This window comes from Nyctibius grandis, chromosome 25 (genome assembly GCF_013368605.1).
Source record: "Nyctibius grandis isolate bNycGra1 chromosome 25, bNycGra1.pri, whole genome shotgun sequence".
Taxonomy (NCBI): Eukaryota; Metazoa; Chordata; class Aves; order Nyctibiiformes; family Nyctibiidae; genus Nyctibius; species Nyctibius grandis.
Window position 1 is genome coordinate 2310131 of NC_090682.1, and position 242877 is coordinate 2553007.

General features: G+C 49.1%; 4 protein-coding genes across 16 annotated transcripts; 1 reads left to right on the forward strand and 3 right to left on the reverse strand.

Moving 5' to 3' along the window:
- Nucleotides 1-3067: 3067 nt before the first annotated feature.
- Nucleotides 3068-41465, reverse strand: ZBTB44 (zinc finger and BTB domain containing 44). Of its 3 annotated transcripts, none has more exons than XM_068418332.1 (6): nt 41323-41465; nt 22535-23604; nt 18732-18816; nt 14220-14332; nt 11430-11730; nt 3068-9329 (listed from the first exon to the last, which is right to left on the reverse strand). In XM_068418332.1, exons 2-6 carry the CDS (start codon nt 23550-23552, stop codon nt 9047-9049), a joined length of 1800 nt encoding a protein of 599 aa, XP_068274433.1. In that variant the 5' UTR covers nt 23553-23604; nt 41323-41465; the 3' UTR covers nt 3068-9046. The 3 variants fall into 3 exon arrangements, with proteins under 3 accessions (XP_068274433.1, XP_068274432.1, XP_068274434.1); XM_068418331.1 differs by having other exon boundaries at nt 14220-14383; XM_068418333.1 differs by having other exon boundaries at nt 9259-9329; nt 11647-11730; nt 14220-14383.
- A 4312-nt stretch (nt 41466-45777) lies between these two features.
- Nucleotides 45778-62057, reverse strand: ADAMTS8 (ADAM metallopeptidase with thrombospondin type 1 motif 8). Its single transcript, XM_068418382.1, has 9 exons — nt 61440-62057; nt 54130-54369; nt 53749-53881; nt 53083-53250; nt 52629-52927; nt 51957-52140; nt 51491-51663; nt 50715-50890; nt 45778-49303 (listed from the first exon to the last, which is right to left on the reverse strand). The coding sequence occupies exons 1-9, from the start codon at nt 62046-62048 to the stop codon at nt 48571-48573; spliced, it is 2715 nt and encodes a 904-aa protein (XP_068274483.1). The 5' UTR covers nt 62049-62057; the 3' UTR covers nt 45778-48570.
- Nucleotides 62058-70393: 8336 nt separating this feature from the next.
- On the forward strand, nt 70394-82646 carry ADAMTS15 (ADAM metallopeptidase with thrombospondin type 1 motif 15). The gene is made up of 8 exons (XM_068418381.1): nt 70394-71341; nt 75590-75722; nt 76021-76188; nt 76970-77253; nt 77924-78101; nt 78225-78406; nt 78997-79172; nt 79621-82646. Exons 1-8 carry the CDS (start codon nt 70421-70423, stop codon nt 80399-80401), a joined length of 2823 nt encoding a protein of 940 aa, XP_068274482.1. The 5' UTR covers nt 70394-70420; the 3' UTR covers nt 80402-82646.
- Nucleotides 82647-99565: 16919 nt separating this feature from the next.
- On the reverse strand, nt 99566-218710 carry SNX19 (sorting nexin 19). 11 transcript variants are annotated; one of them, XR_011049745.1, is made up of 18 exons: nt 216153-218710; nt 215603-215741; nt 214923-215023; nt 214640-214759; nt 214227-214357; nt 213054-213150; nt 212594-212780; nt 210187-210316; nt 198553-198737; nt 197623-197710; nt 193016-193187; nt 181863-181955; nt 179124-179219; nt 118349-118509; nt 109627-109768; nt 107765-107896; nt 104887-105028; nt 99566-100021 (listed from the first exon to the last, which is right to left on the reverse strand). XR_011049745.1 is itself a non-coding variant. In XM_068418306.1 (11 exons), exons 1-11 carry the CDS (start codon nt 217677-217679, stop codon nt 196817-196819), a joined length of 2841 nt encoding a protein of 946 aa, XP_068274407.1. In that variant the 5' UTR covers nt 217680-218710; the 3' UTR covers nt 193530-196816. The 11 variants fall into 11 exon arrangements, 1 of the variants encoding a protein (XP_068274407.1); XR_011049744.1 differs by lacking the exon at nt 107765-107896 and adding an exon at nt 191653-191818; XR_011049743.1 differs by lacking the exon at nt 107765-107896.
- Nucleotides 218711-242877: the final 24167 nt, after the last annotated feature.

Sequence of the window (242877 nt, forward strand, 5' to 3'; positions counted from 1 at the left end):
TTTCCTTGCTCCTCTCCCAACACTTCTGGTTATTCCCCTTTGACTCAGAGGTGTACTCACCTGGGAGACTTCTGCTCTGCCTACAAAGAATTCAGATGATCCATTTTACCATTAGTTTTCTGCCTTTCTAGAGGCATGAATGCCAGGGACATACAGCTATCTTGGGCCCAAGGTATTTTGAAAGCTATACTGCACTACAGACATAAATGCTTTAAGCCAACAAATAATTAAGGACTGTAGTTCGTTTTGGCATAAATGAATGCTGTCCATACTTATTTGATGCTGCTTCATACTTCAGAGCAATCTGTTTGTAGCTGACATTGTTTTTTCTTAGAAATAGTCTGGAAAATGTCAGAGTCTACGCAGAGAAAAAACTAAAGAGAAAAATACACTGAAGTACCATCAACACTTCTCCCCTCCAAAAAAACCCCTCTCAAGACCACAAAATAGATCTGTTTCCCCACAATTAATATCCTGTCCATAAACCCTGCCTCCCTGTGGAGGAGAAGCTTCAGAGATGAGCACAGGATCGCAGGAAACCATGCCTCTCCTTTTCACTCCAAACTCAAGGGAAGTTTGTAAGGGCTATAACAGAAAAGGGACGCAAGGTTCTTGCTGGAGGTTTACACTAGTAACCTGTTTCATCCGATGAGAATTAACCAAGAAAAAGACAGTAGTACCAGCTGCTTCTGCAGGGAAGCAGCAAGGAAAGAGTTGGTCAATCGATGTTTTTGTACGTCCGTTGTTCAAAATTCCTTCTGGATGAGCACATCCATGGTGTGTGTGTGCGCGCGCGTGCGTGTACGGGGGAACAAGCAGTACTTTGTGAGAAAAAACTGTTATCTTCTAAATGATGGGAGTGTTACAAAACACAGGGCTGGAGCATCTCGCTTTACGCAGGCGTACGGAACACGGGGAATGCAGTTCAGCCAGATGCGGCAGATGTGTTCTTAAAGATACTCCCATATAAATCCAACCAGTTGTGTTCAAAATGGGAGGGTATCTAAGAGTCAGGGACAGCGGCACAGCCACAAAAACTAACGTACAGTTGAGCAAAGCACCATTAACTTCAAAATTTGGATAGAAGTTCAAGTATCAGCAATCAGAGGTAAAGCTTCAAGTGAGATACACAAATAGATGCCCCACGAGCTGCTCTCTAATCTTCACCAGGAGACCTCGTGACTGAGACAAAGGCAACCCATGATCAAAGGCAAGCCTTCGGAGTGATTGTCAAACACACGGATTTTACTCTGGGTGTCCACGGCCTCCTTCTAAAGGATTTGTGAAAATCAAAGGAGGAAATCAGGGCTACTATCAGTGAATGTAAATCTGCTATTCGAGAGAGCCTGTCACCTCTGAAAAAAGCGTTAACAGATCCCCAAAATGAGAATGACTGAAAACCACATGTCTCTGAGCTGTAACCGAGGCTCTAACATGTACACACTTACCCCTGCTCTGCTCGCTCATGGTCTCACAGCAATCTCTGCTCTAAGAGTGGTGATGACAGAGTTACGCTCGGTACTCTGGAGACGCAGCATGCGCAAGCAGCTTGTGAAAAGCGCTTTATGCATAATCCAAGCCAGGTTTCTCTTAGCAGCTTCATTTTCACCAGCATATCACATACGTAGGAACGGTGCCGTAAGCCCTGGGAGAACTCTGTTCCCTGCTCTACTACATTCTCGGTAGCTATGAGTTCAATCTCATCTCAGCCGCTCTCCTCTGTGCAAAAGAAATAGTACTTCATTACTGGCAGGAATAAAATGCTTGAACGCTATAAGGAAGCCACAAAAAAACTTCAATAGTGTACGCTTGCTTTGTTAAGGACATCTAAAAGATGTTTCATGCTAAACTTAAACATATGGTTGTGCTTTGGAAAAAAAATCCGCTCGAGTCACAAGCCTGAACCTCGACATCCATCAAAGGTATGCATGTTAGCAGCCTGGCCTCAGCTTTCTGACAGTATATGTTCATATACAGTCATACAGGCTTTAGATTTGTAACGGTCTGCTAAGCATCACCGCGTACTCCTAACTGGGTCTGTCTGTCTTCAAAGCAGCAAAATTCTTGCTTTTATGAGAGACCAACAGAGTCAAAACCTTTACATCTCAAACTTTAATTCTCTCCAAAGCCTTCACCAGATATGTTCCCTCTTCCAGCTACGCTTTTGATAAAATACTTCTGTCCTTACGCAAGGTCCGCAGGAAAATGAGAACTCAGAACTCAGAAGCCCTCAAACCACCCCCACCAAGGTTCACTGTGGCTGCTTACTCTGCACTGTGGAACGATTTTCCATTTTCTTTTTCACTCCCCTGTCAGATGCTGAACACAATTTGAAAGCTACTGTATTAATCACGGCAGCCTGCTTGTTATTCGTATAGGATACTGGGCAGAATTATCATCATTTCAGTCAACATAACTTCAATTTTCCTACCTGTGCCCTATAGCTACGTGTTCATCCAGCCAGCACTCCAGCTTGCTCAGACAGGTGGGTCTGTAGGAGGCAAGTGAATTTAATTGCAAGGGTTGCCAGAAACAGAAGAGGTGTATTCTAAATCCCATGACTCTAGGCTGTTTCATGACTATTTGGAAGCTCGCAGCCGCGATCACGATGACTCTGTCTACTGTCCTTTTTAAACATCTTCTGCTTTGACTAATTTGATTAGGCTCATTCTTGGCTGGCTTTCCATCAATAAAACCCCGTTCAAAAGGTGGCCTCACCGCTTTTGCAGAATACAGCCTAAAAGAGAACATTAACAAAAGGAAAGGTAATATACAATGGAAATTTCAACAGAAATGTGTACTTTATGCTTAATACTCTTCACTCGTGTAACTTCTCCGACCATTTATTAACGCTTATTTTGTTTTAAACTACCTTCCTCCCAATGACAGCTTCAGCAACAGTAAGTCCTCCTCATACTCAACTATTTTAAGACTAATTATAAGCAAAAGTTGTAAGAGAATGTAGCTCTAGCAACAGAGTTGCACCTTCTTACACAAGGTCAAAGCTGGTCTTTTGTACTATAAGACAAACTCTGGTATAGTTAAATAACGACACAAAGCAAAGATATACTCCATAAAACATTAATATTTTAATGAAAAATCTTAGCTTCATGTTTCTATCCAAAGACACTCAAAACTAGTTTTTCTCCCCCCTTAATTTTGACCTATAATGGGACCAGTTTGGAGATATTTTTTTTTTTTTGTATTTTAGAACATTTTTTTTTAAAGATTAAACAACCAGGCTAGCAAAAAAGTACCCAATACATACTTTTCTTATATCAAACAAGCTAGTATTTCAATACAATGTAACTATACAGAATATATACATTACACATATGATCACAAAGCAAACACTACAGGCTCAGAACAGATTTGAAAAAACATGATATTCACATTGATTACAATAACTCTAAAAATGATTGTAACGTTGAAACGGCACTTAGTTTACAAAAAAAGTCACAAAAATATATATAGCCACCAAGAACTATGGTTCCTGAAAAATACTAATAGCCAGATAGTATTATATAAAATGTGAAGTGTATTTAAACATCGTATACATTAAAAAACAAAACCAAAACCAAAAAACAATTCTGTTAAGTCAATAAACATGCCAAGTAATCTAGCTGTGGCCAGCATCAACAAGAGAAGCTGTACTGTGGATGAGATGACGACTGGATATACGGCTGGTGACCGGAGACTGGCACAGTTAAGGGGGTTTCACTGTTACTAAAATGCACAAAGAAGCCCAACAATAATTTAATTCACATTTTTATCTCCAGCTTACTCTTTCCCTCTTCGGGGTTTCACCATAGGGCAGCACCTAGAGCGAAGGCACTGCAGGAACAGGGCAAAGAAGCTGTCCAAGAACTTTGTGTAGCCAGGGCTATAAGTCAGAATATCAAAAGCATGCATCAGCTAAACGAATGGTTAAACAAAATCACTCCTCTGGGGACTTCAGCCACACTCAGGAAGACTGTAGGTACAGTTGCCACACAGGCTGGCAGCACCACAAACTGATTCGGATTTTTTTCTATAAGTGCAACCAGATTTATAGTTGAGACCTGTGGGACACTGAATTACTGTGATAGCACACATTGAGTTAATAAAAACCCAGAGCAGTAAGTACTGTTGCATTAAAAAAATTCACATTTGTTTTTTTTATGGTACATTTCCTCAAATACTTTGAACTGATTCTGTTTCCCAGGGACCTCTGATGTGGCTGAGGCACCGTCCGGCCTTGAACCCTCTTATCTGCCATCGAGATGCTATGGAATTTATTATGTCCCTACCTGGAGATGAGAACCCTCCAAAACTGGGTTTCACCTTGCAAGCAAAACTCGAACGTAATTGATCTGAATGAAAATCAGCTATTTTCCACATTCTGATGGTGTGGAAGTTGCAATGGATCGAGGAGCAACAGGTGCTCCTACGTCTGCATTTTCTCCATCCCTGCAGGGTGCCCAAAGCTCCTGTTCTATTTGCATATAAAATGCTTCACGGTTCATCTCAGAGAGAGACCGGCAATAGTCTCAGTGCTCTCACATCCTGGGGCTGGAGGGGAACGCCAGCGACCAAGAAGCGACTGAAGCCCTCGTATAAAAACTTTAAACCATAGCTTAAAAACAATAAAATTTTATCCCGTAAGGGACATATAGGGATCATAGTCTTATAAAATATATTTGACTGCATTGGCAGCTATTACTTTTTAAAAAAGTTTAAATTCACACCTTTTAGACTCAAGATACATGTGAACCCAGAACCATTTTCAATAACCTAGTCTACTAATCTCTCAGTATGAGAGACTTATCTGCGAGCCTGACAACTGAACTCAAACGGCAGCAAGACAGACAAATCATCAGGAACACACATCTTTTTTAACGTGGTCTAAGAACAGTGACAAGCAGTTCTCGTGGGGAGCTTCATTTGCTGAATGGAAAGGCACCCCCATGGATTTCCAGGGGAGCTGTGCTATGTGTCTGCATCAAAAAAACCAAAACAAACCCTTACAACTTGGCCAAATCTCCCGCACAGCTAAAACATCGCTGCTTTTTCTCCCACTCTTTGCAGGGAAATAGAAAGCTTCTGAATTTTTCCCCCTCTCCCAAAACACCATGTTAAGTCAGAAAAAAAAATCTATCCCATCCTTTCCCATCAGACGTACTGCTCTATGCAATACACAACGAGTAAAGACCCTGCACAGACTCCGAGAATCCAGGTCCCTGGCATACGGCAGAACCTTGCTAGTTCTGTGGTAGTGAAGGCACTCTGCTTGCAAAATGAATGGGTGAGGAAAGGATTTTCCAGTGAGTGCAAAGATCGGTGCCACGTGGGAGAAGGAGATGCAAAAGCAAGGCATAAATCACTTTGTGAATGAATTTGGAGACTACTCGTTGACAAAGAAACTGCTGCAATGGGTCATACGTGTAGCTATGTGGAAGAAGTTCTGAACAACTTGTAAGGGCCACGAAGATGATGAAAGGACCAGAGCATCTGCCACACAGGCTGAGAGAGCTCAGACTGTTTTTCCTGGAGAAGAGAAGGCTTAGGGGGATCTTATCGATGCGTAAAACTACCAGACAGAAGGGTGCAAAGATGGAGCCAGACTTTTGGCAGTGGGCACAAACTGAAATCCAAGAAATTCCATCCAAACATACTAAAACCTTTTTTACGGTGAGGATGGTCAGACACAGGAACAGGTTTCCCAGAGAAGCTGGGGAGTCTTCATCTTTGCAGATATTCACAACCTGTTCTCCCTGACTCCGCTTTGAACATGGGGGTTGGACTAGATCACCTGCAGAGTCCCTTCCAGTCTCAACTATTCTGTGATTCCAAGATCCTTGTCAAGCGGAAATATAAATGCATACCAAATAATGGGGGTTTTTGAGGGGAAAAAAGAAAAAAGAGAAAAAAAAGAAAACATAGTCCAGAGTTCAAAACCCTCTGATAATGTCCTGAAGTAAATCTATGCATTAGGTTTAATCCCAAGTGTACTTTAAGGCAAGTTTCTTCTAGCTTAGTTAGACATCTAGCTTGCTCAATTTGGAATCTGAGTATCTAGCAACAGAGATTAAGATGTCCTATGTTTTCACACCTTTCTCGTGAATAACACCAGCATTTCAAAGAACTGAACACTTCCAGCAAGTTAGGGAGGATAAATAAAATGATATTTGTATTTAATCTGTGTTCAGTTCTATGGAGAAAAGAGATACTGACAAGAAACAATTACAAACAGGAAAATTAACCAGTAAACCCAAGCCTAAACCAATCAACCAAAAAAAATCCTCTAAGAACTCTATTGTTCCTGCAGTTGAATCAGACTGAAAAGTGAGAACTAAATAAGATGTTACACAGAGATTACAGGGTTGAAAAGATAATGTGTAACACAGTGCAATGAACAATGATGCCCCTGACTTGCCTTGTACCAAGGTGTTAACAGTTGATGATACTAATTTCTTTTCAAGGAAGAACAGATTAGAGCTATAAAGTATTTTTATCTTTTCCTCCCCCTTCTCTTTGGTATTCAGAAAGCAGTTAGCCTTCTGACACAACATTTTAAGTCTTAAAAATCCAATATGCAGATATGTCTATTCTGTATTTGCACATCTCCTCACCGATCAATCTGTTTAGCAAAATATCTAATGGGTGAAAATTATCAGATTCTAACAGAATCTGATAAAAACAGAAGATTTTTCTTCTAACAGAAGATTATGCTCACCTACATCTGACCACCTTTGATTATTACATCTGTACAGTCTGGAAACGTGCTTCTCTGTACGTACTTTTTACTACATGAATCACAAAGGATTCTCACATACCTGCGAAGTGGAGAAACACTTATCAGAAAAAAAGAAAATTATGTATTTGAGTTCAGTGTCATAGCCCTATAATTCAGGATAAAACTCAGCAAAAGGCATTGTCTTGTCTCACTGGCTTCTGAGTTACAGAAACCAGAAGTGGAAGAGAACTGGTCTTTAAATTCAGCCCGTCAACAGACACTGGACTAATTCACAGCACAGCATCCCAAAAAAAGAATTTCTCCTTCAAGCCCTTTTAAGAAGACTTACAGAGGCAGACATATAAGACTGAATTGTAGCAGAGAACTTCTTTGCAGCATGTTTCTAAAACACCCTTTGGATCTGGTGGAGAAACTTCATTCCAGTAACTTGGAAAGGACTTAAATCCCAACTGTTTTCGCTCTGTTTAACTAAAATGTGTGGCTTTTACCTAAAACACAGCGGAGTAAAATTGTTAAGGTCACTGAAACCCTTTAAGCTCTTTCCAAAGGGCAATAAACTTTTTTCCTTACAGAAGCTGGCTATTAGTAGAAACAACTCAGACCTACAGAGCATCAGAGCTGCCTAAGCTAACTGAATACAAATTGATCTTGCAATATAATACGACTTTTGTGTCTTCTGTTTCTTCAGGAGCAACCTTTCTCTATTGGTTTCATTTCCTCCTCATGTTTGCATAAAACAAATCCGGACAGAAAACAATTTAAAAAAAAACAAGATTCAAAACTAAGGGAGTATATCATGCCTTTGGAATACTAAGATCAAGTAATACCTACTCGCTCAGCATGTCATCTGTAGGCGATAGGCATCTGGTATCAAACACTGAGTTAACTTCAGAAGCAATAAAAAAAAAAAAAAAATCACAAACCTCCTAATGTATTTCCTAATTTAGGTTTCAAAGCAGTACTATAGCTCCAATAGCCTCGACAAAACAAGACTCTCTGCTCTGAAAATCCCACACCCTAAATTTGCAGCTTTTTCTAAATATGGAAAAATGAAATTGCAAATCTTTCGATTTATTGCTTACTTGAGCTGCTTACGTAGCTGGAGTAATGGCCTTTAATAAACCGAGTTGGCAAGGATTTAAAATGTTTTGAAACAGGAACAATTCATCATTGCTATATAGGCTTTTTGTAAACAACCCCCTCCTGGGTTAGAAAGTTGGCCTCTAAAGAGAATAAATTGCTTGTTTTGTCCAAAACAGACTAATAAAAATCTCAGAAACTATACGTGTATGTGCATAAACAAAAAAAAATGTGCAATAATACACAAGAGAGCTCATTTTTTCCCATCTGTAAACTCCCTCCAGCTAGCTTTTGGAGATTAGTAAAAATACAGTATATATGATAGGGGGAAGTGACCAGAACTGCAAACAATCTGGCCAGGATTTAAGATCTTCAGTTTGGGAAAAAAATTCATTTTCATACGTGGTTCCCATTCTACAGAAAGATACAGTCACGAGATATTTGTCAGGCTTGCACGGATAAATACTTTTCTATCATCCTCAATTCATTATGTGCCATTAGACTCTTCCACACCTAACCTTAGATGGGCAAATCTGGACAGGCTATTTGATCCAGCAGTTTCTAAAAGGACTGGAATATAAGAAGTAGGAATACCTGGCATGACATCACTTGCTTTGTCAAAACTGATTCATCTGAGATGAAAAGGGACAATGTGTTTTTAAAGACGTGTGTGACTGTTAGTTTCAAAAATGCTTACCATTTCCAAGACAAGGGCTACAGTAAGCGCTTTGAACAACAGCAGGCACAGAGATAGGAAGTGTCATATTTTTTTTATGCAGGAGATTAAAGCATCCACTCAAAACTACTCAAAACTGTTCAATAATGATTTCCAATGCATCCTTTTGTTTGTCATTTTAAAAAGGTTTCCTCTGATTTCTTTCCCTTAACCAGAGGGTCTGCAGAAGCAAAAGAAACTTAATGAGCTGCTCTAACTGTGGAAGAAGAAATAGTTAAAGTGATCTGAATCAGTTGTTCTTCTTTAGAAGTGTATCACAGCTTCCATGATGTTCGGACAAGATCTTATTGTGCATTCAGTCTTAAATATTTTCACAGAAGTGATCATTCAGTCATGAAAAATAACGTAACATCTGTTGCAGTTTTCTGTTTAAAGCGTAGCTTACAAAGTAAAAAGGGAAAATCTCCCCACTTTTGTTTAAAAAAATTAAATTAAAATGTACAGGACCAAACACAGGCACTTTCCAAAGAACAAAAATGAAACCAAACCATGAATTATTCAATAGTAATAGATGACAGCTCCGGTTTCGGAGGGTCACCTGCGGCTGCCTCAGCAGTGGCGTTAGTCTTTGGCTGCTCTGGCACATCTTCTTCCTTCTCTGCCAACCCACCCAGAGACCCCAAGGGGAAAGTGCTTTCACAATTCTGAGTTGACGACACCTGTGAAATGACAGGCATTTGGACAGAAGAGTTGCTTTCAAAGCCATGCTCCCCTAGCTCATACTGCCCGAGGGTCTCGTCTTGTTCCTGGTTTAAGTAGTCCGGTACTAGGAAGTCACTAGAAGAGGGGCAAAGGACAGAAGAGAAATGTCATTTCTCACACAAACACCAGCGATATCAGTTTCTTTGTATCAGTTACATCACACAAGCTACACACTGCATTGCACAGAGAACAAAGATATTCATTTCACATTGCTCTAAGATCATCACAGCGACATACTTCGCTAAGCACTGTAACCTGGTTCTCATTTAAACACACAGAGAATTTATTCAAATTTATTTCGCATTGTTTTGCATCCATATTTCCTACACAGCAACTTCTTATTATTTAGATTGTATCACCTTGACAAGAATGAAAGTTAATGTCTGGAACATCATATGGCACTGTAAACCTCAGTGAAAAAAGGGAGCACTCAACCTTTAAAAACAGAAACAAAAATGAGTTGAACCCTGGCAAAGATGTGGGCCTTTTCCACCACTGAGATAAGATCTACCCAAGAAACAGAAGCTCCTCTCAGAGTGGACAGGCTGTAAACAGAAGGATGAGGCGAGGAAGGAGGGGTTCTGCTGAAAGCACAAGGAGGCTGCCAACTACAGCGGTGTTTTCTGACGTGGACACGTATCACACTGCTGTGAAAAGGACAGGATTGCATTTCCTTCCCGTTTCAGCCCTGTCTGGACAACGGTTCTGTAACTTACTCTTACCAACTGATGGCTGAGTGTATCCAAAGAAAACCTACCCAACTCTCCAGCAGTATTTTCAGAGCACGAGCACATAAAGAAAATAAAATTTCTTGGCAGATTTTTAGCACCAGACATGTAAGTTTGCCCTTAAGGCAAGTGTATATATATTATATATATGCACATTTGTATGCTTTGGTTCCTCCTTGTAACAACCCATTTAAAAGCAGTCCTTTCCTTAATGACAGCAGCATTCACTGCGTCAAATCCAAATTCACAATCAACTACGCCAAACCTAGTGTCTGTAAACTCAAACTAAAGGAAGGCCTATAGACAACTAAAATCACATAAATCTGACTTCAATTTGACGACGGCAATAAAGTGCTTACCACAATCATGGCATCATCCCTTAGAGTTTTGGCACAAGTGCTAAGAACAAGGACTGCGTAAACCCACAGACATGAAGCACTTGCGCTTTTAAACAATATTCTGTTGGAAAAACAGTGACTGGCTTTCCTGGTTTGTTTTGCAATTTTTTCATCCTACATCACTTCTGAGATAACCAAACAGAACAACATGCTGAAATGTTTTGTAGGGGGAAAAGCACAATGTCTAGAAATCATGAGGGATGGTATCGTAGATGCCGTAACATTAACAATACATTTCTTTTGCATTGCTGAAGACAGATGACATACACACACCAAGCTGCACCCTCTCTATAGATTTAAGAGCTGTGAGATCTTATCTTCCTCCAGTTTCCCTCATCCACTTTCGTATTTTTCTATCTCAGACTCTGATGGTTACAAGCATTTATTTCAGTGTAAGAATACAGTACTAGTCTCACACCTCAGAACCCTTTTAACAGCCTTTAGTGAAGTGTATTTGTGAGATACAGCAAGTCTCTTGTGCCCTGATAAACAAGAAATGTCCATCTGGCCCTTACTATTTCAAACCCTATTAGTCTGATCATTTAGTAATATGTTAGCTAGAAAATGAAAAAAGAGAAGGTATGGAGTCATGCAATCTTTCCACAATATCCACCATCAAGCAAGCACTTAAAATGAAGCAATAAGTCTGCTCCCTATGTAAATGAACAGGCTATGTACGAGATTTTGAATAGCAAATCATTTACACAACTCCACAGATACTATAGTACAGCATGCTATGGCTTAACACCATTAGCCTGTCCACAGATGCCAGGGAAGAGAGAAATTAAGTAGCCCAGAAGCAGCTTCTGCTATCACTCGATTCTTCAGTGCCCTCCTATATAGCTTATGCGCTGTAAGACAGATCAGATACAACAGATAGTGGCACAAGAATGAATTTGACTGCAATTAGCTGGCAACCTGATGAGAGGCACAGCAGGCTGCCCTGAAAGCAGGAAAATATGATTTAGGTAAAAAAAAAAAAGAAAAAAAAAAAGAAAAAAAAAAAAAAAAGGCAAGTTTCCCTGTTAGGTTTTTGCTGTGCACCTCACCTGCTCTGGAAGTAGTTTGCTAGCTCTGACGCTTCATGGTTCAAGCTCCTCAGGTGAACGATTAAATTTCCAGAGTTGGTGAACATGGCGCCACATGTTTTGCACTCGTAAATCCGAGGCTTGCGGATAATATGCCGGGAAACCCGCATGTGGTGTTTATATTCCCCGAAGGAAGTGAAAGTGGCACTACATATCTGGCAGCGGAAACAGCGTTTACCTTCGTGCTTCAGGCGATGCATCTTGAGCGAGTAAGCTCGGGTGAACTTTTTCCCACAGCGGTCACACTGAAATGGTTTAATGCCTGCGGAAGAGAGAGCAAAAAAAAACCATTCACCTTTTGTAATGAGAGGTCACTGGCAAAATCCTTCCAGATTTCTAACAGCAGCTGTGGCCAGTCACTTTAGAAAGCAATTCTCTGGTTAACTTTAAGATGGCAGAAACAATTATCACAGAGCTACACCTTCTCAGAACCAACTGCCAATAAACTTCATAACAATGTGACCTGTCCGTAACGCTTACACGTCTTCTTCCCTTCAGTTTATAATTAACACAAGCCTCCACGGATTACACTAGGGTTAAGATCCTGAGCCACGGCCAAAAAGTATCCGATGCAGCAGTCATCTCAAACCGTCTTTGAACTCCTTTGATCTCGGGAGATTCTTGTGCCAGACTGGTTCCCAACAATGCAATTATCAGACTACCCTTAATTGCAATGTCTTTTTCTGGCTGCCTTTGGCCTCAGAGAAGTGTTCTGGCAGGGGGACTGTGTGCACAAGGATGTCCTTATAATGCAGCAGGAATGGTGATAAAAGGGTGAAGTAGCAGCCTTTATATCGCGTGGGAACCTTTCTATACAAGAATCTTCAGCAACTTGGCATGACAGACAGCTCTCTCAGACCCTTCAGGTTCATGCCTCTCATTTTTTTTCTTGTATTAATTTAGAAATTCTGTTACTAGTTCATTTTTCATTTATTACAGGCACTAATAAAACCCTAAAACATACGAGCTCTGCAACATGCTGCAGTGGCTGAGAGTACGGAATCGCACCCAAACAGAACTATTACAACATAAAAGACTGAATCACCAACAAGTTCAGATTTAATAAAAAGCCTGAACTCCAGAAAGTGTGGAAATCCAAACAAGAAGCCAAGAATCCAGAATATGGAGCTCTATTCATAAGAGGGCTGTCAAAGGATAAAAAAGGTTTTTTCAAAAGGCTGAATGTGCACCAGTCCAGGCTGTTAATTCCACGAGTCTTTCACTCTGCTTTCCTTATGTTCAAAGCAGGAGCTGAACTTTTAATTGGGGCTTTTATACAGAGAAAGCTGTAGTTAAGGTTACACCGAAACTCCTTGTTAAGCACGTGAAAACAAGTTAATATACTAGAATATTGTCTCATGGAGCTAAAACTTTTCAGGCTTTCGTACTGTCCAAGGGCATCTATTTCCTCTGATAGTCTGAGGAAAATCTCTTCAGCCATTTTGCTTATATGAAAACACTTTCAACATTTACAAGCTTTGAGAGTTTCTTCCGCATGCTAATTATGTTAAAACAGCTATTCACAGCTCGCCCAACTTTGCCCAGGGGTTGCCAGTCGACAGATCAGCCAGAGACGTTTTGCTGAAGCCCGTCTGCTGTCAGTTAAGACTTCAGCAACCAGCTTGGGATAATTTTGCACCCAATATGCCCACAAAGTTTGCTTTTTTAAGTATTTAATACAGATTATTACTGCTAGCCTAAACACAGTATGGTCATTGGAAGGGGCTGCCCAGGGAGGTGGTAGAGTCACCATCTCTGGAGGTGTTTAAGAAAAGACTGGACATGGCCCTTAGTGCCATGGTCTAGTTGCCATGGTGGTGTCAGGGCAATGGTTGGACTCGATGATCCCAGAGGGCTCTTCCAACCTGGTTGATTCTGTGATTCTGTGTGATTTTGCTTGAAGGAATTTGACAAGTAATCGCTGAAAAAATTACACCTTGACAATGGTGGTTGCTCTGCCCCCAAATGGTACAGCATCTGTCTGCAGGTAAGAGACAAGCTCAAACCAGGAGATGCTAAATCATTAGGCCTAGTGCTTAATTGCGATAACCCTTCACTATTCCCTTTATTCACTAAAATGTCAATGCTATTGCTGGATAATACTGACAAGCCTTAAAAAACACTGCGAGCAAAGACATTAGGAGTTCATACTTAAGGTAGAAATCAAAATGAACGCAACAGTTTGGGGATTGAGACTCAGGGGAGGCATTCAACAAACCTTTTGCTACCTGTACTATCTGTAGTAGCTAAATTGATTATCAAAGCAACTCAGTTGTCCTGCAATCCCTCCACAAATTCTGAGATCCAAAGGCATACAACATTCTTCAATGCAAGGACATAAGATAGATAATATTTTCTTATGGCTGCAAGTCTCCTCTAAAACACAGCAGACAACTACAACATGCAAGAGGAAAAATTTCAACCTTAATCACTTCTTTTATATAATAAAAAAGCCAAGCATACTTTATTTCATCTCAAATCTTTATCATGAAAATGACTTATTCTGATGAGTTTCAGGCAATCAGATTTTTTTTCAGTCCACACAAACGCTAATCATCCACGAGCAGAGCTATCAGTCAGATCTGATGTATCAAAATAAGTTTTCAATGAGACATACCTCTGCCCAATCTTTCTGAAATCAATTCTCAAGCACTCGGCAGGTGATTAACGTTTTATTATATTTGCTGCACAGTGAGCAAACCTCCATGAGCCTATAAATCAGGAATTATTGGAAACAGTAATGTTTCTTACCTGAGTGGATAAGCATGTGTTGTTTTAGGTTCTGAATGCGAGTGAACCGGACCCCGCAGGTTGGACACTGAAAAGGTCTGTCTGGACCATTTGGGCTGGGTCTCTCTGTGCTGCTGGTAGAAGGAGCAATGTAGAGTTGGTAGGGATACTGAGCGTTCTCCAAACTACAAAGAAAAAATTCACTGATTTACAAGCAAGCTAGAGGGAAAAAATAGGAAGCCTTGCCTGTGGAAATCTGAACCTGAACACATTTGTGTGAGAAGAACAAGACGGGCCTTTCACGTTGGTGTTGAGATCTGTATTTACATGGCAATCTGCCTCTCTAGCAAGGTGTCTGACCTGCTTCTGAAGTGTCGTGGTCGCTGACTTTGTACATCGGAACAAAACCAGAGAATAACCTCTGACTTCTGTTTCTTTGGGCAATGCTCTGCGCACCAGCTGAAAACTGAACTTTGTTTTCCAGGCGTGGGCATTTTCTCAAGCATATCGATGATTTACAATCAGCAAACAGTCCCTGAGGAAGAGTTTAAAGAACCGAGCAAATTGGAAAGCAAAGGAGTATTTTGCAGCTTCAGTGATATTTACAGATGAAATTAAAGCCAATTCATTTTCATTTCAATCCAAGTTCAATGAACAAACGTTTGTATCTACAAGTATATATTTCTAAGTTTAAAATATTAATCTAATTAATCAGTATTTGTTCCTTGTCTGATTCAATCGGCTCTATGAGAATAGCTCAAGCGCTGCATTTAAAAAACAGCACAAGGACTATAATAAAGGAACTATTTAACTTTCAAAGTAATTCATTAAAACTGACTAATTGCTCCTACACAGCCTCTAGCTGCAAACTGTTTAAGGGAACTACGGTGCTATAATCCAAGTCCTCTGGCAAGGAACTTGCTTCGCTAAAGGGCACAGTGAAATAAAAACAAATCTGCTGGTACAAACATAACAACAGGAGCTGGCACTTACCTGGGGTTCCCCTTTCCTGAGCATTAAGGTCTACACTTTTTGTCGGAATAGACATTTCAGCTTGCTCACAGCCTGATGGCAGATCAGATGTCACTGGCAGCAGGGAACTGCTCTAACCCTAAATATTTCATGGCCAGAACAACGTAATTTTAGTTTTACTAAACTTTAATGTCTGAAATGTATTGAGGAAGAAGTGCAACGATGTCTCTTGTCGCACAGGAGGACAAGAACTAGGATCAGCTCTTTAAAATCAATACCTTAACTGTCTTTATCTGCTCTGGAAATGGATGTCAACACAACTGTGAGAACTGGGTATCGGAATTCTGAGTACAATGATGGGTCTCAGTAGCAAAAGTTCCAGTTGTAAAGTTTATCTGGAGAGACAGAGCGCACCAGGTATCTCTCGATACACACAAGATAAAAAAGTTTCGGGCAGGTGTTTAGTTCAGTCTGTAAAACCCAGAATGATTTCTGGTCTCACATGGAACTGGAATAATATTTGCTCCGAGGCAGAAATTTTATTGCCCTTCACTTCTTTTTATACACAGTAGGGTCCTAGAGAGCCGTGGAAAAGATAGATGCTGACAGACTTGTTGATCTTTGCTAAAGGGAACATTTGCAAGAGGGAAATTACGAGATCGTATCCTGGGCCTGGCAGAGTATAGTTCACTGCCACTTACGGGTCTAAAATGGTCCTGCTCTTAGATGTACGTATGGATATATGTTCAAACTAGGGCAGAAATTAGGAGCCACAGCTCTCCTTTTGTGTTCAGCTTTCTCGGGCTAGCTCATCCTCAAAGCCTGTACTGGTGCCAGCTTCTCCGCAACTGAAACAGAAAGGAGAAGTGCTATGGGGACAACCTCTCAAGAAGACATTGAAAATAAAGTTTGGTTTTTTCCTACATAAGAACTTCATGATGAGAAAGGCTCGTTAAAGCAGATAAAATGGGAATCATGAGGCTCTCCAGTGACTGGCATGTCTTTTTCCATCCTCACACTGCAAGCAGGCTGAAATACCTATTGGTGACACAACCGTGGACCTTAGCACGACGACGAAATTACATTTGAAACACAATCATATTTTCTCTCCCCTGCTTCTTTTTTCTCATATATACTCAATTTTTCATGACTTGCAATTTGTGATAAATGTGGCATTTAACAGTTGAGATTCGTCTAACATCTCAGAGAATTTCTCTAACAGCTAGATAAAGAGATAGCTTTAAAATGTTTTCCCTGTAATGCTAAAATATTCTACTTGCTATTCTCTCTTCTTTTCACCAAGAGACTATATGCATATTTAACTATGTAGAACTAAACTCTGACAACGTGAATGCCAAAATGCTCAGTGAGCCTAGAAACGTTCCCTATTTGTAAATAACAATTATTTTAGAAAAGTGGAGGTTCTCATTATATTGGATCAGAGAGATCTTTTATAATTGAGCCTTTGCAACTCCTTTTTAAATGCAGCCGTGAACTGATACAGAGACTGACTGTTAAACCAGCCAAGGCTGAATTACAGATCTAGGCTAGACAATTGTATTGCAACCCAAATGTGAAATATCAGAGAAAGAATATAGCAGAATTCACTGTGAAACAGCAGTTTGAATATGTAACAGCTTCCTGTGTGCCTATTAAGCTGACAGCAATTACATGCAACCTGCTGTTTATGAAACACTGATTACAGAGGATGACCAATTAATGATGTTAATTATTTAATATAGAAACCCAAGGTATGAGACATCTTAAATTTTGAAATATTTATGATTGTTTCCACAGTGGTAAGGATGTCATATTGAAAGACCTTTAGATGGACTAGTCTTCTGCTTTGTTTTATGGCTAGAAATATAATATATACATACTCAAATATATATTTTTCAATATAAATTTGCATTGTCCACTCACAACTGATTTTGACATCTTGAGAATCTTTAGACTTCAACTAAAGGTGCGTTAAATGCACTGTCCCATCCTGACAGGCAGATACACGCATGCATGTGAAAGAAAACTTCTTAGGACTTGAAAGCACCATCTTATACATTTCACTGATTCAGAGAATAAGTATACTCTTGGCACTTTAATTCGAATTTATAAAATACATCATTTTGTAGAAAATTCCAGTTCTGGGGTCTAAAATTCTCATAAATTCCCATCACTATTAGTTCCTTTATTGTTATATAAACAATGTGCAAATTCTAGTTCATGTTGCTGATGCTTCTGTTACTCTGAGACTAATTATTTTCAAACTTGGGCGTAAACTAAGGCAAATATTCTTTCCTTCTCTGCATGCAAGAGATCTTTTAGAGGGAAGTTTCAGTGTGTTAAAAGGATTTTATATATTTCATATTTTCTATGCAGTTTGTCCTGAAGCTCTGCAATTTTATGGGAAATTTCTGAAATAATCCTCTGCTGAAAATATATATGCCGCTTGACTTCAGAATTGTAGCTTCAAAAACCTGGATTAGCTCTAATGCAACACGTGCTCCTACTATCAACTCAAACGCTAAGTGCTGGGTGTTATTTTTATACTGAGGTTTGTTAGCAGATAAGATAAAATCTCTGTCATACACAAAATCTTATCTAGGCAGTTATTTTCCCTTCAGATTTAATCTTAAAATGGGACAGGTTTTAGATGGAAGTGGCAGGGAAGATTTTACGAGCTATGAAAACGCAGCTCTTGATAGTTATCTCTGCAGGGAGTTTCACTTGACACAGTTTCTGGAACAACTCCCAAAGGCTCACGCTTCTTCCTCAGACCCACTTGTCTAACAAAACACTATGCAAATGCAAACCTCGTCAATACTTAAAAAATTTTGCTTAGCGAGGGAATAGCTGGTTATACAACGCACTTGACACATCCCACAAAAGCAAAGAAACAAAAGGCAAAGCAGTTGTGTGTACCCTTGTGTGCCACTCGCAGGTACATCACCTCGCTCTGACAGAACCACGGTACGTCTTTGACCAAACAGACCCATTTTAGTGCTGCCTTCTCTGCCAGCTTTCCCTTATAAGGGACTCCCTTAATAAATCACTCACCCCAGCACAGCAAAAGACCGCTAAATATTTACAGTAAGTGACACACAGCATCTCGGTAAGAAGCTACACGCAGAAAGTTTGGGAGAAAAGATTTCAGGCTGCTCTGCCTGTGGTTTATGGCAACAGCAATGTCTGGTGAAGCCAAGGCTGGGCACTCGGTTTTCATTTTGTTGCTTTTGTGGCTTTACGTCAGCTTTAGCATGCGTGCAACCTGTTTCACAGTAAAGATTTTTTTCTTGTTATTTATTAATAAAGAGCAGTGATGAAGAAACAGCAAAAACATGAATACATTTCTTCACCGGTGGAAACAGACAGGAAATGAAAAGCAACAAGTAAGCAAATTCTGACTTTCATCACCTACATTCTTCTAAAGCATCTGGTCCTTCAGGCACTGATCGTACTTTGACCAACACACGAACAACTAAACGTTCTGGGATTAAGGCTGGGTAGGTTAATTACAGCACAGCATTTGCTGCAGAACAGTTTGCACACTACATTGGTACATACCGATCATCATCATCTGCATGAGCGTTAGTGCCAGAGGTACTCTGGAGTGTGGGTAATCCCTCTGTAACTCCCTCATCTATTGAGCCTAGGCAAAGAAAAAAGGGCAATTTAATGCAAGTGTTCAAAAAGGGTTGGGGGGGCAGGTAAATACACATAAAGCTTGCTTTCCCAAATCTCTGAGAGACACTGCTTGCTGGGTGGTAAGATACTAAAATTGTCTTGGGAAAATCAGTTAGAAAACCCAGAAGCAACATGTTCCAGCTCAACTTCTCCTCTCCACAGGTTACCTAGTAAATGGACAACTCAATAAAGGGCAAATACTTGGCACACCTAGAAAATGGAAACAATCTATGTTAAATACAGCCAGAGTCTTCAAAACACATCCACTACTACCACTGTAAAGCAGAAATGTTACCTTCACCTAAAAGGGACTATTTAATCAATTTTCAAGACTTCTTGAGCAATAAAGTTCAATCTTGCTATGCTACATTGCTTTTGTAGCTGCTCTTGCTGCTATGGTAAAAATAATTGTGCTTTCTAAGAGAGTGGTACATGAGCAATCTGAATTTGGGAATCCTTCTCTAAAGCACGCTAGGAAAACCCAGTATCATTAGGTCTACAATGGCAAGTGTCAGAAAAAAATGGAAAAACAAAGAGAAGGAACAAAGACGTGGAAAGAGAAGCAGAAAATGTGCTTCTTTTGTCAAAAAGAATGAGAGTACTGTCTCCAAAAAAAAGGCTGTCCCTACAAAGGACAGTGTTCTACAAAACCTTACTGAAGTGAAAGATTATCATATTAACGCGACCCCATGTCATGGGGCCAGTGATGAGAGGCAACTGGCATCTCTTGCAGTTTCAAAATAACACTAGTAGAATCAAAATTTATAATTTTGTTACAAGCTGACAAAATATGTTTGGGAAATTCAGCAACTATGCGACCTATAACGTTACAAAAGTTAATCCCGTTTTGATTTATCCTTCTTTCTCATTAAATACTTAACGGAAAGTCTACTGAAAAATAAGCCCAATTGCTCTTAGGTTTAATTTTATGCCTTCACCTCTCAAATGGAAACAGTGTTAATGAGTTATGAAAGTATCTTCTCAGACATAGCTATTGTTGTAACCTTAATGACTTATTTATCAAGGCTCTGCTTCACGTCTCCTTCCATATTATTAAGCACTTCCAAATATAACAAATTGCAAATGAACAATTCTTGAAAGTGCCCAAAGAGTGAATAAGAGCTTTTTGCAGTATCAGAGAGGCAGGAATGCTTTTATAAATGCACTATAAAACACTGAGATAAATATATGCAATTATACAAGGAAAATATGGTCGGGGGAGAGAAAGCTGTACTTTAACATATCTTGCTGCCTCCATTTACTGTTCTTATACTATTGCATAAGGAAATAAATCTTTGGGAGGTAAAAAGTGCTTTCTAGCTACAAAACGTGCCTTATCATATATTAGGTACATGTGAACTGTGTTAAAAAGTAAAAGCACTGTTTCTCTTTATAGCAAAATGGGAATAAAAACCATTATGAGGATAGTTGTTAATGTTATGCAAAGACCACTAAATATTAATTCAAACATATCCAAGGACAGATTTGGGGCTAGCACGTTTTTTTTTCTCTCTGGAGCCATTTTAAGGAAGAACATGCTGTACTAATATCCTCCCTAAAAGACATTTAAGTTAAACATTATAATCGCTAAAGCCTAAGATCCTCAGCCCCACGCCGTACCAATGGTCAGGTACGTGACCTCAGTGGTACAAAACCTAGAACAGGAAATACAACATGGAAAATTTCCCCCAAAACATCACGTGGCTTGAAAACAGACAGCTTTTGAAGACGGATGTGCAAAGTTGCTTGTTAACAGAAATAATTTCAGGAAACTGGCTAAAGCAGGAACAGAATTCAGTGCAGTGCCTGGCTACTGGAGTATGTTTTGAGGTATCTTTTGTTTAATACTAAGACTCTCTTAGAAAAAAGACTTTATAGCATGCAGTGGCACCTCTCTCTCTACAATTCAGTCCTAGTCTCGTGTTCTCGTGTCTCCAGTCATTCAAGCCACTTCTGACTACGCAATTTTTCTGGTATTTCTAACTCCAAGAGATATCCTCTGAAAATTTCTGTAGATCATATGCTACTCACTTGTAATCTAGAGTTTACACCCAGTTTGTTCTTTTAAGCTGCTTGGGTATGATATTTATAGTTGATAAAACTCCCTCTTTTCACTTAATATGCTATTTTTAACTTTCCCTAATCATTATTTCCACTTGTTTATTTTGTCTGTGATGGTACCATTACGTTGACAAAATAATTTGTGTATCTTATCACATGGCCCTGGCAAGGCCTTTCCGAAGTTCCTACTACAACGAGTTAAAAACTGAGTCAAACTAAACCTGTTCTTGAACAAGGACCACTTTTCCTGGAGACTACCCAGCAAACACATTGTTTCTTTTCATTTTTATTCCACGCACTATTTTGGCAAACTACATTTAAAGATTTAAACTGACATTAAGTCTGCTTCTCAGAAAAGGTAAACAGCCTTGTCTCCAGTAAATAAAACATTTTCATTTGGAAAAAGCATTACTGATCTAAAATATAAATACATGAGCTACAGAAACCCCTGAATAAAAACAACAACATAAAATCTCGAAGGATGGGATAAATGGAAAATATTTTCATTTCTTTTTAGTGAGTATTACCTGAATAGTTTAAAAACACTGATTATATATTGCAGTCCTGGAATGGTCAGACTGATCTAACACACGCTTTCTTCAGAGAAGGCACAGTGTTAACAAATAATGCAGGCTACTAGACTACATTTATTTACTTCGTTGTAGTTTGTTTATTTAATTAACTGAAGCAGGCTTTCATGTATACATTACTCGAATGAAGCAGACCAGTACATTTGCCATTCTTACGGTCTTCAAACAAAACAGGCTTTATTAAAAATCTTTCAGTAAACAAACTCTACTGAGCACGGGTCAAGCCACTTAACTGAAAGCAAAACAGCTTACTTAGGCAAAAATTTGGTAATCAAACTAGAAATATTGCAAAACCCCTATCTTCTGACTGACTAAAAGCCATTCAATGTGTGCTGCGCTAAGAGGAAAAAAAGGATTGCTACAGTAACATTAAGTATTAGCTATTAATAAACAACAGCCTGCTAGAAGAACCCAAAACCGGCTTCAAATTGTCTTTCATGGAAAAAAAGGTTTCTCTCAGCAATTGGCAGTATTTGAAGAAGCAACTTGAGAACCAAATCCCACAGAAATGGAAAGATTCTCAATATTATGACTGTGTGGTTTTGTTTCTGTCTGGGGCATTAAGATGACTGTGTTCCACCACTTACTTTGCAAATCTTCTTACAAAGGCGCTCTCTCATGATTATACAAGATTTTATGTCTGATGCACAGTATCATTCCATCCCTCTGTGGCTACAAATCTTTCAGATTTGCTGTTGCAGCTCAGCTGAGATCATGTCTTTTGACACTACTGAAAACACAACTGTTTTCCCCCGTCAAACAACCAGAGGTAAAAAGGGGTTATCAATCTCTCCCGAATAAGGAGGTCTACCAACAGGCTTACCTTTCTTACCTGCTTCTGCAAAGTTATTTAAAGAGCTCCAAGTCCCGTCCCCCCAGCAGGGTTTATATGTAAAATTTCATAAAACAGGAAACAAAACGCAATTTCACAAAAGTAAAGCATGAAAAAACACGAAGCAGGTTTCCTCCAACAAAATCACAAGTGCACACATGCCTATTTGTACATACACCTAACCCCAGGAATGGTCATACCTATAGAGGAAGACTGCGGGCTGATCAGGAGATCTTCCTGCACTTGCTCACTTCCTGGGACCGTCTGTTGATCGCTCAGAGAGCTCTGGGATGCGCTAACGGGCTGCGATACTTCCTCGTGAACCTCCTCATCACTTAGCCTTTCCACTTTGACGCGCACGTCTTCCTCGATCACGAGGGGAGAACTGGCTTTTGTGCTCTCACAAGTCACGTAATCTGCAATTCTTCTGTTGGACTCGGAGGGCCCAGGCATTTCCAAAGTCCTAGAGTTCTCCGCCTGCTTCACCTTCTCAGACTGAAGCCTTCGATCAATTCCAAAAGGAAAAGTCCAAGGGAAAGCTAAGGACGAGTCCACGGGCTGATTTCTGGACTCTGGGTAAGAAGTTGAAGGATTCAGCACTTGGGGGGAACTCGTTTGTGTGTTACACTTAAGGGGGCTCTCGGGAGACATAACGATGTAGCTTTTGCGCTTTCTTCGTGACTCTCGGCAAACGGGAATGGTTCTTTCCACCACGCTGCACTCCGAAGAAACCGGAGAAAGGCTGCCGTCCCGAGAAGTAAAATTGCAGTTTGCGTTGTTCTCCTGTCCTGCATCCAGCACCTTCTCCTGCTGGCTGTTGGGCGTGTTCCATAAAATGCTGGACTTCATGAATTCCGAGCAGGTGCTAGCAACGCTGAACATCTGCATGTAGCTGGCTGCAGCCAACACATCAATAATGTTCTCTGTATTAATAGATAGTGTTGCTGTGTAAGCATATTCCAGAAGAGGTATGAAACCAGTCACTGTCACGTGGTGCAGGTCTAACACGCTCTTGCTCTCGTCTTCTGCTTGGCCGACGAGCTTGGAACGGAAGAAGTCGCTGCAGGCTGCCAAAACCACCTTGTGCGCCCTGAAGATTTTGTCCTGGACGCGGATGGTGATATCACAAAAATGTCCATCGTTGCGGAGCATGTTCAGCTTTCCCAGCATCTCCTGACTGTGAGCAGGGGAATTATGAGTGAATGTTTTAACACCCATTTTTTCACCTTTCTGCTAGCGTTCTTTCCACATACGACAGATCACAGGTATCCTAAAACAAAGAGGAAAACTGTCATTTTCATCTGAAAGCAGAAGTGAAGTGGCTTCACGATTATAAAACTCTCTATGATCAGCAGCATTCTCTAGGGTCAGGTTTTTCTAGGATCCAGACCGTGCAATCCTACAGAAGTGCAATTACCTACTTGTAATTTTCAAAAACACAGATCAAATTATGTGCAATCTACCACTAATATCATCTTCCACGTTTCTGCTACAGCCCACTCAAACCAAATTCCTAACACAGTTTAGAGAAAAACAAATGTTTGTAATACTAGAAAGAAAGCATTTTTGAAACTATCATCTGTGTAAAAAACCTGTATTTTTATTTCCTGGGCTCAGGAAACTATTGCTTATGGTTCTTAAATCTGACAGACTTTGTCAAATGTTTCCTTTAAGTGGAAAAGACATTAGCTTGGGTCCACTTACAAGCGAGCAGGAGCAAGCAAATCTCCCAGAGAAGGTATTTAATACCAGAAAAGCTTTAGAGAAACTACAGCAGAGGATGGAGTTCAAGGTAGTAAACATAAAATAACAGTTGCCAATAGCTCTGATTTCCTGCTGTAGTGCAGGTACTGATTGCCTAAAGCTGCTTTTAATAAATAGTTTGGGACCAGGATGAGAAGTTATTGAAAAGCCCTGCAAAAACACAACGGATTATAAACCTCAAAGGGAAGCTTAGGTTTAAATCAAATACACACAAATTGATTTTATATATGTGATAAATAATACAAGGAGGGTGACTTCTTTCTTCTGAAAAATCAAAACTGCCTTCTTGGGGGCCAATTATCTTCTATGTGTGGGAGCAAATGCATGTTTGTTGTGCAAGGTCCTGAAGGAGTAGAAGGGACTGTATGCCCCATGCTGTCTGCAGGTTTTAAGGCTGCAGCAGTAACTGAGAACTAAATGTCTCTGATTTGAGGAGGATGAAGCTGATCCACTGATCCCTCTGTAATATACCGGGGAAAGATGCTTTGCCAAGCTAGGTGCAATATACCCAGACATGGTGAACTGCTGTGGCCACCAAGGCCCTGTCCCTACTTGCAGAGAGCGGAGCATCTCCGAACAAGGAAAACGAGTTCCTGGGTTTTCTCCAATTATTTCTGAGTTATTTCACTGTAAAGGAAACATAAGCCACTACGTTTCACCTTCTTAAGGCCTCCCATCAAGCTTCCATGAAAAGTCCACTGTGTTCCACATGACTCACACAATCAACAGGATATAGAAATATCATCTCAGTAAAGTTGGTGGTTAAACATCAACAACATAATTGGATGTGATTATTTCCTGGAGTCAGCCAGCTTCTTCTTATCATCCTTCTCTCAAATCTCACCAGTCCTAGCACATAATTAAATGGCAGCTGTCAGAGCCTACCTTGTTCTACAGACATTTACACTTGGCTTCTTCTTGTTCCTACAATTTCACTTTCCATACTGCAAACCCTTTCAGACAGAGGAAAAACATCTACTCGAGAGAACATATTAACTAACGCTTAACAATATATATGAAGTCTGAGTGAAACTATAAGGGCCGTTTGGATTCAAAATGAAATTTCACACTACTGTAGAGGAAGAAGTTAAGCACAAGCAAAACACTCCAAGAGGCATCTGAAGATCCAGACTGTTTGTTCTCCAGCATGAATCAAATGAAAAGCATATTTAATTGATCTCAGACCAAAACACTACAGTAAAATCTTGTAACAGCACATTCTAAAATGGCCTTGGGATACCCTTCCTTCTGAATTCCCAGTCGCTGCAGCAGTTCCTTGGCACATCAGAAGGCCAGAAGTACTTCTGTTCAGCAACTGACTACAAAAAGAATAATATATTTGCAAGGACTGTCAACGGTATATCTGGTATTTGGAAACAGTACCGATACATAATTATACACAAGGAGGAAAATCTAAGCAAGCAATACTCCCAACTCTTATACACCCAGAAGACTAACCCATTTTCCTTCTCTGTTCATCTGGATGAGTAATGCTCACCCCTCCAGTCTGAGTGTAAGAGCTCAATTCTGCTACCCCGCTCCGAACCATTCCTTGTCTTCCCCCTTCCTGCCCGCCTCTCCCCTCTTCTGGCTTCCTTTCCCCTTCTCCTTTCATCTTTTGCTTCCTTGACCTTGATCTGGTTACAGAACTTAAAATAAAATAGCGGAAGTCGGTGATGTGCAATAAATTGATTTAAATTTATTACAGGAGCGGCGTGCCTGCCATGAATGTGGGATATTGCTCTAAGTCACTTCTGTAAAACGACCTTCCCCCTCATTGCACTGACACCATTCAAACAAGTGGCTCCTACACAGGCTTCAGCGTGGACAAAGGACGTACGCACACGCATGCTATTTTCAGAAAAATCAAAAGGGTTGGGCTGAGGAGGGGGAAAAATATCAGTTCTTTACAGTTAATGAGGTAGTAAAATATTTTTAGAAGGCAATTTAAACAATATGAAAATATTTTCCACATGAAAAGATGAGCGTGCTAAAGCTCAGCCAGGTTATAAAACAGTTTGATTCTCTTTGTTAATCTTTTGGTGGCATAGGGCACTTTTATAGCTGCACTAAGTCACAGTGATGAAAGGGCTGCAACATTCCGACTTCACCTCAAGCCTAGCACCTCTGGATCGTCACCATTTCAAAATGACATTTTGTCATGTCTTATTACTGACTATTATTAGACAGCCCACGACAGCAGTTGTTAGACCAGAAGGTATGGGGTGCTACATTCAGGAGTGATTAAAGAACCATAAACTAGAACTAAATATACACAGTACCTTGGGAGTGCCTGGGGTGGGGAGATCAAGGTGCACGCATAAACTACGTAATAAGTGGGTTGGAGCTGGAAAAGTTGTTCTTCATCTTCAAGCCACAAACCACCAGCGATTCTCTAAGCAGGGACTGGGGTTGGTATCGAAGAAATAGTGGCTTGCTTCTCCTCCCCAGCCGCTGGCTGCATGGCTTCCTCCTCCCCACAATCCCCACGCACACGCTTATACCCTGGCCCACAACACATTAGAGAATGTCAAAGTTCAAGAGAAACACGGTGAAATTTAAAGACATTTTTGAAAGTTTAAAAAAATATTCTCCGGGGGACACTTCAGCCCGCAGCAGAGCTGTATTTAACTTTAGAGTTGGAGAGAATGGTTATTGCAGCATGTGCTCCTGTGCTGGAAACATGTGGGGATTCAGCACCTTGCCAAAGCACAGATCCCCAGACAAGGTGAGAATTCAAAAGCGAGCACTTCAGGACTTCCAGGGCGAGGAGAATTTTCTCTGCTATTAGCTGAAAGCAGCCTGAAGTGCTACCGTACCAAAGACTTTGTACAATTCATTTGAAAATGAGTTTGGTTTATTTTTTTTAATCCTACAACCACTCATGTAGACCTGACCTTTACGTAGTTCAAAGTAACTTAGCTCATTCTTACTGTTTCAAGGCTACTGAAAAACAAGTTTTAGCAACAGTTACCAATTCACATACCACTGTTTTGGGACAATGATTAAACACAGGTCAAGTTTCTCTGCTTAGAAACAGTAAACGTGTGGAAGCTACATTATGCTGTGTAAATGGAAAAGAAACTAGCAGAACTGAAAAATATTGCTTATGTGACCTGCCTGCTTCCAGGTAGCCAGAAGTTAGCTGCTTATTCACCTCCAGCCTAACCTTATGGCTCAAATAATTGGTTTTGAAAGATGGTACCTATAATAATCTTGTATTTTTCTTCGGAAGAGTCAGTGAAGTAAACTCAGAGCTGTTCACATTCAGTTTCTCACTTAGCTACATTATTTTACAACAGAAGTGAATAACTTTTTAGCACCACAAAACTACCACCCCACCTCTAACCTCTGTATCCTGACCCGTGGCAACTTACAAAGTATCATGAAAATACTAATTTTTCTGAATACTAAAACCAAACAGACTTCAGATACATAAATGCCACGTTGGCTTCAGTGCCCAGAAAGCTTAGGAAATTCCCACCCTCGTGCTCTCTGATCCCTTGAGTACACTCATTCAGCCATGAGGCCATGGTGCAAATCAGATCACTCGTTATCTTTTTTTGAAATTTATTTTTAACCCAGACCACTTCTTGGGCACTGGTTACAGCACCAGCCCATAAACAGCGGCAGCAGCACAGGGACAGACAAATCTACAGGGATAAATGTGAGACCTGGACCACCTTATCTCTGTCAGCTTCTCACTGTGCTACGTAGGTACCAGCACCCCTTGTGCCCTCAAACTAACTGATTAGTATAATTAAGTTTTTAATTGAATTAGAACGACTGCTCTTAGTGTGTACTTAACTTCAAGTTTGCTATTTCTATTTCAGACTTGAAGCACTTGTGTATCTAAACACGCATCTGCTTCCCCCAACACCAGCTGGCCTAATAAAAGGTACTATCTCCCGCTACAAATCTTGCCTTGCTGGCTGGAGCTGCCAAACTGTTCTCATCTCAAACGGATCGACAGCACTTTCTAAACTTTGTTTAAAACCGTATTTTAAGTCAGGTCAGTAAACCTCGTTTGAACTCAGCCCACCGCTGCCAAGCCTGACGGCATTTATGAAAAAAAGAGAAGGTAAACACGAGGTTTCTGTGCTCAAAATTACGTCAATGTGCAGCATTCACTTTGGTGGACTGGAATGTGTGGAATGCAAACCTGTAACCTTTAGCTGCAGTGGGTGACTGGACCAGGGAAATGAACCATCCAGAGAAGTATGCAGTGTTTCAGGACACCAATTTCCTCCAGGACAGCATACTTCAGACTCTAAGTGCACAAAGGAGCTAGTGTTAAGTTAGCTACTTCGTAAACACCGTTATGTTAAAACCTGAAACAGATGCCAAGCTGCAGTCTATAAATGGAGGCTGAGGTGACACTATACCCTGCAAAAAACACGAGAGCATTCAGTACTGGGGCTGACCTGGTCCTTGGTCTCTCAGTTCAGGAACCAGATTTTTATTCTTCAAATCACTCCCACTGAACTACCCCAAGACACTGAAATTGCTCCTGTGCCCCTTTCCTCTCAGCTCCACAGAAGAGGATGATCTCCCAGCATTTTCTGCTTTAAGGGGTTTGTGGGGGGCTTCTGCTCTTGGACAGGAGGGCTCTTGAGCTGCACATTGAACAGACCTCTGTGTGCCCAGCGAAGAACCGCTGATGGTGAGATAAGTAACTCTGGAGAACTCCACGTGGGAGCTTTAATGGTAGAGCGATTTCACATAGCAAGCTGAAGACCTGAAATACTACAACCCATCTATTTACTGTTAGCAGTAATATTCCCTTTCACAGTAGAAGGCACATAGAAGAGTGTGTTGTGCTTTTCCTACGGTACCCCAGAAGCACTGCATTTGATAAGATAAGGCCATTTATTTTGTGAAAATTGGGGGTTTGGCACACCGCTTTAGACAAGTTCAAATGCCAGAACTTTTGAGGCCATTGACTCCATCTACCATCATGCTCATAAAAAGCATTTGTGGAAACTGCATTGTGGCAATAAGCCCCCCCGCAACCTTAAATGAATTTGTAAGCATCTAGCTAAGCTCCTCACAAGCACTGTAAGAGCTGAGGTTTACAAAGTCAAAGCACCAAGGCTGCAACTCTGCACAAAGAACTGCTAAAAAGACTTGCACATCTGGAAATTCTGATGGAAATCCAACTTTACTGGCTTGGTACCAACCCAGGTAAACCTCTGCAGGACAGGAAACAGAGGCAGGTGCAAAAGCACACATTATTCTTTTACTGTAAATCCTCTGACAGACCAGGAATAGTATTTATCTGCAAAGGACAAGGAGAAAAAGCATCCAACAGCTCCTCTTCCAAAATACTCAGCCACCAGGAAGGTCTAGAGTGTCCATGAAATACCTGTTTCATTTTCCTAACACATCTCGTTTCCCCAAAATTAAACCCTTTAATAATAGAAAGGAAAAGCTTTAACATGCCACGAGAAGAAAGAAGATGTGTGAGGGCATGGCAAAGTCCTAGGTCGCAGTTACAGCACTGACTCACATTATCATTGCTATTGAAAACATTAATCTTTAATGTGGATAAGAAAAGAACGACTCAGATGATGGAAAAGTGGATTTGCGTGGCGCAAATCTTGTAGGTGCATTTTAATTCTCAGAGCTGGCGAAAGCATTGAGACAAGCAGCAGGGTGCCAAAACCAGCAATTTATTCTACAAAATGGTTTTATTGTAAATTGAGATGGTAGGTCAGCTGCAACAGAATACTCCTGAAAGGATAAAATTAGAAAACATTTACATATACATTTTAAGGGAAAGTTCAGGGTGCAATTTTTGCAGTAACAACAGACTTCTTTCCCCTCACAGCGGAGTACAGACTGTCTTAGACTGGTTTGTATGACTGGAGCTTCAGCTGAGTGCTGAACATAGAGGGAGCTGATATCCCTCCTCTTCGAGATGCTGTGGCTCCCAGCCACTTATCACCCCTGCAATTTATCATTCAAAACCCAGATACTGTTTTTGGCAACTGTGCCTGAATCGCTGATGGTTTTTTTAGAAGTTAATCTAATTAACTTCTTGAACTATATTCCCACAGAAGAAAGTAAAAAATTCACCTATTCTGGCTTTCAGTTTTAACTGTTATTAGCATGAAGGTGTACGCTTTGGTCCAATGCTGCTGCTGAACGCACCGAGCTCCAGCTCTCCACATGCTGGAACACGTGGTTTACTCAGTGATAAGGACACTGATACACACCCGGTATGAGGCTAATGAGGAGCTCCCATTTCTGTGCAAATTCCTAAAAACAGTTACAAAAATTCTCATCTCTCTCCTCAGCTTTTGTCACGATGAGCCCATGGCCAGCTCACCAAAATCATTTTGCCATCCCCTTGAGGTGGGTGAAGTTTTGACTGAACAGAGCACTCTTTCAAAACTCCAGCAGCCCGTCCCTCAACTGCCAGCGCCCTCCTGGCACGTGGGGCGAGAAACAGGTCCACTGAGCGCGGCTGTCTTGACTCAGAGCTGATCTGAACAGAACTGAAGGGGCCTGTGAGAGAAGCCAAAGTATCTTGTTAGAGACTCTGGTAACAGCATCCACTTCTGCGCATTCCTGTTACCTGATTCCAACTTTGTTCGCCAAAAGACAGGCAGTACCTTAACGTGCTCTTCTATTTCCTCCTCGGTTTTGCAGAATTTTTTTAACACCACAGATATCAAACACAAGCAGCATAATACCTGCTGTTAAAGCAATAAAGACCGAGAATAAATCAGAAATATTTGCTTAGTTCCAAATGTCTTGGTTGTGCTGGTTCTAAACTATAAAGCCCCAAGTAAAAAGTGTACGGATTCCAGAGTGAGAAGACCAAAGTCCTCCTCATGCTACAAGACTGCCTCAACATATAAAAGCGGGATGTTTGCTGGATACATGGAAAAAGCAATATCTACTGTAATGAAAAGAGGGGAACATGTCTACTACGTTTATTTTAGTGACGGATCAGAACTAGACACGGAACTTACCAGTTTGGGCCGACCCATCTTCCAGCGAGTCCTTTGCAGACTGTATCTGTTTGAAAGCCCCAAGCATGTCCTGGAACTCAGAAAGGAGCTCTTCCAGCCCCTGCATCTGGCAGAATTAAGCAGTCATCTGCCTGACCGTAATAGGTTACAGATGCCACGGCCACATTCATTAACTTCACCAGCAGCCACATACTTGCAGCAGACTCTTCTTCCTCGTGAAAGTGACACTTCCAGATTTATTCTTGTCCCTTATCATCCCATATATACGGTCTGCAGGAAGCTGCCTGCAAGAGTTTCTTTTGACTGATCTCAAATTGGCAAGAAAATTTAATCCTACTGTAAACCTTTCTTTTTAATTTCTATTGCAGGAACTGCACACTACTTATGTCTCAGGCAAATGAGAGTTTTGGTCTCTGCAGCTGACAAACTCACAGCTGTCCTAAGGCAGGTCTATAGCAGATAACCAATACACAGATAAATCAGGAAATTATTAACTGTGGAAGTGTCACAGAGCTGGAATTCAAGTCACACATAGCAAAATTTAACCTGCTAAAGGGTCCCTTTGGCTTCTGGGCAACGAAAAGTCGTCTGTGCAGCACTGTAAATGGCCACAGCCAACAGCAAACCCTTCTGAGTGATGGGAGAAGCTGGGAGCTGACAACAGCTTGTAACCAAAAAAGCTTGGGAACCACTGACAGACAACCGAGAGCTCTGTATGTAGGCACTGAGTGTGCCAGATTCATACAGCAAGAAGATTAAAGCATAGCTACAACTCCTAGTCTAGATAAAACTAGAAGATTAAAGATCACGTTGTAGGTGTGTAAAACATGTTACCACTCCTTTCATTAGAAGTCAATCTAAAAATGTTTCCATTAGGCACTGCTGTGATTGCAAACATGCAAACTGATATTTTAATTCTCAAGGAAAAGGTGCGAGTGTACCCAGAGAAGAGGCAGGACTGTTCAAAGAGTGTCTCCTTTTGTGGTACGCACCTGCCAGAAAGCTTGGCAACATTTAACACTGCGTTAGTCTCTCAAATATTTAGTGCAGAAGCTCTGATTATTTAAAAACATAGAGATGTTTTCATCTCTCAAAGATACATGATTATAGGTGTTTGTATACAACGGCAGAATCTGGCTAAATGAAAACAATCTGAAGAAAAGAAGAATGAAGAATAAGAAAACAAACAGAAAAGGGGACACCACCTGTGTTTACTGAAGCTAAAGTATGCCAAACTGACTAGATAATGTATTTTTCAGAAAAAAAAAGGAAATGCCACATATGATGAGAACTTAATTAAAATGTTTGAATAACATGACATAGAGTTATTCGTGAAAACAAGGAGATGAACAGACAAACTGCAGCTAAGGAGCTGGCTGAAAAGAATTAATTCATGTACTTGAAGTAACAGGTTAAAGAATTCACCTGTGAAGTGCCATAAAGGACTTGTTTTAGCAATGATCTCTGAGTGTTTCTGTAGAGACGCTGGCTCAAAAAATGCTGATGAAAAGGTTAAGGTGTGTCGTCAACACAACGCACAAAAACAAATGACTGAGAACTGGAGGAACAGAATGAAATTCATGGGAAATCCAACAGTAAGAAATTAAAACCTTGATGTTACATACTAGAGAGCTAGTAACAGACTTGAGCCATGATCTGGAAGCTAATTAGTGAAGTGACTTTGGAGAAAGATCTCCACACTATTAAATTAAATTGAAAGCTAACTAAAAGGCCCACAGAACAACCAGACTGTTTTAATACTTCATTTTTTTTGGTCAATATCTACTCTAACCTCCTGAAAAGTTCTCAACAGGGTTCTTTGGTGTGTTTCTCTTCTCTGTGCAGCTGCCCTTTCACATGTCTGTAAAGTAAACTACGCTTAGATCTTTTCAGAGCATCTGACTTAACCAGACGACGTTTCAGCTAGAAACATGTACTAGCTAGAACTGACAGGGCATACGCTAAGTGCGCTGATCAGCAAGACAGTTCTTAATCTCAGGATCTAATTAAAAGAAGAGATTACAATAATCAGGGCAGTACAGCAGCGGTGCCGTATGTAAACTGTTGATCTGACGCCACCGACTGTTTTTGTGCAACAGCTAGAAGACAAGATGTTTCTTGAAACCATTTACAGATACATAAAGAAGATAAACATCATTTTCTTAAAAGACTCTGTACTCTTCTACATAACTGAAGTTCACTGGCTCCAACAAATTCCATGTTTCATGCAACAGCTGAACTCTTAAATAATATTTATCTGCGGAGAATTTAAAACAGTAACTTTTCACCTTCCTGGTGCAGAATGGGCAAAGAACTTCAGTAGCACAATCAGGTACAATATTCTGGCTACTCTTTATTCCTAACAACACGCAAGAAACCCCACATATTTTCATAGCCCATATTTTTTCCCCCCAAGTCTTGTTTTCCCTAGTTTCAAGTTTTGGTGTGATCATTGAATGAAGCCAGCTCCTTCAGGGAACAGAATGTTACCATTCACTACTTCAAAGGACCCACATTTCACTTGTTGCCTTTTTGAAGCTACAGTGCAAAGTATAAACTTTATGTGCCTAATATAGCTTTCACGTGGTTGAATAAGCAAACTAGATAAACGCCACTTTCCCCAGCCTCCAGCACTCCGAACTTTTCATTGTAGGAATCTCACTTTAGTGTTCCATATAACACATAAAAGCAAATTTTCTGATAGCACTTAAAACTGAAGCTCATTTAACAATACGAGCAGTAACTGCTAAACGGTCTTGTTATACATTGAGTTACATTTATTCTCATAATAAAAATTAATGTGCAAACTTCACTAGATAGAATGTATTGAGATATTTCACAAGAGATTCAGTGCCTTGCGACTTCTGTTTTTCACCAGTTCTCTGAAAAAGCACATGATCAAACTATCAGACCACTAGTTTAACGGTGGTCTGCCCTGAAAGCGCATGCTGGAGATGCTTGGGCCATCAACACATGAGCAAACCTCTGTTTGGGTTTTTTTTACTAGAATAAAAGCAATGAGTGAGTTCATACTCCTCTCCGTATCCTCACGTAGGCAAGTACCACAGAACGTAATCAGATGGACTGATGTGTTACATCCCTGAGGCACACGTTCAAATTTAACCACTCTTTCCACGACAGTGTTCATGCATAATTTTTACATGATCTTAAAGCTTCTTTACACTTTTGCTCTGTGCAAATTCAGGTTAAATTTTTTCCCAAAAGCCACTACCATTTCCTATTCTGCGTAACAAAAAGCGAGGCTCCGGTTTTACAGTCTTTGGTCATTTACAGCAGCCCAAATGAATGACATAAAACCAAAAAAAAATACAAGTTGAATTCTTCTAAGTACTGCAAATTGCCAAAAAAATATCCATAAAGCACTTTTATTTGTCACGTGGCAGCAACCTTCTAGTTTAAACTAATTCCAGAAAGCTGTTTTTTCTTGTTTTACCATGGCTACCCATAGCATTTCAGTCTTTAGTTTCAGAAGCTCTGCAAGCATATCAACATAAACTTATGAAAGGTATACATCAAAAACACTGCTCAAGCCAACTTCCCAAATTAGTAACAAAAGCAAAAACCTCCAAGCCCTTTTTGGTGGTACCATGTGAAAGAAATACCAAGAAAAAGGGCATGGGTTTTGTGTTCGCATACCAAAATGTTCTAGTAGGTAGTTCTAGACGTAGGTTCGTCTGACCTACGAGGAACGGCTGAGGGAGCTGGGGGTGTTTACCCTGGAGAAGAGGAGGCTCAGAGGTGACCTTAGTGCAGTCTACAACTACCTGAAGGGAGGTTGTAGTGAAGTGGGAGTCGGCCTCTTCTCCCAGGCAACTAGCGATAGGACAAGAGGACACAGCCTCAAGCTTCGCCAGGGGAGGTTCAGGTTGGACATTAGGAAGCATTTCTTCTCAGAAAGGGTCATTAGACATTGGAAGGGGCTGCCCAGGGAGGTGGTGGAGTCACCATCTCTGGAGGGGTTTAAGAAAAGCCTGGACATGGCACTTAGTGCCATGGTCTAGTTGCCATGGTGGTGTCAGGGCAATGGTTGGACTCGATGATCCCAGAGGGCTCTTCCAACCTGGTTGATTCTGTGATTCTGTAGTATGGTTCAAGAGTTTTTTGGTAGCATTACTGTATTAGATCCATGAAAGAGTCAAAAGGAGAAAAAAGTAAAAAAAAACTATCTGTGCTTCCTCACACACGTATTTCTTCGTTTCCTAGAAGAAAACCAGGGCCTAACTGGGTGCGTTATGCCCCAGGAGCTGCCAATAACAATCAGACTGAAGAATCCCTATTACCAAAAACGACAGCTTTCCTTCTCTAAATTTTATTCCAGATGAGCAAGGAAGCGTTACACACTAATGAAATCCACGTTAACTACAATAAATGATTTTTTCTGAAGTCCGAGGCAAATTTTACATCTCCCTGAAGCACGCGCTAGCCCCACGAACGCCCGAAGGACTGGAAGCCTGCGCTGACAAGCAACGCCACGGAAAAACCTGCGTAAAGAGCACAGCGGGGAGAGAGATCAAGGCAAAGTCACACACGGCGCGCAATCTGAAGAGGCAGAAAGGCGTCGCTAATCCAGACGGCGTGGATCCCGGCCAGCTAGTCGAGGTGTCACAGACACGTAAACAAGCAGCCACCTTTCCAACGGAAGCGGCTCGAAAGAATCCCCAACAAGTTTAAGCAAGGCAGGAATGTGGTTGTGTCATCACCCTTTTAGCACTACGCGTACCCTTGATTTTCCTCATGACTCATTTATGCAGATAAAATTAATGCCTAAAAGGAGTCCTTCTTGGCCCCCAAAACTAAAAATCCATGTATTTAGCCACAAATCACGTTATCAGGTGAGCAGCAACTACACAGGCTTTCTAACTTTCTTTCCTTGTATGGCCAAACCCAGACTGGCAGAACTACATCCATGGTTCAGGCTGCGGATAAGGAGAGTTTTGTGGGGTTGTTTTTAAACCGCTGGCATCTTTACTAACATTTCACAGAAACTTCTTAGACTAGGTCTTTTTTAACACTTATTTATCCCCTTAAAAAAAAACCAAACACAAGACACAGAAAGAAGCTGTCAGACCTGCAGAGCTCTAACACCATGTAAATATCTGGCCCTAACATCAGACCAACTTGCCCCTTAACCCACCAATTATTCCCAAACCCACTAGTGATTTCTAGGGCTCTTGGGTCTCCATAGGACACTGCATCTTCATGCTTCCAAAAGCCTTAACTCTAGCAAGTACTCACCATAATTGCAGGTTTTCCACAATGTACACTTGGTAATATAAATAATAATAATAAATAATAAAATAAATCAAATATCCAAATGCAAAATGCTGTATCAGCTACCACCTGTAGCTAGATTTATAAACTACGATCTTCTTGAGTATCTGTAACTATATTTCCATTAAAATAGCTCTCACTACAATTACTCTGTATATTTGTACTTTTGAATAGAAAATGTTACACACAGTAAATGTTTATAACGTTGCCACAGATGAGCTACAAAGTGTCCCTTTATTAGAAAGCATGTCTTAATGCTCTGAAAAAAACGCCTGTATTCAGTCTTCTGGGGTAAAGCAAGCTGTTGTGGTCAAATCGCCTCAAAACAATGTAGCAGAGCTCAAAGGGGAAAAAAAAAAAAAAAAAAAAGTGATGTAGAACAGCCTCTGCAGACAGATGTACTAAACAGACTGGGACAATACAGCTCGGAGAAGAAAAAAAAACCCAAAGAGCGAAAATGAGAACACAGATATCTATAAAATTGCAAATGAGGTGGTGACTCGAGAAAGATTCTTTATTCTTTCTCATACTACAAAAACTAGGAGGCACTCAATGAGGTTCAAATTCACCGGGTTTAAAATGAAAATAACCAAAAAAACCAAGGAATTATTTTTGCACAAACTGTAGAATTCATCATAAACTGCTCAAAAGACCCAGGCAACTCCACAGGCGACAGGTCCAACAGGCACTACTGAACACGACCGTCAGCCCATCCGCTGTCACAGACCACGTGCTGAGCCCAGCACACGTTTTCCAGCCCTTATTATCCCACCATTCACCTACTCTGGTTGACCAGTTCACATCAAATAATTATTTCCCCATTTCTGAATTGGAATATATTAAAAACACGCTACCTACAGATAATGCACAGTTTAAGTCACTTCCTTAACCTGATTAAATGGAATGCAAGAATTAAACTAAACGCCGAGCGTTCACAGCTCCTCTCTCTAAAATCCCATTTCATCGGGCTTGCAGTTCACTCCCCACCACCACCATTTCATTCAGGCACCTTGTACAACGCATTCGTTTTCATCCAGCGAAACCATTAGCAGAATCAATTCGATCTGCAAGGCGAGTTAAGAGTAATGGACTCCTGTGTTTACTTAGCAATAAGCACACAGCTATTTAATTAGATCTATACGCTATAAACTGCACCTTTCACGGCAGCAGCCACCAAGAGAGCAAGGAGTTTCACCTCCTGATGTAAATCGATGTTTTCAGTGTTTTTTTTCCTGCGTACAACTGCTGAAGCGCTCCCCACCTTCGTCCATATCTAAATGCCATTACAGGTAGAGGCACATCTCCCACCCAGCTTTGTTCCTGCAACCTTACACAACACTTTTTCAACGAAACAAGCAATTAAGCGGTTGCCCCTTTCCAGCCACACGCGATTCCAAGCTCCATGTCATATTTCAAGCGACAGACTGCGAAGGCGCTCTGCAGCCGTAGCATTTAATTTAGAAGTCAGCACTCGACACGTTTAAGCATTTGGAATTCCTGAAGTCTGGCTGTCTGCACAGTTGCATAATTCGAGCAGGGATAACCTACTTATAACCGGGCGAGAGAGAAGAATGTCAACAGACAATCCCTTCTACGTCAAGGGACATCTCCTTCCTCGTCACGTGCCAGCAAGAACATCACTGCTTTGTCACAGTTTGACTTAAGCTCGTGGATTACAACGCCTAAAAGGAGTGAAGTTACACGTATCACCAGATCTTCTCATAATTATACACTCAAACGTTCTCAAAGACCATTGTAAAAGCAGTTTACCAGCTGTAACAGACAAACGCTAGATGTGAAGCAACCAATACAAGTGCAAAGCACCCAAGACCTTCTCCTTATTGGTGACAAGTCACACAAACACCCTTCACCTCATAGCACAGGCATCACACACCCATTCACATTAAAAATAAAACACCTCCTTCGAGCAAGTCAAGGGATACAACCAAAAATAACGTTCGGACACATGTTCAACTTCACACAAGGGGGAAGCTTTTGATCCTCTTAGCAATCAGCTGACCAGACCCTCCTAACAGCACACATTTGTTACAGACACCACAGCACGAAACCACCCCTTTTAAGAGGTGCCAGAGTTTATGATTAACCTCCTGTTGCAACAAACATGGCAAGGGTTCAGTTTCACTTGCTGGCTACTTCTCTTATGTATCACAGAAGAAATACATGAGGACACTCCCCCCCTTCCAAACCTCACAGTCACAAGAGGAGGAATTCTCTCACCCTGTAAACAAAACCAGCGCGAAACCTTCAGTGTGGGAGAGCGAGCGCGATCCTCCCTCCTGACAAGTCGGCGTCCGTGCAACATCCACCTGGGGAGACTGAAGTAGGGCTGGAAATTCCCTTCCCCTGGAAAGGGACCGCTTGGAGTGTTCGCACCAATTAAAGTTTCAGATTAAAACCAGCTGTTTAAATAGAAGCAGTCCCCAGGGAGAGACACTTACAGCATTGTAACTGGTTTCTGGTATAAACAGTTTGACATCAATGGAGACATTTATACTGGTAGGGCTGTGTCTAAGCTAGCAGGTTAACACTTGTTCAGCTCCATCTCCTTAAACAGAAGCACTTAAACCCAGGCAAGGTCTCCAGGCACATCACACCTTGGATCTGTGTTATACGTAGACGTCAAGCTGCAGTAAGAGACCTCGATGGTAGCAGAAAAGCACGTCACACTTGAAATACCCTAAAAGACTCCTGGACTCTAGCCTGTGACCCGACTGCACTAAAGCCGTTCCCACGCAGTGTCACCTTGCAGGGTCCCCAGAGCGGTGCCACAGGCGTGCCCTGCACATGACAAACAACACGTCACCCAGCCTACAAAAACACAGAGCTAGAAGCCGAGGATCAACTCAGGAGGTGAACTGGGTGACCTCCACCTAAATAAAAGCTAAGTGTACTAGACACCCCCCCGCAAGGATAAATAAAATAAAAACTAAAAAGGGGAAAAGGAAAAGCCTCATGTCAGGCAGAAGCACAGAGAGAAAGCAGGGGCAAACACGTCACTGGGAAACCCGAGAAATTCCCCACGTGGGTATGGCAAACCAAGGACCTCACGTGAGGAAAATTATGAAAGCAGGAGACTGCTAGAAACATCAGAATGGATTCTGGGCTGGACTAATTACACAGATGACCAGAAAAGAGAAACTGAATTCATTTTAGACCTGTGGTTTCCAACTTGGGATCTGCAGATACCTAGGAAGTACACAGACTACTTCTTTTTACTTCAGCTCAGCAAAGAAAAACTAAAAGCTGAAGCAAAAAAACAAGTAGGCTTAACCTGACTATATCGCACTGCAGTATCAGCAGGGCACATGAAGAAAAAGGGTTGAAAGTCTCAGTCATGAAAGATGTAACAGGCAGCCATGAAGCGCAGCCAAGAAGAGATAAGAAACGGGTAAGAACGGGTGACCTCTCTGGCACACGCAGCAAGGCAGCACCACGGTCTGGGGGCAGGCACCGAAACAGCTGCCGCTGGGTGTCTGTGGGAACATGCAAGACATGAAAGGACAAACAGTGGAAACCTTCTCCCTGGCAGCGTGTAGGAGAAATGCCTGCCTCTCTCCCCAAGGCTACCGGGGAAACGCTGCCTGCGCCTTCCCCGAGGCGTGCAAACACGCACAACGCGGGATGCACCGGCTTCGGGGAGGCAGTCAGTGGGATAACCCTGGGGTGTGTGTCTCCAGGAGGAGACGGACCCTCCCTCATCAGCGCAAAGAGGAGATGGGCTGGAGGAATCATCCCTTAGGCTTTGGTAGAAGATATCTGCATGTCTGTTTGGGTGGAAAAAAATTTAGCAGCTTTCTGTAGACAGGAAGAAGCCTCCCGGGGTGTGTGTGTTTAACAGGCTGTGGTGGTCAAGCACGGAGGTATTCCCCAGCACATCTGTGTGTGGAAAGATGTGCAGCAGATTTTGGAAGGCTGTGGTACCCTTGCTCTGTGTGTATGAAAGGAGGCAACAGGCTCTTGGCAAGCAAGCAGCAGACTATAACCCTCCCAGCATCTGCCAGTGTTTATGTTTGCATATAGGAGAATAACCCTGGGTATATGGAAGGAGAGCAGAGAAACACGCAACAGATCTTGGCAGATGAGCGCTACGATATCCTCATCGCGCGTGGACGTGGGTGCGAGCAGTGGCAGCGCAGCAGACCCTGGCAGATGGGCAGTAAAGAATACGCAGAAAGGGGTGTTGTAGGGGAAAAAAAAAACAACAACAAAGGGACAGCAAGCTCTGCCTAACAGCTACTGGGAATCCCTCCTTCCCTCCCATCAGCCTGCAGTGGGGCAGGGAGGCAGCGGGTATCCCCGCAGGAGAAAACACAACTCCCCCCACACCCCCCCAGAAACTACGTGTTTGCGAATGCACCCACGGGCTTCAACAGGCAACGCAGCTCCCTCGGGACGCACCTAAACACGGCGCACAGCGGGCACCACGACCCCCGCCCCGGGGCTACCGGGAGGGGATAAACGCCTCCCCCACCCCCGGAACCCTCCGGGGAGGCGCGGGGGTGACACGGCCCCTCGTGGGAAGGGGACACACGTGGGGCGGAGGAAGCGCACCGAGCAATGCCATCCCCCACACACACACCGGGGGGGGGGGGGGACCGCAACCGGGCAGCGCCGGGGACACCGGTCACGCCAGACCTGCCCCCCCCCGGGAACACGCGTGTACAGAGCGGCGGGGGGGGGGGGGGACCGCAACCGGGCAGCGCCGGGGACACCGGTCACGCCAGACCTGCCCCCCCCCGGGAACACGCGTGTACAGAGCGGCGGGGAGGGGGGGGGAAGAGGGGGCCGGACCCGCGGGGTGCAGCAGCCAAAGCCCTCCCCCGGGTGGGCGCCCGCCCCTGAGGGGAACCGACGGCCGCCACCACGCGCGCCCACCCCCCATCCTCCTCCTCCTCCCGCCGCCTCAGGCCCGGCCGCGCTCCCCCGGTTACCTGCGGACGGTGGGGCCCGGCTGGGCCCGGCTTGCGCAGGGAGGCCCAAGCCCCCTATCTAAGGCCGCGCCGGGGCCCTGCCGGGGCCATGACGGCGGACCGGGAGGCGGCGGAGGAGGAGGAAGAGGCCGCCGCCGCCTCCCCCTCAGGCGGAGGGAGAGGGGGGGGCCGCGCGCGAGCCCCCCCGCGTGAGGTGTGCGGGGGGGAGGGGGGGGGAATGCGGCGCGCACGCGGGGAGGGGCGGGGCGGGGGGTTCCCGGCGGTCCGAGCTCCCGCGCGCGCCGCGCCGCCCGGCCGGGCACTTTGTTTGTGTCCCACAATGCACCGCGGCGGGGCGGCCGCGGCGGGGACCGGAGGGAGGCGGGGGGGGAGCGGGCGGGGCGCATGCGCAGTGCGGGGCGGCGGGGACCGGCTGGGACGGGCACCCCGCGGAGGGCAGCGGCGGGGTCGGGGCGTTCCGGTGTGTGAACGGTCCCCCCCCCCCCCCTTCACCGGCGTGTGTGTCCCCGGGGACCGGGGTACTGCGGTGCGTGCATTCCCCAGGGACAGGGATGCTCCGGTTCATGCACCCCCGGGGCCAGGACCGTGCACACCGTGCATCCCAGCCTCCCTCGGTGCTCCGGTTCACGCACCTCCGGGGTCAAGACCGTGCACACCGTGCATCTGAACCCCCCGGTGCTCCGGTGCCTGCACCCCCGGGGCCAAGACCGTGCACACCGTGCATCTGAACCCCCCCGGTGCTCCGGTGCCTGCACCCCCGGGGCCAGGACCGTGCACACCGTGCATCTGAACCCCCCCGGTGCTCCCGTTCATGCACCCCCCGACCCCAAGACCCTCCACACTGCCCTCCAGTTCGCATCCATCCAAATCAAATTTAGAATTAACGAGTCTCGAATTAATCCGCCCGCATAATTTGGTCCCAGTCTGCGCTAACTCAGGGTAAACTCAGCTTAATTCAACGGGATTAGCACAACCATTCCCTCCATGGCTTGTTTGACGGTGGGGTGGGTTGTTTTTGTTGTTGTTGTTGGGTGTTTGTGGGGTTTTTTTGCCGTGAGCGCTCAGTAAATTGAAGCAGGGAACAGACTGAAAGGCCACGGTCCAAAAATGTTAATCATCAGCAGTAAAAAATTTGAATCTGGCCCATGCAAAAGGCCATACTGTAAAAAAAAAACCCAAACCCTGGAACTCCACGCTCTGTCGTACAAACCCTGGGACCATTTTAGATGATTCCTTGCAAAACTGGGGAGAGAACCACAGCCCCAGCAATCTCCAGGGCTGGACTCTCTGCTGCTTAATTCGCCTTTCACAGAGGAGTCTGTAACTCCTGAAGCACAGAGGATTAATTAAAAAAAAACAACTCAGGCTCCTCACCTTCAAAATACTGCTCCGAAAAGTACGGAGCTGGGGGTGTTTGATGGTGAAACTCTTGTAGATCGAGTGATTTGAGTCAACTGAGAGCCAACACTGTTTCCTGAAGACGCTGAATCTGATTTGCCTTTTCTCGCTGACTCCGTAAACGTGGTCGTCGCGCCTCGTGGCTTCAAAACGCTGATTTGTAACAATTTCATGAATAAAATCTTCAGGTTATTGCAGCAGAGGCACTTGGTCATTACTGTGCGTTGTTACACTTGCTTGTATCCTGCTTGAGACTTGCTCTGAGCGGGTCATAGGCTTTGCATGTGAGGGAAATAGAGTCCAAACTACCCAAGTTCATGTCTGGAAGACAGTAAAATTCTTCGTGGTCTGTGTTCTCGCCATGTTTAAACCAACAGCCGTCAAACACGTGGCCTGGAAATAAGCCATAAAACTGCACAATGAAACCACCTTGACTTTCTTCTTAAGGAATTAATTCATTACACATAAACACTCCAAGAATAAAGCACAGCCCTAGCGTGAGGCGAGCGATAGGGCTGCAAGTACCTGGCTGGGATGCCCAGGCTTCCCCTGGAGCAGAGCTGAGCGCGGGATGCTCGGTCAGTGCAAATCAGCGTGTGGAGGTTGGATTTGCCTCCAAATCAACAGTATTTCCCTGATGGGAAAGCAAGCTGCCTCGCAGACGGCGGTGTTTGCTCCTCACTCCAGCAGAAGAGGCTGTTTTATTAATAACAATTCATTGTTGATACCTGAAGAGGTTCTCCAGCGATTCCCAGAGCCGCATCGTTTGCTGGAGTAAATCAGAGAGGGAGCTGTATTGATTTACGCCTGCTCGGGTTTCCTAAGCTACCGGGTCGTCTTTTATTGCTGTTTGCTTTCTCTGCAGAGTTGGGAGTTTCTCAGCGAGAGGTTGCGATGAGTTGCTGAAATACCAACTCCTGGTATTTTCCCAGTAAGAAGATTTGCTCTTACGCACATTTTACAACATTGTGGGCTTGATTCGTGGACACAGATGGAGCAACGCTGATGTAAACCCTGAGCAATTCAGTGGTAAATCTGGTCTGTGCATCTACTGGGTATAAAACACCAGTGGGAAGATGAGGAGAAAGCATTGAAGGGGACTCATAGCCTTCACCTTCAGCTTGTAAAAGAGAGGAGAGGAGCCTGTTTTCTAGATGCTTTGAATCACAACAGCCCCTCTGAGATGCCATCACCCAGGAGCTCTGGGAAGCAGACCGCTTGCTTGGGTGACTGAGGATGAGTTTAACAGGTATCTGTATGGAGAAAGAGGGATCTAGAAGAGCAGAGGGGTTGTAAGACCGAGATGGATGGGCTGAGCAGAGGATAACGGCAGAAAAAGGACATTATGGTCCTAGGATGTGCCAGGAAGGATGTTTCCATCGGGAATAAGGAAGGATTCATGGCACCAGGTGCTTGTGTGACCTTGCTGGGACACTGTGGTCACTTCTGTCTGGGGGCAATAAATTCAGATTTATGCAGAGTCTCTGGCAGTAGCAGGAGGGTATTTTATGAGCTGAGCCTAGAGTTTCACTTGCCAAGTTTAGCAAGATGAGTCTGAAAGAGGGTACAACTCCTGTCTGCAAACACACGGGAGGGGAAATACAAACCAAGGAGAGAGAAAAGCTGTTAAACTAAAGAACAGCATTAGCACAAGGACAAGGGGGAGCAACTATCCAGGAATAACTAGGGTTGGAGATCAGGAGAGCCCAGCCCTTGGAGGGAGAAGGTTGAGAAACAAGAGCAAACCACCATTTCAACACATACCTGGGGCTGTCCATGCATGGAGGAGCAGCCTGTAGCATCCTACATCCTCTGAAAGTGCCGTGGATGAGGAAATACGCTGATAAAATATAATTACCCCAGACTGGGGAGCAGCACTATTTGCAGCATGGGGTGGGGGGGTCCCGCCAGGGGTTGACCCTAATACTTTCCCCCTGATGGGACTAGAGGAATGCATCTCTCTGGCCGCTGGTCCCCATTGTCTCTGAGGTACCATCATGGATACGGTGACAGAGAAGCTCCCAGAAGGTTTATTTTCTTATCCCACTATTCTTTTTTAAAAGTTAAATTGTGATGGTTTTGCTGCTGTGATTAATTAGGGAGGTTTTCCCTACCCGTTAATATCCCAAAGCCTTTGGCATTGTTCGAAATTCCAATTATTCAACTCAAAATGACAAAAAAGAAAGGTGGGGGGAAAAGCCGGGGCAGGCTGCTGCCTTAATGAGCTGAAACCCAGGACCCGGCTACACGGGCGCCAAGGGAAGTCATCTCAAATGAATGTCACACCTGGTTATAAATAGGGTGGCATGTGTCGCTGTGCCCATTAACGTAGTGGCACGTCCCATGGCGATGGCTTAACCCTTTCCCTTGCCCTCCTATGGGGCTAAATAGGGGCAGCCCTTGCCCAGCCACAGCAATATCATTTTCTAGCTCCATCAGTGGATGGAAATCACCAATATACAGAAAATAAACCACAGCTGCTCTTCAAGATCAGGCTGTGCTTTCACCTAGGACCTCTAGCAGCAAAGCCTGTTTGACCCAAGCAAAGATATCCAAATTACCTTGTAATGAGCCTGTGCTTATTCCGATGAGATGGCTCCAAAATCTGTGTTGCCATAGACCAAATTTCAGCAATCCTGTGTTTCAGAGGACAACACCACACCTAGAGAGACAGCACTGAGTTCCTACTATCTGTGGTTATTATATAGTTAAGCAGAGGAGCCAGCATCCCCTCTGGTTTAGCCCTGTTTTGGCTGTATGTCCTCCTAGTAAGTAGCAGAATTATCTATATGTGTGTACATACAGAGAGGAGGTAGGTGCTCATAAGCAGTCTGCAAAACAGAGACGATTCCAAATTCATTGGGAATAATTTTTCCTCCCTGGGTTTTGTCCGCTCTGTCATGTAACATTTTGGTTCAGCATCTTAAAACTGAATTAACCATTTATTTATGACTGAATAAGCTATGGAAAAGGGAGATTTAACATATTGCTGTTGGGATGGAGATGAAAAAAAAATATATCCTGAGGAAAGTGCGAATAGAGACAAACGCAGAAAGGTAAGAGGCAGGAAATCCTTTATTGAAGGGGTAAAGGCAGAGTCACAGACTGTTCTCAAAGTTAAAAACAAATACAAACAAAAGGCTAAAAACCGGAAAATTACATTCCCCCCGCCCCTTAAAATGAAAGTCCAAAGCTTCCTTTGGGTTGGATTTGCTACGCTTACACAGCTCGGTCGGCAAATGCACCCTGATTTGGGGGCTCCAGGGAGGAGGGGGACACCGGCCATATACCGAAGTGGTTAAACGATGAGCAGAGACATCCCCTCTCCAACCCCGCTGCAGGTTTCGGAGTGGGGATGTGGGAGCAGCATGTTAAAACATAGACAGTCTTTTTTTAATTTCTTTTTTCCTTTTTTTTTTTTTTTTTAACTCTCTCCTTTCCAGACAGCTACTGTACAAAAACCAAACAGAAATTTATAATAAATACCTAACACAAGAGGCTCAGTACATTGCTACAATCCTTCACTGAAGGGAAACATATATATACACATATATATATCCTAATATATAACCTCTTCGACTTAAATCAGCGTAAAGGCTACGTGTTTCTACGGGAAGGCTAAGGCAGGAGTCCCGCTTACCATCACCCAGACCCCACACCTCAACCCAGCATCACTGCCTGCGGTCCCAGCGGGATCCCCATCCTCCTCCTTGCTGGAAAAGCAGCAGGATTTGCCTGCAGCAGGGAGTTTTTGCATCTAGGCAAGGAGTATTTGCATCTAGGAAGCTCCAGCTAAGCAACTGCGCAGTGAATATAAAAAAAAAAACTGGAAGAGCCCCTTGGCGTGCACGACTCCTGCGTGATAAATACAGACGTTTTCCTTGGCACCGTCTCAGGCTGAAATTTCTGACCCATCCTAAATGCTGGTTATGACGCTGGAGAGGAAACACACGCTGGCCTTTGAGTTAAAAAACCTCGCAGACTCAAAGGGGAGAAAGAAAATAACCCTGCAAGGCGACATGACTTTAGCATCCAGCTATTTGTTAGAGCGAGAGAGGGCTTAAATTCCTGGAGATTAATTAGCAGACGCAGAACATTGCCCGAAGGTAGGTCTGAACAGCTCTGCATCCAGACTCTGCAGCTGGCCTTTATTTCTTTTTCTTTCCTAAAAAAATAAGAGCCAAGCCCTTGGTACCCTCAGTCCTCGGCTGTAGCCGCCTTGGTTTCAATAGGAATCACCTACAGGAGATAAAAGCTGAATATCTCAGGGTTTCAAATAACTGGTGGGGTTTCTGGCATGGCTTTGGGGGAGCGGCTCACCCCACAGCCCCATCCCAAACCTGAGAAAAGGGTCTCACGGGCGCTTAGCTGAGGCAAAAGAGACAAGAAAAAGGATTCGCTCTGCAACTGCAAACGGGGAAGCGAATTCAAGACCTCCTCCTCTAGCCCTTCTCCCCTTCCTATGAGAAAAAGGCTGTTCCCACTGGAAATTCAACGTTTTGCTGCCAAAAGGGGAGCCAAGGTGGGTACGGGCATCCGCAGGGAAGTGGCGAGGGGCATTGAGAGAGGAGCCTGGAGATACCAAATCGCTCCTCCAGAGATGGTAAAACCTCCCCAAATTCCATCCCCGCTCCCCAGGCGCCGGCTGCTGCCAGCACACGGACGGCGATCGCTTCCAAAGGGGGAAAGTTCAGGGACTGAGCAGCCATCTGCACCGGGGCCAGGCAGAGCCGGGCTGGGGAGAGGGGTCTGGCTGTTCTCTGCCGGGAAGGAAGAGCTCCAGCCTTGCCAGGCTCAGTTTTAAACTGAGAATTGCTCAAGCAAGGCTGGAGCTTGGTGCCAGATCCGAGCATCTTCACGTACCCCGGGAAAGCAGAGGTGAAGAGCAGCACCAGTCACCATGGTGGGGTGGGGAGAGGATCAACGTCTGCAGGTCCTGGGCTCATCCCAGCGAATTATCTCCAAAATTAAAGCAGGGCTGAGAAAATAAGCACGCAGGGGACTGGAAGCCAAGGATGGGAGAGGAAAGGCTGGCAAGTGTCTGCTCCAGAGCGGGGGACGGGGTATCGCAACAGGCATTTCACAGTCAAAGCACTGCAGCATTAGTAATTAATTAATCCTCATGGTGGCCCTGCAAGCCAGATCGGATATAATTAAGCCTTGGTTTTATAGGAAATTGAGGCAATAACCCTGCAGACGCTGGGGTGTTTGAAGGCAGAGGTTTGCCACCTTGTAGATTATAAATCCAGCAGAAACTGCCGCGACCACCTTCCCTGCCCTCCTGCCTAACGCGTGCCAGGGTCTGTCCCTCGGCTGGATCGAGTTATCTCCCAAGCTAAACCCACAGCTGATAAAACACTCCTCGTGCCCAAGGACACCCACGCTGCTGCAGGGAGGGGACGGCAACCCAGTCCAAGCCTTTCGCAAAGGGATCCCGATTTTATCAGCAAAGCCGCCCACCCTGGACCTCCTTGACCTGCAGCTGGGACGGGGTGATGGCAAAGCCAGGCTTCGCTTTTATTTTTCCAGCAACAAACCCCATCAAACCTTACAAACAGAGTCTGCAACCATGTTTGACAACAGCTCTTTGGAAACCACTCTACGGATACGCTTATTTTTTTCCCCTTAAATTGCAACTTGCCTGCGAGCAACCAACCAGAAAGAAAGGAAGAAAGAAAGAAAAAGAAGTGATTCCTCCCCCGTCTTGCTGCCGTTATTCCCCCCTCTGAGGTAGACGTCGATGGGGTGGGGATGAACCGCTGGAGAGTGGTTATTTGTCTGGCGAGCAAGCCCGCGGCATCCTCGCCGTCACGGTGCATCGCCGCCGAGCCCGGCACGGCTTGGCACGGCTCAGCACTGCTGCAGCACACAGGGGGCGGTGGCCGGCGGCAGCATCGGCGAGCTGCATTTCTCCGGGGCGGTGATTTTACCGGCGTAATCGATGCAAGAGGCGTTGCGCGTCCGCACGCCTTCGCCGCAAGTTTGGGAGCAGGGGGACCAGGGACCCAGGCGCCAGAGAGGGCAGGGGACATCTCCGCAGGGTTTGATGTCCTCGGGCTTCAGGGCTCTGTCGCAGGCGGAGGAGGTTTGACCCTCCACGTCCCGGCAATCCACCGTCCGCCTCTGCCAGCCGGAGCCGCACGTCTTGGAGCACTCGGACCAGTCGCCCAGGACCCACTGGGAGGTCAGCATCGGCCGGATGACGTTGGCCGACTTCTTCTCTTTGCCTTTCTGCTTGCTGAAAGGGACGTCCTTGGGGATGAAGAAGGTGTACTTGACTTTTGGTGGGAAGATCTCGCTGGCGATGGTCAGCAGCTGGACGGTCAGGGGCTCCGGGAGCTGTCGGAAGCTCTGCAGCCTCTCCAGGGTCGTCATGGAGCCGCTGTATTTCAGGATGGTCCCCTTAATGAGGATGTCCTGCTCCATGGCCGAGATGGCAAAGTCTCCGTTCAGCAGGTACTTGCCCTCGAGGGTCTTCAGGGCCAGGTAATTCCCGTCGTGACGGACCCCTCGGTGGCTGCGCTGTTTGATGTCGATGTTGGTCGCCCCAGCGGGGATGGTGACGATGTCGTTGTAGCCATATCTGCACGGGGCAAAGGGACACGGTTATTTTCTTGGACTTATTAAGAGGGAGATAGCACTTGGCGAGTGGGATCATGGCTCTGAAGCCATTCCCCTGTAACCCAGAGTGCTCAGGAGCTGGGAATATTGCAGTCGTGCCAGATGCATGCTCGGCTGGAAGATTTTGCTGAATTACACGCAAAAACGAGCGATGAAATCAAACGAACAGCCCTACGGTTACCAGCCTTGGGGAGAAATTCCTCTTAGTCCCTTTCTTTTGAAATGGGTGGAGTGTTGGGGGCTAAAAGCCTGGCTCTGCCCAGCGATGCTGCATGCCGGGGCTCAGATTTGGAAGGGTTTTGCAGGCACCACCACGATGCAGAGGAGCTCCCGTTGGAGGGCACCGAGCACCTTCCTATGCCGAGGGAGGATTTCCCTGCAAAGCCAGCTGGAGCCCATCCCCGGAGCACCACGGCTCCCGGGACAGCACTGGGACGGCTTTGGTACTCGTGCTGTGCTAATTACTTGCCACTATAATAAAATGCCGCCCTGGCGTGACTCGCGCCGTGGGGCCCCCAGGATCGTTTTCCACGCATCCCCACGGTTGATGCTGCGGTCAGTAATTAGGTTTAGAGTATTTTGGAAAAAAAGCCTTCGGGTCAAACTCTGCTCTCAGTCACCCTGGCCTCCCTAACCCTGATCTTAATGGGATCTCTTCTTGGCTGGAGCTACCGCGCTAATCTCTCTTTAGTCAACCACAAACAATTCGTAGGAGAGTGGAAGCCCCATTTCAGCTGATTCCCTGGAAGGAAACCATTTAGGAAATCTAATTTGACTGCGTGAGTCACCTCGCCGCATGGAATTGGATGCATTGGGCTTTTGTTACGATCTTTTCAACAAAAGCCTTAAATTCAGCTCTTTGGCAAAGCAACGGAGATCTTGGGCGAGGGAAGCGGCTGCCTCGCTGCCCGTGTCCCAGGACTGAAATTCACCCCCAAGCCCAGGGAAAAGTTATTGAACTATTTATATCCCGCATCAGCCCTTGAATATGTGTCCAAATCACTGTGCTGGGGCGAGATGCATATTGCAAACTCCTCGGGGCAGCAGATTTATTTATTGAGCCCATCGCCAGTGTCAGCACCAGCTTATTAGTTTAGGAAATAAACCCTGCTTGGCTTGAGTAATCTGCCCCAAAATAAACTTAGCATAAGCCCCGGAGTCTGGGGAGCAGACCAGGCTGTTGCAAGGCTGCCCGGCCATGCAAACCCCAGTTAACAGCACGGAGGGGAAGCCAAGTGCTCCTCGAGTCCGGCTGCTGTGAACAAGGTCTGCACGTAGATGCGATGCTTTGGGTGCGGAAAGCAAACCGCCTTTACGTGACCTAGCAGGAGCCCCGATAATCCTAGGGCTCTGCAGAGCCCTTCTCCCCTTACTTGGAGCGGTTGAGCGAGCCGGATATTTTCCTGCAAGTCGAGCCGTTGCCACCACACACCCCGCACTTGTCCAGCTTCTTGGAGGAGCCGACTACGTGGTCGCAACCAGCCTTGACGCACTGGCCGTGGACGCAGATGGAGAGGGTCTCCGGTCCGCACAGCGTCCCGTCGATCACCTGGGAAAGGGGGGATGCGGAGAAGCAATTAGGGCATTTATCTGAAATGGGGTAAAGAGGGGTGATTATCACACACAGAATCACAGAATCAATGAGGTTGGAAGAGCCCTCTGGGATCATCGAGTCCAACCATTGCCCTGACACCACCATGTCAACTAGACCATGGCACTAAGTGCCATGTCCAGGCTTTTCTTGAACACCTCCAGAGATGGTGACTCCACCACCTCCCTGGGCAGCCCCTTCCAATGGCTAATGACCCTTGCTGAGAAGAAATTCTTCCTAATGTCCAACCTGAACCTCCCCTGGTGACGCTTGAGGCTGTGTCCTCTTGTCCTATCGCTAGTTGCCTGTGAGAAGAGGCCAACTCCCACTTCACTACAACCTCCCTTCAGGTAGTTGTAGACCGCACTAAGGTCACCTCTGAGCCTCCTCTTCTCCAGGGTAAACACCCCCAGCTCCCTCAGCCATTCCTCGTAGGTCAGACCCTCCAGACCCTTCACCAGCTTGGTCGCCCTCCTCTGGACTCGCTCCAACACCTCAACATCTTTCTTGAAGTGCAGGGCCCAGAACTGGACACAGTATCATCCCCAAGTATCTTACCTTGGCCTCGAAGACTTTAAATTCATTCCTCCCTCTGGCTCGGCAGAAGAGCTTGCATCGGTCTCGGGGCGACACTCCCGCGTACTTGGGAACCCACTCCAGGCGATTCCCTTCCAGATCCGTGAAGTTGTAGCTGTTGTACTTCTCGCACTGCTGCTCCCGAAAGCTTTTGCCTGAAAGGAAAGGCAGAAACGTGACCCAAAAGCTGTAGGAAGCTGGCACAAACCACCATCCTCCTCGGCCATCACAGAGACGCAGGAGCAGGAGCACGCAGCGAGCGTGCAAGCGGAAGAGGGATGCCACCCACCTCTGACCCAGCTGGAGGGGATCACAACCCCCAGCAGAAGGATATTGCCCCCCCAAAAAATATATGAGTATTCAAGGGAGAGTGGAGCAATCCCTGGCAATGGGTCCTGGAGAAACGGGGGGGCAGGAGGCGAGGGAATTGCATCCTTGCTGGGCTTACCGTCCGGCGGGCACTCCTCGGTGTGGCAGGACTGGTACCGGGCACGCTGGCCCTCGCAGTAGCGGCCGCCGTGCTGGGGCTCGGGGCTATCGCAGTGGCGGTAGGAGAACTGCACGCCGCCGCCGCAGCTCCGGGAGCACGAGCCCCAGGGGCTCCACGGGCCCCAGCTGCCGTCCACCGCCGGCTGCAAGAGGCCACAAGAAGGTGTTAGATCCGTCCCTGAGCCCGTCCGTCCCCGGCTGCTCACTCCCAAAGGTCTGGAGCAATGCTAAAATCTCCCCCCAGCCGGGCCCTGATCCAGCAAAGCACTTAAGCACATACTTCACATGACGTTATTACCGACTTCCACCAGTCTGTTCATGCGCTTGTAAGTCAAGCCTGGGTTTAAGTACTTTGCTGACCGACTCAGAAATTGCTGCTATGATTTAATTGCAGAACGGCGGCCGCTCGCTCAGACCAGCCCGTGCCTTGGCGAAAGGCACGGCAACATTTATCTACAAGCTGGCCTTGCCATGAATAAAGATTAACGAAAGGTGCTGTTGAAGGAGAGATATCCAGAAAACAAAGCAGGCTAATCCAAAGCTAGTCCAGGAGACGGCAGGACTGAGGTCAGAGGTTTGGGAATCCCAAAGGGTTGAGCCCCAGCCCATCGGTCCCCAGTCCCCCCATTACCTGGGGCTTCAGGTCATGCTGCGGGACGCAGTGGCCGTCCCAGCACAGCCCGCTGGCTCTGCACGGGGTGCCGTCGGCCCACGGCAAGCTGCCGTTCTTGGTGTGGCAAAGGGGCTCCCCGCTGCCGGTCCTGCACCAGAGCTGGGCGCAGATGTCCTCCTCCGTGGTGTTGGGGCAGTGCTGGAAGTCCTTGCCGAAGATCTGCTGGCATTGCTGGTCCAGGCTGTAGAGGGCTCCTCGGCCGGGCAGCTCGGCAGGCAGGGAGAGGGGCTCGGCTGGGGCATCGAGCAAGCAGTCACCTGGGCAAGGCAGAGATGCATCAAGGCTTGATGCCGTGGGTTGCATCAAGCAGGGCACCCCAAACCTTTGTTTGTGGTCTGATTGGAACCCCATTCATCCCACGCATCCCTCCAGGCGTTGCAAAGAGGCTGTCTTGAACGATGAGGCTCCTTACCGTGCCCTCCGTCCAGGAACTCGGTGAGGTACATGGCGCTGCAAGGAGACCAGGGCTGGGTCTTGTTCAAGTGGATGAAAAGAGGGGCCATCATATGGTGCTTGCCGAGGGGCCCGAAGAGCCGCTCGCAGGTCTTGGAGTCGTCGTGGGGCATGCTGAGCACGTGGCCTGGGGAGCAGAGAGCGTTGGTGAGCCGCAGCCTCCCAGCCCCTGCTCTGCTGCAGGCGACGCGTGGGCAGCTGGCAGCATCTGCAAGTCATCGAGCGGTTCCTAGTGCTGCAAAAGCTGTTTGCTTTGATAAATCAAGCAATAAACAAAAAATTGCTCACTCTGTCTCAGCGCTACAGCCCGCTGTATGCGGGGCAAAGCAGCCCAAATTAGTCAGCGCATCTCTAGGAGCAGCAAACCAAGGGGGAGAGGTGCTCGGTCCCACGCCTTAGCTCATCCCATCAGGCAAATGCACTGATTTACACCAGCTCAAGCACTTCTAAGCGCCTTTGCTGGTGCAAACCGACTTCTGCCAGTGCCAGAAGCTCCTCGGTGCTGCCCAAGGCTTGGCAGGTGGTGCCCAGCCGGGAGATGCTGGCGCTGGGCTGTGCTACGTCCCCTGCCAGCAGCGGGGCTGGGAAAGCAGAACCCCCCCGCCCCGGGAAAGGGGTGCGTTACCCAGTTCGTGAGCCAGGGTGTAGGCTGCCTGCAGGCCCTCGTCCTCGATCACCGAGCAGCTCTTGTTGCGGTCGCACATGGTGCCGATATCCGCCACTCCCAGCGTGTCACAGCTTTGGTGGCCGCAGAAGTCCTGTTTGCGAGCGGCAGCGAGGCGGGGGGTGAGGTGGGGGTGAAGAGGTCCCGCATCCAGCAGCCCCAACATCTCCGGGAAGAACTGGGGAACCCATTGGGGCTCTGCACCCCAAATGCAACCACCCCCCCATTGCTTTGCTGCAAGCTCCATCCTTTGCATGGTGGGGGGATCCCTCCTCTCCCTCCGCAGACACCTCCACCCCTTTCCTCTCCCTCCCAACACCATCCCCAAGGGACCCTTCAGACCTGTCTCGTCAGCAGGATGGCAGTGTCGTAGTGCTCTGGGTGCCGGTCACTCGGGGGGTTGAACTTTTGCTGCCAGCTACAGAAGTTGCGGAGGGTAAGCCCGCCGTTGTCGGACACCTCCGGCCCCACCGCCTCCTCGTCCACCACCAGCACCTTCACCACCACCAGGTTGATGGAGTTCTTCAGGCTGGGGTGCTTGTAGATGCGAGCTGCCATGGACATCAGGGTCAGGACGTGGTTCTGCGGGGAGGGAGAAAGGGCAAAGCCTGGGTGAAACCTTCACCTCAGGGCTCTTTTTTGGTTAGGAAAGGAGAAATCAGCCTCATTTATGAAGCCCACCACATCCAGAAGGACTCGGGCAGTGACATGGGTTGATGGACTAAGTGCTGCCTTTTCTGTACGTGATGCTTTACACCTTGTGCCAGCAGGAAGGATGGGCAGGACAAGCCCAGCCCTGCAACCCCGTCTCCAGCCACCACGTCTCACCTGCCATGAACCCTTTGCGCTCAGAAACCCTTCGGGAAAACCTCACGCGAGTGCTCGTGCATATTCCCAAAGCATTAACCCTGCCCTTGCTGCCCCAGGGCAGGAACCCCCTCATGCAGAACCTCCCGTGGGTGCAAAACCACCCTCGCACGGCTCTAAAACTCCTGCCCGCGCTGGTTTGAACCCAACATCCTCGGTGAAAAACCAAGGCCAAAGCACTTTGACGGCTGAGCCTTCATCCTCCAGCAGCATCCCCTGCTCAGGCGACTGGGACGACCAGAGATTACTTAATATGTCAAACGCTCCAGCAATGTTTAGGCTGATGTAAACATCTTATCGGAGCATCGAAATTCCTCTTCTGCTTGGCACCCGTTCACGGCCCCAGAGTCAGGAGAAAAAAATGCAGCTATTACACAATGTAGTATTGGGAAAGAGAAAGTGGCTTCTCTCCTCCCTAGACAAATTACACCCCGTGGTCTCGCTTCAGCACCACTACTTAATTAAACTGGAGGAAGCCCTCTCTGATGGCTGAGTTTCACCCCAAATCCACTGCACGCTCATCCACTGCGATGCTGCCGGGACAGCGATATGCACAAAATACCATTTTCTTAGCAAACGAGGGAGTTATTTCGGGAGATCCCCCCCCCGTCCCCTAACAGCAACGGCGTATTTGCTGCACCGAGAGCAGCCCACGGGGCAGAGCTGCTCACCCAGGGCTGTTGTGGTTATTTTAAATTATTCTGCCACATTTTATCCCGGCACTGGCAGCTCCGTGTAAACAGATGTCTCGCTTCAGCAAGACGTAGCCCAAGTCCTCCCCGGCTCATTATCTGAGGGCAGGCCCCAGCAAGGATGATGGGAACGCTGAATAGAGACTGGTTTATTTAGACTGGCCAGATCTCCACGCCATGACTCACATCCCAGCCCAAAGCATGCAACAAATGTCACGGAGAAGTCACCGCCGAGGCAAGAAACCCAACCCCGTGAATGGTTGCTTCAGAGGGGCCGGGGGAATTGTTTACCCCATGGGAAAAGTCCATTAGGAAGCTTCCTACAAAGATCCCAAAGCCTTCCTAAGTTACACGTGTGAAGACCTAGAAGGATGCTCTGCGCTGGAGCTGCGCATCACGGGCTCATCCGTCACTTCCAAGGGAGCAAATCCTGCCCCGTCCTTTTCTAACCCATTACAGGTTTCTCTCCATCCTGGTAGTTTTTAGCCGGGATCTCTCTGGCCCTACCACAAATCCCCCAGCACACCAACCCTCGCATCCTCAGGGTTACATCCAGCCAAGAAACTCTTTCAGCAGCAGGGACGGAGAGACTTGGAGAACATCCGCCCGCCTTCCCTTCATCTGGAAAGCGAAGACGGAGAGTGAGCTGAACAAACAGCTATTTAGTGCAGATTAAAAGGTCAAATCCACTTGTTCCACCATCTGGTGTCTATTTATACCCATCCCTGGACTGGGTGGGAGGCGGTTGGGTTTCGGATGGACCCTGACTGCTCTGGGGAGAGCAGCAATCCACCTGCAACTGCCTTGGCTCAGCCAAGGGTTTGCCAAAAGCAAATTACGGGATCCCCAGAGCTCAGGAGAGGCTGATCGAGTGCTTCTGGCCAACAGCTGGCTGTGGACAAGCTGAATCCTGCTCATCCCATCCTCCCTGTGCCTTTGCAAACAGGCTCAGGCTTCTGCTGCCCAGTGATGCCCCCCAAAACCTCCTACCTCTTTTTTCCCCAGCCGCAATCCTTGTCTCCCTCTGGTCTCGAGAAGATCAAATTCCACCCATTCCCCCCCCTAAAAATCAAGGATGCCTTTTGTCCGACACACCTGCATCACAGCAGCTCCCATATCCCTCCTGCCTCAGCATCGCTACTCCTGGGACAGTCCTAAGCCAGGCACACATGGGTACCACCAGCACGGCCGACACGAGAGTGCCAGCAGCAAACAGCACGTGCAGAGGGTTAGCAAAGGAAAAAATAAATATAAATCAGGGCGTGGGGAACTGAAGTGGTTGTTTTTAACCTGATAATGCTGAAGGATTTCGCTTTCTGATACAGGCTCTTGCAAAATCTCTGCTTACATTCTCCTTCGTGGGAACCACTCGGAAGCTGAAGCCTGCAGAGATCCTTAAACTGGTTTGTTTTTTCGTTTTTTAAAATATTATTATTTTTGGGGAGAGAAACTGCTCTTACACAGACACGAGCTATTATTGTGGTATGCACATAATGATCTAACGTCGCCGGACCCACCCAGTGCAGAAGGATGGCAAGGAGCACCCGTGCAACACCCCGCTGCTACTCGCCTCCCTCCGACACGTTCCCAGCTCGTGGAGATTAATGCTCAGCCCAACCTGGGGCTGTAGGTTGGTTTGTTTGTTCAAAGGGTTGTTGGGTTTGTTTTTTTCTCTTTTTTTTTTTCCTCCTTTCTCCCTAGAAGCCAGCATTTCCGTAGGGGGTGGAAAAAAAAAAGAAACACTGAGATTTCTGGAGTGCAGACAGATGGAAGGAAGAAAACACAGGGTCAGATGCGAGGGCTGCCCAGCTTTTAAAAAACAACTGGTAAAAACACATCCCAGCCTGTCTCTCTCTTCCCCAAAGCAACGTCCACATGCTGGCCCCCCAGCTCGGGTACCCGCAGCGGCCAGCAGCCACCCTGCCATGTGGAAAAATCCACGTGATTTTTCCCCCTTTCTCTTTTCCTCTTTGCCAGATATTTGGGGCTGACCCACAAAAGACGCAATCACCCCTTTGCAGGGCAGGGGAAACTGAGGCACATGGGCTGCCCCCACCTCTTTGCAGGCACGGATGGACACGAAGCAAAACCCCGTCCCGAGAGCATCCCGGGGCAGGAGGGGGGCAGTTTGTGATTGCTTTGGAGGGAGCCATCTCCCTTCACGCTGCGCCTTTCGTACTGAAGCCCTTGATAATCATTGGGGCTGGACCGCGGCAGCTGTTTGACATTAACGGGGCGACGCGAGGAAGCGAGCGCATCGGCCAGGGGAAGATTTAGGGAGGCTGCCCGGTCCTCCGACCCCTCGTACCAACGCGGAGGCAGGCTCGGGTTCACCAACCCCAGAGGAGAAGCACCAGCGATGCTGGCGGACGGCAGCATCGGCGCAGGTTCCCCCTTTGCTTTGCAAAGACCCCCTTTAATCCCACCCCGGTTGGCTTTGGGATGGGCTCAGGAGGGGCCAGCTCCTTTTGTCAAGGGATTAAGCGAACTCACCCTGCAAAATATCCTAAAGCAAGCCTAGCAGCCAGACCTGAGGCTTCAGGATGGCTTTGGCTTTACCTCCAAGGTCACTTTGACAGTCGATCCGGGTGTGGGAGAGCCAGCAGCGGGACCCCAGCAGTGCCCAGTGCCGCACGCTTCAGCACCCACCTGGTCTTAGAGGGAAGGAATTGCAACAGCACTCCTAAAACCTCGTAAATCTGCCTGGAAAAACCACAGTAGTCGGTCGAGGAATCCCAGCTTGATCGGACCGATGTGATTTTGCCCCGCTCCTCGGTCATTACCAGCTCTTGGAGCCGGGGATTGCAGATTCCTCGCTTGCAAGAGCGAGGGGGGAGGAAAAGGGGATCGTAGCCATCGTGTTTGCAGAGGAAAGCTTGGAAACGCGTCTCATCCGCACCCGAGAGACTGGAGAAATCCCACCACAGGAATCCCATCCTGCTGCCAGCTGGCTGGGGATGCTGCGGGCGGTTTGGGTAACCGTCTGTTGCTTTAGGTGTCTCGGCAAACATCCCCCCAGCCTCGCGGGGCATCTCCGCAAGTGCAGCCTGCGCTGCAGGTGCTCAGCCCAAACGCTCAGCCCCCTTTCAGAGGGATTACCCCCTACACTGTCTCCTGCCTCAGTTTCCCATACTCAAAACCCTCACTTAATTCTGTTAGTGATGCTCACCATCCCTTTTTGGGTCCTCCAAGGATAACTTCTGTGCCCAGCCTGGGGCCTCGCATCCATCCCTATATAAGGGGGCTCTTCCTAATCACTGCAGGTCTCATCCTGCCAAGCCCTCCATGACCTGCCAGCTCCTCCCAGGTGTTACTGCTCAGCACTGTCCTGCTGCTAATGCTCCCCAAATACCCCATCTCCTGCAAGCATCAAGCCAGAAGAATGATTAAGCCCTCAAAGTTCAGGTCTGGTTCTGCTCTCACTTCATCATTTCCTCCTGGTTTATTGATGGAGGTGGAATTAAACTCTTGTTATCTCAATTAGGTTAACAGCTGGGCTGTAATGGCTCAGGTTTATTAGAAATAAATCATTAATAGCATTTTCCTAACAACAGCATGACATTGATTATGACTTGCAGTGCTTGAGTGCATCTCATAGTGACTATCTTCTACTTGAGCTGTTACAGCTTATGTAAGAAAATCACTGGGAACACAAACAATGCTTGTGACCTTTAATAAATATTTGGTAATTAAAGTGTGGTTACAGGAAGAAAAGTCACTATATAACTATGGTTTCTTCTGACTCAACATCTCTGCTCCCTGGACATCTCCTAGTCAGCTAAGATCTCACCAGCATGAGTGAGCCATCACTTTTCTTTGGCCCACAAAATGTAGGTATTTAGGGAGAAGTGAGACAACTATTTGGTCTCCTGAGTTAGCAGCAACTGTGCTTCTCCCTGCATTTTTGTTGCTGAGAACAAAAGACACACAAACACAGCAGGTGGCTTTTTTTTTTTTTACTGCTAGATGAGAGCTGGTTTAAGTTTTCTCCCAAATACTTAAACACGCTATTGCTCTGTTCATCCAAAACAAGATCTTTAAAGGCTTCCTTCCCATTAAGAAATACCCTGAGAGATGATGCTAAGATTGATGACAAAGAGGAGATGGGGGCAAAGTGGGAGCCAAGCAGACTGGAAGCTCGCTGGTAACTAAGGAGGGAGCTGTCATGTACCCACCAGACCCACTCCCAGGGCTGTACCAGTGATATTAGGGTACAGGACCAGTGTTTCAGCCCCTCGGTTGTGTATACATGCAGCTCAGCATGGGAGAGTCATTTCCACCACCGTTTATATGCCTGTTGCTTAAAAATTCAGGTTACTCCATTGCAAACTCTGTTTTTGACTGCTGTGAGCTCTGGAGGGGGGTGATTTGCCTCCAAGCGCAGCGTCCATCGCTCCTTCGTCCCCTGCTCTCTGTTCCTGCCAGCCTGGTTGGGTGGCATGCAAGCAAAACCAAGCAAGGGGTGAAACCTGAGGGATGCTGAGCAGCTGAAATCAGCTGGAGCTCCAAGGTTGAGCATTTCTCAAGGTCAAGAATTAAAACACTGCTTTATTAGGAGTGGAGAAGCTGGATGAAGCCCCCAGGGGAAGGACAAAGCGGGCAGAAATGGCAAAGCCAGGTTGCCAAAGAGCAGTTTCAGCTGCCCCACCGCTCCCTGCTGAGCTCCAGCTTCAAGGACTCCTCAAACAGCCCCATACCCAAACAACCCACCGCAGAGGATGAGAAGCTTCAGTGCACAGTTACCCCTTGCAAAGCCCCGAGCACATTTCGGACCGTGCAAACCTGAATTTAGATGCAGGGAGCATGGCAGTGGGGAGCTGGCTTTGCAAGAGGCATGAAAAATAACTTGGGGCTGATGAAAGCGGCTGGTCAACAGCCCTGGAGATGGATGTGGGGGGCTGAGAGGCCAGGATCCCCGCTCCTGGGGTCTCCACAAAGCCTGGCTGTGGGCAGGGTCTCTGCAGCCGGAGCACGATGAAGGAAAGGGAGCGTTTCTGGCAGTGGTGGCCGGGGGAAAGGGTTGTTCGTGCATCTGCTCGGCTGCTAACAGGTGGCTCAGGAGCGGGACTGCACATTACTCAGCCCTGGGTTTATTTACTATCTGGCCCAGCTCCTATCCGGAAGGGAGTTAAGCTCATCGCTTTGCAGCACAGGCTCTTTCCCTGGAGCAAGAAAGGCATTAACCCACTCTGTCCCCCACCTATGGGGACACCAGACTAAGGGGACATCACGGTGTCTGTGCAGACAAAGGCTCCCAGGGACGGATTCTGGGTCGGGGAAAGGGTCCCCAAACACTGACCAAACCCCATAGATCAAAATCCCTTTGCCCCAGGGATTTACAGCCCCTACACAGCAAGGAGAGGTAGGGACAGAGCGAAGGTCCCCTATCCCATCCCCACCTCAGGTTCCTGGTGTCCCAGGGCTTCTGGTCCCTTCAGGGACGGCAGTGGGCAGCCCGGGGGTGGCAGAGAGCCAGTGGGCTGGGGGCACAGAGGGGGACAGGAGGGGATGAAGAGGCAGTGGGGACAGAGGGGTGGAGACAGGAGGGGACAGAGAGGCAGCGGGGATAGGGACAGGATGGATGCAGAGGGGATGGAGGGGACAGAGGGGCAAGGGGGACAGAGAATGGAGGGATGAAGGGATGGAGGGGACAGAGGGATGGAGGATGGAGGGGACAGAGGGATGGAGGGGACAGGGATGGAGGGGACAGAGGGATGGAGGGGCAAGGGGGACAGAGAATGGAGGGATGAAGGGATGGAAGGGACAGAGGGATGGAGGATGAAAGGGATAGAGGAATGGAGGGGATGGAGGGGACAGAGGGATGGAGGGGACAGAGGGACAGAGAATGGAGGGATGAAGGGAGCGCAGGGAACAGAGGATGGAGGTGACAGAGGCACGAAGGGGACAGAGAATGGAGGGATGAAGGGATGGAGGATGAAGGGGATAGAGGGATGGAGGGGACGGAGGGGGACAGAGAATGGAGGGATGAAGGGAGCGCAGGGATGAAGGGGACAGAGGATGGAGGTGACAGAGGGACGAAGGGGATGGAGAGGACCGAGGGACGGAGGGACACAGGACGCCGCCGGCCCTTACCTCCACGTCCTCCCCGTAGAAGCGCACCATGGAGGCATCAGCCACCAGCAGCGTCTCCACGTAGCGCGGCCGGGACACGAAGCGCTTGGCCCTGCGGAGCGGCTGCCCGGGGCCGGCGGCAGCGGGCCGGGAGCCCGGCGGGGCGGCGCGGCGCTGGAGGCGGTGCGGGCGGCCCCAGGGCGGGCCGGGCCGGGGATGCCCGAGGGGCTGCAGCTCGTAAGCCGCCCCGTCGAGGAGAAAAGCGGCGTGAAAACCGCCTCCTCCTCCTCCTCCTCCGCAGCGGCTGAGCACGGCGGGGGCATCGGGGCTGCCGTCCACGGCCCCCGAGTAGAAGCAGCCCCGGCGCAGCGGGCTCCGTGCCGCCGCCCTCCGCCCCCCCAAACGCTGCAGGCGGACGCGGGGGGCCAAGAAAGCGGCGTCGGGGCGGAGGCGGAGGACGACGGCTCTGCCGAAGGCGGCCAGCCGCAGGGCCAGCTGGCCCGGGGGTGCGGGCAGGCGGGCGGGCAGCAGCGGCTGCGTGTCCCGGGGAGGCGGCGGCAGCGCCCAGGCGTGGCACAGCAGCAGGAGGTGGAGCGGAGCCCGGCCCCCCAGCAGCGCCCGCCGCCCCATCGCCCGGCTCCCCCGCAGCCTCCGCGCCCCGGCTGCCCGGCCCGCTGTATTTATACTTTCTCCCCTCCGGCTTTGACATAAGAGGTTTATTTTTGAGCGCTCGCTGTTCCCCCCCACCCCCCCCACAACTCCCCTCCCCTGCCAGCCAGAGCCTGGGGGAGGAGGAGAAGTGAAAGAAAAAAAAAACCTAAAAAAAAACCCAACACAACTACCAAAAAAAAAAAAACCCCACCAACCACCCAACCCACTTTTGGATGCGATTTGAGGCCCCGCCTGCCGCCGAGTGTCAACTCCAGCCTGTTACTCTCCCAGCATTAACCCCTTTCAGCCCAGCCTCTCCCCGCCCGGCCCCGATCCTGCGCAGACAAACAGCAGAGGGGCTCGTGGAGGTGGTCTTGCTCCCCCACCTCAGGAGGATTTGCCCCAAGGGGGAGTGATTCCTCTCCCATTTGCCCCCCAGCATCCCTTCACTACTGGAAAGCACCGAAGCTTTGCCAGTTTGAGAGCATCTCATCCCAGCCTGCAAGGCAGAAGGTGCCTCGGGAGGCTTCGCCCCGCCGTTCCCATGTCCTTCGCTTAGCCAGGGACAGAGAAAGCTCCAGCAGTGACACACACAAGGAGGTTTCCATGCCCTGAACTGACAGCTGGGTCCATGTGGGGTTTCCTCCAGCTGCAATAAGCCAACGGGCTAAATCAGACTTGTGGAAAATACCTATGAGAATAAAACAATGCAGCCAGCTCCTCCTGTCACTTTTTTTGGGGGGGGGGGTAGTGGTGGTGGTGTGCGACTTCATTTAAAACCCAGGTCTCCCCCTTTCAGATGGACTTTTTCTTCCTATCTGCATTTCCTTGCAGTGAGTGAAAATCCTACAGGAGTATAAAAGTCTCAGGCTGTAAAACCAGGTAGATCCTGTCATGTACTCAGCGGTGACAAACATCAGGAGATGGGCAGAAACACGCTTGTCCCTGGCTGGGAACCCGCTCAGCACCAGGGAACAACCAGCTGTAATGGAGAAAGGGAAATGACTTCTTATATATTACTCCTTCTTTCCTCCTAAACCCTCCTTCTCCATGAGTTCATGAGATTCCTGGCCTCTGGAGCACTGAGATATCCTGGGATGTCCTTGCTGCAGTCTGGGGGTGGTGGGTCCTATCCTGCTCCTTGTCCTGATTTTTCTAAACCTTTTACAGGGAGCAGCATGCGCTCAGGACCGGACTTGTGCTCCTTTAACCTGGGTGTGGATGCAAACCCAACACCCAGCTCCTCTACATTGCGTGTTGTTTTATTTTTTTCCCCTTAGCCTGATCCTAAAAAGATCTGAAAGAGTAAAGCAGCATTTGGCACCTCGGGACTCCTGGGAAACCAGAGTCTGGCCTCAGCTGAGCAATGGGGCGCAGGGTTAAGGGCTGCTCTCCCTTTACTTGAGGATGTATTTACATCTGCCTTTCTATTATTATCTCCACTTAAAAGCCACATCCCTACCTATATAGTAAACACACAGCCCTGGCTCTAAATAGCAGCACTGCCCTGGGGCCAAGGCTCTGATTACTTCGGCTTTTTAAAGTGTGGTTTTTGCCACCGTAGGAGGGGAGGAAATAATAATTAAAAGAAAAAAAAACAAAAAGCAACCGCAGGCACGGTGTAGTTTGGTCTGGGACATCTCTCCAGGGCTGTGCATTGAATGTGCACCCAGCGCCTTGGCCAGGGTGGGTTTTCCTCCCTCCGCAGCTTCGCTGGGCTGGGGAGAAAACACAGTTTGCATTTTAAAATCAGAAGGCAAGTGCAGAGGCAGGACCAGAAGCCAAAAGTGAGCCCTGATTCTGCCTCCTCCAACCCCAAACCCCTTGAAGGTGCCTGCATGGGCACGCATCTCCCTAAGCTTGGCTTTGCCACAGGCAAGGAGAGGGGGTGCCCCTGCTCTGAACTAGGACAGGTAAGGCTGCAGGCGACATGGGGCACGTCTCTCCAACAGGATGCAATTTATTCCCGGCTTTCCGCTCTCCGAGCTGCATCTTTGATCTCGGAGGACACGCTTGCATCTTTGCTGGGAGGCACCGCTGGTTTTCATTAGCGGCTTGCTCTGCAAACAGTAGCTGGAATCTCTTGTAGCCCATACATGCCTTGCCCTGCTCCTTCTGAACCAGCTTGGAGACAGCAAAACCTCACCTCGCTGCCCCTCTGCATCTCCTCCCAGCAGAGGATGAGGCACCCCAAGACTTTTTGGGGTTCCTGCTTCTTAACCCCTTGCAGGACATGCTGCCACCAAGCCTTGCCTGCGGCTCTCATTTCTATGGGGCCCTCTGAGCATGCGAAAGCCATTAACTCCCGACTCACTGTGATTTAAAGACCCTTTTGATCAATCAGCTTGCAAACCTCTGCCCCTCTCCACTCTGCACCAGCTCTGCAAAGCCAAGCAGCCACAGTTCCCTCCCAGAGGGCCAAGCCCTGCGCTCCTGCTGCCTGGCACCCACCTCCCAGGGGAATTTTGGCTGCCAGGATGAGTCCCACTTCGCACTGACTGCTCCTGCTCTGCGGCAGCGAGATTGCCTTGTTTCAGGGCTCTCTGGGATGTTTTGCTGTGCCCTCCTTGCTCTGCAAATGGGCTCACCACTGATTTGCAGTGCCAGGCTGGTGTTATAGGTATCCCCCTCTTTGCTTTGCCCTCAGCCTCAGGGAAAACATTTGGGAGAATTATCTGAGCTATTAACAAAGCAGCTCCCCTCTCAAACAACCTTATCACTAGGTGTCAGTGCTGCCCTGTGCTGCATGGGGAGAAACCCTATCTCCATCCCTGCAAGGCTGATCCTGCTGCAGCCAGAGGAGAGTGAAGGGGTCCTGCAGCCAGAGCAAAACCCACCTGATGTCAAAAGGAGCAATTCCATCCCATTCCCTTTTAAAGCAAGCAGCTGGGATGAAATCTCTCCCAGAAAAGCAGCTGGGCTTTAAATCAAGGCTCTGACCTTGTGTCCTGCCAAGTTATCATCAGTGAAACCATCTTAGCCGCAAAGATTGGCAAGTGAGAGTCAGGGAAAAGGTTGCTTGCCTTAGGGTTGCGTGAGAAAGGGAGATTTGGGCTTGATTTGGAGCCCGTGAGAACCGGCAAATTAATTAAATAGCAAAATGTGCCATCCGATATAAACTGTAATCACGTTGCACTTCCGCTGTGTGACCACAAGACGGCGCCCCTGCCCTACAAGTGGTATTTATCGTATTATTTATTTATATTTATTATTTATTATTTATCATTTATTATTTATCGTGTGGTACCTCAAACCCCTCAGTACCCCGTAAAAAAATGGGGTTTTTAGTGGCCTTTGTGCAATATTTGACCCCCCCCCCCGCCCCGTGCAGCAGCCCATTCCTGCAGACCGTGCACGACCAGCGCAGCTGTGGGAGTGATGCTGGGGAAAAATCCTCATTCTCACTGGGTCCCTTAAGCGTGGGAAAATCAGATTTTTTTAGGATTTAGGCAAAGACAGGGACAGGCAGGCTGGGGCTCGGTGTGTGAGCTGATGGAGCCACCTCCGAAAGCTCTTGGTGCCATAGACACACCATAAGCTGACTACATCGAGACCACAGTTGTGATTTAATTTGATTTATATGATTTGAAAGGATTCTGCCTCTGATTTCTAAAACCTCCACATTTATTCTCGTTTTTTTTTAATTGCATTTTGATTTGTAATGCGATCTATTGCATTCAACTACATATCACACCTTGATTAGCAGAGCAAGAAAGTGTCACCAGAGGGCAACCTTGCTTCAGGGTGGTTTGGGAGCTCCAACTGCAGGCAGGTGTGGCTGTAAAGGAAGCAGGTTTATGGCTTTCCAAAATCAAGGGCTAAATCCTATTTCCAGCAGTGCAGCCTCCTCCCAGGCTTTGTCCTCCCTGAGGAGCTGCTTCTCCACTTCTTGGCTGGGTCTTGAGGCTTGTAAGGTGTCCTGAGACTGGCACATCGGTGAGAAGAGCCTCCAAGGAGCGCCTGGTCCTTCCCCAAGCCCCTTGCAAAGCTGTGTCTGACCTGGGGTTAAACCCCTCCAAATTTGACAGACACCTCCAAGCTGCTTCTCCTATGAACCAGCCCATAAATAGAGCGAAATAAATATGACAAGTTATAATGAAAACACTCTTCTCTAGAAAAAAAAAAAAAACCACATCTGAATCCCCCTCCTCCCTATTCCACTCTCGCATGATTTATGGGCTGACAGAGATGAATGAACGTCATATAATGGTTTGCCTGAGTGAGGAGCATCCTCTGCAACTGGCTTGTGAGCCTCCATCACCCCAGGTTTATTCCAGATATGTGTAATTTTGACAGTCTTTCAGACTTACCCAGATCTGTGGTGTCTTTATGCATCTTTGGTTTATCTGTTTCTAACGTGGGCATGGCATAAAGCTCATTAATCAAGGATGGACCCTGCCTCAGGCAGGTAGAGCTGTGGAGTCCTGGGTCACAAACCTTCAGGCTGAAGATGTGTGTATGAACACTAACACGTGATACTGTAAATTCAGCATCTTCCTGGACCAAGGATGGGGCAGGTTTGAGGTTACAAAGACCTCCCCGTGCTCAGGTTTCTTGCGTATCTCTCCCTCAATGACCCTACCTAGACCCAGCCAGGTTTTTTTTTCCTCCAAGCCTCTCTTTCCTGGAAAGCCGCCTAACAACTTGCTTTGACTCATCTTCAGCCCCTGGAGAGGCTCCTCCTCCCTGCCCATGTGGTGGGGAGCTGGGAGAGCACAGCCTGAACTTTTGGGGGAGAGCCCAAGCCTCTGACCTGCCAACCTTTCAGCTGAAGACAAGCTTGCGACGCCAGCTTTTCCCTGCCTGTAGTCTTTCCACTCTGTCTTCGACCTGGAGCTCTCAGATGGTCTATTTAAAACTATTTCTTTTGTGAACTGGAGCATCCAGGAGATACATAAGGGTTTTTTTGCTTTTCTTTTATTTCTAGCTTGAAACCCTTGGCGTCACAATGATGATGAAAAAAAAAAAGAGAGAAAATAACTTGTCGTCACTTCCCAGAGGCGCTTGGGATGAAACAGGAGGAAGATGGGAGAAGGAGGGTCTGCACTGCAGACCAGCTCACACTGATATTTCAGGATCAGACCTGGGTGAGATGGGTCTTACCCTGAAGTGGTTTCTAGGCAAAAATCAAAGCAGGAGTCGAATTTACCTTATATACCTTAATATACCTTATTATCTGCAGCTGTTTGGGGTGGTCCAGTGGCATCTTCCATCTCCGTTCCCTACTTGCCATGTGCTCTCCTTTTGGTGACCTATATCCAGCCCATTTCCACCAAATCCAGGCAAACCACAGCAGCCAGATTCAACCCCAAGCACCTGGAAAGACACGCAGAATGAGACCAAGGTGTTATCTTGGGCCAGCTCCTTCATGCAGATGTGAAGGGCTGTGGGGTGCTGGGACGTCCCCAAAGAGGGGACCTGCCTGCTCTCTCCTGGCCCTGACCCTCTCCTGTCATGGCCAGTCGCTGTAATCTGCCCCTTCATGCTGGCAGGAGACATAACAGAGATATTCCCCTCTGCCCACCCAGAGGGACGTGCCACAGAGATAGAAGCACCCTGAACAGAAGCCACAACCCTGGGACTGCTTAAGGGCTTTGGCTGGGTCCTCTCTGGTGACAGAGGCTGGGAAAATCACATCATGTCCTTGAGCTAGAGGAGAACTAAAACAAAACACATGCCTCCCTTCTTGTCTGGAGTGCTCTGAGACACGCCAGTAGCCCCTGGGGCTGCCAGTGAAAGGGGAGCCCTAAGAGCAATATCTCCTCTGGCAGCTTTTCTACTCACTGCGGGCAGGAAAATGAAGGCAGCAGATGATCTGGCTTGTGAACAAAGCTCTGTCTTTGGGTAGGTGATTCCCACCCATTCAGAGAGATGTTCTCCAGGCTGGAGGTAAAGTCCTGCTTGTTTGGTTTAACTCATCCTCTGCTGCTGGAGAAGATCTACCAGATGGAGGGGTTGGAGCAATGACTAACCCTGGCCTGATGACCTCCATGCTGGGGTACCTGGAGCCAAGGTGCTCTCACGGTGCATGTAGGGACCTTTCTGCTCCCTTTCCCATCTGCTCCTCACCGGCATCTCTGCAGGGCAGAGACCCCCTGAGCTCCTTGCAGCTCAACACACACACACCAGTCTGCGGGGTCTTCTGCTGTGTCTTCCCCCAGTGCTGAACACCAAACACCGCCTGAGATGGCGTAAGCGCTGCTGCCCACCCGTTGCGTGTGAAGGCAACAAGAATTTACTGTCTTTAAACATGAAGCCACAAAGAGCAAACAGAGCGGAGGTGGGGACGGGAGGAAGCACAACAGCCACCCCGTCCCACTCAGGAACGTGGCACGGCTTCAGAAATAAGCTTCACTCCCAAAATGTGCCCAGGAACCACGGGCTCAGCCCAGAGCTGCATGCTGCTGCTGTAAGGTGGCACCTCTGGGACCACGTGCCACCCTGGATGCTGCTGTGGTCCCTGGGATAAACTTGTCCTGTCCCACGGCAGTGCCATGGGAAGGAGAAGATCCCTCCTGGCACCTCGAGATGCTCAAGGTTGTGTTTTCCCCTCGCACCTCCACTCCCTGTGCTGCCCCTTTTCTCTTTGTGGTCCAATTGACGTCCCTGGACACACTGCACTTTGGCCAGCAGACAAAAATCCCTGATTCACTGAGCCCAGCGCAGTCAGATGATTAATTTGGGTCACAAGTTCAGCTGCAAGGCACACGACCGAGCAAAGCACGGCATGGGGAAGCGCTGGCACCGAAACGAGCCAGGCTGCAGGCTGTGGGCTCTGTGTCTTAAGCAACAGCCTTGGCTTATATTTCATATATGCACGAATCCTTAAGCTGTGCTTGCAGCTTTTCTTGAGGCTTGAAATCACATCAAAATCAGCTTGTCTATAAGAAGGACTTAATTTTAGCATTAAGCCATCCTGGAGTGCTGGGAAGGAGCATGGGCTGTGAGGACACGCGGGACTTGGGTGCCCAGTGGTAGCTTGGGAGTGTTATAACCAAAATATCCCTCCTTCCTTCTGGGGGCAAAACCAGCTTGTGTGGAAACAGAACTGCTGCAGGGGAAAAGGACCCACCACCACGCCCTGTGCAGCCCATCCTGATGTCGGGGTGCTTATTGCTGTGAATAAATCTATTCCTCAGCCACAGATGGTTACTGAGGACTCTCCATCGCTCTCCTTTTACCTGTCCTGCTCCAAAAAATACCACCCATGATGAGATCTGTCTACCTCCCGATACCATCAGCTGCCCCAGCATCCTCCCTGGTCCCACACACTGTTCTGCTCATCACTTTGGTGGGCATGGGGACATCCCCAAATGGGGAACATTCCCATATAATGTGTCCCGGGGTCTCAGAGGAGGGGATGTTATGGGTGTTAACACTTACCAAGTGCTCCCTTTGGTGGCCCTGGGGACACAGGGAGGCTGAGCTCTTTCTCAGAAGTGGAAATTGCCCCTTTGCCCCTTGGTTGGAGCCACTGAAGGAGGCTGGGGTAGGGTAAAGCTGGTCCCCTGGGGAGCAGAGCACCGGGGTACCCCTGGTCTGGAGGCATGGAAGGTGGGGCCGTCGGGGCGGCGTTTTGCTGGGGTGGCAGCTCTGAAGGCTCACGGAGGGACAGAGCCTGGACCTCAGTGTTAGACTCACCTGGGCTGGGAAAAACCTGCTAACACCATCCTGAAGAAGTCTGAGCGCTGAACCCTCAGCTGCCAACTAGCAGGTCCCCCACCCCGCTGAACCATCCCAAACACCCACGTGGAGCAGAGGACCTTCATTGCACACCCCTGCCCCAACCACAGCCTCCCCCAGCACCCCCCATCTTGCTGGATTTACCCCCCTTCATCCTTCCCCTTCGCTCGGAGCAGAAGGGACCCGGGAGCATCCTTCTTCGGGGTCCCCTTCTTGCTGCAAGAAAACAAATTAAAAGGCGACTCCCCCTCGCCCCAACCCCACCGCGGTGCCGTGTCCCCCCCCTGCCCCGGGGAGGCGGTGGCAGCCCGGGTCTCCCGGCCCCGCTCCGGCTCCGCTCCGGCTCCGCTCCGGCTCCGCCGCTCCCGGCCCCCCGCACCGGAGTGGCTGCGGCGGGGCCAAGCCGCGCCCCGCTCTCCCCCCGCCCCGCTTCTCCCCGTCCCCATCCCACCCTATATAAACCCCCAGGCGCCCCATAAGGCAGGTAGCGGCGGGGCAGGCGGCTCGCACGGCCGCTCCGCTCCCCTCCCAGCGCGTTTCGGGAAGAGGAGGAGGAGGAGGAGGGTGGGAGGAAGGAAGGAAGGAAGGAAGGGGGGGGCCGGGTCCTGCTTTCTCCCTCCCGCCCCCCCCCAAACCCCGATGCCGCCGGCGTGAAACCCCCCGGGACGATGCTGCCGCTGCTGCCTCTGCTGCTGCTGGGCGCCCCGGGGCTGAGCCTGCCCTCGGGGGGGCCCTCGGGGGACACGGAGGTTGTCACCCCCCTGCGCCTGGACCCCGACATCAACGGGCGCCCTTACTTCAGGAGGGGACCCGCCGAACCCCCCCGGGGAGGGCAAGCGGTGGTTTTCCAGCTCTCCGCTTTCGGGGAGGATTTCTACCTCCATCTCACCCCCGACGCCCACTTCATCGCGCCCGCCTTCGCCGCCCAGTACCTGGGGGTCACCCCCGGTGCCACCCGCCCCCTCCCCGGCCTCCGCCACTGCTTTTATTCGGGGGATGTCAACGCCGACCGGGAGTCTTTCGCCGCCCTCAGCCTTTGCGGGGGGCTCCGGGGGGCTTTCGGCTACCGTGGAGCCGAATATATCATCAGCCCGTTGGCGGGGGGAGCGGCCGGCGGTGCCCACCGCCTGCAACGCCGCAGCCCCGGCCGCCCCGTCGGGGCCGGAGCATCCCGCTGCGCCGTGGGCTCCGGGCTCACCCCCGGGGTGCTGCAGGCGTTGGACAAGTACCGGGGACGCGGAGGGGGGAAAGGGGGTCGAGCCAAGCGTTTCGCCTCGGTCCCTCGTTACGTGGAGACCTTGGTGGTGGCCGACGAGTCGATGGTGAAGTTCCACGGCGATGACCTCCAGCACTACCTGCTCACCCTGATGGCCACGGCCGCCCGCCTCTACAAGCACCCCAGCATCCGTAACCCCATCCAGATCTCCGTGGTCAAGTTCCTCCTCATCGGGCAGGATGACAAAGGGCCCAAGGTCACTGGCAACGCCGCCCTCACCCTCCGCAACTTCTGCGCGTGGCAGAAGAAGTGGAACAAGGTCAGCGACAAGCACCCCGAGTACTGGGACACCGCCATCCTCTTCACCAAGCAGGTGGGTGCAGGGGGGATGACCCAGAGGGGCTGTCCCCAATTTCAAGGAGCCCTGCACCGTGGCCTCCTGCCACCCGCGCCCCACCTCTGGTGCACGTTGGGGGAGGTTGCACTTGTGGCCGATTCCCCTTTCCCAAGGGACCCTCCACCCTCAGATGCCAGGGCGGGGGGGAGCAGAGGTGTGTAGCAAGCCTGCTTGAGCCAGCCCTTGCTGTCCTCTGGGCAGGTTTTGGCCAGCAGCCTGGAGAAAGCCCTGCCAGGGGGTGAGCGAGGCCAGGAGGTGTCCAAAGGTTGTCCCCATGGGCAGAAACCTGCTGCTCTATCCCCTCCTTGCTGTCAGGAGCCTCAGCAGTCAGCACCCCGCTGCTCTGGCGCCCAGCAGCCACCACCCCAAAAAGCAGGGTCTGAGCCCAGAAGAGGAGGAGTGTGGCCCCACTCCCCCCTCTCCGGCTGGGAACAGCTCACGGTGCCACCTGCCAAGAAAGAAAACCTCTCCCCGCTCCCTCTGACTCATGGTCCTCCTGAGAACCTGGACCTCTCCTCCGTGCGCTGGCTGCTCCGCGTGGATCCAGTTCAGGGCTGGAAGAAAAGCACCGGAGATAGAGCCAGGGCTTGGGTGAGGGGAGGCCAGAATCTCCCCCACCGCTGCCGTGAGCTGGCTGCATCCCTGCCGTGGGAGAGGGGCTTTGGCTGTGCGGGGTGTGGGATGATTGCTGGGGCATGATGAGTTCTCCATCCTCCCACCTTGATAAACTGGGTGACACTGCTCTCAGAGCCACCCCCCAGATGCTCCTCCTCTTCCCCGTGGTCGTGTCTCAGCGGTGACATCGGTGCGGTGCCTGGCTGCGGGGTGTTACAGCCTGCACCCCCTGATTGCTAACAGGAAGGGAGAAGGAGAAGACCAGCTTGAAGGGGACTGTCACATTTTACCAACATGTGTTTTCTCCTTCCCCCATCCCTGCCCAGATGTTTTTGGATTAGGGACAGGTCAGGAACTCCCCTCAACTGCAGCCAGACCGTTCCCAAAACGTCTTTCCAGGTCAAGCACTCATGGGTGGGAAGGATGTAGCATCCAGCTCGGTTCAGCTGCCCCTAGCCTGGGGTCAGTGGCCTGGAACAGGAACGATGCTGTGCAGGACGTGTGAGATCTCGTACCTCCCTGTCCCCCGTGCCCTGGGCAGGGGCTGTGTCCTCCGACCGGCTGTAGATCCTGCCAGGGCAGAGGCAGGGCTGAACCCCAGCCTGCTGGGGCGGCTGCAAAGAGGAGGAAGCCTGCTGACACCCCTGACGGGGACGAGCCAGCTCCATCTCTGGTGGAAACCCAGTGAGGTCACCGGAGCCACACGTGGGATGGATTCGGTCCCAGCGATTCGAAAGCTGCGCATCACGGCCGGGCTGCATTTTTTACACATTGCTAAACCATCCCTTCCTGAAATCCCAAAGCGAAGGCACACAGTGGAGGAGACATCTGCCTTCCTTGAGTGCCTCCATCTGTGGTCCCCTGACACCCCGGAGCTTATCTCCCTGCCAAAAAGCTGTTACATAAGCCCCCCGACTTAAATTTCACCTCAAGCCCTGTTGATAGGCAGTTTCCAGTTGTGTCAACGAGGTGCTGATGAGTGGGGGCTGTCCTCTCCCACTCTGCTTTGCTCCCTCCGGACATCAGTCGTGCTGGATTGCAGATTTGCCTTCAGAGAGCTCGGTCCTGCTCAGGCGGTGCGTGCAGATCTGCCAGCAACCACAGCCATGGGACCTTCACTCCTTCCTACCTGAGCTGGTGCTTGTTGGAGGGTCCTGCAGAGCATCCAGCCTTCAGCTGCACTCCTGCCCCTTGGAAATAGCGTCACACACCACGGCAAAGGGCTCGGCCAAGCTTCCCACCCATCCTGAACCTTGATGTCCCACCAGCAAAGGTTGGCTGAACATCTGTGGCCTGCTGTAAAACCGAAGGGACGTCGCACTGAGGAACATCTGGCTGTAGCCTGGTGTGCAGCAGATGTGAAACCCACACTCCATAGCTCAGTGCTCAGCTTTTTGGGGTTGCTTTGGACACACACGGTTGGGAGAGTGCGTATGACCTGGCCTCTGAGTAGGCGAATCAATGCGATAGCCATGAAGATCCTCCCAAACTGGCCTGCAGAACACCTTGAGAAGTTCACAAGGGGGTGAAGAAGCACCCACAGGTGAAGGTCAGGCTGGCAGGAGAGCCCTGATGGTGCACCAAGCAGGTTGCTTGCAACCCCTCAGCATGGTGCGAGGGGCACCGGGTGTCGTCCCTTTGTTTGGGGTGGCAGCGAGTGACATGGGTGATGGTGAGCCCACTGTGCGAAGGCAGGGCTGGCCCTTTGCATGCTTCTTTCCCACCTTAAACCTCTTGCATTTCTCTCTCCTCCCCTCCGAGGCTCCATCCTTGCGCCGCCGCTCGCATTGCCTCCTCTCCTGAGCAGGCTGGACCCCCAGCAAAGCTGCAGGAGGTGTTTTGGGAGGTGAGGACCCCTCATTAGAGCTCAGGGGTGCTGCCCAGTAGCAGGCTGTGGCTGGGGGGATTAAGGAAAACCCCGTTAGGAGCCTCTCGTTCGTGTCTCCCCGCAGCCGAGGTTCAGAGGAAGAAGTGGGTCAGTGTGTCAGTGCAGGTGTTGGGCCAGGAGCCAAAAGCTCGCCGCGCCAGCGAGGAAATGGCAACTCTTCAAAGAGCCACGAGCGGCCGCGTCTTCCCTGTGATGCTGTGTCATCCCCCCGCCCTGCACCCCACCTTCGCCCCCAAACCCCCAGCGCTGGGACTGCCACACGGGAGAGCACGGGCAGGGGGGTTTGGGGCAGGCTGCAGCCCTGGGTTAGCTCAGCGGGGCGATGGCACTGGCTCTGGGTGGCATTTTGGGACAGGGGACCCTGCACCCAGGCTTGCCAGCGCCATTCTGTCACCCCACACTCACCGGCAGTGGCCATGCCAGCGGGGATGCGGGGTTGCCACCAGCTTGTCCCCGCCAGCACGGATGCACAGTGGGATCAGGGATGTGGCAGGGTCCCAGTGACAAGGAGAACTGCTGCAGAGCAGAGAGATGAACCTGGTTGTGTGATGGGGTTTTCCACCAGCCGCGTTTCTCCACCTCACCTCTCCAGAGATCACGGTCTCGTCTGTGCCTCCAGACTTCGTAGCCACAGCTCTCCTGTTAAAGCCATCTCAGCCCTGGCCGGGGCTCTCTGAAGTCATCAGGACCGTTATTTACCCAGGGCTGAACCTGCAGCTTGGAAACCTCGCTGGAAATGTTGGCAGAGCCGCTCGTGCGAGGTTTCGAGCAACCCAGGCGCTTTGGCCGGGCGAGCGCCGAGCATGAATCACGCTTATTTATAGCATGGGAGCGCCCGGCGAGTCCCTTACGTTTTCTTTTCATGTGGAAAGCTGCGCCCTGATCCCTGCACCATCTGCCCTGCAGCTACCAGCCCAGCTGGGACAGCACCGAGGGATGGGGACGATGCTCCAGCCCTCCCAAGCCACCGAGAGACCCCAGCAGGGGAAGGGGGGACCGGAGGACAAAGCTGTTGTGAGGCTGTGGTGCCTCTTCAAACAGACGTTTTATTTGCGTGGGCACCTTTGGATCCTGAAGAAGGGCAGATCCACCTACAATGGGACCTTTCCCATCCTCTGTCCCAGCTGCATCTACGTGGGGTCCAGCAGTCCTTGTGTCGGGGCTGGTTCCTCCTTCGATCAGCTGGGCTTGGCTGCTCCTCAAGGGATGGCTGCAAAGTGTCTTGGAGAGACGGGAGCACTTCCCTTAGCCTTGGGAACCTCTGGAGCCAGGCCAGGGGCTTCTTGTTCCTAGGAAGAAGTTAGGAAATGAGGTTCAGAAATGGCTCAGCTATGAGCCCAAGGCCAGGTGTCTTCCTGTCCACCCACCCAGGTCCGGTCCTTGAGCTGGCACTGAAGAACGGAACCAGGCTGACTCCTCTGTGCCAAAACCGGCTCCACCCTGGCTGGAGATGTTCACGTGGGAAAGGTTGTCACCGGAGGCACGGAAGGATGCTACGCACAAAAAGCGTCCCCAGCGCCAGGGCTAAATGCAAACACATCGTTGCAGCCTGGTCTGGGTCAGGGTGAGGTTTCCTGCCTCTGCAGCCTGGTGTGGTCCCCATCCCTTTGGGCTGTGTCCCCCCAGCAGCCTGGGATCAGCTCCCCGGGGGGTACCAGGGATGGGGAACCGTGATGCCCGCGTTGGCCCTGGCACTAACCCCTTGCCTCTGTGCCTCGCAGGACCTGTGCGGTGCCACCACCTGCGACACGCTGGGGATGGCAGACGTGGGCACCATGTGTGACCCCAAGCGCAGCTGCTCCGTCATCGAGGACGACGGGCTGCCGTCGGCTTTCACCACCGCCCACGAGCTGGGTAAGGCTCCCCGCTCTCCTCTTCCTCTCGGGAGGAATGCCAGGAGCTGGCGAGGTTCAAAATAACCCCGGGTTCAGCCTCCGGAAAATCAGACAATAACCGGCATGTGGTGAGGAGGAAACTCCACCTCGGGGTGTAAGACCCTCCCAAGCCAGGTTGGAAAGAGCTGCCTTTGCAATCCTTGCAAGGGTCTGCCTCGCTCCGTGCCTCAGTTTCCCCCATGGTGAGAAGCTGTGGGGGCCCTAGTCTGTGTCCCAAGTGGGATTATTCATGCTGCCCCTCTTATCCCCCTCCCCAGGCCACGTCTTCAACATGCCCCATGACAATGTGAAAGCCTGTGAGGAGGTCTTTGGTCGGCTGAAGACCAACCACATGATGTCCCCCACCCTCATCCAGATTGACCGCGCCAACCCCTGGTCAGCCTGCAGCGCTGCCATCATCACCGACTTCCTCGACAGCGGCCACGGTGAGCCCTCCTGCGCCCCTCGCCCTCTTACCTGTGTCCCTGCCCCGTAGGAGCAGGATCCATCCCTGGGTCTGGTGTCCAGGAGAGGCTGATGGGCTGTAGAGCAACTCTTCTCCCTCCTCTGCAAACAAACTTAGAAGGAAAGGGGGAGTTTGGCAGCGTTTCTGTATCAGCTGGGCTTCCTCAGTGCTGGGGTGTCCCCAGCAGTGACATCTGCCCTGAGGCTGCTGGCTCTACCCAGTGTCACCAAGGGATGGAGCCACTTGGATCTGGGATGCAGCTGACCTCGAGGGCATCCCTGGGGTAGCACCCCGTCCCGCTGGCAGCGTGTGGCTTGGATAGCTTTGGCCAAACTACCAGCAGCCATCCCTCACCTCCTCACAGCGATGCTCTCTCTCCCCATGCTGGTCCCTAAACCCCCCCATGGACCCAATAGACCCTACAACCTCCCCAAAGGACCCAATAGACCCTACAACCTCCCCAAAGGATCCAATAGACCCTACAACCCCTCCAAGGACCCAATAGACCCTACAACCCCCCCAAGGACCCAACAGACCCTACAACCCCCCCAAGGACCCAACAGACCCTACAACCCCCCCAAGGACCCAACAGACCCTACAACCCCCCCAAGGACCCAACAGACCCTACAACCCCCCCAAGGACCCAACAGACCCTACAACCCCCCCAAGGACCCAACAGACCCTACAACCCCCCCAAGGACCCAATAGACCCTACAACCCCCCCAAGGACCCAATAGACCCCTCCATCCCCACTCCCACAGGAGACTGCTTGCTGGACCAGCCTGCCAAACCCATCCCGCTGCCCGAAGACCTGCCGGGGACGAGCTACAGCCTGAACCAGCAGTGCGAGCTGGCCTTCGGCGTGGGCTCCAAGCCCTGCCCCTACATGCAGTACTGTGCCAAGCTGTGGTGCACGGGCAAAGCGCGTGGGCAGATCGTCTGCCAGACCCGGCACTTCCCCTGGGCGGACGGCACCGGCTGCGGCGAAGGGCGCTTCTGCCTCAAGGGTGCCTGCGTTGAGAGGCATAACATCAGTAAGTACAGGGTGAGTACCTGCGCCGTGAGCCCCAAAAAACATCCTGCCCTGAGTTTTTGCGTGGGTGCTGGCTGAGCAAGCCCCCATCCCCTCATGCTGGGGACACTGATGTGAGAACATCAGTTTTCACATCAGAAAGATGTGCTGTAGGCTTTGCTGTCTACAAGTACCTGAAAGGAGGTTGTAGCGAGGTGGGGGTCAGTCTCTTCTCCCAGGTAACAAGTGATAGGATGAGAGGAAACAGCCTCAAGTTGCACCAGAGGAGGTTTAGATTGGAGATCAGGAACAATTTCTTCACTGAAAGGGTTGTCAAGCGCTGGAACAGGCTGCCCAGGGCAGTGGTGGAGTCCCCATCCCTGGAGGGATTTAAAAGCCGTGTAGATGTGGTGCTGAGGGACATGGTTAGTGGTGGTCTTGGCAGTGCTGGGTTAATGGTTGGACTCGATGTTCTTAAAGGTTCTTTCCAATCAAAACAATTCTTTGATTCTATGAAAAGAGATGGAGATCCCTTGGATATTGCATATTTCTCAAGGAGGGATGCTGTGGCTGTGCTCCATCCAGCCCCAGGCCAGGTTTGGGGGCAGCTGGCAGAGGTTTTGCTTGCAAAGGGATGGCTCCGAGTCCGGATGGAGCCGTCGGTGAAGGGGATGCAGCATCTCATCCCATCGCATCCCCGCAGGTGGACGGTGGCTGGGCCAAGTGGGCGCCCTACGGGCAGTGCTCACGGACGTGTGGCGGTGGGGTGCAGCTGGCCAAGCGGGAGTGCACCGACCCGGTGCCCGCCAACGGGGGCTCCTACTGCGAGGGCGTCCGCGTCAAGTACCGCTCCTGCAACCTGGAGCCCTGCTCTGCTGCAGGTAAGGGGCTGGAGCTCAGCTTGCTCCATAAGCTGGAGCTTATGGACCTGTAACAACTCCATAAAACCAGTGCCGGAGGTCCAGGCTGGTCCCCAATCCCATGAACATCCCTGTTTCTTCCAGTGCCGGGGAAGAGCTTCCGCGAGGAGCAATGTGAGGCTTTCAACGGCTACAGCCACAGCACCAACCGCCTCACCGCCTCCGTCTCCTGGGTCCCCAAGTACTCTGGTGTCTCGCCCCGGGATAAATGCAAGCTCATCTGTCGGGCTAACGGCACCGGCTACTTCTACGTGCTGGCACCCAAGGTTGGTGAGAGACTCCCGGGATCATCATCTGGGCTGTAGGATGACTCCAGCGTGCCTGGAAATTAATGCATTTTCCTTGTCTGGTGGGCAGCTGGCGTTAGATGAGGTTGCAGAGGAGGCGAATCCACCAGGCTGGTATGGATCAGCCTGTACGTGCACCATTATTTACTTCAGGGCTGGAGTTGGTCCGTGGAGGGTCTTCATCTGGGTTTGTGAAGGTGCCTCTGGGACAGGCCCATAGTCCTGAAATAGATGATGATAATTATGGCAATGGGGGAGTGATGTGCGTGCTGGACAGGGCGGGGTGGTGTTAGCTGTCTGCCCAATTCAGCCTGTCCCCTTTGCACAGATGCAACAGAAAGGGCAGAGAATCATGCAGATGGAGAAGAAAACAGAGATAGTCCCATACAGCTCTTCTGAGACCCTAAAAATCCCTAATGCAGAGCAGAGCACAAGCAAAAGGTGGCACGGTACCTGCTAGCATCTCCTCAGGACCTGTTGGATGGACTCGGGTTGAATGGCTGCAGCTGGGGGGGTTTGTGGGGTGGCACAGGGAAATGCAGCAGCTTGTTTTGCTCACTCTCGTGCAGGTTGTGGACGGCACCCCTTGCTCCCCAGACTCCACCTCGGTCTGCGTCCAGGGCAAATGCATCAAAGCTGGCTGCGACGGGAAGCTGGGCTCCAAGAAGAAGTTCGACAAATGCAGCGTGTGTGGAGGAGACAACAAGAGCTGCAAGAAGGTCTCGGGCTTGTTCACGAAACCCATGTGAGTGTTATGTGACCACGTGTGCTTCACCCTCTCCAGCTTTGCTTTTTTGGGGTGGATGCAGGAAGGTGGTGGGGATGGTGACGGGCTAAGTCCATCCTGAGCAAACTCTCTTGCTACTAGTGTACATCGCTGCCTGGAGACCTGGGCTAGCTCTTAAGGAGAAGCAGGACACGTTTAACGTGCTGTCGGCTTCTGCTGATGGAGTTACGTCCAGTAGATCTGTACTGTTGAGCCAGGGGAGCTGATGCATCTTCTCATATCTGGGTGACCTCAGCCTAGATGAAACTCAGCGTAGGGAGGCGATTAAAAATGATCTTCATGAGAAGGAAGACATATCTGTAGTGGTGGGAAGAACTCAGGGCTGTAGCTGCAGAGCTTTGGGCTGAGGCCATGTTGTAGCAGGATGTCCCCTTGCCTGATGGCTTGCCCTGCTCTTCTCTTCCAGGCACGGTTACAACTTCGTGGTGGTCATCCCCGCGGGCGCCTCCAACATCGACATCAGGCAGCGGGGCTACAAAGGGCTGATCAGCGACGACAACTACCTGGCGCTAAAGAACGGGCAGGGCAAGTACCTGCTGAATGGCCACTTCATCGTCTCAGCCGTGGAGAGGGACCTGATGGTGAAGGGCAGCGTCCTGCGGTACAGCGGCACCGGCACTGCCGTCGAGAGCCTCCAAGCCTTCAAGCCCATCCAGGAACCCTTGACTTTGGAGGTGCTCTCCGTGGGGAAGATGACCCCTCCTCGGGTACGCTACTCCTTCTACCTCCCCAAGGAGAGCAAGGAGGACAAGTCCTCCTACAAGAAGGAGGGCAAGACCCCACCGGACCTCAACAACAGCGTCCTCAGCCTGTCCAACCGCTTGGATGGTGGGAGACCGAGCTACAAGCGTCCCTCCTACAAGTGGGCGGCGGGCGGCTGGGAGGCTTGCTCCGTCACCTGCGGCGATGGGTTGCAGAAGCGGTCGGTGGCTTGTCGTGACTCCTACGGCCAACCGGCCGCCGAGTGTGACGCGGCACAGCGGCCGGCCGACGTCCGGCTGTGCGGGGAGCCCTGCCCGGCGTGGGAAGCTGGACCTTGGTCTCCTTGCTCCAAGAGCTGCGGTCGGGGTTTCAAGAGACGGGCGCTGAAGTGCTCGGTCCCAACCGGGCGCCTGCTGCCCCGGGAGAGTTGCAATTTTCGGAGGAAGCCGCAGGAGCTGGATTTTTGCACCTTGAGGCCGTGCTGAGCGGGTCAAGGGGTGTCTCCGAGGAAGGTGTCCCTCTGGCTGGATGCGGCCGAGCAGCAGCCAGGGATTGGGAGAGGGGGAGATGTCCACAGCACATATCAAACAGGGGAAAAAAAAAAGAAAACATGGGTGAAAAAAGGGACCTGGGTGTGGGGACAGAGCACGTGTACCCCACGCACCTGGGCGAGAGGGATTTTACTGACCAGGTTGCTCGGAGACAGAGTGGGAACGAACATCTACCTCGAAGCTGCCGAACGACGCGGAAACCCACCGGCGGAGGGGACACGGATGGAAACAAGGGGGATCGCTGCCTGGGATGGATCTGAGGACAGGCAAGGGGGATGCCCCTAAATTGCACAGTTGAAGCCTCCCCCGTCTTCCCAGGGCCAAGCCTACCTCCCCCCTCCCCGGACTCCCCCAACACTCGTGCTAAATGGGACCAAAAGGATTTACCGACGCAACGATGGCAAATTATACTGATGAGGTGCTGGGCCTGGTGCCTCCAGGGCTTGCTGGAGATGACTTTGCAGCCTGGGCAGTCCGGAGAGCCCCAGCAGCATCCCCGGGCCAGGCTGGAAGGTGGTGGCTTTATTTTCGTTTTCTCCTCACGTTTATGACCTGACCAGTGTAGATTTTATGGTGCTTAACTCTGTATTTTTTTAACCTCCCTCCTCCCGATGGATGTAACCCTTGCGTAGCAGGGACGGCGTTATTCCCAGCGGGCTCTCTCACCTGGCTGAGGTTTTCCTATGGTGCTTTGGGATGGGGCTGTGCGATGTCCAGCGTGTAGCTGGATGCCCCTTCACGCCCTGGTCCAGGGCGGGTTGTAAACCACCCGCCTGAAGTGTTTCAGGACTAAAAGGGATCACTACGGACCTGAGATTTGAGCTGTCACTCCAAAAAAGCAACAAGCAACTGTACTGTAGTACCACGGTGCAGGGTCAGACGCAGCCCCACGGGTTACCAGTACTTGACTCCGCTCTGGAAATGGTGCTCGCTGCTTAATGGGACCAGTACGCCATGCCCAGACATCCCACCACCCTCTGCCCTCCAACCTTTGGGTCAGGTTGGGTTCTTTTCCCTCTGCATTAAGCCCCCCTGAGATACCCTGAGCTGAACTCTAGCAGAGCTGGTGGAGCTGGGGTGACATCCCCAGCGTCGTTTCTGAGCTGCAGGAGCTGAAGATAAATTTGAGTCTTGGGTTTTCCTGGGGGAAAGGGGCTCAGTGGGGTTCAGTTTCTTGCTGCTGCAGAGCATCTACAACCAGCTTCCCCCTCCAGGGTTCTGTGCAAGGGTTTATTCGGTACCTCTGACGGTTACGTAGCACCGTGCCCATTGTGGTCAGAGGCTGTCTTACCTCACCTACTTCCCAACGACCCTTTAACACATCATTTAGGTCTCTTGCTCAAATCCCACCAGCAGAGACCATCTCACAGTTTGCTTTTCCACTGATGAAGGTGCCTCTTAATCAATTAGCTGGGGCCACGAGCAAGCCAGAGACCCTGGGTCAAGCTATGGTGTTATTGGGATCAGCAGGAGGGGACTGTAGGGATGATCATGGGTAGGCAGAAGATGCTGTCTCAGCAGCTAGAGGCTTGGAGCCTACCTTGCTTGCTTGGTCCTATGCAGGTATAGCGTGGAAACTCCTTGTGCCTTTTGGTCTGCTCCAAAAGGTCTCCAGCTGCGGGCAAGATGAGAAAGATCACAAGAAACAGGACAGTGGTAGCACAAGGGTTTCCTCGCTAGACCTTTCCATCAGCTTAGCAAACTCCTCATGACCACGTTTGTGGACCCACCCTCCCTGGATTTATGCAACGCCTTTGTGAACACAACAACATTTTGGGTCTCCACGCTGCTCGACAGAGCCAGAGGCAGATGTTGTGGTTGCTCTGCACCGCAGGGGACGGGATTTAATGTTCTAGGAAACCCCTTCTAGAGCTCCATTCCCATCCATTTTCGGAGGGTTTTCCCGTGTAGCTGAGCCCGCCGGGCTTTTATCTGGGGACAGAGCTCCGAGGAGCTGCCCTTTTGTGTCTTGCCATCCAACAGATGGTTTCCAAGCCACCAAGAAATCATCACCCTCGTTCACGGCAGGGGGGGAAGGACGGGGCGGGAGGGATTTCTGGTGTTGCGGTTCTTTTGCTGAGCGTGCAGCAAAAGGACGGAGATGCCGATCGTACTGGCTGCTTTGTGTATACCATGTATACTAAACATCGATCTCTGCTGTTTGTGCGTCGATAGCAAACCTGAAATAAAACCATATTTAAAGTCACACCCGGTTCCCCTGGGGCACACAGTCGTGCCCATGTCATTTAGTTGGTGGCTGCAGAGTATTTCTTGTCTTATTGAGATCCCAGCCTCTTTGGAGGCTCAAGAAAAAAACACCTTGTCCATATGCAGACAAACCCTCAGCCCCTTTTCCCATCACCTGTGGATGGTCCAGGATGAAGCACCATCAGCTTTACAGAAGATAAATCCTCCTGCTGATTCCCAGCAGAGTTAGAGCCCTCTTTCCCCTTTACATCGGGGCCCACGGTGAGATAAACCCCTGCCTTTTAACGGGACGCGTCTGCCCAGGGGTGCCTGATGTGACCCCCTCCAGCTCTCACCAGATTGCCTGGTATTTTGTTTTCCCCCAGCAAATGCAATGTTTTTCCCTGCTATGCTGTAATGATTTGGCAAATTTAATGTGTTTTACTGAGGGGGGCAAACTCGCTTTGCTTTTTATTACCATAAAGAAACAAACACAACAGACCCAGCCAAGCACCTTCCCCGTTGCCAGCTCATACAGGGAAATAAAGGCTCAATCACCTGCACCTCTCGCCCCAAGAAAACCCACTTTCAGCCCAAATATATCACACACTGCAAAGGCTCCAGCTGCAAACAGCTTTATTAGGAACAGAGAGGGAGGTTCTTCCCCAGCGCAATCCCCAGTGACGCAGATTTCCCCTCGACTATCTGTTCAGGAGCAGAAACCTGAGTTAAACCCACCACCTTGCTCCTCCAGCACCAGGTGCCCTTAAAAATCACCCAGAGAGACAAAACCCTCCACAAACCCCAGGTATTTACCTGGTAAGGAAGGAAGAAACCAAGCACCAACACCAGCAACACCAGCTCAAAGCAAGGCTGGTGTTTAGCCAAGTTATGGTCTGTTTGCTCAAGGCTCTTTGCCCCAGGGCAGATGGGGGTGATTTAATGGGGCTGAGCCAAACACCAACACCTGGCACCGTGTGGGTGACACAGGTGACGTCCCGCATCCATATCAGCATTTGCTGACACCCGAGAAGCTTGAAATAAAATTAAAAAAAAAGAGGGGTTACCTGAAGTGTAATGTCAGGGAGAGAAACCATCGGGGGTGAGGGCAGTGCTTGTGCCTCGTCTGTCTGGTCCAGGGCTCTTTGACGTGGCTGCGGATCCGCTCCCTGAGGTTGGGATGCTGCCTTGCTATTATTATTGCTATTATTATTATTATTATTATTATTAATATTATTGGGTTTTGCCAGGAGACAAAAGCAAAACCAGACGTAGGTTGAACAAATGGACCTAATTGATAACACATGTCCTGCAGAAAACCTCTCCTGGGACGGGGAAAATAAGCTGCGTGCCCCGTGCTGCCCGTAGAAAATGGGGATGTTCACATGAGCTCAGGGATGTCAAATAAAATGCTGATGTGGAGCAGCAAGGAGAGACCCCGGCCCCTCTTCCCACTTTTCCCCATCACCTCTCCCGGTGCTGACAGATCGCAGCCACGGGGCTGATCGCAGAGGACGGACTGTGCTGGCTACGGCCGGTCCTCCCTGAATCTGGCAGGAAAAAAACCTGCTGTCCAAGCAGAAAAGGCCTTTTTCCCACTTGGGCAGCTCTGAGGATGTGTCATTGATCCTAACCCTGGGTCAGGTGCTCGCAGAAAGCCCGGGCAGCCTTGCCGCAGCCGGGCGATGGACACGAGCTCCAGCACCGCCGCGGGACCGGCCGGGGAGGGATGCCAACCCCCCGGCCACGCCGACCCTTGCAGCAGACTAAACTTCCCCCCGCCGTCCTCCCCAGCCAGAGAACTGACACGTTCCCACAAGCATTTCTGCCTTTTTTTTTTTTAAATATTTTTTTCTAATTATCAGTGCCAAATTTATCCGGCCAACTCTAATCTGGCAAGCAGAGCTCGTGGATTTATGGCAAGCAAACTCCCACCTCCTTATTGACCGGTGGCAGGAGCAGGATTTTATCTTTTCGGAGGTCTCCATCACATACTTCCACTCTTTTAAATGCAAAACCCTCGAAGAAGCGATGGCAGAAGGTGAGAGACGGCGTCCAGAGCCGCGTCAGCATCTCCGAGGGAATGAGCTGAGTAAATCAGGCAGCTGTTAAAGATTATAACCCTTAACTAGGTAAAGCCCTTGGAAATCGCAGCCACGGGGGTGAGCGGTGAGAGTTTTCCAGCCGACTCCTGGGGAAGGTGCTGCGTTTGGATTTAGCCTAATTAATATCAAGTTCAGCCAAGCGAGCCTGGGAGGCGGATGGTCTCCCAAATGGTTATTTAATGTGGCTTGATTATTTATTTTTTAAAGCGTTTCTTTTCCTCCTGCCCATCCTCCTCCTTGTAAATGAATTTAGCGCTGGGGAGAGGTGTTGGATTGACAGCTCTGGAAATATAAGCCCTCAAGGAGAAATGTTTTGGAGTCATGGAAGGAACAACACTGTATGTAATTCAGGTTTTAAAGGTAATTATTTGCAGTAACAGCTGCTTTTTGCTGAAAAATAGAGACCGTGGGGGATTCGACAGAGCATCTGAGACACTTTCAGGTGGCCGAAGCATCGGGCACAGCCAGAGCTGGCTGAGCAAAACACCCTGTCCCTGAGCACCGAGGAGCTCAGGGCCACGTTTCGGCGCTTCATTGCTATTCATGCTTAAATACCGCGCATTTTTTCTCAGCCCTTAAGCATGTTCTTAATTTTGAGCAGGCGCTTCAACACCTCCCTGCTCGGTACAGCCCGTAAGCAAAGCAACTCTGCACACATGCTGGAAGTTTACACCGAGGCTGAATCAAAGCCTTTGGGGTGTAGAGAGCTGAGAAAATATCCTAAATATATCCCTCTCCATGTCACAGAAAGGCTTTTTTTTTGCTAATATACTTCTTCAGCCTTTTCTGCAACTCTATATCGTTTGGAATATTTTCAAAGTGCAGCGCCCAGGCTCCGGAGAGCAGAAACACATGTTCCCGAAATTCTGGTCACTACAGGGACCACATCATCATGACAGAGATCATTAAGGCTCTCCGCGTTCTCCGTGACATATGTTGGCCAGAAGCAGCCCCATATGCTATAGAAAAACAGGCGTGAGAAGTAGGGGAAGGACATCTGGACAAGGGATGGAGGGGAAGGTGCAGCGAGATGATGAGGAAGGAGTAGACTAAGTCTACTTAAGCCTGGTTTATCCAGGCATCTTAAAAAATCTCAGGGAGTTTGGGAAAAAAAACCACAATATCCCCACAATAGATGTTAAGTGAAATAAGGGAGACTAAAGGCCACGTCTTCATCCGTCTTTAGATACCTCCAGGATTTAGGGGGAGGGGAGATCTGGGTTTTAAGGGTCTTCCTCGGGGTCGTGCAGGATCACCGCAGCAAGGCATGGCCTTGATCATAGTTTTCCCAAGTTGCCCATTAACCCCCGTGGCTTCAGCGCTTACTTTCGAGGTGAGGATATATCGGGAGGAAAAACAAACACGGAGGAAAACGGGCACTGAAAGACATGGAGAACCTGGGCTGCGGGTTTTTTTATCCCAGAGGCAGGAGAAAAAGGAGCAGAGAGAAAAGGAAACAAGGAGAAAGAAGAAAAACAAGGGAAACCTCAAGAGGGAGATGCTAATGCAAAGCAGCTGTTATCCCACCTGAATCCAGGGTTTTTTTGGCTTCTCCGCATCCCCGGAGCACCGTAGAGCAGCCGTAGACCCTCCGTGAGGCTGTGCCTGCCGTGCTACATCGTCCCCGGGGCAGTGGGTAAAAGACGGCTGCCAAAAGGTGAGGGGCAGAAAAGGAAAATCACTTTTATGTTCTTCACAATGGGGTTATTTTGGTTGTATAAAACCATTTGAAACGTGTGTCTTTTGGAAAAGGAAATCTTTGGCTCCTTCCCTTTTAAACTTTTTTTTTCTGCTTTTGAGGAGGAGAAAGGGAAAAGAGACAACACATCTCCTCCTTCCACTCCTTAGGACCATCTCCTCAAGAGCAAGGATCTGACATCCTGAAGAAAACGTGAAGCACATAATTTTAAAGCATTTAACTTGCTCTTTATTTAAAAAAAAAAGTCCATCTCCAGTATAAATGATTCCACATAATTCCTTGCATCCATCCATCCATCCATCCATCCATCCATCCTTCCTCCCTCCCATCCCCAGTGCAGACACAAGGAGTTGGTACGAAGCGATGGGCATCCAGCTCTTTCCTTCTGAGCCACCCCAGGGGGATGCGCAGGGGCTGCTCGGCCCCAAGGCGATGCTGAGCATCCCTGGCACGTGCCACGCGAGAGCCCGTCGCCTCCACGCCCGAAATTATTCACCAAATCCAGCTGGGATTTGCTCCTAAAAATGCCATTGGGGGGTGTATATTTTTTTTTTTGCCAGGGGATGAATTTACATGGGAAAAAGATAACCCTGCCCTTCGCTTTGCCCTGGGTACCAGACTGCACAGCTTTTCTCTCCCTGCTGCCGGGGATTCCTCTTGCATTTTATTTTTGCATTGTTTCTGCTGGTAGGAAGCCAAAAGCACCAGGGAACCTGTTTTCTGATTCATTCTCTCTCTCCTCCCCGCTGTTGGGAGCTCTCGGCCCCCTCTGTGATGCGGAGACACGGCTCCAGCAAGGGTTAACTCTTCCACCCGCCTTTTCACATTTTTCTTTTTTAATATTGCCTCTGAAGAAACAAACAGAGGCGAATCCCACCCTCTCCCCGGAGACTCTTTCTTGGCTTGTTCCAGAGAACATGCAAATAATAATAATTTGTCCTATATTTTCTTTTTTTCGGTGCCTCATTTCAGCAGCCTTGGGGATTGAGTAAACGAAACGACAAAACGAACAAGGAGAAGCAATAAACCCAAATAAATAAATAACTGATAAAACCGGAGTGAGAAAGAGATAAAAAAGCCCGACAACATTCCCCTCGCGGCGCGTAGGGGCTGCGAACGGCGAGAAACCAAACAACACGGTGGGACAGATGGACGGGGGCTGCGGGGCTCCGCTGATGGCTGCCAGCAGCACAGACATCTAGGAAAAGGCCCCAAATCCTCCTTATTCCAAATCTTTGGGGATAAATCCTTTATATTTCAGTGCCTACGTTTGCTCATATTAAGGTGAAACTCCTTTAGGATGGGACCGTCTCATTCTGCTTCCCCTGTGCTGCATGAGACAAATGGGTATTTGCCTCTTTTCCTGGGGACAACTTCTGTTGGGTGTCTCCTAAAAAAATTAGATCCTACTGTACCAAAAAAATTACATTTTATTTTTCCCAAATGGAAAAAAAAATATGAAGTTGGTGGGTGCACCCCAAGACGCGGCGAAACTCCCTCGTGCACCAGTCAGGCTGCAGGTCCTGGTTGTGTCCGCAGCCTGCAGGCTGCAAACACTGTTGCCCTATGTTATATACACAAAGGGCCGATATTTTGCTTCTCCAAGTAGAAATATTTGGGGTTTGCTCAAAATATTGTGAAAAACAATGCAAAGAATGTGGCAAAAAGAGGAAAGGGGCGGAGCGCTGCTGTCCCAGGTGCCCAGATCCTCCTTTCTCCGCTCTCTCTTTGATTTTCTTTGCTGAAGCAACGCTGTCAGCTGCTCATAGCCCACATCTGGTCACACCTGTCACGAGTTTGGGCTACCTGAGCTCACGTCTGGATGCAGCCAGTATTTCCAGGGTTTTTTCACATCTCACTGAAGGGAGATCCCATATTTTTCTTCCCCGGGGCAGCGGATTTGTGTGCCTTTCCCCCTAATCTCTCATCTCCCAACTCCTCGGAGCCGGTAATGAAAAGCTTCCCGCCACGCTGGCACTGCTGCTTTTCTAGATTAAGAAATGCTCCTCGAGGAAGCCGACAACCATAACAAACCCATTTGCTAAGATAACATTATTTCAGGATCGCCGCTGCTTTCCTACACGCGCCGCAGCTCCGCTCCCACGGACGCTAAACGGCCCCGACCGACAAACCCTCCTAAACCCCTGCAACGTGCCCTGCAAAGGTGCCATCCATCCCACCACGTCCCATAGATGATTTGAGTTGAGTGTTGGGCTGAACTGTGGCCAAACAGGAGGTACCAGGCACGTGTGAGGGGTTTTGGGGATGCTCCAGGCTGCATCCCTGCCTGCTGCATCCCACCGCCCGCTGCCACGTGGGTCTCGGGCTGGCTCTGGCAGCCACATCACCTTTCCCTCCATGGAAGGAAACCTTTTACTTCACCCCCTTGGCACATCCTCGCCTGCTAAACATTAACATCTGCTGAGTATAAACCGGTGAGCCGGCAGTGTTTGTACAGCCTTTGCAATCTGTGCTTCCATGTTTACTCACATCGGGCTTGTTTAAAGCCCGTTTGACAGGAAAACAAACGCGTGCGGTTTTGTTATGACTCAGGGCGATCTGACATCTCTCCCCAAGCCCTGCATCACCCCGTGGCAAGGACAGCGAAGCCCCAAGGAGGGCTTTTGGTGGCGCTTAAATCGGGGGATAAATCAAACAGGGAGCAGCAAGAGGAAACTGAATGGTGCAGGCGGATGATATATGTATTTTATTGTGAAGGAGGGAGAGATGTGTCGTTCCCCAGTTGATGTCACCACCATTTGTACCCGTTGGTGATGAGACCTCTCCCATCTCACGGCTGGGAAAGCAGAGCAGAGGGGAAATGATGCTCGAGGGCTCAGGTCTTGGGGCTGGGTTACAAAAGACGCTCAGCATCCCTTTCCCTTTGGAAAGCAAAATCCACAAATCCTCATAGATGACACTATTCCCCTACAAAGGTGAAAGTGAGGGTGTGGGAGAGAAGTAGGATGGAAATAAATATTAATGGAGACCCTCTAGACACACAACCACAAATTGGGATGCTCCTGAGCTTCCAGCAGCTGCTTAGAGATTAGGGGAGCTCAAGAAATGCGCCTTATCCTAAATCTTACAAATCCCATCCCAATGAACCCTATAAATGCCCAGTGGAAGGAGAAAGCAGGGGCCTGACTGCACCTGATGGCAATGGGATGGTGCCACAGCAGGAGGCTTTTTGGGGCTGAAGGATGGTGGGAGCAGCCGCTGTCATGGGTGGTTGGATGGGTTGGCCTTGGACTCGCATCGCTGCAGGGGGAAGGGAGGTTCCCCAGGGAGGAGGGAAACAGGAGCCTCAAAGGAGGGAGAAATTCCTCCTTGGTCGCTGCTTTCTTCAGAAATCCAGATACCGCAAATAGCCTGAGAAGGAGGCGACTCGGCAGCTGGGATCTGGGCCCTTTGGGGAAGCTTTCTGTCTCTGCCGCTGGGAATCCATCATGGGAATCGGATCTCAGGAGGCTGCAAAGCTGCAGACCCAGGAGGCTTGGGTAGCTTGGGAAATTCAGAGTTATGCCTTGCCCTGAACCTTGGCCGGGAGCCCAGCTCTGATCTCGCTCCATTTAAGCCGTGCCACTAAGCCCCTTCCCCAGCCTGCCTCTCTAGACCTTGCCCTGGTAAGTTCAGCTCTGCAAGGCCACCCTGAGTCTCACAGTTCTGAGCTGGACAGATTAAACAGCCCCAACCAGCCAGAGAAAGCCATTTTCTGTCCCAAAGCCACGTCCTCAGCCCCTTGCTTCTTCAAAGGACTCTTGCATCCAAGCCAACATCATATCAGCTCTCATCAAAGACTTTCCCAGTGTCCTTTCCTGGCACTGGTGGCTTCCTCCAGCTTTTTCTGGATGTCCCATGTCCTAGGGACATCTTGCACTCATCAGAGCAATCCCAGCCCTCCCGCTCGTTGCGCAACGTGGGTCGAACGCCGAGACCTGGGAACCGGACGGCGTTTGTCGCCGGGCTGCTCCGAACGATCCTTGTGGGCAACTTATTTATCTCCTCCGTGGTTTGTTGTGCAATATGGATAAAAGCAGGGCGCTGGCCTCCAGCAAAGCATGGAGAAATGCTGTGACTGCTCAGATTTCCCCAAACATCAATGTTTTGACTAGGGGGGAAAAAAAAGGGGGTGAATTTTCTATCAATTTTAGGGAAACTGGGTGAAGACTGCAGGGATTCTGTGATCTGGAGATGTGCTTTGGTGCTAGCTCAGGCAGAGAGAGCAGGAAAGCTCACGGAGAGGTGTGAGACTGAATCAAAGGAGATCTCCACTTAGGTTTCAAACTGTAGAATTTATAAATCTTTCTTTTTTTTTCCCCCCTCTGCTATCCCAACCGAAAGACAGCACCTCGTCAGCACACGAGCCAGGCACTGCAGGGTCCCAGAGGCAGCAAAGCATCCTTGGGTACAGCATCTCCTGTGCATCCAGCAAAGGCTTGGGGGAATTAACGATAGGGAGGAGAGTTTTCCAAGCTCTGTGACATTTTGGGGATAGCTTCAACCCACCGAGCTCTGGCCAGCTCGTTCCTTTGGGTTTGCTTTGAATAAATCCCAGTTTAGCACCTGCTTTGCAGAGCTTTGCCTCCTCCCAGCTCCCCGTGAAGGAGGGAAGCAGGAGTTGGGTCGAGCATTCGGTGGGTCCCAAAGCCACGCTATGGGGTCCAGCGGGTGGTAAAATAAGGGTGGGATTTGGGGTTGTGCTTTAAGCATCTCTGGATGGAGAGGAACATGGGTTGCCCCTATAGAGGTGCCTCCCCAGAGCATTGATTTCCACTCTCGAGGGCTTAATGGCTTGTGTTTACGAAAGCTAAAAATATTTACTCGGGGAAGAGGGGTAAAGAGAGGGGACATCGCCTGAAGATTTTGTAGGCCCTGTTTTGGAAAGAGGCTTATATAAAAATAACGTGGTATTAAAGATCAAAAAAATAAAAGTGCAACCAAACAACGACCCAGCGCTGAGCAAACAAAGTCTCTGCACGATCCCGGGGACAGAGCTGGACGATGGAGCCCCCGACAGCAGCCAGCCCCTTGCCCACGTGTCATGACCAGGAGGGTTATTGTGGTTAGTTGAGCTCTCCTCAGAGTTTTACCCAGCCTTTTACAAGGCCTGGTCCCTACCCCTCACATTCACAGCTCCTGGGAGAAGGGAGATTTGGGGGTGACGCCAAAGAAGGGCTCAGACGAAACCCAACGGGGGCTGCTGGCTGAGAGCAGGAGGAGTTTTGGGATGGGAGAGCAACAGCCTGGATGCCGACCGGCCTGGCTCTTGCTCCTGACTTGCACGTTAGAAATATGAAGTGCTAATCCCCTTCTCCCCGGGGGCCTGGGCCAGCATGAGCCGGGGTTATCGGCACGAGCAGGGCACCCTACAAGAAAGGCCACGCGAGGCAGGACCGGCGGTATTCAGACCGAAGGCACGACCAGTTCAGCTCTTCTGCTTTATTTTTAAAGAGCGTTTTGTTTGAGCAAGAAAAGGGAATAAATCAATGACGTCCATCGCCCTCAGAAAGGGACGCCTGTGCCCCGCCACCATAAGGACCCTTTTTGTGCTGCTGATCATCCGACGCCATTGTATTGGTGCTACGATGCGCCGATGTACAGTCCGTGCGTTGTGCGAGGCATTTCCAAGGGCAGATCAGGGCCCCGACCCTCTCCGTTGGCATGAGCTCCTCGGGCAATCAATGGGGTATTGTCTGCCAAGAGCGCCGGGCGCCATACAGCAGCTTGGAGAGGTCAAGAACATAAAGGTGACCCAAGAGCCTTTCCCTTGCACTTTTTAACACTACACATCTTGTTTCAGTTCCAGCACACCTTGCATTTAGGAGCTGCTAAGCACCGATGTTCAATAGCAAAGCCTTAATGAGACCTAATGAAGGAGCTCGGCGCCAGGGAGGTGACATCTAGCACAGGAACGGCTCTGTCTCTGAGGTGGCAAAGGGCAGCCCGAGCTCGCGTTGCTGCTCCGTCAGGGAGGGATGAGCGTGCTGGAAGGAACAACGTGGTGCTTGAGGGCTCTGGGAGTGCTGCCAAGCCCTTCGCTTCGGACCAGGACTTGTAGCTGGTTTGCAGGAAGGCACGTTACTGGGAACAACTCCGTGTTGCGGTTCAGAGCCCAAATATGGGTCTGATCTGAATTTTGCTACTTTGCCTTTGTTTCTGTCACGGGTTGAACCCAGACTTGGGACTGGGACGGGCTCAAAGCACGGAGAAGGTTAGAAACCTGGAGCTGTGTTCCCATCTGTTGTCTCCAGCTCACCCCCAAGCCTTACAAGTCCCTTGCTGGTGATGGAAAAGCAAGAGCGAGCCCCACACTGTCGCCAGCTCTGAGCCTGCAGGCTTGGGAGCTGAAAAATAACCTCTCCGCTTGTAAACGGAGTGAGTTTTCATCTGGGGCAACGAGTACAGGGGGATGCCCCTTTTGACAGCCAGAAGCAGGAGGCATCGCTGCTGAAGTCCCACCCTAAAGCCAAAGCTCTGCCAAATTACTCGCTAAACCTTAGTATTCATTCACCACCGACGCTCAGGTCTGCACGTGAGCAGACGTAAGGAGAGGAGCGAGAGCAAGGGCCTTGTGTGGGGTACGGCAGCGCGTGGGGGCGACAGCCTCGCCGGTTATTTAGGACCTCGTGCCAGCAGGTTTTGGGGTAATCGGTGACAGCTGCATTTGTTGAATCTTTCGGTGTTTTGCAAGGCAGGAGCGTGGTGAAACGGACAGAAATCTCCTGCAAATGTCAATGGGGATGGGGTTGGGGCCGGAAGGAATCTGCAATCTAAACGCCCACAGACCCTGCAGACATCTGGACACGGACGCAACCTCCTCCCCGGTCCTTAGCTGCGGCTGAGATCACATACTCCAGGAGGAATAAGCCCCAAACATCCCTGTGGCAGCTGAGGAGTGGGCTCGTTCAACGAAACCCTCCAGGAGAGCATCTGTCGTTGTGGGCACAACTCCAGGGAGCTGGCACGTCCTGTTGCAGCTGGTCATATGCAAGGTGGTGGCACCACCAAGAAGCACGGCTTGATGCTTTGCTCGGCCTCCGGGAGAAGCGCGCCTGGGCTGCTGAGGTTGGTGAGCTCCCCAGATCCCCCACCGCTGGGCTCAGGGAGAGTCTGGTTCAAGGATGGGGTTTTCAGTAGATAACCACGAGAAGGAGGAGGTAATGTCAGTACGGAGCGGCTCTGCTCTCGAATTCCTGCCTCATCCACATGGTATGATTTTCCCCACTTGAATTCCTCCTATCTATTCAAACCACATCTGACTTCTATCCCCAGCACGTCTGGACGACTGGTAAGAAAAAAAACAAAAGCTAGGAGGATGGAGATAAGGTTTCTGACGCTGGAAATCTGTTTATCCCCTCGGTCCTGGGGGCTACCTGCAGCACATAAGAAATTCTCTATGAAAAATCACTGGTTTCTCCAAGACTCCCAGGAAAACCCCTGCTTTCCTGCCTATCTCACAGTGCATCAATGCTTTGCAGGCAAAATCTCCCTCCGTGCCCAGCACAGATGATTTTTTTTTCATGTCTCGGCCCCACCAAACGGCCGTGAAACCCCGCCATAAACAATGAGTCAGCTAATCCAAACCACACGGCCGTAAAAAGCTGGAGGTCAACCCAGTGCACCGTCCTGATCTTGAAAAGCACAACTGCATCTCCAGCAAAACCAATAATCATCAGACATCAGCTGAGAAACACCCTCTCGCTTGCGTGGCAGCAGAGCCGAGGCGCTGGGAGCGGGTGGGACAGCGCACAGTGTCACCAAGGATGGGTGCCAGGTGTGGCACCCAGCTGGGAGATGGTCCCTGAGGAGGTGTTGGCTTCCCCCATGCCCTGGACTGCCTTGCTTTGCAGACGCTTCCCACCACATTGTCTCTAGATCAGCTTCTCCGCTCCCTTGCTGCTCCATCCCTCTTCCTTTGGGGGTTATTTCCATCCCCATTTCGCCGCGCTCCCCTTTTGTTTCCCCCTTCCTCACCTTTCTCTCTTTGAAAAGCCTGGCTTGGACACGCTTGCATGGAGAAAAAAACCCGACCTACAGCCAGCTCTGCCTTTGGCCTCTTGCTCCGGTTTCATGTTTGACTCTAATCCCACAATTTACACAGCCGAGAGCTCTGGGCCAAACCGAACGTCTCAGGAACCTGCCAGAAACCTCAGCTTTTCCTAAGCCCTATAAACAGTTTGCTGCCTCCATCCTTGCACCTGCTGCCCGTGCTGGTCCATCCAGCGGGGGACGGGACATCCCCAGGGTGCCCCACGTCACCCCAGGTATTGCTGCGAGCACTTCGCTTGCGGCTGCTCGCCGTGCCGATGGGGAATGAGCTAATGACACTGCTCCCCCGGGACAACGCCGTTTTTCCTGGCAGACTGGGCACCAGCCCTGGCCAAAAAGTACATTCCTGCTTTAAGTTGTTTGCACAATTTTTTTATCATGTGGCGCTTCGCAGACTGGAGCATCCTTTGAGGGCTGGTACCTGTGCTCGGAGGTCTGGGTCTAGGTCTAAAGGAGGAGGATTTGTTATTGATGGTCTCTTCTCACAACATGAGAGTTGTGAAATGCTCACTCGAGCCCGGAGCAGTGAGGAAATTCAATGAGGAAATTCAATGTCACAGGCAGCTCCTGCGTGACCTGGGGGCGAGCAGGGAAGAGGTGTGCAAGGAGAGGGTTATGGGAGGCAAGGAGGGAGCAGGGACAGGCATGAAGGTGTCCCAGGCAAAGGGACAACCAGGAAAGCACCAGCACATAAGCCATGGAAAGAGAAGAAAAGAAAACACTCAACTCCTGCCTCCGAGGCCGCTTGCTCATCTGAACCATTGCCTCCCACACTTTTCCATTTGCACATGAGAAACACCAAAGTGACCGCTGCAGCGGCTCAGCGACGGAACAACAGAGGGAGATAAAGCAAATTATATGATTAGGAGTTTTATCTTCCCGGGGCACAGAGAGATTCTTTTGAAACTGAATCACAATGTCTTTTTTTCATGTTATTTTTTCCCCCTCCGTGTGTTTTCTGAACAAACAGAACCTTGGGGATGCAAACAAGCAGCAGGATCAGGGCCCGAGGCGCTTGTTCCCAACTGCAATAAAAAGGTGTTTTCCTTGTTAATGCCTCAATGCGTTTGAAATTAAGTCGGCGCGATGCAATCAGCTGCCCCTCAGCTTGCTCTGTTTGAAAATGCTTTTTAATCCTCCTTCTGAACAGCCTTTTGTTGGGGATGGACCACTTCATCCCGGCGAGGATGCCGCAAATTATTGAGCACCGAATTATTGAGCACCATCTGCTGGCACCTTATTTATTCACTCGCTATTTATTTGTACACGACACAGAATGTCCTTTTCCTAATCGACCGAGCTCTGCTTCCCTGAACAGCCAAAAAACCCCTCTCCATCTGGTCTTGCTCATCGTTGCAGCATCCACGCACTGAGGAATCGCAGAGGCTTTTTGTGGGTGTTACACAAGGGCAGCATCTAAAATATACGTAAAAGGTGGGATAAGAGAAGCTGATGGGCAGCATGTGCTGGGTAGAATGTTGCTCAGCAGAACACCAAGGCAAAATCTCCCGCTGAGGGCAGGACTTCACCCATAAACCTAATCGCAGTGGTAAATTCAGAGCCTAAATTCATTAAATTTGCGGTGTTCTTCCCGAGCGTGAGATTAAAACCGCGGGATTTTGCAGGTCTTTATGGGCAGGATTCAGGACTCTGGTTGAAAAGAACATAAAGCCGTTTCCTCCTGTATAAATCACCTGAATATTTTCGCTCACTTCGAGGCCTAACCCAATGATTTCAGCCTCAAGTTTGCTGCTTGGTAATTCCTCCTGGCAGCTGGCTCCATCCATCTCCGGCCCAGGCACGTAACTCAAGCCTCTGACGAGCGCTGATTTACGGCTTCGGCTGGTAAATCAGCAGAAAATCATCGTAGTGCTCACTAATATTTTTCCAAGGCGAAAGGTCCTGGGACCCAGCGCAACAGCCCTCGCACTCATTTTGGGAGACAAACCACAGGCTGTTCTCACCTGTGTCCTACGTCCTGCAGGCTCCTCCTGCGCCAGCGTCACTGCAAAGGGGGTGTCCGGGACAAATCCCCACGACGTGGAGGGATGGAGATGCTGGGAAACGAATGCAAGGGCATTTTCTGCTGCAGAAGCAATATGTGCATGTGTTACATCAGCATTGCAGCGCCCTGGGAGTGCAGAGTGGATGGATGCAATGTTATTATAGGGATTTAAGCATGGGGTTTATGGTAGTGGCAGCCCCGAGGGCTCCCTCAAAGGCCAGGAGCACATCCTCCAGTGTAAATCCATGTGAGATCCAACTCGCTCCCTCTTATTGCAGAGGAAGCAGAGGGTAACGATGCCCTTTAGGTGAATTAACTGTGTGTGTAACGTTATATATATGTAAATGAGCCAGGGTCTGTGTTTCCCACCATGTACATCTCTCCTGTGTGCTGTTCTGCTGGCGGTACGGGAATGTGAAACGTTCATGACTTCAAAGCCCCTCTTCCAGGCTGGGCTGTGTGATCCAAGCCCTAATCCATCATCCAAAAAAGGGATGTTTGTATATTTGTGTAAAATGACAGATCGGAGAGACCCAGAGCTGGAAACCAGATGCTTTCCCGAGACATTAAAAGGGCTAAGGACTTCGAAACGCAGGAAGAGCCTGTGAAGGAATCATCACTGCGGCTACTGTCTTTAAAAATACTAATCCTTGGCTTTGGCAATGGCAGCATCTCCATGAGCATCGCAGGCCATCTGTTATGGAGGAGAGCAAGGGAGATGAGACAACACGACCAAGGCCACGCAGTAAGTCAGCGCTGGAGCAGAAAGCAGCAGCCAGTTGTCCCTCTGGACTAGAGGAGGTGGTTCTTTTTCAGTTCCCAATTGTTTCACCATAAATGAGTCCTTAATGGAGCCAGCAAGTTCAAAGAACCTGCAGAAGTCAACATCCGCCATCAGTTAGAGCTCACTCTCTTTCCAAACAGATATCCATCAGTAGGAGTAGATGGCTGATGGTAAAGTTGGCTTCTGTAACCACTCTCTTCATGGCACAGTCCCACTGCTTCCTCCTTAGTCGAAAGTAAAAGGCAAAGGGCAGTAGGGCTGAAACCCATCCTGAAGCCCTACCAAGCTATGAAAGGTGATTTCATTCCTGGCTTGGATTTCTTTTTTTTTTTTTTAATTTTTATTTAATTGTTTGGATTTGGTCATAAGCAGGAAAAGCTGACCTCATTACAGCTGAAAATCCCCCGTGAGATCCTATGTCAGGCTCGGGCTGTGCAGGTGGGAAAGAAACCTCCTGCGTGAGCCTATAAAGGTGGGCAGTTCCTGTTGTCCTCCAGCATCTCATGGGCACCAGCCAAAGTCCTTCGTACCCTCTGCTGAAAGCTACCCGAGGTGGATTAAAATCCATCTGTGCGTTAATAGACATTATACAGCCCCTGGGAGAAGTTTCTCCCCAACGTAGTCCCGTCTGCATGGGGCATGTTAGGAAAAAGCATTTCCATCACTGATCCATCGCTGGGGACACGTTCCCGGTGGGGTGGTGACCGAGAGCTGAGCTGGGTGTTAACAGTTTGACAAAGCTGCTAAAAACGTGCACGGGAGGCTGGCACGCAGGCTGAGTCTATAAAAATAAAGATCAGTCCCCAGGCGCTATCCAGGAACGGGGGAAATTGCTTTTTTTCAGGGTATTTTGGAAGTGTTTCTCAGCCTTGAGACAGGATCGGCTGCTGGCTCCTGGGTCCTGTCGGTCCACAGGCACTGGAAAACCATCAGGGTTTGTTGCCCTGCATGTAAGAAGGGGTTTCTGCAGTGACATGGCCAGCGGTGAAGTGTTCCCTGTACAGCAACAGGCTCTGGCTGCTGGTCCCAAAAGCCCGTGCAAAGAATCCTGTTTCACTTTATACGCTGTGATTAGCCACGTGTACGATGGGGTTGACCACCGGTATGCGTGGCAATGCCAGAAGTAAATGAAACTCCTCCCTGGGGAAAAGGGTCAATTGCTTTTGGCTGCAAAATTTGCGAAATTTTCATTATTTTTTTTTCCAAAATGCCTCTTTGGAAAACGCCTCTGCGTTTTTGATTCAAAGCAAAAATAAGCCCACGCTTTTGATTGTGCAAGGGGGGAAAAAAAAATTCATTTATATTTTTGAAAGCTGGATAATTTTAGCCAGAGATGGGGAACAGAATTTGAATAGGATCCACGGCCATTGGAAAGGCTTAAGAGAGCTTCGAAGAGCCTGCTGACAAGGGAGTATTAGCCTGTTGACACCTTTCAGATGCAATGAGTTGAGCTCACTGCTACAACACGGCTCAGCAGTTGGGAGGATCCAGAACACCATCCCTACGTTCAAACTGGTCGTGCACTGGGATCTGGGGGTGCTTCTGCCTTAGCCTGAGCTTGCAAACCACCGGCAAGAAAGGTTGGAAGAAAGGGATAGTGGGGAAGAAGAGCATAAAAGATAAAAGGACAGAGAGAAACACTGGTTTTTACAATTTAATTTCCTTCTTTGAGTGGGAGCTGCTTTAATAATATGCACAAGGAGTGAATAATACTTCAAAATATTCCCATAGAATGAATAATATATAATAATATTCACAGGGCATTTATTTGACTAATTTCCCCCAGTGTTTTTAGACCAAGATCTAACAGCGCTGGGTCTGAAAGGGGAGATCTGCATCTGACTTCCTTAGGTCTGGATCAGGCCCAAGCACCTAACGAACCCACGTTCAAGCAAGCATCACCAAAGGGTCAACCGATACACCTCCAGTCTATGGTTGGGTCTCTTTTCCCTCCTCATCCGGCAAATAAATTATCTGCCAATAAATGGAACCAGAAGTGGCTTGGCCAGATGTTCCACCGGGGCCCCGGGGAGTCGTGGTGCAGAAAGGGTAAAATGAGGGGGGGAAAAGAAAAAAAAAAGCCAATAAAAAATAAAATATTAACATCCCAACCTTGTTTGCTGCTTGGTGCCTGCATCGCGCTCCCCTCCCCGGCCGCAGCAGCTGTGCCCGTGTGACGGAGTGAGGTGCAACACCCCAGCCAAAAGCAGGATATGGATAAAGACTATTTTCAAACACAGATGGATTAAACCTTTATTCCTTTTTTAAATTACATTTTAATAGAGATGTCGGCAGGACATGCTGGGCTTGAATAGGTTTGGGGGTGAGTGTCCCCAGGGCATCTTGCTGGCCCGGCCCAGAGTGACTCAGGTGGCCCTGGCAGATCTCTGTCCTCCCCAGCCCACCCTTCCCCATCCTCCTGGTATGTGCAAACGCCTTTTGGCAGCTATCACAGCACCCAGTCCTCGTGCCCTGCGTCACCTCTAACTCCTCCACGTCAGCTCCATCCCGATGTCGGTGCTGTGGGGGTCACCCAAGCAGCTCCTTTTCCAAGGGGTTTGTCCCATGGGTACCTGCTCAGCTCCCGTCTCCCATGGGAGAAGCATGCAGGTTTGATGGCTCTGCACGTCCTCCAAGGCTGGGCTTGCTCCTCTTCCAAAACATGTAGCCACTTCTTGGGGCGTTTGGTGTCCTTAATGGAGCTTCTTGAGTTGAAGAATCGCTGGGAATTAACAATGAATGAAAAGGCTTGGTTACTCCAACAGTGTGCGATGAGTGCCCTGACCCCGCTCCATCCTGCCTGGGGGAGCCCTCTGCCACCCCAAACCCAGACGGTGACACTGCGGTGCAAGATGCCACGCTGGGAATAAAAAGAAACCCATAGATGTGTCTGGTCTGAGATGCACAGACTGTGGTGTGGAGCAGTATGACTAGAAAGGCACCTTGGCACATCTATAACCTAATACTTCTTGAGTTTCTTCATGGGGGAGGTTTTTTTTGAGTTTTTTGGATGGAGAAGAGGCGACAGACGGGCTGTTTGGGTACCTTGGTCGGCATCTATGTATGGGGGGGGATTGCTGGCAGAGGGGCTTTGCCCTGACCTGCAAACCCCAGCGCATGTCTCGGAGGGCAACGGCTCCGAGCGCTCTGGGACCCACCAGAAAGTGGAGATTTACAGATAAAGCAGAAGGACCTTTTGTTTTGTTTTTCCAGCTGGAAAGAGAAAGAGAAGGGAACGTTCCCGCAGAGGAAACACCATATTTACTCTTTTTTTTTTTCTTTTCTTTTTTATTGTAGTTGAGCTCAACTGTACCAAGTCACTTTAGCTCTCTCGAACGCAGGATTTTCTCACTTTCCGGTAAACTGCAGTTACCATGGAGAGGGCTGAGACAAGCCAAATGCAAAACATTGGAAACTACACCCAAACTCACTGCAGCCATATCAAACAGTTAATTAGAAAGCCCGTCCATGTGTTTCCCATTCCCTGGAATGGTTTGAATCAATTGCCCTGTGATTTATCACCTGTTTTCTGTGCGAACGCTCTCGTGCATGTGTTGGAAAGGGGATTTGTGCTGCACAGTGAAAGAGGGAAGCGAGATATTAAGGACTTTTAAAAAACAACCCCAACCCAATCATCAAATAACCTATTCTGCCCCTTCCCCCAGTATAAATCTCCCCCTGGAATGATACGCTTTGGATCCTGGTGGGATTTCTAGCCCTTGGCAAGAGGGAAAAAGGAGACGGCTTTTGCCTTGCTTTGATTTTGGAGAGTGGAAGATCATAGCGTGCCTGGCCATTCCCGGGGCCGTGTTATACTGTGCCCAGATGGAAATTGAGCCCAGAGTGTTTCCCCGGGGCTGTTTCCTTTCCCCCTGCGCATGGAGTCGGGTGGGTGGGTGGCTGGAGGGGAGGGGAGAGAGGGAGAAGAAGAAGAAATCCAAACTTCCCACAAGATCTCCTCTCGAGGTGTGAGGTTGTCCACCCACTACGCAGTAACACCTCGTCGTACCCTGTGACGGTGGCTTCGGTGACACAGCTCGTGGCTGGAAAGTCACTTGGAAATGGTCCTGCGCTGCCAGGTGGGGAGCAGAGTCCATCTGTCCATCCAGAGACATGGCTCTCCTCCAGCCTGGCTGCGAATCCTCCTTCCTGGCTTGCATCTCCTTCTGATGGATGCATCGGGGCGTCCCTTCGCCACCATGGCAAGCAGGAGCGGTAACAGCAACAGGTTGATGGGAAAACCCCCAGAAAGGTGAGGTCCCTCTGCGTCTCAGCTCTTCCCAAAGCAAGCTGACCTGGTTTTCTCTCTTCGCACCCTAAGCTGCCAACAGCACCTTTGTGGTGGGGATTCGCAAGCCGGCAGCACCCGAGATGAACGTGGCGTTGTCAGTCAGCCGTTCCCCTGCGCCGTGCTCCGGGATGTGTAGGGCTGATTGGAAATCCTGCACATTTATCTAACCCATCCCCCAAAGCAGCTGTTGGCCTGAAAGGTGGCTGCTCCTCTCATGCTCCTCTCACAATCCACATTCCACCTTTCCTGCCAAGAGCGGGAGAGAGAGGGAATAAAAGTTGCTTTCCTATCATTAGCAGATGATTGAAAAACCTTGCGGCTCCCCCCAGCCAAGTGTGGGAGATACCATCCCCTCTAAGAGAGACCCAAAAGGGTTTGACTGGGGGGTTTGGGAGTGAGGGTCACACCTAAGAGGGCTGGAAATGGAATTTGTGAAGGATCCCACAGCGGAGAAGACGACAGAGAAAAATCTCTGTTTGAGGGGAAACTGAGGCAGTGACAAGAAGTGGAGCAGAAGGGTGCCAGAACTGTCATTTATCCACACTCCTCTGTTCCCACAGTGAACGTATCATGCACGGGCTGGTTTAGCTCAAACTGAATTTACCTCTTCATCACTCTGATTGCAGCCAGTCTCACTCCTGCCCTGACGCTGGCCACACAAGTGCAGCAAAACCCCCAGCTGGCACGTGAGGGTATTTGCCCCATCTCTTCAGATCGTGCAGAGGTCTGGAGAAGGTCTCCTCCTTCAAAAGAAAAGGTCAGGTCTGCGCCTCAGTTTCCCCTCCGACTCCAAAGGAAGTAACCAGTGGCAGGGGATGCACAGTGCTGCCTTGGGAAGGTGTGAAGCAGTGACCCCCGCCATGAAATGGCTGAAAGACCTGGGAGGGCAGTTTGTTCTAGCTGACAAGTTGCTGTTTTTATTGCCCGGGACCCTGCAATCTGCAAGGAAGGAAGCTGGCCTCAAGCAGCAGGAAAAAAGAGAAATTTCCCAGGAATTTCCCAAGGTTTTCCCACCCTGGGAAAAAAAACAGCAATGGTGTACGTGTGCCCTGAGATTGCTGCAACCCCTGGCACTGCCCTAACCCACAGCCCCAGCGTGGCAGCCCTGGACCAGGGCTGAGATCCTGCAGGCAGCCGGGATGCTTTTTGGTACAATCCTATTTCACGAACGCTCCTTGAGCTGTAGGTGGTACTTTTTGCCCCCTCCCAGCTTTGCTGGAGCTGCTCCCTGGAAAGCTTCATCTCAGCCTTGTAGCTGTGACCCTGCGAAACCACGAAGAAACCACGGACGCCTCGTTTCGGGGCTGCGGGATGCTCTCCCCAGCCTCAGGCTGTCAGCAAGAGCCAGCTCTGCTCGCCCCTACGATGAGAACGGACCTGGTTTTTACGGCTGCCGACGGGCAGAGCTGCTGGTGGGAAGTTTCCCAGCAAAGCTGAGCGAAGAGCAGGCGTTTTCGTTGGGGAAAAGGAGTAGAGGGGCTTGCTGAAGGCCCCGAAAACGACAGAGAGATTTGCAAGGCAAGAGGGAAGGAGGCTTGCAAAGAGGAGTGACCTCTGCAAAGTGCCCCGAGAAGAAGCAGCTTGGAAAGGAGGATCACAGCTACAGATGTGTGAGTGATGGATCCAAGAGAATTCAGCTGGGACCCAGCTCAAATGGGCGGCTTTTCATCAGCGCGTACGCTCCCTTCCACGACAGCTCCTCTTCAAACGCTCTGACACATTAAAAACCATTCCCATATCTTTTGTTTTCTGAATTCAGAGTCATTGTTTGGTCGTTTTCCTTTGGAAAACGTGGCCGTGAAGCGTTTAGGTGACATTTTCCCCATTTTGGAGGGGGGAAGCTTTGCATCAGGTTGCATTAAATTCCTTCAGTCTTACCCATTTCGGTGAGCAGGTCTCTTAGGACTCTGCCAGAGCTGCACGAATCGAAATCAGAGCTGCCAAAACTAGAAGCCTACACACATCCCAGGGGCTCACGGGGGGTGTTTGTCACCTCTGCAACCTGCAAGAGGTAATGAATACGGAGGAGCAGAGCCAGGATTTGCTTTGCAGGCATACGTGTGCCTTATACAAGGACAAAAAACCCCAATCTGCTCAAAAAATTAAGAGCTAAACCTGCTTGATCAGCAGGTCCCAGCGCGGCACACGAAGGCTCTGCGCAGGTGGAGCGATGGCAGCGGGTGTTGCTGGCCCAAGCGTGTGCCCTGTTTGATCCTGGCCTCGAGCCTGGTGATCTCAGACTGTAAAACAGCTTCAGTTAAGGATAATCCCCCAGGTAAGGGCAGGGCACGCTACAGCCCTGCTCTGGGCGAATGGCAGGAGGCAAGGTCCTGTGTTCGGAGTCGAGGTTACGTTGCCTTTCCATTTATCAGGGAGACGCCGTGGTTTTTGCATTTGATTATATTTAATGGGGTATTATTTTTTTTCTCGCTGGCTGTTTGTTTGAGAAATTTCTCCCAGGGGAGCTTCTTTTGATCGCTCGGTTGCCAGACAGAATGACATCAGACAGGCGCTCCGAGGAATGATAAAAAGGCAGAGCCTTATTTCTTAATAACAGTCTCTGGCAAAACAGAGAGCGACGTTAAACACACTGGAGAGCACCAGGCCCTGGTGCTGCTTGGGGTACAGGGCAGGGGAGAGGGGAGGAGGCTGCTCACCCTCAAACTTGTGCACTGACACCCCCACATTAGCCAGGGACACTGCCAAGGTGTCGTGTTCTTCTTCAAAGCACAGGAGAAGGGGCAGCAGAGGATGGTAAGTCAAGTCAGTGCTAACATCTCGCCCCGTCCTAATGATCCCTCCTCATTTCCCAGGGAAGCTGTGCAAGCCTCCTCTACCCTGGTTTAGCCCAGATTTACTATTTAAGCCTTGCACCCCTTTGTAGCACTGTTACCGATTTCTTCAGCAGCTACTAGGACTGACCCCCCCCGAAATGACACCAGTTTAAGAAGATCTAAGCCCTTATTTGCAAAGGAGAAATCCCGTGCCTTGAGCATCTCTCAGCCTCATCCCCACCCCTGTCCTCATTGACAGAGGTTTAACCAAGGACATCCTCCCCAAAGGAGCACTTGGCAGCTTGCTTGTGGTGCAGGAGCTCACTCCAGTTCCTACAGGGTGTTTTTTTTTCTTTGCCCTCCTCCTCAAAAGCCACTTGCCCCCGCTGGGAGCATTGCACCTTCCCTCCCACAGCTCTCCTGACGTTCCCCTCCCTAGCAAAGCAAAGGTTTGCTTGTGTTTCCAGGTCAGCTCTTGCCACAGTACATGTATCGAAGTGTAACACATGAGACATTGCTTACCTGTTTCTTTTGAATGATTTTTTCTCTGGAGCCAAGGATGTGCCTTCAAGAAGAGTGGGTCTGTGTGCTGCTTGGGGTGTTTCACAGCTCCTGAGGTCCAGGATTTCACAGACTCCTGCTGCTCTCTTCCTCATACCAGCACCTAAAAGCAAGAGTTTAATGAGATGGTCAGATATTCCCCTTTTGGAGACGGGCAGAAGACCAGGAAATAAGTGATCAAAAGTTCACGGTTGCCTCAATACCCGATTACAGACGTTACTGAAATCCTGAGGCTCCCAGTTTGAGCCCCTGCAAAATGTGAAACTAAACTAAAAGCCACCTAAAGCTGTAGTTACATCTGGCTTTCAGTTTCTTCTCGCTGCCTTCTCTTTTTAAGTTGCTCATAAATTCTTTGGATACAGTTCCTTTTGGGCTAAAGTCTTCTGTGTTTGGACATTCCTCAAAAGTACATTAAAAAAATAAAAAACTGAGAAAAAGGGCCTGGCAGTTCACATATTTTGTCACGCAAATATCCTGTTCTCCCCCTACTTTCCCCAAATCCCTTTGCTTCCTGCTCTGGTCACCCAGACCGCACCAGTGTGCAAACTGGGATAACACGGCCAGTGAGCCGCGTGAGGCCCTGGGATGTGGAGGGATGGGGTGGAAAAGGACTCGATTCTCCTTCATCCCAGCCCCTTCCTCCTGGCGCTTGTGCAGAGAAACATTCCCCAACTAATACCCTGCTTCTTGACAACACGCAAAAGGTGGCACGTGAAAACACTAAAACCCACCGTGTCCTACACATTCAGGGTGAATTTGTGCTCTCACCACTGTAAGAGGCTGCTGAGATGCTTTCAGGTAAAAGAAGGCTGTAAAAGAATATTTTCCCCCTCCTCTTTTTTTTTTTTTAACGCACTGAATTGTTTAGGAGCAGTAAGAAAAAGCAGTGAAGCCAGCAGGAAGATCAAAGCAAGGATTGCCTGGGGTGGGAGCACTCCCCTCACCCAGGAGCTGGGAGAACATGCCTGGGGAACAGAGAGTGATTGTCAGCCCAACACAGGGGATCATTTTCCATTCATGCTCCGTGACCATTGTCTGGACCACAATGGCCATCCCCGACCTTGGGCAAGATGGTGGTACCACGCTCGGGTGGGTGTCCTGCCCCGGGGAGGGTGGTTGGGTGGACAAGAGACGCAGTGTGGTCGCTCCTGGGTCAGGGAGGAAGGGGATGCACGCGTTAATTCAAACATACAGAGGGGGGTTTGTAGGACTCTTGTATTTTCTGCTTGTGTATGTGTTGATGCTTTCCTCCAGGCTGAATTCCCACTTTTCTGGTCAAATCTGCAGAACATGGACACCTCAGTTTAAGATATTACACACAAATACAGCATCTGAATAAGTAAACCCACCAAAACCTAGCAGTCCTTATAGATTGATTGGATCAATTTTATCTTCCAGTTTCTTCAAGGGTGACTGTAGGATTCAAGACCAGTGATATGAATTGGGATTGCTCCAACTGAGAGCAAGTGATGCTTAGGGACATGGTCTAGTGGTGGACTTGATGATCTTAAAGGTCTTTTGCAACCAAAATGATTCTATTCTCTGATTCTAAGTTTGGGGAGGGACCTTTGCATAATTTAGATGGTTTTGCCTCACTTAGATGCCTTTGTCTCATCTGCAGATGCCTTAAAGAAGCTTAAAAATTGTGTGTTTGTCTCCAAGCTTTGGAGACAGAGCAGGAACTGCTTTAGCCCCTCGAGGATGCTCTCAGAGTAGGGATGCTGTACCCACACCCAGAACCATCCTGGCAGTTAAATTAAGGTCCTTAATACAGCACTTGTCTTCCTTGGCCCCTTCCATGCCCTTCAACTTGAATGCAAACACAGCTTGACCCTGTGAGGTTAATAAATCTGAATCTGAGAAAAAAAAACCTAAGGGGAGAAAAAAAATCCCAACTAGACCCCAGTCCTAACGCCCAGCATCACGCTAAGAACTATCTGGCTCCAGCCGAGATGGAAGCTGGGCTGGAGGCGACCGGCCTCATGTAAAACAGATGATCTTGAGAGCTCTTGGAAGAGCTGGTGAGGCCAGAGTCCCTGGAAGAAGCGCTCCGGGGTGGGGAAGGGCAGCAGGAGGGTGGGACGGCAAAGGCTTCTTCCAGGAAAGAGCCAGCTGAGATTATGACAGGCAGCTCGTTGTAATTTCCAACGAAAAGGGGCCTGGGAAGGCTGGGGTGAGAGACGGGCTTCCCTGGAAAGAGGAGGAGTCTGGATGGCTGTAATCTGGACACCACACACACACCCCCCTTTGCCCACATGAACCCCCTCTCTCCTTTCTCCCCCCCACACTCCTGATTTTCCAAAAAGGTAGAAATTTTCCATTCTGGTGCCTGCGGGCCGACGCTGCCCTCCAGCTCGACACCCTGTGGGAATGGAGTCACCGACCAAACCACCATCAGCTGGAAGAAAGAGGCACCCAGGCGCTGGCAGGGAGAGCCCCCCGAAAGCAAACATCACCTCCCCCAGCCCCGAAAGAGCCGGGTGAGCAAACACGTGCTCCCCAAAACTGCAATTCCCGGCTCCGGTCATCGCTGCCAACCATTGCCCAAGAGTCAGGCTATTAATAACAGCAGCAATAACACTTAACACGTGGACTGTGCCTTCTGCTGTCCAAGTGCCTTTCCCGCACCCACCACCTCGTTAACCGATAAGGGCAGGAAGCTGGGAACAGCTTTTTCCAATCGGAGCCACAACGCGAGACGAAGGACACGGGATACATTTCCCCAAACTTCAACTCGGCCCTTTTTCCTCTTGCCAAAACAAGCAAACAAATAAATATCTGAAAGCTCAGCGTGGCTTTTCGTGGCACTACAAGCGATGGGGACAATTTTATAACCCACCTGCACAATAGCTTTGCTGGCAGCCTGCAGGGATGGAGACGGGAGCGTCGGTTCCGACCAAGGACCACGCGGCTGTCCTCGCCCCTGGGACAACGCGGGTGACAGGACACAGAACAATGGCCTGGGACGGAGCTGAAAGGTTTTGATAGCAGCTTAAAATCGGGAATCAGCAACATTCCTTCCCCTGGAGGTTACTGGGGCATAGATTAAAGGAGGACTAAAGTTCAAGGAAAACGTGAGCCAGCGTTGCACAATGCTGGCAAAAGGTCCCCTTTCGCGGAGAACGCTTGGAAAGCTTTGAGGATGTGGGGAAGAAGAAAAGTGATCCCTTTTTTTTTTGCTTTTTTTTTCCAACCGCCGTGCCACCCAGATGACCTCCAGAAGGTCCAGGTGGATCTGCTGACCTTTCCGACAGCAGCCCTGCGATTTGTGAGAGCGAAGGGCCGAGTCGAGGAAGGCACAACCTGCCCTGGGGACAAACAGCTCAGGAGAAACCAAGGCAAGAGGCTGCTCCCCACACCTCCTCTGTCAAACAACTTGGGATGCTGGTGTAGTTTGGGGTTTCTTGGGTTTAGATACAAAAGAGGGCTTGTTTTCAGAGCAATATAGCACTCAACCAGAAATAGGGGTTCAGTTCTCTTTGTAAATGGCTCTACACATCTACCTGCATCTTTAGGACCTAACCACCCACGGGTGCTTGGCTCTGCATCCCTGCCCTGGACTTGTTCCATGTAGCTTTCCATCAGAGACCATGATATGGTGGTGGAGTTACCATCTCTGGATGTGTTTAAGAAAAAACTGGACATGGCACTTAGTGCCATGGTCTGGTTGACTTGGTGGTGTCAGGGCAATGGTTGGACTCAATGATCCCAGAGGTCTCTTCCAACCTGATTGATTGATATCTATTTTCTGAACCAAAGCCACCTCAAACCCATCCTGCTGTTGCTAAGGGGGGATTTGGGTTTCAGCTGCCACAGAGATGACTGCCTAGGCATCCTCTGAGCTGCTGGTGCCTTACAAACCCTCGTAGTAAAGCCCATGGTCCCCCTCTGTGAACCTCCTGGTTTGTGTTGGGTCACTTGATCCTGCGATCTCAGCAAGCGAGCTGGGAGCTGCTGGCTCCTCGTGGGATGTGGAACAGCCCCAGCCCAGCACCGCAGCTGGATGGAGCTGGGGATGCTCAAGCCTGGGCACTGCATACGACCCCAGCTGCAACGCCAAAGCTCCCTGTCACATTTCCCTGTGGTGGCCCGGGGCCGAAGCATGTCCAGTGATTGCAGTGGGGCTCTCCACCCCATGAAAAAATCATCCTTGGCAAGGGGCAGCTAAGAAAGTAACGTGCCCAGCATAGCCAGGATTAAGAAATTCCCTTTTCTCCCCAGAGGCAGAATCACGAGCCTCTACCACGCAAGACCGCTCGCTCGCGCCTGCGGTTTCGCCATGGCCAGATGAAATCTAGGAGATAGGCGAGGAAAGCAGAGGCTTGGCTTTGATGTGCAACCACCGCCCGTCTCCTCTCTGTTATTCCTCCTCCCTTGTGCCAAGCTGCTATAATAGATGCTTCCCCTCTGCCCCCATGATTCGGGGGTCCCTGGGCAGATGAATTCATCACTCAGATAACTATCCGCAGGCACGGCGCAGGGAAGGCCAAGGTAAACACGCATCCATCCATCAGCAGATGCGTGATGAAGCTCTCCCCCTCTTCGAGGGATTCACCCTGGGAGTTCAACAGCAAAGCGATGGCTGTAGCGAGGTGGGGTGGGAGGGAAGCCAGCTCTCACCGAGCCAGAGCAGCCCTGCAAATCCCACCGAGCCACCAGCATCCCCGCCAACGTGATTCATTGTGGAGGCACACAGCTCACCTCTGAGGTGGTCCTGGCCTTGGCCAAACTGATCTTCTCCTGCAAAAGCCACCGAGGGGAAGGTGTTGGCACTGCGTGTGCGAGAAGGCAGCAGCAGGGACAAGACAGATGCCATCAGCTCACAGCCACTGACCTTCCTGAACTGTAGGAAAACAGAAATGGCATCCTTGTGGTTTAAAATATCCCCCAAAAGGAAAAAAAAAAAAAGGAAAAGGAAAGCGAGACAAATTCCCATAAAGACAGCAAAGCCCTGAGCATGCCTTCACCGTGTCTTCCCATCTTGCCTTCCCATGGAGGCACAGACAGATCCTGGCTGATCTCCAGATCCCAGCTGGGCGAGCAGCAAGAAGTTTCCAACACAACAAACTGGCTGATCCGTGTGACACAGGGAGCTGCCTCCTGAGCAGAGGGGCACCGAGCAAGATGATCCCTCCCTCCCTCGCCCACCCCTGTTGCGAAGGAGCAGGAATTCATGGCCTGCTAGGCCAAGTGAGATAAAAGATGTGCCGTCACCATCCGGCACCAAGGGGCTTCTCTGGGAGATGCTGGGCCTGAAGGGATGGATTTTTTTGGCTAAGCTGGGAGGATGAGTCAGGCTGAGGGTTCACAGCCGACCCAAAGGCAGATCAGGGTGGAAGGGGCTGGGCTGCCCGGTACCAGGCATTAGTAGAGGGAGAGAGGGGCTGGTAACCACAAACCCACGCAGAGGTCTCCTGGCTCCTGACCGGCCCTCCTGGCTGCTCTCATCAGGACTATTTTAATCTTGATAAATCCATTCTTTCCCTAGGCTGTCAGAGCATGACATGCCTCAAGGAGGACCCCCTCCACCTCCCACCTCATACCACTTAAGTCACCTGGGTGCAAACCCCCAGAAAGCTGCTCTACCTAGAGCTGGGTTGGTCCCTCTTCTGATAAGGGTGACCTGTATGCTGTGTGCTACATCGGTCTTCGCAGGGTTAATCCTACAGGAACACACCTTTGAGACCTCTGTCTCTACGGGATGTGGTGGGAGCTGGTCTGGGCTCTGAGGAGAAGGGTTGAGTAGATACATCTACGTAGAAGGTGGCCAAAGGCAACAGTGATACTGGGAGAGGAGCTCAGGCACTGGCTCGGGAAGGATTGCACCGTGATGGATCTGAAAATGCACCACGTTTGCCTGGAGCTGTCAAGGAAAAGAGATTTATGTGCTGACAGGGTGGTGGCAAAGAATAACAGAAACAACAAGAGGGTGTAGCAGGTTCTCTCTACGCTTTGGTCCACCCTTCAAGTCCCACCCTCGGGTGGATTTGGGTCTCTTTGGACCAAGGATGGTGCAAGAGTAGAAATTTGGAGTGAAGTCAGGCCCAAAGCCTTAACAAGTTGTTTGCACACACGCAGTCTAAGAAATAGGTGCACACTACAACACTTTCTTGCCATTGGAGTCCATTTCCCCCTTCCCCTTTGCACATTTACAGCTCTGCCCTGAGATTCTGTTGAGTTGGCTCTGATAGTAAACCTAATTTACATCTGGTGGGAGCCCCGACTCTTCCCTCCCACCAACTCTGCGAGATACAAGTGCTCTGCCTGTAAATGCCGGTATAAGGGATGCTGCTCCCATTGGCATGTGATATATCATGATTAACAGTCTCTCCTTCGTGATATTACTGGCCCCAACCCGTGATCTTGGGACGAATTCAAAGTCTGGCTTATCAGCAAAAAAATAAGCTAGTTAAACTTAAAACAGCAAGACTCAGCTCGGGCTAGAGGATGATTTATTAAGAATCATGGACTTTGGAGACAGAGAGAGGGAAAGGAAGCCACAAACCCCACATACAGCCTGTAAAAGTTGCAGTTTATAATCTAACACGAGTGACTGTACGGCTCGGGCTGAGAAATCATCTGGGATTCATCACAAGCAGCTGCAACGCGTTCCCGGACAGGAGCGTCGCTCCCGTGGGCACGATGCAGAATCCAGCATCCACCGGGTACCCTCCCCTCCTGCTCGGGGTGACGAGGGGGATGTGGCCAATCTCTGGGGGTGCTCACCCGGTTTGGGCACAGCCTGGCTCTGATATCAGTTCACAGCATCCTCTGGTTCAGTTACATGCAGCTGCAGTGCCCCATTTGGGCAGCAGCCAGTCGTTCCCTCTTAACCCAGCAGAAATATTTCCTTTCAGTATCTAATCGTTTGTTAAAAGTAGGCACCTCTATTATAACTATGTATCTGAATATAAAATCCTCACCTAAACCAATGCAAATGACCTGCAACAATACTTTACACAGCATTTTTTTTTACAAGAGCAAAACAAAGTGCTGGAAAGAAAGTGAAAAGAAGATATCAGAAATAAGGTGTCATTTTTACAAAGCCTTTTGAATCACAAGAAACTCACTTTTTCCTCTAGGAAGCCGTTACATCCCAAACCTTTGGCTCACGCTTACAGAAAACACCGCAGGCGTTACTAATGATCACTAAAATCTGAGGACCAAAGCATCCAGGCTGACACCTCCCTTTCTGCAAAAGGATTATGTTCATTCATAAAACAAAAAACAAACCACATGCCAATCCGATACCATCAGCTGGGAGGAAAATCATTCAGGAAACAAAGCAGCGAGCCTGGATTTCTTAGCTTCAAGCATATTATTCTCATTAAGGCCTTACATTTTAATGTAGACCCTGGAAACAGGCAAAAATCTGAGGTTCCCCCAAGGGCAAAAATCACAGCTTGGCTTTCAGCTGGGTCCCGATGAGAAGGGGGCAGCTAAGAAGGATTAATCAAGCTAGGAATTGTTATGAGAGCATTGATCAGGGGGAAACCTTCCCTTCCCTGCCAACTGCCCAAAAGGTGTTTTGCTGTAAAGTGGGTTATAGGGATACGTGAGCGGTGACGTGGGGATGGGAACGTGCTTAGTAGGGCTGTTAAAGGCTGGGCTTTAATTCCTCCCAGGGCCAAAGCCTGGGAGAACAGCTGAGCACGGCTGCTGGCATTTAATACCCCACATCTGCGTCCTTGCTGCTTTGCCGCGCGAGGACCAGCGCCGTGGGATGGAGACAGATGCGGGTGGCAGCGGATGCCATGGAGAAACCTCCCCGGTGTTGCTCTTGGAGGAGGCAGCTGCTCTTTGCAAGGGCTCCTGGGACTTGTTTCACCATTTTTTGGCAGCTGTGAGTTACCTTTACCAGTGCTTCCTCCCTAAGCTGCGACAGCAGGTATCGCTCAGCTTATTGGAGACATCCTACCTGTGGGATCGGGATACCCCAAACCTGAAGTCAACAGGGATGGGGAGCACCTGCACATTTGGAAGAGGAGAGGCAGGACAGACGGCTGTCCCCCAGGAAGGAAAATCCTTCCTTCTCACCAGATCTGCTGACTTTCGAGCTGTGGATGTTGGCAGAGACACGGTTTGCTCCTTCCCAGGACAGTGGTGATGGCCCGGACTCTTGGCTTCCTCACATCTGATCTGGAGCTGGTACCGGGGTATCAGATAAGAGAGTTGAGGGCTGTGCTCCGGAGCTGTCATCTCTGGCCAGGAAGGCAGAGCGTCACGGAGGAGCAGGGAGGGCTCAGGGACATTCAGGGCATAGGATGAACTCCACTCTCCCCCTCCCTGCACCTTAGGGGACAGCGAGGGCATCCTGTCTCTGCCTCGTGCCTCGATTTCCCCATCTCTGAAACAGGGATGGAGCAAAGCCTTCTGCTAAAGGGCTTCTGAGGTTTACCTCAAGCACAACAAGCTGTCGGGAGGCATGGATAACCCAGACGCACCAGCTGAGCACCGATGATTTTCATCACATAAGTAGGCACCAACGGCATTTCGCTTCTGAAACAGCCCGGTCCCTACGAGCAACGAGTCGACCCCCAGCCGGCTGCCAGCCCGACCGTTTCATTTCCCAGTCACCCCTGTCGGCCCCCACGGTTTATGTAACTTCACTTCACGTGAAGTGGCTCCGCTTCCTTCTCCCCGGAGGAAGAGATAACCAGCACAGAGGCAGCTGCCAAGCGGCACGCGGCCAAACTGAGCCTGAAACCAAGGGAGCTCGTGCTGCACCCCAGGACCCTCATTGTACGTGTGGACCAGCCCCTTTTATCCTAAATCCTCATCTACCCCGAAGAAACACACTTACATCACTCCGATCCAGCCAGCACTCCAGTGTAGACGAGTAAATAAATGCCCAAAGCCAAGTAAACCTGTTGACCAGGAGTTAGGCAAATGCAGACCAAAAAACAGACTTTTTTTTGGCCTCCTCCTGTTTTAAAACTGGAAGGAGGACGTTGGCAAACGCTCTCAGCGCGCCCTAAGAGCCGGACGACGGTTCTCTGGGACTTTCCTAAGAGGAAGCGGAGAACAGGCTTCGCTCCCTGTCACCACGCACTTGAACTCGAGTGGTTTGCACGAGAAATCACTTACACCTAAGAGAAATGTTCAAACACCAGCCCGACGATCCTGAGCCACAACCCTGCCTGAGGACGTTAGTCCCTGCCCTTGGAAAGATGCAGGTCTGAAAGAGACCAGCATGGCAACAAGAAAGGGAAAATCATTGTATATTAATTCCTGCTGATCCCAGCTGATTTTTCTCTTCTTGTTCTTATCAGGTCAGGAAACCCAAGCTGAGTCCTGATAAAATTCTAGATAAATAAAACCAGCTTCCCAGGGTTTAATCCTTACGACCTAGTGGCAAGCAAAATAGGCTCCCTGCTTCCACCTGGGCCTCTTACACCCCGAAACAGTTATTTGGGACCCCTCCTCACCCCTTCAACATTAATTTTTGCTTTTTTTGCGGGCTATTCATCTCACGTTCATAAAACACCCACCGCCTGGGCTCACGCAGGACGTGCATTTGTTGGGGAGGGATTCAGGCCAGCTGAATCCACCAAGAAGAAAAAAAAAAAAGCCCACCCCAGCCCCCAAATCTCTTATTTCTCCTGCATTTACAAATATATTCCAGTGGGAAGCATGAGGCCTCAGCACTGCCGACCCAGGGGCTCAGCACCCACAGGAGAGGGCAGAGACATCGGTCCCCGCATCCTGCACGGAGCTGACATCAGTTCCTCTCGGTTTTATTGACGTAGTCCCAGCTCTGGCCTGATTTTTTTAATTGCCTCGTAATTCCTGCAGCACTTAGGAGTTTTTATAAGCCTCCTGCTCTCTCCAAGGTCAAGAACAAGTGCCCTCAGCTCCCCCGTTTTCTTAATCACCAAACAGCGAGTGAGCAGTAAAATAGGAACGCGGAGGCCATTTCCCTACCCCGATGGGGTACGCGGGCTGTGCGGGGGACCACGGTTTAAAGGAGGAAAAATTACTCACAATTTAAGCAGCTTTGGGGTCTTCCTTGGCCCCCTCCATCTCTTGGTGCCAGGAGGTACCCAGGAAGGTGGAGAAGATGTTAGAAAATGAAACGTCCTTCATGCCCTGAGCGCTCAAGGCTCCCGCTTTGGGGAGGTTTTTGAAGGTTTTTTGGTCAGATGCTTTAGAAATGTCTTAGAGGAGACATAAGAAGCAATAAGAGGGGAGTTTAAACCTGTGCAGTTCCCCAGGAGAAGCAGGCCTGGGGGACTGCCCATGGGTGGTAAGAAGCAGGTAGGGTTTGGCTTGCTCTGTGGGAATTAGGAACAGGTCGAAGCTATACGAGCCTCTCCAAGCAGGGTGTAGGGGCTGGGCTGAGCCGAAGCCAGGCGAGGTTTTCTAGGGAAGGTTTCTCATTAAAACAGCCACCGTGCAACAACCCCGAGCACGGCTGAGCGCAGGCAGTACTGAGGGAAGGCAATCCCATCTCACGCTGGTGATGTCCACCTCGCATGCGAAGCAGCAAAAGTCTGTGCTCTGTTACGTGGCCAAGACATAGAGAAGGATCCCGCAGGGCTGGAGCCACCCCTGCTCAGGGCAGAGAAATTCCTCTGAGCAGACACCCAGCAGGCAGCAGCCCCAGGCAAACCTTCCCCCTATCAGAGGCGAGTGGTGGGGGCTGTTGGGCTCACTGGCCTGCTGACAGAACAAGCACCCTCAGCCCTGAAAGGGAAACGTGCCATCACACAGCCTCCAGCACACTGCTGGACCCCCCCCGTAATGATCCACCATAGAGTACTCTTGCCCCATCGCCGTGGTACCCGAGGCCATGGGGATGGACAGTGGGCACTAGGCCATTTGCCATGGGGGAAGAGACGTCAGGGAGATTGCACATGCACAAACACACACAGGCAGGGGGTAATTTGGAGGCCTGGGCTTATTCGGAGGGGCTAAGTCCACTCTTCCCGTGAGAAAGTCAGACTGGAGCTTCCAAGGAGCCCAGTTAAATTCAGAACTACCTCTTGATCCCTCAGCAAGCCCTTGGGTAACGCTGGAAAGGGCCATGGCTTCTCCTGACCCCTGCTCTCCCTGGGCACCAGGCTGAACAGAAATAGCACAGGAGACAGGGACTGAAGCAGAGAGGTCCCAAACGGCCACCCCCGTGTCCCGGGACAGAAGGCAGGGAGCCACTTCCCCGCACACGACTGTCTCCATCCCTTTACTCGCTTCCCGGGAGCGCCTCGTGCTGAGAGCATGACAGACTGCACGCGTGCATCGTCTCAGGGCTGCACCCTGGGAGCTGCTTTCACAGACACCCCCCCATCCCCTTCAGGAGACAGCCATAACGGACCCCGAGCTCACACACTACGTGGTTTTGGGGTAACACCAACTTCTCGCTGCCGTCCTACAACCCTACATGTATACAGCTCTATCACAGCACTGATAAACTCAAAGGTATTTACTGGTTGCTTGATTTCACGTGCTGGGGCTGAATAATTTCATCAGCATCTCAAGTGTCAACGAAGAAAACACATTTCTAGCTCTGAGACTCGCTGAGAAGCTCAGACATACCCAAGAGTGAGACAAAAATGCAGAAAGAGCAATAAAAATGAAATTAAAAAGAAAATCCTTCACGGGTTTTCAGCCAGTCCGCGATGCTATAAAGGTAAATCATGATTTGAGGACACCTAGAGATGGAGAATTACAGACTGTGTGAAAAGGGAGTGAATAAATAAGACTTTGTATGAGGTCTAGAGAGATAACTTAAGAGGAGAGCGAGCTAGACAGTGTTTTTCCAGCTGAATAGAGCTTCGCCAGACAGCGTTTTGCAGGCACGTTTCAGTTGGATGAAAACACCTATTCAGGGTTACGAAGCATTGCGTTTCAGGAGGGTTAGTCTCCTGCCTCAGTTTCCCCATGCCTCTGCTGACAGCTTTATTGCTGCTGAGGGCTGGGGGAGAGGTCCATGGGGCGACTTGGCCCTGCCCCATCCCTGCTCAACAGCTGCTGGGACAGGGAGAAGAGTTTCTAAGAGATGAAGGAAAAAGGCTCCCAAGAAAACCACGAAGCAACACGGGGAAATATCTCACGGGAAGGAAGAGCCAGGGCTGGGGTGGGAACAGCCACGTCGGATGGGATCACGGGGAGAAGGGATGGGGGTGGCAGATCTCTCCAGCCCTGTAAGCATCCCACCCACGCGCCGACATCTGCCACCACGGGGAGGTCCGGCACGGAAACAGCACCTGGTGATGGAAATATTTGGCCGTGCCGGCAGCCCAGGTAGCTGCTGGATGAGGCTGGGAAGGTTTATAAGGTGGGCTGTGGAAAACTGGCCGGCGGCTCCGCAGACAAAGCCTGCCTCCTTCCAAAGCAAACAGCGCCCGCTCCAAGCGCCAGCATGTGGGGCTGCGGGGTTCCCAGCCGTCACCGAGGTGTGGTGGGGTGTGAGGGGGATGCTGCAAAGGGAACAGGAAATCACTCCGTCCCGTAACCCTCGCTGCTCTGGCTGCTTCTGGGCTGGCAGCGCTGCTGGAGAAGGGTCCAGCGGGATGTTTCATTTGCACTCTCAGCAACAAGTCACCAGCCCAGAGCACCCAGGCCCTGTCCCCCCAGAGAAAAGTGCAAATGAACCAGTTTTAGGAAACCACGTTAAAAATTCTATATCTGACACGAGTTGTGCTCAAGCACTGAGGGCAGGACACCCCCACAGACCATCTCCCCATCCTCCCTCTGAGCGCAATTCGCTCGTGGTGCCCGACGCAGCCCGGCCCCAATAAATGCCAGTGCCCAGACGTGACCTAGGTGTGGAGGGCGGTGGTGGGCAATGGCCGAGGGCCAGCTGCCCCGTTATGAGATCCCCCGCTGTTCTCCACAAAGAATAGCCCCTTGTCCTGCCCCGACGGCTCCCTCTGGGCCAAGGGGGCCGGGGGTAGCGGGGCAGCGTGGTGTCGGGGACAAAAGGCATTTTAGTCTGGAGAGCCAGAGACAAAAGGGGGTCAGACAGGGCTGCCCCAGCCCTTGGCCCGTACCCAGCGGTACCAGAGCGATGGCTTCACGCCAGGGTGCTGGCACTCCAAAGGGCTGCTGCCCCTTCCCCGGGAAGCCTTGGTTATTCAGCTCCCAGGGACACCTGGGCACGAGCGGCACGCTGGGGGACAGCGGGTGAGCGAGGCGGGTCTCACACATCTGCCTCTCCTTGGCTTGGACAGGAGCGAGTCCTCCGGCTGCATGGCAGCACCTCACGCTAAGCAGGGGAGGCACCAGGCAGGCATTTGCTTCAAGCTGTGGCAAGGGTTTATTTTTCCAGCTAAAATAATTTCATTTAGTGGAATTTTTTTCCATGTCTTCTCCTGTAACCAGCCCATCCTCAGGAACGGCTGGTGAGAAGGATAGCACGACAAGTTAGAAGGCACATAAATAAGCAGGTAACAAGTTCACGGACAAAGCAAAAGCCACTCACCCGCTCGGGTCTCAGCGAGCCCTTCTCCTGGTGAAGGTCCTCGTCCTGAAAGCGCAAGCACCAGCTGGGATCGTCGTGGGACGTGCAAGGGTTGGATATGTGGGCTGAGCCATCCACTTGTGGTTTTGCTAATATCTCCTGAGCAGCAGAAGTTAATGAGGCTGTAGAGAAAAAAAAGAAATAGGTTGCAATTCTTTGTAACGAGGCTATACGTTACGTTTAATAGGACAGTTATGGTATGTCAGATACTGGCATGATTAAAACCATATTTATAAAGGATTAACAGCTTTGTAATGGCTACGTGTCTGTTACGAGGCCCCTAAATCTCCCAGAATACGTTTCTAATCATCTACACAATAATCATGTTAATAAATCAGAATTAGAGGTGTATTTGGGTGAGCACAGATTCCAGACTGCACCTGGTGGGTTTTTTTGTAGGGTAGAAGAGAGAGGGGGAAAAAACCAAAAGGCATAAGAGGTTTGAAGAAAAAACAGCTGCTGTTTGTGGAAATCCAGTGGCGCGTGAGCATGGAGAGACAGCGATTATACCTGCAAGTGCCACCTCCCTGGATCCCACCCGTAAGCCCAACCGCGCTGCCTCGCTGGTGCATTTCCCACCTGCTAAAAAACCCGCTGCCAAGAGAGAAACCTCCCCAGGGTGGGAGAAACCCTTTAGCTTGGAGCACGAAAGCACCCAGGACAGACTGCTACTGCGGCTGCTCCAACATGTTCCTTGCACTGGTGTTTGGTGGGTTTCTCGCCCAGCATCACGAGCTCCTGGGGATGGGTTTGGGGCAGCCGTACCCCGCTGCTAGCGAAACGCCCAGGCGCAGCGAAGGCATTTAGCAAAAATAAACGCCGGGGCAGAGTTTGAAATGTTTATTTTCCAACTCCAAGCCATTCATCCAGTGACACCGCTCTGTTCCAGCGCGTCTCCCTCTGTTTATAGCAGATGATTAATGAGACACAGATTGTCTTTAGCCCTGACGGATGTTGCAGTCACCAAGGGTAAGTATGAATTTGGGCTTGATCTCCCCCCTTTCTCCTCCCACCACGCCATCCTGATTGGCCTGGAGAACAGATTTCCTTCCCTTTCCATGCAATCAAACCAAGACTTTATGATTTTCTTTTTTTATGGCCTCTCCATCCACCCTCTGCAATCACTCCGCTCTTAGCTGGAACCTCCAGCTAAGGTTGGATGAGAGAGGAAGGGGGTCTGAGCTGCAATTAGCTCAGAGAGAGCGAAGGGACAGATCAAACAACAAATAAAGGAGGGAGACAGAGAGGAAAGGCAGAAAAGCACTTGGGTTTAGCCTGCCCAAAGCACGCTACTGAATTAGAGGGGAGCGATCTGCCAGGATGCGTACGGCGATGCTCGAGAGTGCAGCAACTGCCAGACACTATCACCACTGTTATAACAAACCAGCCTAAAACCAGGGTGATGCAGATGCCATTTCCAGAGGACACGGGGCTGTCCCTGCTCCAGAAAACGCTACTTACAACTTCAGCATCACCCACGTACTGAAAGCTGGGGCTGAAACTAGAGGCACAGGGGTCTAAACCACGGGTGCGGTGGCTAATTAGCCCCCACTAATCAAACATCACTAGGGAATCACACTGCATAGGGATGGGGAAGCTGTAAGAAAGCACAGAACATAAATTAATGAGCCCAATTAATAACAATAATAGCTAAGACATCTTGGCAATGGCCTTGGATTGAAACCAGCTTGAACGTGTCACCGCAACAATGCGCTTGCGTCCCCCCAGAGTTAGGGCTGGGGGCAGGAGCAGTTGACACATTTCTCCAGCACTCAAAGCTCAAACTGAAAAGCTGCCATTAACATTAAAAAGAAAAAATAGCTTTTTAAAAACTCCTTGCATTTCTATTTTTTTTTTCCTCCTTCCTTTCCTTCTTTCTGATTCACCCTTCTGATATTTTGCTTGGACTCCGATCCTAACGCATTCGTCCTTCTCAGCACATTTTTGGGCTGCTTCCACCATTGTTCTTGGAAACTTATTTTTTTTTTAAGGACATATATTTAGATACACAACCTGGTCTCCCACATTAAAAGTCCTACCTCAGGCTAGAAAGGGAAGAGCGTATAGAAAAGGGAATCAGGCCCCAGGCCAAGGCTGCTGCCCGAGGCGCGTCCTTAACTCATGCAACACACTCAAATATAGTTGCAGCAAGGTTTTGGGGCATGGTCACCCCACACCAGTCCCTGGCTAGAGGAGGCTGGGACCTCTCGATCGCTCCAGATCTCACATTTTGCCAATGAAGGGGGTGGGTTTGAACAGGCTGGTTTTAATAACCCACGAGCGCTCAGCCCGCACCCAAACATCTCATTTTGAAAAGGCAGGTTGGAGTCCAAGAAGCACTCACAGGCTTTTCATAAACACACTTTAATAATCTTCATCAAGAATTTTAATACAGAGCGAGCTGCCTGCCAGGAAATGCATTTACACTGTCAGCTGCCGAGAGAAATAGCACCGCACTGCTGCTCAATACCAGAAACACTCTCTCTCCCTCCCTCCGAGCTTTTCCTCTCGTCCCCTTTGTATGAAGTGTGGTGCTCAGGAAACCAGAGGGGCTAAAGACGCCGGCAGGGAGCCAGGCAGCTCCCTGTGGCATCCCCCGCATCGAGGTGCAGCCCCTTCGCCGTGCGCCCACCGTCATCCCGCTCCCATCTCTCGCCGAGCTGGACCTCGTGCTTCACCTCATTGGTTTTTATTTTTTGGGGGTTTAAAGGCTGCAGCCAGCATCTTCCCTCCTCTCCCGTTCGCCTGCTGAAGGTGCCGTTGCAGGCTCGGCGCAGGGCGATGGCTAGAGAAAAGCCACGTATTTAGACTATGGGAATAACAGGGGGTTTGCTGGCTATGGGTAGAGTTACACAAGCTTTTCTTTCACAGCAGAGATTAACGGGATGAGAAAACATTTCCTTGCTGGCTGTGGTATTGAACAATTAAAGGGATTAGTCGAGGGCTTTACCATCCTCTGGCTCACCAGGTTTTGGTTGCTGCCAGAGGCAAAATACCCAATTCGATGTACTCCCAACCCAGAGGGCTGCTTATGGTGGGAATCGGATTTTACAGCCTTTTTCCCAACAGCTGAAAACACTCCGGCTGTATCCACCCTCCACATGCTGCCCCAAGACACACAGCGCCCAGCTAAGCCAGCTCTCCCCAGGTACGGGTGGATGTCACCCCTCTGTGTCCCCACACAACTGCCCCAAAGCAACGTGCTACCTGCATGGAAGGGCTCGGAGACTGGAGAGGGGACAGGGGGAGGTTGGAGAAATACCCTGCAGTGACTTCAGCATCAGCAACTCCCTCCACACACTTCTTATCAAATCTTATTTTTAAACACCAATTCCTGGCACGTCGGATAGTTTGTCTATTTGTAAGTCTGCTCCCAAGTGACTGACAAAAAGAATGAATGAAAAAAAAACCCCAAATCCAGTTGAAATAAAATAATGAGATTAGAAATACATGCACCACATGGCCCCTCTGAACCTCAGTCAGCAGAGGTGGGGGATGCCAGCTTTCCAACACCATCACCTCCACCCCTTTCCTTGTCCTTGTGAAGTTCTTGCCTTATTTATTTGCTCGAGATCAGAAAAACTGGGGGAAGCCGCCCGGCTGAAATACCAACCTTTCGCCGAGCGTTTTGAAGTTTTAGCACAAACTGCCTTTTTATAGGCAAGGGTGCGGGGTGAAGAGGTAGAGAGAAGGTCATTTCTGCTTGAGGAAACCCCCAAAATGCTTTGGAGAGCTGAAGGGGGTTTTTCATCATGCAGGCAGCCCGTGGAGGGGCAAGGGACCGGATGGGTTTGGGGAAACGGTGGTGGGAAGGATGGCTGGGAGGTGCCTGCGTGGTTATGGCATGCCCAGGCTCCAGCTCTGCTACTGCCAGGGCAATACAGCCTGCAAGATGCCTTAATAATAAATAAGCCTTAAGTTCTTACTGATTTTAAAAGATGCTACTCCCCAAAACCTCTCCAGAGCAGACAAATCTCTCATTTTAGCAGTGGGATAATGCTTACAGATACTCCTTACTCTTGGTAATGCTCTTCTTCAACTCTTTAGGGCATCCACAAAACCACTTCCATCTCCCCCAGCACTCACCCCCTTCCCCTGCCCGAGGGATGCTGCAATTTTGGGGCAGTGTCCATCTATTTGCGTGTGCTTGCATGCTGCTGAGAGCAAACTCGAGGCCACGGCACAGAGGCAGCAAGATCCCAGAGGAGCTGGTGCTTGTGGGAACCGATGATGCCAAATCTGGGAGAGAAAAAAACTTATAAAAACCTTTACCATTGCCCCAGGACAATTGACTGCAACCAGGAGCTTCCTCAGCACAGAGGAGCTGCGGGCAACATTGGTCCTGGTGCATCCTTGCAGTGGCTTCTCCCTGTGCCCAGGGCATCCTACAAAACCCAAGCCCTAGAGAAACGCACAAGCCACGATCATGCACTGAGTGGCCACGGAGAAAATCCAGGTACCTGGTGCCTCCTGTCAAGCTCGAAGCAGCGGGCTGCATGGCCGCGGAGCCGCTGCTCCCCGGGGGCTCGGCTCTCCACCAGCCGGTAAAGCACGATGTTGTACCTTGTTTGTGTTTCTATGGTATTACCCTGCCTGCTGGCTCCCATCCTACAGCCCCCACCGGCTAAATCGCTGCGAGGCTAATTTATAACATGAAAAACGGCCTCCCAAGAGCAACTGCGGTTGATTTAAAATAATAAAAATGGAAATCTCAGATTTGATGACTAATCCCGGGAGACCAGCTTAAATTAGTGCTAACCAATCGGCCGCAGAAGACCAGAGGAAAATTCCTGCTGGACTTCTCTCCTCAGTCCACTCCCTGGCTTCATTTTCCATCCCCAGATCCTTCCAGCCTGCAAACATATACAGTGTTACCTCGGCAACTCGGAGACGAGATATATGTACATGAAAAAATGAGACAATCTCTTTCCTCAGCGATTGCCTGGAAGGTGGAAAATGTAAACCCATTCTAGTCTTAAAGCAACGTCAGCTTGTACGAGACACATACTCCAGCGTGCTCCTAAATGTGCCACCTCCCGCTCCCATGTGAACATAAATCATCAGCTTCTCACGGGCATGTCCCCAGAGGTACCTGTTCTCTCAACCCAAAGGGAGGATGCTCAAGACACACGGACTCACCAAAACACACGTTACCCAAAGGTGTTTTTGTCTCTTGCACACACAAACCGGCCTATTCCTCCATCTCCCAAGAGCCCGGGTTCACGTGTGAACCCCAGTTTAGAGGTAAGGACGGTTTCAGTCTAGCCTGGACCCAACAGACTCTGGTCAGCTGAGCTATTGCACATACACCATCCACTGGTGCCCCATCTGTACCACACTTGGTCTTTGAAAAGTTCCTGCAGTTCAGGGCATGAGAAATAAGCAGGCATCAAGTACAGTAGTTCAAAGCAGAGTATCTAGGCTGTAAGGTGTCCCATACCATCTTAAATCTTGCTCTGAGTCCCCGCTGCTCTGCACAGCACCGTCCTTTGCAGCCCACGGTCCCCTCAAAGGGCAGCGTGGCCAGCTGGGACAAGGCTGTCCTGCAATAACATAGTGAAGTGAGTATAGATCTCCCATCGCCACCATCCCCATCTCCCTGTGCAAGCCCTCTTTGGTGCAGTACCCACAGAATCACAGAGTCAACCAGGTTGGAAGAGCCCTCTGGGATCATCAAGTCCAACCATTGCCCTGACACCACCATGGCAACTAGACCATGGCACTAAGTGCCATGTCCAGGCTTTTCTTAAACACCTCCAGAGATGGTGACTCCACCACCTCCCTGGGCAGCCCATTCCAATGTCTAATAACCCTTTCTGAAAAGAAATTCTTCCTAATGTCCAACCTGAACCTCCCCTGGCGAGGGGGAGGTTGTCGCAGGTTATTCCCCCTTAGCTTTGTGCCAAATTAATCCTGACACTGCAAGTTTCATCTGCGTTATCAGCATGTTTTCCTCTCCAACCCCATACCCTAAGGACCTGCCCAACCTGCAAGCAATTAGAACACTGGGTCTCATGAACTCCCCATGATGTCTTGGCTGCAAAAGGACACGATGAAAAGACCAATTCCCCCCCACTCCACCTCGGCACCAGTCTCTGCTTCCCCGTGAGCTTTGTTGTGGACTGTGGCTATCTGAGTGCTCCTTACTGAGACGTTTCCCATCTGGAGTCAATCGCTTCAGCGGTCCCTTCGACCGGCAGGAATCCTGCCCCATGTGCCTGATTCATTAAAACATGAACAACTTATTACAAATAAGAAGAGGGCTCCAAAACAAGGAAAACAGCTGAGTGAAGAGGGACACTTGTGCGCGTCATGGATACAACTGGCTTCCCTCCAGCCATTCTCAGCACCCTTCCCCAAGTCTACCCAACCAGGGCTGGGTCCACAGTCCTTTTCTGCCCAGCCATACAGCACTTGGACTGGTGTAACTCGGCGATTGCGGGTTTTTGGGAAAGCCTGGGCAGGCAGTGCTTGCTACCTGGTGATGCCCCAGCTGCGAAACAGTTCATGAGTTCATACCCCAGAGATATCCTTCTGCAGGGGTATCAGGAGGACGGGAAACACCTTCTTCCTACTGCAAATGAGAAGTAGGATGGACTGGCCAGGGACATAGATTCAGGGGCTGTTGTCACAACAGAGCAAGAAGAACAAAACCCCTTTCACTACCCTACTACAGCATGACTCGAGGCTGGAGGCTCTTGGGGAGCCATTCCTTTGGCTCAGCCACTAAGTCCTACACCCAGGATGCTGTGAAAAGCTTAAAGTGAAATTCTGGCTCCTTCAAAAGGAGTGCAGGCTTCGCCACAGGTCTCAGCAAAGCCAAGAAATCACTCCTTGCTTCCAGCCCCATCATCATAATACTTAATAAAGTTCCTCTCCTGACATTTGCCCCACCAAACAAAGGATGTGCCTGTTAAAACCCACTGCTCTCTGTGCCAGGGCATAACCAGAAGCCTGTCTGCTCCATCACTGCACCAGCTGATATGAAATAACCTCATCTCACATCGAGATTGTCATCTGCAAAACCAGGATGGTATCATCACCCCCCCACCGCTGCTGAGACGTTCGGGGAAAACTGCCTTTGGGGGTGACTTTGAAATGCAAAACTGGGATAGCGGAGGACAGCACCTCATTACTCATAAAGACAAGGCGAAATATGCTTTGGCAAAGTGTGAAAAAAATATTTATATCCAAATACAACGTGTGCAGTTCCCTGCATGCTCAGGAACCTGAGCTGTATTTGTGGAGATGGCTGTAAAGGTAAACTGATTTCTGCCATTAAAAGGTGCTGGGGTGCAGAGAAGATGAAGTTACAAAGGGTGGGAAGATGTGATTTGATCTGCTTTTTAAAGCAGTAACAGTTTCACTGAAAAGCCTTATAAGCTGTAACGTGTAGGGTGGAGCAGGATTAAGATAATAAATAACTCTCAGAGAAGAAAAACGATGCCCTTTCACATGCTGGTAGCGTGTTATCGTTAAAGCCAAAGAAAAATAAAATAACTGTCTTCAAATATCCCCACCTTTCATCCAGAAGGATTCTTTTTAACTTGTTTTACAAGGATAATTTTTTCTACGGCCACCTTGGGGCTGGAATGCAGCAGCAGCTTCGCCACGCAGGACCGCGCTGCAGGAGGAGAGGGAGGTTTACCCCGTTAAACTGATGAGCTGGCATCGCAGTGGTTATCGATAACAGCTTCTCTGGAAGGGTAATTAAACACTATTGAAGTGCTGGCTGCGAGGCCAGTCTCTAACAGAGATGAGGGTGATGTCTGATCCAGGGGCTGCACATCTTAGAAACCAGCTCAGGGCACAGCCAAAGAGATGATCCCCCCAGCCCTGCTTGTCCCTTTTTTCCTGTATTTCTGATCACTAACCATTCCGAGTTTCCACCACAAGACCTGTTCCACCTCTGAACAAGCCTTTTCCCTTTCAAGATAAAGCCTTGAGATCCAAACCCTAGCCCAAAAGCGAGGGGTTTGCTTCCCCTAAAGGGGATGAACACCAGATTCCCAGCCGCATCGCTAAATCAGTAGCTATTTTCTCACCAGCAGCACTGATGAAGGGCAGAGGTACTACTCAAACCTGCGGATCGATACTTGGGAATACAGACCCAGTACCATGTTAAAATGCAGGTGGAATTTTAGGTAGTTGAGATGCATTTCCTTAAACTGGAATTTAGGCAGGAGTCCAAGACTAACACCCCCCCACACCTCCCTTCTCGCAAATAGTGCCGAGGGCTCTTTAACCACCACGAGTGGTCGAGGCCTGGGTTAATGTCTTATCCATAAGTTATTCACTATTTCCTTTTAAAGACAAAATACTTGGAATACCTCTCTTTCTCTCTTCAAATTGCAGTTGTGGCAGCTACAAAAAACCCTCTGCACTATTTCCATATGCAGCACCAACACTGGGAAGTGTCCGTTTCATGGGAGTCCCACCTCTTGAATTTTTATGGGAACTCCAGCGTTATCAAGTTTATAGCGGCGCTAATGCCAGCAGAGATAAAAGCAACCTCCTTGTTACCGTCAGAGCTTGGTGGGGCTGGGAAAAGGGGCTCTCTGGACTGCTGGTCACGTCTCAGTGTATCCTGGGTAGGCACATCTCCTGGTCCTTCCATCGAGGTGACATCAGGGGGATGATGTCCAAGGGGCTCCCTTGGGAGTGTGAGCTGCACCCACTGTCCCAAACCAAAGTCTGAGTACTCAAAGCAGCTGCGGGAATCTGATTTTGCACTGAAATAGTGTCCCATCTATAGTCAGTGACCTGGCTATTATTCTGGTCCTGAACACCTTGGAAAACTGGGAAGGACTAAGAGCACATCTGGATCCATCCAACATCTCCAGCCTGCTCGGGAAATTATGTCTTCTTCCCATGGCAAAGTTTGATTAACATTTTATTCCCCCCCGCTTCCTTCAAGTTTTTCAGACCTTTGCTGAAAAAATGACCAGGGAAAAGCCAAAAACATTTGTTTTCTGGCACCAGAACTCCTCTTGGGAGGCTAATTCCCACGTAACGGATCTCATTGCTTGAGAGATACAGCGTTAGACACAGACAAATGGAGCAGGCAGACCGAGCACTGCAACGCCCTTCGCAGCACAGAGCAGACGGGGTTTGGCTGCGATGATCCGAAGCCTAAAATCGTGGCTCTTTTTGGCTCCCGGAGGTTAACATTTTCCCAAGTGCCAAAGAGCCTTTAATCCTAACGGGATTTAGGGCTTAGTTTCTTAAGCAATTTGGAATCATGTCCCAGGAATGATTCGCACGTATCGCTGCAAGGCTTTGTGCACGGACTGGTGGGGATTTAGGGAACACCACCAACCATCTCCTCCTCTCTTGCAAGAATAATTTCACGTGGATGCTTGCAGGTAACAAGGATTGGGTCTTTGCTTAGATGGTCCCAGTGCTACAGGGCCCCCCCTCTTTGATATGAGCTGCTAATAGCTACCGTAACGTTACAGCCGCTACCGAGGAGCTGGAAAGGCCATTGACAGGAGAAGCTTTCCATCCATCCAGAGCACAGACATCAGCTACATTTTTGGAATAGCTCAAAGCAATGGGGACTCCAGAGATATATCATTAAGAGGGGAAAGAAATGACATGGAGTTTGACGTCCTGCACTACACTCAATGCTATAAAAACTATATATATCCATACATGTGCATGCATACATATATCTACACACATAAAGGAGATTCCTACTCCTGGAAAAAGTGCTCAGCAAGCCCAGCTTCCCTTTAAACACTTGGTAAAGACATCAGGCACAAGGGTAGGTAAATTACAGCAAAAAAGACTTCACACAAATTCCTGACAGTGGCTTTTCCCCCTCACTAAAAAGGAGAACCATCTTCTGGTCTTTCTAACCTCGTCCTTGTGAGGAGGAAAAAAAAAACCCAAGCAGATAATAGTTTCTCTACAGGCATGCTGGGAGGGGGTTTGCAGGCTGCTAGGTGCTATGGGTGTACACATTCACATACCAAGGAGCACAAATGTACACCTCAGCCTTCCCCATTTACAGATGGGGAGCTAAAACGTGAGGGAGATGCTTGCAGCACTCCCAGGAGGAACCACCAGTTCTGAATGCTGGGCTTTGTATTTCTGTTGCACTCAGTATTGGCTGTAAACCCTCTGAGTTATGGTTTCAGGTGCATTTGGAGCGCCTCTGCTCCAGCTATTTACAAGTCACAGCATCCCTCTGACAAATGATGAGGGGCACCAAGGTCCAAGAGGAAAAAAATTGCCCAAGAGCACAGTATTTTCATGAATTTTCATGAAAGATGAACAAATGTTCACGTTGCTGCCCATTTCTTTGTCTGCCCTGCATGTGTTTCCAATCTCCAGCAATACGTGAGGACAGCACATGGCAGCCTGGATGGGTCTCCTCCATCTCCCTCTCCTACGTGGTGTTCCTACAAGACATCCCCCCCCGCCTCCTCAGCAATTTGGCAGCACTAGGACATATTGGTGTCACTTCACTTGTCCCTCCCCATCCTGCTTAGTCTTGCCTTGTCATGGCCAAAATCTTGACCATCGTGAGCCCTGCCATTCCAGCTAGCAAATACACTCAGGTCAAGGGATGTAGAACAGCTCTTCCAAGGCTTTAGCACCAAAAACACGCACAAGGAGGCATTTTCCCTACCCTATTTTCACGTTTCTTGACAGGAATGGCAGCAGCTGCGGTGAAAGTGGAAAAGAAAGGCCTGGCCTAGAGCTCTTTGATATGTTGGGTAAGCTCTCCTAAACACCCCTTTGCGTTTGGATCGAGGATCTGGGTCACTTCTTCGTCTGTCAAGAACTATATTTTGGTTTTGTGAGAAGTGTCAGTGAAAGAAAAAAATGTTTCCTTTGATATTTCTATTTAAAAGGTTTCAGGCTTCCTTTGAAAAGAATATGCCAGAACCTTGCAAGAAGAAAAACATCCAGGTTGGACATTTCTAACAGAAAACTTCTATTTGAAAAGAATTTTTTCCTTCTCCCTAGGATCCCTCTCATCTTGTCTTCCCCCTCCCTCTGCTTCAGCAGCAAATTGTTTCCATCTCCAGATTAGTGCATACTCAGTCCAGACAAATTCCTTCATTCCTGCCAGGTGCAGCTTTAGTTTCGCTGCAGAAGCCAGTGGATCCAGAGGAAGATCCCCCAGCTCACTCAAGACATTTCACCACTCTAATCCAGTCCCGAGCATTTATCAACACCAGCTCAGGAGGTTGGGTGGGAAATACCTGCTTCAGCTCTCCCTGCCACCTGACTCCAGCCAAGGATCTGAATACTCAGATGATTTTGCCTTGCACACTCGAGGCAGATAACCTGACGTGGAGGCTGCTCTGTGCAAGATCTCTCTCCAGCTGGCTCTTGGAGCTTTTCCACTTTGTGCAAATAATAATTCAGTATTCTTGAGTCTCTGTTGTCCTATGGAGACCATGTTCAAGTCTTCGCTTTGCTACCACACTGCCATCAGGAGCTTAAAATCCAACAAGGCAGGTCTGGAGAGGCCTAATACCTTCTGTTGTTCACAGAGTCAGTCCAGATTTGAGCTTGTGTTGCTCTACTTCTGTCCCAACCCTGGACACCTCACAGACCCACAGCCACCCAAGGCTCCAAATCCTGCACCCTCAGCAGGATCTGCTGAGGTTTCTGCAGCCACCTTGGCACTAAATCCCTGGGAGAGCTAACAGCACCCAAAGGAAAACAGGTACAGGGGAGGGAAGCACTTTCCTAATGGTCCTTCTGTTTTTCCATTCTGCAACACAAAGCCATGAGTCTTCTGCTTATTTTCTTGCTTGTGCTCGCTGCCTCCTTCCCCAACACCCTTTCTCCTTCCTAAAAGTCACAGTCCTGCCTTATTTGAGCAATTACAATTAATAATCTTCCCTGTTATTGGTATATAACAACAATATATTGGTATATAACAGCTTTTAGAAGCATTATTATGCCTCAGCAGAGCTTGGATGCTTTAGACCAAAGCAAGATCTGGCCCAATTTACCCACATCCAGCAGCTCCAGCAGCAGAGTGGAGAGGACAGAGATAAAGCAGGGGGTGAGGCCAGGGGCTGCTCCTCAGCTGTGTCACCTCTGCTTCCCCACTGGGAAATGAGGAGCCTTCCCCTCCAAAGGGCTTCGGGCTCCCCAGATGAACGGCACTATTGAGACACCCGTTACTAAACACATCTCCAGCTCCAAATCCCTACTCAAATTTTTTTTGGATGCTTCGAGTCACCAGTAAGAGTTTCCCTTGTTTTCATCTTCCCAGCCACAGCAGAATGCTCTTCTCCTGCCAGGCTAGCCATAAAAACAGGAAAGGCCAGAAAAATCACCCAAAAAATAGGTGTAACGCCGCTCACAGCCACCCTTCCACCAGCACACACGGGGGCTGCTGCACCCACCGGCTATTCTGCAGGCAAATCGCTGCTATTTGGAGACTGAAAAGGAGAAATAAAGGCAGGGGAAGGCTGGACTGGTCATCCTGGGTACACCTGTACGCGTTTTTTTCCCTGAAACATTTTCAGAGATCCACAAATAGCACAAAGCATCACAACTTCACACTGGCTTTGCAAGTTGTTCCGAAAGGAAACAATTTTGAGGGAGTAAAAATAGTCCCTTTGGCTTTTTTTTGGATGACCTAGGCACAAGGTTTGGTTTCTCTCACGCCTGTGATTTTCTGATTCAAAGTAGATTGCCACTTCTAAATTTTCACCTTTTAAATTTAGTTGAAAGAATCAGAAATGGAGAAAAAAAAAATCCCCTATGGACCAAAGCAAGTCTTGATTCGATAAGAAACCCTTCAGATTTTTTTTTACTAGCTGAGAAAAATGAACAGAATTATTTGGACTGAGCCACAAGCACTTTCTTAATTATTCAGCTTTTAGGAACTGCCTGTAAACCACAGAAACCCTTATTCACACAGGTCAGGCTTTGTATACCTGACCTGGGCAACCTCGCAGAAGGCAGAATTTAAGACTTCCTGAAAATTAAGTCAAGCCAAGCTCTTCAGATGGGTCCTCGCAGTCACCAGGCACCTGGGAAAACGCTTTAACCTCAGCCTAAAAAAGCTGCAGATGCCACGAGGGGGTTTGGTCTGGGATTGGCTTGTACGAGAGCTCAATGTTTAATGAGATGACAGTATTAGCTCAAGTTTATAAATTGGTTTTTAAACTGTTTTCATGCAAAGTTTGCACGTGTGGGAAGAGCAGATGGGCTAAGGTTTGGTCATCCTGGCTATACGTGATGGCTCGCGCTCAGCATCCAAGCCCGGGGGTGTGGGAATTGGCAGCGGTGGAGGTCGGAGAGGGGAAATTTGGGTGGACCCTGCGCTGAAAAGGTGGTCGGGCAGCCACGGGGCTGACATCACCCCCCGCTTACATGGGGAGCGGGTGATTTAAAGCAGGCGTGGGGCTGGGTGGGCCTGGGCGCTAATTCGGTGGGCTGCTGCCTAGAGGAAACCCACCCGAAATCACACCCAGGGGGTTCAGGGCTGAGCTATCCAACCAACCTCCAGAAGAGCCCCGGAGCAAGCAGCAAGGTAAATAAAGCTAGGGGCTGCTTACTGCAGCCACCCATCTCGGGCTCTTCCCCAAATATTTGGGAAATATCTGACACTTGAATAAATTAACTCCTGCTTATGGGTGCTACCTTATTTTTTAAGTTATCTTTTTTTTTAAGTTTTTTTTTTTTTAATTATCTTTTTTTTTTAAACCATGACTGTCCTCCAAGTGGGTTTGCCCGATCAGAAAAGAAGCTAGAACTTATAGGTGTGAGCAAACTAGCTTCCCCTTGAGAAATAAAAAAGCAAACGCAGAGCTCACGCCTGTAATTTGAAGGGACCTTTTTGCTGAACATAATAGGTTTGTGGCCTCAGTGGTTAAAATAAGGGAAGGAAAAAAACAAAATATATATATAACAAAGCAGGAGAAACTCGCAGTTTGGGTCAAAAGTAACTGACTCTCTGGAGAGTGTTCAGAAAATAAGCCAAATATAAACAAACCAACTGCTTTGAGTCAACTTAATATTTTCTCTGATTTAAAACAGTATTCTGTTTCACTTTGATTCATTCTTTTAATTTGGCAGTTTCTTCTTTTAGTTCAGTAGAACATTTTATTCCCTTAGTTCGGTCAATTTTTGAAAATCTATACAGAAAGAAGGGTCAAAAGGGTTTATTTTGAAAAATGTCAAAGCAAAACATTTCTACATCAAAAAAAATGACCCCCTTTTCTGGCCAAAACATACTTGCCCAATTAGGCTGGTATTTGTGAGTCATTTATGCACATTTTTTAGTGAATTTACTATTTGTCAAAGAAAAAAAAAGGTTAACCTTCGTGTAATGAAAGCACGTGTACCTTGGGTTCACATAAACATACTTTATGAAGAAAAGGTACTGGAAAGATCTTCCACTTTGCATTTGTTTCAGCATCTGCCCCGGCACAAACTGGATGTAAAATAGAGGCGCACAGATAAAATACCTTCCCATTGCCTAAATTAAAAGAGGAAATGGTGAGTCCTTACACACTATTTGTGTAATTTTTGAGTGGTTTTTTGAAGTCTCTGCTACTGAGAAAGGAATAATGGTGAAAACAACTAGGGTCCACCTAACAGCACCCAAAATTTAAGCATCTCCAGCCTCTAGACTTAATAAACCTCAAGTCTGGGCACTTGTGATCTCCAAATAACTCTGGGCAGCTGCGGAGGATGAGGTCAACCCGTGCTCCCTTGCACAGGAGAGATGCAGACACACGCTCCGGTGTTTAAAGTGGACCTTTCTGGTCCATTCCCTGTAGACCCATCCAACTGAAAAGCATTTCTGGGGAGAAAAAAATCCCTGCTAGGACAGCTTAAAAAATGTCCATTAAATTATGTACGTGCCTGAATGCAAAGTTAAGGAAAAATAAGACCAGAAACACACAGGATTATGGTTTTCAGTTGCCTGGACAGTGGGTTGGAACTAGATGATCTTTAAGGTCTCTTCCAACCCAAACCATTCTATGATTCTGTGACCTGAAAGCAATGCTTGAGCATGGCCACGTTTACAAGACCACTGGAGCACATTACAAGGACAGTTTGTCTCCACAGAGATGCAACCTGCCCCCAAAGAACATTTGAGCAGCTGGGCTATTTGCAAGCAGTAATTAGAGGGACCACCATGACCATGTAGGCTGACACCAACATCTACCCCCCAAAACAGGGAGCTCTTTAAAGCTTTCTTGGGTTAATTCCACATCTTCTGCCTGCAGATCAGACAGAAAACAGCACAGCTCCTCTCAAAGGAGGAAGGACAAGACCTCCATGTGTACCGAGATGCTGTGGACACAAACAGACCCCTTGCTGCTTTCCAACTCTCTCTCTTTCGCATTGACTAGCCCACCACATAACATAAACACACAGCCTTGCTCTAAATCTTTCTTCCAAGCACTCTGTTACAGGACAGGAGGCTATCTTCACTAAGATTGATCAAACCCCCCACATTTGCAGGGTTAATGGCATAAAAAGCTTTAGATTCAGCTGTTCTGAAAACAAGTTTCCATCTCCCCCACCCCCTGAAGCTCCCTCAGCTCAACCAGCACTTTGGTCTCCCCTGAATAATTCATGTCTTTTCCCAAGGTGGCTGTTTTTCTTCTTCCCATGAAGGCAGCCCATGAATACACCTGCTTGTTCTTGATTTTGTTAATGAATAATCCTGAATTATCCATGAAATGCTAAATGGCACCATGATCTCATCAGGCATTAACCATGCATGAGACAAGCTTAGCAACCAGGCAAAACACAGCAGCCCAAACTGGAGACCACTTCAGACAAAGATGGGCTTTCTGGGTATTTAGCAAGGCAGGAAACAAAAGTATCTTCCCTGGCGATAAGGACACGAGCACCAGGAGAGATGAAAGAGGCTCGGATGGGGCTGGGGCTGCATGTGTAGCACTTCAGGATTTCACTCCCACCCTGACAAGCTTCATCAGACTTGGTTAAATCCCATTTTTCTCTGCCATTCTTTTTCCTTCTCCTGCCTGCTGCTTGTCCCATCTTCCCCATTTCCAGGCTGTCTGATGCTGTAGAAGCATCTGTAGGACAAGACTAACGCTTTCTGTCAAGGCTTTTTCAAGGGCATCATGGGCAGAACAATCTCTAGGTGGGGAAATTTTTTAACTCAGAGTCAAGCAGCAGAAAAATTCTGATCACTGGTTTATGTATTGAGAAAAAAACCCAATTAAACACTGAACACCTTTCTTCTCCCTTTCCCTCCCCTATTCCTAGTCTCAGTTTCCCATGTCTTCACTACAGGTTACACCATCTGTCCCAACTCCTTCAGGCAAGGTGGCTGCAGCTTGGTTTTTAACCTGTCCTGGCTGGGGTGCACAGGCTCCTCGATGGGCTGATGTCTCAGTGCTTAACAAGGTGTTAGGGGTGTTTCAGAGCTGGCTGCGAGCAGCTGGGACCAGCACCCAGCAAACAAACTGGGTGCTCACACATGGACACAGCAAATCCTGTAATTTATTCTCAATACAGGCAGGATAGAAGTATCTAACCTCCTCTGGTCTTTCCTTCTCACTGAACTCCCGACCCAAAGGAAAAACAGCACAAGAGAAATGGTGGAAGAGCAGGGTGGCAGTGCCTGACATCTTTGCCTGCACAAAGGGGCAGCCGCACTGGGGAAGGAGGGCTGGAGCAGGGACCTGCAGGCACAGGACCATCATCTTTCACCAGTAAGGAGCCCAGCAGCTCCTGAACCCACCTGGCATGCCTGAGAGGTGGGTCAGTGTTTGCAGATGGGAAAACTGAGACACATGGTCACAGAGCGAGGTCACTAAAGCCAGGATTAGGCTTTAGGAGGTCCTGGCACCCACAGCAGGGCTCAGCCCACCCAGCCTCCTGCAGCAGGCTTGGGTGTCCTCTCCCAAGGCTCTGGGGTCCAAAAGGACCACCCCACCTCCTGTGGGGCATTGACCTGCCCCAGCCCTCCATCCACAGATGTCTGACAACGTGCAACATAAACCACTGTGGCCCTGGGTGGTATCAGACAAGAGATAGCAGGTTATGGGCTCTCCAAACCCCTTACAGACACCAACTTTAAATGAAATCATGGGAGCCCTAGAAGCTCCCGCTGTCCACTGACTCCATTCAGAGCAAGGGGCACCCAAGATGCCCTTTGAATTACTCTTTGCACCGATACACCACAGCAGAGAGACGGCGCTGGGGAAACTGAGGCGCTGAAGGAGTCACAGACTTGCCCAAGACCAGAAGCAAACCCTGCAGCAGGGTTGGGCGCTTCAGCTGCAATAATCCAAGCCTTCATTTAATCACAAAACCACTTCTCCTCTCTGCCCCAGGAGCCTGGTGTGCTTCATTCCCATTCTGATCAAAGCCAGCGTGAGCTGTAAAATAAGGACGGTTTACAGTTATCTAATCATCGGCTTTTCAGTCCCTAGACACGCTGGAGCCAAAGGTTTGAGTCCCACCAGGATTCACAACGTTGTTTTGCTTTAGGAGGTTCCTTTCTGATGAGAGCTCTCTCACTGGGGAGATGCTTCCTAAGAGGGAACAGACAGGTAGGTAACTGCAGCCTGTCCCCAAATGGTCTCTTTTTCTGTACTGTTTTGAGGTCTATGATCTCCATCCTCTGCTCAACAGACACCCTTATGCTCCAGGTCCAGGTTCTGCAAAGCACTCAGCATGTTTACATGGGAAGAGGCTGCTGATTTCATATTTAAACAGGCCCCAATCCTGATATCCCATGCCCTGTGTGCTGACCCAATGGCTTGCACAACACTTCTTGATCTGGAGGAAACGGAATGATTAATGCTAAGCTTTTGCAAGCTGTTATGAGAAAGCGATTGTGTGAAGGAGAAGGGCTTAGCTGGTAACTTGTAAAGCTCAGCCTTACTCACATTAACCCCACTCTACCAGTAAACCCTTGAACACAACCTGCTCCTTCTGGGCTGGGCATTAAGTCCTGCTCACAGCTGTGCTAGGAAAGCCCAAGCACAATGCACAAAGCTGGAGCAGCTCTCCCTACTTAAAGCATGTCCCTAAAGACACAAGCACACCAATTATCCCCCCTCGACATTATTTTGGTGCCTGGGCTTACTCAGGTAGCTAGAGACAGACTCCGGGAGTGTTTTCACACTCCAGGACTTTGTCACAGAGCATCTCTGCTGACACACCAGCCAGCCCCTGCCCTGGCACCCTTTGGACCAGCACTCAGCAGGGCAGCAGCAGCTCTTTGCACAGGTCTAGTCACCTCCTAAGGCTAAAACAGGATTTCCAAGCTTGAGGTGGAGTGAGAAAGTGGCTGTAAAACCCCCTTTACTCTTACCTTCTCCCTCTTCAGTGCAGGGAAAAGGATTTTATTGCATTTGTACATCAGCCTGCACAGGGGGGCTTCGATCTCTTTGAAGCCTCCAGCTGATACTTTAGAGCCTCACTAAACTCCCATTGATCAGGAATAAAATCAGAAGTGGGGGTGGGGGAAACCAAACCCAACCATCAGGATGTTTTGTTACAAAATATTTTGTTATCCCCTTGCTTTTCTGGATGGCTCAGAAGAGCAGGAGGGAGATCAGAGTCTAATGCCATGTCTGCTTAGCAAAACTGTTACGCTTGTTATTTAGGGATGTCATTCCACGCTCAGGCTTTTCTGTTGGAGCCAAATATTTATCGTGTCTGGAGTAACCAGCCTGTAAAATGCAGAGGTGGGAAGTTTGTTTTGCTTGTTGAATAGGCTTTGAAGGTCCCTAAGAGGTAAGTGGTGTTGGGGGCTATGGCAGGATCTAAAACCATCTGCATTTTAGCTGGCGCTGAAGAGGCAAACACACAGACCCAACACATCTTAGACCACAGCGGCAAAGCTTAGCCCAGTTTCAAGCAAGGGAACTCATGCAAATAAACTTCACCTCACTACAACACTACAAATATCCTCCAAGTCCAGCCCAAAAGAGCAATACAAATAGCTTCAGCCAAAAATCATGTTTCCTTTTTGTTGTTTTCAAGCCCTCCCCAAAAAGAAAATCACAGCTGAATTATTTTTCCATTGAACAGTGAAATATTCTGCAGAAACATCTCACATTTTCCAGCCAATTCAGAGCAACACTTGGTGCTAAAACATACACAACCCATTTCACCATAAAGTGGAATATTCAGGGAGCCAATTCCACAGCAAAATCCTTACTGCTGGATCCTGTTCATCCCTGGCAAGGGGCCAATGATTTCTGGGAGGAATCTGGTTCATTTTGTCCAGTATAAGACAGAGATGTCAGAAGATACAGCAAATTCATAGCCCAATTATCATCTGACAGCATCATGTCATCGATTTCAAAGCATTCTCTGAGCTCACAGAGAAATCAGAGTCAGACCTGTGCTTATACACACTTGTGTGCAACATGTGCTGGGCTGATTTAGCTCAAAACTTCTCTTAAAAATTGTATTCTTAAGTACAATCTATATTTAAAATAGAGGAGATGCAGTCATCATTTAGAGTGGAAGTAGGGAGACCTGGGAATTATATTAATTCTCAAAATTAAGTTGAAAATAAAATAGCTGGGGAGTCAATGAAGCAAGACCCAGGCAGGTCAGTCCAGCTGGTCAGGGAAGGTTGAAGAGGGCAGCGAGGGCTGGCCGGGAACGCAGCCGGGGCTGGGAGGATGACAAGGCAGTAGGAGAGGAGCAGAGGGAGTTCAAGGGGTCCAGAGGGCCACGTTAAGTGGATTTCAGGGAATATAGTTGATGCAAGTCCCATGCTTTGGGCTTGGAGGAAGGTCTGATTCATACCCACGCGGAGTCATTTTTCCAGGTCAGCCCAAGGTCTCAGAAGCAGGCTGCCCAGCAGCGCTGTCATGCCTTTCATGAACTGCCCTCGGGTGCAGGGACACAGGGTACAATCCAGATGCAGGAGAGCTCTGAGCTTACCTGCACTGGACCATCTCCAAAGTCAGCTCCATCAATGCCAACAGAGCCTCGGAGACACAACCGAAACACTGCCCAGCCAGGGAGGTGCAACCCACTGCATTTATGGGCTGGATATTCCCAGGAAGGACTGGAGCTGAGCGTTACAGGCTTGAAAACCAGTTGGCAAGAGCAAGCTGTATCAGGAAGACAGAGCAAAATGGGAACTAATCCATTTAAGAAAGCAAATTGCAGAGCTCAGCAGTCACTGGGTGGCCAGGAGGACGTAGGGGTGGTAAACAGCGGTGGGACAGGCTATGGTAACAGCTTTCCATGGCTTGGGATTTTGGTGTAGGTCGTCCCGAGATTTTTCCAGCCAAACCCCTGCGCTTAATGTACTTCAGATATTTGTGCGCAGGTGGTATTGTTATTTTACCATGGTTTTATCATCATCTAAGAAAGAGTGGGATTCCTTTTTGGCATCCTGCAAGTCTTAGACAACATTGCAGCGTCCTCAGCCAGTTTTCTTTCTTACCCTGCACCAACTATCCACACCATGAAACAGTGGCTGTGTTCCCACTGCATCCCTCCTCCAAAGGATGCTCCAGCCCTAAAATAAGCTTCATGCAGACAAACACAAGCAGATCCCAGGGCAGGATCAGGCCTTCAGGGAATGCATCATCCCCCCTACAATGGCTTGCAAGAAATCTTAAAAAAAAAGCTGAATTCCAGTATATTCCATTACACCATAGCCTCACATTAAGGTTCCCAAGCATGCCTTTAATTTAAGCTTAATAAAGCTGTTATAGTCCAGTCATTAATGGCTGCTTATTAAAAACATATTTATTGCATATGGTGCTGAGAGATCTCACAGAGAGAGCCCGAGGCACCAATCCCTACCTCCACCCCGTAGCGTTTAATGAGGGATACATGTGTATGGGGCCGTTAATTCACGGCAAGTATGTTTCTAATAAGCACTCATGCCTCAGCTGAGGTAGCGCACACATACCTGCGTGTGCACAGACACAAGATGTCAATGAAATTCAGATTTAGAAACAGTGTTTCAACAGTGTTAGAGGTTGCTTTGGGACAGGATGAAAACACATGACAGTGTGACACCTCACAAAAATCAGGTTTGGATCTATATTAATAACAAATGTTTAGGATGGGTGATGGGCAGGGCAGGGTCCAGACCCCACTGCATCCTCCCCACTGCCCAGCATTGCCCCCTAATTAGACACTGGGATAAAATGAATTTTATGAGCAGGACTTACAGAAAGCAAAAGCCTTCTGCATCCCAGAAATTGCATTTTCAATTCCATATCTATAAACAGAGACTAACGATTTTGGTACCATAATCCTAATATTGAGATACCAAGATCCTCAGCCACACCGCAGATAAAATTACACAAAGAGGAGGTGGGGTTATAAGCAATCTGCTGGGAATGGCATCTTACCTCGGCACCCACCCCTCCGTGTGCCCGAAATGCCACCCAAAACCCGTGTCCTGAGGCTCCAAAGGGGATGGGTCCACAACAGGAGAACAGGTTTACCTTGAATTTTGTGGGTGCTCTGTGCCCAACACCCTGCTGAACGCCTCAGGACCCACCAACCAAGTTAGCCACCAACTTATTCTGCGAGGGGGATGTTTGTCCCTCTTCAGGACCATTTACCCTACCAAATAATTCTGTCTCAGATGCACAAGACATCACCCCCCTCCCTGCACCACTTTGCCCACCTCCCCAGAGCCACCCGCCCCATTTGTCCCAGTTTATTTCTGCAGCTCCATGAGCCTTGCTGTGTCTATCAGTGGGTTTGTTTTTTATTTTTAGGTCTGATTTTTGGAGCATTCAAACACACTCTCCCCCCACCCCTTTCCCTTTCTGTTTTCCCTCAAAACAGCTTAGCCAGAGGTTGGGGGTAGGAGGGGAAACGCTGCCAGCAAAGCTCCTAACAACCCTCTTTGGAGACAGGGTTTATACGCTCAGCTGTCCCTTGTAAACTAAGCCCTGTGTGAGATTTTTTCCCAAACCTTTCAATCCCCCCTCCTTGCCCTCGCCCCTCCTGCTTTGCTCACGCTGCAAGTATGCAGAAAAAAATACTTTGGTACAAGAATGTCCTTTTGTGCTGCAGGAGAGAGGGGGCAAGGGGAAAAATAACACAACTTGGACTGCAAAAAGGCAAGAGGCGAGCGTCAACATCGCCTTGGCCATCCTTTCCCAGAGGGCTCTGCTGGAAGGAGAAGGTTCTTCCAGACCCAGGTCCCCCACATTGCAGCATGGCCAAAAACCTGCTGTTCACCACCATGATATACAAGTGGAAGTGACAGCATGGGAGGTTTCTGCTGGGATCCTTTTCCTGCAGCCTGTGCACTGGAGGGGTTCAAATAAAGCCTGAGCGTGGATAAGGTCGAGGTGTACAAAAGGAGCAGTCCTTGGTGGGCACTACTGATCCTGAGATGGAGCAATAAAGGGAAGTCCCATGCAGGTTGGGGAGATATTGCTTCTCCCTGGAAGCAGGGATGCTTCATTGGTGTTAATTGGGTGGGATCTCACTTGTTTTAGCTGCAGAGGGGACCAGTCCCGCTTGCATCCCTCTCCGAGGCTCTTGGTGCACATGGGGAAAAGACAGCCACTGTCTCCACAGGACCTGACGTGGCCCAAACCCTTTAGAAAAGGGAAACACTAAGCACTTTCTGGCTTGGAGAGGGATTAAAAAAAAAGCAGCATTTGCCTTGTTGTGGCCAGAGCGGATGCGTCAGCACAGCAAGTCGCCAGGGTGAAGGATTCCTGGCTCTGGCTGGGATGGACTCACGGTGCAGAGAAGAGGGTCCTGGAAATGTGTGTCCCTGCTGACCAGATGTGTGTTCTCCACACTCCTGGGAGGAGAAACTCCAGCTAATTCAGCCGAGCCGGGGAGCTGCTGTCACCTCCCTGGCCTGGCCAGCCCCAGCGGGATGGAGCAGAGGGGCTGGCAGCCGGTGCCCCGCAGCAGCAGGGCTGTGCCGGGAAGCTGCCAACATTACTCAGAGCATCCTTCGCACAGCCCACAACCCCCTGCCCCACGATGAGCTCAGGAACAAGCCCGGGGCTGGGGGCTGCTGTCCCAGGAGCCGTCACACCATGCAAAGGCATCGCCACTATCAAAACAGGTGTGAGCCTCCACGCTGGGGTCTTGGGGACATCTGGGTGACAGACGAGCACCATTACTCCAGCGACGCTGCCTCTCCAGCACAGCCCGGGCCCCGAGCCCGAGAGTTTCGCTCCCTGAGTTAATGGAAATATTATACACATGGAGCTGGCCCCTTCCCAAAGACACTCCTGCCTTGGAGGGAGCCACTCCTCACAGCTCTCTGCTCTGCAGATGGATGCACTGGAGGGGACGGAGGGAAGAAGGAGCCAAGAGCCACTCAACAGGCAGTGGGACATAGCAAGGTGCGCTTGTGTGCTCTCCTTGGGGCAGGCTATGCCTGGAAGGTATGGAAGACAACAACTGGGCATCTCCTGCATCCCAGAAAGGCTCTTTCCAAGATGGCTGGGCAAGGAGGAGCCCAGAACTCACCCACCACTTCAGACACAAGGTGCAAAAGCAGCAGGACTCATCCCTTCTCAGGCTGTCCTGCACTGAGGAGCCAACCAAGAGAGATAAAACCCTTAACATCCCATGAGTCCAAGCTTTATGGGGTACAACAACTCAAAATTCAAGACAGAAGAGGTCAGAGAGGGATTTCTGCCATCAGAACACCCCTGACAGCTCCGTGACGCCTGCGGCTGTTTTCAAACCACATGCAACGCACTGGCCTTCCACCCCAGCCATCGGGTCCAAACCCGAGGAGGGTCTTGTTTTTATTAAGATGTTTTACATCTTTTACAACCTCTCTGCCAAACGGATGGCTGCACACTCAGGGCAATTATATGCATCATCTAAACATCATCTAGAATGAAAGGACTTCATTTAATTAGGTTATTTAAATGACACATTTGATGGAAAAAGCCAAGCAGACTTAACGGTATTTAACGCTCACGTTAGTTTGCATGCATACAGAACATTATCTGAACGCCTTGGAAATTAATGGCAAGACTTCTGTTGACTTCAGAGGCTGTGAACCAGATGTCGGGCAAAGAAATGATCACAGAGACGACATAGGGAGCTGCCACAGGGAGCTGCCACCCAGAGAGCGTGGGCACCGCTGCCACGCGGGAGGGTGCCCAATTTTTACTTTGGTCAAAAATGTGTGGGGTTTTTTTTTTTCTCCCCAACAGAAAAAGCACTGCCAGGAGTTTCACCAAAATTGTCTTTTCCTCCTGCTTCTCTCCCAATTTCCTCTACGTGGAAAAGAAATCAGAAAGATGTTTTAAAAAGGGAAAATTCCTTCCCTTCAGCAGAACCAAACCTGAAAGCACAAATGTTGTTGAAAAACAAGAAATCTTTTTGTACCAAAACAAACAGAGGTGTAGTTCTGATTCTTTCAGCTCCTTACTCCCAAATTTACAAGCCTAGCCCAAAGTGCAGATTTTAAGCTTATTTTAGAAGTGTGACAGAAAATGCTTCAAATTCCATCGCCCTCTAAAAACCGTGCCGTGCGGGTGCGAAAGGCAGAAGGCACCCAGGGCATCTGCAGACGGGGAAGTACAATCTCAGGCATCACACTGACGAGCACAGCATTAAAATAAAACCCTAGTTTGTAGACACAAGCTGAATTTAACCTTTTCCAATGGTATTTTATCCATTCTGCTGGAACAGGGCCAGCCAAAACAGCTTCTCTTTCTGCATATGCAAACGTAATCAGCGCCGAGAGCTAAGAGCCAATTCCTATATGCCATATTCAATATTTTCCCACTGAAACACAGAACAGCAACAGAGAAACAAAGAAAAAAGAAAATACAGAGAATTGTCCTTGAGAAACAGATAGGAAAGACACATCTGTTATATTTAAATGGGAAATTATTGGAACATTTTCAGATTTCACTAACTGCAGAAAGTTTTTTGAAACATCCTTTTACTTTTTCCTAGTGGATGCTACTTCTAACAACTCCCAGTTTCTCAGAGATGGCAAAACTAACCTTTCATCTTTTCCCTAGATGCAACCCAAAGTTATTACTATCAATAGTGCAGCACCTTAAAAGTCCTAGTGCTGGACCAAGAGCCATCCTGCCAGGCAGCAGAAGGCAACGAGCATCCCTCCGCGACGTCCCTCTCCTACAGCCCCTGTGCCCAGGGCAGGGAGCTTTACACAGTGAGCAGCTCCTTCACTTTTCCCTCAGCCTTTTCCAGCCCAGGAGGGCAGCCAAAACTGTCAGCAAGTGAGTCACCAGCAATGGAAAGACTTGTACCTCTAAGCCCAGCTCCTGGCCTTGGCTCTTACAAGTGACACAACCATTTTGGCACTTGGCCCTCGCTCTCTCTTTAATCTATAGATCTATAGATGCTTGGCTCTGGAGGTCTCTCGTAATATCACACACACGCTCCTTGGTTCCCTTCTCTCTGCACTGCTGTAGGACAAAATAGTCTATGGGGCTGAAGGAAGGAAAACAGAGGTGCCTCTTGAAGCTCCAGGAGCTGGTCTTAAATCCTGACACTTTTTGAGACATGAAAAGCTTTGGAGGGGAATAACCAAGCTAAGGAAAGTAGTAAAAGCCTCACACTTGTCAGGAAGGCAGCAGGGAAGTGTAACCCCAGCCCTGGCAATTTCCTGGGCAGCCTACAGCTGTGGGACTGCCCTTTAAAACAGGTATGAAAGGCAGCATGGTGGAGGCAGCTGAGAGCAACTGAAATGGGAAATATTACACACTCATCATCAGTAGGTCATCTGTGCAAATGCCCCCAGGAGCAGCCTAGAGCACGGTGCATTTGGCACCTGATGGCTGCCACAGGATTTGGGCTGGAAGCACAGCTCAATGCTTGTGGCAATGACATTAAGACTCCTGGGGTGCCACACAGTCCCTGCATGAAGACATCGACCCAGATCCTCACCACTGCATCTTTTATAAAGGATAATTTTCATTATCTTTCGGCATGCAGACCTGATTTGATGCACTACCCCCCCACCTCACACCATCTACTTCCCTGCAGTTTACAACCCTCCTCCTTGCAGAGACAACCATTCCCTAACTCCAGTTGCACTGGTTTAACTTCCAGCGCTGGCTCTTCCTAGTTCATCTGTGAAAGCTCAGCATAATCTGTAAGGCCTGTGCATTTACACGCAGCAGAGGTTTAAGCAAGGAGAAAGTGTTTCCAGCAGATTCAGGAGAGTTCAACACGCCATTTCTAAACCCAGCAGAATCCCAGGGAAACCTGTCTGGTGCTTTGGGAGGTCTGCGGGGAGGAAAACAGCCCTGGAAAAAAGGAAAGCTGAGAAATTTACTGAGCAGCCTTGGCTTGGCACATGCTTGTGCATCAGAGCTGGGTAAATGAAGATCTCGGGAAAAGGTTGGTTTGGCTCAAGCCAAAACAAACTTTTTCCAAAAATGAATAAAGAAACCAAAAACCATACCCACAAATAGCCTCAGTCCCTTCCCTGCTGTTTCCAAAACTCCACTTTTGGTGAATTAGCTTTTTGGACCTCCTACAATGAAACAGCCACTGCCGAAAGGGACAGAGGAACCGAGAGCACGTTCAAATAAACACTCTCCTTGTGTGTATTTGAGTCTTTCATCATGCACTAAGTTTCTGTGTAGGTTTTTTATTTGTATTTGTAAACTTTGAGATAAAAGTACTCAGCAAGTTTACTTCTTTCTAACATCACACATCCAAACAACCAGGGAGCACAAATCCCGTACAGACCTGTTTACCTTGTCCCCATATTTCTCTTACTTCAATATCCTCCTGCCCAAAACCACCACCACGAAAGCAAACAAAGGAAGCTGAACACAAACAACCTTGTTAGCACAATGCTGGTCTGCAAAAAGTTCAAGGATTCCATCTGTAAATCCAGCCAAAAGACTCCAGAAATGACTGTGGGATTGGCAGAGGCAAGAGATTAATCACGTTTAATGATACTTTACATTCCCCCCTCAAATTAATTTAGGCCTTCATGAACCATTTGATTTCAAAATGGGTGAAGAAAACTGGCAGCAAGATATCCACCCCAAATGGGACTGCTGGGTTCAGGGTAAGCCCACGGTCACCAAATGTTAGATCCACGTTTCCTCACATGGTGCAAAACCAACGCGCTTTTGAGACAGAAGAAATCCCAAGCAACCACCAAAGAAAGAGGAGAGAAGGCAAAGTATGTCCATTTATCTTTGCACCACAAAACGCAAACTCAGAAGAGACAGTCTGGAGAGGCACAGTGTCTCCAAATTTTTCAGCCCAGCCTCTTCTGGAACACAGACATCACCAAAAGCATCCCCAGAACTGTATCATTTTACCTGTCAGCAGTGAAATAGGTCAATTGTATTTTTTTGTCCTGACAAACACCTCCCACAGATGACAAAGTCATCTGGACCAAAACATAGGGTATGTGCAGACCTATTTCAAGTGCTTCTCACCAGAGAGAAGAGATTCCCACCGTTTACACCTCACCCAAGCTCCTAGCAGATGGGTTTTTAGGGGCAACCTACGGGGTGCAGGCAATGCACAGCCTCCCTGAGCAAAGGGGATGCTGCAGCTCCTCCTGCCATCAATTCCTTTTCTGTTTAATAATGGAGCAAGCAAAAAGAACACAGGAAAAAATAACCATCACATTCCTTCAAAAAAAACTCCTCAAAGAGTTTCCTTGTGGAATTATATGCACAGAAAATCATTTGTGTGGGCTCTTATTTTATCAAAACCATCCCACTTCCGATGTCAATAAAGGGCCATTACCGGTTACATGATATTTCTGGCTTGTAACTTGATGTCTTGCCCATATTCCTTTGCACAGGAATCAAAAATGTCTTGTCTGTGAATCGTGGGTCAGATAATCTGGGTTTTACAGTTGTTGGCAGCTCAGAGATTGTTTTTTTTTTTTTTCCCCTCTTTCCCTTCACAATTGCTCGCTTTCTTAAACCAGTCAACATCTCTGCCCTTGGTTGTCTCTTCTCTCCAGTAAGGCAAACCCCTCTAAGGAAAACCTTGATATTGCAACACCACACATGAGGACTCAAGTCCCCATCGATTGCAACAGAAGCCCCGGGCAAGGACACCCTTGCAGGTTCTTTTTTGGGGGACTCTCAGCAAGGAATATAACCAGGGACTTCCCAGGTCCCCCAAGTAGTTTGCAAACACCTTGAATCAGGCTGAATACAGGGTCTGATCCTGCCTCAAGAGGCCACTTCCTTCCTCTTGGATACACAAATCAAGAGTAATTTCCCCCAAACCGATGGGGTTACACTAGTGTAGGACCAGAGAAGGGGAAGAGCTGCCCTGCTGCATCCCTGCTCCAGGATTAATTTTCTGATGCCTTCAGCTTTGCAATAGCTGCAGCTCCTAGATGGCAGCTCTGCAAGAGCAGAGGCTTTGCTGGCTCACAGCAACAAACAGGGCTTTGTCAGGTTTTATTAATTGCACTGTAACTACCTCCGCATTGATGTTTCTCTTTCTAGTGATTTCTTGGTCTCTGGGAGCTGCTGATATTACGTCTCTCCTCTCAGGCTATTTGATATCATGATATATCTGATCTCCTCGGTGCGTTTATGTGCTTGTCCTGCTGATTGCAGTCCCTCCCATTGCCTTTGTAATTCTTTACCTCTGTGCATCGGCAGCGCAGAGGCTTCCTCCGACTTTCAACCAAAGCCAAAATTGTCCTTGTCCAGCTGGGTCTGCCATTAGTTTTATTTTAGTTTCACGTCCATCTCACTCCAGATGCTTTGCTGTGGGGCTGCAGTCAGGCTCCCTGCTCCTCTCCTTACCTTAGGAAGCACCGTAAGCAGGACCAGGTTATACATTTCTCCAGATTGTTTTAAATCTGGAGGGAGGAAAAAACCACAGAGTACCTGGGATCCTTGCTTTGCTGCCCCACTTTCCAGTTTAAGGGAGAAATAAGGGCCCTTGTGTTTATTTCACAGCTCTCCAGGAGCTCTTGCAATGCTACATTACGTGAAAACAGATGAGCTGAGTACACTAACCTCAATGTCTCCTTGGGACGCTGTGTCCAAACCTCTTGGAAGTCAACATCCTTGAAGGAGCATCTGATTCCCTGAAAGGTGAGGTTATTCCTAACGAATCTCTCCAGGGGAGCAAGAAAAGGGAGGTGGAATTTTTGCACATGCAACTGAAAATCCTGGAGATGGCTTTTGGCTGAGCTGTGCTAATAAATAAGGACTAATTTTTGAGAGCATAACTCATGCTGGTGGGAGATAAGAAAGGAATGCAAGTTCCCTCCGAGACCAGCCTAGGAGAGAGCTGTCCTCTGAGATCAGAGCAGAAATCATCGAGTCAACAGCAGAGGCCAGTCACCAATAATAAATCCAACCGCAGCAGAGCAGACCCCGAATCAGCAGAGCGAGGCACTGTCCCACCCGGCAGGCAGCAGGAGGCATGCCAAACTCTTGTCCCGGAGCGAGAGTTTGGTGTTTGCAACACAAACTCCATTTAAGCAGCAGGCCGTTTATCTCGGTTATGAAGCGAATGCATTCCTCCAAGGTGAGGCAACAGGCTCTGTGGACGGGAAACGGTGCTGGTCCTTCCAGAAGTGGTTTCAGTGGCACTCCTGTTTGGGTAATTATCAGGGAGGAGGGATTTGGGTCCAAGTGGTTTAAAGCTGGAAGGGCTCCCAAGAAGCATGGTGCATCTCTGCAGCCTCCTGGTTGCCCTGCTCCTGCATGACTTGTGCCTGCTCCTCATTTACCAAGCGATGGAGGCTCAACCAGCATTTTGAGAAAGTGCACCACTGCTCAGAGACCCTCATATTGCTTCCAAAAAGCTACATCTTCCTTTGCTCTGTTATTCTTAGTTAAGCTTTTAGCTTGGTTCAAGTTATTGTCCACCTTGTATCTTGGAGATACCAGGTAACCTTCACCCCACCACCTCCAGGCTTGCCTACATCATGCTGTAAGATGTACAGTCTCCATCCCTGACCACTCAGTTATTCAGAAACCCTGGATAACATGAATTAACCTTCTTGCCTTGTCCTTTCCACTCTGGCTAAGTCTTCCCTTTAACTTTCACCAGAGAAAGATTTTCACCACTATTTGTCTTAAATGATACTGTAATTCTGGCCTGCATGGCTAGTTTGTCCCACCCTATTCACTTATAACAAGGTGCTTCTTGAATACGTGGCTAAATCATGTCCTGACATATCCATACACCCAGTATTCATTCTGTGATGAAGAAATTATTTAGTTAGGAATTGCAACCCAAAATCTATAATCTGAACAGCCTAAAACTTGGGAAATTCTTAGTGCCTTTCCTGACCCTTCCAAACCCAAAGCTGAGTTTTAAAGGAATTTAAGTCTTCTAACCCTAGGTACACACTGAAAAGCCTGTCAAATACAAAACTGCATCCCATCCGTGGGTGTAACAAAAAGCCATTCTGCAGGAGGGCTCCCATTCCCTGTGCTTTTTCACAAAACCCCTGTTCCTGGTCTCCGGGGGCTGCATACACATCTCCCTCTCCTCATCTGTTGCAATGTTTTTTTGGCAGCCAAACCTTCACTGCAGCGCTGTGCCTCCTAATGTCACCGCAGCCAGGTGACATCATGGTCAGGGATGATGAAATACTCTTCCTGGCTGGCCAGGCAGGGCATGACAGCAAAGAAACACATTATGTGGATAGAAATAAATGACAACTACAGTACACAGCAGCAATTCTACTGCTAGTACCACTAAAAATCCCACCAGCTACAGCAGAGCATCCTCACTCAACTGATGTACACATCCAGCCTCTGACTGTGCCACTTGGGTACAGTATCGGAGAAAACAGCTTGTTCTTGTCTCTCATCTTTGCTATCAAGTGTGGTGTGGACTAAAGGGAGCTTTTTTGATATTGGAGGGGCTGGTGGCTTGTCTTGTTGGATGACTCTTTCTTGCTCCACATGGAAGATATTTGTCTCAACTGCTTCTAGGATCCTGCCCAACATATAATATGGGCTTGTTGACACAGGGCACTAAGGAACGGTCATCCGAATCCTCCTGGATTGCATTAGCTTACTGGTATCAAACTCCTGCATGGGGTTATGTTCAAATCTTCGTTCGCTGTGGGAAGCCGGGGGTTTACACAGTCCTCATGTGCTCTGACTGTCCCTCCTGGATTAACACCTTCAGTTAACTCAGACAAACCTTTCCTAATGTTTTGGCACAGGCAGGCCAAGGTCTTTGCTTCCTTTACACAGTGTCAGGGACAGCAGGACATGCGAGGACAGTGTTAACTGAGCATTAGACCTTGTGCCAGGTCAGACTCCCTCCCCAGCCAGATGTCCTCTCTGATGGGAGCAGGACTGAGCTACAACAAAGGCAGAGAGTCAAGAAGTCCCAGTTGCAAATGGGACACCTGCGTATCAGGGAAGACAGCAGAAAGCCAGCACTGCTCCAGAGGACTCCCAGTTGTGCAGGGAGAGGAGGGCTGAGTTTTCCTCCTGCTCCCCTAACCTGTCTGTACTGGGACAGAGGGAAAGGGACACCACAGACCTCCAAAAAATGGGGAGGGGAAACCCAGCTCTTCCCCACAGATCAGCCCATGTTCCTGGAGCGCTCGCTGCACCTGCTCTGTATTTATAGATCACTCCAGTGGGAAAAAGACAAGGCAATGGGACTGTGGAGAAAACAGGGTGGGAAAATCAGATCTCAGCTATGCAACACTGCATTTTTCTACAAGGATATTAAATAAAATCATCTATATTAAACCGAAGCCACATGGTTGAAATCCTAAGGGGCTAATCCAGTTTCCTATCTAATCCCGCATCTCCCCAGCGCATCTTCTAACAGGCGCTCGGATGTGCTCTAACTAAATGTAAAAATGTGACAGAATTTCACAGCGATCCTTTAGCCCATGTGTCTTAAAAAATTATCAAGGAAAGCTTCCTTGAAAGTGAGATATTTGGGGCTTTGCTGGAGCTTTTTACCTATCGGAAAACATGCCATTGTAAGACAGTTACAGAATCACAGAATCACAGAATGTTCGGGATTGGAAGGGACCTCGAAAGATCATCTAGTCCAATCCCCCTGCCGGGGCAGGATTGCCTAGACCATATCACACAGGAACGCATCCAGGCGGGTTTTGAATGTCTCCAGAGAAGGAGACTCCACAACCTCTCTGGGCAGCCTGTTCCAGTGTTCAGTCACCCTCACCGTAAAGAAGTTTTTCCTCAAATTTAAGTGGAACCTCCTGTGCTCCAGCTTGCACCCATTGCCCCTTGTCCTGTCAAGGGATGTCACTGAGAAGAGCCTGGCTCCATCCTCTTGACACTTGCCCTTTACCCAGTATTACCCAGTTACCCAGTGTATTGTCTGGAAGAAGAGGAATAACCTCCTGCAAGATGGGAAGAAGGACTTCTTGGGACACCCATCACTTAAAGCATCACTTGGGCTCAATGAACCGTCTTCCCAGTTTCAAATCCACCTTGTTAATTCCAGTGGGACCGTGTCAACGTGACTGAGGACCCAACTCAGCCCGTTACCTGGACTCCAATGCCTCCAAAGTCACTTTTTCCAAAGCCTGTTTCCCCTATTCACTACACCCCATCATAAAAAACCTGCAAATACCCAACATTAAAAACCTGCTGGGAACACACTGGGATTTGTAGCAGCAACCACCAGCCAACTGACAGAGACATCATCAAATAGCTATGCAAAGAGCTCTATTTTTAAACCTTCTCCTTGGCTACCTATTAACTCCTTTTCTCCTGGGATGAGGTGCAGAGATTCCTCTAAGGTTGCAGAAAGCAACAGCCCCGATTCCTGCCTTTTAACCTTTACGATTTGTTTTCATCTCCAGGAGGGAGAACTGCACCCCCTGGACTCCATTTCAAGACCCGGCTGTGTTGGTTTTGGACAGGTCCTGAGCTGTTTCATACTTTGCAGTGGCAAGGACTTGTTATACCAGCTGCTTAATAACAACACACCTGTACGCAAGCTGGGGCTGGGGGCTGCAAAGTAACCAAGCAGCGGTCTTAATTATTGCAGGGTGACACAGTGATGTCAGCATGACCTCATGGTTTACTTTAGCCGGATGATCTGACACGATGAAGAGCACATGTTTTCTCAGCTGTCCATGGCCCCTCCAGGAGACCGGACTGACCCGTGGGCTAAACCTCTGGTCCAGAGGTGGACACCTGTATGCAGGAACTGGAGCCGTTCACCCGTCCTTAATGAACTTGCATCTCTTCCCTGTTGATATATAATCAATTTTCCCCTCGGAAAGATTCACTGGAAGTGGTTTTGGGTTTGGTTTGGCTTTCAAAACTGATGAAAAGACTCTAATTCTCTCCTTTGGAAATCCGTGCCTTACTACGGCTGCCTACAACAGGCCAGGAAGCTACAAACCCAATGGCATCCACATAAAGGCTGGGGAAACATCTCTGCGGCAAGCTAAAGGCTTGTGGGGGAAAATATGAGACATTTATGTAATAATTATAACTCACACTCGCACAGAACCTTTCAGCAGGGGATTAAAAAGCACTTTGCGAACATTATCAACCACAACCCTTCTACGAGGTAGGTATGATTCCTCCTTTCTCTGCAGGAGGAGCCAAAGCAGAGAGAGGTGTTTTTCCAGCCCATCTTTTCAGAAGGCAGCCTGTACGTTTGGAGGCCTCAGTGTTTGGATGCTAAAAATGAAATCACAGGAGGTCTGACTTCCCCACCGGATTCAGCACCTGCATTTCACAGAGGTGACAGCTCTGGTTGTGATCATCAGTACGCTCGTAAACCAGCTCTGAAATGTTTTGAGGCAGGCAGCTAAGGGGCTCATGCACCAAAGACCAGTGGCCACTGACAAATAATAACACACAAGAAATTTTAAAATTAGGACTAGAGTCCAGGAGTTGTGATTACCAAAGTTTGGGTATACATGCATTATTACAGCATTATTGTTGTGCTAGCTAGGAGAAAAATAACATGATTTTTCAGTCTCCATGCTTCAGAGAATAACCAGATGCACTGTGGAGCACAGTTTACCCCAGCTTCATTCATGTTCAGATTAATAGATTTTTGTGCTTTCCCCGAAAACTAACTACTGAAGTAGAAGATACCAAGCCACACTGGCTGCAAAAAAAATTCGCAATCAACCCACTTATAAATGCTCCAGAAGATTATCTCCTTCCTCTTCCCTTGCAAACAAGACTTAGGACAACACAGAAACCAGGAGCTGCCAACACAAGAGGAAGGAGCCACAACTGCTCTCCCAAGCCTTCACCCAGAGCCACAGCCACATCACAGGGGTTTTGAAAAGGTCTGATCCTGGAAAAACAGTGTTTATTTACAGACTGCTCTTGGAAACCGTGAAAGGCCATGGGAAATCTGACCTTCAGACACATCATTGATAAGAGGAAAGGTGGCCCAGAGCTTGCTGCAAGGGTTAATTCGCTAACCCTGCTCCTAACACAAACATCTCCAGACCTCAATTATGCTACCCACGTTTTAAGAGGGCCGTAAAACATATATTGCATTGGCAAGATAGCAAAAAGCACCCCTGGGACTCGTGCTCTGAACTCCTTAAAGAGGTTTGACTTGATTTGATTTCTATTTTTCGGTTGGGTTTGGTTTTTTTTTTTTACTTATTTGATACATCTGCATTATTGTGAGGCACGTGCATCAGCTCTGGGAGATTTAAGAACTTCTAAGTACTCTACCTGTATAAATAGATCACACTGGACCAGAGGTATCATTTCCAAAATACCTGAGCATCTGCCATCTGTCTCCCGCCGAGTGCCAGCACAGCATACGCTCCCCCAAGTCCCTAAAGCCGTGCTGAAACGAAAGCGTGGACTCCCAACCCACCGGGTGCTTTTGAAAGCTTTGCTCTAGACCCCTCCAGCCTCAGCGTTTTCCCCCAGTTTCAGCACAACCGCTCCTCAGGCATGCAAAGTAGCCTGAAAATGTGGCTGTATTCAGCAAAGCAACTGTATAAAAATGACACCTCATTACCACAAACATCTGCCCCACATGTTTCTGGTGAGTCACATTTGCTCCATTTACAGAGCTGGAACACAAACACATGTTTTTATTCCTCTGACCAACGCAGTGCCAGTGCAACCCAGGAAAAGCCCGTGAGTCTCGTGTTGCCATCGCAAAACGGCGGGCTCTGCAGTCCACGTGGTAACAGAACAGCCGCCTCCTTCCCCACACAACACCCTTTGCTCTAACAAACCCTCTTATTTCCTTTACAGGGAGGGAGACAGAGGCACTGGGGTCCAAAAGGATTTTCTGAAGATCAAGAACAGACCAATGAAAGAGCTTTTTATAATATTCAAATGCCACTGTCTGCAAAAACAGGGGTTGCAAAGCTTCAGGTACTCTTGAAGTGACCATCCCCTTCATAAATTCACAACCATAAGGTATTGCTGCTCTAGGCTTATAGTGTGTTATTGCATTAACTTTCGGAGCAGCTACTATTACTACCATTTACTGAGTGGGGAAACTGAGGCACAAACCCACAACGAGCAGATGCCCACTGTAATTTCAAGTTCAGAGCTCACTACACAGAAGTATTGAGAACTAAACCTACACACACGCGCTTCTGCTCGAGCAGAAGATGCAACTGTTTTAATTTAGATGAAATAGAAACACAAGGAGTCTCGTAATCCAAACTGCCTGACAAAACCATGTTTTCCTGCACTGAGAGGCTATTGAGCAAGCTCCAACACTTTCCCAAATGAATAATTTGGGGAATGAATAATTAATGGTATCAGAAACCAAACCAAGTTCCCCATCCGCACCCCCAGCACCTCACTAACTGCAAAAGGATTCTCTTGGTAAAACACAGCAGCACAAGAGAGTTTTCGAAACCAAACACCTACTCCAACCTTCATCTACACCATGGAGAAGCCTCCAACCTTCATCTACACCATGGAGAAGCCTCCAACCTTCATCTACACCATGGAGAAGCCTCCAACCTTCATCTACACCATGGAGAAGCCTCCAACCTTCATCTACACCATGGAGAAGCCTCCAACCTTCATCTACACCATGGAGAAGCCTCCAACCTTCATCTACACCATGGAGAAGCCTCCCAGCACACTCTGCCTTTGGTGGAGCTGGGAGGTCTGCAAGGGAAATGAACACTCAAATTATGAGTAATGTAGGTGTTTCTAAACCTCCACGTAACACAAAACTGAGGGCTGGACCCAGACCTGCAGCAATATCAGTATTACAGGTTGGACCCACCTCGCAAGGATGCTTCAGGAGTTGCTTGCTGAGAGCATTCATGCTGCAGGGTTGCAGTCAACCAGATAAGGGACCCTCTGCTCGAGTTTAACCAAGTAACATGAGATTATCCATCACTAACATGCATCCAAAGCGTCTGCTTCAGTCCTAACATGGTTTTATCTTACAGTGCCAGGAACTACAACATCCTGGAAAAAGCCTTGAGAAATAAGTTTGGTTCCAATAAAATAGTCAGGACCTGCAAAACAAGCCCTGTTCAGCACTAAGCACATACTCAAATGCTCTGCCTAAAACAAGCCTTGAAGTTGCTTACTAGAGAACCACCACTGCAGCATTTTGTCCCAGCTGAAGGCATCAGATCAGCTATTAGTTATTTGTTAAGAGAAAAAAAACACCCCTGGTCCTGCTTTCCAGTTACAGCATCACTGAAGGGCAACTATAGTTCAAGCTCAGAGGATCTTCTGACCTACACTTCACTCGTTTCTTTCTGACCCTTCCTCATTTTGTACCCTCCTCCACGTGCCGTGGAGGGTGGTCACACAACCTCCGAGCTGTGATGGTATCCAGAGCCCATCCGAGATCATGCTTTGGCACCTATGTTCAGTCTCTTCCAGCCAAAAATGGCACGCAGGGCACAAGGTCTGATTAGGAAAAGCTGTTTCACAACGAAATGCAGTGAAAAGGTTACAGGACAATTGGGGGATTCTGCCACAAAGAGTTTATTTTGGTTTTTTTTCAAAACAAAACTAAACCAGAAAAATGTGTGATTTTTATTGCTGGCGAAAGGCGCCGGATTTGCGCTCACAAAGGAAGCACAGGGTTGTGAAATGAGCTGGGGAGAACTGATTTCCCTATCTGATCAGTTTTTGCAGTATCCTGAATTTCTTCACATCCACATCACAGGAAGAACTCAGAATTACCTTTTCTTTTTTATTAAGGATTTTACATTAGCTTTGATAACAAAGTTATCAGCTTCCGACTGTAAATCAGAATATCTGACTTAACATTTGTCAAAATTAAAGTGTTCAGATGTCTCCCCTGAGATTTTTCAGTAGAAAAACCTCAAGTTTCCTACAGGAATTTTCAAGGACTGAGAAATATTTAACCCAAACCCCTCTAGAAGAGGCTAGTAATCAGCATGGTCAGAAAGCCTCAGCAGGCATCAGATCCTCATTTTACATCTGCATATGAATACTGCTGATGAAGAACTCACTCTTGGTTTATATTGTCTTCCCACCTCTGATGGTGCAATGGCTTGAGGGATTATCCCATAAACTGTTAAATAAGCCATCTGGGTTTAAACACCCACCCCATCCTACCAGTAAAAGGGCTTCAGCTAATAAATCATTTTGGGGAATTGGGAAGAAGGAAGCCAACTTCTGCACTGGTGGTGGTAGAGAAGGTGATGACTGAGAAGGAGGTGGGGTCAAGACAACCTCTGAACCCAACTCCCCTTTAGCTGAAGCATCACTGACTTCAACCTAAGAGTCTGCACCAGCAGCTCTAACAAATCATGGTATACACAGGCACTTTATTTGCCCTTTCACTAGAGACTATGGGAAAGAAACCAAGAAATGTTCTGCTGGGTTTCCAACACAAATTCTGCAAGTCAGGGAAGTGACCCCATCGCAGGGTCTCTGCGGTCCCTTCTCCAACACCCATTGTGTTAGTCAACACAGGAGCGCAGACCAAGCGCAAGGATCTATGGTCTCAACTGCACAAAGCTGGAGTTGCTTTATACCATCAACGTTCTCTCCATCTTTTATCTTGGCCAGCGAAGAGCTTGCACTCTTGATTACTTTCGTTTAGGGGAGCGGCAGTGAATTCCAGGCCACAGAGCTCTGATGGGACATGTGGATGGAAACCATCATTGCTGAGCACGCCAGCACTGCTAGGAAGTCTTCTCCAGAGAAGTCCCCAGAACTGCTGAACCCTTCCCAGGGCGCAGCTGGTTGCACCAAAGCTTTAGCATTGCCCGACAAAAGCCGTGCTGCAAAGAATAGGGCTGGGAAAGAGTTTAGGCAGTGCCAGGATGCAATCCTTCCAAAGAACTCAGAAACCGCAAAATAACTTCCCCAGTCATGTACAAAAACAATCATTTTGGAAGAGCCTCCTGTGAGTACATACACTCATTTACACTCTGTTGTTGTTATTGTACGTGTTATTCTGCATTGGTGATGAAATCCATATGTCTGCTTTTCCCTTCGTTCTTTCTACATGACTATCCGAGGCTTTGATTTATTTCCTGGCTTTCTAAATTGATTATTCAGCGCCATATAGGAGGGAAAACATGATACTGGAGAAGCAGAGACAAAGTCATAAGCAAAAACAAAGGGCAAAGAAAAAAATATCACAGTGCCAAGTATCACACATCTGTAGTGTCTCTCGACAGAGGTGGGGGAAAACATGGAGCTGTTCTCCGAAATTAAACAGACAGGGATTTATTGCAAAAACTACGGTAAACTAAACTTATTGGGCAAGGGTTAAGAAACTAAGGGCCCGATCTTATAAACACTAAAGCACATACTTAACTTGATTTCGACATCAAAGGCGACTCACATAAGTAAAGTTATTGAGCATGTGTTTGCAGGGCATGAGGGGTTAGCGTTACAGTCATAAACGTCTGAAAAGGCTGGGAGAGAGCACACAAATAAGCAAGGATTAAAAATAACCAAAATAGAGAAAGCTGGCAAGGAACTCTTGGCAGCTAAAATAATAATAGTAAAACCCCCACATAAATTAAAACATTGTTAACATTATATATGCGAGGGACCCTCAATCTATTTAGTTTGCCAGACTGAGCAATGAGACAGTCTTGCTGTTGGGACCTTTGTTCTTCATCATCCCTCTTGTTGCACGTCTAATATTGGAGCTTTGTATATGAGAAAACGGCTTTATTTGCTTAAAGCTTCTCACCCAAGTCGGGCAGCCTCCAGAGCAGGATCACTGCAGGATCAGCACTCATGGTTAAAGCTTCCCAGTGGGACCTTCTCTTCCTTGATGTGTTGTTTCTGCTGTAACAGCACCTGATGCCAGCATATAGATGGAGTGAAAGGTTGTTTAAAGCTAAGATGACTTATCTACACAGCAAAAGCCAAGCTGACCACCAGCCCTGTTAGTTTTGCATCACTGGTAGAGCCCCTGCAAGTTCTCATCGTAGATGAGGACCACACGTAGCCCATGCCCAGCAACCTCAGCTTCATTCCAATAACAGCATAGAGCAGATCTAACTGAGCAAGCCTTACGTGTTCCTGCAGGTACCACAACCCAGCCACCATGGGCCAACCTTACCCTTTGAGGGGCCAGTTCTCCTCTTCTAGAAAACCTCAGAAAAATAATATGTTGCAGAAAGGTTATTGTGGTTCAAAAATGCACTTTCCACTGGTGGACTCCTGCCTACTTCCAAATGACACTCTCCAGGAGAGAGGAAAAGCCTCACCCAGTACTGCCCTCATCCAACTTCTGCCAGCTCAGAGCAAGAGTAACACTTAGAAATGTCAAGCTTGAGCTGGAAAAAGAGACAGCAAGAAAGAGAGGAAAAACCCACTTACCCACAACTTGCAAGTTTCCTGTGGGAAAATTAGAAGATTTTTGTGTGGAAGGCTGTCAAAAAAGGGTTTTTTCCCATAACTTACTTTCTTTCAAGGGAAATGCTGGAGTTGCAGCCAGCTCTATTCTAAAGCTCTTAGGTTTCCAGTATTAGGCTGGGAATATAATAAAAATAAGCTTTTTTGGAAGAGTGCTGGTATTTCTAACTCCTAATAGAGCGGATTTTAGGACCAGCACAAACAGTGATTAGTAGTTTTTAGAAAACTGTCAATAGGAGATAGAGCAGGACAGATGAAATATGTCAGTAGGAGCTTTGGAGCACAGTTTAGCTCCCGTTCCCTTCTCCAAGCTATTTCCTCTGCTATATTTCTCAGAGATGAATTGTTAATTATTCTCAGAGATATGAGAAACCTTTTGTAGGTGTCTGTCTCTGCTGTTCAACACCCACTTAAAGCATGTTCTACCAAACTTTGGCCAAGGAGCTTAACCACTTTGCTTCATCACCTGCCTATTCGTCAACACTTTGCTCAGCTATAGACACCTACCCCAAACCACCCAGATGCCCCAAAAACAAACCCTGACATACAAGTCCCCTCTTAAGGGAAGCAGTGGTAGCTGCTCACTGTTCTGGCTGCCGGCAGCAACCTCTCTCCTTAAGTCATCCCTCCTCCTTGTTTCTCCACCCCATTTCAGATTGGTGCAAGGTCCCACCAACTCCACAGTGGGCTAGGAGAAGTCAGCAGAAGTAGATGTGCAGAAGAGGCAGCTTCTGCTGGTTATCACACATCAACAATCATGGGTTCTGGGCCCTGCTCCTCTACCAACTTGTTCTTAAATACTCAAAGTGAGACTTGCTGCCTTGTTAAGGCAGTTGAGGGATGAAACCCTCACAGCTCAGATGCTAGAGGGCACTCCTTTCTGTTGCTCCCACTGAAGCAGCGTGCTAGGAGAGCAGGGGTTGACAAGAGATCCCCATTTCCTCTAGTTTAAGGAAAGTCACATCACTGTGCTAGGAATTTAATTGAGAAACTTATTTTGAGGTTTCTCCCCACATTCATTCACTGGAAAAAGGTAACAAAACTAAGTGGAAGAAAGCAAAGCTGCCCACAAAAAGAAATTAGGGTTTTGTTAAAGCCCAAATCTTGCCTGAAATAGGTGGAATGACCATCCCATAGCACTGCACTCCAGTAAAACCCAAGGCATGTTTGCTAGAGCAGTCGATCTCAGACAGTATCTAGGGACTACATCAGCACAAACTACATACAACAAGGAATGCGGTGCATTTTTATCCCCAACTTCTTCCAGCAACCATTAACTTCCTTCCTCTACTCTTGAACTGTCTGGGTTTTCAGCATTTGGTACCATATCCCATACTCGGAGTTGGCAGGAAGATTAAAGAAGTCTGTAGCTCTTGTCTTCATGAAGCATTGCAAAGGGATCATGTCATGGCTAATCCCTCCCCCACCACCTATCACATATTATTACAAGAAAACTAAATCGCCTTGGAACTGGGAAAGGTTTTTTTTTCCCCATCTTAAGATTGTCTCCACTTACAATCTACAGCGTAACGTTAAACCTCTCTCTCCAGTAACGCTAGCCCCGCTGGGCATCTGATCTCACCAGCAAAGAGCCATCCCACCAGCGCCGCGGAAGCGCTGGCAGACAGAAATACAGGATCCAGACTGCGGCTCCGTGGGACAGGGAGACTACCTTGCGCTCTGATAAGACACAGCAGAAGGAAGAAAGAGCCTTAGGGATTTTCAAGAGGCTGTGAAGCCTTACAGCTGGATGAGAGTGAGCAAACGCAAGGCTCTGGAGTTAGAGCTGAAGAGATATTGCAAGAAATACATCTCTTCCCTTGGAGAGACCATCTGGGCCAGTAAACAGTAACCTGAGAGTGGCTGTGGTTAGTGAACTATGCTAGATAACACCCTTACGCTGTCCCCAAGACCTTGACCCACCCTTCTCCAATCACTTTCCCAGAAGTCTAACCTTTTTCTGGGCATTGCCTTATTTTTTTGCAGACAAGTTTCCTTGCGGATAGTTTGTTGCAATACACTTTCCTACCCACACCAATGACTGTGTCCTCTCTGCTCCTTGATTAGTCACGGCCGTTTGCAGACACCCTGAAAGAAACCCTGCAGCATCCCTCTGCTTCTCTAACCACTACAGGTACCAGCAGATGGTACCAGCAGCGTTGAGGTTTACCAATGCTTACCAAGAACCACGATGAGCTACAAGGTTGGAATAAGTAAAGGGAACCTATTTGCCCCCACCCTGTTGCAAACCAGGGACCCCAACTCCCAGCCCTATGGTCTGTCCAGCCTGGGAATACCAGTAATTCTGCCTGTTGCGTGGCTTCTTGCCACAAATACAAGCGATCGTGCTTCAGGGGCTGCGCTTTCTTCCCATAGACCTCTGCACATCCCCAAACAAAGCATTACACTATGTGAAAAGAAGGCACCAGCCCTGCAAAGCCCATCCCGCTGGCTAAGACAGGAAATATCTCCCATCATCTCAGCTAATCCTCCACCAATACAATGCGAAACGATGTCCAACGGCCGCCAAACGATTATTAAGTGAAGAAGAAAAATACTGCACCGCCCATTACGAGAGAGCCAAAGGCAATAAAAGGGGAAATACAAACTGCAGCCAATGGCTGGAAGGAGGAGGGGGTGAGGAGAAGCAGCAGACAGCAGAAAATGCCTTCAGCAGAGCACCACTGCTGGAGTACAGGTGGTTCAAGGACATAAGACCTTCACCCCAGCTCCCCAGGAGGCCGCATCACCCTTTTTGCTGCACCAAAGCATGTGTTTTGCTGGAAAACGGGCTTACATTCCTGATAACTTGGCAAATACACAGGAGAGGGCAAGAGGACCAATGGACTGATACCGAAATAGGAGCAGACTTGAGCACACAAAGCTGCCAGATAGAAGCCAGGTAACCAAAAAGGTCACGCAAGCTCAGCTAACACCACATTTCACAGCAACGTGCCAGCTTGGTATTGTGTTTTCTGTACGTTCAACAGCTTCTCCCCTTAGGTTTGGCTATAACGAAAGGACACAAAGGCCATGGCTTGAGTTTACGGTACACCACGAGACCTGTCTCCATCTAACAGAGCTTCTAGCAACAGTAGACATCACTAGCAGGGTCCTACCAGTGCATCCTACCACAGAAACACTATTTTCCCCCTTTTATCAGCACGCTGGACTAACAGATTGGTTTTAGCTGCAACGATGCAACTGGAACAGCCATTTGCAAATACTTCACTAACTACATTCAGCAAGCTGATGCTGCTTAAGGATTTCAGCACCAGGACATTAAGAGCTCTGGGTTACCTGGGATAATCCTGCACATCCCAGCGTCAGCAAGCCAGCTACTTTTAGGAGTATGGCATTTGGATGCCATAGCCAAATTCTCATGACATCTCCCCACTGCTCGAGAAGGTCTGTGAAACTAAACAAGGCATTTGGACAGACAGCACTGAGGGAAACTTGGCATCTGCTTCAACACCAGCCTCCAGAAAGCATTTCCCAGGTTGAATAACTTGTTTTTAAAGGCAGCATTCCTTGAGATTTTTTTGTTCTGTTTTCTAACAAGTGCATTTAAGGCAAACAGATTTAACTCTTGCAGAAGCAGTATAGATAAGCCCCCGTCCCTTTGCTCCCTCTTGAAGAGTATCTTCCACTCCTAGTGTTTCTTACAGAGTTCACACAGTCCCCTCATGCTGCTATCATGGGAAATCTTACTTTGGAGAATTTATCAGGAAAAAATTATTCTACCAAGAAAGTTTAGACTCTATTTTTTCTTTCCTTGTGACAAGAACAATAAAACCCTCTAATTTTGTGCTTGAATTCACATTTTCAGTTAAAAGCAGTGTTTTGCAGTTTCACGTTTTATCTCAGTAGAAAACATCCATATTGTAAAGTCCACCCTTATCATTCAGATCTTCCATTTGACCTTCTCACCACACCAGAACATCGCTCCCACCCTTGCACAGCAAACCTTGCCCACTACCTGACCGCTGTGCCATCCTCACAGCCAAGGAGACTCCTTGGCTGACAGTGCCAAGCTATGCCAGATGATGAAGTGCTTTAGCCTCAATCACCTGTGTAGCTCTTAGTGACAGGGAATATAAAAACCTCATTTTTTTTTTTTCCATCCTGCAGCTTGCAGACAGCCCCAGATACCTTTGCACACCTAATATTTCATCAGCTCTTCTATATCTATGCTGGGTTACGCTTGTCTTCCTTTAGCCAGCAGATCTTCCACCACGCCAGAGCAGACCTCGAATTCAGAGAAGAGTAGTTTGCAGTGACAGAGGTGCTGCCTGCCAACCCCCAACAGCTGAAGCCAGACTTAATCCCCTGTATAGACAGAGGCCTGGGAAACCAATATAACTGGTTTTAATTTGTTGTTTGTTTACATATTTGATAATGAACACAGAGATGCTGGCGCCCTGCAGAGCACGTTCTCTCCATGGTGAGCTTTTCATTTCTCTCATTTCCATGCAGTGATATTAACCGATCCCCTCACTTCAGAGACACATTTCTTGTGTGCTTTAGAGCGTGCTGACTCATTTTCTGCTTTGCAACGCCACTGAGCATTCATGTTCCTGCATTTGGGAACACCTATGGATAAGTTTGGGCTCCAATGCAGGGCAAGATAGCATCAAGAAATTAAGATTGACTGAGTTGGCGTAAACCCCACGCACTCCTGCCATTATAGTGCCTGAATCTCAGCTCCCCAGGCAATTTTCACCCATCCAGATTTGAGGGCAACCAGGCACGTTGCATTCAGGCTTGCAGAAACATTTGGGGAGACCCAAATTGTCTTTGAGCACAATAAATTCCTGGGTCTCATTTGCAGCAAGGCTGAGCTCCCATTGACTCCGGTTGGAGTTGTGCGTTACCGAAAACTGGGCTGTTTCATTACAGCTCAGCAAAACACACGAATGTGTGATAAAGTCTGTGACTGGGCCCCCTCGGCGGCACCACAATTATGCTAATAACGATAATAAAAGGGGGATGCTCCCTCCCAGAAAGTTTATAGTCTGAAGAGACAGCCAGACAAGACCGGAGCAAAGGATTATCATTATCACCAGTTACTGTGACTCAGAAGGGCTTGCCCTGAAGTCACACAGACTGCAACAGTGCTGGGAAAGAGGTCAGCACCCTAATTCCCACACCCATACCTCCCACGTGCTGTACTTCAGCAGCCCTTCTCCCTACACCTTCCCCACTACGGGGACCATCCAGGTCTGGAGACTAAAGCTATCCTTTAGAGGGAAGAGACTTGCTGCTACTCCAGTTATTATCAAATCCTCCACACAGTTTCATAAATACCCAAGATGCCTGATATCAAAGTCTGGTTTGTGACAACTCCCAGCTCAGACATCTTAATTTCTGCACACAGGACACTGCAAATTGTTCTAACACACATCATTAAAATCCTATGGGAACACTAAAGTGATTACACAAGCACCGAAACACCCAGCACCTTCCAGGAAAGCTTAAAGGTGTTTTCCTTAAACATACTCACCAAACCCTTTGCAACACAGAGTGACCTATTGCAGTATTTGGGTATTATATTCCCACTGTAGACCTATTGCCAATTTTTCCACATGAGTAATACTGAGTAGGTGGCACAGACGGAATGCACATCCTCGCTTCTCATCAGGCTTGAGATCTGTCCCAGGCTCCAAACTGGCAGAGTGAGGCAGGCGAGCCCAGTTCCCACCTCCACTGTGCCATTAGAAGCCATCTCCCCTCCAACAAGGTACTGAGCAGTTGTGCTAGTCCCGATGCTTCGGGTGCTACTGGGTAACTTCATTGCTTGGGACAGGTCTGAGTTCAAATCCCACATAACTGTATCCTCACCTAAAAGCTGCTGTCACTTGTTAAGCAGAATCATTTTCTCCTGGCTGTCTTAACAAGAGGGTGGTGGTTTCCAGTGGAGATTGCTCCCTGTTCAACTGTCAGAGCTGTTCCAGGGATTACAGTAGTGAAATCAAGTTTGCTACATGGAGATGGCTTTTATTCTAAAGCCTGATCACTGGACTCCTCATGCAGAAGCTTCACCAGTTCAAAGCTCCCAGAGGAGGCAATGGAGTGGGGTAAGGTGCTGCCAGGCAGTGTACACCTTGATTATTCTCCATCGCTCCCTGAAGGTGCTTGGAAGTCTGTGGAGAGCCCAAGATCACATATTCCTCACTGACACCTAAGCGTGTGGCACACAGAGATAATCCCCCCCGTCCCAGCCTACACTGGCAGCTCCTACACATGACAGCTGACAGCACGCTAACACGGAGTCTGAAGGCTTGCAAGAGCCCTGTTTATACATCCCAGCACGATACTTGTCTTTTATTTGCAACAGAAAACCACATGCGACCCAAGCCCAGGTCCACTCCAAACCCTCCCAGGCAGAGCTGTCAGCTGGCCAGTCTTTCTTCCTCCTCTATTTATGCACCTGGTGATTTATGTGCAAACCTCGTCCGTGACAAATTATATCCAGGGCTTGTTCCCCACCCAGAAGGGAGGATGTTTCCACTGCGACAGTCACCTCAAATGCTAACCTCATCCTCCGGCAGGCTCGCAGCACCTCCCTGACTGGCAGCACTGACACACGAATTCCCCCTCCTATCATCCAGAACCTCAGGGATTATGAAACACTTTGGGTTGGAGTGTTTTGGTTTTTTATTTTCAGGCCTGGCAAAATCTCACTTAATAAAGCTCGCTGTTTTGGCAGCGAACCATTAACAACCGCTCTGTGTCTGGTTTTCTCCTGCTTACATCTACCTTTTAGCAGCAGCCTCCAGACCGCGTTTCCCAAGTTACAGAAAGGTTCACAACGTAGTGCCAACGACCTTCAACTTGAAGATAGACAAGTTTACTCTTCCCTATCCTCATATCTGGTTACCCATCAGGAAAGGCAATTAAATTACCTGGTTGAGAATAAATCACCAGTAACAGACATTATTCCTTGACATTGACTTGTTTTCTCCTATGTCACAGCAAGTACTTAAAATAAGTAAATACCAGGCAAACAACTACATAATTCAGGCATTCAATTTCCAAAGAGTTTCTGGAGCCATCACAAGTTACACAGGTCACAGGGGTAGAGTTTCTTTGCATTGACACTACCACATGTTTATTCGCAAGATGCTCACAGAGCAGGCTGATGTGAATGAGGCTCTATTTATGTTTAAACTCACCCAAAATACCTAACTCTGGATCTATTAAATGGGTTAAATCCTGGGGGGCAGCAGGTATTCAATTAATGTGGAATCAGAAAAGCCAAGAGAAGCATGCATGGAAGCTCTGGGCATTTTTTATTCCCAAACAGTTCACTTGTTGCACTACAAAGCTTATGATCTCTATGTATGTCTGCAGGAACAGGCAAGCAATTGGCACACAGGCTACTTTGCAACTGTCTGAAGCAGAGAGAAAAGCATCATTAGAGGAACCTGGAAGCCAGCTCTGCTTATTATTGAGCTCCCATTCTGCACACAGTTGCTTTTCCGCCACTAAGACTAGCAGAAAAAGATCTCCCCGATAGGATACTTCCAAGGGAATGAGAAAATGACTGTAATAAAGCAACAGAAGTGATGCAGCAGATGTTCCTCTATGATACTTATCCAAAGTGATGCTCCTCTTTAAACAACCACCTAACACACGTACAGAGCAGTCACCCCGCTCACCAGTTTGGCCAGACTGTATCAGACACCAGCTAATATCCTACTGTTCCATGCAGGAGTCACTGAGTTTTCCATGAGTAGAAACCTGAACACCCACACCATACCATTTTGCCCACTTGCTCCCACTCCCCGTCTGTGGCCGATGATTTTCTGCATTCCACTCCTGCAAGTCTTCCCGGCCCGTTGCGGTAACAGCTATGCCAAGCTCATGCTCAGATGTGCAACACCAGTTCCTCCACTGGTTCACGAAGCTCTTCACATCCACATGGCAGCAATTAAAGGATGACTTCCATGCTGCTTCTGTTTCACTGTTGCTTCCCTGACTCACTGCTAAATTGCTCTTCCCTTGCTCCTTCACCCTTTTATTTCCATGTTAGCAGCATCTCTCCAAGGAGAATCCCCGTTAGACTGGTCTTCTCTTTGGCTACCCCTTCCACATGCACAGATGCTTTACTATGTGCAATACTATGCACATAGATCTCACCCCAGTGCCATCCCAGCTGGCCTTTGCATGCCTCCTGCCTCCACCTGATCATCATCTTGCTGTCATCTCAGAGCCCTTTCTCCTGAAGTGGCTCCAGCTACATGCCACCCTAACATCTCTCAGAGGTTTCCTGAGCCTGGAGATGGATGCACCCTCCATCCTCCCACTATGCTGTATTCTTCACAGCAGAGAAGCTTCCTTGCCCCTCTTCTTTCTTTCTCTGCCCCTGGACCTATGCTCTGTGCCATGCACAGTGCCTCACCTCACTGGGATTACTGCCCCACCTAGAAACTGGGACAATTTCTGCATCATTCACTTTGGGAAAGACACCTCAAGTAACTCTAAAGGAACAAAGCCCACCCCATAACAGCACTATTGGCTCAATGCAATAAGTACAACCGCAATTAGCCAAGCAGCAAGGGGTATATCCACAGCTCCAAGGTATTGTAACACACGAGCAGCCACTCTGTATTTGAGAGAAAGCCACAGGATTTATTTGTATCATGCGATGATGAAATAGCTTCTAATCCAACAGTAACTAAGAAGGATGTTAAGCCACAGCTAGTAAATGAGGTATTTTAAAATCAGCAAGCCCAGAGAACTTGTATACGAGATTTAAAAGGGACCTGGCCAAAGAGTGCTCTAGATCATTAATGTTGACTTTTAATAAGTCTTTGGAACACTGAGGGCTGGAAGAAAGCTTATGTTGTGCCAGAGTTTTAAGAGGATAGAAACAGGATGACCCACATAATTATCCACCTGTGACCCTGACTCCTATCCCAGGTGAAATAATGGAACAGCTGTAAAAGAACTTCATTAATAAAGCATTAAAGGAGGGTAACAGCAAATGCCAACAGCTTGGGTTTATAGGAAGCAGATTTGTCACTAAGTTGAGAAATTTTTTTGGAGTTGAATATGTTCCTTAAGCTCGCAGGCTGGATGTAAAAAGAGTACAAAGTTTATACAATTTAAAGCCAACTGAGGCCTTGCAAAAACCTCAGCCTTCCTATCCCCATAGAAGGACTACCAAAAAACTTACAGAAACCCTGATGCAAGCCAGGAAATTGTGGGGTAGGATGGGCAAGCCATCCTTCAGCATGAGCAAAGGGAAAGGAGCGGCCATCACAGGAATTTCCCCTGTGTGAAGTGCAGAACGTCGTCACTCCCTGCTCTGGATTTCCTTGGCTCAATGCTTCCACTACTGAGAAGTCCATTGGCCTCTAATTAGTTTTGTCTTCAGTGCAACATCAACATGATATTCATAAAACCTTCATTTAGTTGAAACCAAATCCACAAACTGAAGTGCAGGCATGAATACCAGAGATGCTTCCAGGTACACACCAAAAGATGTGCCTCTGACGCTCAGAAACAGCAGCGACAGCCAGAACACAACAATATCCCACCGGTAAGGGACTAGTAAATTCATTACACATCATGAAGGCTTTGGGTCCTTGCCCAAGGGTAAGAAGAGAAATGTGGGGGAAAAAAAGTCAAGCTGCTGCTCGTGTCATCTTCCAGTATGAAGCAATGGGTGAGGAGCAGCCAAACCGCCCAACGCTTTTGGTCCGGTGTTACACAAAGGATGCGCTTCATCTCCAGCAACATCTTTGCCCTGCCTGAGGCTTCGCAGCAGCCCTCCTCCCTCGCCCCTTCCTGGGAGGTCAGCTATGGTGTGACCTTTACAAAGAGGCCAGTTTTCCAACCCAAGAGCCAAAAAAAAAATCTTCAGCCACAACCCTGTCATCTTCCCCTTGATTTATCCCTGCGTGGGAGTCCCTGCCAGCTCCAGGTGGAGCAGTTGCAAGTTGGGGAGAAAAGTCATTCTTCACTCCAAAATCATTAGCACGCAGCTATGCACATCTGATATCACCCCCGCTCTGCCAAACAGCTGGGCTACCCTGGGCATCTCAGGGACAGAGAAAGGGTCTGTGAAGAATTTCAAAATCCCCCTGATGGTCATTGCTGAGCCTATATGACTTCATCCCAGTTACTGTTATGTTTTTGAGAGTCAAGAATAACATTAATTTTCCGTATCTTGTGGTTTTTGGAGAGTGTGAATAAATTCTCTTGCTGTGAGTTATTTAGGTATCAGTAAACCCAACCCAGCAGCGGTGAAGCCATTGAGCAATAGAGAAAGCCCATGGTGGAGATGTGGCAACCAAAGACTCACCAGTATGACACATCATGAAGTCCTAAGTGTCAAGCCAGAACCATCAAGAAGATTTGCAGACACTTCTTATGGTCATGACAGGTCTACTCAGAGAAGCTACCTAAACTCAAAACTTGTGAAAAAATTAATTTACCTTCCTGTTCTACATTTGGTCTCATACCTTATACACACGCATGAATCCAAAATGCCAAAAGACAAGACTTGTGTCCTTTCAGACCACCAGGAATCAAGTAACCCCCCAAATCCTTCAGAAAAATAGTTTGTTGGCGTATCAACAAGAAAAGCTGTGCCTTGTGACCGCCCACCACCATGCTGTCTCTTCTGAAAGATGTATCTCAGCAGGGGCTTTGAACTGAAGGGTCATTTGGTCCAATGGTCACTGGAAGTTAAGCACAGCTCAGAAGGACTTAGAGCTTGTCTCTCACAGCCTTATTTGCCTGATGACCTGCAAACTTGTACCCATGGTGGTTAGGGCTATTTCCTCCCTCACCTTTGAGTTCCCCTTCCTTCCTCCAAAAACATCTTGGTTTTCTCAAATGTGTGCTCCTCAGCTGAGCTAAAGCCCACAAAAACACACAGAAATCCTCCATTTTACTCAACAGATTTTTGAATCCAGCTCAGGAGGAACCAGCCTCCTACATGAACAAGTGCAGGAAGAACAGGAGGAGAAGGAGAGACCTCATTTAAGACTATATAAGGGGAAATTGCAAAAAATTACCTAAACCTTTAGGAACATATTTATATTTTGATTTCATGTAATATTACTTCCTGGTTTCCAGTACATATTCCCTGGGCGTCCCCTATCAAGTATCAAGCAGTATTAAATCACTGATCCCTGATCCCCGTAGCTCTCAGAAAAACATCTGTACTAATTTGTTGGTTTTCCTTAACATGAGGGCCAGATGAACTCCTCCAGGGCTCAGCCAAGTGAGATCGCTGACAGATGCAGAATAGAAGTGCAAAGATTTTTCCTTTATTAAAAATAAGGTTCCACACTCCAAGCCCTGAGCTCGTCGTTTGCCAGAGTGATGAAATGACACGCGGCAACCTTGATCCAACACTGTTATGGATACAAAAACAAGGTTCTTACCTAATGCTGCTCCGCTAGCAAATGATTTCTGACAGCACATCCAAATTAGCACGGGCCAACAAGGTGAGGGGTCTGGCAACTGCATACAGCCCTTTTTTACTAGGGGTCTCCGAAACATCTCAAAGGCATATAGTTATTTAAGTTCACTGACCTGTGAATGCAGCAGATCTGGCACCCTGCTCCCCACTTCCAGGACCCCAACTCCATTTCTGACAAACTTTGCTGCAGCGGTTCAACAGGAAGCTGCCTTTGGAACAGGGGCAGCAGACATGAAGGTAAGCCAGTTCTTTGTCCTTGCTGGTCACGACAAGGCACCTCAGTCCAAATCACCAGCACAGGCTGCTGCTAGAATAAACTGCAAAGCCTCAGAGGGATGAGCTAGCACCATCTTTGGTGGGCAAGCCCTGCCACCTTCCAACTTTTCCTTTCTATGTACATACAGTAAGTCAAACTCATGCTAAACATCTACCAGGTAGTTTGCAGAAGCAAGTGGTCAGGAATTAAGAGGGGTGAGCTGCACAGAATCACAGAATCAACCAGGTTGGAAGAGCCCTCTGGGGTCATCGAGTCCAACCGTTGCCCTGACACACCCTGTCAACTAGACCATGGCACTAAGTGCCATGTCCAGTCTTTTCTTAAACCCCTCCAGAGATGGTGACTCCACCACCTCCCTGGGCAGCCCATTCCAATGTCTAATAACCCTTTCTGAAAAGAAATTCTTCCTAATGTCCAACCTGAACCTCCCCTGGCAAAGCTTGAGGCTGTGTCCTCTTGTCCTATCACTAGTTGCCCTGCAGTTTGCTCCTGTCACCTTAGCCATGATGTTTTGCATCAACAGCCTCATGCACCCCAGCAAGGTGTTCACACAGGTATTTATTAACCATCATGCAGATGTTCATCTCAGCAACTTCAATGTTCAACCACCACAATAAGCAGATCTAGCCACATTCCTATTTTCCAGATGAAGCTGTGATCCTCTTCTATTTTTGCCCTGGCTTGGGGAAAGCACTGTACTCCAAAACCAGTTAACTGCAGCTCAGTTGGATAACCAGCCTTCCCTTGAAACAAAGAGTGATTTTGATAGGAAAAGCTCCCTTCCAAGTCTAGAAGAGTCCCAAGAGAATGTGCTGTCCACACACAAGTACAAGACCTTGGTTTTCTCCCTGTCTGGTGGGCTTTGTGATATGGATGCTTCTCTTTTGCACAAGAACTTGTACACTTCACACACGATGCTGAAGGGGTATGTGTCCAGTCCCAAAATACTCTCCACAAAACTTGCCAGCACCACATATCTCTGCACAGGACCGACTCACACCCTTTTCCCAGCACTTGGTGGCTCACAGTGGGCATTCCCCCTTCAGGAAATTCTCCCTGGCAATGACCCAGTCAAAATGCAGACACAAAACCCACAAAACCAGATCCCTCCACCAGAAGCCTGAGGACGCATCCCAGCCAGGGGCACAGGTCAGCCCATTGACAGGCTGTATCTGCTTTCAATAAACTTTTATAGCCTGTCAATGCGCTGAATCCTACGCAATAAAATTTGTGTCATAAAAAAAGTCTTGCAGTGCCAGTGCCTCTTTTTTTCCTCTTTTTAATTTGAGGACAGCTGGGAGGGACTGATTCAGGGGCCAAGTTCATAAGGTTTTTTTTTTTCTTGAGAAAAAAAACCCCACTTTAAGTTACAATGGGAATTTTCAGAGCCTCCTTCTGGGTAGAGCAGCCATTTTCAAAAGTGACTTCATTTCCAGAGCTGGCTTACCTCCCAGTATTTGAGCAAGCAAGGAAAGAAAAGTTCAGAAAGTAGATAGGTTTCAAGTCGGGCTTGATTGGTTTCAAGTTTCACAGTCCTAAATCAGCCTTTAAAGTTCCAGGCAAATTCTAGGATGGTTCAGCTTATCAGGCTGCCAGTCCTGAACTTCATCTCACTGACCAGGAGAGATGATCCCGCACAGCATTGCCTTCAGTAGACACCTTAATGCATCAACCTGGCACAGACAAGGAACATGAAAGCCCTCAGCTGGCAAATCTGTAGATCTAACCCTGCAAGGCTTTTGCATGGACTTTTCCAAGGGGCCAAGCTCTGAAACCCTCATTTCCATCCCTTCCCTGGGATGGGCTTTTGTGGCAGACGTTCAGGGCCATATTTAGCCAGCTTGAATCCCTTTCAAGTCCCTGCACCCAGTGAAATGGGGAGCTAAGGACATTTAAAAGCAATTCAAAGACCCCAGCAAAGCAGCAACTGGAGACACAGGGATAAAGGACTCTGTAGGGCAGCTAACAGTCTCTTTATTCCCTACCTTTAAGATGCAGATAACATTGTTTTATTGATGAGCCTGTTAGGAAGATAAATATGCTGCCAACGGTAACAGGCTCCACAGCTCTCAGGATATGCAGCCCAATTCCCAGTCCCATTGATGGCAGTTTTCATCCCAGCTGATGGTTGTCTGTAATGCCTGGCTATCAGGCAGATTTTTCCCTGGGAGGAGCAGGGCTTTGATAAAGCTCCTGCAAAAGCTATGAGTAAGCAGGAGGAATTTTCCCTGCTCGCATTGTTTGGACTGTCAGTCACCCCTAGCTTTGCTAGGAGTAATCCATGAGCCTACGAGCAGGCTGTAAATACCGTGTCCCAGCATGTGTCTAAGGGAGGGGGATCCACGCATGGAGGATGCAAACAGCTGGAGCTCTAGACAGCTGTTCTCCACCACAGCACATTGACTGATGGGGTCTCTCACCGAGATGTCAGCTTTCGCTAGTGTTTTAGGAAAGATAAGTCACTAATGACCGTTGTTTAAATGATTCTTGGCAGGAAGAAAAACACAGAGGTCCTTTATGAAGAGTTGCTCTTTATCTGTCAGAATAGCAGCGCCAGTTAATATTTTTTTTTTTGTTTCCATGCTAGATATTGTCTCTGGAGTGGGTTGGGGGATGCACATGGGGGAAGAACTTCTAGACTTTCCAAGTCTTCTAGACTAGATGTTCATGTCTAAAATGTGATGAACTGCCTGCTAGGGTCCCATGGCTCTATCTCCTAATATCACCTCTTCAATTTTTAAGCGCTTTTGTTTCTGGTGAAAGGTGGGGGATTGACAGCAATCAGTTTGAACAGCCACAGGAGAGGCGAGGAAAGCTGCTCTGCTCTGCCCTGACACAGAGGGACCAGCTCAGACTGACAACACTGCCTGGTGATCCATCCCAGAAGGGTGATTTATACTGATGGGTGGCCTCTGGTCAGAATGGTTTCCCACAGGATCCCAAGCAGCAGCTCCTTGCAGAGTTCTGCTAGCAACCTGGCTGGCCAAAAAGCAAATTAAATAACATAATCAATACCTATTCTCCAGGTGGCATCACAAGAAGAAAAAGCAAACACAAAAAGCCATACCCTGATGACAGAAATCTTAACCCAAGCTTGCATGGCTTAAGAAGTCACTTGGTTCTTGCTTTCCTATTTACCCTGTGCGTCTCCTACCTCTTTGGACTTCAACTTCCACAGCACACAAGCTTCTGCGTGGCAGCAAACCCCAGTTGCGTGCTTCTTGATCCAAAATAAGTATACACAAGAGAACATCTACCAGATCCCTTCGTACAGAGGAGAGGTTCCTATGAGGCCAGTGGCATAGTGGCAGTGAAAGGGCACTGTGTAACTGCAATGGGGAGGGCAGGTTCTGGAGAATCTGGGTCTAATCCCCTCCTGTGTGACCTCAAAAAGGTCACACCTTTCCTCCCCAGCCTCCCCACCTGCACAGAGATGGATAGCCAGACTGCCCTAGCAAGTGGTGAGAAGTAACTAGCACCTGTAAAGCACGCTGAGACACTCAGATGACAGGTACTCTATAACTGCAAACTCTATTAGATCATTCCACCATCCCCCTTTGCCAAAAACCTGCCTTTGAGGAAAAGATCCAGACACCAAATACATTACTAAGTGAAGATGTCTGACAGTAGTTCAGCTATGTAGAGATGTTAAATAGTAATAATAATGAAATGATACTCAGCATTTGAGGATGCTGTACATCTTCAAAGCACTTCACCAAAACATTAACTGATTATACCCCAAATAAATTGCTCGCAGCTGTTAGAAATCCATGAGGTATTCAAAAGAAATGGATGGAACATCATCCATCCTGGATCATACAGAGGATGCATGTGCTAGGGTGTAATCAAGAGTTCAAAGGAAATAACTTGCAGGGAGTTGAGCTTCTAGTGCTCTTCTGCTGTACACCTCAAAGCATGGTTTATTGTTAGAAAAAGCAGCACAGAGGCCTGAGCTCCCGCCTCTTGACTGCAGAAGAAAGTTGTGACAGAGCCAAAGCCTTATTCAAAGTTCAAAGTCATACCATTAAAACTCCTATTTCAACTTAATCTTAGCAGAAATAGCTGCATGCCAGACAGCTTAAGGCATCTACAGTGTCTATAGCCACAACGAAGAGAACACAGGTCAGGCCCTCTTGTAGAAAACACTGCAAGCTCATCCAGCAACCCCTCCTGCACTCACCTGTCTGAATTTAAGCACTACTGAAATTCTACATTATGCTGAAGAATTAAGATCACCTCCCACCAACCAGTTCACATCCACGGCTTAGCAAAGCATCACATCCCTCTTCTCTGCCACCCCCAAAGCAAGCAGCTGGGAAAAAGCCATTTCAGGTGCCTAGCAAGCAGCTTGTTGCTGTAACTGCCCGGTAGCACATATGCACTCAGAAGAGCACCAGGGCACTTGCATCTAAATAAACCCAGGAGAAGTATTATTTCCACGCACAATTACTGGCCAGCTTTCCAACACCAGAGCTGGTTCCTGGCCTGTTCCCTGCCAGAGCCCAGCACCTGCCTAGGCAGATGCCTGGAAAGACAAGTGGGGACCTGGCATCTGCAATAACCATTAAGGTATAAAAGGTTGTTTGTCCACAGAGCTGCAGACTTGCTCATTTACAGCGCAGGGCTGAACGCTGCCACAGCCCTGTGTTTGCCACTGAACCACTTTGTGGTCTGCCTACATTCCCTCAAGGCCCCAAAGGGCAGAGCTCAGGAGAAAACAAGCCCTGAGAAGCCCAAAACCAACCACCAATTTAATACCACTTGACCACAGCGTTAGGCTTGGCCTGTTTAGTCTATCCCTTCCAAAAGCAAGGTTCAGGGCAGCATGAACACCTGACCTCTCATCAGCTCACAGCAGGAGCGCAGCACATCAGGGCAGATGTGCTGTAGCACAGCAGTAGAGAAAGGGTGGAGCGTGCCCCAGGTCCAGGCTGGAGCACACATCCTTGCTAAAACCTGCAGCAACCAGCACAAACCAAAACAGAGAGGTCCAGCAGAACTTCATCTTGGGGGATGAAGCTAGCCAAGGACAGAAGAGCAGTGTCACTGTGGGAAGAGCAAGCAAGATGCAGGTCAGGATTAACACACACCTGCCAGTGCCACACAGGTCCAAGCCAGCAGCTTTCCAGATGCCAATGGCTAAGATGAAGGTAGAGCAGCCAACCTTGTGTCTGCACAGGTCTGCAGCACGCTGCAAGGAGCTCATATCAGAAATCAGAGAAGACAAGGCTCGTGAGGAAAGAGGAACAGCAGAGCCCTAGTGAAGATACACTGACACAGCCCACATCTAGAGGAAAGAAAAGCAGCCCCTCATTTTTTTGAGTACTAAAGCTCACGGCACGCACAGTCTCACAGGAGTTTTGGTTTCAGCCTTTCCTACCATTTGCACGCCGTGTACTGGAGATCGTCCTGCCACACATCATCAACATCTCCAAAGAATCCCAAGGTGACTGCATTTAGAGTGAAACCCCCAGTACCCTCCAGAAAAGCCAACATGCCCGTGGTAATGGAGACAGCAACCTATTTAAAGATGAGCTATTTAAAAGCAGTAGCCTGGGGTACTTTGCCAAACTCTTTGCACTTGGAGAGCGCACCACAACACTGGTTTGCCCCCAGTTCACAACACACCCACTCTGAAGCAGCAGTTTCTGCAGGCCAGGGGGTCTTCTTCTGCAAGCCACAGTTTAGTGGGGGGTCACTATGTCCATCGAGTGCTTTAGGCTCTACAAGACAGAATCACACTCTTACACTGTGCTACAACTTAACTGGGTGTATATAGATTATTTTAAGGTAACTGTTTAAACACACACTCCACATATCACATCAGCTTGAGATATACGCTTGAGGGCATAAGCATGGTGTAGGGGCTGAAAAGCTCCCCCCTGCTTTGTGCCCAGTAGAAAATATCCTCATAACATTGCACAGCATACCAGCTTGAGATATTAGGTATGGTCTGATATCAAGGGACAGCGCTGCACAGGACAGGAGGATGCTGCAAGAGGCTCTATGGACATTGGTCAGAAGAAACCTCTTTAGGTGCAGCTCTGTCATTTAGGATGTGTAGGGTCAGACACCAGCTCATTTGAGGTGCTTCTCGTGGCCATCCCTCACCCCAAATGCTGCAGCAGGGTCTGTGCACCCACACGGTCAAGGGAAAAGAAACATGGTAGGGCAAAGCACACACAGCACCTGCTCAGGCTGTGCCTGGATCCAGTCAACACTGTCAGCCTCTCACTTAAAAAAAAAAAACAACACACCACAAATACAGTTTATCCCATCCAAGCCTCTCTCCTTCCCCCTCTGAGCTCATTCATGGCTCAGGCTCCGGGACAGCTGCCGGGCTGCCAAGTCCCCCCAGCTCATTGAAGCACAGAGCAACACGATCGGGATGATAGCTGGGCCAGCTGCTAGAAATCACTGCAGGACTCAAAACAACTACAGAAAAGACCAAGCTGAGGAGGGGGGAAATAACCCAGCAGAAAGCCCCTCACCCCTTTCCTCTGCCTGGACATTGTGGTCTCATTGTTACCATCATCCTTAAATCGCCACATGAGCCCTGGCCAAAATGACAGCTCATTAAGAATATTTTAAAAATCCACCGGGTGGGGACTAAAGAGCCCAGGGACCAGGCAGTGGATTTTTTCACACCTATGTGATTGTTTTGAATGCAGCTCAGGTCAACAGAAGGGATCTTGATCCTGACTGGGACCATGCCAGCAGACTCCAGTGGGAAGTGCCCCCCTCCAGGCATCAGCAGAGCCACCCTGAAGTTTGGGGTGCTGCAGGAAGGTGAGCTGTGTGCCTGCAGGAGGGCTCAGATATAATTCTACAGAGGCTCTGCTTGTAAGAATTGCCCAACTCAGCAACCTGCAAGCTTAACTCAAAGCCAGAATCCCCTCTTTAAAAAAAAAAATCCCTTTCTAACTACAGGGATCTACTGTCTCCTGCAACAAAATCCACCAAGCTAATTTGAAAACACCATTTTGTTTAAATTAGAGCACACTAAAGCAGGCAGCAATGCTCCCTGAACATGTACAGACCAGGAACGACACAAACTCAACAGCTCAGGATGGAATATGGGATTTTGAGATGCAAATATCCACAGGACCCCACTGACACCAGTTGTGCTGCAGCTCTGGCTTGTTCTCCCCAAAACACAGTATCCCAGGCCCTGCATGGGATACCCCTCACCAAGGCAGGGGGGCAGGCGTCTGTCCCTGCACATCAGGGTGCGATGGGGCTTGGATGCCACAAACGCTGGTGACGGGGACAGAGGACAGCGTGGGAAGCTGAGGAAGACCAGCAGCACTCAGGCACAGTTAAGAACATAATCTTTTCTCAGCATATCACCTTACTGCTGCTCCACAGCCTTCAAGGCAGGTCTTCCCAGCAGGCAGGATAGGCCCTGGCAGCTGATTTCAATTTTAAGCCATCACCAGGGGATAATGTTATTGTTCCACTTTCCCTCTGCTCTCTGGCTGGCAGGGGCTGTCTCAGTGACAGTGCTGGGCCACTCTCCCTCACACCCCACTGCTTGCACAGGACTCAAGCCAAGACACAGAAGTCTGCAAGTTTCCCTCAAGATTTTAGGTGCCTCCCTGCCTCTGGGGTGGGAAAGGGGCCAGGCTAACATGCCACTCCATCTGCACCACCATTGCCAGCCCCACAGGTGACCAGAAATATCCTGAGCATCAGGACTCTTAAGACATGTCTCCACACCTCCTTCGTGCTGTGCAAGCTCCAGAGAAATAGCAGAGCCCCAATCTGTCAGCTCTACTTAGCTTTACTGCAAGCACATCTGATGAAGCAAAGCCAGAGGTTATGCTCCCCATTACAAAGCTGGAAATAAGGTTGCAAGAAAAAAAACCACCCAGAGCAGACACAGTTCTAGGCTGTGCCTGTCATCGAGATGCCTCCTGAGCGATTTCCACCATCATCTCCAACTGTGTTTCTGTGCAGAGTGTTTCTCCAGCACTGCACCCTCCCCTCTTCAGGGCAGCACATTAACCCTGGTGTGTGGCCATCCCAAACACCCTGCCCCTCCTGGCTCTAAGCACCATGTTTCATGGGGGAGAGGAAGGGGGCTGCACCTCCGCTGCTCAAGAGACTCTTGGCTCTTCGGAAGGAGCAATCATTGCACATATATTTCAGCAAACCCATGGGCTCCCACATCCTCTCAGCACATTAAGAAACAGCTGACTAGTTCGTTATTAGAGAGTCTGGTCCAGATGAACTCCTCCCTTCCTGTTCTCTGCCTTCCAGAAAGGCTGGTCTCTCCCTTTGGAGAAGCCTCTCACCTACAGCAAAGGCTCCAGTTAGAGAGCCCAAGGGTTTGTCATTTTTGGTGAGAACAGGAGCCACTACAACCTCTCTCCTGCGCTTGCTTTTCTTCACCAAGCCTCCAGCAGAAGCATCCTGACAGCCTGCTACCCTCATTCCAGCCCCAGCTCCCTGCACTGCTGCTTCCATACCACGAGCTTGCTCCCACTGTCTCCAGGTGCATAATACAAGCATGTTTGTGCCTAAACACTACTCCTGGGCAACTGGCTTCTTTCTCTTCCATTCCTTTATCCTCTGAGGCTTTGCTGCATGCACAGAAAACAGGACAGATGTACAGGCTGCTGCAGCCCCGTGGGACAGTAATTGCAGGATGAGGTAAGGCAGAAGGAAGTGGGTGCTGCAGGCTGAAGGGAAGGACAGCTGTGGCTGTTCCCAGGCTCTGGAGCAAGTTAATTGATAAATACCAGAGTTGGACCTGAAGGGAAGCTGGGCATTCACAGCCAAGAAAGACAAACTGCTTTGGAAGAAGCCCTGGCCTTTGTTGCACAATCTCTACACTCACTATACTCAGAGAGCAAGAGGCAAACTAGGGATAAGCAAAAGCACACCCCCCCACTCAAGTCTTGCACAGCCCAAAATACAGCTCAGCGCAGGCCTCCAGCTTCCCATCTACCAAAAATCACAGCCTCCAAAAGGCAGCACTGTGCAGCCACCCCTAGGGAACTCAGAGTAAGAACCAGCAAGATTTCAGCCTCCCTCAGGGCTCAGAAAAGCCACACCATCCACAACCAGTTTCTGTAACTCTCAGTGCTTGATAGCCTTTGAAACCTCAGGGGAGAGTCAGCAGCAGGTAGGACCTCATGCATTCTGCCCAAAACAACAGTAAATATACAACCAACTGCTAGGTAAACAAAAACTGCAAACCCTTTAGTTTGAAGCTTCACAACACTCAGCAACACAACTTGGTGCTTCTCTGCACACTTGCAGTTGACAACGCATTAAAAGAAGACTCTAGTTGGTTCCCACCATCCCATAAATTCACCCAAATCCTACCTTATCACACAAGCAGCAACTCAGATCCAGCCAGGACTTTTTCTGCTGCACCAAGCTGTCATGCAGTAGCTCAGGACACTCTGTTACAAAAATGACCTGGAAACACGGAAAAAGAAAAGTATAAGTTTTCAGAAAAATCAGGATATAACACGCTCACATCCTCCTTGCTACTCCTCAAGTCCTTAATCTCCTAGGTCACTGCAAGCCTCTTACCACAAAGAGAACTTCAAACATGCCAAGAGAGCTGCTTCTCTCATCCTCTCCCTAAAAAAACGCAGCCTCTACTGAGCCTGATTTATATACACACCTTGCCCTCACACCCCTGTGAGGACAGGTTAATTGGAGCCACACGGTTAATCTCCTTCTCTGATGCAGGTGGGACAATTTACTTCGTTAGCCCTCCTCCATCTTCTTGTTTCCCCAACAGTTGCAGGTGGCCCAGGGAACTGCTTTTCAGATGCACTTTAAAGCCTCTGTGGCTGGCTGATACTAGAAGGCTTGGGAAGCCCTATATTTTTCCACTTTATCTAAAAAGCTTCATGAGGCTTAGAGAAAGCAGGAGGAATTACTGTGCAAGAGATCTTATCTCAGTCACAATCAGGCACCTGGCAGCACACGCCTACAACACCTGTACAACATGTATATATTAGGTTTTTCTTCTTGTATGTACCAACACATCCACAAAATCACACGTTTATTTCAAACAAAAATCACTGATGTGCACTTCTAGCTGCAGCAGCGGGATACATACAAAGCCTCCGTGTACATGCACACGCGTGTGTATACACACACACACACAAAATACATGTGCACAAATTGTGTGCAAATTATCTGTCTTCCGTTTGTGTTTGGCTTGGCTGCACAGCCTGTGCTCCGTGGGCTCGGCCAGTAGATATCCAGGCTCAGATAAACACCAGACAGCTGCTGGGAGCCAGAGATATTTGGGTGATTAACAGCTACACAACAGAGCCCTCCCCGACCCCCGCGAGCCCTCCAGAACAGGCTGCTTCATTTCAGATTTCTGTTTGTCAGGCGAAGGCTGGAAGCAATGAGAAGAGATTCTCTGCAAAAGATGCAGGTGGGAAACGTGGAGAGGAGAAGCCGTTGCCCCAAATCCCATCCCCTCCCCGGCACGCCGGCCGTGGCAGCCTGTGTTGGCTTTGCCCGGCACCTCTCGCAGCCACAACTGCAAAAATATGATTTCTTATTTCAAGGTTTCTTGAATTTATGAAGGAATAGCAAAAAGCTGACAGCGAAGCCTGCTCTCATGGCATTTATGGTTTAACACAACCAAATACTTCAGGAGAAGGTGTTGAGAGTGTTTCACTTCGGGCTCTTTGCAAATGGGTTCTTCTCTCCTAGTACAGGCATGCAGCAAGTGACAGTCTTGTCCTGGAAGAGGAGAAGCTGGGAAAAGGAGACAGCCCTGGCCTTTGGGGTAAGAATGGGGCTGATACACAGGGAAAACAAAAGAAACATCGTCACCCCTTCACACCAAGAGGGAATGGGATGTGTAACGACTGTAGCTGACCCTTTCCGAAGAGCACGAGGAAATTCCTAGTCTGACTTTCCCAGTTAGAAAGGGGAGCCGTGGCAGGACTGTCGATGGAAATCCATCCTGAGCAGCAGCAGTCTAGGACACCTTCCACACAACTGCAGAGCCAAAGGCATTTTGACAGAGGAAAGGGACGAAAAGTGGGAAGTTGCTCACAAGGCTACTATAAAACCAAAGTCTAGGGATTAGTTAATAATGTGTGGTCTGAGAAAACAAACACATCTACCCATAAAGACCCTAGTTCAAATAAACCGGTGCTGTTGTCATTAAAACCCACCATCTGCATGTCTGTTTTCCACTGGGTCTAGTGTGAAATTTAAAGGGACCACTGCATGGAGAAACAGTCCCCCAACATAATCCTTTGGGGCACGTCAAATTCCAGATGTGGCTGAAGGACACCGTGACTTGGACTCATCCCTGCATAACATCTGTATTGAAACTAAACGTATAGAGTTGCAAGTCCTTAAGCTTTTAGGCAGGAAGCCTAAGTTGAAGGCAACAGCTTCTTGTCTTCAAAATGATGAATCCTGCAGACCCTAAAAGGCCAACGAACGTAGGTGTGTGGCAAGCTGGCTGGTTGTGCCCCAGGCGATCGCATACCTCATGGAGCTCTCCTCCTCCTTTCCCTCTCTGCTCCAAGCTCCCTCCCTGACGTACAATAAGGTAAAGCCCTACACTTTAGAAACCAGCTCTAGTACTAATGTCCCCCGAGATGAGTGGGGGAGTGGAGACCTCCCTGGCTCTGCTCAGGTCACCCTTTCATGCCTGATTGCAGCTCATCAAGGGCCCAAAGTCTAATAATGAAACAACTGAGGCTAAAAGCTCCCTCTGACATCTTAACTGATGGTTGTAATTAGGGACCAGCCCACACAGCTTTTCATTAGTGCCCCGCACAGCACAAGACTTCTTATGACTGTTGTGGAGAGACTGAGCTTCATGTCCAGGAAAAAGGCATCAAGGCTCCCAACCTTCAGGGAAAAGGGGTTTTTATTTCATTACACGTGGCATATTCGTCATTTCTTTAAACTTCTGCAGCACCCTGATTGTTCCCCAGACATTGGTGACTGTAGGCAGTCTCTGAGTTTCTGCTTCTTTCTCTCTAGACAATCTACACATCCCTAGATGAGCCTGACCACCTCTTTCCTTAGTCCATGGGTCACTGGTTTGGGCTATGATTCACTTACCAGCCTTCTCTGAGTACTGGCTAAGATCTCCCGCTGCAGTTGTGGTGATGCTGGGTAGCTTGAGTGTCTCTATAACTTCCTCTGTTTTGCTCCCTGAAAAATTAAAAATATTTTCTTATATAGCAAAAGACTAAGCATACTAAGAACCATGCTCATTTTCTAGATGACAGGTAGAACAGAGTCCTCTGGGATCCCAACTCTCTGCCTTCCTTCTGTCTTTCCAAGCAGAACCTGCTTCTCTCTCCTACGCTGCAAACACAATTTTGGGTTTTGTCAGTTTGATTCTGCAGCTTTGAGTTTTCTCAGTCCCGGGCAACGTCTGCTCTTCTCATAGCTGTTTTATAGAGGAACCTGTGATTGTAAATGGCAAAGCGAAGGAAAAGGAAGTAAACTGGTTATTGTGCCAGAATCACTCCTGGCACTCCTCCCGTTTCTATTTTCTCTTACATTATAAAGCTGGAATAAATCAAAGCGAGCAGTACACCGGTAAGCTGATGAAAGGGGAGCAGAATCAGCACTCTGGTCCCTTGAACTGGTATAAAAAGGTGTAGTCCCACGCAGGCAACAGTCAGCCTGAAGTACAAGCACTGGGGAAGGAGAATAGACTCAGAGTGTTTATTAGCAGTCATAACCTTAATCAAATAACACTCAAGGATATGTAAAGAAATGTGTTCCACTGCAGCCTCCCAAGCCAAATAAAGGACTAAATGGGACTTCTATCAAAAATCCCTTTTAAAACTCACGTATGTTGGGTTCTAAAAAAAAATATCCCAGTTCCTTGGGGAACAGCCAAAGCTCCAGAGGAGCCGCCCTAGATCAAACCAGTGGCCCATCACGCCGAGCACTCAGCCTCTTGCTGTAACCAGCTCCAACGTGCTGGAGAAAGGTGATGCCCCAGGATGAACCTGGTGCAACGGTGTCCACGTGTGGAAGGAAGAGGATGCTCTCCCCAAAGCATCAGCCCTACAGGCATCTCCCAGCTCCAAGATCTCCACCTACCCATTTCACTTGGCGTAGCAGGAGCCTCATTCACTCCCTCTCCCCCGTCTAGAGGGGATGCTTCAGTCAATGTTTATATATTCTGTAGAATTACATGGTGGAAAAAAAAAAAAGAAAAGAAACAGACTCTGTGTAATAGAGGTGCATGTAAATAATCACTGGCCTAATCCCCTTTGACAATGAAAGATATCCAACCAGAAAATGTTCACATCTGTAACGCAACCTGAAATTCAAGCACAAGGAAGTCGTGTCAAAAGGGGACTTGGGTTCCCATAAAAGCCTCTCTACTTCCAGACCCTGGGCCCCCTAGCCAAAAAAACAGAGCAAACTTCCAGACATAACATCTGAGAAGTGCAGGCCTCACAAAGGGACTTGCTAACCTCTGCCAGAGAGACAACCACCAGGAAAACAAGCAGAGCGAAGGGAGCCTTCAAGCCCAGATGAAGTACCTGCCACGGAAGAGAGGCACGCTTTCCATCAGAGATCTAGCAGGCTGGGGTACATTATCCCACGAGGGCTGGTGAAAGCCCTCTCAGGGAGTCATTTGAAACCAGACCGGATAAAGCCCTGGAGAAGATTCGTGGCTGGAGTCTGTTCTCCTCCGCTCTTGTGCGACAACCCTGAAGTTGATGCGTGACAGAAGAATCTAGCTCAGGGTAGGAACAGGAGCCCCTGGGCAGCGAGAGGTGGATTAAATAACCTAATTGTGCTTTCAAGTCTCTTGCTTGATCACTTCTATCCCACTAAGGATGTGAGATCCACCAGCATCGCATGTGCAGGACTGAAAACCTTCCTGAAAGCAGCATGCATCGGCTGGGGAGTGGAGGGCATCTCCAACGGAGCGGGTACGCATCCCTGTGTGAGGACACCTGAGGTTAACGCTTCCTTTGCAGTCAATGATGATATTAAAGAAGAGAAGCAATAAATGCCGAATTTTGGGCTACTTCTAAGAGTAGAGGGCCAGGTCAGGACCTGGCTTGTGGTTTTTCACGAAGGAAGAGAACCCCTAAGATGGCATTGTCTTTTCCAGGGCTAGCAGCTAGTCTGCTATATTCCCTGCCTCCACTAACCCTGTCTTGCCTGCCCACACCTCAGCAGCTCCTCCTGGACTGCCAGAGCACACGCTGCCAGAAACCCAGATCATTTTCTTCCAGCCATGAAGCACCGAGGCGAGAACCTGCCAAGGTTCTGACCAACCTGACCAACTTGCAGCACTGGTCCATCAGAAAGAGCCCCTGCGGGGGCAAAACCCTGTTATTGCTCTAGAGGAACGCTGAACTTAAAAAAGAAGGGCTATCTCCACAGCACACACAGAAATTTCCTCCAGGTTGGTTAAGCCACAGGACTAGGAACTGGCTGGGGATATGGGAACACCATAACTCAACAATTAGGCCTGTTCAAGAGCAGGTAACTTGCTCGTCTCAGTTGGAGAAACTAAGAAAACTCGTTATCTCGAATTGCATGGCCCCCCTTTAGCTCAAGACCCCAACCAAAGGCAGGGTGAACCACTGGAGCATCAGCTTGTGCTCCCATTGCCTCCATGCCCCTAACAGGTCCTGCCTGTGCTGCCTCTGGCCGGTAACGCTTGCACGCTGCACCCTCTGCCTGCACAGAAAACAGCAACACCCTGATGAAAGAAATATGAAGAGGAAAGTGTTGGGAAAAATGAGCAGCAGGCTGCAGAGAGCAAAGCTGCTCAACTGCAGGACTTCACAGTTTCCCCTCTTGCCGTGAGCGGTGCTGGCTGCATTTTGTCTTTCTTTACCCAGAGCCTCCAGACACAAGACTCCACTGGTATTAGATTCCCACCGCGTGCGACAGTCTCCCTGCCCTGATACGCCGGGGAGTTTCTCTTTGCTGGTTGGGAATTTTCCGATGAGAAGGTTTCTCATCGGAAAATGCCGATACACTGGAATCAAAGCCCTTTGTGGGAACGTACCAGTTTCACGGAATCTTTCATGGGAAAATTTTCTTCAAAGCCCAGGCTGGAGCTTTCTGCCTGAGAAGGGTGAGCAAGGGCGCTCCGCATCCAACATCCCCATCACCTGGCAGAGCTGGTGTCCCCCAACACTCTCTGTATTTGCTTCTCACCATCTCCCCACCCCTAGGACGTCTCACCGTGAGGTTCATGTTTCTGCAGAGCACAGTCATGAGACTTATTTCACCCCTTATAAGTGCTGTAACCCTCAGGGACACAGACCCTTCAGCTCTGTGGGCAGGACATTATCTCAGGCCATGGGGAATGGCAGATCTGGATGTGAAGCCACGCTCGCCAGCACATATTTCTTCAAGATCACTTGTCCACCAGCTTTTCCTGAGAAAAACCAGGCAGAGCTTTGGGTTCACCCCGAAGCAGGGCTGGAGACGGGCTCAAATTGTGAAGAAGCTCCCATCTGGGAGCTGTGCCCTGTCCTGCACAGAGCTCCAGCTTGCGGGGTGGTGTGGTGGCATGGTGGGGCTCACCAGTGTCCCCCTGTCCAGAGTGGCTTTCCCTCGTCCATCGCAGGCTCTGCGATGGCTGAGACAACAGCACCATCTCGTGCCTTAGCTTGCCTGGGGACAAAATGTCAGGGACAGCCCCGAAGCTCCCTCTCGTGGTTCCTGCAGCGAGCAGGTCACACCAGCCAGGAGCAGATGTGCAGGGTTGAGAGTAGGTGTGAGTGCAAACCAGACCCTGCAGCTTCCCTGCTTCTCAAAGCAAAGCATTTTGGAGAAACCACCCCTGGACATGGCATGTTTGTGCCCCGTCTGCCCTCAACTCCATCCACAGCAGCTGGGGTCCACATAAGGACATCGTGCAGGCAAAGGTTTATCCTCCGGGCAGGCAAGTCTGGATTTGATAGCTCAGACCTGCTGCTGCAGAGCATGGCACGTTATTTCAGGAGCTACCAGGCTGCACTAAATTTGTTCCCCAAAAAAACATCTGAAGGGCTGTGGTCCTTCAAGAGATGTTCAAAGCCAAGGGAGGTGTCTCCATCTGTGACCTGCTGCTGCAGTGCTGGGGCCCATAAGCACTAACCTGACAGGCAGTTTAACTGAAATTGCCAATTTGCTTGGCAGTTCAAGGTTGTTTCAGGAGGATGCTCGCAGCAAACGTGCTGGCACAACATTGACAGCGGCTGCGAGGCTTCCAACACCTGCGGTTTCAAAGCTGACACTTCTGATTTGGCTCAGAGCTGGGGGAGATTTGCTTGTATGAGGCTGTCCCTCTTCTTTCCCAAGGGATTTCTTCCCCTGTTGCAACCACTTTCTAATTTCATGTTGTGATGAAACCGAGTCCTTCTGAAGTTTTCCCCCCCAAATCATCCAGAGGGCTGACAGATTGCAAAACCTCTTAGTGCCGTCTTATCTGCCAGTGCTTGTGCTTCACTCCAGGCTAAATACAGCCGCTGCCAAGCAGAAAAGATGAACTTTTTCTTAAGGACAATATGATCTACAGACCAAGCGTAAGGAGCTTTTTAAAGGGTATTAGTAGCTTTAGATGTAGGTTTAGCTCCATCTTTGCCACTCAAGAACTGATAGTAGGCCTGTTCCCTCATGCTAATCTCATATCTGGATGTTTCAGGGTACCTGATCTGCGTCCCTCTCTCTTACCCACATCATTTTCCTCTCGAGCCACAACACAGAAGTGCATTTTTCAGCCTTGTTCCCCCCTTCCCCTCCATACAATCTCACTTTTTCATTCCTAACAACCGTCCTCAGCCCTTCCGCGTCCTCTGCCTCCCACAAGCACGGGGCCCTTGCCCACGCTGCTCTCCAGCTTGACACAGCTGCTTTGCCAAGGCTGCCAGCCAGGATCTTACCATGCTTGACTGGCATGAGCTTAGCGTCGCGAGTTAAGCCTGCCTTCCCGCGTCCTTCGCCACGCACGCTGGACACTCCAGGGAATATCGCGCCTGACAGCGCGCCAGCCTCGTTGTTCGCTATCGATGAGATAATGTCTCTTAAATCTGGATCCCTGACACGAGGGCGTTCAACCCCCTTTTGCCTGTGGCTGCATTTCAATTTCAGGACAGAAATGACCAGGAGAAATATGAGAGGTTAGAGACATTCTTGGCTTGGAAATCATCAGCCTGTCGTGGAAAGGAATGTGATCAAAAAGAGACGTCGCTGGTGTTTACTTTCAAGCCCTTGATGGGTGATGCACTTTAATACAGGCCCTTCTAATGCAGCTTTTGGGCTTCAGGTGAACCTTGCCGAAGGGGGTGGAACAGGTTATTTTTGTTGGGTCAAGAACAGCCCTTAAAAAAAGGATCACAGCGCATTGTGCCTATTTCTACCCTGGATGCTGTTTTCCTCAAGCCAGGAGAGCCAAGGGATGGACAGGCCCCTGATCCTGCTTTTCCACACAGGTGGTGGCAGGAATGTTGCCAAATGCCATCTCCAGTGCCTTGGGGGACGGGGGCATTTTCAGCTTGTCCATAGGGGCTGCTTTGGAGGTGCACACGCATCGGGGATAAAGCTCTCGCACGGCGCAAGGATGTGCTGGAGGGTGTTGAAAATGACAGCCACAAGCTAGTTTATTAGAATTCGCTTGCATGGACTAAGTAAAAGCTTAACACAGCTTGATGGAGCATACAGAGCCCAGAGCAGGCTTGGTTCAATAAAAGCACATCGCCTTTTGAGACAGCGATCAAGTACAGTGCTGGGAAGGCTCTTCACCAGTCAGTCACACTGGGAAAGCCCCAGTCGCTCCGTCTTCATCACTTTGTCACAAAAGGAGCAAAAAGAAGCCATCTCCATCCTCTCCGAGCTACTCACTCGTTCCAACAGCCCTTTTTCTAGAGGAGCAACTTCCCCTCCCAAGGCCACGTCCAGAGGGGCACGGGAGGTGACGTGGGTGAGACATAAAGCGTGCTGTTCGTGCGCTGGTGTTTGCAGCACGTGAATGCTGGAGACGAGGGAGGAATCCAAGAATTTTTACTGGCCTAATCGGACAAAAATGTTGATGAGATCTCTACCGGCGCAGGAGCACGCTCCTGTCGTACAAACAAAGTCCTCCAGCGGCAGATAGCATCAGAGCATCTGTCGAGAAGAGGTTACAGAGTGCTAATGCTTTAAAAGGCCTCGGTTCCCCCATCGGCTGCAAACATAAGCAACCTCAAGAACATGTTGCAGACAGACCATCCAGGAGCATTTTTGCAACAAACAAGTCCCAAGCGCTATCAGCCATCGGATGGAGGGCACGAGCTGTCAACGGGAAGGGAGCTCAGCTCGGTTTGCTGTGTTGGGAGCAGGGTGTGCCAGCCAGACACAGAAAGGATGAGCCACCAACCTGATCTTAAGTAACAGGAGCTCAGCGTCCGTGGCTCTTTCTCACCACCCTGTATTGCGATAGCTCCCGAAAACGGCATCGCTGCTCTGGGGGACATGGCTCGCAGCCACGTCACCACCTCGCAGCCGTCAAGTGAAGCTATTAAATATCAAGTACTTCCCACGAAGCTGACATTTCTAATCCCCACTCTGCCTTCCCTTCTCACACACTGGTGGCTGGGGCCTTTCCCCACTGTGAGGGGCTTTCCCCCCCCTCCCCAAATTTCTCCAGCCTTATTGCTCCCTCCCACTTGCAGCTCAGAATTAAAAGACATAATAAAGGGCCCTTGAACCAGAGGGGGAGCGTCTGATGAGAGGGCGGGGGGACAGAAAGCAGGTCCCTTGTTTGAGCCTGGGATTCATCTGCCTCTCCCCGTGGAGATAAAGGGGCCCTTTCACCCCAGCAACCACAAGGTTGAAGCTGGATATGTGCTTACCAGCGCGGCCGTGGCTGGGAGCTGCCAGCCTGGGGTCTGACGGCGGTGACATTTCTACCTCAGATTAGACGGTACGGTGCAAAAACGCATTAAGAGTTGCTGGGGAGACTGCTCCTTCATAAGGCTGCACGCTTGGGAGCGAGCCGCTGTAGCTATGAAACCGGCCCGCAGCGTGGTTTCGGCCCCTTCTCTGCAGATTAAGGTTAATAAGAGCCTCTCCAGCCCGCCGTGCCCACCGCGCTCTCCCAGCGGAGAGCAGACCCGACGGAGGTGGGAGCCCAGCGCCTCTAATATCCCCACCGGCGAGCGCGCTGTGCCCCCGCTTTTGTTCTCCGCTTCTGCCCAGTGATTTTCATTACAAATATCCTCTTATCACGGCGCGCACGGGGGGACCGGGCCCACACAAAGAGAAAGAAAAGGCTGCTTGCTGGAAAACCTGTAATTACAGGGCTCGGGCTTTCCTCACCGAGGATTCATACGGATTCGACATGGCAGTGGTTCACACGTACAGCCCCTCCGGGGGTGAGCTCCTGTTTCCATTTCATTATCAGCAAGCTGGGCTGCCAGGGGAACTTTTGCCCCCAAAAAAGGGGACAGTTGCACTTCTTTTATTATTTGCTTTGAAAGCAATTTTGCTGCTGCCCCCCCAGAAGCCTCCACATTCACTTGAGCACAAATGCTGGGAGCTGGGTTGTCATCACAGCGCTGCTGCCCGTAAGTACGGGAAATCTTAGATGTTGTCACCACCTATTTCAGCAAAATCTGGAGGTGTTGAATCAACCCTTCAAACATCTCCTAACCCCACGCATGACTTGTGAAGGCTGCGCTCTCAAGGTGCTTATAAAGATAAGCAAATTCTCTGTTTGTCTTTTCACAAGGGAGGTAAAACATAACCTACCTATAAATGGATGCAAATAAAGCCCTGCAGGACCGAAACTTGACCTTTTGTACTCATTTGCCATAGGTATTGCGTGATTTTCTTCAGTTCAAGCTGAGTGCTTAGCACAGCACCCAGAGCTTTGCAGCGTTAGGATGTCTGCACAGCTCTGGGTCAGGTTATTAACCCTATTTTACAGCCAGGTGAAACGATGGCTCGGAAGAACTGAGCCACGTTCATGTTGGAGAGCCAAAAGAAGAGAAAACCAAACTGCTTCCTCCCTGCTCAAAGAGGGTCTTAGCAACAGACACCTCTCCCATTCATTAATGCATCCTTGTATATGGCACACAAACCTGAAAGGGGGCCTGTTTGGGGTAATTTTGCACCATTTCTCTGGGTAAAGTATCTCAGGGACAGTTTTTCACCTTCCTTGGTGCTTCACCAAGAACCCAGGGACATTTGGAGGACATGTCACAGTGGTAGGGCTGATGACGAGAGCCAGAAAACTCTGTAGGAAAGATGTTTCTGCCATTAGCAGACATACTTTCATCTTTACACCTTTAAGATCATCAAGTCCAATCATTAACTTAGCCCTGCCAAGTCCACCACTAAAACCATGTCCCTAAGCACCACGTCTACACATCTTTTAAATACCTCCAGGGATGGTGACTCCACTACTTCCCTGGGAAGCTTTTGCACTTTTAGGCATGCTACCCTGATCCTTTGTGTTTTTATGTGTACAAGACAAGGACCAGCACATTGATCCACTCTGCAATCTCAGAGGTGAGGTACAATCATTTGATGACAAATATTAAGAAATACACTGTCATGGACAGAGCCCCATAGCACTAGAAGACACTCCTGTCCCTGAAAGCTCACAAACTCAACATCTACCTGCGTACTTCTAGGTGTCTGGATCCATTATTCTTGGGCCAAATGCGAAGTGGGAAGTTGGACTGTAGCTTAGGTTTCAGGTAACCCTGATCTGCTACTAAAAACGAGTCCCAGGTTTATGGTTTGGCTCCTCATAAAGCCAGGACCATTTGCAAAACTCGGACCCAAGCCCGGCATTTGGTTTCCAAACACACTGAATTTTGCTTTGGTTCTGTCTCTTAATTCCCATCGTCTTTTCTTTCTCTCCTTATTTACTTGTTCATTTCCATGGGTCTTAATTTCCTGCACCCCGAGCCCCGCTGAGACCAGCCTCTGCCTACATGGGATTGCGCGCTACAGCCCTTCCCTCTTCAGGGAAAGGTCAGGAACGGAGGTTTAGTAGCGCCGAAAAGAAAGGCAGCAGCAGACAGACAGAGAGCACTCATAAAGATCTGGCTGTGAGCCTCTCTGAGAAAATGTCAGGTTGGGGAGGCTATAATAGCTTTAATCTGCAGTACAAGGGGATTAAAAGACTCGTTCTCACAGGACAAAAAAAAAAAAGAAAGGAGCAGAGCGGAAGGAGCGGAACAAGGGGAGAATGAAGGCTGCAAGGGGAGGAAGGGAGAAAGTTAAAGAGCTCAACTATAAAGAGCATCGGGATTTAAAGAGCTCCCTCTTCCACTGTAATAAATGTGAAGTGGCCTGCATGGAAAAGGGGCTCTAGCCAATGGCTTTGCTTTTGCTTTTTCACACTAAGCACACACACTTCAGCCTTCTTCAATCAAGGCAACTTGTTATGTTTGGCTCTGTTGATTTTCAGGGGCAAACGAGTAGGAGGGGGAAACAGCAGGTTAATGAGGCTCTGCCAGATGCGGCACTCGAGAGAAGCGGTGGGCATTATTATTTTTTCAACAGTGGTTTATGGTCTTTGATCCTCACCCCTGCTGGCCCTCCTCCAGCACGTCCCTTAAACCCCTTCCTTGTCCTCGAGGGCCGTGGAAGAGCGAAGAGGCCTGGGAACAGGAAGGAAGTACGCCGAATTGCGGGACGCTCTCCTCAAGTACTGCTTGAGCAACCTTTTCAGCTGCTTAGTGAGGCCGGGAGGTGAAGAGAGCGTAATTGAAAGGGTAAGGAAAGAAGGTGACTTGAAATACTTTTCAAAAGGGAAAAAACCCAACCCAATGCATCAACTGCAGGAGATGCAAAGGCCAACAAGCCACCAACACGGGCAAGCAAGCTGCGCTCCAACAGGGAAACCAGGGACTCAAAGCCAGCTTCTAGCATTGCTCACCTGCTGCAGGAAAGACGCCTTCTTACGGCTGGATGCTAACCTCAAATCAAGGCAGGACTGCCCTGCTAAATTAGCAGGGAGGGTGGGACATCTCTCCCATGTAAATGTCCTTTACATTAGGACACTGCCAATATTCTCCTCGAAGACAAGAGGACTCTTGCCCCACCTGGAAGCAAGGACATACTTTAGTCTTCCAAAATTTTGAAGAAATAGCAACACGGGAAGAAAACTACCCAGGAGTTCTGAGCTTCCCCCCAGTAACACACCAGCCTAAGGCACCCTGAGACAAGAGAAGCAGGTTTCCAGCAGCCCACTGGGTTAAACAGGACTGCAACGTTTGCTCTGATCTTTTATCTTATCCACCTTCCCAGCTCAGAAGGCTCACAAGTCAGGAGAGATGCTCCAGGACACAGTCAAATGTCTAAGGCAGGTTCTCTCAACTATTTTAGCAGCTCAGCATAGTGCTGGGGGCTGGCTAGTGCTCTGTGCACAAGTGGTACTCAGAGGGGAAAAGAAATAAAAAGATTTTGTAACATAATAAGCAAGTTCCAGACAGGAATTAAGAGTATAGCATATCCAGCGGAGACAGGGGGCTGGAGTGGCATTAAGGTAGGAAGAATATAATTACCTGAACTGGACTGTGGCCGGGATAACGGTATTAATTTATTTCAAGAAAGCCAGAAGCACCAAAACCTGGATTTTACATTTAAACCCAGAAGATGGCAAATCACAGCATCCCAATATGATTCTGCCAACTTCTGGCTGGAAGGAAAGAAGTCTCCTGACAGGTTTTCACCCCTAATGCCTACCAACCATGGCCACCATGGGAAAGCTCCTCCTCAGCTTCATTTGGGAAGCCCAATGCTACAAGGCACACACCAACAAGGCAATGCCTGCACCTGCAATACAGAGAAAACATCATCCCACTCCCCATAACTCACCCGCAGGCAATAAAGCCACACTCAGTCACAAATACAGTCATGAGCAAGCTCTCTCGAGCGTAGCCCCTAGTTCGATCTGGTATTAATTATCCACTGTTCTGCAGAGATAAATGCTTAATCCTCTGGCTGTTGACACTGGAAACGTACCAATCTACCCTGGGGTGGATATTATACAGGGGAACTTGGCTTCAGCTATGATCCCTGCATCATGTGCTGTACAAATGTGCACTGGCTTGTAGGTAATGGATTTCATAGGATGTATGGGATCTTTCTGTGGCAGAGCTAATCCAGAATAACACATGACTCAAGCATTCACTGTATCAGGTTTTAGTTCCTCCCTCTATTTTTTTCTTCGACGCAATATTTCAAATTTCATGTGGAATTTCTCATTTTCAGACATTGTCTATTTCCTTATAGCTTACCAGCTTTCCTCCTCCAGGACCGATATCAAGGTGAACTTCCTAAGCAGCAGTGCCCAAGGGATGAGCGATGGGTCTGCACAACCCCTGCTTCTCGTGCTGTCTTTCACTTTCTTCCAGGAGAAAGGCCAAAGATCTCCACATTGCTTCTCTGGTTTCACGCTCACTGGAAAGCCTAAATCAAGAAGTTCGCTCGTCAGGGAGAAAGAAGCAATGCTGATGCTACCAGAGATGGGAAAACTGTTCCTATTCTGACCAAGCTGCTCAGGACTTTGGTCTTTCCCATGTCTGAGCAGTCCCACTGCGTGTCAGGAGGGCAAACCACTGTCCCAGACCCACTGCCACAAGCCACTTGGGAAGACACCTGCCCCCCATCTTCCCACTCCCACCTGGGCTTTCTTGCCTCTCCCCTACTTGCTCCTCTCTCCCCAAGGGCTGTCTTACAGGCAGTTTCTTGGCAAAGGTGAATTTTAAACCCAAACACAGAAACATGTTTGAAATGAGTATTATTGTACAGAGAATCAGAACATAAGTCACAAGTCCTTGGGAGCACCGTTTTGCTCCTCATTAAACAATGAAATAGGTTTTCAGGACAGCGTTTATACACCGACGTGAACAGCTGCACCCACAAATAGCTGATACAAGGGTTTGGATACAGGAAATACGACAGGGTGGCACTCTTTTTGCCAAAACCACAAAAAACACCAAGCTCTGCCTCAACACTACATCTACTATTTAGCTTATGGTGGTGCCTTGAAGCTCCTTACCCCTGCACTCTGTTGTACACACACACAAGCAGCTCCTGCTTCCAGAGAGCCTGCGGTCTAACTAGTCAGCGCTGGGGGAAACTGAGGCAGGCAGAAATGCTTTCCTCAATGCTACACAGCCAGTAAGCAACAGGCTGGAAGCAGACTGCGTATGTCCAGTAGGACCTAGAGAGCTGAGCACCCACCTGAAGCATGTACTACTCTATATCAACGTGATGACAGAAGCCTGCAACTTTCTCAAGACAAAATCTGGCTGCTCTCACCACCATCCCTTTAGCAAGAGGTGGCTGAAGCCTTCTACACAAATTCCTGCAGAAAAAGGGAGCTTGCTGGGACTATGACACACACAGAGCGAGTTAAAGTTTCTTTGCTGGCCTTGTTTGTTTTACCAAAGCAGCATTTCTTTTGCAAGTCTGCAAAGCACAGGCTTGGAGGCCCCTGTGTGAGAGGCGCAGAGGATGCACACACCAAGCAGTGGTCTGGTACAACCACAAACCCTCATCGCATCCCAGCAAAGCACCAGCTCGCCAGCTATGCTCCTTGGAATCCACCAGTGGAAATGGCAAATTATTTCCATCAGGAGAAATTATTATTGAGCCATTCACATCATGTCGGAGGTCAGGGTTAAAGGCAGGGATGCCAGGGCTTCCCAGCAAAGGAGAAGCATAAGCTCTTCCTTCCAACATCACATTTGCCCTCATGTGGAGCTGGCAGTGCATAGTTTGCAGTCCATCTCTCAATGATCCTTTTCAGCAATTTTTTAATTATATCCCTAATCAATGACAGACTACAATCTTGGAGCTCCAGACCCATAAAATTAATGAGGAAGCAATAGCAAGCAAGCACACCAAGAGCATCTGGGAAGCCACCAAGCACAACAGGGCTATGCTCCATCATCCCTGGCTGATGGCTCCTTCTCCTGCTGCCTTCTCCCACTCAAGACAGGTGGTGTAATAAATGGAAGTCATAGGAAAAAGAAGGGAAACAGGAGCCTGGCAGTGAAGTAGAGGGTGAAGCTGCTCCACGCAGATATTGTGCTTAAGGATATATGGAAGTCCTGCTTCCTTATCTGCTGCTTGGCTATTTGGGATTATCTCACATGGAGCATTCTCCAACCCTTTGCCTAATCTACTCTAAGCTACTTAACACACATGCTCCCTCCTTTTCCAAGCAGAGGGCAAGTCTACCATCTCAGAAGTGTCACTGCTGAGAAACGGCCCTGATAAGCGATGCAAAACTGATTTGCTTCATTACACAGGATTCTGCCCAGTCTTGGGGTGTCCTTAGAGCTCCCTAAAAATATACTTGCTGGCAGCAAGCTAATCCTTCCCTGTATTGTCACACAATACACGCACACAAACAGAAGCACGAAGAAGCACACACCGCCCTGTGTCCATTATTAAGCAGCTGGCTCTGGAAAGAGCAGAGTCTCTGCTTTTAGTAGTGTGCATGGTGGAGTTACATGACCTTCTCTCCAAACATGCCACAGAGTATCCAGCTCCAAGAAACAGCAGACTACATGAAATGCACCATCTGGTACTGTGACACTGACGCTAGCTGTGATCCTGCACGCTTCTCTCTTGCGAGGTCTCCTCTTCTAAGCACTTTAATCTGTAGACAATGCCAGGAGCAGTATCCCTTTGATCAGCCAAGTCCAGCGCTGGTCAGTTCATGCTTCTCCCAGGAAATACACCAAAACAGGTCATCAACCCAGTCTGTTCGTGCATATCCTCCATGTCCATCTGCCCTGTCACAAACCTGACAGCTGGGCAACGAAAGCTTGTGAAACCACTGAAGTCTTGGATGACCTGGAAAAGCAGCTGCCACATCGACACGCCACTCTGTGCTGGGTGGCACTGGACAGCGTGACCTGATGAGCTTTCTACAGCCCTCTGCACACAGCTGTTCTGATAGCAGTAAACCAAAACACAGTGACACTGCAACCAACAACAGAGCTAAGGTGGTGCTCTCAAGCCCATTGCTGGGGTCTAACCCGCTGGCTGTCCATGACATGCATCCAGTATTCCTCTTGGGCTCAGAGGTGCTCACTCCTTCCAGAGCTTACTGCAACAAGCACTTCTGTGTGGGAGCTGATTTTCTTGCTGTGTGTCACACGTGGGTCAGCTCCTTTTCTCCTGTGCCTTCCAGGTGACAGCCTCTGGGACTGAAACATGACTCAGCAGGCAAAATCGAAGGTAATCCTAAAGTCCAGCTAAGCTACCATTCCTCTTTAGCCTGGGGACAGTTCTCTTTTCCAGGACCACAGTCTACCCTACTTGCATCCTACTATTTAGGGAGGAAAAGATGCCAAAACAAGACCATGTCAGAGCAGTGGCAGCAGGAAGCAGCTTATCTTTGTCCCTAAGGCAGGACAGCAGCTTTGATCTCTGCACTGCTTTTGACGTCCCAGTTATTTGGGCAGTGGGGAGGGGTGCCTGACACTGACTCCAGGGCTGTCACCACATCTCCATGCTCCATTCTCTCCCCGTCTTCTTTCTGGTAAAACGGATGGTGTGGCTGGCACATGCACAGGGCAGGCTGCTTAGAGATCAGGGACAGCATTTGGTCCTCCCTTCACCAGTCCTGGAGTAACATCTATGAACAAGATACCATCACATCAAGTCTCTGCATGCCAGTGCCAAGTGGATCCTGTGGCCACAAAAGCAAATCTTACATGCTGTCTGCCTTTAGATGTTAAGAGATGTTCAGAAACGTGGGGCAAGACAACAAGGCTTGCGGGCAGCCTGTATTTCTCAGACTGTCCAGCTCAGCAGAGGTCAGGCATCTTCATTCCAGGCTCTCCATCAGGTCAGCAATGGAACAGACGCTGCACGGCAGAAAATCATCTTCAGCCCCTGACGCTGGGTTTAATCAATCACCCAGCCAAAACAGAGAAGCCTGGAAGAAACCTCATTTAGCACTGGCTGGAAAAATTCTTTACAAGAAGCTCCCAGACATGCTCAGTAAACACTGAAAATCAAATCATCCCATGCCTGTGGCCGCTTCTCTCCTCCACTGCTGGCTACACCAGCCCTGGTTAATGTGCTGAAACGCCTGCTTTGTCCAGGCCTCTAGAGGCAGACGGCACGACAGCTGCGGTCTCGAGCTCATGGCTGGAGCCCTTCACAACCAAGAACTCCAGCAGAATGTCCAAGAGGCAGAAAACCAGGTGCCTGAAATGGAGAGAAGACAAAGCTTAGGCTGGTCAGGGCAATGTGGAGCTGGAGGATCAGCTCCAGACACGCAGAAGCCAAAGCTCACGCAAGGAAGAAGTATTCCGACTGCCATCAGGGGAAAGACAAAAGATCTCGTACCCTGGAAGAAATGTTTTAAGGGAAGGCTCAGGTTTTTTCCAGCCCCCTAAACCAGTGGGTGTTTGAAGCTGCTGAGCAGCGCAGAAAACACAAATGCATCCCCTGGAGTGAGGGTGCACATAAATTTCTCTGCAGTTAATCACAAAAGCATTGATTTCCAAAGCGATGGGTATACAGAAAAACACTACCCACACACATATGCAGCTCCCTAAGCTCTTCTAAAAACAACAAACTACACCAAGCTTTGGTCTTACTGCCTCTGCCAGTCCCCTGACATCCACAAACTAAGCAGGCCCAACAACATAATTAACAAGACTGGCTCAATAATCTCCAGCCAGACTGAGGTCCTAGACATGCACCTTCATAATAAGCAAGCCAGATGCCCTGTGATAGTACAAGTCTAGGAAAATTAGCCAGATATGTTCTGTGCCAAGAAGGTGGCAGCGTGAATCTCACGGCGAAGCCTCAAGCGTAGCTTACAGGCCCCATCACAAAGGCTGTCAGGGTAAAGAGACTAGAATCCACATACCTGTTTATCACAGGTTGGCCCAGGGACTCCAGTACCAGGTTCCAGCTCATCCGACATTTACTGGTTCCAAGGATTTCTTGGATCACATCTGTCAACGTCAGAGACAAAGCTTTAAGAACTGCACATTTCCACGGTAGTAAAACAGGGTCAGTGTTCTGCTGGTGGGTACTAAATCAAAGTTTGTCATGGTGCTCTGAGCCCCAGGCATCTCATGCCCAACATTACCACGAAAGAAAACAGCCAGGGACAGGACTGAATGCCAGGAAAGCGTTCCAGCCTGGAAGGGCATGTACTGGTAGGGCTTTGTCATCCCCAAAGGATAGTAAGGGCCCCTTACTCTGCAGCAGGGAGTTAAAAGTTCAGACTGCACTCACATGGATTAGGCAGCAGCTGCTTTAATGTCAAAGGTCCCTGTGTCACACTTCAAGAGAGGGAAATCCAGTGCAGCTGGGCTCACGATTTCAGTCCAGTGGAAAAGCCACTCTTTAGAGCGAGAAGCCAAAGGCTTTGCCTTATGACTGCTCAGCAATGGTACCCTCTGGCAGCAGGTGGGAGCACAGCGTGGCACTGGCTTTCCTGAGCCCTGTCTCCTCTGAGGTGGCTCAGTGGCAACTGCACCACCACCACTAAGCACAGAGTATGTGGCCAGTCTGCATCTGGAATCACCAAGACACGCATCCTTTCCCTCTGAGCTGTGCTGCTTCATGAATGCTTATGCAAACTATCCAGAACTGGGAAACTGTGGTTTTTGCTTGCAGGAAACCATTCAAACCTCAAAGGTCATGAACGTTTCCCAGTGCCTTGGCACGAGCAGGCTCCATCTCTGCGTTTAACCACATTTCCAGAGATGCCAATGCCCTGGAGGGTTCCCCAGCTTCCTCTGCTGCTCCTTGCTTGAGGGCAGCTGACACATCTCTGGGGCACACTTACCAGGCAAGATCCCCATCAGGCTCTGCAGGGCCTGCTCTGCTGCTGCTTTCTTCTGTTCCTCTGTCCTGGCTGGTTTAGGCACTGCTGGCAAAACTCCTCCAGGCCAGATGGATTCCTGCAGCAACTGGAGGTACTGGACCCAACGCTGGGTGCAGGTCAGGTTAACCACCTGGACTTCCAGCCACCTGTAGGCACAGGGACAGAGAGAGAGAAAGGTCAGGAAAAGTCAGGCTTGGTATCAACTCAGGAGCTTTCTGCTATCAGAGGCCCTGAAGGAGAAGATCAGCTTGCTGGGTAAGTTAATACATAGTTTCCAAATCTACACCTTAAACATTTTCACAAGTATTAATTAGCTGAGTTTCCTCATGCACCAGAAATAGGTGTATGTTCCCTATCTGGGTTTTTACTGGTGTTTTTACTCTAGAACAACCCTCATGACTGACTGGAAGGACATGAGCATGTTCTGGCAACCAGTGCTCCTCTCATCAGTCCCTCTGCTACCAAAAGAGTCAAGGGTGTCTTGCCTGGAGACCAACACACACACTCCCAGGACAGCAAAGCACGAATATCCTGCTGCTTAGCGTTCCTCTCACCCCTCTGCTTCCCTGCTGTCCAGCCCTGCTCCATCTGCCGGTGGCAAGGAATGAAATCATCGCCGCTCCCCTCCAAGACACTGCGCTGCACATCTATTAAAAGGAAAGTCAGGTACCTGCCAACAAAACTGCTGGTCAGCCCTCCTGCTGGGCCAAGACTGCGCCCTTTATATGGTAACAACCTGCAAATCCCGAGGCCACGGGAATGCCGCTCCCCATAAGGGCTCGGAGGCGTTGGCAGCCTGCACAGGGGAGATGTGTCCACACCACCCACGTGCTGGCCAGGGAAAGTTTCTAAATCAATCACGCGGACCCTCTTTCCCAGACATGAAATCACTTCCCTGTGTAATAGCAAAAGCCACAACCGTCAGTCAAAACTTGCCACTGCCTAAAATCTTCCCCTCCAGGATAAGGAGAGGCCAGCGGATGAACCCCTGACGCAACCAAGGCCAACAGGAGGGTCCCCACCAATTCAGCAAGATCGGGACTCGGTGGTGCAGCACCGACAGCGATGGCCTGCTGACGCCGTCCTCGTCAGCGGGAGGCTCCGGAGGAAAGAGGGGAGCGTCGGCACGGGGTTGGGGTAGGGAGAAGGCTTGCGATTTTGCCAGTACTTCAAGAGTCCCAGAGGAGAGGAGACCGCGAGCAGGGCCAGGAGACCCATTCCTCTTGGCAGCTGGTGTTCATGCTTGCAATTCCGTCACCACTACACCCCGGCAGCTCACAGTACATCCAAGAGCATGGGCCCTGCCAAGGCAAACTTTATTTAACCTGCGCTCTGCCAGACTGTCTGCATTCTTCTCAGGCGAGGCAGTCGGGCCAAGGGTGCCTTTCCCCACACAACGGGGACGAGGCGAGCGCAGAGTCGGGAATAGCAACACCTAAAGGTAACCAGGGGCAAAGGAACAGCAGGTAGCCATCATCAGGGTCTGGGCTGCAACACGATGCTCCCTTCTTCAGCACAAAATGAGGTGCCTAGCTGCAGGTCTTTAAGGATGCACACCTAGGAAAGACCAGCTGCAAAAGCAAAGACCATAAAAACCTGAAAACCAGCCCTGGTGCAGCAGTAAGGCCTGTTATGTCTCAGGGCAAGGTCTTACTGGAGCACAGGCAATGCTTCTGGTGATCCCAGTAACAGCACTGGAAACATGGCCTTTATGATCAGCCTTACCAGGGACCCTGAGTACTGATGTTGCTACAAGATAGTGCCAGGGATCCAAAGTGTAGCTTGACCTGTCTTAGAGGACAAAATGTCACAGCACAGTCTTGCCTGGGAAAAGGCCTTGTGTGAAATCCAATGGCTTAAAAGGGGTTTATCTCCAGCCATCAGCAGAGTTTAACACCCTGATCATTTAAACCCTCCAGCCATCCCCAACCAAATTAAAGCGTTAAACTTGGGCTCCTCTCGGGGCAAGAGCTTTCATTAACATGGCTTTTCATTAACATGTTTTCTTATACAACCTGCTTTGTTAATTGAGAAAACATTTGACTAGCAACAGAAGTTCAGAGCCTTGGGGACAGAGCTGCAAACAGTACAACCCTGCATCTAGAGAGATGGGATTGAACATTGACTTGAAATTCATCTCAGTAATAGTCACTTGCCATCCTTTAAAGGTCGCAAAAAGTAAAGAACAAGCTTTCTTTCTCTTAGGAATGTTCCTAAAATAGCAAAAAATCAAGCAAATAGTGGGCAGAATGAAAGCTGAACTTGGAGAAGACAGCACACGTTTCCAGACAGCTCAAGAGCGGACCGAGAACTGACGAATGCTGGAAGGCTCCACAGAAACAACCTACCATTTCTACCTCTTTTATTTCCATAAAGCCACCTGAGAAGAGGCACCTAAAACCACAGAGCACACAAAAAAAGAAGAAACTAGACAGGAAAGGGAATAAGAAAGAAGTGAAACCAAAGCTGGGTGCAAATGGAAGGAAGATTCAAGTCAACGTGCTCTGCGTGTGCTTCATCTGTCAGTGTGGGGAGCCATCCCAAAAGCCCTGGGAAGAGAGGAACTGCCAAGACTGGTCCATCTGGCTCAAGCATCTGCCTGGGAAGAGCAGCTGATGCTCTCAGATACTCTGAAAGGAAACATCAAAACAGAGTAACCTGCCTTTTCCTCCCTCCTGTCAACCTGTACCTGCTAAAGTCACCGCCAACACCCCCTTTGGGGGATGCTCACTGCATTTGCACAACACACACGAGCAACAGTTATTAAATGGTGAGGAGCACAGTAACTCCTCAGCTCTCACAACTGTAGTTGCAGCTCAGGGAGGGTCACACCAAGCTTTATTGAAAAATCTCACCTGAGTAAAATCCAGATTTCTATGGCAAAATTGACCTTTCCATCAGGCAGACTTGCTGCATGAGGATCGGGGATTAACAGCTCACACTTCCCACACAGGAACTCCAAATATGTGCTGGTCCAAAGCTGACCTTTGCCCACAGATCACAGATGATTTTCATACTATTAAAGGACTAAGCATTTGAGATCCATTTGCCACATTGAAAGCCCACACATGCCTTCTCCCAGGTAGAAATAAATCCAGTTAGAAACACAAATAGACCTTTCTTTCTATTTTCTTTTTGGAAGGCTGCTGAGTTACTATTTCCATTCTGCTATTTCATGAAGAAATAGCCTTAATAAGAACGAACGAAAAACAAACCCATCACTGAACCACCTCCTTACACTTCAGCTGAGACCACAAATAGATAGTGACTGACCTCCTGGGCTCAGACGTTCAAATGCTTTGATAATGGCCAATGCTAAGAGACAGACTGCAAACGCTACCAAGTCCTGGCCGTTCGTCTGGAGGTGCATAACTTGCCCATGCTGTAAGGGTCCTCTGTTTGAAATAGCTGCTGATGGAGGAATGAAATGGCTGCTAAAAAAGAGCTGGTTTAATGCCATGGCTTAAGTTGGAACTCCAAGGTCAGCTGAAGGGGCCCATTAGGATAGGAAGAGCAGAAATGCCCTGGGAATGAGAAACGAGGCCTGGGGGGTACGTACCTTGGCCCTCCTCTGGCACCTAGAAGCAACAAGGGCTGCTAAGATGGAGCAGCCTATGGTAAAGACAGACCAAGAGTCAGGAACAGGCAAAACACAGCGTATGGACTTGGTTTTACCTGGCTCCCGTGAGCTGGATGCACTCAGTTAAGTGGACTATGCATAGGGTTCACCCGCAGATAGAGCCCAGCTCAGCAAGGATGGGTTGGACAGGCTGGATTTGCTTAGTCTGGAAAATAAAGATGGATCAGGAACGGGCAAAAAGATACGGTACCATCCTAACTCACAAACAGCTGCTAGAAGCTGGTAAACTGCTTTTCTCATCCATCAAGGTTAGGGTAAGAACTGCTAGGTTCACTTGAGCTGAAGAATGGCTGAGTTAAATACACTGATTTTAATTAAAATCTAAAGCAACAGCAATTGTGATTCCCCCAAAACTGGGGATTTTAACAGTTTAGTCAAACACAAACTGGAGGCCACGTTAGGAAGAAGACAAAGATGAGAAAGCCTCTACTAGTCTGCTTTAGCTTGATAAATACAAATAGTTCTATAAATATGTGAGCTGTACATAACAGTAGCAAGTCCAGCTCAACATCTACTCCTTTCCACCCCAGAACAAGGCCTCCGTTTCCCTGAGGTCAGTTAACACAGCATGGCTAACCAGAAGCTCGAAAGACGCCCCTGAGACCAAGGTAGTGAAAAGGATTTAAGAAAAAAAAAAGCAATATCTGGAAACTCACAATGCATTCAAGCATCTGACTTAGGAAATCAAGAAAGGCTGGTACTTAAATCACCAGACCATCCCTCCTTTCGCAGTACTTATCCCCCAAATTCCTCCCCAAATTGTGCCTCCAACCACAAGAATATCCTTAATGCAAGGGCTCAGAAAGAGCAACATTTCAATGCTTGGACTGTAAAACTTTTCTGAGCAACGCTTGTAAAACTGAAGAAACAGCTGCAGTGGGCACAGTTAGAAGAATGGAAAAACACAAACGGAGAGCTCTCGCCCCCAGGCTGGGCTTTTAGCACCTGCTACTTGAGCCCACGTCCACCTTCCCCAGCAGAAACACGTGCAGCTGGCTGCTGGCACGCTGGGCTCCAACACCTCCAGAGCAAACCCGGTAAACCCTTCGCAGAGGAAGGAAACAGGAAAGAAAAGAAAAGCAGCTCTCCATAAATCAAAGAACACAAAGCATCCTGAGTCGTTTTAAACTTCTGGCCAAAGACACCCAGGCAAAAAGTAAACTATCCTTCTCGCCTTACTGGAAATGTTCCTCTCCTGCTGCCCTATAAAACGTTTACAGTTGCACACGCGATGAACAATACGTCCTGTACCCCTGCCCGAGCACACGGGAATGAAGTGTTTGACCAGCCAGGCAGCGGCCCCGTGGCCGAGTGCCTTCCCCTCGAACAGAGTGTCTTGCCAGCCTCGCACCTCCAAGCACAGCTCCACTGAGGGCAGTTGCACCAAAGAAAGTGAGAAACAAATCAAGCTGTGAGGAGTTCACGCCAGTAGCGTTTGCACCTGACGTGCCGTGATTAGACTTACCCACGCCAGTGTAGGGCAGCGGGATTTTTCTACCTGCTTGACCCACGCAGCGAGACGTGGAGCTGGCAGAAGCCCTGTGAGAAGTGGATATTCAAGACACTTCACTGTGGGGCAGAGAGGAGAAAAAGCAGCTCATCCCTTGCTGCCTGTAGGCACGAAACCACACCTCGGTGTTGGGATTTGGGGCACCGCTCTGTGCCGCTGTACATGCTGCTCCCTCCAAAACACACCTGCTGCAAAAAGAGACCGTGTAAACACACAGGGCTCCAACTCCAACGTCTTCTTCCCCCAGTGAATTAACACAGCTGCTCTGGTTTTGCTTTTCTCTAGTTAGATCTCCCTGTGACACCATGGGGCTCAGGAAAGGGGAAGAAAGCTACGTGATTAATAAAAAAAAAGGTCCCCAAACTCCCTTGATTTTTAACAAAGCATCCCGGCTTTTGATAACATCTTCATCAAGTATTTATTGAGCCAATTAAGCTCACAGTGGTGCCCCAGGGAGAGGCCAGGCTGTCTCAGCCAGGTCCTGCTCAGAGCAGATTGCTTCATTAGCCCACTTCAGAATCAAAATACATAAAAACACCATTAACCCTTCACAAGCCAGGGAAAACGAAAACCAACAAGGAGACATTATTTCCTCTCAATCCTTTTCTTCTTTGTTCTATGTGAAATAGGAAGTTGCTGTGGGTTTTTTTTTTAAATCTAGAAAAAAAGTTGGCACATCTCTAATTGCTGAAACGGAATCAAAAGAAAAAAAAAAGGAGATGCAGTTAAAATAATGTTGCAATTGTTATCAAAGCACAGAGCGCTTGCTTCATTCCAGCGGCTGGTTTTGGAAGAATGCTGCTTCTAGAAGACGAAGAAAAGATTTGTTTGGGACAGAGATTCAAAGCTGGATCCAAAATTTCCAGGTGCTTGGAGACAACTGAATCGAGGCCCGTTTCCAAGCTGATTTTTATTTACTTTACATACGCACACGCAGACACACACAGTCCCGAAGATCGCTTTCGCTGACATACCACAGGCCCACGATTTCTACCGCTCCTGGTGGCTACAACACAAATAGCCAAACCCAGAGACAAGGAGGAAGACGCCATGAGGCTGGTTCCCCTACATACACACTCTGCTGCTGGCTTTGAGGCACTTGAACTGCCGCGGGAGTGACGGGGCCTTTGCTGCCACGTACCTGGGCCAGCCAGCACGGACCCTCAATGGGCGGTTGCAAAGATCCATAATTAACATGCCCAAATCAACTCCCCCAGGTAACAAGCCAGAACAGCGACTGGATTTAGTTGCTCCAGCTGCACTGACATTGCAGTTTTGGCAGCTCGTTTCTGCCAGCAGAACTCAGAGGTGCTGCCTGAGCCCGGCGTGGTAAGCTACCTGCCAGCTACGAAGCCAAAGGAAAGTGGGAGCAGCCGTGCTGGGAACAGCTTTAGCATAAAGCTTCCCGGCTTCTCCTGGCGCCTGAAGAGCAAGAGTCAACCCTCAGCTTTAATGTCTTTTTCAGAGAGAATACAGGGAGGGAACAAGGAGCCTCCACAGCGAACACCTGCCCATGCACAGCCACATCCTCCCCCAGGACACCCACTATGCTGGGTGACACGTACAGCCCAGCTTTGCACTGACCCCAGGTACAACCTGGCACCTAGATGAGGTCTGGCTCACTGTCTCAGCCATCGGACATGGCCCCTGCAGGGTTCCAGGTGGCCAGGGCTGGGCAGAATTGCTTGCCCACGGGCAGCGTGTTCCCAGCACACCCAGGGCTGCAGGTGCTGGGCCGCCCGAGCGGGCAGGTTTACTCAGGGACATTTAAGAGGGTCATGCAGCACTACACACCGGTGACACTTTCAAGTCAAGAGGATCAAGGAGGCTGCCAAGGGTCTTTGGTTTTGCCTGTTCTGTTGGCACAGAGATCAAGGAAGAAAGAAGAGAAAAATCCACCCAGCAAGTCACCCCCTGAAGCTATGAGCTCCTTGACTCACACCAGCAGTTGCACAAGTGCCCATGACACTTGTGCAGGCTCTGGCACTGAGCCCTGAAGCCGAGAGGACACCACGAAAGGAAGGGGTTTGCACATGGGGGTAACCCCCAGCAACAGCCCACCCGAACCCATCTTGTGCAATGGTCAGGCACTGTGCCACATCCCTGCTGAAGGAGGGGAAGAGAGCAAGCTGCAGCACCCTTTGGACCCACACAGATGTCTGGACTGCTGAAGGGACCCAGCCTTGGCTGCAAGGACCCTTTGCTGCCCCATTAAATTGACAACCCAGGACCTTTGTCAACCACAGGCCACAGATATCAGTCTGAGCACCCCAGAGCCAGGCTCCGTGCAAGACCATGGCCCAAGACTCGGCTTGGGGATGGATCTGAGCTCAGACGACTCTCCTTTCCCATGATACTTCAGCAGTGCCTGAAACCTTGGGAGAACCAGCTCAGGGGAAGAAACCCTACAAGGAAAAGAAGCCAAAGCTAGCCAGACTCGCAAAGGGAACCAGAGCTAGAAGAACTTGCAAGAAACTGCTCTCATAAAAGCCTGATGATCATCTGTAATCAGTCTCAAAGCATCCCTGGCTCTCCATCTGCATCTCACCCAGAACAGAACATCGCTTCCCCAAAGCCACCCGCCTTGCCAAGGAATGACAGAACAGGGGACAAAGCCTGGAGAAGCACCAGAGTGATCCAAAGCGAACAGCAAGCGAGCAGTGCTGAGCTCCCGGGTAAGGCAGGGATGCTTTGCATGTATTTTAACTCCTGCTTGGTGGAACACGACACCATCAAAGCTGCCTGCGTAGGTCCACACGCTCCCTTATATACACACAGGCACTTCCAAGCCCCGGCACGGCCTCCGTGCCCCAGCCCCGCTCAGGTTACAGGGTGCAGACAGCCGGGGTGTGCCGAGACACCTTCCCTCCGCTCAGGGGTTTGCATTGCCACGGCTTTCTGTTGTGATGCACGGCATAAGGAAAGCACACAGACCTGGATCTGCACCTCAAATCCTCCCAGGTCCATCCCTGGGATCCTGGCACTCTGCGGGGACTCCTCTCCAGACAGGGAGGCAGATGTGCGCCTGGGAGAACCCCAGCAGCAGCTGAAGGGCATGGCAAGCTGGTACCCGGCAGCTGTCACCCCGGCTCTACGGCTGTCCCCAGCTCACCGCAGCACCAGCAGACCCCCAACCTAGTGACCATCATCATGCCATCGGGGACAGACCGAGGGCAGGACACAGGGTGGTTCGCATGTTTGCTGTGTATTTTTAACTCCACTTTGACTCAAACGGCTCTAAAAAGCACATGGATTCTCCAAATGCTCTTTAGCTCTTCCACTGAACACCCCCAGAGCCCAGAACAGCCCCATCCTCTAGTCCCGTTTGCAAACAGCCTCCTCACAACGCAAGATCTGCGTTTCCAGCCTGTGGGAGGGAAGCAAGAGCCAGACAGAGGAGGGGTGCGGAGCCAGAGCGGGGCAGCGGGTTTGTTTACAGGCATGAACCCAGCACGAGGAGAGGTCGCTGGAGCTCTCCTCTGCCCCGGGGTCGCCCCTGCTCCCAGCGAGCCTCCCGGCCCCTCCGCCTCTCCTTTCGGCTCCAAAAAAGGATCACTGCCCGTTACATAACGGGATGAGCGCCGCACGGATGCGGGCTCGCACGCGCGGCCTCCCTTTTACTTAACAATACCTTTTTGGGTCATACAGCCTTCCTCTCCCTGGCTGCCATTAAACTGACAGTCGGGGGAGACGGATAGCGTCTGGCTGCTGCTATTTCAGCTACGGAGAAGAGAGGAAAGAGGAGTGAGGTGGGATGCTCCGTGCAGAGAATGGGTAAGGAGGTCCCATAACCAGCAACAGCGCGGTCACAGCGTTCACTTGATGTCACCACAGGGGATGCTGTAGGCACCACGAGCCCAAGAAAGTCCCCAAAGGAGAGGAGATTGGCTCTAGGGAGAAGCTGGGCCTTGTTCTTGATGTTTTTCTGTTGATTCTTCTGCTCTGGGATGAAGCACACTTGGTGCAGAGCAGTAGCGATGCCCACGAAGGCAGCTGTGAGAAGGCTGCAGGAGCAGCACGTTCCTCACCAAATACAAACTGGCAGACGAATATCCAGCAACTCCCTTCCTAACACCCAAACCACTGCTAGGACACCTCTTTTCCACCACCCACCACCTAACCCAGCCACTGACAGGAATGGATCCCTTCATCTCTTGAAGGGATGATGCCTACTCATACTTCGTGACCAGCAACAATTAGAGACACGATGCGTGCCCACCTGCTGCCCTGTGTTTGTCTGCCTGTTCTCAGAGGTGGGAGCACTAATGCCTTGAATAGCACGTGCTCCCAAAACAGCTTCTGGTATTTTCTCCACCTGTAAAGGGTACCCAGACACAGTGCCAGCCAGCATGCCAGTGCCAGTGCCGTGCCAGGTCTGGCTGAGCAGTGATCAAGTTGCAAATACTTAAATGGAAGAGAAATGCCACCAAATCCATGCTGTGTCCCTGGATAGGCAGCCGGCAGCAGATCCGACCTAGAGACTTCTTGATCTGCTCAGGATAGCAGCAGCCACCTGGGCCAGCCATGAGTACAACAAGTCTCATCCACCCTTCTGCACAGCTCAGGGATGGGGGGCAATGACAAGCCAGCACAGAGCCCCCCCAATTCCCAGTTCTCCTCCACTGTAGAGGTATCTACATGCCTCGTCTTGAATGTCCATCTCGGGCATTGTCTGAACTCTGCTCTCATACCAGATCACAGCTTTGACGACAGGCAGACACTGACTGCTCTCAGGGCAGTTCTTGTGCCCATTGCAGTATTGCTGAGCCCCAGCCCTCCACATGGGCTTCCAGGATCACTAAAAACCTGCCACCCTTGACTCAGGACAGGAGAACCTCCACCCTAACACTCCTCCCTTTCAGGAGACCAAAACGCACGGCGTTCTGGGTTGGGGAGGAAGTGTTCCCTGCAGCTATCCATGAGCAACACCATCCTCCTGGCAACAGGTCAGTTCACACCACGCAACTTCTCCTGTCCCCTTCACACCAGACCTGCACACTCCTGACTGTCCCAGAACAACAGCAGAGCCAGCGTCAGGATGTGGATTGCAGCACAGACAGCACAGTACCCAGGACACAGGGTTAGCTCCAAAGGTTGTATTTTCACCCTGTCCTGATCACGACACCAAGGAGCCACGGGCCTTCCCACCATCACCTCCAGCCAAAGGTTTGCCTGCAGCACACGTGGGTTCACCCAGACCCATTGAAGCAGAGCAGCTACAAACACATTCCCCCTCACACTGCTCTGCTAGCACAACTCGTGGAGCTCCTCCACCTTCCAGAGCCAGGCATGTGCTGTGTGTATGACAGCTTCTCTAGTGGAAAATACCAATGCCACGTGTCAGCGCTGCAGGCTCCCCGGGTGACCGGGACACAGCTTATTAGGAGGTGATGACGTGCCTATTCAAGCTCTCATACCTCTGTGCTTACACACAAGGATTGGGTTCCAGCTCATTCCTCAAGAGACCAGAGCCCATTTTGGAGAAATGGGAGCAACACCCACCTCCTCCCACCCAAGGAAACAGACTCGGGAGTGATGGCCAGCAGCCCCTGACCTCAAAGCACTTCGGCAACCTCTGCTGAGGACAGCTTAAATTACCAGCTGAGTTATAATGCGCTGCCCTACACATTCTGCACTGGTTTTGAATGCCTGTCAGAGAAGAAAGGGTGCAGGAGTGGCAAAAGCACTGCTCCAAGAATCTCCCTAGCCACAGTCCTTCCGGGAAGGCTTTCCTTTTACTCTAAAGGACCATATCCTCAGCTAGTGATAGCCACCGACCTACACAAGAAAACAGAAATGCTCTCTGTTTGTGTGTCTTGGCCTAGTGCCTCACCACACAGAGGCACTGGCCCCAGAAAAGCTTGGCAAGTACATACCAGCTGGAAAGGAAGTCCTTCCCCAACACATCTGTGGGTCACTGCCCAAGGCACAGGCACTACTGGCCCACCACAGATCAGAGGGGGGCACATCAGTGAGAGCAAAGGCCCTGGGAAGCCGCCCTCCGAGCTGTTACTTGACAAGCTGCTGTTCCCTGTGTCTGTTTATTCTCCTTTTGTAGAAAGAACACGCTGAGCTCCTGGGCAGCAAGAGACCAGGAGGCCAGCAAAGGCCAGTCTCTCCCTGGAGAGCCAAGGAACGGGGCACTCTTGCCCTTTCATGAGGCAAGACGACTCCTATTCCCAGGGCTGGATCCTTCCTTTCTCCTGTTGTTAAAGGACAGGAGGCCACCCACTAGAGTTATGTTGCTGCTCACAGGGAAAAGAGCTCTTCATGCAAATCTCCGAGATGTTTACTCTACATACATGTGATATCTTCTTTACAGAACCTTGTTGTCTGATGTGACAGAAAGCATTTATCTGCATTCAGGCAAGAGCTCCATGTTACACTCTAACTCCAAAGGCAACGCCACCTCACAGAGCTGTGAGGTTGGTCACTGAGGCCCTACCTTTGAATGAGGGTCCCAAAGAGCAGGTGGAAGACCTTCTGGATGTTCTCTGTGCACAGCCAGCTCCAGTGATCCATCAGCAGCAGACGAATCACGTCCAGGGCCAGGTCAGCCAAAGCTGTCTCGGAGTCTGCCAGAAGGAAGAGGAGGGTCAGATGAAGAAGCCAACTCAGTGTCTAAGCAAACCTGGTGGAAAGCATCATCTCAAAGTCACTCTCCTCCCCAGCAGCCTGTTTGATGCTCTTCTCCCCAGCCTAATACCTTGTGCCACACACAGATAACCTGCTGCAGCACAGCCAGCCTGGGGACCCTGCTCTCCCAGGCTCCTGCCATGATCACTCTCTTTCATCTCCGCTTTCATCCAAACAGCCCCCATGTCCCTACCAAGGGGCACACCAGACCAGAACATGGCTGCTCCAAGTGCCCAGTTCCTTCTCAGTTAAGCAGAGAGATTATCAAACCCCAGCCCACGCACAGGGATAGCAGCGTGCCCAAAACAGGTGAGAAAGAAGGCAGTGACTGTAGCCAGGAGAAAGGTACATTGCTGAGGACTATTTTCCTAGTCTTCACCAACACTTCCCCTCTTCCAAGGTGCAGTTTTCCAGGCACAAGACTCCAGTCGGTGTCTGCAGGCTGCCATCGTGTGGCAGCTCCAAGTCTCAGCAGGAAGATGGATGAACCACATCTGGATAAACCAGATGCATCAGTTAAAACAAAAAACCCACAGACATGCCCACATACCCCTGGTGACACAGACCTGGGACAGCAAAACCTTTCTCTGATCCTCAGAAGGACGCCAAAGCCTACAGCATAAACACATTCCATTTGATAGAGAATTACTTTTAAGCTGCTTGGCCCCAAAGCATCGTAGGTGTTAGGCAGAACAAGCTTATTAAGGTACCACAAACCTGCCTCAGACAACCACTCCTAGGCCAGCACCCCAACGTGGGGCTACTGCGTCAGCTCTGTTGGCACAGCAGCTTCCCCTACTCTGACCTTCCTCAGTGTCTGATCTTTCAACCACTCTCTGCCTACAGAGAGACAACAAGACTGTTCACGTACAATTTACTGCTAGAGATAAAGAGGAGAGGGATTCTGGACCCCAGAACCTCTCCTTCCCTCCTCTTCCTCTCCCTGCTGCATGAGCTGGACTAATTAACTCCGGGCCATTTCACTTGGAAAAGAGAGCACGAGTGCATTTAGTGCCTCTTGCTCTGGGCCACGCATAAGTTACTCCTCACTTGCTTTGCCCTTTAAGACTTGACTGCCCTGTATTAAAACTGGAGCAGGCTGTTTAGCTTCACCATAACCTCATAGAAGGAGCACTGTTAGCAAGCTCTGTTCACTCCTGTAGCATCCAAGTCCCCTTCCTCAGAGAGCTGCTGGCCAGCCTCTTCCAAGAAGTCACCAGTGAGTAGATATGGACACCACTTGCCTTTTTAGCCAGCCGCTCCCCAGACATCCATTCCCCTTACCCTGCCAGACCAGCCTGCCCTGTCTCAGCTCTGAAGCATCACAGACCTGCAGGCATTTGACATCATTTACATTAAATTTCCTTAAGAATTCAGCTAATTTGGCCTGCCTGTATCTCTTATGCTCTGTGCAAAGCACCGGCCTCCAGTTCCAGTCCTGCTCCCCAGCAGCCCCAGAACAACCACGGGCGTGTGTTCAAAGATTACAGGCAAAGCTGGTAGCACAGGCTAGACTTCAGAATACCAGACCCATCCTGTCACAAGCATGTGCTTTCAGTCAGAGCTGGCCAGGCTCGAACCACTGGAGTGAAATTTTTGGAAAGTTCCAGCTAATACAGCTCAGCTATTCCAAGAAAAAGATTAGACAACATGTTTTTGCTCATGTTCAGGATAATCTTCTAACCGGCCTGAGAGGCCATAGCACCCCTGTGCTTCAGAGGAGGGATCTATAAGCCAAAAGGGAACATCATTCCTTGGACTGGGATCACATATTGGCTATTCCCACCAAATTTATCCAAACTTACCCAAATCTCAAAAGGCCCTTTCATAGCACATGGACATACCAAGGCTAATACCAAGAAACCGTAATTTGGTCATTTATCAGTTCCTAAGAGCTTGATTTTACAACACTGGCAGTTTAAGCAGTGTGTCCTTAGGAAACTTACTTCTGTAGTAGCTGTACTGAGTACACCAAGGTGAAGATCTACAGTGACACAACTGGACCAAGACCCAATTTGCTTCCACTGGCAATAAAGACCTAAGCCATCACCCCACAGGACTGGAAAAACTCAGTTTCCCTTCCCTTGAATCAAGGTTCAACAGGCAGGAGACCAGGCCCTCATACTGAAGACCTTGCAGTCTGAGTCTGCAGATGTTGGAGCTGTTGCAGCACCAAGGGAGATACGCTGAAGCACTAACAGAGAGGCTGAGCTCACCAGAGTCCGTGTCCGGATGTGTTCCCTGCTCTGATGTGCCCAGGCCGTCCACCTCCTCCTGCACGCAGCTTTCCTTAGCTTCACTGCCTCCCTCGCCTTCAGGAGCTTTGCTGGGGACTGCCTCCAGCAGCTTCTCCTGCTTCTGGATGAAGGACTCCATAGCAGCCAGCGACAGGGTGCCTGGGACCTACAAAAGCACCGGTGTATTAGTACCACAGCAGCAAGCTGCACACAGTCACAGCTGAACAGATATACGAGGTCTCCACTGCCCAGACAGCTTCCCACCACCTGGTTTGCACCTTGCTGTAGCCAACAGCAGAACTAGGGCTGCTTGTTGCCTTTCTGCAAAGACAAGGCTGCAGCAGCCACAACCCTCATGCATATGGATTACTCCAAGCCAGCACGCAAACAGGGCAATGATTAGGATCATGAAAGGATTGCAAGAGGGATCTGAACTTACAGCGCTGCCCTCCCTGATGGAGTACACGATCCTCTCCTGCGCTTCACTCACACTCAGCACTGGAGCAATTTTAATGGATGAGAACCTCAGCCTGGACCTGAAGAGGAGACATATGGCATGGTCAGGGTCTTCTCCGCAGGCTGTGAACGATGAGTTTCCCAGCCTCAGCCAAGAACCTGGACCAGCTATCTCTGTCCAGTGTCATGTTCAAGCTAAGAAGTCTGACAAGACCTGAAATGGTTGAAAAAAGCATCTGCCCCCAGGATAACTGAGAGGTGGCAGTAAAACCACACAACAAAAGCATTAAAGTGCTTTTCCTCAGCTACACATGGGCCTAGCCAAAGCTTTGCAACATCCATCACATACATACACCTTCTTCAGCATGTATTTTACATATAAGGTTGCATGCAGATGTAGGCATGTCCGTTCAGCGAGGCGTGAGCACTGCAACATAGACAGGAAAGTGTTCAGAAAAGCCTCTGAGATGAAAAACACTCAGCTGGATTGTGAAATCCAATTCTAAACACGCACACGCAGAAAGGAGGATATGAAAGGGCGTTTGGGATCGTAGGACAAATTGTAAAAGAGCCTGGTTATCATTAAGGAATGTCCTTTTCAGCCAAGACGCTTCAAAACTTGTACTTTTTTGGTTTGCCTTTTTGTCCAAAGCAGCTTTTTCTAGCAAAACATCACTTTTCCAGAAAAAAGCCATACTCATGCAGAAAGCTTCTCTTCTTCTGTAAGGAAAATCACTGATGAGCACAATGGGGCTCATCACTGCCAGCAACACCAAATAAACACTTGGTGAGCAAGATACGTGCAGTGACCTTACACATTACAAGTTATAGCTGTATTTTGCAGTGACTCCCCACACATTTAAGGTTAAAAAGCAATTCTCCAGGAGCATCAATGTCTTTGCTGGCAAATGCCACCACCTCATAGCTCCCCCAGGAAGAAACCCACCTTCTGTCAAAACCTCAGTGTTCCTGGCAAATCTTTACCCAAACAGGAACTCGAATACCCTTGCTCAGCGTGTGAAAGTAATTCAGCTAGAGAATGACAGCAACGTACTATCCACAACACGTAAAGAACCAAGTCAGTACTTCCCCACGATGGAGTCAGTTTAAGCCCTTGTTCTGCATAAAGCAGACGGGAAGCTGAAGAAGCCCTTACTTGTTCGCCTTCTTCCCGTCTGTCTGAGATCTCCCATCCACTTCAGACTCGCTAAGATCCTCCGTGGGGCTCTGGGGCTCTGATCTGGGGAACGCCGTCTTCAGGGTGTCCACAATGGCATTGACGACGATCTGCAAAAGCCAGCAGTGCCGTCAAGTATTGAATATCTTCTTATTCTTTGAACAAGAATTAAGAATTTTTCAGACTTGTGCTCTATTTTCTATTAAAAACCCAAGTTCTTTGAGATGGGCTCTGACTCTTCCTAGCTTTATGGCTTCCTGGGCAAGCTGAGCCCAGCTACACAGAGACCGTTTGAGTTTTTTGGCTACTACATGTAGACACTGAAGGCCAAGAGCCATGTCTAGGTGCAGTCAAAAGTGGTTCAGATTATAACCAGTTACCCACTTGTCTACCTTGTCTATCCTGGAGACAACGAAAGGCTTCTTGACGAACGCGATCCTGGCGTCAGTGTTCAGGGCGAGGAACTCCTGCACCTCCTCACTGTTTGCAATCTCAGGGACTGCACACAATTGCTGCAGGGAAAGATGGAGCTTTAGGTCTTTTTTGAGTCAACTTCCCATCTTGATCATCTAAAGTGCAGGTGGAAGAGAGCTGATGTGCTCCACTGCCCGTCAGTACAGAGCTGTCCCGAGCACTGCTTTCTAGCTCATAGGGGCACACAAGCAACTATCTCACCTTCAAGAAAGATTCTAGCAGACTTTTTCTGGCTTCCACTTTATCGCTGTCCATGTTTCCAAACGGGAGTTCAGGGAACAGTTTCTTTGGGCCTTTGATATCTAGAAAGGAAACAAAATCATTAGCAAGCTTGAGTAAACTCCAACAGTTGTATTAAAATCTTCATGCCCTCAGGCTTAAGGCTACCGCTACACACTGGTAATACACCCCTCAAACCAGGGCAGCTGAATCAGACTTTAAACCCATACAGAACTCGTGTTCTGCTGATATCGTACCATCTGTGCCTTTAATGTTAAAGAAGCAAGAACACCAGGTTAGCACAAGGACTCTAGATCACTCAAAAAGCCCCCAAATTCTCAAAGCAGTTTTCCAGTCACACTTCCTGATCTGTCAAAACCAAAGGATTATGTAGGAACATGCTAAATTCAATGAAGTTTTACATATAAGCAGCATTAGAATTATCTGAATGGTGACAAGGATGGTTTTTTAACACTGGAATTTGCTGCCTAAAGAACTAAATTTCTCCTCTAGCCAGCTCTGCACAGAACAAGGACACGGGCATCACAAACAGTCCCGCATCCAGAGCTGCACAGGCAGGACTGGTTACCCTCAGAGCAGAGGAGCATGGACTGGGGTGAGAGGGAGAAGGATTTTCTCAGGAAGTTGATGCAGGCACTGACTTTTCAGGAACTTGCGGAGCTCCGGTTTCTCTTCCAGTCTGGTCTGGAGGTTGAGGAACTCCCGGTAACGGCGGTTCACGGTGTGGTAAGCCATTTGCTGAAGGCCGCCCGCGCTCTCACCCTCCAGGGCTGTCTCGTACTGAGGGGGAAGGCAGCAGTCAATAACCCTTACAAACCCCCAAAAAAACTTGACGTGCTGTGTTCCCTGTTGGCCCCACAGTCCCCAGACCCCACGGAGGTCCCATCGAGCAGTTCCTGGGATTGACCCTTCCTGAGGAATAGAGGCCACACAGCACATGAATCCCTCATGATGAAGGGAAGGGTGAAAACAGGATACAAAGGACTCAAGTAGCCCCCCACAACCCTTGGCCAAGAGTGGGAACCCCTATCCCGCACCCGAACAGCTACTGTGCCTGATATTCCCCCACTGCCAGGCAAAATTTGTTGTTGGGCCACACACAGCACAAGCCCTCACCTACAAACACCAGCCCAGGCTCCCCTGGCAGGGCAGGGATCTTGGAAAAGTGGTCACCACTTGGGGAGCCCTTACCTTGACGGTGTAGAGAGTATAGGGGTGGAAGCCAGTCCCGCTGTGCTCTCGGGCAGTGATGGTCCCAGTTATCCGCAGGTTCTGGATGACAACCGGCCCGTCAGGGCTGCTGAGGGGTTCAAAGCTGAAAGCGCTGACAGAAGCCGTTGGGGAGGATGAGAGAGTCTGCCCCGGGTCTGAGGGGCTTTGTGGTGGGCCCTCTGCTCCCCCCAGCTCTCTCCCCAAGCTGGAGGGCCGCTGTGAAGAGGACTTTCTGAGGACAGCCGGGCTTTCCTCTCCCTTCTCAGCTGCCCGGTTGACCTGCATGCCAGGGCAGGAACTCAGTGCAAAAGCAGAGATGGGAAGCAGGCCAGAATCCGAGCTGGTGGCAACACCCTCCTCCACGTCCCCCACGCCATCCTCTGAAGTGGCTGGTCTGTCCAGTACAGTGGAGGTGTCCTGGAGGGGTTCATTGAGGAACTCCCCTGCGGGTGATGGTGACAGCAGGTCCGTGTCCTGGCCCACATCAGGTGCGGGGGACTCCAGCTCCAAACCCTCGCAGGGGAAGAAGGAGCCCAGGGCTCGTGGGCGGAGGAAGGGCTCCTCTGTGCGGCACAGCCTGGTCGCTGGGTCCTCTCCCTCCTCGCCAGCAGCCCCTGCCTCTCGCCTGGGCACCTCCGTGGCCCTTGGGGAGGGGGGCAGCCCAGCAGGGGTGGCATCCGTCTGCATCGTGAAGGGCAAAAAATCAGGCACCGTGGGTGCAGGGGGCGGCTCCTCTTCCCAGGTCTTTTTGGAGAAAGCCCCGATGAGCAGCAGGTTGATCCAGTCAGGATCAGCCATCTTCCTGATGGCCGGCAGCAGCACATTGCAGGTGACCAGCTCCACCACCACGAAGCGTCCCGTTCGCGTCTCCAGGTGGGGCTGGGGCACCAGTGCCTGCAGCAGCATCTCCACAGCAGCCCGGGCGTAGCCCACCTCAGCTGCAGGGTTGCGGAGGGCAGGGTGCGGCCCCACCAGCCGGCTGTACTCCAGCCACAGTGTCCGGCCGCCTTCTGGGTTACCCCTCAGGGCCTCACGGGCCTGCAGGTAGCTCTGCAAGTGATGTCCGCAGAGGAGGAGGAGGCGGCGGGCCAGGGCTTGGCGGTCCACTCGCCCCATCCGCCACCTCAACTCAGCAGCCAGGCCCATCATGGCCTTCTCCACCTCGGCCTCGAAGGCTGGCTCGCTGCTGATAGTACAGTACCAGGAAGCGACGAAGTCCCGCACCACTTTGCGGATGGTGCCAGCGATCTCCCTCTCCAGCCACACCTCAGCTGCCGGGCAGGGAGGTGGGGGCTGCAGGGAGCTGACGAAGCGCTCCAGCCGCAGCCGCCGGCCAGGAGGGCTGAGCGTGCGGGGGCCCAGCCAGCCGCCCAGCGCCGCCAGCGCCCCGCAGAGCAGCCCCAACACCCGTAGGTCGAGCAGCAGCTGCAGGGCCAGCAGCCAGCCCAGCACGGTTGCCAGCACCAGCAATGCCCAACGGACCCCTGATGACCCCTGGTCTGGCATGGTGGGGCTGGGCAGGGGGAGCCACCCTGGGGCTCTGCTGGCTGCTGCCTCAACGGCCACCACGGCCTGAATGACCGGACAGGGGGATTGACAAGGCCCAACTGACCAGGCTCCTCACCAGGCCCCAACAGACTGGGCTCCTTCACCGGGCACCCTGGCTCAACCGACCGGGCTCCTTCACCAGGCTACTTCACCGGGCACCCCGGCCCAACCAACCGAGCTCCTTCACTGGGCACCCAAGCCCAACCGACTGAGCTCCTCACCAGGCACTAAGGCTCACTAGAGCCCAAGACCACTGGCTCCTTTACCTGGCACTGGGGCCCAACCCACCGGGCTCCTTCACCGGGCACCGGGGCTTGACCGACTGGGCTCCTTCACCGGGCGCCGGGGCTTGACCGACTGGGCTCCTTCACCGGGCGCCGGGGCTTGACCGACTGGGCTCCTTCACCGGGCACCGGGGCTCACCGGGGCCCAACAGACTCGACTCCTTCACCGGGCACCGGGGCTCACCGGGGCCCAACAGACTCGACTCCTTCACCGGGCACCGGGGCTCACCGGGGCCCAACAGACTCGACTCCTTCACCGGGCACCGGGGCTCACCGGGGCCCAACAGACTCGACTCCTTCACCGGGCACCCAGACCCACCCTGTCGGGCTCCCCACCGGGCACCGAGGCCCAACCGGCCGGGCTCCCCACCGGGCACCGAGGCCCAACCGGCCGGGCTCCCCACCGGGCACCGAGGCCCAACCGGCCGGGCTCCCCACCGCGCACCGAGGCCCACCCGGCCGGGCTCCCCACCGGGCACCGAGGCCCAACCGGCCGGGCTCCCCACCGGGCACCGAGGCCCAACCGGCCGGGCTCCCCACCGGGCACCGAGGCCCAAACCGCCCGGGTTCCCCACTAGGACTGACCAAGGCCTAACCGACCGGGCTCCTCACCACAATAACTCTACGGGTCCCAGAACTCACGCTACTACAGAGCCATAAGCAACCGGTACCACTCACCGCCCGCCGCTAATAACCACCCCCGCCGCAAAGCCTCTCGGGTACCGGCCGCCATTTCCGCCGCCACTTCCGGTCCCTCCCCCGCCGGGCAGAGCGGCCTGACCCGGCGCCCTCCGCGTTCCACAGCGCCCCCTTGCGGGCGGGAGGACTCTGCGCAGCCCCCGCGCGCGGCCTTGCCGTTAGGATTCAAAAAACCCGCCAAAACAAAGGGCGATGCGCAGTTTTAATTGTTTTTATTATTATTTTTTACAGACTTTTAGAAAAGGCGTTGGATTTATTAAAAACTCTTGGTCTTTCCCCTGTTTAAAACAAAAAAAAAGAGCCTGGTGGTGGCGCAAACAGGCAGCTGCTGCGTTTGAGGTGCTGAGGCTCCAGCAAACACCTCGGCCCTGTCGGCCTTATCAAGCGTTGCTAAAAAAAAGAAGAAAAACAAGGAAAAAAAAGGGCATTATGGTCATGAGAGAATGCTCACAGGCAGCTTCCACTTAGCTGTTAATTGGGGGCCGGGTGTGGTGATGCTGCCCACCTGTGGTGGGGTATAAAAGGGGCTGGGGGAAGAGCAGCTCCCTTTTGCTTCTCCGTGGATGAAGAGAGCTTCTGCTCACAGCCTTGGTCTGGGCTCTGAGGTTGTGCAACGAGGAGTTTGGACTGAAATGTTTCTGTGGTGGTGTTTTATGGATGTAAGAAGCACACCTAGACTTCTACCTGTTGCAACCAAGGAGGTGTGGACCCTCTGGAGACCCCTATCTTCTCCCTACAAGGGGCTCCCTGAAGACACTTGAGGAGCTGCTGGGGACAGCACACGCAAGAGGAGACATGAAACAGCGGCAGGACAAGGCCTCTCTGCAAAGAGGTCAGAGGAATTTAAAAAATTCTCTCAAAATTGTGTTGGGGAGGGGGACATGGGCAGGGGCTTGGAGGGGTCCCCACTCCATTGTTGGGGACCTTGCTGGGTGCATCCAGATTCTGGTGTTTGAAGCGTTGTGGGAAGGTGTTGTTGCAAGATTTGTTTGTGGTTATATTTGTGTTGTGTGGTTAAATACTGAAGGGCTGTTTGGGGGTGAGAAACTCCTTGACTGGAATGTATAAAATGTGTTGAGGTTTTTCTGTTTCTCCTTTGTGTGTGGTTGCAGCCCTTGGGGTCATGTGAACAGCAAAAAAACCCACCAAACCAGGAGGTAGGGGATGCTCCTGTGCATGGGAGCTGGTGTTGGGTGGGATTTGGGTGCTGTGGATGGCCAGGATGATGAGCACAGGGTGGAATTGCTCACTCTGGAGTGGAGAATTTCACAGTGTCATAAAAATGGCCCTAAATATGCCGGTTCTGAAAATGTTTTTTAGCTGTGTGTGGGTACTGCAGGAAAATAGAGCAGCAAGGAAAACTTACTTTAATAAAAACCTCTCTGTTTAAAAGAGTATTCTTTTAGAAAAGACTTTTAAAGGGGCTTTTGGCAGCCTGAATCCCCTGGGAAGCAGAGGTGTTGTGTTGGTCTCTGTGCTGTCTTGGTGTATCCAGGGGTGTTTCTGGGTGCTGGAGCTGCTTGCATGCATGGTTGTGCTGTGCCCCTCATCGCCTGGGTGCTCCTGGTTTTGCTTTACTGTGTTATGGTGTAAATATGTGTGTTGGAAAAGCACCGGTACTATGTGTTATATGAGTATGAATAAACACTGAAGCAGGTCTGAGTTTTTACAAGTGAGCAAAATGTGGGTCTTGCAAACTGTTGCTGCCTCCTAGGTATGCTCCAAAATACATGTATGCAAGGGAGAGCTTGGGGTTAACAAAGCTGAACAGCAGAGCCTGACTTCTGCTCCAGCATTAAACTTCCAAGAGGTTTACAAACTCTTCTGGAAGTAGTTAAAGCCTTGTGCCTCAGTTTCTCCTTCCTCCAGCCCTCCCCATCTCCTCTGGTTCCCCTTCCCTCTTCAAGAGAGGTTTTGGGGAGAGGAGTTTCTGGAAGTTGTGCATGGGCTGAGCAGCTTTACCTTTACATTAGGGTACTGGAGGTGGAGCAGGGTGAGCTGCCAGAGCGATGCCAATGTGTTTTCATTGTGATGCTGGCAGTGAGAAATGTCCCCATTCCCCCACTGGCTTTTTTTATTGTGGGTGGGAGGGGGGTGGCAGGGTCCCAGCTCCTGCCTGCCCTGAGGGATGAGGATCCTCCGAAATGGCTGATATTTGTGATTAAATCACCTGCTTGAGATGCTTCACCTTTCTCGAGCACCTGGCTTCATTTGGATACCAAATTTTCTTGCTTGCAGGTGTAGGGGTGGGGCAGGGAAGAGTTTCTGGGGTCCTTAAATATTTACACCTGTCTAAGTTAAATAGTGCTTTGCTCAGTGGGCTGCTCTTGGGAAGGGTGACACCTCTTCACAGGTGCTTTCTGAAACTTATGGCTGCCTGGGAGTTTTAGAAGGGGTGGATGTAAATGATGCAGGAAAAAATGAACTGGCTTCTGTGTGCTGTCTCCCAGAGCTCCTCCCAGAAGGACAAATACCTGCAATTCCCTGTTTTGACAACAGTTTCCTATGGGGGAAATAATTTAAGGTGTGATTCTTCTTGCAATTTGGATGCAGAAGAGGTGATGGCGTGGCAAGGCGCTGCCAGAGGAGGTAGCTTCATCCCAGGGCTGCTATCCACCCTCTTTCCCTCCCCCAAAAAAGCAGGAATAGCTTGATTAGATAGATGGGGAAGGTGGGTCACATAAATCCCATCCTTGATCATTCCCCATAGTGATATTGGGGCTGTTGCCCATGTTACTGTGCTGTTTGGAGGATGAGTATCTTATAAGTGCAGCATTGCAGTGCTCCAGCAGTTGGATCTCCCTAAATATTTGCAAATAAATGGACTTGTCCTTTAAAGTAGGAGCTCAGAGGTCAAGTATGGGACATGTAGACACCTGACTCTTCCTCTGTGGACTTGGAAGAGGGGAGTGTGAAGCTGTTGGGATGATTTTCATGACTTGAGCTCCCATGTGAGCTGCAAAGCATCCCCAGCACAGCCCTGGAAGGCTGGTTATAAGGTCCTTTAGGTGCCTGCACTGAGTATAGGTGTTTTGAAGGCTCTGCAATACCTTGGTCCTACCTGCATCCCTCCTTGCCTAGGTATTAGAGCAGACTGGCGCCTTACGTTTGATCTTGTGGGTGTTTTTCTTGTTTTCTGCCTCCTTGGAAAGCAGGGTTATTAATATGGAGACAGACTGTACAGCGTCTGGAACAAAAAGACCGTGGTGGGACCCTAGTTGCTATAGAAATGTTGTAATTTGGAAGGTCCTTTGCCTCCTACGTGAGCCTTTAAGTGAACAAACAAGTGCGGTGTTGCTTTTCTGCGATGCTCTGCCAGTTTTGAGCTTGGCTTTACGCTTGCTGTTTTGTGATGTCGAGTTTGAAGGGGCTCTTGGGTGCTGGAAGATATTCCTCACATAAATATCCTGAACCTGGGAGTCTTTCTGCTAGGGATGATGGCTTTGATCTACCTGGTTGGTTTAACAGTGAAGCTCTCCGCCTGCCAGGGAGCGCAGGGCGATAAAAGAGCTGTTGTCATGCTGAGATGCTTGGGAGTTAGCCAGCCCTTCCCAGTGCCTCTTCTGGACTATATGGGCTGAAGATTTCCCTGCGCATCGCTGGTACCTCCTGGGAGGGTCTGTGCTGATAGATGAGTTTGTTATGGAAATCCATCAGGGCAAGAGGGGAAGAGTCTCTTTGTAACCAGTCCTGGCCCTGGGGAGATCCTGAGGTGTAATCGAGTTGTCTGTGTTTGAGATGAATCCTGTGTTGGAGAGTTGGGAAGGGGCAGGATGAGCGGTCCTCACGCTGTCCAGGTATACAAGCCCCCCTCAGAGGATTTCTGCTGCTCTGTGGTTTGACAAGCATGGATGACCATTGCATCTGAGCTTGTCAGCTGGACTGTGGCTTGGAGACCTTGCAGACAGGACCCACACAGGGACCACACTTGATCATATCCTATATCCCTTAAATCTTCCACCCAGGCTGTGCCCTGCTGGGAGGCAACATCCCAGCTGAATCTTGCTCTTGGGTTGATTAACATACTCCTAGCTCATAAATCTAAGCAAGTGGATTTGGGGAAGAACTTTCCTGCCTCCAGTAAAACTTGCCTTTAAATTATTTAACAAGCTGCTTAAGCAACTCAGCCATTTTGCATGGAATTTGTCAAGGCTCCATCAGCTATACCCAGTGCGATGTGACAGCCATACTTTTATTATGAGCAGTGTATTAATCTTGGAATAGTGCTATTTGTTTTCCTCTCTTGCTTTTATGGCGCTTAAAAGCATGTATCTTCTCCTGAAAATCAATAACTAAAGCTATGAATAATAAAAAACACTGCAGTGAATGGCTCATAGAGATCCTATGGATGTAAGTTGCAGCAGTAATGACTCTGTTTGCTATCCATTAAGTACGTGAACTCAGAAGAATTATGCAGATTATAATAGCTGTATCAACATAAGTATGTTTTGCTGATAGACTTTCCTGATTGGATCCACGGGATATAAGCTTGCTAATCCCCCTGTGCGGAGGACCTGATTATATTAGAGTGCTCTGAGGATAGAAAGTTAAGAAACAATTAAAAAAAAGTTGGCTGGTGTGGGGGGTTTCTCAAAAGCGTTCAAGTTGCTGCTGGTTTTGGGTTTTTCTTGAAGACATGTGTTTTCTCTGTCTTCAGTGGAAGCCAAGAGTCCAACTCCAAGCCCTGGTGAAAATGCAGATGGGTGGTTTATGTATGATAAGTGAAACTTGCCCCGCGCTGAACCTGAAATGTCACAGCAGCTGCTCAGCAAGGATTTGGTGCTGGGAGGGGACCTCAATCAGTGCATCCATGGTGTAGCCTTGGTAATTGCTTGTCGAAGTGGCCAGCTGCCCTCACGCACGCTGCCGGCGTGTGTAACCGCTTGTTGCACGTGGATTTTAGGTGCGTGCCTGTGGATCCTTTTTTAGTCGCCTCCTTGCCTGCAGCTTTCCAGTGATTTGTTGGCTGAAGCTAATCATGGAGCTGCAATGGGGAAGAAGAAAACCGTGCCACTCTGTAATTAAAAAAAATCAGCTTGCTGTGCACTTGACACAAGGTTAAATGTCATGCGATTCTGTACGTAAAATTTTGCATGTAAGATCTGCTTATTAATATCCCCTTGCTAATACAGCGCGTCACCTCGGAGGGTGACAGCATGCCCTACAAAGTCTGCTCTGCTCTTTTTTACAATGCTTCAGCTTAAAGTTGGGGAAAGTGAGGCTGTGCCGCAGGGACGTGATGCGCCCTGCTTGCATGGCTCGTCTTTGTGAGCTATGCTGCTTCCCTGTATAATGATCTAAACCAACTGAACCGTTTCCACGGTGTAAGAGATGCACAGTCACGTGTAACGTGTCTAAATCCCCCATCCACGCGTCCGCTGCGTCTCCTTGGTCCTGTCATTTCTCGTGCTCCTGGGGGCTATTCGGTTTCAAGCTCCTGGTGCCTGAAAAACACCTTGGCTCCCCTCTGCCTTTTGCATCCGTGTTTGGAGAGAGTCTGGCAGTTGCTGAAATGAGTAGAAAGGAGGTCACTGCGTAGTAAGACTCAGCAGAAAAACACCCCCCAGTCAGCGAAGATGCATACAAAATTTAAAACATTTTTTTTTTTAAGAAAAGATGAAAGCACCTTTCCACCAAAATATCTCCCAGCATCTCTGCTCCATGCTGTGTGATTGCCTGTGAGGTAGGGAAGAGCAGCATCGCAGCTCTGCCAAGCTTTGGGTATCGCAGCAGCGACTTGTTTGCTCTGTGAACTGAAAAACTCCTTTGGTTGTTGGGAGAAATTGGACCTGGGATGGATGGCTTCAGCTGTCCCTTGGTGTGGGTGAGTTTAGCAGCCAGCAGAAGTAACTGGAGTGAGATTTTGTCCTTGCATCTGTCTCCTGCCTGGCGCTTGGTTTGAACTTTTTCCTGAAGTATGGCCAAGAAAAGGAAGTTTAGGGCTTGATGGTGCCTCAGGATCCATAGGACAAAGATTTGTAGCTTGAATCCCATCTGGGATGTGAGTGCATTTAATTTTGGTTTCCAAGCAGTTGGGGGAATTACAATGAAGGGTGCTGCATCTATGTTATAACATCAGCCATAGTGTTGTCCTCGACTTCCCCATACAGAGAAACTGGTATAGTTGGGTCAGTGTGAGGAATTTACTCTCAATGCTGGTTATTCTGTGGTTGGGGAACCCATCCTGCTTTACGCCAGCCAGACTGGGAAGCCATTGCCTCACGCAGCAGCCTGCCCTACATAGGCTAGCATCTCATTAGCAAATAAAATTGTTATTTTCAGGATAATGCTGGAGTTAATGTGATGTGCGCATCGCAAAACCCCAAACGCGCCGCATGCAGAATCGGGCGAGTTGCAGTGATGAATGTCATGCAAAACTCTGAGGCACTAATTGAAGGTGGTTTCAACAGAATATTCAATTAATGCTCTCTGCGTTGCAGACAGTCTGGAAAAGACGCTGTTTTCTCCCGAGGATCTGTGTTACTGTGCAACAAACAGATGAAAATGAACCGTTTTACGGGCTTCTAATTGAAAGTCGATGCACCAGTTTTATTAAAATTTTCATGGTGGGGGGAACTGGATGCCTCAAGGGCCCAGTAATGGGATGAATAAGCTCCTTCTCTGCTGCCTTGCATCCAGCCCCGGGCAGAAGCGACTGAAAATAAATGCTTGAGAGATCCCTGGTGAGATCTGCAGCCTCGGCATCTCTTCTTGTGTGCACAGATCCACTTTGTCTGTGTCCACTGCACCTTCAGCACACCCTCGAGAGGCGTGAGGATCCCTGGGAAAAATTGCTTTTATGGAACAAAGCAGGGGACTGTAGGGTGATGAGAGTGGAAACAATGTTTCCCATCCCTCTTTGTGGGCAGAAGGCGATGTTTCTTCTGGCTTGGAGTTTTTTGCCCTCTTTCTTGGTGCTGTCATGACACACGCTGGGGAGCTGAAGCTTATTCGTAGGAGGGTGGAGCAGGAGCTTCTCTGCTCTGCCTGGTCATCTCTCCAGGGCAGGCTGTCCCTTAGGGTGGGGAATGAAATAATTACATGATTTTTTTTTTCCTAGTCCTGCAGCAAACCCTGCTTCTCCGCATTTTCCAGCCAGTGCTGGCTTCCTGCGTATCTCCATCTCTTCCCAGCCTGCCTGTGGAGTCGTGGCAGCTCTCAAGGGCATGGCTGGGAGCAATTTGTTTCCTCCCACCATTGTTTTCCCAGCTCCTCTGTTGCTTGACCTATCAATTCCTAAAGGTTATTGGTGGGAAGTTGCTATTTATATTAAGCAAAATGCCCAGACCAACGTGGTTGTCATTTCTGGTATGGCTCCTGGTAGCAGCAAGCAGCAAAATGAAGATATTCTCCATGCAACTTCCAGAAATCTGTGTGTTTGCTGGCTGATGCATGGAAGCTGTTAGCTGAGGCCTTCCGTGGCGTTGCATACGGGCACTAATTTATGCTCTTGCATCCGATGATGATTTAGCTATTTTAAAGCATTATTTATGATGAGTTCCTGTACTCGTTTTGCCACGGTGATAGTGTTGTGATAATGGGAATTTACAGTTCTCTCCGACAAGAGACCATAAACCAACCAGCTGAATATTTTTTCTGTATTCCTACAGGCCTAATTTGTAACATAAAGCACTTAATAATTGTTATTAATGAACCTGCTGCGGTCGGTCTATAGACCCAGCTGGAAATCACATCTGCTATCAGATTCGCAGCAAACTCTTGCGAGTTGAGGGAGATGTGAGCAGCCGACATGGCCAGGAGGAGATGGCTTCAGCTGGCCAAAAGAACTGCCTGCAGATCAGTGGGAGCTGTGCTTGGGCAGTATGGTTTTGGGGAGGATCATGGAAATATTAGAATCTGAAAGGCTGCTGGGTGAGGCAGGAGCATGGTAATAAAGAGGGGAAAAAAAGAAACTGCTGGTTCCTTAGGGACAGGATATTTGGGACAATTAAATGTGTGTTGATAAACAATTGCCAGGGACTTTAGTAAACATCCCTGGGGATTTTCATACCCCTTTCTCAGCTGAACGGAAAGCAGCCAAGATACTTACAGCCAGCTAGTGATTTCTGGCTGGTTCCAGTTTTGGGTATCCAGCCTGGGATGGGAAGATAATGGATGCGTCTCGTTTTTACCCATCTCTCCCATCGGGTTGTGTGTGACCTTGAGAAAGGTGTTTAACAGGGTAGGATCTGGGTGGAGGCATCTTCATTACTGGCACAGAAATTACAAACTAGAATATTTTTTGGAAGGTGTACAGGCGCTTTCAAGTGATGATGTCAGTAATTAGATGACTTCAGAGGGTTTAATCATCCGAGCATCCCACCAGCTAAGCCCTCACCTCCTGATTCACACCCCCGGTGCCTTGTCCACGGTGGTTGAAATGAGGTAATTCTTTGAAGTATCACGAGCAGATCTTTGCAAGGAGGATATTTTGCATAATTGGTTTCTGACAAGGCCTAAAATACTGGTTAGAGTTACATGGCTGAGTGTTAATTTATGCCTCTACTCCTAAGCGTAACTTTGTTACATGAAAAGTGTTATTTACGACGCGAGCTCAGATCCATTGTGTGTTGGTGATAGTGCCGTGATAATGGAGATATATAGCTCGTTGTGGCAAGAAGCTATAAAAGAAATGGGTAGATGTTTCTCTGCAGTTATGGACTTAATTTTTTAATGTGAGATATGGTAGTGATGTAAGAGATGTGATCTGATAGTCAATAGGAAGCAGGATGGTAGAGGGGTTTTGAGGGTTTTTTTCAGAAATATCTTTCTTCTGGAAGATGCTTTCTAGCTCCTGCTGGGTCTGATCGCTTCTACCAGCATTTTAAGTGACTTGAAATCAAAATATTGGGGTATTGACTTGTCGCTTCGCTTTGTTTCTCTTAAATGTAATTCTCACATTTAATTAAAACTTATATAAAAAAAAGAATCCTGTATATTTAATATGATAAAACTTAGCCTAGGAAAGGTGAAAAAATTGTGTTTTGCCGTAGTCATTCTGATGCTTTTTTGACTATTTTAAGCATTTCCACTTTATGGAAAGGGTGACTCCTCTATCCTCCTCCAAGGCATGAATTTTGAAATAAATAGCTATTTTTGTGTCCTTCCACCAGCGAAATTCTGTCTTCAGCTGTGAGTTTTGGTAACGGTGGCTTTGTTTTGAATGGGAGCGAAACGCTGGATTTCCAAACTCCTTCAAAACATTACAGGCAGGAACATATCTTGGTTTTGCATTAGCTTATTTATGTCTTACTTGACAAAGCACAGCGGGGAAACAATTGAGGGAAAACAAGTCTGAGGGGAAAGTGGTTTCGAAACAAAGAATGCAAATACTGGATTTTTGAGGAGTATCAAAGGATGATTCAAAGTTGTCAGATGTTCTTTTTTCCTCCCTCTTCTGTGAAATGAAATTTCTGCAGAAAAAGACCTGACTCTGCAGAGCGTTTCACTTCCAACAAATCTCATTTCTCTGACGGGAAGCGGTTCCATCCCAGCTTTTTCCAGTCAGACCTGCAACTTACCCTTTTCTGGGCCAGATTTATTCCTTCGCTCAACATGTTTCCTTGTAATCGAGACGGCCCCAAAGCTCTGGGAAAGGAATCAAAACAGCTTCGGGTACTTCAAAGGGTGGAAGTCGCTCTAGCACGTCGTGTTAGATGTCCTGCAACAACTCATCCAGCGCATGATGTGACCCCTTCCCAGGTGTCCCTGCCTCTCTCAAAGACCTTGAAAAGAGCCCTGATAGACTGAACTCAACTTCTCAAATCACCTGCCTGTGATACCTTCCCTGTGAAAATGCAGGGGACTGGGGGATGTGAAAGACACGCGAGCCAGATGAAGTGAGAAACAAGGGGAAAGCAAGCAACACACATGGGCAGGCAAGGTGTTAGCGAGGTGGGAAGAGTAAAGGCTTTACTGCAAACAGTAAAAGCCAATATGAAGCTATCACGCTGGACGTAAAGCTAACAATTTACCTACAGCCCTGCAGGAGTAAATCATGGTTGAGCTCAGTCTAAATATAAGGAGCGCTGACGTGTGGACTGCATAGGCAGCTCAGGATGGGGGAGAAAAGATGTTTGCATGAGCAAGAAGGGCCATGTATGTTAGAGGAGGGTGTATGGGCTAAATATATGCAAAACTGAGGCTAATCTCAGTTGGATCTGTAACAGGCAGGTCATCAGCTTCATGGGACAGCCTGGAGAATGCAGTGAAACTGCTTGTTCTTGGCTTCCCCACAGGCTTTCCTGTGTATTCATAATTTCCTGGGAGCTACTCGTGGGAGTAAAACTACATCCGTGCTTTAGTGTATTGAGGATGAGAGTCATGCCCACAAGAAGTGGAAGAAATCTATTGTTTAGTCTTGAAATCTCGTTCCTAAGTGATGCAGAGGATGCTTGTTAATATTCTCTCTGAAGGCTGTTCATGGTGATTCTTCACTTTTCACATCGCATTTAAAAAATTTTCTTTAACCTGCTATCACTTAAAATCTTCTTAGCAATTATGGTTGTTTAAAAAAAAAAAAACCTTAAAGAAAATCCCCAAGGTCAAAGCAGTCTCATCTTTATATGGTTTGCAATAAATTACTTCAAGTCTATTCATAGCATAGGGAAGACCTTTTTATGTAGAAAGGATCATTATAGAGTTGCCAGGTCGTTAATTACATTGGGTTCTGCTACTTTCTATGTGAGTCATTTCCATGGAGCGGCTAAGATCATGGTGAGAGATAATGCAGTAAAAAGTGCATTAAAATGCTTCAAATGTCCTTTTGCTCATATCTGTACATCAGTCAGAACGACAACCCATTCAGAAAGGGCACTGCCAATTTAAATCAATAAATTTTTACTGGCGTGGCTGTGGCCTGTGTAGATATTTCGAGTCAAGGCAGGGGGCTGGTAGCATGCCTGTTGTTGATGCTCAGAAGTATTAAAGTTTAATAGACTCTCCAGTCCCATTCTGGCTGTCTGTCACGTTGGTGCAAATCCAGAGTCACTCCATCGCAGTCAATGGAGAGATGCAGGTGTGAGAGCAGGATCTGACCCTCTGTGCCTTATTTACCACTCCAGCCACCTGCTTTAGGAGATAAAGCAGCTGCTATCTTTCTAGCTTTAAATGTGACATTCAGCCAGTTATATGCCTGGTCCCCTCATCACTTTAGATGCTTGTTGATTTTTCTTAAATGTCAGAAGAGGTTTTTAAACTTCATTTGAATTCGGCTGCCAAGCTTCGGTGGCAGTGCTGTCACCTCCTGTGCGGTTCTCCCCCGAGATCTGTCTGCCGTGCACAGGAGTCCTGTTGGTGTGCGGTTGTCTATTAAAACGTTGAGGTGGGGGGAAATTAGCCCTCTCCTTTACCTACAGGGAGAGATTTTTGCTGCGATTTACCTCCCTTAAGGCTATCCCTTCTCATAGGCTTCGGCATGTGGCTGGGGATGGGCTGTTTTCACCCTGTTCTCCTTCCCTCCCGTGAGAGGGGACCAGTAGATGAGTGCAGCTTGGCTTTTTCTAAGGTGCTTCTTCCTAAAAGGGTTGCCAAGATCAGTATTTTTGCAAGGGAAAACTCGGCCCCTTTTGTCTACTTTTTTTTTCCTCGAGCTCCATCAGACTGATTTGGTGGTGAACTGCCTTCAGCTTCAAGTTGAGGCATGGTGTTTCTCTTTCACTCACCTTGGTGGTGATGGCATCAGGAGGAAGAGGAGGCTTCATCCTCTAATCTTGCTTTCTAGAGGGATCTCTCATGGTGTGTATGGGGGGGAAAGAGTCAAGGGAAAGGTCTTTGAGGCTCTTAGCCCAGTCTCCGTCCACACTCTGGTCAGGTTAGTTGTCTCCTGGGGAGGCTGTGCAGAAAAGCGGACTGTTAGGAGGAGCATAAATGATTGAATTCTGTTTGGTATGAGAAAGAAACAGAGGCTTGTCCAAGCAGATCCAAAAGGCACTGTTGGACCATGGGGCTGCAAAGTGAATCCATTTGGGATCTGGCTCCCATGGGAAGGGTTGTGTAAGGTGGCTTCAGGTGAACCCAGGCAGATCTCCTTCTGCCCCCATCAGCCCTGAGCAAGGTGGGTTGAGGCTGGGAAGGCAATCCATCCTGAGCCATGCTCTCCCAAAGTTTCTAAGCCCCAGTGGGTTGCTGAATCCTCATTAGTGGGTCTATGAACCTAGAGAAGTTTGCATGAAAGGACCGTTCTCATCAATAACATGGCTATCCAGAACAGTTGACCTTTAAGATTACTGAGGTCTTCAAAGCATGTTAAGCATGGACCTGATCAGTAGCTGCTCTAAATCAGCTTTGCTTTGTAGGCTTAAAGCTTTGTATCAGCTGGAGATCATCTCAGAGCTGGAAAATGATGGTTTTTCTAGGGCTGTGACGACAGATATGTGAGTTGTAAGAGGAGGAGGAAGCAGCGCAGTGTATGGCCGCAGTGTACCAGGCACTGCTCTTGTGCAGGTCAAGCAGCGTTTGCAGCAGCACCCAAGTGCCTGACCTGAGCTCTGCTCTCCCCTCTTGGAAGGGGCAGGGTGGCCGTGGGGCAGGCACAAATGCGCTGTGTCTAATCACAAGCTCAAAGCCTTCGCTATCAAACCTTCAGCTCTTCACAGTCTAATTACAACTTGCCTGGTGCATTGGTTATGATGAGCAATGAAGATATAATCACTGCTGTTATTTGTCCTTCCTGGCTCCAGCTGTTAAAACAATTCTTCCTTCATAGCCCAGCCAATTTCATGGCTTTAATGTGTCCCCTCCGCTCCCAGCCCGCTCCCAAATCCCGTGCATGAGGAGCGATGCACCAGAATCTCCATGAAAGCAGCCTATTTCCTGCATGAAGCCCGTGAAATTGGGGAAGATAATATTTTCAGAGCTGCTGGTACCCTGATTGCGTGTTTGTTTGAAATGACAGTTTATGTTGTCTCTCTCTTTCATTAGGGAGGTTCAGTGATCGCGATGTTATTAACTAACAACAGCACTCACTGCATATAAACATAATTCCGCAGAGACACTCCAAGGAGCACTTGAAGGCAGAGGGGAGGGAGATGGAGAAGGAAGAGAGTTGTGATGTTTCTTGCCTTGTTTTTTTTCCCCCTTCCAGAGGAGGGAAGGTTTGGAAGAGATTTTTAACTAGATTAGAAGCTCAGAAGAGTTTCATTTTGTGCTGAATCCCCTGACAAGGAATGGGAAGCGTAGCACTGACTCTCCAGTGTAAGATGTCTGGCAGTTTCTGTGGCACTGGGCTCTGCCAGGGCTTGAGGACTTCCAGCACGCCGGGAAGTTGCTTTCTGCATAGAGATGGGAATCAGTGTGGACTAATGAAACTATTGCTTGGGGAGGGGCTGTGGGTAAAGGAGGGACCTTTCAGATTTTATAAGTTAAGGACATTATTGGATGCTGAATTGCTGGAGTTTTCACGGACACAGGCTTCTGCATCTAAAATACCCAAAACACCAGCTAAATCTAGAAGCTGTAGCTGTCCAGGGGTGCCTCAAAGTCTTGCTGTGCAACCTAGGGGCTATTGGGCTGCCTGAAGAGCATCTTCCTAAGAGCCTACTGGCACCATGATGAAAAATAACCCTCTCTGGGGACTGGAGGCTGGTGGTGAGGATGAAACAAAGGTGTTCAGCCATGGCAATTGCCTTGAGAAATACACAAAAGGCAGCTCTAAAAGCGGTGGCAGAGTGGTAGGAGCTGTGCCTGTTGCATCCCTTGCTGGGGTTGCTGAGAAAATAGAGGAGATGGTTATACTGCCAGGACTGGGGCTTGTTGGAGGGGTTTTGCCCTTATATCCCTGCTGTCTGTGTGCCGGAGGAATAAGATGGATCAGTTTGGCGTGTGCATCAGCACCCAACCTGCATCGCGGCTGTGCTGCTGATTTCCCATGCTGCTGGTGCTGCCTCTTATTAAACATAAATAGCTGTGAAATGGACTGGGGGTGGGGGGTGGTGGTTATCTAGCTGGAGGTATGGAGCTTGATTTAAATGGAGCCAACAGAGTTGCTTATAGCCAAGACTGCCCATTATAAGATCCTGTTTGCAGCGAGTTAACTCTCTGCCAAGCGATAATTGTTCAGGCTAAAAATTTCCATGCTGTAAGTCTGCCTCGGGCTATCTGAAATTGTGGGAGAAGGGGTGGGTTTTTGTCTGTTTTTTTATTTTTTATTTTTTATTTTTTTTTAAAAAAAGTAACTTTACAACAGAGCTGAAGGAATCCAGTCTCTCCATGAGATGGAGGCAGAGACTTGGAGTTTGGCAGGGGGATGTGAAGGCTGTGCAGAAGCCGCAGTTCAGCGGTGGGTAAGAGCAGGGAGAGGAGCGATGGGTCTGGTGAGAGATAACTGTCTATTTTCATTACGACTGACTCGTAAAGAGGAGACTCTGCTGCGGCTCTAATAGCTGCCATCTTGTTCATCCCCGTATGGGCTGGTTGGTTAATGTGGTTCTCCTGGCTCGATAGAGAAAATGTTCACAAGAGATGGTTAAAGGAGCTTGATTAAAGGTATAGCAATTTAGGAAATAGCAGAAGGCTTCTCATTCTGCCTTAATTTGGCCATTTGCATGGGTTCGTTCACTGTGATTGTTTTGAATGATGTAATTGGGTGTTATTTTCTCTATGGGAGTGCTTTATCTAGTGCAAGGAAGTGCTCGCTACGGCGCAAACATCCCTCTCTGGGTTCTAGCTTGTCTCTGTCCTGCCTGCAGAAATGACCATCGACACCAAAAAGACAGGAGAGGCTGGAGATGTCCTTGGATGCTGGTTTCCCAGCACCCTGTTGCAACAAGTTTGACGAGATAATTGTGTGTGTGCATGTGCACAGAGGAAAACACTTGCTTTGCTTTTGCACCAAAGCCTGCAAAAACCAGTGTCTGAACTTCAGACCTGCTCGTATCCTGTGGTGCTAGTGAAGGAAGCCAGGGAGCTGCATGCCCTCCCTGGGAGGGGTGCTGGGCTGCCGTGGTACCCAAGGCCCCTTCCCCAACGGCGAGGCGGTGGGCTGGCTCTGCTGCAGTGGAGTTGGGCGGCGTGAATGCCTCCCTGCGTGTGCCAGCTGATTAGAAAGCAGAAGAATGGCAAGAGAAAATGAAAATGGGAAGGAGCTTGACAGCCCATGGAGAGGTATTTCAGCTGCAACACAAAACATTTGGTGGTAATTATAGAATAACCTTCATTTAAATGCAAATAAGCCTGTAATTAAGATAAGGGCTCTGTCATTTGCCAGTATTCCTCCTTCCCTCCCTTGCCAGCCATGGATTTTGAGATGTTCCCCATCCCACTGTGGTGCTGCCTGTTTGTCTGAGGGCTCCTATGGCGAGGGATGGTGGGATGAGCAATAAGGGAAATTACTTCTGCTGCACTTCGAGCCCATCCCAGCCAAGCAGAGGAGTCTGAGACGGGACTGCGTGTCCTACTTGGACCCTGTGGCTGACAGCTTCAGATAAAGCCCTAGCTCCATATGCTTCTCAGCTCACCAAGGCTTGAAAGCTGGATTTGGGCTGTGCTTGGATATTGCTGAGTCGCAGATCTTCTCCCCGGGTCGTGCTGGAGTCTGCACTGGGGTTGCGATGCTCAGCAGAGGCTGCAGGAACAGAGCTCCTCTGCCACATCGTGCTGCGTATGGGAAGAGAAAAAGATGTTACCCTTGGCCTCAGCCAAGACACTGAGAACCTGATAAAGACAAGTGAGTAGGTTGAGTTGGAGTGAACTGCACATGTACGTCCCCGCAGGGCTGGTGGGTAAGGTGTAGTAATGTAATACTAACATTTAGGCACTCCATCCTGGCAGCATCAGTGTCGCAGCACTGAAAAAACGCTGCTGATGACTTGTAACGCTTGGAAATATCAGTGTATGGGGAGGCAGCGTCCTGCTGCTGCTTGCTGGGAGCATTTGTACAGGCAGCAGCTGGGCTGACACGGGGTCTCCTTGCTGGGGAGGGAAACCGGAGCGCTGGAAACAGCCGTTGCTGGAAAGGTTAACCAGGAACCTTTGCTTAAACTGTCTCAATCTGTATGAAATGTTATCTCTCTGCCTGACTAAAGATATGTGAGCTGAGGGAACAGAGATGCTCCCAGATTGTATTTATCTAGCCCTTTGAAAGGGCGTTTGAGGAATTAACTCGGCAGCTTAGGAGAACTTTAATGTTCCGATAAGTGGCTGGTGCTGCGTCTCTGCCTGCTGCGACGTGACACCTGCGATGGAGCATCTCCGTAGCAGATGTGGCCTGCCTAAGAGGAAGCAAACTCCTTGTCCCAGGTGTGCAGAAGCTGCTACACTCCCTGGTGCCCCTTCCTTCCCAGGCTTTTCCCCTCCTGTCCCGCTGGGAGCAGGTACTGCTGTCTGGATCCATCCCTTGGAGCTGGGAGCAGGTGATGGTCTGGCTGAACCAGCTTCCCCGAGCCCATCTGCATTGCAGATTCCCATGGAAATGATGCCTGGTATATTCACGTATTCCCTTTTTCTTCTCCTTCCTTCTCCGGAGGCTTCTGCAGGTGTTGGGGGAGGAGGAAAGGCAGGCTCAGACCCCATCGCGGTGGAGGCGGAGGTGACTCCAGCCTGATCCAGGAGCAGGATCTGGGATGCGTTCTTGGGACGACGGTGGGATTTGGGAATTGCAGAACTGAGACTGTGCAACAACAAGGTCCTGGTTCAATAGGTGGTGATGTAGATTCTTTCTCTGGACTTCTCCAGTAATGTATCTGTAGGGGAGAGCAGAAGACCTTGTCATCTCTAAGATGCAATGCTGAAGATGCCACATTACTTCTAAATACTGGCAGCGGGATTTGCTCCTGAGGCTGCTGAGCTGAGCAAGGGAGGTGAGAGAGGCTGGAGTGCAGGTTTTCCTGCCTGGTGAGGAGCAGAGATTTACAGCCTGCTGGCCTGGAGGATTTCTGTGCTCCCAGCAAGGTCCAACCGGTCTCCATCCAGAGAAAGAACGTGAGGGAGTGTCAAGGTGCAATTAAACAGCAAGACACATCAGCAGGCCCTTGGGCTGCTCAGGAAACAGTCCAAAGGAGGAAAAAAGGGAAAGAACAATTTACTGGTGCAAGTGTTCTTGAATATACAAAGAATATGTCAATATAACTCTGCTTTTAATATTTGATACTGGTCTATGAATAATTCACCTAAATGTACAGCCAAAGTGGTGACCTCTGAAGCAATACTGCGTGCACTGGGGGAGCAGAGAGTGTGTTGAGTAGGGATAAATGCTTTATGATGGTACAGGGGACAAAGAAGCCCTGGAGGGATCCCACAGAGGAAGAGTCCCCGTGTTCTCTTCCCACTGCCCACGAGATGGCAGACGGTGCCCACGCAGGCACCCGCACCTGAGCACTCACCAGCTGGGCAGGTGGGAGCTGTCTTGGGAGGGCAAAACCTCACCTTGGTCCAAGCTGCCTGACCTGCCAAAAAACTCAGCACTTGGGCTCTTTTAGCACACCTGAAGTGTGCGTTGGTGGTGTATCCCAAAAGGTGTGAGAAGCTGAAGCAGCTCAGCACTATGGTCCCATGTAGATGGGAAGGAGGGGATGGAATTACTTCTAGAAGCTAGACTTGCTGCTTGGAGTGGCCCAGCTCCTCGGAGGTGGCTCCTCAGCTGAAATGCCAGTGCTTGGGATCCTCCCAGAGGCAGAAAGGACCCCCCATCGGTTTATTTTCTGTAAGATGGAGCTAATGCTCATTCCCTCTTGTAGACTGGCAGATGGACCTGCTCACAAATGGTGACAAGGAGCCTTTAACATGGTGATGGACACAGGAGGGGGGCACTGTTCCCCTGGGGATACACTGCCAGCAATGCCATGGGGGGGTTTCCCATCATTAGCTAATTGCACTCCCAGGCTGGGCGGAGGTCTCAGTGTTGGGCTCCTGATGCTTTATTGATCACTGCCATTTGTAACACTTCATTTTCTCCATTTGCTGCAAATCCAAGCAGCTGGCAGATTTCTCCCTCCCTGTCTCCTCTGAAATCACTTTGAAGGTTTATTTGTGATTTCCTATGTGTTAAACCTGTATTGAACTTGACAAAAGGATTGTGAAAGGACTCAGCCCACTACCTGCCTGCAGAGGGGATGCAGCGGGGATATTTGGATCTGCACGGTTTGCAGCAGGAGGGATGCGGGTTAGTGCTCCCTGTTAGTGCATCAGGGGTGCAATCCCATCCCTGCATCCCTCACCCATGCCAAAACTAGCAGAGGAGGCCACTGGCCCCCATGCTGTCACATCACAGCAGAGGGCAGCAGGCCCCCACTAAGCCAGCCCGTCCCAGTCCCCTGCCTTGCGTTGTCCCCATTGCTATGATAGTTCATGTGCTACAAACAGGCCCAATTACAGTATTGATCTCCTACACGCTGGGAGCTGATGGTAGGTCCATCCCCAGCTGGCTTGGTAAACAGAGCTCTCCATCAGCAGGCACTTCATGAATGTCACAGAGCAACTTTCTCATCATCCCTCCGCGGCCGTAGCAGGCAAAGTGCTGTAAGGAAAAGGTGAACCATCTTGTGAGGAGTAGGAAGAAATTGGGTCACCCTTTCCCCAGCTGCCAGGTGTTTTATGTGGTCCTACAACTGGATTTTCTTGTTTTACCATTATGGTCACCCTGTGCTGCTGATAGAGGCAAAAATGATCTCAAGGTGATGAGGACAAACAGGGAAAGGGATGGGAAAGCCCTCGGTTTTTGCTTCTGAGTGTGCTCTTGCATCAGCAGAATTAAGTGGTTCCCCAGCTGGGCTGTGCAGTCCTGCTTGAACATGGCATCCTCATCTGGACTGGGTTGAGTTGACCTTAGCTTGACTCCTGGTATATGTCTGCCTTAAATTATTACTAAGCAACTGTGGGGAAACTGGCACAGCAGGTGTGAGATGAAGTGGGTGACATTGTATATTCACGTCTGCTTGGTAATGAGGTCCTGCTCAAGCTCCTTTGGGGTGGGAGGGTGCTGGCAGTCTTCCGTAAAGCATGTCACTTCCTACCTACCACAGGGTGCAGAAGACTCTGCTCTGGCTTTGCAGGCTCCTTGTGTAACAACAATAAGAGCAAGCCAATGGGACAGCTCTTTTTTTTGGGGGGGGGGGATTTACAAGGAAGGCTAGCAAGCAAGAAGGATTTAAAACTCTATTTGTATTCATCCAGTGTTGCAATTTGCAGCCAGATCATGAAAGTTGGATGCCGAGAGAAATCCATAGTTGCCATAACAACCAACAAACTATAATTAGTCAAAGAGTTGAGGAGAGGGGTCCAAAGAACAAATGGAAAAAGGAGCCGCTCTTTGAGGGATGCTGATAGAGATCAGAAAGCCTGGTCACAAGCGTGTTATGGGAGAACTAATCTCTCCAGAAGCCGTTCGGTCTTCAGGCCCCCAGTGGAGTTGTTTGAAGCTGAATAAACTCTGGATTCTCTGATGTTTTCACTTCTCGAGGACAGAAGGATTAGAAACACCCCATGCATTGAGGCTGTTGCTTTTGAGGTGTGATTGGGTTGCACTGGCAGAGTCATGTAGGCTGGTAAAGGGGTTGCAGAGTTTTTTCTTGACCTATAGAGGTGAGGTGTAGGATGTGAGGAAGAGCAGAGCTTGAGGAACCAGGCTGAGCTGCAGAAAGGCTGCTGGCTTGCCCGGGGAGGCTGGAGGTCCTGGGGCCGCTGGTGCTTGTGTTTGGTGTTACTTGCTCTGAGACTTGGCTCAGTCCTCCTCAGTGTGGTCGGGGCGATGGTGACCCCCTTCTTGCTGGCTCCTGCAGTTAGTTGCACAAGCCTCTTGTTGAACTTGAGTTTAGTATCCTGGTTTATCTGGGGAAGTGGAGTGGGGTCTGGCAGGGCTGGTGGGCTCCTTAGGCTCTGCTCTACTCTCCTACTGCAGGCTCCCAGGGTCTAAAAACTGCTTTTTTTTCCCCTAGAAACCATTGCTCCTCTTTGAGTTTGCTCATTTGGGACTTTGCTGTCGTTAAGGCTGAAAATCGTTACCGAAGTTACAAGAAGCAGTAGAAAACACTCCTGTGGCAATTTAGGTCAGGATGAGCGGAAAAGTCCTTTCAGGGGCCCTGGGACAGAAATCCCCGGTTGCTTTTTTGGGTTTTATTTGCAGCCTGGCCTGGTACGAGCCGCTCTGCTCTTTGGTGTCCCAGTTCTGCAAAGGGAGCACTGGTGATAGTGTGGGGAAAGACAGTTTAATCAAGACCCTGCCCCAGCTCCCTGCCCTTTTACCTCTTCGCATGCTCATTTCTGAGGAGGCTGTTCTCATGGACGCAGGGGCAAGAGCGAGGCAGGCAGCATCCACGTGGAAAAAGTCATGCTAGCAGGAAAAAATACCCATGGAACACCTCACAGACAATATAGAACAAAAAAAAAGAAAGAAAATTATAATATGTCTGGAATACAATAGAAGCAAAATCTCCTGGCAGCAAACATTCATGCACTTGACTGCCAAGAAAAAAAGGACCTTACAGAAGACGAGACATGAAAGGGATCCCTGCACAAAAACTAAAAGTCGGAACACAATAGTGTATATTTCAGGCATATGAAAAGGAAGTGCGACAGTAATACTAAGGAGACAAGATACTCTAACAGAACTGGGAGCTGAGGAGAGAATAAACTCAATCAGTAGTGACATGGGAGGCTTGGAGAAGGCAGCTCTTTGAATGGATCGGAGTCCTTTAAAAAAAAAAAGCAATCTTGCTTATTTTATTTTTTTTTTTTTTCCTTGAGAATTAATCTTTCTCCATTTTTCTCAGCTTGTACAGGAACAAGGGAGCATTTGAGTCACATTGCCAAGACCAAAAAGATACAAGGGGCTGTATGGGAGCTCAGGGCATCGATAAAAGTATTATGTTGTACAAGGATGATGCTGTTGGCTTTCGGCGGTGGCGAGGGGAGGGTGGGCTCCTTGGGGGAGACCAGGGGTGTGGAGAAGGAGCAGAGCAAGATGGGCCAGGGTCCAGGAGCTCACGCTTCTCACCTGGGCTGGTGTCTATCAAAAATAGGCTTATTTCTGTCAACAAAGATTTGCAGTGACTGTTACTGCAGTCGCAACGGTGTGGGGTTTGCTGTGGTGCCTGCAGGAGCCTTTCCAAGGCAAAAGGCGCCGGCGTTGCTCATGTTGGTGCTACGGCGAGGGAGGGATGCGGGGAGAAATCCCCGAGCTGTTTCCTCGCTGTCATCCCCGTGACAAGGAGGGAATTCACAGCTGGGAGTCTTGCACATCTCTCCCCTGTCAAACTCTAGGGAGAATTTCTGCCTAGCCTTAGAAAATAATTTTGTGTGTGTGTGTCTGTTTAACAAAAGAGATGATTTTTGTCCCACTGGTGTTGGTTTAAGCTGGCGATTCAAGGGGCAAAGAACTTATCACTGAGCTAAAACTGCAGGAGTTGTCAGTGCCTCAACTCTGCTGGTCAAATGAGTTGGTGCTGAAGCAGTACAAGAGCTGATTTTTAAAAAATTAAATATTCAAATACAGTTGAAGGGCTGAAGCCTGGAGTTTTTCTGTCCTTGGAAGGTACGAGAGCCCAGAGGCAGAGACCAGGGCTTTCCAACAGTTTCATGGCTCCGTAGAAGAGGCTAAATTCCTTTTTAATAGGTTGTTCTCTCTATCCGAGATCAGAGAGCTCGCCTTTCCCCTCGCTCATCCCTGGCAAGGTCCTGCTGACTGCAGTTCGAGCACAGACGTTATTTTTAATGATGTCCTGTAACAAGAAGCCTCCTGCAATCATCCCGTTTAGATCTGGAGCCTCTAAAGGATGGCTCAGAAAATCTGAAGTGCTGAAGCACCTTGGGAAGAAACAAAAACCTCTGCCAGGCACTTCCATGCTATGGCAGTGCTGGTCCTGCAGATGGGAGATTGCAGCCCTGATGACACAGCTAAGGCTGGAAGGGGCATGATAACCTGTGATTTCCCCAAACAAGTATCATTTTGGAGCCCAGAAGGCAGCAAGGGAGACTTTTGGTGTGATCCAGCACAGCTCTGCTGATGCTACTTGCCCTAAAGCAGGTGTTTGGCTGCAATCTCAAAGGCTGACTGGCCTTCAGAAACAAAATACTCAGTTTAGGGTAGCCTTTTATTATTATATTTTTGTTTTGCAAGGAGTGAGGTTTCAAAAAGAAAACCCTGCTGCCATTTTAGTTGAATTTAGCCCACAGGGCAGGAGGGGAATAGCTAAGGGTGAAAGGATCCTGTTCCCAGGCCAGAAATTCCCAATATCTAGAGCTAAATTCAGCTTGTCTCTCCAGCAAGGGGCTGGCCGGGGGTATAATCTGAGGCAGCCTGCGCTGAAGATGAGTCCGCAGAAATGCAGGCGCAGCTTGTACGAGCATCCCGTCCCCGTCTGCCAGCTGGTAGCGGGTCCTTCCTGTGGTGGAGGGGAGCAGGGAGGGCAAGGGGTTCAGGGAGGATGGGATGTTGTTGATTTGTCTGGCTGTTACTTTGTTTACCTGTCCTAATACCTTTTTATGGGGCTGCCATAAAAACCACTCATTAGACAGTGTTGATTTTCATTAATGTTGATTCACCAAAAGCTTAATCAATCTTCTGTGACCAACGACCCCGTTCCCCAGGGAGAACAAAGCTGTTGAACAAATTAGCCTTACAGATTGGAGACAGAGCTTGCAGATGCGACAGCCTGGGTACCAAAGCGGGTGGTGCGTGGATCCGTGTAACATGCCCAGGAACAATGGCACTCAAGTGCCTTTTTTCTTCTATTTTTTTTTTCTTTTTTGCAATTTACATCTTGACTGAAGCGTGCTGGCACGGAGGCTCAGCCCTCCTCTTGTTTTGCCTCCCCCATTACGAGCCCTAGTGTCTGCAGGCGCGGGGAGATGGAGCAAGGAGGAGAGCTGTTAATGGACTTGGATGCTCTCTGTTGGCTACCTGGCTCCGCCGCCAAGTCCTGCAGTGGCCGTCAAGCCCCTCATCTCTCGGTGCCGTGGTGCCTTGCCCTCAATGATGTGTGCAATGCTTTGCCACCTCCCGGGGGGCTGCGAGGGCATAACCACATCAATTGGAGAGGGGTTGGCTTTGCAGCGAGAGGTTGTTAAAAACAGCCAGCATCAAAGTGTGTTCTTCATCTCTGTTAGACCAAACTGCTCGCAGCGTGCTTGCTGGGAGAGGAGTGTAAATGCTTCAAGTTTCCATAAATGGGAGGGGGAAATCCTCAAGCTGTACCCAGGGAGGGGATGGGATGCTGCTAAACACATCTAGGAGGACTGATCTGGACCCCACACTCGGGGAGCGAGGGTCTGCAGCATCCCTCCTGGCAGAAAGCGATGGGACTGGGTTGTGGGCAGCTGGGGTGGATGCTCTGTCCCTGCACCTTTGTGGCATGACAATGGTGTTGCTAGGAGGCTCTGCAACCTGTTCCTTGGGGCTTGCAGACCCCCTGACTCATTTCACACCAGCTGCTGCCCAGCTGTCAGGTTAGTAATGACTTTCCTTCTCCCTCCTGGGCTGGATTTGAATGGCTGGGCTGGAGGTGAAAGGCCCCCATTCCCATTACCGATCCAATTTCTTGGACTTTTACCGGGTAGATAGGAATTGCCAGAGCGGAACAGCCTGATGGGCCATCGAGCCCAGTGTCTCCTCTCTGACAGCAGCTTGTGTTTGGCGTGTAATTAAAAGCCTTTGTCCTATTTGACTTGTAATTTAATATCACGCTGCTGCATACATATCTCATTCAAGAAAGAATAGGCCCCGACATGTGCAAAGACAGAGACGAGCCCTCTCCCTCAGGCTGCATCTGCAGGGTCTGCTCTGCACCCACGCTGTGCACCACTCGGTGTGCGTGGGCAGGGGCTGTGTGCCCTGAGCGTGTGTTTCGTGTGAGGTTCAGCATCTTAGCGGGGATGCGTCTCTCTGGCATGGGGGAAAAATTTGGGGAGAGCGGAGTTTGCAGGGAGCAGTGTTGTGGCTGCAGGTGGGGGAGTTGCTCTGTGATTTATGGGGTTCTGCCACAAACACTGAGATTAAGGAAAGTGCCTTAATGGTCCTTAAAAGCTGGCTTTGGTCGGAGAGATGAGCCCATATGATTACGCCCTGTTGTTCTGCTGATGGGCTGGTGGCCACCATCCCTGGAGGGGCTGTTGGTCATAGGAGATGCACATCCAAAAATGCACGGGGGTATTTAGTAGAGGAGGGAGTACTTGAGTCAGAATGCAACAAGTTCTGGATGCGAAAGCAAGCCTTGCAGGTCTCTAATCACTCTGCTTTTGACCAG

Bases quoted from the DNA above. Each gene is read 5' to 3' on its own strand.
- ZBTB44 (XM_068418331.1), bottom strand. From the start codon at position 23,552: ATGGGTGTTAAAACATTCACTCATAATTCCCCTGCTCACAGTCAGGAG. The intron at 14,384-18,731 runs GTATGTACCAAT...TTTTCTTTGTAG, and splicing joins CATGCAGATGATGATGATCG to TTTGGAGAACGCTCAGTATC. The intron at 11,731-14,219 runs GTAAGAAACATT...TCTCTTCCGCAG, and splicing joins ACACATGCTTATCCACTCAG to GCATTAAACCATTTCAGTGT.
- ADAMTS8 (XM_068418382.1), bottom strand. From the start codon at position 62,048: ATGGGGCGGCGGGCGCTGCTGGGGGGCCGGGCTCCGCTCCACCTCCTG. The intron at 53,251-53,748 runs GTAACGCACCCC...TCTGCTCCCCAG, and splicing joins CACCCTGGCTCACGAACTGG to GCCACGTGCTCAGCATGCCC. The intron at 52,141-52,628 runs GTAATGGGGGGA...GGCCTCTTGCAG, and splicing joins AGCATGACCTGAAGCCCCAG to CCGGCGGTGGACGGCAGCTG.
- ADAMTS15 (XM_068418381.1), top strand. From the start codon at position 70,421: ATGCTGCCGCTGCTGCCTCTGCTGCTGCTGGGCGCCCCGGGGCTGAGC. The intron at 71,342-75,589 runs GTGGGTGCAGGG...TGTGCCTCGCAG, and splicing joins CCATCCTCTTCACCAAGCAG to GACCTGTGCGGTGCCACCAC. The intron at 76,189-76,969 runs GTGAGCCCTCCT...CCACTCCCACAG, and splicing joins CTTCCTCGACAGCGGCCACG to GAGACTGCTTGCTGGACCAG.
- SNX19 (XM_068418306.1), bottom strand. From the start codon at position 217,679: ATGCCAGACCAGGGGTCATCAGGGGTCCGTTGGGCATTGCTGGTGCTG. The intron at 215,742-216,152 runs GTAAGGGCTCCC...CTTCCCCCTCAG, and splicing joins ATACTCTCTACACCGTCAAG to TACGAGACAGCCCTGGAGGG. The intron at 215,024-215,602 runs GTCAGTGCCTGC...TTTCCTTTCTAG, and splicing joins GCTCCGCAAGTTCCTGAAAA to ATATCAAAGGCCCAAAGAAA.